The following is a 263,268-nucleotide window of genomic DNA, read 5'->3' as shown; positions in this document are numbered from 1 at the left end:
CCCATGTGAGCCTCGCTGTAAACCCTGGGCCACAATTAGCTGACATGCCATGTCAAGGAAACATATATAATACGACGTGATATACCATATAACATATAGTAGAATTGGAAGGGACCACGAGGGTCATCTAGTCCAACCCCTGCAATGAAGGAATCTTTTGCCAGCAATCTTTCCCTGCCCAAGCGTGGCAGCACTCAAGTCTGTATAGCATCATGAGACTCCTAATCTCAGGGTTGTGGGTTCAAATCCCATATCAGGCAAAAGATTCCCACTTCACAGTGGGCTGGACTAGATGATCGAACCTCCTGCAATAGGGCGGTATATAAATTCAATAAATAATAATAATCATCCTCATGGTCCCTTCCAACTCCACGATTCCGGGAAATCAAGGCACTGCGAGGGGGAACACTGGAAGCCAAATTACAATAACGGAGGTTCCCACTAAATATTTGGAAGACCTTTCTGATGGTAAGGGGAGTTTGACAGCAGAATAGACTTGGAAGGTGGTGGCCCCTCCTTAGTGGAGGATTTTAAACAGAAGTTGGTGAATATCTGAACTGGAATACAAAAAGGGAGGTGTGAGGAGGTCAAGAAACTAGTGAATGAAGTATAGGATATGAAAATACTAATCTTTTCTCTGTGTTTTTTTTTTTTTGGTGTTCTCTGTTCTTTTTCTTCTATTCTGTTAACTTTTTTTATTGTGTACTTTTATGTGTTTTGCTTTGTAATTTCTTATTTTTGTAGTTTTTTTTGGCTTTTGTATTTTATGTTTAAACTTTGAAGTTATTAATTGTTCAATAAATATTGCTTAAAAAAAAAATTAAACAGAAGTTGGTGGGTGGCTCCCACACTGCATGGATTTGGCAGACCATCGATTCATCTACCTCAAACAAACCATTGTATGCAATGGTTTGCCAACTTGTCCTCAGCTTCTGGTCCACGATTCCTCTGAGGCTGTCTACAAATTGCTTATCAACTGGTCACAAGCATTTAAAATACATCCATTCTTTGGATCAGGCCAGTGGTCCATTTAGTCCAGCATCCTTGTATCACAGCGGCCAAATAGATGCTTGTGCGAAACCTACACACTCTGCCTACAGGGATGCGGGTGGCGCTGTAGTCTAAACCACTGAGCCTCTTGGGCTTGCCAATCAGCTCCTGCCAACATAGCAGTTCAAAAGCATGCCAGTGTGTGCGTTCTGGTTTCCGTCACGGTGTCCTGTTGCCACCTTTGACTGGACTTAACCGTCCAGGGGTCCTTTACCTTTTTGCCTTTTATACTCTCAGCCCACCTGCAATTCCCAACAACTGATATTCAGAGCCATCCTGCTTTCAAGAACCCCTCCCCACAAACTGAATTTCAAAAATCAAAATCTGAAAATGTCCAGAATCCAAAAGAGCTCACATTCTGCCAATATTTATAGGAATAAACATAATAAGAAGCTGCCTTGAATTTATCTGTTTGGTTTGGAACACACAAAAACTTTAATGAAAAGAAGAAGAAGAGTTTGGATTTGATATTCCGCTTTATCACTCCCCTTCAGGAGTCTCAAAGCGGCTAACATTCTCCTTTCCCGTCTTCCCCCACAACAAACACTCTGTGGGGCGAGTGAGGCTGAGAGACTTCAAAGAAGTGTGACTGGCCCAAGGTCACCCAGCAGCTGCATGTGGAGGAGCGGAGACGCGAACCCAGTTCCCCAGATTATGAGTCTACCGCTCTTAACCACTACACCATTTTAATTTTTTTTAAAAAAAGGAAGCTGTCCTTTTGAAATTATTTATTGCATTTGTATACCACCCTTCATCCATACATCTTAGGGCGGTTCATAACATAAAAATGCATAATAAAAACACAAAATACATAATAAAAAGAACAACAAGAAAATCACATGTCAATAACCCCCCCCCAAAAAAAAATCACATTTAAAAGGGGTATAATATGTTAATCAGCCAAATTAATCAGTTAATATAGCTGGTTTATATGTCAATCAGTTAATTTATCAGTTCTACCATCCAATATGAATGGTCCTGGTCTGGGAGAACAGGGTTTGAATCCCCACTCTGCCATGAAACTCGCTGGGTGACCTTGGGGGCTAATCACTGCTTCTCAGCCTAACCCACCTCGCAGGACTGTTGTGGGGATTAAATGAGGCAGGGAGTACCATATACTTGAGCCTTGAGCTCCCGGCAGGGGTAGAGGGAAAAGGTGGGATATAAATGCAGAAAATAATGAATGAATGAGTCATACAGTCTACTGACTCAAGTTGTGATATTGCTGCGTCCTCCGTTTCCTGCAATTTCTCCCCAGAAACGCACCTAATGGGCTGACACTTCGAAAAGATAACTCATGAGCACATGGAATGTTCGTAAACATTCCCTTGCGCCTCACCTGCGCAGCCAATGGCTGGGAACGTCTGGTTTCAAGAAAGTGCAGCCAGAAGTTTCAAAAAGTGCCATCCATGTTCGTTTCGTGGCCCTGCTTTTTCTCTCTTCAATTTTTATCTGGTTTGGGGAGTCAATTACCCAAATCATTTGCGTCCTTTGCTTTAATGTGATCCCCATCCGTATCCCTGTAACCAGAGGAAAGTTCCTAGCAGACTATTATTATCCCAAATCCGGCTTTGACTTTGCTAATAGGTATATAGGTTAATAGATTGGTTTTTTAATAATGGATTTGCCCTTTAGGCTGAGTTTCTCAAGTTACTGTTCTTTGGTGTCTGTTTTAAACCCGCAGTGCTTTCTTAAAGGAAGGGTTCAGATTGCCTAAAATGTGTGTTGCCGCCCCCACCCCCGCTTGCAATCCTTTCTAGTAATGCGAACCATCTTTCCTGTTAGGCCAGCTGTGCAGAGACGGGGAGGTTGCAGGGGAAAGGAATTTCAAGAGCAGAGAACTCCTCATTTGCCCCACCCCATTCCTTTCTGATGGTCAGCATTTTATGGATGATTCTGCATAATCACTAGCGCTGAGACTCTCTTTAAATCTGCATAACAGATGAGTTTTGTATCCGGATTGCACCTGCCAGCCCCCCCCCCCCAAGTTCTGTGCATTCAAGCTCCCGTGCTGCAGAATACCACATTGCATCCCATTTGGTAGAAGACAGAAAGGGCAACCAGAGCATTGGAGTGTACGTTGATGGGCTCCTCTGCAAGCAGGACCCTCAATGGCACACAGCTTGCGTGTGGTGCTGTGGTCTAAACCAATGAGCCTCTTGGGCTTGCGGATTGGAAGGTCAGCGGTTCAAATCCCTGCGACGGACTGAGCTCCCGTTGCTCTGTTCTAGCTCCTGCCAACCTAACAGTTTGAAAGCATGCCAGTGCAAGTAGATAAACAGGTACCGCTGTGGTAGGAAGGTAAGCAACGTTTCCATGCACTCTGGTTTCTGTCACGGTGTCCCGTTGCACCAGAAGTGGTTTAGTCATGCTGGACACATGACCTGGAAAGCTGTCTGTGGACAAACGCCGGCTCCCTCGGCCTGAAAAGAGAGATGAGCACCGCAACCCCATGCAGTGGTACCTCGGGTTAAGTACTGAATTTGTTCCGGAGGTCCGTTCTTAACCTGAAACTGTTCTTAACCTGAAGACCACTTTAGCTAATGGGGCTTCCTGCTGCCGCCGCACCGCCGGAGCACGATTTCTGTTCTTATCCTGAAGCAAAGTTCTTAACCTGAAGCACTATTTCTGGGTTAGCGGAGTCTGTAACCTGAAGCATATGTAACCTGAAGCATATGTAACCCGAGGTACCACTGTAGTCGCCTTTTGTGGGAATGTTCAGGGAGGCAGGAGAGGATATATCGTTTATCCTAACTTGTGCTAGCAAGTTCTATAACTTAGCAGAGTTTTACATTCCCCTTTTAGACACACAGCAGATAGCTGGTTGCAGGCTTGTTTAAGCCTCTCAGTATTAGATTTCTGGTAAGTTCCCTTATATCCCTCTTAAAATAATAAACACGCCACAATCTTGTGTAAAGTATATAAAAGAAGTTTACTCACATTGTCAGCTCACAGTTGGATCCCTGAAGGCAGACTTAGTTACAAAGTATATCCATGTGGATCTATCCCATATGGGGATAATCCCAGTGTCCTCTGTTGGCTGAGAGCCAACAGAGCATCTCTAGCTGAAAAGCTGCTCCAACAACGGAGGAAGTCAAAGACAGAAGAGGTGCGCTGCGTGACTTGCCCATTTGTTACCTGGACAGGTAACGTCACACCCACCTCCCATCACATGCAAAAGGAAGGATGCCCCAGCCCAGGAGGAAACAGGAAGTTTCGACTGGCTGGACCAAACAAAATTTCAGGGTCGCACACTTACGAAGCTAGTGAGTTCCATGGTTTCACCATGCGCTGTGTGAAGTCTTTCCGCCCTGAATCTTCCAAGATTCTGCTTCTGTGGACATCCATGAGTTTTAATGTTATGAGAGAGAGGTGGGAAGTTTTCACTCTCTTTCTGCATTATTTTAGAAACGTTCATTGTGTCACTTCTTATTTACCTTCCCTCTAAGCGAAAACGTCTCAAGTGCTGCAATCTTTCTTCTTAGGGGAGTTGCTCTACCCCTTGATAATGTTGTCTGCCCTTTTCTGACCCTTTCCCCCCAATTCTACACCATTTGCATGACATTGCAGTATTTGCACTTATTGTAGAGTAATAATAATAATAATAATAATAATAATAATAATAATAATAATAAATAATTTATTATTCTTTATACCCCGCCCATCTGGCTGGGCTTCCCCAGCCACTCTGGGCGGCTTCCAACACAATATTAAAATACAGTAATGCCTCAAACATTAAAAGCTTCGGGTGGCGCTGTGGGTTAAACCACAGAGCCTAGGACTTGCCAATCAGAAGGTCGGCGGTTCGAATCCCCGCGACGGGGTGAGCTCCCGTTGCTTGGTCCCTGCTCCTGCCAACCTAGCAGTTCGAAAGCAGGTCAAAGTGCAAGTAGATAAATAAGTACCGCTCCGGCGGGAAGATAAATGGCATTTCCGTGCGCTGCTCTGGTTCGCCAGAAGCGGCTTAGTCATGCTGGCCACATGACCTGGAAGCTGCACGCCGGCTTCCTTGGCCAATAAAGTGAGTTGAGCGCCGCAACCCCAGAGTCGGTCACGACTGGACCTAATGGTCAGGGGTCCCTTTACCTTTAAACAGGGCTGCCTTCAGATGTCGTCTAAAAGTCTGGTAGTTGTTTGTTCTCTTTGACATGTGGTGGGAGGGCGTTCCACAGGGCGGGTGCCACCACCGAGAAGGCCCTCTGCCTGGTTCCCTGTAACTTGGCTTCTCACAGGGAGGGAACTGCCAGAAGGCCCTCAGCACTCACTGGACCTCAGTGTCCGGGTAGAACGATGGGGGTGGAGACACTCCTTCAGACCCTTAGAGTCATTTAGTCCAACCCCCTGCAGTGCAGGAATACCCCTCTCCTAGGCACCTCTCCTGTCCTCCCCACGGAAGTTTCTCTGAAGTTTCAGACCCTGACAATGAAAGAGGAATGAAGACAAAGGCATTAGAGGAAAAGTCATCTCTGTACAGAGAGAGAGAGAGCCAGTTTGACTCTTTCCCAAAGAGAACAGACTCCCTCCCACCCGGCTCTATTGGAATCTCATGACCAAGCAGCTGATTGAGGAAATCGGATCTTCAGCATTTTGCTTGTTGCTCTTTTATGAGGACCAGATGTGGAACAAGGGGGGGGGAATGCTCTACAGGAAAAGAAAAAAAGGAAACCACCCGCTCTCCCCCAGTCGTCACTCAGCACTCTGGAATGCATTTCATTTTGCTTCAAAGCTCAGGAATGGCCTTCCAGACATTGCTAAGCCAATTAATCCCTATCTATTGTCACAAAACATCACATACTGCCCACCTCAAGAAGGGTTTTTCCCACTGTGCATCCACTTTTGTGGCGGAGGGATGCAAAGGGATGGCTGAGACAGGCTTGCTGGACACACTTGCATGTGTGAATCAGCATCAAGCAGATCAACCGGACACACACAGAGGGAAAGTCTCCATATTCCAATGCTTTTTGACTTGCACCTTCCGAAGTGACTGAATCATCGTGAGCAATGGCACGATCCAACATTTGGGTGGTGGTCTTGCACTATTGTTCTGAGATTTTCCCCAAACCAAAAGCTGCCAACTTACTAAAATTATTGAAATGAAGTGAACTTGTCTGCAGAACTGTGTGAGTGAGTCTCCTCCTTTGTTTGTTTTGCTCAAGCCCAGGAAAGCACCAGCAATTACAATCAGCAAACTTGTTTTTTCTACTTAAGAAGTCTAAACTGACCTCTCTCTTTTTTGAGAAAAATGTCTTACTTCTCCTTCAACATCCTGCTTTTGCTCCTGGTCTCTGATGAGGACTGAACTCTCTGCAACGCTGAGATTCTAAATGTTATTGCCACGCATTACACATGCCTTCATTTAGTATCTTTTACCTGGGCAGGAGCCTTCGCTGCATTTCTATGCGGCTTTCCATAGCTGTTATGTACTGAGTTGAATAGGATCCAAATTGCAGCAGTCTGATTGGTCCTAGAACAATGCAGCAGTATGATTGGTTGGGAGGAACCACCCAATCATGCTCCAGATATAAGTGAATCCACAACCTGATTGGCTTACAGTAGAATTCCAGAATTAGCCAATCATGTGCAGCCCATTGTGTAAATAATGTATATAAAGCAGATACTTTGAGGGGACATTCATTCATTCCTCCTCACCACTATGAGCTGAATAAAGAGCATGAAATCACTTTGCGACTCTGAGTATATTTCACTAGCTCAATCCACGTTCAGGGCGGCTTGCAACATGAAAAACTTTACATCATTGCAAACACAGCAGCGGTAGTCATAAACAACAAATTAAACATCAAAAAGTATGCAACCCAACTGAAACAATATACAATAGGTAAAGGTAAAGGGACCCCTGACCATTAGGTTCAGTCGCGGATGACTCTGTGGCTGCGGCGCTCATCTCGCTTTATTGGCCGAGGGAGCCGGCGTACAGCTTCCGGGTCATGTGGCCAGAACGACTAAGCCACTTCTGGCGAACCAGAGCAGTGCACAGAAACACCGTTTACCTTCCCGCCGGAGTGGTACCTATTTATCTACTTGCACTAGCGTGCTTTTGGACTGCTAGGTTGGCAGGAGCAGGGACCGAGCAATGGAAGCTCACCCCGTTGTGGGGATTTGAACTGCCGACCTTCTGATCAGCAAGTCCTAGGTTCTGTGGTTTAACCCACAGTGCCACCCACGTCCCACAATACAATATAAAGATACAATAGAAATATACAATACAATATAAGATACAATATAAAGATACAAATAATTAATATCAATAATAGCAACAACCCCCCACCGCCACTCCAACAAAAAACTTCAAGCAATCCCCCAGCCCAAAAGTCTGTTCAGGAGGCTCAACTTTTGCAGCTGGAGTCAGTCCAAGCTCCACCCTCCCAGGGCAGCTGGGAAAAGCCCTGCAAGGCAGGGAGCAGGTCTTCCATAGCTGAGATTGCCCAAGATAGTGAAATAATGGGCACACACCCCTTTTAATACTGAAAGCTACATTTGGTCACCTGGCTTGTGAATGCGCTTTGTGATGATGATTTTGATGTGGGCTCATAACTTCAGTATTGCCATAGTATTGACAAAGGTCTATTGCCAGAGCTTGGTGACTTTTTATTTCTCGTTTCATAGAACTGGAGAGTTGGAAGGGACCCTGAAGATCATCTGGTCCAACCCCCTGAAATGCAGGAATATGCAGTTGTCCCATCATAGCTGTCAACTTTTCCCTTTTCTTGCAAGGAATCCTATTCGGAATAAGGGAATTTCCCTTAAAAAAAGGGAAACGTTGACAGCTATGTGTCCCAGACAAGGATCGAACCTGCAGCCTTGGCGTTATCAGCACCATGCAGCGAGAACGTTCAGAAAATGCCTTCATCATAGCAGTATTCATACACTAGGCATGGCTTTTTCTTAGCCTTTCTTGAATTACTGGCCCTGCGTGCCCTTTGCACATTTTCTCTTTGCTTTGCTTTCCTTCTCGTGGGGGGGGGGGAACCCACCATGAAACTCAGGCTAGTCACTCACTCTCTGCTTAACCTACCTCGAAGGGTTATTGTGGGGAAAGGAACAAATATAAATTTGTTGTTGTTGTTGTTTAGTCATTTAGTCGTGTCCGACTCTTCAATATATATATATATATATATGCAGGTTTTGGTGTCTTCGGGTGTCTTCCCGTGTAAGAGTCGGGGTGTCTGGGCGACGTTTCGACGAGGTCTCACTCGTCATCTTCAGGCTGGTGCTTTCGGCTTCTTGTTACTGGAACAGAGCAGAGTCTGGTGTTTGAGTTCCTATAAATACTGTTGAGGGGTGTGGTGTATAGCCTCCAACGTTCTGGGCAGAGAGGAAGTTCCTAGATTAGTGTGCCTTTTCTTCTTTTGTTCCTTAATTACTTGAGGGATATCTTGAGTGATTTCATGAGTGATATTCTGAATACCACTGGGTGGGTCATTAAGTGTAGATTAGTTGCTAAAGCTTTCGTGTCTTGACCTCTTGAGCTTGTGAAGAGTTTTTCTGAGAAGATGGCTGTGCTGCATTTAGTTGTGCTCTGGCTTGGCTTCGTGTATAGGGGCGAGCTGTAATTTTGTGCCTTGTGCCAGCCAGATCTGTGTAGGGATTGCAGGGGGGTGCAGCATCCGGAGGTGCCACTATAGTTTGGCTACTGGATGGAGTCTGTAGTATGTCTGTGGAGAGGGTCTGGGTTTGGGTCTGGTGTGGTTGATTGGTGACGGCGTTCTGTGTGCCTCTGGTTCTGGTGTCGGTTTTTGTGGGGAGGGCTAATTTCCAGATGTCAGGCAGGCGGGACGTGTCGTCACGCTTGTTCATGTTGTGAGGGTGTTTCTCTATCTCGATGGCTTCCATGATTATTCTCTTGTGGTGATGTTCCATGTTAAAGAGCAATTTGGAATCTGCAAAATTAATTTCGTGTCCTGTTTCTTTTATGTGTTGGAAAAGAGAGGAAGTTTTTTCTTCTTTTTTGACGGCATTCTTGTGTTCTGCGATACGTGCATTTATTCGTCTGTTTGTTTGTCCAATGTACGTGGCTGGGCAGACTTTGCAGGGTATTTCATAGACCCCTTGGTTTTCCAGCTGGATTTTGTCTTTTGGGTTTCTGAGGATATTGGCTATTTTTTGGTTGGTGCAGAAGGCTGTTTTGATATTGTGTTTATGGAGGATTTTGCTAATTTTGTCTGTAGTGCCCTTGATATAAGGAAGGAGGGCCATGCCATTGTTTTCTTCTGTGTCTTGGTTTTTGGGGGGTGTTTCTTTTTGGATTAGCTTCGTAACCTTGTTTTTCTGGTATCCATTGGCGATTAACACATTTGAGAGATTCTGTAACTCAGTTGTCAAGTGGTCTTTGTCAGCCAGGCGTTTGGTTCTGGAGATGAGAGTCTTGGCTACGGAGTTTATTTGTGCAGGGTGGTGGTGCAGGTGGTTTATTTGTGCAGGGTGGAGATAGAGAAACACCCTCACAACATGAACAAGCGTGACGACACGTCCCGCCTGCCTGACATCTGGAAATTAGCCCTCCCCACAAAAACCGACACCAGAACCAGAGGCACACAGAACGCCGTCACCAATCAACCACACCAGACCCAAACCCAGACCCTCTCCACAGACATACTACAGACTCCATCCAGTAGCCAAACTATAGTGGCACCTCCGGATGCTGCACCCCCCTGCAATCCCTACACAGATCTGGCTGGCACAAGGCACAAAATTACAGCTCGCCCCTATACACGAAGCCAAGCCAGAGCACAACTAAATGCAGCACAGCCATCTTCTCAGAAAAACTCTTCACAAGCTCAAGAGGTCAAGACACGAAAGCTTTAGCAACTAATCTACACTTAATGACCCACCCAGTGGTATTCAGAATATCACTCATGAAATCACTCAAGATATCCCTCAAGTAATTAAGGAACAAAAGAAGAAAAGGCACACTAATCTAGGAACTTCCTCTCTGCCCAGAACGTTGGAGGCTATACACCACACCCCTCAACAGTATTTATAGGAACTCAAACACCAGATTTTGCTCTGTTCCAGTAACAAGAAGCCGAAAGCACCAGCCTGAAGATGACGAGTGAGACCTCGTCGAAACGTCGCCCAGACACCCCGACTCTTACACGGGAAGACACCCGAAGACACCAAAACCTACATTCCTGTACCCGTGAAAATCTACGAAAGCAAATATATATATATATATATATATATATATATATATATATATATATATATATATATTGATCGCCCTAATAGAAATGCAATAAGTAAATAAACCCCAGAGGAAAAATCCAGGAAGGGAATTCTTATGCATAGGGAGAAAATGCCACAAATGGTGATGGCTATTTGTCATCCTTTCCACTTACTAACCTTAAAAAAAAAAATCTGTGAGGTGCTAATTGCTGTATCCTTTTGTATTGGTGTAATCAAAGGGGTGGGGGGATTATGAAGACTGCAAACAGTAATTAGCATGCAGATTTTCGAGACAGAAGCACATCTGTGTGTGCTCCGGTTGCTTCTGTGTTTACTTAGGCTGATTCGTCTGTGGCTAAACTGCAGATTCACTTAGCCCTGCAATTAGCAGCATAAATATGAATTTGGGATGACACTAATTATTGGATGGAATGGCTTTTTCTTTTCTTTTTTCCCTTTCCCCCTTAAAAGACTGTGACACTCCGGTGCACCCAGAGGGGCCGTGAGCTCTGTGGGTGGCTTCATGGAGTAACTTCTCCAAATAAGAAGGCAAAGAAAGAAAGAAAGAAAGAAAGAAAGAAAGAAAGAAAGAAAGAAAGAAAGAAAGAAAGATGAAATGAAATGTAATCCCCGTTTTAATTAAAAGGCAGAGGCAGGCTTTTCTAAGAAAGAAGGGGGGGCGTGCCACATAGCAAGCTGTCATCTCTAATGCATACATTACTGTAAAATGCATGGAAATTAATTGGGCTCATTTCAAGGCGAAGCCACAGAGGTAGCTGGGTTCTGATAATTGCTTTTGTTTTATGAAAGCCTTTCGGGAGTGGGAAGGGGGATATGTTAAACAGGTAACATAGCAGAAGCCTGAGGCGAACAGTTTCAGGAGAGATGAGCTGGGGCCTACAACGCAATTCTGCGGGTGACCTCCAAAACTCCCTTTCCTCACGCCAGTTGTGTGGAGTTTGGATGCGCAGTCCAAGTAAGGAAAAGAGTTCTGAAATTAGCACTGGAGAAAGGCACTTCAGCTGTGGCAGGCAGGGGGGGAGTGGGCAGTTCCAGTTCCATCACCAACCCCGCTTGCCAAATGTGGCCCCCAAACTGCATTTTGCGTCTGCCTGCTCTCATCCTTCTTTCTACAGGAACAGACTGACCGACCAATGAATTGCATGCAGGTAGTTGTCTCATTCCTCAGATAGAAAAGCAATACACTCAGTGTAGTAGGTCTCTGTTCTGCCCATCAAAAGTACTTAGCGGAGCTAATTTCAGGGTACAAAGAACTGACTGTGGAGTAATTGTGCGAATGTCCCAAAAAATGTTTATTGCTTCCCATAACCATTCCATGTGATAGAAGGTTCTAGTCTTCCCACATTTCCCCATGTCCTTTCAAATTTAAATTCTGCTTTCACTTTTAATTTCTTTGCAATCACGTTATCTCCTCTTGCTGGATTTATGCTGGATTTAACTTCATGGGAACCTATGAAGCTGCCTTAAACTGAGCAGGCCATTTTTCTCACTATTGTCTAGTCCAATGGTTCCCAAACTTTTTCAGGCTACTGCCCCCTCGGTTCCATAAACTCAACCCCAGTGACCCCTACCCTAGCCTGTAAAAAGCATTTTTCAGAAGAGTGGTTTGCACAGCCCACTAAGAAAGATAATAGCACAATCAAATTCAAAGCAGTAACAATGAATTGCACATTTATTCAAAATCCAATTAAAAAGGTTTAGTTCAATTACTTCAAAATGGATGAACTTGAGTCAGTGACATCAGCTTCTGACAACTACGGCTTCACCCTTTGCATACTTACCCATGAGTAAGTCTCACAGAACTCAGTGGGGACTTACTTCTGAGTAGACACACAGCAATTTCATTACTATTACCACTTAGCGGCTCCAAAGGGAGAGTTTTCCCTAGTCCTGCACTGGGAAGTCCTGCACTGCTGTACGTCCAAGATTTCCCAGACATATCCTGGATTTGTCTGGCAGAAATAGCGTCCGGGTGCAATATCAGTAAAATGGTGAAATGCCCTGGGAAACCCAGGCCGATGTCAGAAGTGTTGACATTTTGGCCAGTTTCCTTAAAAATCCATTTATCTCTTCTTTGAATTTGCTCAACAAATTTTTTGTCCAGATTTCCATTTTTTGGCAGCCCTAGAGAGGACAGGGTATTTTCTACCAAGACCATGGCTGGAGACAGGAGGCTTAAACATGGCCCCAGCTGTGGGGCTGATGGTTTCCCTTCCCCTCCCAACCCAGCCTGCTATTAAAAAAAAAAAAGCAAACCAATTATAAGGTTGCTAATCAGGAGGTCATTAACAGAAGTGCAATCAGCCTTAAGGCAGCCTCTAACTCTGGCCTGCACTTTGAGGTAAGGTTACTGGCATATATACTTTCGCGATTCATGCCAAACATTAAAGCCCATCTTTAGGCTTGGTAGCACTCCTGGGTCTATAAACTGCAATGCCGAAACTCTCCCCAATTAAATGCTTCTCATCTAGGGAAATATGAATGTGCATCCAAATCAGGGAACCACGGACAGGGACTGCGGAATCTATTAGTGGTTTAATTGCTCATTTGTACACCCTGGGCAGGCTCTCAGTCCTGGGCCGTCCCCTCCAGGAATTAAGACCTGAGTGAGCACAAATGATTCTTATTTATCTATCAATTGCATTTATAGCCCACTTCCCCACCCCAGGAGATCAAGGTGGTACATGGGGTTCTCCTCCCACCTCATTTAATCCCCCACAACAACCCTCTGAGATAGGTTAGTTGAGAGGCAATGACTGGCCCAAGGTTACCCAGTGAACATCATGGCCAAGTGGGGATTTGAACCCTAGTCTCCCAGGTCCTAGTTTGACACTCTAACCATGACCCCACACTGGCTTCCACCCTAACCTTCTGAATATTTATTAGTTTCTAAGTATTGCCTGTTGTCTTTGTCCATGGGGTTTTCTTGGCAGGGATACTGGAGTGGCTTGCCGGTTCCTGCTCCAAGTGGATCATGTTTGGTCAAAACTCTCCACTATGACCTGTCCATCTTGGGTGGCCCTGCATGGCATAGCTCATAACTTCTCTGAATTATTCAAGCCCCTTCGCTACGGTGATCCATGAAGGGGAGCCATTGCTGGAGGAGACTCTTGAGAGTCCCATGGACTGCAAGAAGAGCAAACCTATCCGTTCTGAAGGAAATCAGCCCTGAGTGCTCACTGGAAGGACAGATCGTGAAGCTGAGGCTCCAATACTTTGGCCACCTCATGAGAAGAGAAGACGCCCTGGAAAAGACCCTGATGTTGGGAAAGATGGAGGGCACAAGGAGAAGGGGATGACAGATGACAGAGGACGAGATGGTTGGACAGTGTTCTCGAAGCTACCAGCATGAGTTTGACCAAACTGCGGGAGGCAGTGGAAGACAGGAGTGCCTGGCGTGCTCTGGTCCAGGGGGTCACAAAGAGTCGGACATGACTAAATGACTGAACAACAACAAAAAAGTATTGTCTTTACCCTGATGTAAATTTATAGAAATGTCATCAGTACATTAGTTGACCAAGGGGGCAATAATGTGGCAAGATCCACTAGGATGAGAAGCTTAGAGTGCAGAGGAACTTCAGCTCTGCCAGATGATTCCCACCTCAGCCGGGTTCAGCCACCACTAACTTCCCAATCCCAACCTTGGCTGAGCTGAAGATACGCTACCAGAATTTGCTCATCCTGACTCAGTGTCATGGACTGGTTGGACACAGAGGAATGGTGGGAGGAGCCAGCTGGGGAACAGAGCTGTCTTAAGCACATGCGGCGCCAGGGTGCAAAAATTCGCCTGGTCCCCCCCCCCCCAGGTTTCCCAGTCCCAGGCGCACAGGAAGGCAGAGCCAGCCGGCTGCCTCAGCATCTCACTGTTGGGATACTGCCAGGGAGATATAGTCCATCATGGCCCCAAGCCGGCTGCCGGACGATCCATCGATCCCTGTAGTCACGCAGCTTCTAGCGACACGAGTTTCCTGGAAATACCTTGCCAGGGCTCGTGCACACTCTTTATCAGCAGATAATGCACACAGCAGAAGATGCACAGCAGGAGAGCATTTTTACAGACTTTATTTAGCGTTGATCAGAACAAAGAAAAAACATGACCATTCTGAGTCAGTGTCTCCGACCGACTGAGAAACGAAAGCAACAGCAAACATAAACATCCTGTGAACAGGAAATACGCAGGCTGTGACACAAACACCCTGCTCCCTTTTAAGGTGGAACGGAAATATCCTAACACTCACTACCTCGGTCACCCCAAACTCGAGGCGCAGAGCTGCCTGCAGCAGAAGAGCCCACCACAGCGCTCCTACCAAGGGATGGGCTCTTCCCCGGACTCAACTCTCGGGTCCCAGACTCTTGGCCTGGCGCCCCTGAGAGCCCAGTGCCCGGGTGCCCCGCACCCCTAGCACCTATGGGTAAGACGGCCCTGCTGGGGATCCCCTGAGGGAGAAAGCCCAGAGCCCAGGGATTGGGGAGTGGTCAGAGGGATAAGACTGGGAAGAGAGGTGTCAGAAGCTGAAGAGGTAACAGGAGTTAGAGTGAGCAGGGAGAGTCTGTGGCAGAGAGCAGTCCAGAATCAGAGGCAGAAACTGAAGCAGGAGAGGAAGGTGGCCAAGAGGCCGAGATGGGTCAGGCTGGTGAAGAGTCATGGGTGTCTCCCCCTCCTGCTGTGACAAGCTCCCCTCCCTGATGGTGTCCTAGAACCAGAAGGGGTATGAAAAGGGCAAAGGAGGGACTTCCGGGTTAGCGCCTCCGGTAATGGCTGAACGCCTCTGATCAGGAGGAATTTGCTTCGTGGAAATTAGGGTCTGGCCGCCACGGCGAAGGCGGGGACCCACCAAAAATCGCAGGCGGGAGAAGCCTGTGAACGTGGGATTCGGCTGGCACCTTTTGCGCCTCCCCTACTCGTGGGGAAACCCAGTTTCGGGGATCCGGAGGGACGTGGGGTGAGTGGCGCGGTGCTTCGAATTGACTGCTTCTTTCACGGAGTGAAGCCGCATTGCTGTTGCCGGAGAGCGCTGACTTTTTCCTGTGGACAATTTGATCTTAAAACAACTACCCGTGAGTAGAATGGAAAATTGGATTTTTAAACGTCTTAATTTGGCACCGAAACGGGGAGGTTTCAAACAGGAAGTCCGCCTTCCCCTTTTGTATATAGACTGAAGCAAAGAGGCTGCAAGCTAAAGTCTTGGAAAGCCTTTCATAAAGGATTAAACTTCCAGCGGCTAAATCATCAAACCCCCCTTGGAAGCAGGAGAAGAGGGGGGAAATTTTAGATCACGTAAGCCTGCAGGAGAGAGTGAAGAAAGTTAAATTACCACCACTCTGAACCTGGAAACGGGCTGCCAGTAAGACTGAAGTTTTGGATATGCTCATTGACTGTGAATAGATCGTTTGTTGACAGTAAGTTAAAGAAGAGAAATACATTGTTTCCATTGTCTCCTTCTGCGTTTAAAAAGGAGTAAAAGTAATTGAAAATTGAAACTAACTTTTTTGTTTGAACTGTGCTTAAAAGGATTGATACAAATAGAAATTGTTTCCCCCTAGAGGAAGCCTTTGAAATTGTTACATGAGCTGAGCTGGGGAAATTTCCACCTGCAAGATAAAACTGTGAGAATCTGGGATTGACCTTGGACCGTTAAGAATGTTGACAGAAGAAGCCTTAGTGGTTGCATTATGTAAGATTAATGATTCACTGGAACAGCTCCATAAGAAGATGGATGCGAGGACTATAAAAATTGATAACTTGGAACAAAAAGTGACTAATTCGGGACAAAAAGTGAATATTAATACAGAAATTATTCAGGAATCGATACAGGGATCTATTTTGACATGGCAAATTGAGGAGAAGGCGGGGGAGAAAGTGGTTGTTGTGGAACCTAAAACTGCACAAGTGGAGAGGGAGAGAGCCCCAGCCTTACAGATGCAATTTGATGACTATAAGTTGATGCCTTTTAAGACTGAATTTAGAGAAAGTCAGACTTTGAGGATTGGAGCCCCGCTTGGACTGGAGAAGGAAAGTAGGATAGATCCCTTCATGCAGGGATTTATTGACCTTTGGGACCTGGACTTGGGTCAGGAGGAGACTGGAGTTGTGGGGACTGCCAGACTTGGAGGAACTTTGAAATACGACTGGAAATATCTTTTGAATTTCAGTTTTAACTATGGAGATTTGGCTGACTTGTCGAGAAGGAATAAAAACATTGCTAGATGGGAATTTCCCCGAGATCTACTTTTCAGCATCAAAGGAAGGAAAATAAGAACAAGACCAGGAGAAAACAAAGTAAAGTGCATGTATAAATATGAAGAAGACTTGCAGAAGGGACTTGGAAAAGAGTTAAGAGCCTCGGACAGAAGATCACCAGGTTGATGGACTATATGGAATTGACGGAAATGACTGGCAGAATCCGAGACCAGGGAGAAGAGACGGTGGAAGAATATTGGAAAAAGTTTAAAATCTATATATGGAAATAATGTAAAATTAATGAGTGTTAGAAAAATGTTGGAAGGGAATTATATGGCTTTAGTAGAAATGTTTTAAGGAATTAAGCATAAATAAGTATTATAGTATTAATGGAAAATAAGGTTAAAATATGTTAAGATAATCACATGACAGAAAATAGAGAAAGATGGAAAGGATTTGCTGAAATAATTGATAGAAATGAAATACAAAAAGGGAGGTGAGAGGAGGTCGATGAAACAAGGGAATGAAAGAGAGGATATTGCGATGGTATGATGTGTGTTTTTTGAATTGTTTTTGCTCTTGTTTTGTTTAATGTGTTAATGTTAATGTTGTGTTGTGTATTGTTTATATATTGTACTGTAATTTTTTAAATTTTTTTTGCTTTTCCTTTGCTTTTCTTTCTTCTTTTCTTTTCTCCTTTTTGTAAGGTTTAAAAGTAATAAATATTATTTTTTTATTAAAGAAAAGGGCAAAGGAGAGCTTGGCTTCATGTAGGCATAGTCTCCGACTGCTTGGGTAAATTCCTGGGAAGATGGAGCCCTACTGGGGATGAACTGCTGTGTTCCTTAGCCCGGACACTCAGTCAAGTCTGTGCAGAGCGTGTTCTTGCTAATGAAGAGTTATGGATGCTTGAGCTGAGATTCCTCCGTTGCAGGGGGGTTGGACTAGATGACCCTCGGGCCCCTCCCAACTCTACGATTCTATGGTGTGATTTGTTCCTGGCTTGCTCCTGTCACTCAGCCAGGTCTGAGCTGGCTGAGCTGAAGGGGTTAAGCAGAGGTCAGTGTAAGTCCCCCCCCCAAAGGGGTATTTCAAGGCTGTCGCAGGAGCAGAGGCAGGAGACATAGGCTGGATCCTAAACCTGTTCAGTCACATGACTTGGCAATGTGACAGAGAGCACTATTTTAAAAGCTAGTTTTTCCTCTGTTAGGCTTAAGTCGGGCCTCAGGAACAGCAGCCCTGATGCTAAACGAGGTTTGGGTCTGGTGCAACTTTACAGAAGCCTAACTCCTGGCTTTATAGTAGTTTCTTGCATACTGAATTCTTCACAGACCATCTTAGTTCAGTATGGGCTTCACAGGCTAGTACTGACTCTCTGCAGGGGTCAGCAAACTTTTTCAGCAGGGGGCTGGTCCACTGTCCCTCAGACCTTGTGGGGGACTGGTCTATATTTTTTTTTGGGGGGGGAATGAATGAATTCCTATGCCCACAAATAACCCAGAGATGCATTTTAAATAAAAGGACACATTCTACTCTTTAAAAACATGCTGATTCCCAGACCGTCCGCGGGCCGGATTTAGAAGGTGATTGGGCCGGATCTGGCCCCCGGGCCTTAGTTTGCCTACCCATGCTCTAGGGTTTCAGGTATGGGGCATTCCCTCCTGTATGCAATGCAGATCCTCCGCTGTGAAGCTCAGCCCTACTTTATTATACAGAAAGCCCCACTGAATACAGCAAGACTTGCCTCTGGGTAAGCGTGTATAAGATTGTGCTGTGAAACTCTTATGATGAAGCAGCTACAATTTCCTTAATTAGATTGCATCCCTGATTATGTCATGATTTCGGGTGCCCATTTCCCTCCTGATTGCACCCAAGGCAATTGCACCTCACCCACAATAGCTACTATACCTGTGGTTTCAAGGTGACATCGACTAGCAGATCAGAGAGTGCTGATGGTGTGAAACTTGCTAGATGCCACAGCAATCAGGCAACCTCACCTTTCTGGAAGGGGGGCTTTTGTGAGTATCACTTTCTTATCAGCACAGCTCATAGCAGCCCTTTGGATGCTGAACTCCGGGGAGTTTGCAATTCCCAGCACAAACGTCGCTTGTGTACCTGATCGGAGACATTGAGTTGCAGCAGTGTCTTGAACACACCGCAGCAAAACCCCTGCGCCATCCGGATGAGAATTATATTGCAGCGTGAAGAAGGAAACTGCACACAAGAGCGTCATCTAAACACAGCTGTGAGGGACGGAACACGCTGTCCTTAACGCCAATTCATACATCCTCCCATCGTTGCAAAACTCATCCATCCATTTGTCCCTTGTGGTTCAGGGTGGTGCATCGGGGCTTTATTAAATCATCACTACAGGCCTGTGAGGCAGGCTGTCTTATTTGTTGGTTGCATGCATTTATCTTCTTCTTTTGCGATCCCTCGTAGCCGAGTAAGATTGTCTTCCATAAACACGGTTTTAACAATGAGTCCGTAAGTGGCTGTGGAGGCCAATTCTGGATCCACACATCCTTCCACAGTGGGGACATTGGTTCCCAGGCAGGAGTTGATCACGGTATGGATTTGCCAAGCGTGCCTTCCTCTTAGCACGCTTCTCCCTTACATCCTGAGTTTGAGCGTCTTCAAAACTCATGACACCTTTGGCAAAGGCTGTTCTCCAATTGGAGTGCTCGCAGGCCAGTGTTTCCCAATCGTTGGTGCTTATACTACATTTTTTTACATTTATATCAAATCTACGCTTCCAGGTGCCATAAGAAAGCTGCAGAGATAGCGCAGGATAATGCGCACCCCAGATATGATCTATTTCAGCTTCTGCCTTCTGGAAGAAGGTACAGGGTAATAAAGACTAGGACTAGCCGCCTGAGAAACAGTTTCTACCCAAATGCGATTTTGGTTTTAAATGCATTGTAGGGAGTCTGTATGGGAGTATATTGTATTTAAAAATGGGGTATCAGAGTTTTTAGGGGGCTAACCAGGTTGGGATAGCTGGGATAGCAGGCTTGTTGGTTTTTGAATGTCTTATGTAGATTTTTCAGTTTCATTGTTCTGTATGGGACAATGACAATAAAGATTATCGTATTGTATCCCACGTTGGATCCTGGGGATGGTCTGAAAGTACATTTGCTAAAGCCGAGCAGGATTGAGCTGGATCAGTGCCTGGATGTGAAACTGTTTCAGAACCACGGGTATGATCCAAGGAGGTCTATTTCTCTTTATATGCTCACAACAACACTTCAAGGTAGGCTATTTATTCATTGATTACACTGGCATTCCACATTTCTTCCAGCACAGCATCTAGAGTTCGCAGCAATTCCAGGAAGTGACCAGATGCAGAGCCTTATGGCTTCAGCAAGATGACTGCAGTGTGTACCTTGAGAAAGAGACGGGCAAGCCCAGCGCCACCCAAGCAATGGTGGGCATTTGGATCTCGGTTCTTTTGGTGCTCTATATACACCAAACCTTGAAGGCATATTCAAAGTACATTCTTTCCTTCGAAGGATTCTGGGCACTTTAGTTTACCCCTTGCAGATTTGCGATTCCCAGCAACTCTTAACAAACTACAGCGCCCAGAATTCTTTGCGGTTGGGGAACGTGTTTTGAATGAGCTATCAAGGCGTAGCCTCTGACTACAGCCAAACCGTACTAACCATCTGTCAGAATGACTGGTTTGAAAGAGAATTGCCTTGGAAACATTCCTGTGCCACTGTGGACAGCTCAAGGAGCCCTGCAAAAGAAAAAAAAAGCTTTAAGATAAAATAAAAATTAATAACAGCATCTTCAACACAAACATTTCCAGTAACAATTTATTTTTTTTGCCAACTAAGGCTTCAGTCTTTGCATACTTACCCATGAGTAAGTCTCACTGAATTCAATGGGGACTTAATTCTGAGTAGACATGCACAGGATTGCACTGCACAGAAATCTACTACTACTTTATAGAATCATAGAATTGTAGAGTTGGAAGGACCCTGAGGGTCATCAAGCCCAACCCCCTGCAATGCAGGGTTCAAACCGGCAACCTTGGAGTTATCTGCACCATGCTCTCACCCAGTGGCGTAGCGTGGGTTGTCAGCACCCGGGGCAAGGCAAGTAATGTGCGCCCCCTAACCCATGGATTTGCGCCCCCTAACCCGTGGATTTGCGCCCCCTAACCCTAACCCCCAGATGTGCGGCCGGCCCCCCCTGCACCCCCACGCTACGCCACTGCTCTCACCAACTGAGCTGATTTCTCCCCCACCCTTCCACAGGAGCCCAAGAGGGTATCAATCATGAGAAGCTGCTTTATTCTTATTTTTAATCCATTTGTTTAGAAGATTTATAAAGAGCTTGGTCAAGTGGTATGCAAATGAAAGTGTAGCTAAACACAGAGCTAAAACCCACAGACCAATTAAAAATCAAATCTTCAGAAATAATCATCCTTAAAGTGCAGATAAAATCTTTTTTTACAAAAAGCAACTATAGGTAACTAAAATTACATATCTAGGGCTGGCACCAACTGAAGAACCAAAACAGGCCAAGTTTGGGGCAGTGGTCTAGAACAATATAGGCAGGGGGGCACCCCTAGTGTTTGTGTGGTTTTCCTTTTTTCAGGTTAAGTCTGAACATGTTTCTCATATCCTGAATCTACCATGACACACTCCTGAACCCCTCCTCTCTTTTCCTATAAGTGCCGCCAGATCCCATACATCTTTACTTGAGAGCCACTCCTGTTGGGCTGAATGGTGCTCACCCCTTCTGCCTGGACCAAGTTGGTACCCAACTGCCGCCCCAGTGTGAAATATCATCTTGACATTGTCCAGGCCTGCCGAAACAATGGGACCCCGAGACAAGAAAACCAACAAAGCCAAGCGCCTCAAGACTGCTGGGAAATTTATGGCTCCCTGGGGTGCCCTGTGGAGGACGTATTATGAAGACGGCCTGTTCTTTCGCACGGGAGCTGAGTCAATGGAATCATGCGCTACAGAATCATTAGTGTCAGCACCCTTGGGAGTGATGTGTATTAATGGCCCCGGTGGTTCAATGTGCATGTGCGCGTGTGTGTGTGTACACCACTGAGCGACAGGGAGCCCAGAAATGTTCCTTTCCCTGTTTGACACCCATGAATAATGGAAGACGTTGCTTAGCATCTGGTACACATGACTAACCTTTCATCCCAAAGCACCCACCGAGCAGAGGCTGAAAGCAGCGACGACGCCGGGTGTCACATTCTTCAACCTCCGCCGTCATTAAGCCACTTGAAAGCCTCGGATGATACGCCGGCTAATTGAAGCCCTTGCCCGACATGGTTTTATTAGCTGGGCGCAGCGAGCATTAAATGGAATTTAAATCTGGTGCACTTGTTGGTCTGCGGCGAAAAGGATCGTCAGTAATTAGACGTGTATTTAAGATGCCCGGAGGGGAGAGAGGAGGGGGCCGCAATGGCACTGTGGCAAGTGACAATGGGGAGGGGGGCAGTGATAACATGTATACATCCAGGAAGGCGATAGGAGGCTCTCAGCATTAATTCATTACACAGAACCCACCCAGGAGTCAGGCAGTCTGAGATCACAGAATCAAATAATAATAATAATAATAATAATAATAATAATAATAATAATAATAATTTATACCCCGCCCATCTGGCTGGGTTTCCCCAGCCACTCTGGGTGGCTTCCAACAAAACACTAAAATACAATAACCTATTAAACATTAAAAGCTTCCCTAGATAGTGCTGTCTTCAGATGTCTTCTAAAAGTTTGGTAGTTATTTTTCTCTTTGAGATCTGGTGGGAGGGCGTTCCACAGGGCGGGTGCCACTACCAAGAAGGCCCTCTGCCTGGTTCCCTGTAACTTGGCTTCTCGCAGTGAGGGAACCGCCAGAAGGCCCTCGGCGCTCGACCTCAGTGTCCGGGCAGAACGATGGGGGTGGAGACGCTCCTTCAGGTATACATAGAATCTTAAGAGTTGGAAGGGAGCCATCAGCATCAGAATCCAAGGTGTAAAGAAGACAAATTTCATGCTGGGTTGCTTTGGAAAGCAACTGATAATAAAGCAGGCAATATCATCATGCCGCTATTCAAATCTATGGTATATGACCACATTTGGGTACCGTGTTCAGCTCTGCCCATCCCAGCTCAAAAAGGAGATTTGTAGGTTTGCGAAAGGGGCAGGAGAAAGGGCAAACCAGGTGATCAAGGTAATGGAGAGACTCCTCTTTGAGGGAAAAGGGACACCATTTGCGGCTTTGCAATTTAAAAGAAAAAAAGGCAGGTAAGTGGGGGTTCAGCCTGGATAGCTCAGCTGGTTAGAGCATGGTGCTGATAATGCAAAGGTTGCGAATTCAGTCCCTGATTATTCCTGCATTGCAGAGGGTCAGACTAGATCACACTCTGTGCTTCTATGATTTCACAATTTTCTAAGGTCGCTTTTTCTTACAACCAACTTATTCTCCCCTCTTCTTCTTCAAGCGGAGACCAGAGCAGAATGCGACATGAAATAAAAATTAAAACCATTGCTGCTATCATTGGTAATGCAACCCTGTCGCTGCACAGGGCAACACAGACAAACAGCCCCTGTCCTGAGAAATTTGCGATTGACTCCAGCTTGACACTGGATAAGGAAATGCGAATTCTTCATGCGAAAGGCTGGACTGGATGAATCCCAAGCCGGAATTAAGATTGCCGGAAGAAATATCAACAACCTCAGATATGCAGATGACACAACCCTGATGGCAGAAACTGAGGAGGAATTAAAGAACTTTTTAATGAGGGTGAAAGAGGAGAGTGCAAAATATGGTCTGAAGCTCAACTTCAAAAAACCAAAGATCATGGCCACTGGGCCCATCACCTCCTGGCAAATAGAAGGGGAAGAAATGGAGGCAGTGAGAGATTTTACTGTCTTGGGCTCCAGGATCACTGCAGATGGTGACAGCAGCCACGAAATTAAAAGACGCCTGCTTCTTGGGAGAAAAGCAATGACAAAACTAGACAGCTTCTTAAAAAGCAGAGACATCACCTTACCAACAAAGGTCCGTATAGTTAAAGCTATGGTTTCCCCAGTAATGATGTATGGAAGTGAGAGCTGGACCATAAAGCAGGCTGATCGCCAAAGAATGGGTGCTTTTGAATTCTGGTGCTGGAGGAGACTCTTGAGAGTCCCATGGACTGCAAGAAGATCAAATGCATCCATTCTGAAGGAAATCAGCCCCGTGTGCTCACTGGAAGGACAGATCCTGAAGCTGAGGCTCCAATACTTTGGCCGCCTCATGAGAAGAGAAGGCTCCCTGGAAAAGACCCTGATGCTGGGAAAGATGGAGGGCACAAGGAGAAAGGGACGATAGAGGACGAGATGGTGGGACAGTGTTCTCAAAGCTACCAGCATGAGTTTGACCAAACTGCGGGAGGCAGTGGAAGACAGGAGGGCCTGGTGTGCTCTGGTCCAGGGGGTCACGAAGAGACGGGCACGACGAAACAACTAAATAACAACAACAACAACAAGGAAATGCAGGGGCAAGGGAAGTAAGTGCTGCATTTGAGCAAATGTCGTGAAGGCTGAGGAAGGGCAGTGGTTAAAAGACTGAGCTATGAATCAGGAAGGACTTAGTGGGAATCTCACATCTCACGCCATTACATTAGGCAGTCTTTAGCAAGGCACTCTCAGACTCAGCTACCTGAGATATGGGCATGATAAATGCTCGCCCACCTTCTGAAGGTGTTGTAAGGATGGTTGTAACCGTACGAACACTAGATCAGACCATTGGTCCATCTAGCTCACTACTGCTGGCACTGACTGGCAGCAGCTCTCCAGGCGGGGGTCTTCCTCGGTGCAACCTGGATTTGAACCCTGGGCCTTTTGCATTCCAAATACCTGCCCTGCTATTGCATTCCCCAAAGGAAGTGCTTTGAACACCTGAACTACGGTCAGTAGTTGGACTTCATTTCCAGGTTTACCTGATCTCTGTTAGGATGGGAAACAGTGTTCATTCACAATACCCTGAGTCGGAGCAAACAGGTGGATTCACTGATGAGAAAGAGGGATGCGGAGGATTCCAAAAGCAGGCACCAATGTTCCCAGAGGAAATCTCCCTCTTTAAAAACCTACAATGGAATCGTATGCATGCCATGCAGACAGATCTTTTGCATATTTCGGAATTCCAGAGATCTTGTCCCGGGGCTATTCCTTCTACTTAACTCAAACAGTCGCTTTTGAGGGGGCTATTCTGTCTATTGTAAGATTTGCCTATAGTGATTTATTTTGAATGGTGGATCCATCATCATACCACTTCCCTCATTTGATATTGTCAATTTCAAAGCTGTTCACTAATGCTGGTTGTTTTTTTTTTTTTTTTGCAAAAATAGAAAGGAAAAAAAGGCAAGTTTTTGATGTGCCTGTAGAAATGCTCCTTAATTGCTTCTTGGGTGGCTTTTAAACGGCAGGCTTGGCTTTAGCAATGAATCATAGCCTTGAGACAAAACTGTTACTGCTGAGAGTGGCTGGGGGAATAACTGGGGAGCAGTTCCCCTGGCAGCCGCTTGGAGAGACTCGGGGGAGGCCACGCTTGGCAATTTCAAATATTGATAAGAACAGAGCATATCCCTTGACAAGGCTGGCCAGGTTGAGACCCAGCGCTGAACCCTGGGGGCTGGGGAATTGTTATCGGCTAATGGATTGAAGTTGAATCCTGACAAGACAGAAGTACTGTTTTTGGGGGACAGGGGGCGGATGGGGGCGGGGTACTCCCTGGTCCTGAATGGGATAACTGTGCCCCTGAAGGACCAGGTGCGCAGCCTGGGAGTCATTTTGGACTCACAGCTGTCCATGGAGGCGCAGGTCAATTCTGTGTCCAGGGCAGCTGTTTACCAGCTCCATCTGGTACGTAGGCTGAGACCCTATCTGCCCGCGGACTGCCTCGCCAGAGTGGTGCATGCTCTGGTTATCTCCCGCTTGGATTACTGCAATGCGCTCTATGTGGGGCTACCTTTGAAGGTGACCCGGAAACTACAACTAATTCAGAATGCGGCACCTAAACTGGTGACTGGGAGCGGCCGCAGAGACCACATAACACCGGTCTTGAAAGACCTACATTGGCTCCCAGTACGTTTCCGAGCACAATTCAAAGTGCTGGTGCTGACCTTTAAAGCCCTAAATGGCCTCGGTCCAGTATACCTGAAGGAGCGTCTCCACCCCCATCGTTCTGCCCGGACGCTGAGGTCCAGCACCGAGGGCCTACTGGCGGTTCCCTCATTGCGAGAAGCAAAGCTACAGGGAACCAGGCAGAGGGCCTTTTCGGTAGTGGCGCCCGCCCTGTGGAACGCCCTCCCATCAGATGTCAAAACGATAAACAACTACCTGACATTCAGAAGACATCTTAAGGCAGCCCTGTTCAGGGAAGTTTTTAATGTATGATATTTTAGTGTTTTTTGGTTTCTATGGAAGCCGCCCAGAGTGGCTGGGGAAACCAGGGTACAAATAATAAATTATTATTATTATTATTATTATTATTATTATTATTATTATTATCCAGTTGCACCCGGAGGGCACCAGCTTGGAGAAGGCTGCTGCAGAGCCTGTGTAAGACGCTGAGGGTGGAGCCTTGAAGCAGGGGCTCCAGCAGGCTTTCTTCGGTGCCTTTCCAGACCACCTGCTTTTCATGGAGAAAGTTCCAGGTTCAATCCCGGGTGTCTCCAGAAAAGGCAGCGAGAGGCCCTGAAGCCTTGCAGAGCAGCTGCCTGTCAGTGTTGGCAAGTACAGTGGTACCTCAGGTTACAGATGCTTCAGGTTGCAGACTCTGCTAACCCAGAAATAGTACCTTGGGTTAAGAACTTTGCTTCAGGAGGAGAACAGAAATCGTGTTCTGGCGGTGCGGCGGCAGCAGGAGGCCCCATTAGCTAAAGTGGTACCTCAGGTTAAGAACAGTTTCAGGACCTCCAGAACAAATTAAGTTCTTAACCTGAGGTACCACTGTCCTGGGCAAAATGAACCAATGTTCTGACTCATTTTAGGGAGTGAAACCTAATTTATGCCAGTTTCTTCAGTCTCTTAAAAATATGTATTTGGGTGTGAGCAATTCAAATCTGCTATTATTATTTTTAAAGTGCCCCCTCCCAGACACAATGAACTAACTTTAGTCTTTCCCCTTAGGCAGAACTCAGCCTCCAGTTTCATTCCCTACCTTCCCTTGGAATAGGAGAAAAAACTGCAGGCCTGTATACTGGTTGACATCTGTCTGCCTCGGGAGACAATGGAAGAGTGTGCCTTCGGGGGTGAGGTCAAACAGTTGAAGAGTTACAGCACCTGCTGTGACTGCAAAGACTGATATGGGAGAGACATGTTTTGCTGCAGCCGGGGCAGATGAAGGCATCCTGTTGGGCTGCTGCAGATGCACCAAGAAATTTATTCCCTCTGCGTTCCTACCAGCGGTCATTCCTCCTCTGGTCACTGCTGTGGATACTGCCAGGTATATAATCCTGTTGCACAAACCGTGGTGTTAACAACGCCCTGGAAGAACCTGAACGCTGGGAAGGTTCAGTGGCCAACATTGTCCATTACAAGCTGTTTGAGCCTGTTCCAAGAAACGGTATTATATTCCACAGCTGGAAGATTGTCCTGGAGAAAGTGAGCGAGAGGAGAAGACAGCTGATTGCTTAAGATCCACACATCTGGCAGGCTTGGCTCCATTGCATGCATGTGTGTGTTTTTAAAAGCGAGAGGGAAACCAAGTTGGTTGAGAGATCAAAAAAATTTTCATAGAAGCGCCATTGTCAATTCGTTCCGAGGCCCCAGCAGCCTATGAAGCAGCCAAAAAGCAAAAAAAGCCTTAAAAACCTTTTTGGGTCAGCATCTAAGGAAGATGAACAAGAGGGAAGACTGAGCTCTTGAAAGCCTGGGCTTTTCCAAAGGGTCCTATTCATTATGCCTTGTTGCTTGAGAAGGTGCACAAAGATTTTTATTGCTTTGTAAAAAAAAAAGAAGCAGCAATAATCACATGCCAATATATAAAGTTATCCAGATGAACATAGGAAAAGATCAAGGTAGGATTCCTCTAGCTGCTGGCGCACCAGACACACATTCTTCTCTTCCCTTGAGTTCAGCTCCCAAGCCAGGGACGCGGACTTATAAAAAATATTGGGGGGGCCCGGGAAAGCTCGTGAAATGTAAATAAGCTCATGAATATGCAAATAAGCTCATGAATATGCAAATATGCTCATGAATATGCAAATAAAGTGGCGGCGCCCCCTCGTGAGCGAATAGGGGAGAGCGTGCTGCTGCCTATTTATCAGCTCCGGAACAGCTGATATGCGGGAAACCTGGGGCTAGAGGCAGGAGCCCCCGCCCCCGGGGATTCCCTAATCTCGCGGGGGACGGCCGGGGCTCTCCGGCTAGGGCGCGCGGCTGGCTGGCTGGCGAGGGAGCAGGTGGGGAGGAGGCGGGGGACGGCGGCGGCGCCCGAGATTATTGGGGGGGCTGAGCCCCCCCAAAATTTTTTTTGAGGGGGCTCAAGCCCCCTCAAGCCCCATGGAGTCGGCGCCTATGTCCCAAGCTGATGGTTAAACTAAACAACCACAATCACACACATGCTCAAAACAAGCCTTTGATGCAAGGACGTTCATGCTATGAAAGGAGACAGGCGTATGTTATGAGTAACGGCGCGAAGGCCACAGACCGACCATGCTTTTAAAGCGCTGAGATGCCACTTCAAATAAGCATGGCTTCCCGCAAAGAATTCTGGGAGCTGTAGATCTGGGGAGACTCCCTATTCTCCACACAGAGCTATAATTCCCAGCGTTCCTCAGGAAGAGGGATTTGGTTGTTAAGCCGCTCTGGAAATCGTAGCTCTGTGAGGGGCATGGGGAAGATGCCAGAGCCTCCAAGAGTCCCAAATTGACAGAAGCCATCCCGGTTTCTGATTTGACCCCGTCTTGCTCTTTGTTTGGACGTCTCTATTTTAATTGGACAAATGTTGGAGGGTATGGGATGGTCTCTTAACAACTCTCAGTGCCCTTTGCAAACTAAAGCTCCCAGAACAATTTGGAGGAAGCCAGGACCATTTAAAGACTTACATTTTGGGGTATGGGGAGCAACTGGAGGAAGGACCAGGAAGCCTTGGGCAGGAAACCAAGGAAGCCAACTGTTAAGTTGTGGGTGAACATATCAGACGACACAGCGATTCTTCAAAACAGCTCTTGTTTATTCACAGGCCAGAACAGAACTGAAGTGAAGGGTTCAGCCAGCCTGCTTATATAGAGCTCCACTAGAACGCAACAGTAACCATTTTCTGTAACTATCCAATCACTGAATGTCACTTTCAATCCCTTATTTGCATATGTGGACCTGAGTGAAAACTATCTACAGTATCCCCCTGCTGGCCCAGGGTGAGAACTTCAGTACATAACACCAACCTTCAGCTTGAAGAAGACAGAATTACTGCACTCCCTACCCGCAAATGCTTTGTGCCAATGAAACATGGCAGCATGGCAGCGATGGCCCATAGGTGAGCTTCTATGTGTTGGGATACTGCCGGGGAGATGGGGGCATCAGGCAGGCCCCCAGCTGGCTCTAGCCACCGTCCGGCAGCCGGGCAATCACCGGTCTCCCTTGGAACAGCATCAAACTGTCCAAATTTGCCAGATCCACCTCCATTTTCAGGTTCCTGATGAGAAAATGACTCTTATTTGGCTGGGGCAACCCAGTCAGATGGGCGGGGTACAGTTGTTGAATATTCCTCAAAGCACATGCCCCAGAGTCCCAGGAACTGCTGTAGTTTTTAAAAGGATGTTGGGAATTGTAGCTCTGATAAGATGAAAACTACAGTTCCCCAGTTTCTTTGCAGCGAAGCCATGTGCTTTAAATGTATGGCGCATATACACGCTTTGGGATCAACCTGGCTGCGAGCTTGCATTCCATTAAGCGCCCCTGATTTTATTATTTAAATGTGAGTTTATTATCCCAGTTTACTAGCGCAGTCTGCTTCCGAAGCACTGCAGAGCAAATAAACACATACAGTGTAGATACAGCAAGCTGCGAATAGCCTGCAGCAATGTGTGGTGAAGAAGGCAAGGGAGCCTCAGTCAGTCAGGCTAGGAATGCTGTGAATACACAAGTGTTGCTATTTTCATCTGAGAAGCTTTGGGGGTTGTGAAGCCGCACAGCAAGCAAGACGCACCCTGTACCCCTCAAAAATAATGCACACCCTAATTTCTTCAGCAGGAAGGCCAGACTCTACGCTCAGCTGACAGTCTGCCTGCACACATTAATTTGTTTATTATTTGTTGAATTTCTATCCCCTAGGAATTGATAGCTTTCTCCTCTGTTAATGTGTCTGATGCCTTTTTTAAAGCTGTGCAAGCTCTGACTGCAAACTCCAAGGCTCACTACGTGCTCTCTGAATAAATCCTGCCCTTTTGCCAGTCCTGAATCTCCTCAGCTTCACTGAATGGTCCTGGGTTCCAGTTTGTGGAGGGAGAATTTTTCTAACCACTTTCTCCACACTATGGGTAATTTTACATCTCCATCATGCGTCTAAAAGGAATCGCTCACCTCCCCCCCCCCCATTGTTGTTGTTTAATCGTGTCCGACTCTTCGTGACCTCCTGGACCAGAGCACACCAGGCACTCCTGTCTTCCACTGCCTCCCACAGTTTGGTCAAACTCATGCTGGTAGCTTCGAGAACACTGTCCCATCATCTCGTCCTCTGTCGTCCCCTTCTCCTTGTGCCCTCCATCTTTCCCAACATCAGGGTCTTTTCCAGGGAGTCTTCTCTTCTCATGAGGTGGCCAAAGTATTGGAGCCTCAGCTTCAGGATCTCTCCTTCCAGTGAGCACTCAGGGCTGATTTCCTTCAGAATGAATCATAGAATCATAGAATCATAGAGTTGGAAGAGACCACAAGGGCCATCGAGTCCAACCCCCTGCCAAGCAGGAAACACCATCAGAGCACTCCTGACATATGGTTGTCAAGCCTCTGCTTAAAGACCTCCAAAGAAGGAGACTCCACCACACTCCTTGGCAGCAAATTCCACTGTCGAACAGCTCTTACTGTCAGGAAGTTCTTCCTAATGTTTAGGTGGAATCTTCTTTCTTGTAGTTTGGATCCATTGCTCCGTGTCCGCAATGGAGAGGTTTGATCTTCTTGCAGTCCATGGGACTCTCCAGAGTCTCCTCCAGCACCAGAATTCAAAAGCATCAATTCTTCGACAATCAGCCTTCTTTATGGTCCAGCTCTCACTTCCATACATCACTACTGGTTCCCGCCTACTAAAAACCCCCAAATGTAACCTTTCCTCCTAAGAGAGTTGCTCCACCCCCGTGCCATTTTCAGAACCCTTTTCAGCACCACAATCGCCTTTTTGAGGGGCAGCAACCAGAATGAGACACAGTTGTAGAATCATAGAATTGCAGAGTTGGAAGGGACCCCCAGGGGTCATCCAGCCCAACCCCCTGCAATGCAGGAATCTCAACCGAAGCACTCGTGACAGATGGCCAACAATGTATTCCAAGTGTGGCAGCGCCATAGACTTGTATAAAGCCATTATGGCATTTGCAGTCTAAAACATGGAAGTCACCCACCCATCCACACAAAGGGGTGGAATCTACACACATATAAAAAACGCTGTAAAATTGCTTTTAAAAAAAGTTTTGGAAAATACATTGAATTTTGCATAGCTCACTGTCGCCATCTAGTGTCACATTTGCATATTCACCTTAAAATGTTTTATTTTCAGCTGTGTATCTGAGTCCAGTGGAAGACAGAAGTGCCTGGCGTGCTCTGGTCCATGGGGTCATGAAGAGTCAGACACGACTAAACAACTAAACAACAACAATCTGAGTCCAGGGTCAACTTCTTCTATGAGCACCTGTAAGACTGTAAACCTCATCTTCAGAAAGATTGCAACCTGTATGGAATGAATTGAGCATCACCTTAAACACACAGCATCTCTGACCCATCAGAATTGGGCTTGGGTATATTTGCCCTCACTCAGTGGCAGAGTAGTGTAGTGGTTAGCGTGCCGGATGAGGACCTGGGAGACCAGGGTTCAAATCCCTGCTCAGCCATGAAGCTGACTGGGCAACCTTGGGCCAGTCACTGCTTCTCAGCACAACATACCTCACAGGGTTGTTGTGGAGGTTAAATGTGGACGGATGAGCTTTGTACTCCACCTTAAGCTCCATGGAGGAAAAGATATAAATGCAACATATAATATAAATCTATGGCATGCAGAAGGTGCAAGGTTCAGTCCCAGGGCATCTCCAGGCAGGACTGGGAGAAACGCCTGTCTGAACCCCGGGAGAGCTGCTGCCTGTCAGTGTAGGCAGTACTAAACTAGATGGGTCAATAGTCCGGCTTGGTATAAGACAGCTGCCAGCATTCCTGCTCCTGCTCCCAGACACACTGGCTCAGGATCTGCACCCCCTCAGATGACTCAGATACAAAAGAGGCTCTGCCTGCCTGCTCTTTAATAAAGGAACTGGGTTTGGGTAGAAGGCGCTCAGATCTCGAAGCCATCCGCACATTAGGAAATAATTACAATGTGCGGCTCACTGTTGGAGTTGGCTTTACAAGTTCCCAGTGTAGGCCGTTGGCTCTAATAGGAGGCAGGAGCAAAGAAAGGCTTTAACCAATTTATTTTTTCAGATGTGGAATTTAAAAGCAGATCTTGCGGCTGCATTTTTGGCCTCTCTACAATCTTCGCGAAGGAAAGTCAAATCCAGTTTGAGGCTACCTCTGTGCCGTACATTTAAAGCATGTGTCAAGAATCGTGGGAACTGTAGTTCACCCCACAGGGATACCATTTTGAACGCCCTCAACAAACTATGGCTCCCGGGATACTTTTGGGGAAAGCTGTGTGCTTTAAATGAATGGTGGGAATGTGACCTTAACACAGGCTCAACCCGGCCCAGAAAAGGCAGGGACCCCCATTTACAGATCGTAGAATTACGGAGCTGAAAGGGACCACGAGGGTCATCTAGTCCAACCCCTGCAATGCAGGAGATCTTTTGCCCAACGTGGAACTCGAACCCACAACCCTGAGATTAAGAGTCGTAAGCTCTACCGACTGAGCTACCTCTCTACACAGGCTCATTCAAAAGTTGGATGCGTGTAGGATGAAGGAGCCAGGACAGAGGACTGGGTTCTGCTAAGTATAGTCGCGTAAAATGTGAAGAGGGCTACAGCATGGAGACTGTGGTGCACAAAGTGAATAATCGTAGCAATTCTCGATTTCTAAAGCAATTTGAAAAGCTACGCAGAAGACTGTCCCGAAAACCAGTCCTCTGCTTGCTCCCTTTTAAAGAAAAAAAACCGACTGCTTCGTCGCCCACTCCCTGAAACCGCTTCCCTAAGTGTCAAAGAGGAAACAAATCTGAAGAAGAGAGGAGGACAACTAAGGGCTAAATTGTTGCTGAGTTAGGAATAATATGAAACGGGCTTGACTTGCGTTGAGGAGGGCAGCAGAACTCTTTTTATTAGACTCCGTTGGCTCGTTCCAGGGGCTCATTCCTTTCTAACATATGGCCGGGGTTAAGATCTTCCATCTCACATCTCCTCTCGAAGGCCAAAGCATGATTCATTTTAAACCAGACCGTTCCGTTTCCCCCTCTGTGCATCAATCTCCCAGCAGCCAGAGGGAGAGCTGAAACATGCACCATCCAGAACACAACATCATAGCCAGGAAGGTCGCCATCTATTTGCAAATGAACGGGGGCTGGAAGAGAGGCAAGATTTGGTTTGTGGAAGCCTGGGGCAGGCTGCACGGATCCCTGGGGTTCATTCTCAGCAAATGCTTCCAACCCCAAAATGCAGGGCAGGAGCATGCGAAGTTATGATATAGGGGAGGGTTGAGGAAGCATAGGAAGAATGGAGTATTCACAGCCAGCTCCCATCTAATACAATATATTCTGTAATTCCTGTTGCGATATGACAGACACTTCTTCACACTATAAGGGAACTATGGAACTCCCTGCCACAGTGATGGCCACCAACTTGGATGGCTTTGAAAGAAGACCGGACAAATTCATGGAGGAGAGAGGCGTTGCTAACTGCTAGTCCTGATGGCTATGCTCCACCTCAAAATTTGGAAGCAGCAAATGCTTCTGTGTACCATTTTCTGGAAACCAAAGGAAGAGGAGAATGGGATGCTGCTTGTGGTTTCCTACAGACATCTTCTTTTGTTCTTATTTGTTGTTGTTTAGTCGTTTAGTCATGTCCGACTCTTCGTGACCCCATGGACCAGAGCACGCCAGGCACTCCTGTCTTCCACTGCCTCCCGCAGTTTGGTCAAACTCATGTTCATAGCTTCAAGAACACTATCCAATCATCTTGTCCTCTGTCGTCCCCTTCTCCTTGTGCCCTCCATCTTTCCCAGCATCAGGGTCTTTTCCAGAGAGTCTTCTCTTCCCATAAGGTGGCCAAAGTCTTGGAGCCTCAGCTTCAGGATCTGTCCTTCCAGTGAGCCCTCAGGGCTGATTTCCTTCAGAATGGAGAGGTTTGATCTTCTTGCAGTCCATGGGACTCTCAAGAGTCTCCTCCAGCACCATAATTCAAAAGCAGCAATTCTTCGGCGATCAGCCTTCTTTATGGTCCAGCTCTCACTTCCATACATCCCTACTGGGAAAACCATAGCTTGAACTATACGGACCTTTGTTGACCTTTGTTGGTACCTCGGGTTACAGACGCTTCAGGTTACAGACTCCGCTCACCCAGAAATAGTACCTCGCGTTAAGAACTTTACCCCAGGATGAGAACAGAAATCGTGCGGCAGCAGCGGGAAGCCCCATTAGCTAAAGTGGTACCCAGATTAAGAACAGTTTCAGGTTAAGAACAGACCTCCGGAACGAATTAAGTTCTTAACCAGAGGTACCACTGTACTTGTACTTTCTGGACACAACTGAAGACATTTTTGTTTCGAAGAGCTTTTCCAACGGAGGGGGATAAGTTCTCTACCCGGGGTGTTTATTTTTTGTGTCACACCCACCCACTGGTGTGAATGAAACTGCTGGTGTATCAGTCCACAAGCCGCTTCCATAACACAAGGGGTTCGTGCAGTGTGAGAAAGCAGGACAGAAGCAGTACCATTATAATGAGGAAAAGTGATGCAATATTCTGGACGTCTGAATGCACCCTCCGCTGAGATGTAAGCAATGCCCTTCTTTGGCATGGGAAGTCACCACTCCTGGTCTTTTCCCCATAGCTCTGAGCTGGCGCATGCAACCTCTGCCTGTGTTGCTTGGGCTGAGTGTGCAAGGAAGCAATTGCACCACAATTGCAAACAGAGGACAATTGCTTCCAAAGTACAAAATCAGGGATAACCTGAGTTAAGTTGGGAGACATACTTAGAGGAGGCAGGAGGTCAGATAAAGGAGATAAATAATGAGACAATGACAATCCTTTTTTCTTTTTTCTTTTGGTAGCACTGTACCAAACTGGTAGGAAAACGGCTTCTTGCAAAGAATTTTTACATGTGAGCAAAAATCCACTGCTGCACTATGGGGACATAGGAAGTTGCCTTATACAGTGGTACCTCAGGTTACATACGCTTCAGGTTACATACGCTTCAGGTTACAGACTCCGCTAACCCAGAAATAGTGCTTCAGGTTAAGAACTTTGCTTCAGGATGAGAACAGAAATCATGCTCCGGCGGCGCAGCAGCAGCAGCCATTAGCTAAAGTGGTGCTTCAGGTTAAGAACAGCATCAGGTTAAGTATGGACCTCCGGAACGAATTAAGTACATAACCCAAGGTACCACTGTACAGTCATTCCTTTGTTCTCGAATTTAATCTGTTCCAGGGGTCTGTTTGACTCCTGAAACGGTTCAAAAACCAAGGCGTGGCTTCCGATTGGCTGCAGGAGCTTCCTGCAGCCAATCAGAAGCCATGGAAGCTGCGTCACATGTTCAGCTTCCAAAAAACGTTCGCAAACCAGAACGCTCACTTCCGGGTTTGCAATGTTCAGGAGCCTATTTGTTTGACAACTAAGGCGTTGATCAGCTACCAAGATATGACTGTGCTGGGATACATTCAACTAATTTTTTCGCATCTGTTCTGGAGGACTGTGGACAGATTTAGGGAATGTGTGCTTGGAAGAGAGGAGGAGAATGTTTCATTGCACAAGGCAGCCCCCTGAGTCCTACCATTGGTCCATCTACCTCAATATTGTTTACTCTGGATGGTAGCAGCTCTCCAGGGGTTCAGGCAGTAGTTTCTCCCAGTCCTATCCAGAGATGCTGCGAACTGAGCATCAAAGCTCCACCCACTCCAGATCCTGTTCTCACAGTGGCCAGCCAGACACCTCCAAGGGAAGCTGACAGGCTGGACATGAGAGTGACAGCACGCCATCCACATGGAATTCCCAGCAACCACTCAATGGTTTCATGTAGATCGGAGGTTTTCAACCTTTTTGAGTCCACGGCTCCCTTGACATTCTTTCTGCAGCCCCCCCTGTGGGGCTCAGGAGCCCAGTGATGTCACCCCTTCCTTTTCTTTTTAAAATTATTTTTATTGATTTTCCAATAAAAAACATCCAATTAATATATCCAATCATAATACTCCAATTAAAATAAAAAAGAACCAAATTATAGTGCAAATTATAATTATTAATTTTTCGGAGCTCCCCACAGTCTGGATCTCTGAAGCATATTTCCACATCTCAGTTTTGCCTCTCCTTGTTGTTTTCATATTTTCCACATCTCAATTTTGATGCTTTACAATTCTCCGTCCGTGAATCCACAATTCTCAGTCATATCAAACATCATATGCTTTCATCCGTTGAATACAGCTTTATTAGTATGTATATTTCCAACTGCCTTTTTATCAGCGCAGCTTCCTCTGACTCCATTCCGATCCGGGATGTTGTCCAAGTCTGTTATCTGAAGTTTAATGGCGCAGCAACTCCCAGTCATTAATTGTCCAAACCTTCCTTTTGAGCTTTATTAAACCGGTACCTTCCAAGTTAATTGTTAGGCAAAACTGTTTGCAATATTGCGATGTAGATAAACTGTATTCCACAAATTATCAGTCATTTGGCGATCAATCAGCCTTTGGAGACCACATTCTGCCCCCCTCCAGGCCTGAAATATACTCGGAGTCGAGTGTGAATTTCATGCTCTTTATTCAGCTCATAGTAGTGAGGAATGCCAGTTCCCCCGCTTTATATACATTATTTACACAATGGGCCCCATGTGATTGGCTAATTCTGCGATTCTCCTATAGGCCAATCAGGTTGCGGATTCACTTCCACCTGGAGCTGGATTGGGTGGTTCCTGCGGACCAATCAGACTGCTGCATTTTGGATCCTATTGTTCTAGGACCAATCAGACTGCTGCATTTTGGATCCTATTGTTCTAGGACCAATCAGACTGCTGCATTCTGGATCCTATTGTTCTAGGACCAATCAGACTGCTGCATTCTGGATCCTATTGTTCTAGAACCAATCAGGCTGCTGCATTCTGGATCCTATTGTTCTAGGACCAATCAGGCTGCTGCATTCTGGATCCTATTCAACTCAGTACATAACAGGGCCCTTTTTTGAACACCCTCCCTTGTGGGTTGTTCTCTCAGCCTCCTCTCCTTGGGCAGTCCACAGGGGCCTGGGACTTGTCTGTCCATTCCCAACAGCAAGGGCCGGCCGACTAGCTGGCTGGGCTCCCTCGCCCGCTTGCTGGCTGGGCATATGCCAACGGCACATCCTGCCCAATGCAAACCAAGCTGGAGAACATCTTCTCAGCCTCTCCTGCCCCCCCCCCCGTCATGGCCACCTGCCTTCCATAAGCAGCAAAAGGCCTTGCAAGGTTCACAGCTAGACGCCTCATTTGCCACTTGTTGCTTCCTGGACTGGGGTGGCCACCAAAGGCAAGAGACACACCCCAGCCACAGTGCTGAAGTCAGGGAGGGGGCAACAATGGATATTTTTGCCCCCTCCAGCAAAATCTGTCGATCTGGCGCCGACTCTTAACATTGCTTTCCAAAACAAAACAAAAAGAAAGCTTCTTTTAAATGGAATGCCTTTCCTTTCAACACCGTTGTCGGATCCCTCTAGGAAAGGATATCTGCCTTGTTTTGTTCCCTAGGAGCAATTTTTAAATTAAATTCTGCGGCTGTGCAGAGCCTTTCAAGTGCTTCGTGTTAAATTATACTTGTTAGCACCGTGCCGTGGGAAAACCCGGTTCACTTTAAAATGGAGAGTCAACAGACTTGGAGGGAAGTGATATTCTCCCGGGGTCTCTTGACTGATAAGCAGCGGGCAGATATAAAACTACGTGAGGAGAAGCGCCGAGAGCTTAATCTCACCCGCCGATTCCAAGAGGACACCCAGTGTCGGCTTTGCAAAGGCACAAATTCCAGCACTCAGCAGGGGAAATCGTCTTTCACACAACTGTTCCTGTTCTCAAAAGAGTTCATCGGCCTTGATTTGCAGTGAAGGGGACAAAGCTTTCTTCCTTCAAGAATGTTCTCTCCCCGTACAAATGTTTCAAGTCTCAAATCTGAAGGAATCCCACCTCCATAAGAGCAAAAGAAGAGACTGCTGGAACAGACCAGTGGTGGCGCTGTGGTCTAAACCACTGAGCCTCTTGGGCTTGCCGATCAGAAGGTCGGTGGTTCGAATCCCTGCGATGGGATGAGCTCCTGTTGCTCAGTCCCAGCTCCTGCCAATCTAGCAGTTCGAAAGCATGCCAGTGCAAGTAGATAAATAGGTACTGCTGCAGCAGGAAGGTAAACGGCATTTCCATGCGCTCTGATTTCCGTCACGGTGTTCCTTTGTGCCAGAAGCAGTTTAGGCATGCTGGCCATGTGACCTGGAAAGTTGACTGTGGACAAACACCGGCTCCCTCAGCCTGAAAGCGAGATGAGGACTGCAACCCCTCGCCTTTGACGGGACCTAACCGTCCAGGGGTTCTTTACCTTTGTTGCTGTTTAGTCGTGACCGACTCTTCATGACCCCATGGACCAGAGCACGCCTGGCACTCCTGTCTTCCACTGCCTCCCGCAGTTTGGTCAAACTCATGCTGGTAGCTTCGAGAACACTGTCCAACCATCTTGTCCTCTGTTGTCCCCTTCTCCTTGTGCCCTCCATCTTTCCCAGCATCAGAGTCTTTTCCAGAGAGTCTTCTCTTCTCATGAGGTGGCCAAAGTCTTGGAGCCTCAGCTTCAGGATCTGTCCTTCCAGTGAGCACTCAGGGCTGATTTCCTTCAGAATGGGGAGGTTTGATCTTCTTGCAGTCCATGGGACTCTCCAGAGTCTCCTCCAGCACCAGAATTCAAAAGCATCAATTCTTCTGCAATCAGCCTTCTTTATGGTCCAGTTCTCACTTCCATACATCACTACTGGGAAACCTTTACCTTTACCTTTTAGCTTTTCACAGTGGCCAACAAGGTTCCTTTACTGGGAAACTGGAACTAAAACAGCCTCAATAACATCAAACTGTTTAAGAAAATATGCCTGGGATTGCTCTGGATTGTCATCACTCAACACAGAAGAAGTAAAGCTTTGCAGGATGGGAAGGCACAGGCTCAAGAAGCCCTCATATCTCATAATAAAATGAAGTCGAATATTTGAAGATTCATGTTGTCCCACTGTCCAAATGCTCATTCTATGAAAATTAACCTATCCAAACATGAGATTTGAGTACCAAAGCCCTTGTAAACAATAAGTAGCCTATGCAAGCCTTACTACTTTTGCAGCTGCAGTGAGGGGAGGGAGAGGGAGAAATCGGACAAATAAGACAGCATCTTTTCCTTCTTTGTTTCCCTTTTGAAGAAGAAGAAGAGTTGGTGTTATGTACTGAGTTGAATAGGATCCAAACTGCAGCAGTCTGATTGGTCCTAGAACAATAGGATTCAGAATGCAGCAGTCTGATTGGTCCTAGAACAATAGGATTCAGAATGCAGCAGTCTGATTGGTCCTAGACCAATAGGATCCAAACTGCAGCAGTCTGATTGGTCCTAGAACAATAGGATCCAAAATGCAGCAGTCTGATTGGTCCTAGAACAATAGGATTCAGAATGCAGCAGTTTGATTGGTCCAAGAACAATGCAGCAGTATGATTGGTTGGCAGGAACCACCCAATCCTGCTCCAGATAGAAGTGAATCCACAACCTGATTGGCTTACAGTAGAATTCCGGAATTAGCCAATCATGTGCAGCCCATTGTGTAAATAATGTATATAAAGCAGATACTGTGAGGGGACTTTCATTCATTCCTCCTCACCACTATGAGCTGAATAAAGAGCATGAAATCACTTTGCGACTCTGAGTATATTTCAGTTTGGATTTGATATCCCGCTTTATCACTACCGTAAGGAGTCTCAAAGCGGCTAACAATCTCCTTTCCCTTCCTCCCCCACAACAAACACTCTGTGAGGTGAGTGGGGCTGAGAGACTTCAGAGAAGTGTGACTGGCCCAAGGTCACCCAGCAGCTGCATGTGGAGGAGCGGAGACGCGAACCCGGTTCCCCAGATTACGAGTCTACCGCTCTTAACCACTACACCACACTTGCAGTGTTTCAGAGGATTTTCCTGGGTTTCCACAGTCCCCCCCCCAGTCATTTTGTGACTCAAAATTAGAAATTTCCAGCGTTCAAAATTAGCAGGGCACCAGTCGCATTTTGCACCTAAAGATTCTCCATTTGCAAGCACCTCCAAAATCTGGGCGCCATTTTTTTGCACCTGGCTGACTCTCAAGGATTACTGAGAACTATGTGCTTTGAATCCTCAAAGTATATGTTAAAGATAGACAATACGTTAAGGAATTTAACAATAAAGAGTAGAATGTTTTGAAAACTGAAGTGAGGTACCATTATTTTTATTGTAAACACCGAATTAAACATGTATGCACAATTTCTGCTAAAAATGTGCTATTAACAGCGTGTCACTTATGTGAATTGCGTGTTAGTTCATGCTTATCAAAATAATAAATAAAAAGTGTTGCTGTTCCGTCCCCTCGCCACCCGTGGCGACTAGACATTCTGTTTTGGCTCCTACAACCCAAGTCTCAGAAGACATTTGGCTCCCACCTTTCCTATCCCAATTTCTAACACTGGAAATTTCCCCATAGGACTCAATGGAAATCGTCAGCTTGTTATGCAAACCACCTAACAAACCATTTGTTGAGGATGCATTCTGTTCAGATAGCAGGATCTGCACACACTTTTTCATATAGTGCAGAACTAAACTGTGGAACCACAGGAGAGAGTTTTAAATTCATGCTGGTAGTAGCTGTTGAGAATTCCGTTCCACCTTAAGGAACAGACATGGGATTCTTACGTGTCACATGTCTGTTTACATTCCAGCACAGCTTGCTGGGAACTTCCATTTGCGTATAGCTTTTGCTTTTAGCTGTTCTCTTTGAGATGACATGAGAGACGACATGTTTCTTTGTCCTGATTTATGATTAATAAATCTGTAGTTGTAGTATGCTTCCACAAGCCTCACGCCTATTCTGTGTGCGCAGTTCGATCTGCTGATGGTGTGCCCTGGCTTTGAAGCCTGGGTCGCTGATTTATGTCAGAGCAGAAGTGATGGTCTTTGCTCCGGGCCGCCGGAAGGGAACGGCCCAGCTGGGGCTAGCCAGCTGGCCTCCCAGCCCTCTGCATGCCGGCAACAGCAATGGCTACCAACCCTAATGGGCTGTGCTCTGCTTACAGTTGCTGGAAGCCTTAGGGGAGAAGAGTTCTCTTGTGCTCAAAATCTGCTTCTAGGTTTCCCACGGGCAGCTGCTTGACCACTGTGAGAACAGGATATTGGACGTGTTGGGCCATTGTTCTGATCCAGAAGGACTCTTCTAACATCCTTATGGTGGTTTGGTTTCTATCATCATCTTTGGTGTTTCCTCAAACTATCTCAGGTGCCACATTCTCAGGCTAAGCCATTTCCATTTCCAGTTATATATTTGGATTTTTTTTCCCCTTGGCAAATCAGGAGCAGATGGTTCTACTTTCCCAAGGAGACAGAAGTTGGGCTTAATCAACTTGGCATCCTGTTAAACACAGAGGTTTTTTATTTATTTATTTTAAAAACTCAGATAATACTGAGCTTGTGGAGCTGTTTCATAATTGGGCAGCTTTCTCTCTCCCCGTGGTCAGATGTCCCCTCATCTTAAACGAGCCGTTCCTCCTGTGCGCACACTTTTAGCAAACGGATATTATTATCCACAGTAAGGAAGGGAACATGCCTCGCGATTTTCTGGCCGCATTTTAAAGTCGAAAAACAGCAGCGCACATCAAAGGAAGCGGCGGCTTTGTAGCCTTCAACCAGGCCAAGATTTCATGAGTGCAGAGTTCCTGATCTGGACTTTTTCTTCCTCTCCCAAGCTGAAATGGTTCCCCACCCCTCCTTTTTATTGTTGTTATAGCTGAGCCAAGTTGGAGAAGCAGAAGAGAAAGTGGCCGGGAGGCGATGAGGTGTTCATGTAGCTGTTTTACGCCGAACACCTCTTGAGTTGGCCAAGAAGAAGAAAATAAAGATAGTGTACCACACTGTTTAGGGATGTGGGTGGCACTGTGGGTTAACACCACAGAGCCTAGGACTTGCCAATCAGAAGGTCAGCGGTTCAAATCCCCACGGCGGGGTGAGCTCCCGTTGCTCAGTCCCTGCTCCTGCCAACCTAGCAGTTAAAAAGCACGTCAAAGTGCAAGTAGATAAACAGGTACCACTCCGGTGGGAAGGTAAATGGCATTTCTGTGTGCTGCTCTGGTTTGCCAGAAGCAGCTTAGTCATGCTGGCCACATGACCCGGAAGCCGGCTCCCTTGGCCAGTAAAGCGAGATGAGCGCCACAACCCCAGAGTCGGCCACGACTGGACCTAATGGTCAGGGGTCCCTTTACCTTTATATTTGACCCAGTGAAATTAGGTCCCTCCCTGCCCTGTATATGTCGCCAGAATCAAGTCCAAACCTATGCAGCCAAGCTTTCCCTTTTGAGAATGCATCGCTGGCCATCATTCCATGTTGCTCAGATGTGGGACGGGGGGTGGGGGGTGGTCAGGGCTGGTGGCTGGGGGAGAGAGTGTCAAGCTGGAAGTGCAGCGGTATGCTGGTCTACAATTCCCATCATCCCTGTCCACCGGTTCTGCTTGCTGGGGATGATGGGAGTTGTAGTCCAAAAACAGCTGGAGACCCAAAGGTTCCCCACTCTCGAAGAAGCTTCTCCCCTACTGGAACATTAACAACATGTCTTGTGAAATGAAAAAAAAAAGAATAGTTTAAAAAGATAAAAAGCAAATTAAGTAAGAAACATAAACACCCCCACCCCCATTAAATTACAGTCTTAATTTTTTATTTTTTAAAAAATCCCTTTTGGCTCTTTGATTCCTGCTTACTAGAACACACACACATGGATTGAGCTAAAGGTTTTTCAACAACAACATGGTTTTCTCATTATCCAGCCAAAATCCCTTCCCTTTCAGGAATGCTGTGGGGACTTCATATTTTTATTTATTTACTTTTGTGTGTGAGAGATGATGATGGATGCTCTCTACCACGTTCGTTTTATGGGAGCTGCTTTTATTCCTTGCCCCCTTTTGTCCTTTTTTGCAGCAGGCGGAGCAGAGCAGCGAAAACATCGTACATCAACAATAACAAAAAGGATACACCATAGCAGGGAGAGTTGTTCCCTTCAAGGCCAACTATGCAAATTTAGCATCTGGAGAGCAGATGTCGATGATTGTTGTATATTTTCTGTAGCATCCGTCTACCACCCAGTTTCCATTTGGGCAAGCATTTACCTTGCGGTAAATGGAATGCAGCGGATGCACTGGCCATTGCCAACCTGGTGCCCAAACATCTGGAGGCACAAAGTTGGTGAAGCCTGAAGTTCACAACTGGCCCCACAGCTGTTCCGTCTCTTACAGATCTAGAAACCAATTTCAGTCATAGGTGATAGATTACCAGGTCAGCACAGTCTCCTAGACCCACACCACAACAGTAGGGCTGATGCTCTCCTATGCCTGAGGCCCACACTTCCCTAAGATCTGTGCTTTTTTTCTTAAAAAAAATGTTTAGGGGTACTCTCATGTTGACTCAAGAAAATCACCATTTTATAGTTCAAATTGGGAAAAATAAATACAGTAAATGGACAAAAGTACAAAGATTCACAAACATTTAAGGGGTATGCGTCCCCCCAGAAAAAAGCACTGCCTAAGATTATGTGAATGGGACGTGGGTGGCGCTGTGGGTAAAAGCCTCAGCGCCTAGGACTTGCCGATTGAAAGGTCGGCGGTTCGAATCCCCGCGGCGGGGTGCGCTCCCGTTGTTCGGTCCCAGCGCCTGCCAACCTAGCAGTTCGAAAGCACCCCCGGGTGCAAGTAGATAAATAGGTACCGCTTTATAGCGGGAAGGTAAACGGCATTTCCGTGTGCTGCGCTGGCTCGCCAGAGCAGCGATGTCACACTGGCCACGTGACCCGGAAGTGTCTCCGGACAGCGCTGGCCCCTGGCCTCTTGAGTGAGATGGGCGCACAACCCCAGAGTCTGTCAAGACTGGCCCGTACGGGCAGGGGTACCTTTACCTTTACCTTTAAGATTATGTGAAATAGTGAAATCATGTGGTTGGATCACATGGGCTGTCTTCACACCATTGCCTTCAACAGACCCCACGTGGTGTTGCTAACCCAGTAGTTTCCAAGCTATGTTCTGGGCAATTCTGGAAGGTCAGCAGGAAGATTAAAGATGGGGAAATAGCTTGTCCAAGACGACTATTTTTTTTCTGCAATACACCATTAAAGGTAAAGGGACCCCTGACCATTAGGTCCAGTCGTGGCCGACTCTGGGGTTGCGGCGCTCATCTCGCTCTATAGGCCAAGGGAGGTGGCGTACAGGTCATGTGGCCAGCATGACTAAGCCGCTTCTGGCGAACCAGAGCAGCGCACGGAAACACTGTTTACCTTCCCGCCGGAGTGGTACCTATTTATCTACTTGCACTTGGACATGCTTTCGAACTACTAGGTTGGCAGGAGCAGGGACCGAGCAACGGGAGCTCACCCCGTTGCGGGGATTCGAACCGCCGACCTTCTGATCGGCAAGTCCTAGGCTCTGTGGTTTAACCCATAGCACCACCCACGTCCCAGTAATACACCATTACAGGAATGTATATATATTATAGATATAGGATAAAGTAAGATTCTCTCCAGTTTATGTCTCTTTACGTATTTCGATGTCATTTTTTAAAGACAAAGACTCTTTTGTTCTACATGTTGGAGGCAACCAGAAAAGTGAATCCCCTGAATGGCAAACAAAATGATGGGATTTCACTGTCATTCATTCGTATCCTGCTTCCTTCCCAAAATGGCTTCTGCCTTCCATAAAACAAGCAGCTTGCTTTTAAAAGGAGCTAGTTGAGCTTTGTTCAACTGAATGAAATCATTCCAAGCCCTGGCGGTGATTTAACAAACCATAGGCATGTTAGAACTGAGGTTGTCACAAAACCAATATTATTGTAATATCAAGGGAAAGTCCCTTTTCATAATAATTTCATGGTAGCACCAGTTCCTTATTAATGTTTAGGTATGGAATGTTGTCTTTTGGTCTGTGTTATTGTTCAGCACTTTGTCAACATCCAGTTGCTTCAGAAAGAGAATTATTCCAATTCTTAAGGAGCAGCCTGCTCCATAACTCACTCGCTGACTCCTCTCTCCATCGTTTCTCGTTTCTTACTCCTGCCTTAATTGTCTCCCCCGCCTCTTGCCAGCAGCGTTTATGTTGTCCTTTTGTAATTACTGTGCTCAGAGAGCAGGGTTTTTGACACTGAGGGTTGATTTACTATGTTTGTGTTAAGAGTGTAATATCACCCAAGCCCTAAGGTTATTCTAAGTGTACATACATAACATTGGAAACTGCTACCAGAGAGCTGTGCATTTTTAGATATATTACTTTTTCATGTTTGATTTATTTGATGGTGTTTAAATATGTACAAAGTTGCTGTCACTGCGACTAGGTATTTAGTTTGATGTGTTAAGGATATTTAACCAATAAAATATGATAAATGTATGTGTGTGTATTTTACATGTTTGTGTATATAGATATACACACATACATAAAATACACAAATAAATTTTAAATCCAGAAATTACAGCAGCTTTGTTTCAAAAGTTTCTCATTTTTAAATTCACTTATTTAATAAATTTCTTGTCCAGGCTTCAGCATGCGTGGCCAATCCCAAGGTGGGAATGATTTTAGCAGCTTTCTGATCACGATGCTGTCAGGGAAAGATGTTAATATATCACCTTGTTTTTTTCTGTTCTCTGTACTCTTCTCTTTGCTAATTCTAGGCATGCTTGCTTGGGAAATTCTGGGCATCCTTCTGACGTTTCACAGCTTACTATCCTCGGGGCACCTCTATGATGTGTGCCCTTTCCATAATAAAATTGTTGCCTGCAAAAGCACAGGAAGGGGAGCAAATCGCTTTTGTGTACTCACCGCCCCCCAATGAACTTAAAAATTATCTAGCACAAAATTTCCTGGGCCTGTTTGTAATTTAACAGGTTTCCTACCCAGGGACACACTTCTCTGATGTCTCCGTTTTCAGTACAACTGCCCACAAAACACTAGGGGAGATTAAGTGATGCCATTATTATTATTATTATTATTATTATTATTATTATTATTATTCCCATCCCAAACTGTAAAGACTGCCCTTGTGGGAAAACTGCTGCAGCTCCCCTTCCAAAATTTGGCCGGCTTCATCCTAACATGCCTGCAATTTTCATCCAATTCTGCAAATGTGGATATTCAGCCAAATCAGGCAGCCTCCAAAAGCACTTAGGAAGAAAGCAGGCTCCTTCCTGATTCGCCCAACTAGAGCCTAAACCAAATCTTGTAGTAAGTGCACATCTCTAATGGACCTTTAGAAGATCCAACCTATCCATTCTGAAGGAAATCAGCCCTGAGGGCTCACTGGAAGGACAGATCCTGAAGCTTAGGCTCCAAGACTTTGGCCACCTCACGAGAAGAGAAGACTCCCTGGAAAAGACCCTGATGTTGGGAAAGATGGAGGGCACAAGGAGAAGGGGACGACAGAGGACGAGATGGTGGGACAGTGTTCTCGAAGCTACCAGCCTGAGTTTGACCAAACTGTGGGAGGCAGTGGAAGACAGGAGTGCCTGGCGTGCTCTGGTCCAGGGGGGCACGAAGAGTTGGACACGACTAAACGACTAAACAACAATATGGACAGACTTCAATCTTCAAACTCTCCAGTGCCGCTCCAACATGAGTCAGCAGGTGCTCCCCACAGCTTCAATACACCTGCTGTTGTGTGTACTACTCCCTTTGGAAGATTAATGAGCAAGTACAATTAAAAAACAACAACAACCTGCATTTTTTAAGAGGCAGTAAGAAAGAACTCATGGGATTTACACATCCTGCCCTTTCCAGGTTAGGGAGACCCAATGTGGACTCCTTGTGCAAAGGCTCCCAAGCTGTGGAACTGGTGCTTACCTACCGCCTTGGCAGAACAAAGAAACCTTTCTAGCACCAACTGCATGGAAGGGTCATAACTCAGTGGCAGATGACATGATTTGCACGCTGAGGGTCCCAGGTTCAAATTCATGCTTCTCCAGATATGGCTGGAGAAGCCCTATATCTCAAATCCTGCATAACTGCTACCAATCAGTGTAGGTTATACTGAGCTAGAGGAACGAATGGCCTGCTTTGGTCCTACATTCCCCTGAATGGCCTGATCCCCCTTCCCCTTCCAAACAGCCCCATATAGTGAATTTTTAAAGGTTTTGTTGTTGTTGTTGTTTTTAATATTTTATTGTCTTCTATGGCTGGAAGCCACCCAGAGCAGCTGGGGCAACCTAGTCGGTTGGGTGGCATATAAATAATAAAAATATTATTATTATTAACATGCAACAACAAGTCAAAAAAAGGAAAGGAAAGAAAACACAGGGCTTGTAAGATACCCAGCAAGGCTGAAATTCATTTTTTAAAATAAAATATTTAATTTGTTAAAAAAGAGTGTACATATTCACATGTAAGAAACACACACGTATAAAAAGTTTCTAGTGATGAAAGGCAAGCCAATTAATTCGATGTCAAAACATGTGTTTGATGCCATTTCTGCACCGTATATTGTTTCCGCACAAACAGCTGCCAACGCTCTCCTTTCCCAGCTCATGCGTCTATGTCACAAATACACATGCACACTTCAAAACGTATCTGCCCCTGACGAATCTGCACTGCCGTGGACAGAACTGAAGCTTTGGTCGTCTATGCTGGCAGATGGTACAATCGTAGACATCTTTGCTGGCGAAGGCAGAAAACTTAAATCAGGTGCCGTTTCTCCCCCTGAAACAGAGAGAAGATTTAGTCGTTTCCAAGCTGAGCCAAGCGAACAAATGCAAGATGTGCTAAAGCTGCCGTCTGATTTCATCATCTTCGTATGTAAAAACGCCATGAGGCCCTGCGCATGCTGTTTGGATCATGCAGCATCGGCACATGGGAAGACATCGCCAGAAGATTTTATGCAGGCAGCTGCATTGTTGACTCAGATTTTCCTGGGTGTGTTCTCTGACATCTGTTAGCCACCCACACTGCTAGTAACCCGGACAAACACTAAACAGGAGAGGGGCTAGTTTCTTCCAAATCCAAAAATAGGAGAAGAAATGTTAAGCTATTCAAACCGGACTGTATGAGGATTACAAGCATCCATGACTATAATCGCTAAAGACCACTCGACCCCCTTAACTCTGCCCATCTCTCTAGTGGGGCCACTTCAAATTGCGGTTTGCAAGTTTGTTTGGGAGGGTAAGTGAAAACCGTCGTTTGCCTAGTCAGATGTACTCAGGGAACTTGCGATTTCCATGAACATAGAAGAGACAGAGAACACACACGTGAGTCTTGGGCACACATGTGTGAGCTGGCCCAGGATATGGCAGCTTCTTATGTTTCTATGATATGATTCCTGCTCTCTGCACACCAGTGTGGCAACCATCAATTGACACTAATGTGCTCTGCAACTCTCTGCCTGTTGATGTGAAAAGAGAACAGCGATGATGTCTGGTTACAATCTGGTTACATCTGTTTTAAAAATTGTTTTAAAAAATTCATTGTGCATCTTTTAAGATGTCATAAAGAGCTTCTAAGCATTTTTTATTGTACATTTTAAAATCATGAATGTGTTTGCTGCCCTGGGCCCCTTTGGGAAGGAGGACAGGATATGAATTTAGTAAACGTTTTAGAGAATCATATATAGTCTTTGGACCTCTTTTCCGACTGCTAATTTGCACAAAGCATAGACTCTCGTCATTCTACTGGATCAATGTGCACAGCAGCTTGAATGTCCACCCCATCTGACTTTCATAAGGCAGCCCCCTCAGCCACAAGCTCAACTAACCTCACCTGAAACCAAAATCCAGAGCAGGCAGCTATTGTTATATGAAGAAACCAGGACTGCCTGCGCATCTTGCCCACCCAAGGTGCAAGAAACCAAAAGGAAGTATCAGTTGAGAGCGCCGGGGCCCTGAGTCATTAGAAGTACGAAACCCAAGTCTCTAGCGCAGTTTGCATTACTACTGAGGCATGCTACATTAATAATCTTGCTTCTTTCACTGACACGCATAGCAACCAACATTTTCCCCTCAACCCTAGAGGGATAATATTTACCAACTCTTCCCCTGCTTAATTATCTACTGTGGCTATGCAGCGGCAGCTCAGATTCATATAGTCTGTTCTGTATTGCGCTTCGGAGACTACTAATTAGCAGATCAGCCCTGGCATTGAAGCTGCAGACAAGCAACGGGTATGAGTTTCTAAAGCAGGGGTAGGCAACCTAAGGCATGGGGGCTGGATGCGGCCCAATCGCCTTCTAAATCCGGCCTGCGGACGGTCCAGGAATCAGCGTGTTTTTACATGAGTAGAATGTGTCCTTTTATTTAAAGTGCATCTCTGGGTTATTTGTGGGGCATAGGAATTTGTTCATTTTTTTTTTCGGCCCCACGGCTGAAAAAGTTTGCTGACCTGTTCTAAAGTGACCAGCCTGAGGCCACTTGGCTCTTCCTGCTCCCAGGGTCTCTTCGCCACCAGGCCAGCCCAATTTCTGATCAGGGAGTCCGAGTTTATTTAGCACGACGGACAGCAAAACAAACCGTGCCTTTGCACTTTGGTAAGGCCTCTCAAGGAAGGCAGTGAGGTCAACTATCCTAGCTGCTCTTGCTCAAGATGCTAAGAAGCCTGACATTTCAGGTGCTCAGCACAGCCATGGATAAGAATATGGGTTTCTGCGGTCTCTTGGAAAACAGCAGAGGCATGGAGGCAGAGCCTGCCTGTCTCTCCATGGCAATGATATAACTTCCTATAAATATAGCAGACGAGAGTCATATGCCATGAAAGGCCGGACTCAATTAAAAAATTCTTACACTGCCTCTGAAAGATGCTGGGGTGCACACCCTGGCGGGCCACGCAACTCCCAGGAGAAAAGGAACAGACACTTTATTAAAAAGAAAAGTCAATGGGCTCTTTTTGGACCAACTATGTGGAAAGTCACAGATCTCAAGGAAAACAGCAATTCACAAGGAGAGTATTTGGAGATCTTGCTGCGAAGCTCCTTTCCAGCTGGCCTGCTTCCTCCTTTCTCAGTTGCGTCTTTCCAGAATGAGAGGGTCTCCAACCCTTTAGAGCCTTTCTTTGCAGAGAAGTGGTTTGGTGTCCTGCTTCTTTCGAGCTGTGCTGTTCCTTTTATTTTAAGGCTGAATGAGAACTGCCGGCTGCTGTTGCAAAGGAAAGGAAAATCTGGGCCTCGTGATGCACAAGCAGCTGCCTGACTTGCGAAAACGGTTTTCGAAAGCGATGCTTCCAGAAGCACTAATGCGCTACATGTATGCCTAACAGCATTTTCCCAGTGGACCTAAAAGCTGTGGATCTAATGGCTGTTCACAAAAGATAAAGACTGAAGACTGCTGAAAATGCTCACTTGGCTGCAAGTGAAAACAACATAGAATGAAAGGGATCTAACAACAGTCTTAAAATGCTACAAACCACCATGTATTAAATGAGGGGTCAGCAAACTTTTTCATCAGGGGGCCAGTCCACTGTCCCTCAGACCTTGTGGGGGGCCAGACTATATTTGGGGGGGGGGAATGAACGAATTCCTATGCCCCACAAATGCATTTTAAATAAAAGCACACCTTCTACTCATGTAAAAACACGCTGATTCCCAGACCGTTCACAGGCTGGATTTAGAAGGCAATAGGGCCGGATCCCACCTCCGGGCCTTAGTTTCCCTACCCACGTATTAAATTTATTAATTTCACCATGTATCACACGAGCGTTTTTTGGATTATATTCTGGAGAACCTTGGGTTTCTTCTAAAGTTTATAAGAAAAGAGACCTCAGGGCCATAGTGCATTGCAGCTCAATGTCCTTTCAATGTGTGACCGCAGTGGAAAAGGACTGAAACAAAAGGGCCCATGCCACATTGCCATTATATCAGGAAATGCAGAATCTTATGCGCTCAGCTCACACAGATCAACAGAGAGAGCGGCTCAACAGCCCTGGTTAGCATGAAGCAAATTTGCCCCAGGAATCTTCTGCGGTGAGTAGACAGGAACGTCTTCGTGGCAGACAGAAAAGTGGAATTTGAAAAGGGTCTCCTGTCACAGATTGGCCGAATGCAGAGGAATGGTGGGCGGCACCAGCTGAGGAACCCCAAGGGAAAAAGGCTCAGAGCTCATTGCTGGTGGGATGACACTGAGTGGTCAGAGGGAGAAGCCTGGGAGGAGGTGTTGGAAGCTGAAGAGGTAACAGGGTTTACTGAGCAGGAAGAGGCTGTGGCAGAGAGAGGTCAAGAGACTGGAGGCTGGAGAGGAGGGGGCTACGAGGCAGAGATGAGGCAGGTGGCTGAAGAAGCCGGGGGGGGTCTCCCTCTCTTGTTGTGACCAGATCTTCTGCCCCACTGGTCTCCTCAGAGGTCTGAAGAGGGTGGAGTAGAGACAGGCAAGATGACAGAGTCTCAGAATGCTTGGGAAGAACCCCCAGGGGGAGGAGACTTAAGAGAGCTGTGGGAAGGCAGGGACCTTTAGTCCCTGCAACTGACTCATTGGGGCAAGGCCTCCTGGGAAGAGCTGCAGTGCTCACTAGGCACTCTTTGAATAAAGAGTTAGGTTCACTGACACCTTGTGAGTTATTGCTGACATGTTCCTGATGCCCACCCTGACATCCCTGAGAGAGAGATGAAAAACACATTTTGAAGGATCTGGTCCTCTCTCTAACATCACCCCTGTTCTCGTCTGGAGGTACAGGTAAACAACTTTTCCGTGCGCTCTGGTTTCTGTCACGGTGTTCCGTTGCGCCAGAAGCAGTTTAGTCCTGCTGACCACATGACCCGGAAACCTGTCTGTGGACAAATGCTGGCTCCCTTGGCCTGAAAGTGAGATGAGCACTGCACCCTGCCTTTGACTGGACTTAACTGTCCAGGGGTCCTTTGCCTTTCTCATCTGGAATAAGAACCACTGGATCAGGCCCATGGCCCATGTAGCCCAGCTTACTGTTCTCATAGAGGCCAACCAGACGTCTATGGGAACTCCAAAGTACGATCTGGGCACAAAAGCCCTCTCCTGCCCCACTGCAGTTCCCAGCAACCGGTATTCAGAAAGATGCTGCCTCCAGCTTTGGAGGTAGAGAAAATCCATCGGGGTTATTAGTCATGGAAAGCCTTCATGGCCTAAGACCCTCGTACCTATGGGACCGCCTCTCCTGGTATGCCCCATGGAGGACCTCAAGGTCTATAAATAGCAACACCCTAGAGGTCCCGGGCCCTAAGGAAGTCAGATTAGCCTCAACCAGAGGCAGTTTGAATCATAAGGGGCGGCAAGGGAGAAAAAATCTCTGGATGGTGGTTAAACTGGAGCAGCAAAAGATGTTAACGGGACAAATAATGGGGAGGGGCCAAGCAACAGAGGTTAAGGTCCAGGCTGGGTGTGGGATGTGGCCCTCAGAAAGCTGCCCATTTGGGAATTTGACCCTTGGACTGACAAACATCCCCCCCCGGCATAGTTGAACACTCTAACCAATGCAGCACACAGCTTCTTGGAATTAACTCACGTATTCCTGCCAGACCAAACCATGTTTGCTGCAGGAGATACCGTTTCATTACTCATTTTTGCTTGATGACTATGGCCTGGGCTAACGTAAAACAGAGAAACTGGGTGACCTTCAGGTCTTATCCAGTCCTTTATAGCCAATGCTTAATGGAAATTATTCCCGTTTCCAACACTGCACTCTCCCTTGAAGGTCACTGGACCAGTGACTCCAGTTCTCCCGGAGTGGGTACAAAATGGTTCTCTCAAACCACAGCAGAATTTACATGCAGGACCGAGACACGTTTATGATAATGTGAAGAGTTTAATGGTGTGAAAAGGTCCACACCTCAGCTGCTTTTGCAGCAGTCTGTGGAGAGGCAGTCTACTGGGCTGAGTGCCAGCACTTCCAAAATTACTCGCAAGCATCTGGGACAGTACTGGAGAGAGGGAGCCGTCAATAGGCAAAAGGTTTCCCATTCTCCTTCACGGATCATGCTACACTGTGCTGCAGGAGGAGGAGATTTCCTACAAACAGAAATGAGCTGAGAGGGATGGGCCTTTGTACAGATTGAATAGTTCCAAAGGAACAGGAGGCAGAGGGTAGGAATATGGACCTGATTCTTACAGTACACAGAAGAAGCAAAAAGCTGGCTGCTGTCATTTCCCCCGATTTTTCTTTTGAAACCTAGAATCTAGAGCTCTGCAGAATCCAGAGTTTTTAAAACCTAGACTGAACCCACGGAGCCATTAAAATCATAAGGGAGCTGTTTCCAGAAGAACAGTGAAGGGATAGAGACTTTGACTATCATCATGGGGTGGTTGGGCTCACTTACGCTGCCCCATCTCCAGCCCAAGGAACCTTCCGAATGGTATTCCTGCCACTGTCATTGTGGATATGTGTCTCTTAATGAACTGAATAGAGTGAAAGACTATGAGTCATGGGACAGGGACAGACAGTGTGTGCATGAACTCAGTTGGGTTTGTTTTGTTTTTTTGGTTGCTATTTTGTTAATGTTGTTGCTACTGTTTTATAGATGATAAAATGCGGCATTGAATTGTTAACTGTATAATATGGCTTTTGTTGTAATAGTTCAGTTCAGCTTATTTTTTTTAGTTGTTTTGTTGATGGTGTTTTATGGATTGTTTTACTGATGATTTGTTCATTGCTCCTATATGCTGTATTTGTGCTGTAATCATGTTACTGTATTGTTATTTGTTTTTTTGTAAGCCGCTTTGGGATTCATTTGAATTAAAAGCGGCACAGAAATATAACAAACCAAATCAGTCAAAATCAACCTGTTTTCCTACTGCAGTGCTTTTCAAGTTTTCGGCCTTTGGCCTGCCTTTCCATATTGACTAGCTGGCTGGAGGATCTCTGCTTGATAACCACGGGACATCTGTTCTGGACAGACCTGTTGGCTTTTAGTCTCACTCCGTGACCCGAGAGAAAGCTCCAAAGCAGAAGATCAGCAGTGGTGGACAAAGTTGCCTTCTGGAGCCAGGTTCACTGAGGAAGTCTTGAGAGCTACCATGGATCTCTGAGTCCCTTTCAAATACAGGCCATAACCAACTGATGTGCATCATGCCGATCTTGGAAGTACTTTAAAAATGGCAAAAACAACCCTCAAAGAGCCCAGGCACGAAAACAGCACCTAGCCACCCCACAAGCCTTTGCAAGTGCAATCCCAGGAGCCCTAGCACGGACCGCTGTGGCTCTGTGGAGAGTTGGTGTTTGAGCAAGGAGGTTTGGAGGGAGCGATTGTGGTGGAGTTTGGCGTCTGGTAAATGCTGCTGTTTTTTTCAAGGCTTTCCAGAGGTTGTGGGGGTGTTTGCAGGCTTTTCACTGACGCAGGCGATACCTCGGAACGTAACCCCTGCATAAGTGGGGAGTTGTCTGTACAATTTGAAAGCCGCTGCCGACGTCGTTTCACTGCTAAGCACAAGTTAATGGAGACAACAAAAATGACTTCAATGTCTTCTTTCAGGACACTTTCCAAAGATGCTTCCTTTCTGTTTGCTTTTTAAAATAACAATAGTGACGTGTTTGCATTGTTTCCCCATCCAGTTTTTCTTGTTGTTGTTTGGGGGGGGGGGAGAAACACTGACCCCCAAGTTCCGGGAAAATCCATTTTCAGTTCTTGTTTATTCTGCACTTCTCACACCCCTCCCCTGGCTTTAAATATGAAGCTTTAATCTTTTGTTACAAATATTTGTAGCTTATATTCAACTTAATGTTTTATACAAAAATGCTATATAAGGGAAGGCTATGAAGAGGGGAAGAAACCGAAACATAAGCAGATGATTACACTGGGATAAACTGTTTTTATTTTAGTGAAAGGAGATAGCACTGTTGCTATCACTTACTGCCTGGGCTTGGGTCAAAACTATGCAAACAAGGAAAAGTGTTTTCGCTTTAATCTCAGCTCTTTCATCTGCAGCCCAACCCAGGCTGACTAGGAAAGTGGCCCAGATTTTTAACAGAAACTTCTGGGACTGGAAGAAGCGCAGCCAAGTTAAGCATTAAGTCTGCTTCCTTCTTGCTCACACACCCTAATATCTGCACTGAGCTAATACGCAGATTAAGAGCATCCCTCGAATTACTGTTTTGTTCTATCTGTTTTATAAATGTATCTGCCACCCTAAAGCCAGGGCCTCTGAGGGTGGCTTACGAAATATTAACACAGAACCAGCAAGTTAAGCACAAAATAAAATAATGCAATACTACAGAGTGTGCAGGGAAACACACATTAGAAAACAAGAAAGAAAAACAGAACACAAACCAGCTAGCTGGTACTCTCGCAGTCCTGCATTTGATGGGATTTGACCCAGTACCGGAAAGATATCAAAGGCTATGGCAGGTGAACCTTCCTGGGAAGCACATCCCACATTTGCTGAAATGTCCTAAGTCATTTAGGAGTGTTTTCTTTTTAAAGGTTTTCTTTTTAAAGGGTCCCCCCCCCCAAGCAATCCGAGACTGCGCCTGCTTGACACTAACCTCTCCTCCGCCCTCTTCATGCCTCTTCTGATTCAGGGGGAAGGGAGCTTGTCACAGTAGGAGGAGGAGACACCCATGACTCTTCACCAGCCATGTCTGCCTCTTGGCCTCCCTCCTTTCCTGCTCTGCTTTTGATTCTGGACTTCTCTCTGCCACAGACTGCCCCCGCTTACTAAACCCTGTTACCTCTTCAGATTCCGACACCTCCCCTCCCTCCCAGTCTTCTGTCTCTGACCACTTGTTGTCCCACCCCCAATCCCTGGGTTCTGAGCCTTCTTTACCTTGGTGGTTTGCCAGCTGGTTCCTCCCATTATTCCTCTGTGTCCAACCAGTCCGTGACATTAATTGCACTGAGAAACAGACTGTCAGCCAATGTAGATGCCCGAGGAGAGGACAGCTGAATGTAAACCCAAAATACACAATGTAGGCAATGGCTCTGGGCAGTCAGGCAGAGGGAGGGAGTGCTGTGCTTCCCCCATCTGCAAACACGTTCCCTAGTAGAAGCCGAAGAACAGCAGTACACATTCCTGCTGTTCCACAGAGGCTTTTAGGTCCAGTTGTCTCATAAACCGTAAAGCATGTTGATGGCCCAGCACAATTCTGTTTCCTCTCTCCAGAGCTCTGGCAAGGCCAACAGATCAGGTGTCTTTATTACCATTTGAGCTACTAGAAGAATTTGTCCATAGCTAGAAAAGCATCTTAGCATCAAGGCAGTAAACACGTGAATTCCAAGGGTCCTGCTGGGGCCAAGTGCGCCAGATGGCAGAGGTACACAACATAACAGTAACCTGAGTAATTGTTGTTATTTATTAAACTTATTTGTCGCTTTTCTTACAGAAACTCAGAACGACTTACAACAGAAGCCTTTTAACATTCCAGTTTGGTTCCAGCTGATTTTTTTTAAAAAATAAAGTGTTTCTAGACATGTGAGGATAAGCTTAAATGGATGTGCACGATGGCTAGGAAAAACCACGTTTAGGAGGGAAACAACTGGGGCGGCTTGGCTGTCCTGCTTGCGAGTATCAGCAGACGGATTTACTTGCAAGCTTTGTGTTATACTGGAGCAGAGGAAGCCAGCAAGAGAGAAGCTATTTTAGACAATCAGATCTGTTTCTGAAAGTGACAGCGATAAGAATCCTACACGCAACGGGTGCCAGGAGCAAACAAAATTAATGCAGCGTTGAGGAAACACCCCCCCCCCCATTTTCACATCAGATGGCATGCTGGCAACTGTAGCGCTGTGGCCTCACGCTGCTCTTCCAGCATTCCTCAAAGCTGTGCAAGAAAATGTGTGTGAGAGAGACAGAGATCGCATCGCAATGCGCGTGCAGATACACACACACTCAAGAGCAATGTCAGAGCCTTCGCCTTCTCAATCTGTCTCTACAGCAAACACACACACGTGCAATTATAATACACACACACACACACACACGGCACATCTATCCACACACACATACATAAGGCACATCTCTGTGTTAAAAAGTACAGTAGGAGTAGCGGTAAGTAATCACTGCTCACTAGAAAGCACATTGACTTCGTAATAATATCTGAATAATTGCCAGTGGCAATACCTACTTTTCCACACGTAGATGATGCCCCGGGGGAAAAGAGGATTGTCATATCACAGACCGAAGGAAGCCTCACTAAGGCCAGCTGTGATTTCCAGGGCTTTAATAGGCCCGGCCCGGCCATTCAGAGAAGGCCTATGAACCTTGAAGATCAGATAGCCCTTTTACAATCTGGAAGCAGGGTCTGCCAGGGGTCCCAACTGTGCTGCACGTTAGAAGAAGAAAAATCCTCATGCAGAAAATGCATGAAGCAGCATAAAGTCAGGGTCTGCAAACAGCCCTTGAAGTTTCCTGAATACAAAAGCAACCTTGTGTCCATTGGCAATCCTGAAAGATAAATAAATCACAGTTTGAACAAGCAAATCCTCCTTGTATTGTTGCACGCCAAGTATTATCTCGAACAATGCCACAGGAAGCGGTTCAAAGCAACATTAAAGGAGGTGCCCCTGGTTTATGTGTTTGTGTGTGTTTTAGAAATTGCAGTTCTCTCAGATGCTTGCAAATTAAAAAGCAAAAACACAACCCTAGAAAGTTTTAGAAAGAAGAGATGGAACTGGGGGCTCCCACTGCTGAATTGCGGGGTTCAGCAGTAGGGTATTCTGTTCAGTGCACACACACACACACACACACACACACCACCAATGGGAATAAGAGCCGGTTCAAGTTCTAAGTTGCCATTATTTGGCTAATAGCTTCAAGCTGCCAGGGCACAGCTGCATGGGTCCAGCCAGACAGGCTCTCACAGCAATGCTTTGATAGCGTGGGGGCCCTTAAGTGTCAGGATATAGAAAAGGCAGCAGTTGTTGGCTGTGAAAACAGTCTGATGCAAACCAGATGGGGGCTCGCTTGACGGGCAACACAAAAGGAAAACAATCGGTTCATTCAACAAAAGTCAAGCTACTGCCCAAGAGAGTTAGCAGAACACAACAACAGTCAACCAGAGTGGAAGCAAACAAGAAACGGTTGTGTGGCTCTGGTTAAGAGGGGAAATTGCTCCTCTTTTGTTTAGGCTGAGGAGTTTTTATTTCTAATTCTTACATTCATTAATTTCAGTCCAGATTAGCCTCCCGATCCCCCTTTCCTCCAGAGTGCTTCGAGTGTGTGTGTGTGTGTGTGTGTGTGTTGCTCATTCTGCTTCTGCCTTAAGGCACCTTAAGAAAACTGTAAAGTATATATTTATTTTACTTGGAATTTCCTAAATAAGGCGGACCTTCTTTTCCTCAAACACCTCCCAGAAGGTGTGGCCATCTCACTGCTTTGACAGTAAAAAATGAGTTATCCACATAGCGACAACATTGGTGAACCCATTTTTATCTAAGTGGGCTTTGTTGTGCTGGAAGTATTCCCTCTTTCAAGAAATCCTGTTCACACCAACTTGCCTACTGAGGAACTCCTGCAGGTGTGTGCCACAACAACCCAGTGTGGTCCAGAGGATGCTGGGATATGCTTTTTAGCAGGTGCACACACAGCACATAGCCAGGTCTGCTGGACCTCACTGTGGCCCCTGCATCAACTGAAAGTGCTAACTACACTTTCAGACTACTCTTATGTCTACCGATTGGCAGTATGGAGGCAAGGGAAGATTTCAGGGAGTCTTCCTCACCATTACTGACCATCCAACTGAGGACCATGCATAAGATATCACAGACATCAGGGTTCACTCCTTATGCCAGATACACTATGCAAACTTTTCAGGCACTCAGAACACCTTTAATGGCCCCTTCCATTTGGCTGATTAACATCCTGTACCCTTTTAAATAAGTTTGTGGGAGGGAGAGTTATTGCTTTATTTTTGTTCTTGTTTTCACTATGCATTTTGTGTTTTTATCTTGTATTTTCATGCTGTGAACTGCCCTGAGTTCTATGGATGAAGGGCAGTATACTGTATTTTTTGCTCTATAAGACTCACTTTTTCCCTCCTAAAAAGTAAGGAGAAATGTGTGTGCATCTTATGGAGCGAATGCAGGCTGCGCAGCTATCCCAGAAGCCAGAACAACAAGAGGGATCGCTGCTTTCGCTGTGCAGTGATCCCTCTTGTTGTTCTGGCTTCTGAGATTCAGAATATATTTTTTCTTGTTTTCCTCCTCCAAAAACTAGGTGCGTCTTGTGGTCTGGTGCGTCTTATAGAGCGAAAAATACGGTACTTTTTTTGAATGCCCCATATTTGCCTGTCCTATCTCTCTGGTTCTTACCTTTTCAAATTATCATCACAGGATTAGCATGTCACACTAAACTGTGGCCTAGTGCAAGGGTGGGGAAGCTTTGGTCCTCTGGATGTGGCTCATATAATTCTCTTCAATCCCAGCAAGAATGGCTAACCGCCAGGGATTATGGGAATCCAGCAACCAGAGAGCCAGTGGTGGTTTAGTGGTTAAGAGCATTGGACTAGGACCTGGGACAGCAGGGTTCGAATCCCCACTCAGCCATGAAGCTCGCTAGGTGATCTTGGAGATAGCCATCATCTCTTAGGTCCAACCACCCTCACCGGGTGGTTGTTGTGAGGATGAAATGGGGAGGAGGAGGAGGAGGAGGAGGAAAGCCACATCAACCACCTTGAGATCCGTGCGAGATCAAGGTGGTATATAAATGTGAAAAATAAATAAATTCAAAAGCCAGGCAGCCACGTACATGTGTGGGACACAACAGTGGGAATAAGAAGCATGTTTTCTAAGTACCATATCACTGTGCTCAAGCAACGGGGAATAGTATTAAATATTCCGTATTTAAAAAATTTTCATAAAAATAATAATTCACGACTGCAATCTGCTAAAAGAAACCTTCATTAAGGCCTGCCAACTATGCGCAGCAATCACTTGAAGAACTACAATTATGCTCTTAAGAGAGGGAGAGGGAGAGGGAGAACACGCAGCGCCCTGAAACACTGGCAATTAGGGAGCTACCCAAATAGGCCTGGCTTTTACTTAAAATCTTAAATGGCTTTTCTGAGTTAAGTGCTGTGTTTCATTGAACTAATGTAAACCTATTTGATGTCGGATTATGTACAGAACAACACATGCGCGCAGCCTGGCAACGCTGGAGTGTCACACAAGCAACTAGTCAACATGGCTGGAATTAAATATATAGTACCGGAACATCCCTCTGCTGCAATCCTAGACATGAGAACCAGGAGATAAGTTACAGTAAGTTCAGGGGTCAGAGGAAGTTCACTGCACCCAGTTCTCATTGAAATCAATGGGATCCCCTAAGCTATGATTGCCATTAGCTTCGAACCTGCTTGGGTTGTGAACCAGAGTGGTAGCCATGACTCCCCGTGACGTTTTCCTCCCTCTGGAACCCTGGGACTGAGTCCAATGAAGGTGGGGAACCTCAAACCTGCTAAGGTGGGGAACCTGCTAAGGTGGGGAACCTCAAACCTGGCCCCCAAGCCTCCATCACCTCCTCAGCCACATTCATCACCGACCCTTTAGGATGGATTGTTTTGCAGCCTCTCCTCCCCCCAGCCATGTCCCTCTGCCTCGACATAATTTTTATCATGAATCCCCATCGCACCGTCTCAACAATTACTCCCAGAAACGAAACAACTGAAATTCCATACATACAGACGCACGCAGCACCAGCTATAACCTGCTCAACTTTTTCAGCCTCTATTTTAGCCCCCAGCTTTCTGCATTGTATATGCCAGGGGGGCAGTTAAGGACAGCTTTATATTTTCTGCTTGGCGCAACTCGGAAGTGACAGGCACCATGCTGCTGCGGCCCTAATTTGCAAGAAGCGTAGGGAAGGGTAACTAAGCGGCTCCTGGGCTAATACAGTCATTAGCATCCCAGTGTGCCCCTTCCTTTAAACATCCATTCATTCTGCTTTTCGGTTCCCTGTTTATGTAAAGGGACGTATGCCTGATGGGGTGAACGCAGGTCAGCCTCGCCAGCGCAGCATCACCCTCATCTGCTTTTATTCAGGGCCACTCAAGGCGGGTGCCAGCGGGATCCTTGCCCATCTCGCCGTTTCGCTTTTCTCAATGAAGGCAGCGGCAATTACTATGTACACAATGCAGGGCGCTGAGAGCTGTTCCAGCTATATCCTAGAGTAAGTGTCCGGGTCCTGCGAGGGACTGTGAGAAAGATTTGTTTCTGGCAAGAAGCCTTTCGGAGGGGAAAGGAGGAGAGAATAACAATTGTTTTTAAAAGCATATTTGGCACAGATGACAAAGCAAAGGCTCTACAGGATGAAGTTCCACCAGTAGCATAGGAGTCCAAGGTAGCACCAAGAAGAAAACAATATTAATGTTGATTTCTATCGCAGCAGCTGGTAGCACCTCTCCTTCTCTTCCCCACTTTCCCCCTTGATATTGAAAGGCCTCACCAGGCTCCACATTACCTGTCATTTACTTTATGTTACTTCTTTAAAAAAATATATCGATATACTGCTATATCACAAAAAATACCAAAGTGGTTTACAATAATATTTTTATGTACCAATGCCACATAGCAATTTAAAACCAGAGATTATTAATTCATTATTACTGAATAGTGCGCTTTTAATTGCCTATGTAGAGCCTGGTAGAATACAAAACTTTTCAGCAGGCTTTTAGAGGTTCAAACAGAAGGTGCCTGATGAATCTCTGTTGGTAGAGGATCCTACAAGACTGGGCCGATGTCACTGTTTCGTTCTCCTTCATGCTGAGGTCAGCTGCTCCTTGTCAACTGGGGGATGTTGTCACCACCAACACTCCTGCAGATGATCTCAGTGACTGAGCTGGGATCAGAGTTTAGACAGTTCCCCAGGTATTGCTGGACCTAAGAATGGATAACCCATTCTGAATCTGACCGGACACGGGTTAGAGCTCAATGTCGAGCCTATCAAGTGGCGATAGCGACGGTGAAGAAGACTTTCTTCACCGCCTCTATTGCATCTGCGGAAAACAGCAGCAGGAGACTCTTTCAGGTGGTTTGCAATTTAGTGGAACCACCTGCTCCATCAGGGCCCAGTAGGGGCAACATGATCTCCTGCAATGACTTTGCAAAGTTTTTTGCAGATAAAGTCGCTCAGATTCGAGAAGAGGTAGACGCCACCGTGGGAGCAGGGCCGGGGTGGGAGAGTGCTAGAGTCCTGTCTAGTCAAGTTGTGTGGGATCAATTCCAATCTGTTACCCCCGAGGATGTGGACAGGCTGCTTGGACGAGTGAAACCAACCACTTGTCTCCTTGATCCTTGCCCATCCTGGCTTATAAAAGCTAGCTGGGAAGGACTGGGCGATGGGCTTCGTGGGGTGGTGAATGCTTCCCTCCGTGAGGGAGCCTTCCCAGACTCGCTGAAAGAGGCGGTTATTAAACCGCTTCTTAAAAAACCATCTTTAGATGCGGCCACGATAGCCAACTATCGTCCAGTCTCAAATCTTCCATTCTTGGGCAAGGTGATTGAGCGAGTGGATGCTGAACAACTCCAGGCACGCCTGGAAGAAGCGGACCATTTGGATCCCTTCCAGTCGGGATTCAGGCCTCATCATGGGACTGAAACTGCCTTGGTCGCACTGGTTGATGATCTACGGCGGGCTAGGGACAAAGGTGAGAGCTGTTTCCTAGTTCTGCTGGATCTCTCAGCGGCGTTTGATACCATCGACCATAACATCCTTCTGGACCGTCTTGAGGGGCTGGGAGCTGGGGCACTGTTATACAGCTACAACTAATCCAGAACGCGGCAGCTAGACTGGTGACTGGGAGCGGCCGCAGAGACCACATAACACTGGTCTTGAAAGACCTACATTGGCTCCCAGTATGTTTCCGAGCACAATTCAAAGTGTTGGTGCTGACCTTTAAAGCCCTAAACGGCCTTGGTCCAGTATATCTGAAGGAGCATCTCCACCCCCATCGTTCTACCCGGACACTGAGGTCCCGCTCCGGGGGCCTTCTGGCGGTTCCCTCCCTGCGAGAAGCCAAGTTACAGGGAACCAGGCAGAGGGCCTTCTCGGTAGTGGCGCCTTCCCTGTGGAACACCCTCCCACCAGATGTCAAAGAGAACAACAACTACCAGGCTTTTAGAAGACATCTGAAGGCAGCCCTTTTTCGGGAAGCTTTTAATGTTTGATGTATTATAGTATTTTAATATTCTTTTGGAAGCCGCCCAGAGTGGCTGGGGAAGCCCAGCCAGATGGGCGGGGTATAAATAAATTATTATTATTATTATTATTATTATTATTATTATTAGTTGTTGTTGTTGTTGTTGTTGTTGTTCAGGGCTTTGTAAATTGGCAAGGATCTTCATCCTGGTTGGCAGCAAATGGGCAGCCTGTGCAGATGTTCTAACAAGGGTGTTATATATTGTTGGCCACGTGTCACCATCAGCAGTCTGGCTGCTCCAGTCTGCTCCAGCAGGAGCTTCCAAGCCAGGCCCAAGGGCATTCCCACATAGGGTGCATTACAGGAATCCAGACTCAAGGTTACAGAAGCATTTCTGGCCTTTACAGAAGACATAGAGATACGAAATCCTGCAGTAAGACCTACTGTCATAATTGTTTCAGCCCCATGCTTTGACTCAAATTCCTAAAGGTTTTTACTCAAGCAAGCAACAAACCAGAACTGGAAGACCAGGCATTATAAGCTTACCAAACCTTATAACCCAGGTAGCAAAATGTGCTTTGTTAGCTACTCATTTTTCTGAACAGCGGAGTAGCAACTTAGTACAGTGGTACCTCGGGTTAAGTACTTAATTCGTTCTGGAGGTCCGTACTTAACCTGAAACTGTTCTTAACCTGAAGCACCACTTTAGCTAATGGGGCCTCCCGCTGCCGCTGCGCCGCCAGAGCACAATTTCTGTTCTCATCCTGAAGCAAAGTTCTTAACCTGAGGTACTATTTCTGGGTTAGTGGAGTCTGTAACCTGAAGCGTATGTAACCCCAGGTACCACTGTACTGTAACCAACTCTACTCTGTTGTGACCTGGCCCTAAAACCTCATCAACTTTCTAGGCTCAGAGGTCTTATGGCTCTGAAATCTACTAGAAGTAGTCTGGTGTGAACCCCTCCAGTGATATCTCAAAGGGGGAGGAGTAATTACTAAACTATGAACCCAGGATTGTTCAGAGCTTTCAGATGGAAGTCTGTCCCTGAAAGCTGTCCCAGGTTCTGATTCTGGCCACTCTATAATGCCACTTCCTAAAGCCACTTCTGGAACACCAGCATAAGGCCCCCAAAACCAAGCCAAACCAAACAATCTCCATAGCCTTATCATGTTCTTGTCCTGATTTGAGCTCCACAGTTGGCTCCAATATCATCCCTTCCAGCTGAAGCATCTGGTAGGGATTTGCTATACCACAGTAAGTACTGCAATTCATTAGAATAATTTCTGGCTAATGAAGAGACGACAGCAAACTATCTTGCAAAGCCAAGTAATGAATCTATTAACCGAGGAAATGAATTCTGTGACACATAATAGCTTCCAAATCTAAGGAAGGAAGATGTCATGAGCACAGAACACGAACCCCCCTGGAAGCTTTCACAATTGCTCTCCAGACCACCCATTTCCCCATGGAAGCTGCAGCACTTGCTAGATTGGTTGCGTAAGGAATGATAAGCATTTTTGTTTCTCCTGCGTATCGCGCACACACACAAAAGATCCAGATTACTCATTTTCAATGCCATGTATTCACTATTATGTATTTATTGCTTGGTAGGAACTGGACTGGTTCCAATACTTAATTGGCTCCATGACCACAAAGTTTTCAGCGAGTGAGATTTCTGCACAACCCAATAGATAGATAGATAGATAGATAGATAGATAGATAGATGTGATGGGGAAGTGTTTATAAGTCGAATCCCCTTCTGTGACCCAGAAGAGGGCACATCCCACTGCATAAGGAACACAAATCCTGAGCGTTGCATGGAAAAGACAATGATCACTCAAACTCACCCTCTGGCCTATGGGTCAGAAAATACTGGTACTTGTGTCTAGTCCTTTCCCTCCAGTTTTGGGAACTACCAACACTTAGGATTGGGATCACAGGTGATTGCATAGTAAGTCCTATTAAGCAGCTGACTGTTCAGCTAGTTGGAAAAGGAACACTAGTATCATATATATTAAATGGATTATGCTCTATTAGATCTTATCTTTAAGCAAAAAGAACAAAAAGCAAACTTTGCCCTGTACACCCCTAAAAATGGGGCTTTCCTCCTCCCTTAAAAAGCACAACAACATTGACATGAACCCCCCAAAATCGGGGCTTTTCTTCCCAAAACGGGGGTAGATCACTGCCAGTTTTTAATTCTGTAAGTAGATTGCAGTCTCTTGGGAGTGGGCCACCCCTGTTCTATGTGAAACCCACCCTTGTCATTCTTCCTTAAAAAAAGAACAGAAGCTGCCACCTTGTGGTCAAGAGCTCATATTTAACAGATTGACTCATTCATACATGATGCAGCAGCAGTAACATGTTCTGTAATGCACATGCAGATACATGTTAGCCACATTCACAACATATGTAAGTACACACTTCTAAAAAATATCGTATATTTACAGACCCATAGATTTATTGACATTAGGATGGCTTACTTTACTCTTTTCGGCTCCTGCTGAAAACATTTTTTGTTTACATACATAGATATATAATTTTATTTATATGCTGCCTTTACAAACCATGCTCAAGGTTACTTAAAAAAGTGGAAAAAACACACAACTACAACATAACAAAAGTAGTCATAATCAATAAATGAAATATTAAAAAATAACTAAACTGAACCATTTCCACAGAAATCACAAGATCCAAAATAAAACCAATATCAAGAACAGCAACAATGCCCCCCAAACAAGACCGCAGCGCAAGAACCTATAAACCTATCCAGACTTACAGATCGTTGACATATGTTTTAAGCTGGTCTTTAGCTTATTGTTGTTGTTTTTTCTTTAGGTTTTAGACTGTTATTTTAAATTGATAACACTGCTTTGTTTTTTAACAATCAAGAAGTATATAAATTTTATGAAATAAAACAACAATAGATTTCAACTTGTTTTTTAAAAAAACAAATAAAAGGATTTCACAGAATCCTTTTCTGTGGATTTCACAGAGGATTTCACAGAGTATTTATATCCTTTTTCTTTAGTTCAAATACCACTACATGAGGCTGCTTCTCACATCTATGCTAAAATTCCCAAGGAAGTATATAAAAGTTTACCTTGAAAACTACAATATGCTTTTAGCAAAGCACATTTCTGAAATTCAGCCTCAGCTTCTATAACATGCTATTCCAATAAGCTACCAAGCTCAACTAAATTTCAACATACAAATAGGTATAAAAGATGGTGCAGTACTATTATAAGATAGAATTATAGCTTATTAATTCCAGATCCAAACAAATTGCTGTTATTTTACTTCATTGAAGGTTCTTCATTGAGGTTGAATCCTGACAAGACAGAAGTACTGTTTTTGGGGGACAGGAGGCGGGCTGGTGTGGGGGACTCCCTGGTCCTGAATGGGGTAACTGTGCCCCTGAAAGACCAGGTGCATAGCCTGGGAGTCATTTTGGACTTGCAGCTGTCCATGGAGGCGCAGGTCAATTCTGTGTCCAGGGCAGTTGTTTACCAGCTCCATCTGGTACGCAGCCTGAGACCCTACCTGCCCATGGACTGTCTCGCCGGAGTGGTGCATGCTCTAGTTATCTCCCGCTTGGACTACTGCAATGCGCTCTACGTGGGGCTACCTTTGAAGATGACCCGGAAACTACAACTAATCCAGAATGTGGCAGCTAGACTGGTGACTTTGAGCAGCCGCCGAGACCACATAACACTGGTCTTGAAAGACCTACACTGGCTCCCAGTGCATTTCCGAGCACAATTCAAAGTGTTGGTGCTGACTTTTAAAGCCCTAAACGGCCTCAGTCCAGTATATCTGAAGGAACCTCTCCATCCCCATCGTTCTACCCAGACACTGAGGTCCAGCGCCGAGGGCCTTCTGGCGGTTCCCTCCCTGCGAGAAGCCAAGTTACAGGGAACCAGGCAGAGGGCCTTCTCGGTAGTGGCACGCGCCCTGTGGAAGGCCCTCCCTCCAGATGTCAAAGAGAACAACAACTACCAGACTTTTAGAAGACATCTGAAGGCAGCCCTGTTTAGGGAAGCTTTTAATGTTTGATGGATGACTGTATTTTAGTATTTTGTTGGAAGCCGCCCAGAGTGGCTGGAGAAGCCCAGCCAGATGGGCAGGGTATAAATAATAATAATAATAATAATAATAATAATAATAATAATAATAATAATTCTCTTGGTCTTGTTGCTTAAGACAGCCTGGCCGCCCTGCTCAGAGAGGGCGAACTGGGCACTCGCTGCTCCCCCCCCCCAAATTACCTTCATCCTTTTGCCCATTTGCTACCTTGAGCACCTGCCAACTGCCGAGTGGCACTTGGGGGGGGGGAATGAACAGAAGGATATTGCACCAGTTGGTTTAAACCAGGCACCCCCCAACTCGGCCCTCCAGATGTTTTGGGACTACAACTCCCACCATCCCTAGCTAACAGGACCAGTGGTCAGGGATGATGGGAATTGTAGTCCCAAAACATCTGGAGGGCCGAGTTGGGGGATGCCTAGTTTAAAGTGACTATCTGCTACCATTAAAAAATGTGGACCAGCATATCAGTTCTAAGAGAACATAAAAGAAATAATTTACCTGGCTCTTGTGCGACTTCGGATTTCGGTTTCACACAGATGATTCTGGATTTCCTGGGTGCTGCCTGCTGTGGCTCCTGGCACTCTTTCTGTATGTCAGGTATTAAATGTCATGTTAGACCATCAACTAGATGTTGGAATGTTCAGAACAAACAAAAAACGGCTTAACAGGAACACAAGAAGCTGCCTAATACCAAGGCAGGCCATTGTTCCCCCTAGCTCCCATCAGACGTCAAGGAGATAAACAACTACCTAACTTTTAGAAGACATCTGAAGGCAGCCCTGTTCAGGGAAGTTTTTAATGTGTGACATTTTAATGTATTTTTCATCTTTGTTGGAAGCCGCCCAGAGTGGCTGAGGAAACCCAGCCAGACAGGTGGGGTACAAATAATAAATTATCATTATTATTACTAGCTCAGTATTGTCTACATGGACTGGCAGCAACCTTCCAGGGTTTCAGCAAGGAAATCTTTCTCAGCCCTTCTTGGAGATGCCACTGGAGACTGAACCAGGGACCTTCTGATTGCAGATGCTCTACCACTGAGCTACAGCTGCCCCCCCCTTTTTAAAAGCTCATTTAAGAAAAAAGGTGCATTAACTATGCATTTATCTTTTCTTAGAAAAGTGTGGATTGTAATGCATGTCCATCTTTTCAGGTAAGACTACAATCAAGAAGTAAAATTGAGCTGATTACCGTATTTTTTGCACCATAACACTCACTTTTTTCCTCCTAAAATGTAAGGGGAAATGTCTATGCGTGTTATGGAGGGAATGCCTACGGGTGGCATGCCTACGGATTTTCCTCCTCTAAAAACTACGTGTGTGTTATGGTCGGGTGCGTGTTATAGAGCGAAAAATACGGGTAAATGTGATTGTCCGTGGTTGTCAAATGTGCTAGCTGGGACAGAGGAAGGCACCGATGGTGTGGACTTAATTCAACAAAAAGGCAGGCACCGTTCCATACCCTCCAACATTTCTCCGATGAAAACAGGGACGTCCCATTCTATAACAATAATTTTACTATTTACAACCCCACACATCTTACTGGGTTGCCCCGGCCACTCTGGGCAGCTTTCAACAAATATAAAAGCATAATTACGCATTAAACATTAAAAAAAACCCTTCCCTATACAGGATTGCCTTCAGATGGCTCAGGAGAATGGCATATCCTCCAATGAAAATAGGGACATCCTAAGGAAAAGTGGGAGGGACACAGGTGGCACTGTGGGTTAAACCACAGAGACTAGGCTTTGCCAATCAGAAGGTCGGTGGTTCGAATCCCCGCCACGGGGTGAGCTCCCATTGCTTGGTCCCTGCTCCTGCCAACCTAGCAGTTTGAAAGCACATCAAAGTGCAAGTAGATAAATAGGTACCGCTCCGGCGGGAAGGTAAATAGCGTTTCCATGCGCTGCTCTGGTTCACCATAAGTGGCTTAGTCATGCTGGCCACATGACCTGAAAGCTATACGCCGGCTCCCTCGGCCAATAAAGCAAGATGAGCGCCGCAACCCCAGAGTCGACCATGACTGGACCTAATGGTCAGGGGTCCCTTTACCTTTACCTTTAAGGAAAAGTGAGACATTCCGGGATCAAATTAGAAACCTAAATCAGGGATGTCCCTGGAAAATAGGGACACTTGGAGTGTCTCCTCTTACTTTTTAGATTGCTTTTTATTAAAAAAAAATTTGGGGGTTATAAAAGTACATACATCATCTCTATTTTCAGATCGCAAAGTCTTTTCTATGGATCAGTTATATTCAATGTGAGACTTTGAAGTTGTACACAGCATAAGGTTGGGGAAGAAGAGAGCTGGGAGGGAGAGTAGGGGGGTTGTAAACTTTTGTTCTTTCACATGGTACATGTGTGAGGCTTTTGTGTCAGCATCACGTGGGAGGTTCTCTTTGTATTCATTTATTAGTTATCATTGGCACTGGGAGCCCTCCTCTTAATTCTGAGATGCATGAGACCCAGCATGCTCAAGATACAAAATTACGGCTATAACATTAGCATTCGCTAGGGGGACCTTCTTCTTCAAGGAGCTCAAAGTGGCATGTGTGGTTGTCCTCATTTAATCTCAACAACTACCCTGTGAAGTAGGCCAGGCTGAGAGGCTGTCACTGGTCACACCAAGGTCACACCCTCTGAGCTTCATGCCTGAGTGGGATTTTGAACCCTGGCCTCCCAGGTGACAGCCCAACACTCTAGCCACTGTACCACACTGGGTTGGCAGCTGGTTCTGGACCAATTATTCTGGTCTAAAATGCAGCAGATAGATTATTGGCTGGGTTTCTACTTATATACCTCTCTGATAGCCCCAAAATTGTGAACTCTCTCGCTCTCTACCCTTGTCTTTGACACCTGAGCTATATATTTTAGGACCCAGAGTATTCTCTTGTTCACAATCTGTTTTAACAGTTTTTCATGCTGCGTTTTTAAATGTAACCCGCCCTGGGATGTCACGGTGAAGGAAAACCAATAAAGGAAAACTAAGGTAAAGGTAAAGGAACCCCTGACCATTAGGTCCAGTCGTGGCCGACTCTGGGGTTTGCGGTGCTCTTCTCGCTTTACAGGCCAAGGGAGCCGGCTTACACCTTCCAGGTCATGTAGCCAGCATGAATAAGCCGCTTCTGGCGAACCAGAGCAGCGCACATAAATGCCGTTTACCTTCCCACCGGAGTGGTACCTATTTATCTACTTGCACTCTGACGTGCTTTCGAACTGCTAGGTTGGCAGGAGCAGGGACCGAGCAACGGGAGCTCATCCCGTGCGTGGGGATTTGAACCGCCGACCTTCTGATTGGCAAATCCTAGGCTCTGTGGTTTAACACACAGCGCCACCCGCGTCCCTCAAAGGAAAACTAATAACTAATAAATAGGAAAATTAATAAAGAACAACTGAAGGTAGCCCCACCTTACGTTGGGTGACATTAACACAATCCAAACAGTCTAGGTGTTTCGTTTGCAAAAATGCACACACAAACCCACAATTTATTTAGGTACACTAAGCCTGCAACTTACACGGGGGTTATGTTCCGGGGATTGCGCATAAAGACAAATTAATCTATAGTCAAAACTATACAAGGTTCAAGGGTGGGTGGGATTGCCTCAATTTTTCCCTCGAACTCCGCAACCTTTCTGCCCCTTTTAACTTTTTTTGTCCATGCCATTTAGATGCGTGCAGGTTGCAGGTTTACTGTCCTGGTCTACTAAAGATGCATTACCTGGGACGTGCCATCCAAGCGCGGTGCCAAATTGCTATCTCCCTGCGCTGTTGGAGAAACTGGTCGCTCCAGCTCAGCCATGGTCATTGGCCCACAAGTAGCAGCAGCGCCTCCAATAACTTCTCCTGAGAGATTTAAACCAGATTTAAAGCACACAGCAAAGCTAAAATTAAAAACAAAATAATACATTACTCCAAAAACAACCCTAATGAATCAAAGCGAGAGGGACCGCCATCCTCCCAAGCACCTGGGATTCTCTTGGCTGCGAAGGTGCTATTTAGACTCATTTGTAGGCTACCCTCAAAAGAAAAAAAGGAATTCTCTTGCCTACTCATCATACTCTGAGCACAACTCCCATGTCAAAATGTAGGGGGCTCTTTGTACTTCTCTGCGTGCGTACTGGTGATTTTTTTCTGGAACAACTGCAGCGTGGACTTTGCCAAGAGCCTGAGAAAGCTTTGAAACTGAGAAATCCTCAGCTTGTTCTCATTGGCATCACAAAAAGGTTTTAGCCATAAATCTCTTTAATATCACCCTTTTGAAATTTTTGCACACTGGAAAAAAGAAAACCACAGTGAATGTTTTTGAAGAGGGTTGGCACAGACAAAATGAGGCCAATCTTTTAACTGGAGATGGGAGTGTTACGTTTGCTATAACTGTGGTCAACGCTGGTACCAACCAGGTCCCCTGCTTGACTAAAGATTTTGAACTAGTGGCTTTAATCCAGTTAGCTTAAGAGTCCTGGTTAAGTAAGGAATCCATCTAGCTCAAAACTTTGGTTGATGCTGGTGCTGATATATTGCTGAATCACAGCTTAGGGGAAATTTGTGTCGGAGACAGGGAAATGAAGCATTCAATCACATGGTTAAGAGACTAGCTCTGTTGCATCAGCACTGGCCCAGACTGACTTTGTGGAATAATTTATTTTTAAGCAGAGCAGACATTAATGCACAACCTCAGAGCTCCTAAGAATCCAAGCATATGAATTTATGAGCCTTCCAAGCAGATAGGTACATTATAAAGGTTTCCAGCACAGAAAGTCATTTTATTATGTGAACGAGCAAAATAACCCAGCACACTCTAATTAAAAACAGAGTAATTTGCTGCAAGATCCACAACACATTTGCAGACTCTCTGAAAGGAACAGTATAACCTGTTGCAACATCAACAGCACTGAGCCGACTGCACTTCAACTCAGAGCTGAATTTTTTATAGCTAAGCCATTAGCTACAAAAAACACTGATTTATACTGGAAATGTTGATAGTGCCACAATTATCACTTGGCAGCTCAAGCAGACATGACCAGCTCATAAACTCTTGGAACCACTCACAGAATTTATGACATACAAAGCGAAGGCAGCTCACAAGACTGAAGACACGCTATAGGCCATGATCCCTGGGAATGCTGTACTGTATCAGTTGTCACGTGATTATTCCCCCCCACCCAAAAAATATCCAAACCGAACCCCCACTTTTAAGCAGAAAGATTAGTATAATATGTATTTCTTCAATACATACACAAGGTCAGACTCTGGAAATATGCAATATTTTATAAGAAGGTGATGTAATGGGCTATTTGATTGTTAAACTTCTAAATTATAACACAGGAACAAGACTGAAATAAAAAACAGCACTTAACCATAACTGTTGATGGATTGATGCATAGTCTCATGCTGCACCTTATACATATAATTTTTTAAAAAGGAATTAGCCTCAAAAGTGGCAGCCATTCAAAAAATAATTACCAAGAATTTTAGTTTTTCCTGGAAAAGACTCTTCTGTGCTGAATGCGCTACTCTAACTGAGCCGTGTTTTTTTCCGCGTTTGCAAAATAAAAACGCTACTCATGGAGAAGTTAGAGGTTTTCCTACCAGGTTGTTTTCTGGAAGTGGTTAACAAAGAGATCAGCACAGGAAGGTGCTTTATATATAGCCAGACAATCAGCTATCCTGGAAAAATGTGAAAAGTGAGGTGCCACAGGGTTCTGTCCTAGGCCCATTGTTGTTCAACGTCTTTATAAATGATATGGACAAAGGAATTAAGGGGATGCTCATCAAATTTGCAGATGACACCAAACTCGGAGGTCAAGCTAATGCCACAGAAGAAAGAATTGGGATTCAAAACAATAGATTGAAGAACTGGGCACAAACTAACAAAATGCATTTCAATAGGGACAAATGTAAGGTTCTGCACTTAGGAAGAACCACATGCATAAATACAGTGGTACCTCGGGTTAAGTACTTAATTCGTTCCGGAGGTCCATTCTTAACCTGAAACTGTTCTTAACCTGAAGCACCACTTTAGCTAAGGGGTGCCTCCTGCTGCCGCCATGCAGCAGGAGCACGATTTCTGTTCTCATCCTGAAGCAAAGTTCTTAACCCGAGGTACTATTTCTGGGTTAGGGGAGTCCGTAACCTGAAGCGTATGTAACCTGAAGCCTATGTAACCCAAGGTATCACTGTATAAGGTGGGGGACACCTGGTTTACTAGCAGTACTTGCGAAAAGGATCAAGGGGTCTTGGTGGACCACAAGCTTAACATGAGTCAACAGTTTGATGCAGCAGCAAAAAATGCTAGCGCTATTCTGGGCTGCATCAACAGAAGTATAGTGTCCAGATCAAGGGAAGTAATAAAGGTAAAGGTAAAGGTACCCCTGCCCTTCGGGCCAGTCTTGAGAGACTCTGGGGTTTGTGCGCCCATCTCACTCTATAGGCCGGGGGCCAGCGCTGTCCGGAGACACTTCCAGGTCACGTGGCCAGCGTGACAAGCTGCATCTGGCGAGCCAGCGCAGCACACGGAACGCCATTTACCTTCCCGCTGGTAAGCGGTACCTATTTATCTACTTGCACCCGGGGGTGCTTTCGAACTGCTAGGTTGGCAGGCGCTGGGACCGAGCAGCGAGAGCGCACCCCGCCGCGGGGATTCGAACCGCCGACCTTTCGATCGGCAAGCCCTAGGCGCTGAGGCTTTTACCCACAGCGCCACCCGCGTCCCTAAGGGAAGTAATAGTACCACTCTATTCTGCCTTAGTCAGACCACACTTAGAATACAGTGTCCAGTTTGTTGTGCCAGCGGCACAACAATTTAAGAAAGATATTGATAAGCTGGAACATGTGCTGAGGAGGGAAACCAAGATGATAAAAGGTCTGGAAAACAAACCTTATGAGGAGTGGTTGAAGGAATTGGGCACATTTAGCCTGGAAAAGAAGGGACTGAGAGGAGATATGCATTACACTGCTAACCAGTAGCAAGGGACATTTTCAAGCAAATTCCGTACTCTATTTAGGAAACCTCCAGAAAGAAAAAAAATTTAAATTTGCACCTGGAACCCTGTCATATTGTCCCGGAGATGTTGCATGTTGAGGTGGCTTTTTAGAAACCCGGCTGCTAGGCTGGTCCATGTAAACGCCACGTCCCATCAGGATCGTTTCTGCAGCTTCCGTCAGCTTCGGCCGCTGCCCCTCGCTCAGTTCCCCAGCACTGTCACTTGTGTTCTGGAGTAAACGGGAGAGAAACAGAGGTGAGAGAAGGGAGGGGGCAATATTCCGTCCTTCTAGCAATCATCCAGACTACTGTGAGGCAGATTTCCTCCCCACACCCCGCCCACTCGGACAAACACCCCACACAGAGTGGAGCATGGGATCACAGGTGTGATCTGTTGTTTTGAGAAATGAACATACCTCGCTCCGACAGATCTCTTCCTGGGAAGCAAGTGGTGCTTGGTTTAGTCTTGAGAAAAGGGAGAGGACTGGGTCCTTGTGGTATCCTCTGTGAGGTCTGTGTAACACTTGCCCTTCGCTTGGAGGATCAAAATCCTGAAAGATGAACAATATAAATGCATAAAACACAGTCAAACCTCGGCTCCCAAACGCCGAAAACCCGTAAGTAAATGCTGCGGTTTTCGAATGTTTTTAGGAACCCAAACGTCCAATGCGACTTCCACTTGAGTGCAGGAAGCTCTTGCAACCAATCGGAAGCTGCGCCTTGGTTGTCACACGTTTCGGAAGCAGAATGGGCTTCCGGAATGGATGTTTGTCAACCAAGGTTTGACTGTAAAAGAATTCATTACTGAGCTCAGTCACTCTTCTGAAGCCTTGGGAGACTCTTTCAGTGACACAGCAGCTTACTGCATTGGGGCATCGACACACTCTGTGCTGCTGCAATTATCATCATCACCATCATCATTAGTGTTCCACATATGGTCCAAGGTGATGTACAAAATATCCTGAAGGAGTGTTTCCACCCCCATTGTTCAGCCCGGACACTGAGGTCGAGCACTGAGGGCCTTCTGGCTGTTCCCTCATTGTGAAAAGGAACCAGGTAGAGGGCCTTCTCGGTAGTGGTGCCACCCTGTGGAACGCCCTCCCGTCAGATGTTAAGGAGATGAGTAATTATATAACATTTAGGAAACATCTGAATGCAGCCCTGTATAGGGAAGCTTTTTAAGGTTTAATGTTTTACTATGTTTTTATATATGCTGGAAGCTGCCCAGATTGGCTGGGGCAACCCAGTAAGATGGGCGGGGAACAAAGAAACCATTATTTTTTTCACTGTTCTGTAATAGCTTTTATAAAAGCTATTACAAAACAGTTATAATAATAATAATAATAATAATAATAATAATAATAATAACAACAACAACAACAACAACAAAAACAACAACAGGTGAGGTGTTTTTTTTTAAAAAAGTTACTAGCTGCTAGCCAGGATCGCTATGTTCTACCTCCACAGATGAAGGCAGTATTCCTCTGAGCACCAGTTTTGGCAGAGCAGAAATGACTGGCAGAATTCATGACCAGGGAGAAGAGTCGGTGGAGGAAGACTGGAAGAAATTTAAGGATTATTTGCAGAAGCACTGCAATATTAAGGAATGTTAAAATGATGTCTGATGGAACATAAGTGGTATTGGTAAAAAGATTTTTAAGAAAATGTAAATAGGGATTGATAATTGGAAAATTGATAATTTTAATAGGTTAATATCTTGAGTGAGGATAAAAGTTTGAGGGTAAGGATTTGCTGAAATCAATATCTGAACTGGATTACAAAATGGGAGGTGCGAGGAGGTCAAGAAATTAGTGAATGGAGTATAAGATTTGAAAACACTAATCTATTCTCTGTTTTGTTTTTTGGTTTTTCTTTTGTTCTTATTCTTTCTTTTTTCTTCCCTTTCTTTGTTAACTTTGTCTTCTATTGGGTATTTTTTATGTGTTTTGTTTTTGTATTTTTATATCTTTGTAGTTTTTCTTATGTTTAAATTTTGGAATTTTTTTTAAAATTGTTTGTGAAACCTTAATAAACATTATTATAAAAAGAAGAAGAAGGCAGTATTCCTCTGAGCACCAGTTTTGGCAGAGCAGAAACGGGGAAAGTCATGTTGCACTCATGCATTGTTTGTGGGCTTCCCATAAGCCTCTGGTTGGCCAGTGTGAACAGGAATAATAATAATAATAATAATAATAATAATAATAATAATACCCTGGCCTTGGCTGATCCAGCAGCCAGGCTCTTCTTATGTTCTTATATGATATGGGTACTAAAGCAATGACCACAAAAAAGACGTTCTTCTGTGATGCCCCCTAGTTTGCAAAACTCCCGGCTCCAAGATGTTGAATCGCCTCTATCTTTGTTTCGTGATTCTGTTGGGATACTGCCAGGGAGATAAAGTCCATCATGGCCCCAAGCCGTCTGCCGGATGATCCATCGATCTCCCGTAGGCACGCAGTATCAGCAATTAGCGACATGAGTTTCTAGAAATAGCTTGCCACATTCCAGAGCTCGTGCACACTCTATCAGCAGATAATGCACAGCAAAAGTCGCACTCAGGAGAGCATTATTTACAAGTTTTATTCTGCGTTGATCAGAACAAAGAAAGACATGACTGCCTGCGTCAGTGTCTCCGACACAGAGAGAAAACGAGAGCAATAGAAACATAAACATCCTGTGAACAGGACATGCGCAGACTCTCTGACTCACAAAGCCTGCTCCCTTTTAAGGTGGAACGGAATATCACCAGCAATTCACCTTTCTAAGCAAGTTTTTGACCCTGTTGATTCTTTGTGTTGCTCTCTGTACCATTTTTTAATTGTGGCAGTTTGTGTTTCAATGATCACTGTTTGCTCCTCTATTTCTAATCCACTTTGAGTGGCGGCTGTGTGAATGCAGCGACTCTGCCTCCCCGGCCTGTCTTGCTGCCGCTGCAATATTTAGAAGAGAGAATTATGTTTGAACCTGAGTTCATGGTTGGTCTCCCATCAACCCATGAGCAGCAAGCCAGAACAAGACACTGGGAGGAGCAGAGCAGCTGCGTTTTTTGATGATGATGGTGATGATGATTTGATGGGAGTACCAACAAACTCACTCATCCATTCACTCTTAGCTTTGGTTTGGCCTAGTGATATGTGCAAAACTCAGCCACTGCCTCTGCCCAAACCGGCCCGTTTGTCTATCTGGACCAGTAAGAGGTGGCTACCTGGGGGGTACCCAGTTTTCTGTCGCCGCCACCCTGAAGACCCCATCAATTTTGGCAGTGTCTAGTTAAATGATTTCATTACCATCTCATGGGCATCATGAAGAGTGCTGGTCATACTGTCACTTAGATTTGGAAGAGACAATCCTCCTTCTGCAAAAGCTGGAAGGAAAAACATAACAAACATGCACTTACGCACGGTAGGCGAAGACACACAAGTTCATTCCACTTGCAAAATAACGAAATAGGTTAAAAACAAGGACTGAAACAAGTTTTGGCACAGAGGGTTCCAAGCTTTCAGGTGGTAGTGGGAGAGATTCTCCCTACCTTTCCCCCTCCTGCATTTATTTTCAGGCCACTGTGCAGTTCTTCCGCCCCACGACTTCTCTGCTTTCCTTCAGGTGAGGTCACACCGTAAATGCAATGACACACAGCCAATCAGATCTGGTGGCATGTGGGGCTGGGGTGTATTGCAAGCCAAACACCGTGGTTTGGCGATATACTGCGATTTTGAAAAAAACAAGATGCATTGGTCTCTGCCTGCAAAACACTGGGTGAAACCACCCCAGCTCTCACCTCAAGAGGTGAGACAGTTTCACCCAGGCTCGCAGGCTGGGACAATGCACCTTGTTTGTGCCGCTCAGCTGAGGGGAGGGAATGAACGCTTACACCAAGAACAAACTTAGTTGGTCTCTAAGGTGCTGCTGGACAATTTTTTTAATATATTCCTCCCAGCTGAGACAGCCCCAGAGCACCAGGGTTCCTTTAACTGCTCACTATGGGGAACAGCAATCACGCTCCCCACACCTAGGCAGTTTCACGGAGCCCCCACACTGCCGCCCATGGGCTGGGGGCTCCTCTAACTGCTCGACTGAGGCAAGAGAAGCCACACACTCCTCAGTTGAGCGGTTTAAAGAGGGAGGAACAAGCTGCTATCGGCTTTCTCTCTGTGTGTCGTATGAGGACAGAGTGGGATGGTGGTTCTACACTAGTGATTGCAATAGGTATGAGTTACTCGTGCGTAAGCTGGTGCCTTTCTCGGTTAATTTGCCTTGTTAAACCTTTCTGACTGCACAGCCCCTTCTCATGGTGGCTGCCTCAGTCACTGGCAGAATCCGTCAGTGGGCGTTTCTTGAACCTCTTCCAACATAAAAGTTGTTTGACACCCAGTCTCCTCCTCCTCTCACTGTGCGGGAGTCTTCTGCGCAGGGAAGGTGTGGGTAGCGGAGGACCTGGGCTCTCCTCACTGATGTCCAGTGAAGAGTCCTGGAGCCCTCTCTCCAATTCCTCCGTCTGCCCCCCTTCATCCCTGGTGTTGCGCTGATTGACTTCCCCCTCTACTGAGCTGTTTCTCCCCCTGCTGCTGGGTCCTTCGCCAGCATCATCTGGGAGCCTCCCCTTCGCCTCTCCCTCCGATGTCAGTTCCCTGACAGCGACATATTGCTGAGTGGAACCGCTACCGCTCTTGACTCCCTCCAGCAGACGATGCTAGGAGAGGGACCCAGGAGCACTGACAGTTTCACCAGCAATATACCACTGGGTGAACCCGACATCGCGGTCAGCTCCTCATACCGGTCCTGGGCGATAAAATGATATATTGCCCAGGCCTAGTGGCATGAGAGTGTCACTGAAGGCAAACAAGGCAAACTGTTTTGCTCCAGCTCTGAAATAGTCAGTGTTGTGGTGTAAGGGAAGAAATAATGCATCCCCATTGCAAAAAGATAATGCTTTGTTTTGCCAAGCTGAAAGAGTTTAATTAATTTAAAGCAGGGGAACGTTTAAAAAAGATAGGCTTCCTCTCCCTTGTAGTAAGGTAAAGGGACCCCTGACCATTTGGTCCAGTTGTGACCAACTTTGGGGTTGTGGCGCTCATCTCGCTTTACTGGCTGAGAGAGCTGGCGTACAGCTTCCGTGTCATGTGGCCAGCATGACTAAGCTGCTTCTGGCGAACCAGAGCAGTGCACGGAAACGCCGTTTACCTTCCCGCCAGAGTGGTACCTATTTATCTACTTGCACTTTGACGTGCTTTCGAACTGCTAGGTTGGCAGGAGCAGGGACTGAGCAACGGGAGCTCACCCCGTCGCGGAGATTCAAACTGCCAACTGTTGAATGGTTTCTTTAAATGTAAAGGTTCATCATTGTTACACTCCATGTGTATGTCTTTAATGGGCCAGAGTAAGGGCCAGAGCAAGATAACGAGACCCAGCTTTACAGCTGTGAAACATAGCAGGTGCTGCTGAGTTGTATTTGATTAAGGCATGTCAGCATTTGGGTAGAGTATATAAGGAGCAGCACCTAGCTCTCCCATTACCCTGGGGGATGGGTTGGTGGTTGGGTCATGTTTGTTTGTTTAATATATTTAGTGTAAATGGAGTTTTTGTTTTTCTTATTAAAACCTTTAAGTACTTTTTGAGTCCTTTCTTTTTAATGCATGATCTCCCCAGCAAGCTCTCTGCAGCGTTACCATACTGCAAAAAGCCAACACCAACCTTCTGATCGGCAAGTCCTAGGCTCAGTGGTTTAACCCACAGCGCCACGCACGTTCCCTCCCTTATAGTTTGTAGTGACCAAGTCCAGAATTCCGCCACCGCTTGATATGGCCTCCAGAAAAAAAACCTGAGCTGCTGATTATAGGAACAAAGGAAACTGCTGGCTCCCAAATTAGACCAATGATGCACCTAACTCAGTATTGTTTGAACTCACTGGCAGAGGATGGAATTTGGGCCATTTCTGCATGCAAATCAGATTCCCTGCCACTGAGCTATGGGCCCTTCCACATGTTCCATAAATCTTGCAAGGTCACCCTCGGAGCTCTCACACTATTAAGAGGGGATGTGTTCGGTCTTGGAAAAATTAGAAAATCAAAAAGAAAATGCTAAAGAAAGACAAAGAGCTGGAAATAGCTTCACCTTTTGCAGCCAGCAGCTGTCCGTAACTGTACAGAATTTCTCCTTCTGAGATTGGCCTTCCCGTAGTCTCAGTTTCCGTGGCGGTCAGACTGCTCTCCTCTGTGGAAAGGCCAGAACTGGGGGTGTGCACGGAAGGGGATGGAGCCCTGGGCTCCTGCAGGGGCGGCTCGTGGGGCTCAGTTGGCTCAGGAGCTGGCAAGACCAAAGTGTCTGGCTCTTCGTGTTTGGCCACAGACATTATGCTAAAAATGACAAATAATAATAATAATAAAGAGCACCATCAAAAACTGATGCCACACATTACTAACATTGCTTAAACGTTCGCCAGTTTGTAAAAAATGTATTTTCTGTCTTTAATTTTACTTGTCCACAAAATGGTGGGTTTTTTTTACTGATCACACTTGTTTGGGCGACGTTAGAGCATAATCTGTATTATATTGATGTTCCGTTCCATCTAAACAGGTATGTGGAGCTGTTGTATGTCACATGTCTGTTTACATTCCAGCACAGCTTGTGTATAGCTTTTGCCTTCTTTTGCCTTCTTGCTCTTAGACACGAAGGAGAGCAGACATGTTCTTTGTATTGATCTATGCTGAATAAACTGCTTGTAAATATGCTTTACATGTGCCTCTGTCCGCCCTTCCGCCGCGAAGAGTTAATTACTCTGCTGATTAGAGCGTGCTCCAGCTTCTGAAGAGTTCTGAAGCTGCGGGCCGCTGTTTGATGCTGTTCCAAGGACCAGAGATTGCCCGGCTACCGGCCAGTGGGCCGGAGCCAGCAGGGGGCCTGCAAATTGCCCCCGTTTCCTTGGATGCATCCCAACATAATCAACAAAACTGATTATGCACAACCCACAGACACTCTGGCTGGATTGGGGCAACTCATCTCAGCTCTCTCCCTTCTGCTTCCTTGCCAACCGTACCTGTACCCTCTAAATAACAACTACTCATCACGCCCACTTAGGTAATAGTGCCAAGAGGACAACTTCTTCCTTGGCAAAAAAACCTAGCTAGCTAGCCTCACAGTGCACTGCTTTATGGGTGAATCACTGTTAAAGTGACCCGGAAACTGCAATTAATCCAGAATGCGGCAGCTAGACTGGTGACTGGGAGTGGCCGCCGAGACCACATAAAACCAGTCCTGAGAGATCTGCATTGGCTCCCAGTATGTTTCCGAGCACAATTCAAATTGTTGGTGCTAACCTTTAAAGCCCTAAACGGCCTTGGTCCAGTATACCTGAAGGAGCGTCTCCACTCCCATCGTTCAGCCCAGACACTGAGATCCAGCGCCGAGGGCCTTTTGGCGGTTCCCTCATTGCAAGAAGTGAGATTACAGGGAACCAGACAGAGGGCCTTCTCGGTAGTGGCGCCCTCCCTGTGGAACACCCTCCCATCAGATGTCAAGGAAATAAGCAACTATCCTATCTTTAAAAGACATCTGAAGGCAGCCCTGTTTAGGGAAGTTTTTAATGTTTAATGCTGTATTGTATTTTTAATATTCAATTGGGAGCCGCCCAGAGTGGCTGGGGAAATTCAGCCAGATGGGCGGGGTATAAATAATAAATTATTATTATTATATTATTATAATAATAATTACGTTCCAATATTTCACTGAATGTTTCTTGATAGACTCTCTTTTTTACTGATATGTTTCATTTTTATATAAGAATTTAACATTAATAATAGTAACCTTTGTTCATCAACTTTCCGCAAAAAGGTGACTCAAAATAGGACTTCTAGAGCCATAAAATGCACAAGGCTGACAAACATTTATAAGCAAATGCAGTGGCAAAAAGGATGGAACCTAAACTGCCCAGGTGTGCACCACAAAAAGGCCTCTGAATGCCAGTTGCTGGGTATCACTAGCAGATCAGGTCCTGTTTGCGAGTTCCCAGCTGGGATCTGGCTGGCCACTGTGAGAACAGGATGCTGGACAAGACGGGCCATTGGTCTCATCCAGGAAGCTCTTCTTATGTTGCTAATCAACCCAAAGCCAGGGGAAACAAGAGTGTCTGAAAGTTGGCAGTGATGGCTCCAGCAGTGTTAAAATGTTGTACAGTGGTGCCTCGCAAGACGAAAAGAATCCGTTCTGTGATTCTCTTCGTCTAGCGGGTTTTTTTGTCTCGCGAAGCAAGCCCATTGAAGGATTAGCGGATTAGCGCTATTAGCGGCTTTTAGCGGCTTATCTGCTGATCGGATCAGCTGATAAGCAGCTTAGGGGCTTAGAAAAAGGGGGGGAGGGGAAAAAACCAGCAGGAACTCGCAAGACATTGTCGTCTTGCGAAGCAAGCCCATAGGGAATTCGTTTTGCGAAGCACCTCCAAAACGGAAAACTCTTTCGTCTAGCGAGTTTTCCGTCTTGCAAGGCATTCGTCTTGCGGGGCACCACTGTAGATTTTTCTTTTTTAGCAATCTTATTGCGTTTTATGTAAACCACTACGGGATTTTGCATATTAAGTTGAATATAAATATTAGTAATAAATCAGTACTTCTCTTTATTGCTGCAGCTAAGAAGTTTGCAAGAGGAAGATTAGAAGGTGATTTTTTTTGTCAAGTGTTACACGACTCACAGAGCTGTGGGGCGATAGCTCCCTTCTTCTTCACTCTGCAGGCTGGGCCTCTCTTCTTCCAGAGGAAGCTCTGCATCTCCCCAGGGGTTCGGAGGCGTCTGCCTTTCCACCACTCCTCTGCCTGGGACATGCTCGGATACAGGAGGGCTAGGCGTGGCTACTCTGGGCGGTGAAGCCACAGGGGTGACCACAGGGGTAGCCACTGGGCTGATGGCGGCTCCAGCCTTGGATCCTACAAAAAGAAGAGATAAAGAAATGCCAAGCCAAACTATGTTGCTACAGCAAAGGAATGTATGATTCTTGCCTGCAAACATTTCACTTGCTACATGGAGGAAATATACACTCGACCACTCCAGACTGGTCAAGAACAAACTAATTGCTTTCTGTTTCTATTCCCGATTGCTTTGAAGTTCTGAAAGTTCCCAGAGTATGGTTCCAAAGTACGCCAAATCTGATTACTGTTTTTGATGGAATTCCAAACTTGGTGGATCAGGGAAATGCTGTGGACATGACGTATCTCGATTTCAGTAAGGCTTTTGACAATGTCCCCCATCATATGCTCGAGAGTAAGCTGGCTGAACATTTTCCGACTCGAAGATTCAATCATTCCACAATTCTATTATTCTATGATTGATCCCGTCCCCAAACCTAGATACACAGAAGAATTACTAGAATAATTTTGATAGTTCATAGCAGAAGAGGCTTGTGTTGTTGTTTTGGGGGTTGGGGTGATGACAGAACAACTCCCAATATGCCAATCAATCAAGAAAGCTCTTTCTGGAAAATTAAAATACACCATGCTTGAAAACAAAGCTGATGAGTGTAATTACCGTATTTTTCGCTCTATAGGATGCACTTTTCCCCCTCCAAAAATGAAGGGGAAACGTGTGTCCGTCCTATGGAGCGAATGCAGGCTTTCGCTGAAGCTGTCCGCAAAACTTCGGAGCGCGGCAGGAGTGCTCGCTGCGCTCCGAAGGCTTGCGGACAGCAGCCTGCAGCCCGAAGCCCGGGGAGTGCTGCATAGGCAGGTATCCCGCTGGGCTCCCAAGGCTTGCAGATGGCAGCCTGCAGCCCAAGCCCGGGGAGCGCAGCGCTGCGCACCCTGGGCTTTGGGCAGCTATCCGCCAGCCTTCCGATAGGCTTGCGGATAGCAGCAAGCTCCGGGAGTGAAGGCTAAAGAGGAAGCCAAGACAGCCAGCGGGATGGATCCTGCTGGTTGTCTTGGCTTCTTTGCTCTTTGGGGCTGGGGGGGGGAATAATTCCCCCCCTTATTCTCCCCCCCCAAAATAGGTGCGCCCAATAATAATAATAATAATAATAATAATAATAAATTATTATTTGTACCCCGCCCATCTGGCCAGTGCGCCCTATAGGGTGAAAAATATGGTAATTTAGCAACTTTTCTACTCTGATAACCTGTTTTGATACCTGCTGCTGTTAGCTGCCTCAGATCAGCATCTCCATCAATTTCAGTTACAGACAGAGAGGACTCTGGAGTTTTTACTGGAGACGGTTCTTTTGGAGGAGGAGGGGATGGAGGAGGCGTGGCTTCAGGTGTGGCTAGTGGAGTAGACAGTATTGTTTCCTGGAAAAAAAACACACACAAAGGCAATTGAAAGAAAGTAGTAAAGCTGTTACAAAAAAAATCCCTCCACTTTATTTTAAATAATCAAATCTGAATGGGAGAGAAAGAGCCAGGAATTCAAAGCTTACAGGACGTAGGATTTCTGCGACAGTGCACAGTTCAAGGGGAAGTGAGATGGAATATTGATTGGACTTAGTCTAGCATGCGAATGTTTCTGAATCTCAAGAAAACCCACAAGCAATAAATAAAGGACATGTGCTTATTTTTATGGTTAATAAAAGCTTACCCTTTAGAATCAAAACATAAACGGCGCATAAATGGTATTGGGCTACATTTACAATTTGCAGCAGTTACATGCAGAATGTGTGTGGGTTAGCCTCAAGCAATGCCAAGTATTTTCAGTCTGGGCTGATTTTGGGTGAATGCTATTTATTTTTTTCCAGGAGAAGGAGCAGTTTCAGGACAAACTGCAAGAAGTCTGAAATTATGGGTTTTTAAACAACAGTGGACTGAGGGGCCTATATTTAGCAATTTAGCATATCAACCAGTTGCCTATAGACCCACCTTGCAGCAAGCCCATTTCCCCAGACAACAATTTCTTCTGGTCAAACAAAGGCCAAACTTGTTGCTGAAGTCACTGTCTGACATAGGGAGTGTGCACCTCGGCCCTGGAGCACACACCAGTAATGCAAAGAGTGACTCTGGGAATGTGCAGAGTATATTTCTGCCTTGATTAGTTCCTAGCCAAAAGAGAACTGCAGTGTCCAGGTCAGGAGATGTAACTTCCAGGCACGTTTCAGTGCTGGCAACAGATTCAGAAGTTGCACACCATCTTTGCCAAATAGGGGCAGGAAGACCAGAAAGCCTCTTATTTCAAACTTTTTGTCATTGTTGCTTACATGCTGCAAGAAGCAAAATGCCAAGGGTGGTATTCAGCTAAGTTTTACTCAAGAGTAGACCCACTGAAATGAATGAACCTGACTTGGGTCCATTAATTTCATTCAGCCCACTCTGAATAAAACTTAGTTGAATACCATCCAATTACTACAAAATAAATAAATAAATCCCCAATTCTTAATCACAAATCACAAACAAAAAGAAACAAGTCACCTTTTCTGGTAAGGGTGTTGTCGTTTGAGGAACAACAACAGCAGAGGCTGCCTGCTGGCTTTCGCTGTCACCCAGCATGACGGCAACTGTCTCAGCAAGAGCTTCATTCACAAAATGTCTAATAATGTCCGAATCCACTGGGAGACCGGCGTCGACAAACAGCTGAAACCCCCCGGTACCTGCTGCTTCAACTAAAGATAAACCAGAACACAGGCAAGAACCAAATATTAAGGCTTGTATACTATTTCCCCCCACAAAGTAATAATCATAAATAAGTAATAATAAAAATGGGCACCCCACCACCAAGACCATTCCATATTAGCTATCCAACCTCCCAAAATTTCAACACACCTTGGTGATGGTTTGACCCCTTTCCATTTTAACAGTACAAATTCTACAAACACCTTCCATATCTCCTCAAGATCGTTTCTCCTGCGTATTCCCCATCTTACCTTAACGACACATGTTAATTTATCATCAATAGCTATATCCCACACCTCTTTATACCATTCTTCCATTTTACATTCTGCTTGCCCCTTCCACTTCCTAGCTATAATAATTTGTGCAGCTGTCAATGAATTTGTGAGGAAGTCCTTCATAGCCCGTGAACCTTCCACCCTATCGTAAATTAATAATAATGCTAAAGGCTTGTAGATTAAGAATCAAGAGTTCTGTTGTCCTTGGGAAGCAAGAGCTTCCCCAGCCTCTCTTACCCTCCACCCCCCTTGAAAAACGGATCCAGAGGTCAGGGGGAGGAGCAGACAGAAATCAAGACCCTCTGCATAAATTTTAAGCTGATTTTCTGTTTGTGCTAGAGTGATATTTGGATCCAAGGTGACGTGCCTGTGTGGCAAAAGCCGTCCTTGATTTTCAGATTTCTGGCATGCATAAAAACTTTATTTTCTTTAAAAAGTATGCTACTTCAACATAAGGCAAAATCATGTATGATATGTGTCAGGAAACTGACATCAGAGCAACAGGCGAAGGTGAGGCTCTCTGATTCTGCAGGGGAAGGAACAAGCACTAGGGGGAGACGCAGCTTGATGAAGGGGGAAGGAAATCAGCGTAACACCAAGGAGCCAGGAGAGCAAATGGGAGAAGAGGTGGAAGGGCTCCGGGATTCTTCCTTGGAAGTCAGTGAGGAGAGCCCTGGTCCTCCACTACCCATGCCCTCCTTGCGCAGGAGACTCCCGCGCAATGAGAGGCGGAGACGATTGGGAGTCAAACAACTCTTATGCTGGCAACGGTTTAAGAAACGCCCACAGACAGACTCTGCGAGCGACTGAGGCAGCCACGTTGAGATGGGCTGTGCAGTCAAGACGGTTTAACCCAGGCAGCCAAGCTCCAAAAGGGGACAGTTTACGCACGAGTAACTCCAAACCACTACAATATGGATAGAAGAGAAGGAAGTTATTCTTCCTCTTCTATAATATTTGAACGTGGTGGTCACCCACTGAAACTGATTGGCAGTGCATTCTTTTCTAAAATCAGGAAGTACTTCTTTACAGAATGCCTAACTCACTCATGAAGTACACTACCAAGAGATGTGCTGGTGCCTGGTGGCTTAAGTCAGCCTACCCACAACCTGGTGCATCCAGATACTTTGAACTTAAAGGTGACTTTAGGAGGGGACTCAGACAAACTCAGGAAGAAGCCGTCTCTCTAACAATGGCTCTCACCCAGTTTAGCTAAATGGAGACTCCACGTTCAGGAGCTGTATCCTTTAGAATAGCAGTTGTTGGGTGATAACGTCAGTGCCAATCTAGCTTCTGACTATCTCAACAACACATGGAAGTCCCAAAGATATGCTGGTCTACCTAGGCCAAAGATGGCCTTTGGAGGCCACCAGAAGCATTCTGAATCCGACCAGGAAACTAACTATATGTCAGCCAGCGGAGTTCTCTTAGTGCTGGAGCAATATGAACCAACACCGTGCTGCTGTGTTCTTGAAGGAGAACTCCAGGCACAGAGAACACGTTTAGTGGACCCTACAATTCCTGCAGGCATTCTTACACTATTATACATAATATGCTTTGCTGCATTGAGTTTATCTGAGGGGTAGGGCAGGGAAATTACTTGAAACCTAAAAAGGGGAGGGAGTGTTAAGGTTGAGAACTGTGTGGGTTATTTTTTTTTTGAGCTGGCTTGAGCAAGTGTCTTTAAACACCTTTCTCGGTTGAGCTAAACCAAAGCAAGGCTCTAATCTCAAATCAGGATATTAGAAACATTCGTTTTCCTTGGATCAGTCCACTTTCTGTAAATACTTCCCTCCATCGGGGGTTGGGGAAGCGACAAAGAGAGAAAAATATTGCAGCTTTTGCTTACCGATGTCTGAGGATATATCTTGGTTGTCCTCGCTCTCTGATGAGCTTCTGTTGGGCACTGCTTCTTTCTGGGGTGGAAACATCCCACTGATGATTCGTGCCATTACTTCCTGCTCCACCCTGGTGGAATAATGATTTCTATATTTAATGCACCTGCCTTTACGATGCTTATGCCAAATACAGAAGAGCAGAGTTAGAAGCCTTGGCCTGCAGGCTCCCAGCATCCAAATGAGGCAGCCATCTCCCTCTGCCTAACGGTAGGGCTGGCCCAGCTGCAGCCGATGGGAATTGCAGGCCAACAACATCTGAATGGATGTGGGGGACGCCGGCTTAATCCCTTACATTGTGTGGCTAACAAAAACCAAGGCCAAGTGCGTGTAATGGGGTTTACCCGTTCCTCCCTCCCTCAATCCATCACGGCTTTCACAGCCCAAATGCAAGACCATGAATTTCTAAGAGCAAGGATCTGTTTTGCACAGGTTGCTCTGTAAAATGCCACATACACGGATGGTCCTATAGAGCTAATGACATTCCATCAGCGCATCACCATTGCACAGCGCCTGCTCTGGGAACTCACCAGCCAACCAGCTTGTTTTCCAGGGTCTCCCGTTTTTCTATGATCTCATCCAGAATGTCTGCTGTGGGCTGAGGAGCAGCAGGTGGAAAAGGAGGGCCACTGTATTTTGGAGAAGCGGTTTCTCCTTGTCTGTCGAAATGTAGGACCGGCTCGGAGAATTCCGGGACGTCATCGTCTCCTTCGTCCTAATGACAACAAAGGCTAATTTAACACTGCACAGCGTGTTTCAGTACACCTCCATTAGCAATAAATTTCATTGAGTTCAGGGTCCAGCACGCTCGACATTCAGAAATGTTGGCAACAACGCTGTGCTTCACAAGAAGTTGTGCAAATTTCAAAAAATGGCATACAGACTTATTCTGCATAGCAAAGCACAACCACAACATTGTAGGCAGCTGAGTGGGTCTGGGGACTCTAAGTAGCACTGACGGGAAATTTTTAGAACCAGATTCCCCTCCCTGTAAGCTCCATTACATTTCTTAATCCAATTTCCTATTCCCATCAGCCAGAAGGTCTTTGCTAATGTTGGTAGCTAAGTGCTTTGCCAATCCCATCAGCTACGTTGACACGGGTCCCTCATGAGCAGGGAAGACCATACTTTGAAAACAGATGTAGCGAAAACAACTTGGAACAGCACGAACCTGACTCAAGAGGGTATTACAAAAGTAGAATATCCATTTACTTATTTATAGTCCAAGATCCATAAAGCTTCTTTAGGCATGGCTAGAAGAATTTTTGACTTCAACCCTTGACCAGAAGCCCCTTGAAAGCTAAAAGCACCTTAGAAGCTCTTTTTGAAAATACTCATTTCAAAAAAATTGGTTGCCACCTGGTTTTTAAGACTCCTATTCACTAAAACCAACCACCACCACAAGCAAAATCAAGGAACCAAGTCCTCCTGGGCAGAGAAAACCAGGCATGTGGTTCTCTGAATCACTGACAAATATTTCTACCCAAATTTTCTGTTCTAACTATGCTTCATTTACTTTTATTCTTTTTTCCGTCCTTTATCTTGATGCAGAGCCTCCCCTATCCCTCAAGCTCACAGCAGGTAATGTTTTTATTCTACCTCTGCATTCACAAAGTCTTGCAAGGTAGGGTTTATTAGCACTCCCATTTTGCAGATGAAAAATTGAGATGGCGGGCAACTTGCTCTAGGTCACAAATTACTCCATGTCAGAAGCAGAACTCAAATGCAGGTCTCCCACTGGCCTTGACCAAGTTCTGCCATCTCAAGCGCTGCTTCTAGAGAAAGCATCTGTTCATATGCTGTGCTGGTGCACACTTTACAACGCACCCGAATTTCTGCAACAAATTGTATTCTGCACATTAAAATTTATGTTGCATGTTAAAGTTCAAAAAAAGTGTGTGTGTGTGTGTGTGTGTGTATGTGTATGTATTCACAGACATAAGTACTGGCAAACATTTTCTCCCCACTGGAACAATGGTATTCATAGTTATCTTTCATTCTGACAGCAAATTCTACCCAATATCTAATTACTGGACAGCATTTCTCCCCATAGGTTTCGTTTGTGTTTCTATTTCAATGAACCCGTCACTGAAGAACTGAAATATATAACACAGAGGCTACTACCCTTAGTTTATATATTTTTCATAAAGAAAAAGTGAGTATTCTGCCAAACACTTTGTGGGCATTTCCTTTGGGTGCATGTGCTCTCAACAAAGCTGTTATGAGGCTTTTCTTCTGATGTCTCAAGTATTTATATGCTTTCAGATTAAAGTTAATCCTTCCACATCTTCAGGCTCATCGTTTAGGCAAACCCAAGCCAAATATGTGGTAGAGTTGGAATGTTTCTGTGGTCGAACACTAGGCCAAGACTGCCAAGGATGCAGGATGAAAGCAACGCCTGAGAAAATGGGAAAAAGGACAAGGGGCAGGAAAAAAACCTGCCTCTTGCTCACATCTAATTTTTTTTTTAAAAAAGGATGATCCTGGTGTCTTTTATTGCTGCTTCTTAAGCACAAGCTGGAAATAAATGACCTTATTAAAAAAAGAAAGGAAGAATCTCAAAGGAGAAGCATTCTGGCTTCTGACACAGCTACAGCTTAGGTAAAAGAGTAGGAAACATTATGACTCCTTCCCAATTAAGAAAATAAATGAAAAAAAGCAAACTGCATGAATTCAACACTGCAGTTATACAAAGCTAATCTCCAATTGTGCATTGCGGAAACTGTTGTCATGACAATGATGAAATTGGATGGCCAATTGGATGATACACAATGAGGTTGGATAGACAGCATCTGTCATGGATGCTGTAGTTGAGATTCCTGCATTGCAGGGGGTTGGACTAGATGACCCTTGGGGTCCCTTCCAACTCTATGAATCTATGAAATACAATTAAGGTAACCTTTTGCATTTATGAATACCAGGATTACAGAAATAGTTTCATTAATAGGTGACCCAGAATCTCACTAGCCAATCTACTTCTCTAAAGCTTAACTCAGGGAACATATTTTGGGGAAAGGAACATGGAAATCCAATGGTACACAGAAGTTAGGACATTCACTGGATTGTGATTAGTGATGCTTACATCACCTTGCCAACAAAGGTCTGTATAGTTCAGGTTATGGTTTTCCCAGTAGTGATGGATGGAAGTGAGAGCTGGACCATAAAGAAGGCTGATCGCCGAAGAATGCATACTTTTGAATTATGGTGCTGGAGGAGACTCTTGAGAGTCCCATGGACTGCAAGAAGATCAAACGCATCCATTCTGAAGGAAATCAGCCCCGAGTGCTCACTGGAAGGACAGATCCTGAAGCTGAGGCTCTGATACTTTGGCCACCTCATGAGAAGAGAAGACTCCCTGGAAAAGACCCTGATGTTGGGAAATATGGAGGGCACGAGGAGAAGGGGATGACAGAGGACGAGATGGTTGGACAGTGTTCTCAAAGCCACGAACATGACTTTGACCAAACTGCGGGAGGCAGTGGAAGACAGAAGTGCCTGGTGTGCTCTGGTCCAGGGGGTCACGAAGAGTCGGACACGACTAAACAACAACAACAAGGGGCTGTGAAAAAGCAGCCAAGAGAGAAGGAAAAACCAGGGACTTGATTGTGCTCAGCATTGGTCGCCTTCTTTATTCTCTCTTTTCACCCTTGATAGCAAACAGAAAGTGGAGGAGCCTATGCCATGCTTGGGGGCTTCCTCTTCCATTCCAGCCCCTCAGAAAGATCTCCAGATGCACAAATTGCTGATTTTCCAACTACTCTGTGGTTTTTTTTTTGTGATGCTTTTAAGCTCCATGTGGTGCAAAATTAAGTATGGTGGTTGCAAGCCGCCTGGTACAAGCAGAGTTTGGTCTTGCTGTGCAGATCCTGTGGATTTGGTTGCACAATACCTTTTGTCAAAGTCTCCTTGGCCTCTAATTTCCTTGTTCCCACCTCAGCCTTAGCAGCAGTTTACACGGAGCGGCAGGCTTTTACAATAAGAGGGAAGTTATACAAAGAGGATTTGAGGTGAAACTCCAAAGAAGCAGTGAAGATATCAATAGGAGCATTGCCACTGGCTGCTATAAATGAGGGCTGATTGTTTCTTTAGAAGTAATTTTCACGTTAGTGAATTAAACATTCATCAAATCAGCTTACTAAGAAGAATGTCCAGCGGGTAACAATGGTGACTCTTAAAAAATAAATATCACATTTTATCCCCTGCAAAGTGAGAAGCTATTGGAAAGCCCACCTCACTGACACCAGTAACATCGATGAAGTCAGCACCAGGAAGTTTCAGGTCTTCGTCCTGGGACAGACTGCTTTCTGCAGTAGCCTAAAAAAATACAGATTAAGTGAACCTTGAGATTTAGTAGAGGAAAAGAATGCAAAAAGCCACAACAACCTTCTTGCGACACTGAAAGAAAGCAGGAATGTAGAGTGGGGAGGCTTATATCTTGGGACCAGTCACCATCCACCCACCCACCAATATAAATATGAATGGGTGCAAGAGGAGAGGTGCATTTGGAGTCACCACCGGGGTGGGAGACAAGCCTGTTTTCCCCAGCATTGGAGACCCCAACCACTAAGAATCAAGCCTTTCTTGGTCATGGAGGATGGAATGTTGGGAACGAGACAAGGCAATCAAGTTTGCACCTTGCCCTTCCTCTATAGTGTTCTCCCATCCCAACAGCCAATGGGACTTAATATTGACTTTAGAGACTTCCAATCAAGCCTTTATCAAAGTGTGTTCTGAGGGACTGGCAGTAAGAGAAGTGTCGGCATACAAAAAAGAACCAAATGACAAAGTGCCCTGCAAAGGTGCCCACAAAATATAAACCAAGTTCTTCAAGTTTAGGCAGTTACAACATTTACTGTGCTATCCTTATTCCTGGTTTCTCAGCTTCCAAGCAAAGCAGCCGTGTGAGGAACTGTCTTGGGGCAGTGCTTGCTTCGCAAGAAATTTGCCACATGTGAAGCGGCCATTCGATGCTAAATGTTCTCAACAACAGCCATTCCAGACCTTTTTCCTGTGATAATGAACTGATATATTTATGTATCAGAAACTAGCAAGGGTGAATTCAAATACCTGTATCACCTCCTTTGGAAAGGAAATCCGGTTGACGCTGGTGCTGTCGCTTGAAATACTGTCAATGTCAACATTAGGCAGGACCTGGAAAGTAAAAGCCCACAGATTCAATCTAGTTTCCCATCTTCTGAAGTATCAGGAGGACACGAACCAAGCTTCCGATGCAGTCTTTGTCCTCCCTATGCCATTAAATGCTCGGCCTGTGGCATTCACCTGATTTATTTACTCAGTTTCTGGACTGCCCTTCATCAGATTCTGGGGAAACCTAGCCAGATGGGCAGGGTATAAATAATAAAATCACCATCATCATCATCATCATCATCACTGCTTTAACCTAATTTTTTTAAAGAAAAGGATGGAGCCAAACTACTGGGTGTGTGGAAGTAGTACATATTTCAATATTCTTATTTAAGTTGCTGACCCCCTAGCACAAGGATGGGGAACCTGAGCTCCCCCCGTTGTTGCGGGGATTCTAACTCTCATCAGTCCCAACCAACCACCATGGTGAATGGTTGGGAAAGATGGGAACTATGTAGCCTATGCCTGCTGTACCAGTTTCAGTTTGCAGTCATGAGGGCTAGAGCCTTCGATTTGCAAACTGGATTGTCAGGAAACCAACAAGCTCCCAGGAGTTACTTTAAACGGTGAAGCTGAGGTTCTGCTTGGCTCTTTGAACTTCATAAATCGCTGACTTTTAAGCTCCGATTTAAACAAAAACAAAAACCCACAATCCATACAAACACACACTTCAAAACGACCTTGACAGATTAGAGAACTGGGCCAAAACAAACAAGATGAATTTTAACAGGGAGAAATGTAAAGTATTGCACTTGGGCAAAAAAAATGAGAGGCACAAATACAAGATGGGTGACACCTGGCTTGAGAGCAGTACATGTGAAAAGGATCTAGGAGTCTTGGTTGACCACAGACTTGACATGAGCCAACAGTGTGACGTGGCAGCTAAAAAAGCCAATGCAATTCTGGGCTGCATCAATAGGAGTATAGCATCTAGATCAAGAGATGTAATAGTGCCACTGTATTCTGCTCTGGTCAGACCTCACCTGGAGTACTGTGTCCAATTCTGGGCACCACAATTCAAGAAGGACACTGACAAACTGGAACGTGTCCAGAGGAGGGCAACCAAAATAGTCAAAGGCCTGGAAACGGTGCCTTATGAGGAACAGCTAAGGGAGCTGGGCATGTTTAGCCTGGAGAAGAGGAGGTTAAGGGGTGATATGATAGCCATGTTCAAATATATAAAAGGATGTCACATAGAGGAGGGAGAAAGGTTGTTTCCTGCTGCTCCAGAGAAGCGGACACGGAGCAATGGATCCAAACTACAAGAAAGAAGATTCCACCTAAACATTAGGAAGAACTTCCTGACAGTAAGAGCTGTTTGACAGTGGAATTTGCTGCCAAGGAGTGTGGTGGAGTCTCCTACTTTGGAGGTCTTTAAGCAGAGGCTTGACAACCAGATGTCAGGAGTGCTCTGATGGTGTTTCCTGCTTGGCAGGGGGTTGGACTCGATGGCCCTTGTGGTCTCTTCCAACTCTATGATTCTACATTTTTCTGACCAGGAAATAAAACAGATCTCAAAGCTGAAGTAACCGGACACAGAAGATGGAGGGGGATCAGGGGTAAATTCATAGAGGCAGCTCTTGCCCTTCTTGTTCCATACCTGGACAGTCAGTTTGGGAGGGTCTTTTTTCTCCGATTTCATCTCTATTATGCCAATGTTGGGCTTCTTTACCTTTGGCTGTGGTTTCAGGGGAGCAGGAGGAACAGAGGATGTCACAGTAAGAGGGTGAAATTCGCCTATGCTTATTCCTGTAGGCTGAGAAGAGGTGCTGTTGATTTGTTTTTGACCTAATGTAAGTGCAAAACAAAAGGAAGCAGGAGAGAACCACTTTTAACAAATCCTGAGCCAGAACGCAAATTATAAACAAAAGAGAAAACTGAACATGTGTGATGATCTATAAATCCAGCCAGCTAGCCATAGACATCCAAATACACACCCTTCTAGCAACTGCAATGCTGTATTTCATACCAGACCAACAGTAAACTGCCTGTAACACCTACCCAACCTGTTACTTTCCTCATTTCTGTCATAAAGATCATACACACACACACATGCATGTCGCCTTGGAAAAAATGTGTGAAGTTTTACGGGCTGCCTGCTCATTTACTACAGAGCCAAGCTCAATATCCTTGTATTTATTTGCAAAGCCCTGAACCACTATCTGAACCCTTACGTTTCAGCTTGATCTCTGATATCATCTGTAGGAGCACTGCGGTCATCCCGAGTTGGTGGGGCTCATTTAACAATGACACAAAAACGAGACAGTAGTGTTGTCAGCCCTGTCCTGTGAAATGCCTTGCCAACAGAGATTCAGCAGGCACTTTTTGTCTTAACCTTTCAACATTTGCTGAAAACATTTCTGTGCTGCCAGACATTTCTTGTAACAGTTAGATGATGATCTGTAATCTTAAATATTCATGTGGTTTTTATTGTGCGCTGTATATATGTAAACTGCTTTGATTTTTCAAAAATGAAGTTTCAGAATACAGTGGACCCTTGGGTTATATTACCTTCAGGTAACGTAACATTTGGGTTGCGAATGCGGCAAACCCGGAAGTTTATACTTCCAGGTTTTGCCGTGCGTGCATGTGCAGAAGTGCTCCATTGCGCTGCGCATGCAGAAGCGGTGCCTCTAGATGGGGACTTTTCGGGGTACGTACGGACCGCTGGAACAAATTAAGTTCATATCCGGAGGGTCCACTGGACAACCATTTTTTATAAATAAAAATATAGGCTCAGGATGTGGGGGGAAGCATACAAAAGGAATCAGAGACTCCCTCTCTCAGGCCACTGCATATACAGTCATACCTCTTGTTACGTTCAGTTCAGGTTACGTCTTTTCAGGTTGCGTCCCGCGGCAACCCGGAAGTACCGGAAAGGGTTACTTCCAGGTATCGCCGCTCGCGCATGCGCAGACGCTCAAAATGACGTCACATGCATGCGCAGAAACGGCGAATCGCGACCCGCGCAGTCGCAGGTTGCGTTCTGCTCATGTTGTGAACAGGGCTCCGGAACAGATCCTGTTCGCAACCAGAGGTACCACTGCAGAATCATAGAATTGTAGAGCTGGAAGGGATCTAACTCCCTGCAATGAAGGAATATGCAGCTCTCCCATACGGGGATCAAACCTGCAACCTTTGCATTGTCAGCACCACACTCTAAGCAACTGAGCTATCCAGGCATGCCTATACACTAGGAAAAAGGGGTGAACCAGCTACAGTTTGACTTCAGAACCTAAGAAGAGCCCAGCCGGATCAGACTAAAGCCTCGTTTCCCCGAGCAACTTTGTGTGAAGCCAAAAATCAGGACCAGAGCGTAACAGCACTCTCTCACCCATGCTGCCCTGCAACTGTCTCTGAATCTTGGAGGTACTATATAACATCCTGGTACTGTGTCTTAAGCGTGATTTACCGAACCAAGCATGTTCAGGACTGGGTCTACTATTCTTTCACAAACAGTTTAACAGGCTTCAAACCTGCTGCAGCTTTCCTAGAACTGATTTCTCCTAACAGCACGAGCCTGAATATCAAACTTCCCCACTGTTTTGTGAGAATTTCATTTACTACAGTGACATCTAGGGATGGTAAAAATAACTACAGTGAAAATAATAAAAGTTACATAGGGGGCGGGGACTCCATATCTGTATGTACACACATCCCAGTGAAACAGCCTCAAATGAAGGTAACAAGTTCCTATATACCCTGATGAAATCTGAATTGGAAGCAACTGCCCAGGGAAGAGATCTTAAGATTAAGATGGAAAGGTTGGAGATAACATCTGTTTTTACAGCATTACGCCCCCGCCCCCCAAAGGACGTGGGGAGGAAAAATCCATGATAGAAATTATGAAGAAAAGGAGTTGAAAATAGTAATAGTACTGCAATAGCCTCAGATAAACCTATGATGCAGTTACATTTGGAATATGGTCTCTGCATCTCAAAGAGAGAGAGAGAGGACACTGGAGTTGAAAAAGGTGCAGAAAGGATTTAACCCAAATTATCAGTGATGGAGCAAGACTCCTAACTAGGAACGGCTGCAACAGTCTTAGCCAAAGCTGGTGCTTTGGGCTACAACTCCCATCAGCCCCAGTCCCCATGGCCATGCTTGTGGAAGCTGGTGAGAGCTATACAGTGGCTGCTCGGGTTGCAAACGTGATCCGTGCGGGATGCACATTCGCAACCCGCAGCGTTGGCAACCCGCAGCGGTGCGTCTGCACACACACGGGTTGCAATTCGGTGCTTCTGTGCATGTGCAAAGCATGATTTAGCGCTTCTGTGCATGCGCGGCTGCTGAAACCCGGATGTAACCCATACTTCTGGGTTTTGGTGGTCCGCAACCTGAAAAAACGCAACCTGAAGCATCTGTAACCCGAGGTATGACTGTAGTCTGAAACATCTGGAAGACATCAGCTTGGGGGAGGCTAAGATACAAGATCTGGAGTAAAAAGAACCCACTGATGCATCATAACCAAGTAATCATACGCAGAACACACACGCAAATGATTGGCCTCTTTAATTTACGAAAAGGGTGAGGAAGGCAACACACTATGCACAGCATAAGGGGGGGGGAATGTTTTCTGTCTCCTATTAATGCTAGAATGTGGGGTGCTCTGGTGAAGCCCAAAAGCAGGAGATTCAGGAAAGACTGAAGGAAGTACCTCTGTGCAACACACATCATACACATACACACATACAGAACTCATAGGTGGCGGAACTAAAAAGGGATTAGACAAGTTCATGGCAGAGAAAGCCATCAGTGACTTTTGATATGGTATCAGGACCAGTATCAGCAGCAAGGGAGGGCTACTCCCTTTTGCCCTGCTTATGGGCTTCCAAGGGGCACCTGATTGGCTGCCATGGGAAACGGGATGCTCCACTCAATAGGCTTCAGTTTGATAAATAGGCTTTCATCCGATAAATTCAGAAGAGCAGCAGCCCTGTACTTTAACCTAGCCTAACCAATAATTTACTAAGAAAGGGTTCCGATTCCTTGGACTTCATTTTTCTAACAGATCCTCTGCACCTCTCATTTGCAGTATTTTTATAACCAGACACACCTATGAATACATTCTGGGGCTAAGAATATAATTAGGGACATGGAGCCTTCGCAAAATCATGAGCTGCCTTGCTCCTGCATCCAGAAAAATCCCATGTGAACCTCTACACGGACAAACGAGGAAGAACAATTTGCGGTGTAGCAGCAGACTTTTTTCCCTGAGTGAAGGCGGCTCGCGTAAGTTGAGCCTCTCTTTTTTCTTTTCCATACCTAATGGAATAGCCATTGGGATGAGGTGCCCTTCAAGACCACCTGAGAGTTCGGAGGTCTCTCTGGTGGGGCTGAAGAGATACTGGAGCTCCTGATGAAAAGCCGATCCTGGAGGTGGCTTCCTAGGACTGCTGCGCATGTAGGGACCAGTCTGCGTCCTTGCCGATTTCAGTTTCGTACCTGGAAAGAACGTCAGATAAATCATGAGTCTCCGGCAGCTCAGTGCAAGAGCATCTGATGCCAGCTTCAGTCCTTGGCATCTTCAGGGAGGAGGAGAAAAATCTCCTGCTGGAAATCCCGGACAGCCACTGCCATTCAGTGTAGAATTGGTCTGACATGATATAAAACAGGTTGTTTATTTACAGCATTTATAGCTCACCCTTGAGTCAAACAGTCTCTTAGAGCAGCTTACAAAAATTAACTCTAAACCTGTCTCCTAGGCTATGAGAAGAGCATGAAGCTTTAGAGCTGTGTTTCCCAAAGTGAGTGAAACTGTCCCCTGGGGGCGCTGGAATGATCCAGGGGGGCAGCAGTAGCCTCGGATGCAATTGGGAGAGCACTGAATAAAAATAAGGGGGTGGAGGAAGAATAAAGAAGAAAATGTTTCATCTGTTGTGTAATGACGCTTAATGCCAGGTTGGGCGCTGTTGCAGGACAGTGGTGAGGGGGTTTTTTCTGGACTTGGGTGAACCCTCTTTGGCTTCACCCAGGCCTGAGAAGTGGATTGCAGCTTGCCTGCCTATTTGGCCAATGAGAGGCAGGCTGCGGCGCCAGCCCCGCCACTGCGGCAGATTGGACTGAGCTGGCAGGATGTAGGTGGAAATAGAGATACATGAAAGAACCCAGATTTGTCAATGCATCTGTCAGGGAACTGACATCAGAGGAAAGGGAGGTGGTAGGGCTCCCAGAGACTGGGAGAGAGTCAGCAGCTAAAGCAGGGACAAGGAGGGGGAGCGAGGGGTCTCTGGAGGAGGATCTCAGTAATGCTGAGAGAGACGCAGCAGCCCAGGCAGGAAACAGCAGGGGAGAGAAAGGGGTGAGAGACACTTCCAGCGAAAATAGCGGGGAGGTGTCAGAAGCAACTGCAGGGAGACCCATGCTTCGCCGGAAGCTGCCACGTCGTGAGTCCAGGAGACGCGTTTCCGTTAAGGAACTTCTTTGCTGGAAGCGCTTCCGCAGGCAGCCACTGTCAGACTCTACTAGTGACTAGAGCAGACATGTCTGAGGAGCTCTGTCACACACAGAGGTTTGTGGGGCCGCACAAACTCTGAAGGGGCACAATTTTAAGCACAAGCAGCTAATCATCCCCTGACAGCAGTCTGACAGTCTCTGTACGCTGCCTGTGCAGGAGAAAGCATCATGAGCAACCCAGCCGGAACCGGAGAGGCAGGGGTTGGAGCTGGTCCAAGCTTGGAAGAAAGGTATCAAGCTCTGGAGGTCCAACTTGCGCTGCAGACGGCGAGGCTCGAGGAGAGAAGGGCTCAGGATGCTGACAAAAAGGGGAGAACCACTCAGTTCCCCAGAAAGGTACCAGGATTGGTGCAGAAGTTTGGGGGGGACCCCAAGGATTACCATGCCTTTAGGACTGAGATGCAATATGCCCTGAATGTGCAGTTTGATGAGTTCCCTGATGAGGAATCGCGAGTTGCTTTCGTAATTGGGCATCTTGAGAAGGGGGCGCGGGACTGGGTTCGACCCCTGATGGCAACGCACAACGATATCCTAAAGGACACTATGAAATTCTTTCGTGCAATGGATATCATGTTTTCCAGCGATATTGAGGAAGGGGTGGTGCGCAGACAGCTAATGGCTTGCAAGCAGGGAAGCAGATCTGTCCGTGAGTACTGGACTGAATTTACCATGCTGATTCACAGATTGGGGTGGGATTTATCGGCAGCACCCATTCAGATGCTATTTGAAGAAGGTCTTTCTTCAGCTGTGAAAGACGAGCTGGCCAGGAGCCCCAGGGCGGTGTCTATGGATCAGCTGACCAAATCTGCGCTGACCATTGGAGCGCGCCAGGAGGCAAGAGCCTTGGAGAGGCGGGAAGGGAGAGGGGAACGTTGGAAGGAGTTACGCATTCCAGACATTCCTGAGCCAGCTTTCCCGCCGGCAGAGCCGATGGAAATCGGAACAGCCCGCGCGCGCGCAGTTTCAAAGCCCAGTGAGGGGGCGAAGAAGGAGGGAAAGGGAGCCCGGAAATGCTATCTCTGCCAACAGCCAGGCCACTTTGTCAGAGTCTGCCCCCAGAGGAAGGAATGGCAAGGGATGGTGGGAGCAGTTGAGGGGGAAGAGCAGGGAGAAACGGAGCAGGTAAAAGCCAACGCCTGGTTGCCAACGTCAGGGCACTGCAGCCAGGCCAAAGAGCAGTGAAAGTGCCCGTGCCAGAAGCTCCTCGACCTGCTCTAGTGATTGAAGTGTCGCTAGAGCTGCAAAATGGACACCCCCTAAAAATAAAGGCGCTGTTGGACTCAGGCAGCTCCTGCAATTTTATGAGCAAGGAGTTTGCTGCTGAACATCAGATACAGACTATCCCTTTAAGCAACCCCCTGCAGGTGACCACGATCGATGGCAGGGAACTGTTGGGAGGAGGAGTTAGCTTGCAGACCGTCCCAATGATAATGAGGGTGGCAAGGCACACAGAACTGATAGCGTTTAATGTGGCCACCTTGGGAGGCGCTCCCATTATTTTGGGAATGAGCTGGCTAGCCTTACATGATCCGCTGGTGGGTTGGCATCAAAGAGTGGTTTCCTTCGGTTCAGCACATTGCTTAGAACACTGCAGGGGGGAAAAGGGGTCAGCAGGGGCCCAAGCCACCCTAGCAGGGACTGAAGTAATGGGGAAGGGGAAGGTGCCACCACAGTATGCTGATCTCAGCGACGTGTTCAGCGAGAAGGAAGCTGACCAACTACCCCCGCATAGGCCCTTTGATTGCCAGATCAATTTACTCCCTGGAGCACAGCTTCCTGTAGGCAAGTTGTATGCCATGTCAGACAGGGAAATGCAGGAGTTGCGAGCGTTCATTGACAAGAACCTGAAGAGAGGCTTCATCAGAGAGTCCAAGGCAGCGGGGGGTAGCCCAGTGTTTTTTGTGGATAAAAAAAACACGGACAAGCCGAGGCTGGTATGTGACTTTCGGCGCCTAAATGCAGTGACAGAGCCGGCGGCTTTTCCTATGCCCAGGATTGATGATATTTTGACCAGGGTGCGAAAAGGAAAGATTTTTACAAAGCTGGACCTAAGGGGGGCGTACAACCTGATACGTATAAGGAAAGGGGATGAATGGAAGACCACCATGTTCACCCCTTTGGGGGCATTTGAATACCTCGTTATGCCTTTTGGATTACAAACAGGCTCCGCGTGTTTTCAAGCCTTCATGAACCACGTACTGGGGCCTTTGCTCTACAAGAATTGCGTGGCCTTCTTAGATGACGTGTTGGTGTATTCGGAGAATGAGGAGCAACATGTGAGAGACGTCAGAGAAGTGTTGAGCAGGCTGCAAGCCAACAGACTGTGGGTGAAACTGGAGAAGTGTCAGTTTCATACCAAGGAGGTGGAATTCCTGGGGTACCGCTTGTCAGACAAGGGGTTGGCCATGGACCCCGGCAAGGTTCAAGCGGTGCTGGAATGGAAAACACCCAAGACCAAGAAGGATGTGCAGAGGTTCCTAGGGTTTGGAAACTTTTATCGTAAGTTCATCCGAAACTTCGCCCACCTGACGGCGCCCATCACGGACTGTCTCAGCAGTAAAAAGAAGTTTGTTTGGACGGGGGAGGCGGAGCGAGCGTTTGAGGAACTGAAAAGGGCCTTCGCCTCTGATGAACAACTTCTACATGTGGATTTACAAAAAAAGCTGAGGGTCGAAACAGACGCTTCTGACAGAGCCATAGGGGCGGTGCTTCTTCTGCAGCCGGGGAAGGAGGGGTCAGAGTGGCGACCGTGTGCCTTCTTTTCGCGAAAGCTGAACAAATCTGAGAGGAACTACACGGTGTACGACCGGGAACTTCTTGCGATTCATGAGGCCTTCCGGAGATGGAGGCACCTGCTAATTGGTGCACAACAGAAGGTGCAAGTGTGCACGGACCATAAGAATCTAGAGTATTGGAGAACTGCGCGAGTGCTCAACCAACGGCAGTTGAGATGGGCCCAGGAGTTCTCCAAATTTAACTTTGAGATTTGTTACGTACCAGGCCCGGAGAACGTTAGGGCGGACGCTCTCTCACGCAAACCTGAATATTTGGAGGGAGAGGGTGCACCCGAAGAGACCCATGTCATTCCCGAGGACCGCTGGGTGTGTGGGGCGGCATTGGTGGGGCAAAGGGAACTGCTAGAGGGAACGGTGCAGGATGAATACGCCCAGGACAAACTCAGGGGTCTCAGGAGGGAGGGAGACAAACCCGGGGGTTTTGAGGAGAGAGATGGGGCGTTGTACTACAAGGGAGCGTTATACATACCTGAAGGGGAATTGAGGGAAAAGGTACTCAAGCAACTGCACGATAGCCCCACAGCAGGGCATTTTGGGCAACACAAAACCATGTGGCTGGTTACCAGGGAATTCTGGTGGCCCAAGGTCAGGGAAGATGTGCGGGAATATGTGAGAGGGTGTGACCGATGCCAACGAGCCAAGGGGGAGAGGCGGGCACCGGCAGGTTTATTAGAACCACTACCCACGCCGGAAAGGCCATGGGAGGCAGTGGCAATAGATTTCATGACTGATCTGCCCAGGTCCAAAGGGAAAACAGCCATCATGGTTGTGGTAGACCTGTTAACCAAGATGGCCCACTTTATAGCCTGCTCACATGCGGTCACAGCGGAAGAAACCGCTAAATTGTTTGTGGAAAATGTGTTTAGGCTGCATGGCGCCCCCTTGAGGGTGGTTTCTGACCGAGGGAAACAATTTACTTCCAGGTTCTGGAGGAAGCTCATGAGCTTATTGCATGTAGAGGTGAATTTCTCAACTGCCCGTCATCCAGAAACCAACGGGCAGGCGGAAAGAGCTAATGGTGTCCTCCAGCAATATTTGAGGTGTTATGTGAATGACAGAGAGAATGATTGGGTGGAGAAGCTGGCGTTGGCAGAATTTGCCTACAACAATGCAGAGAACGTGTCCACGGGGATGAGCCCTTTTTTGGCTAATCACGGGTGTCATCCCCGAGCCTTCCCAGGGGGGGAAGGGGAGAACTGGAGCGTTCCAGCCGCAGAACAGTTCGTTGAAGAAATGGAAGCGATCCATCGCCAGCTCCAACTTAATTTAAACAGGGCGAAGGAGGAATATAAGAGGCAGGCAGACAAAACCAGAAGGGAAGGGGAAAGCATTAGGGTGGGGGACCAGGTGTGGCTGTCCACCCAAGGGTTACCATTCAAAGGAGGTTGTAAGAAGTTAAGACCCAAAAGGCTGGGCCCATTTGAAGTCACGCAACAGGTCAACCCAGTGGCTTTCAGACTCCGGTTACCGAACCACATGAAGTTGCACCCAGTGTTCCACAGGTCGTTGCTGTCACCGTATATAGGGGACAGAGAGGGGAGGGTCAATAGGGGACCAGCTATGGAGGAAAAAGAACACAGCTACCATGTAGCGGAGATTCTCGATTCCAGGTGGAAGGGAGAGCAAGTAGAGTATTTGGTAATGTGGGAAGGGGAGCCGGAGTCGGAAAACACCTGGGTCAGGGCAGAGGATGTAGATGACGAGGTTTTGATTGAAACTTTTCATCAGAGATTCCCTCGTAAACCCCAGCCAGTGGCGAGGTTCCGGAGGGAATACTTCGCCACCACCGACGAAGAAGAAGAGTTGGAGGGGTTCTCTGATTCCGAGGTGGAGGAGGATTCAGCGAGTCGGAACGAAGACCGATGGAGGGAAATGTTCGAGACGTCTGAAGATGAAGAGGATTCTTTTCGGGGTTTCAGCTCCTCACCGCCCAGAGGAGAGAGTAGGGGCGGGGGAGAAGGGGGCCCTGGAGGGGAGGTGGATGTCAGGGAACTGACATCAGAGGAAAGGGAGGTGGTAGGGCTCCCAGAGACTGGGAGAGAGTCAGCAGCTAAAGCAGGGACAAGGAGGGGGAGCGAGGGGTCTCTGGAGGAGGATCTCAGTAATGCTGAGAGAGACGCAGCAGCCCAGGCAGGAAACAGCAGGGGAGAGAAAGGGGTGAGAGACACTTCCAGCGAAAATAGCGGGGAGGTGTCAGAAGCAACTGCAGGGAGACCCATGCTTCGCCGGAAGCTGCCACGTCGTGAGTCCAGGAGACGCGTTTCCGTTAAGGAACTTCTTTGCTGGAAGCGCTTCCGCAGGCAGCCACTGTCAGACTCTACTAGTGACTAGAGCAGACATGTCTGAGGAGCTCTGTCACACACAGAGGTTTGTGGGGCCGCACAAACTCTGAAGGGGCACAATTTTAAGCACAAGCAGCTAATCATCCCCTGACAGCATCTTTCTGTTTGTTCGCTTAAAGAAGAAGAGTTTGGATTTGATATCCCGCCTTTCACTCCTTTTAAGGAGTCTCAAAGCAACTAACATTCTCCTTTCCCTTCCTCCCCCACAACACAAATACTCTGTGAGGTGAGTGGGGCTGAGAGACTTCGGAGAAGTGTGACTAGCCCAAGGTCACCCAGCAGCTGCATGTGGAGGAGTGGAGACGCGAACCCGGTTCCCCAGATTACGAGACTACCGCTCTTAACCACTACACCACACTGGATGTAGATTTCCAGGGAGGTGCCGAGTACCGTATTTTTCGCTCTATAATACGCACCTGACCATAACACGCACATTGTTTTTAGAGGAGGAAAACAAGGGGGGGGGGATTCTGAATGAAACAGTGGATGTATCATTTTTGTGCTTCATGCTGTGGCCACAGACATGTGATCTGATGGTGAATTTGGGGTGACCCAATGCAAAGATCCTGAGGATCCATGTAGATCCAAGCTTTGTAACCACGTTTTTGCACCATTGCAGCCCCAGGCAACAATGGGTGCGTGGTTTTTGGGGGGCAGGCTGTAGCCATGGACATGCTATGTGCTCTGATGGTGAATTTGGGGTGACCCACTGCAAAGATCCTGAGGATCCATGTGGATCCATGCTTTGTAACCACATTTTAAGTGGGGAGGGAAGGAAAAACACAGAAGGGACAAGGAGCACGAGAGGGGTGTGCAGAGAAGCAGCTGGCTAAGAATGCAGGAGAGGGGTTTAACGGGTTAGGGAGGAAAGGAAGGCAAAAGTTTTCCCCCACCCACCCAGCGCTCCCTCCCTCTCTCTCTCTCCCACCTGCATGTTTTCCGGCTGCCTGCGAGTCCCTAGACGCAGCAGCAGCAGCACCGGAGCACGGAGAGGAATTAGAAGGAAAGACGCTCTGCTTTCCCCTCTGCTTGCCTGGAAGGGAGGGACTTTCCCTGCTCTTTGTTCCGTTTGAGCAAACACAGCAACGAAACAGAGGAGGGTGGGCAGTAAGACCCTGAGGCAAAATACTTTAGTTTATGGTTGCCATCAATTTTGATTTTAATTAATTCTTATGATGTTTTTATAATGTTGCACTATTTTAGTGTTGTTAGCCGCCCTGAGCCCGGCTTCGGCTGGGGAGGGCGGGATATAAATAAAATTTATTATTATTATTATTATTATTATTATTATTATTATTATTATTATTATTAATGCAGGAAAGCAGCAGCTTCCTTTTTTCAGGTTTCCCTTCTCCGAGACGTGCGATTTGATTTTTGCCTCCACTCGCGCCAGTCGGCTCCAGGGACAACACATTCGCTCAATAACATGCACAGACATTGCCCCTTCCTTTAGAGGAGAAACAATCTGTGTGTTATAGAGAGAAAAATACGGTAATTGTTTTTTTCTGAAAAGGAGGTGCTAGGGCAAATAAGTTTGGAAACCTCTGCTTTAGAGCAAGCTTCAGAGGTCTAAAAATGTAATTTCTCTGGTTGTCACACTGTGATTTACTTTGCATCTGAGCTTAAAGCATGGAGGGCGGTTAGCTTCCCATTCATCCAGCTGTTGGGGGTGGGGGAGCATGCAAAGGGCACAAGCACCACTGGCCCCTGGGCTCAGACCCTACATGTTAGGAACTGGTTCAGTGCCATGACCTGCCTAAGTGGAGCTGCCCTTTCATGGAGCCAAAGGAAGCTTGCTCTTCTGAAACTCTGGGAGAATGGATTTCTCAACAGAGTCTCTCAATCCCATAAACATCCTCAAAATGGATAGCAGGGCCCACGCTAATGAGCCCCACCAACCTGCCACTTACGCCAAGCAATGCCAGTGAAACTGCCACAAAGACTTCTTACAAGATCAAGGAGAAAGAACGTTTAAACAGGAAATGAAGGCAGACCGTTTGAAACATTGGTTTTTAAGGTGCTGGTGGAGAAGGCGTTTTACCTACCCTTAACACTCTCTATCAGTTTAGGTCTTGGAGGCTTTGATTTGGGAGAAGGCGAGTTGAACCTCAGGTACGGGGATTTCTTAAGTGTGCTCCTGTGACCCTGGTAAATCGGCCGGCCGTATATCTGAGAGAGATAATCTTCATTTCGTGCTCCCGTCCATCTTCTCGGAGGCCCCTGCAAAAAACCAGAAAATGACTCTGAAACTTTTTAATAAAAAAGGCAACATGCTGGCGCAGAGAGAGAGAGAGAGAGAGAGAGAGAGAGAGAGAGTTGGATCTGGATGGCAGAGATTTGGCCTGAAATACCTGATGGGATGGCCTTGGTCAACTTACTCTCTCAACCTAACCACCTCTCAGTGTTGTTGCTAGAATAAAACAGGATTAACTATTCCAAGCATTTCGGAAAAAGGTGGGGTGCAAATATAGGATACAATTACAGTGGCACCTCGGGTTAAGTATTTAATTCGTTCCGGAGGTCCGTACTTAACCTGAAACTGTTCTTAACCTGAAGCACCACTTTAGCTAATGGGGCCTCCTGCTGCTGCCGCGCCGCCGGAGCACGATTTCTGTTCTCATCCTGAAGCAAAGTTCTTAACCTGGGTTAGCTGAGTCTGTAACCTGAAGCATTTGTAACCTGAAGCGTATGTAACCCGAGGTACCACTGTACTGCTATTTATTTGTGCAGCACCATTGGCAGACATGGTGCTTGAGCAAAAGGGCACCAGCAAATGATACAAGCGACGCCGCATTTGTTTATAGGGATTTACACCTAGATCTTCAACAAAGCTCTCAGGGTAGCTTACACCACCAGTGGCTTTGTACTTGGCGTTGCCTGGGAATTAAAAGAAAACAAACAAAAAACCCCAGCGCATTTCTGAAATCGGTGATTAAAATCAGTGCAGGTTCAAAAGGTTCAGCCTGCCACCTTGATCCAAAAAGGAACCACCATGCAAATTTGGTTACAACAACTTAAGAGGTATCCAAATGCATAACCAAAAAAGAAAAACTCGGCTATATGAGAATCCAGACCTGGAGAATGTGTTCCACAACCCAAGGTCCCTGAAATTGGTTGCCCTGAGCTACGGCAGGGAAAATATACTATTTATTTATTTTTTAGAGAGAGAGAGGAGAGCATAATTTCTAGCATTTATACTATGGTTGGTCCAAACCTCGGTCCATGGAGGTTGCTGGGCAGAGCTAAGAATCCCTGACTGTTCCCAAACTCTGCAGTCTCACCTTATCTGCTAGCACTGGAGCGGGCTTTGCTGCAGGCAAATGCCTTTTAGTTGGGATTCCCGCGGGGTACTGAGATTTTGCATGTGTTTCTCTGCTGGCTTTCATCGTCTTGACAGCCCGTTGTGCCTCGAGGACATCATTCCTTGCCATTTCATCCTAAAGGCAAAATGTAAAAGCAGCTGGTAAGGTTAGAGGACAACAAGGGAGCGGCTTTCGACCAAAATCACTAATGGGCTCTTTCAACTATCTGGCCTTCTATTTTGTAATGACATGCACTTTCTCTTTTGTATAATTTCCCCTTCATAGAATCATAGTTGGAAGAGACCACAAGGGCCATCGAGTCCAACCCCCTGCCAAGCAGGAAACACCATCAGAGCACTCCTGACATTTGGCTGTCAAGCCTCTGCTTAAAGACCTCCAAAGTAGGAGACTCCACCACACTCCTGGGCAGCAAATTCCACTGTCGAACAGCTCTCACTGTCAGGAAGTTCTTCCTAATGTTTAGGTGGAATCTTCTTTCTTGTAGTTTGGCTCCATTGCTCCGTGTCCGCTTCTCTGGAGCAGCAGAAAACAACCTTTCTCCCTCCTCTATGTGACATCCTTTTATATATTTGAACATGGCTATCATATCACCCCTTAGCCTCCTCTTCTCCAGGCTAAACATGCCCAGCTCCCTTAGCCGTTCCTCATAAGGCATCGTTTCCAGGCCTTTGAATATAGCTTTTCAATATAGCTTTCAATATAGCTTTTTAAAAAATGAAGACTTAAGTATCAATAGGTGGTTCTTAAAAGCCATACCTGGATTTCCATGCTGATTGTCTTAATCCACTCATCTACAGACTTTCTGATTCGTATCTCTTCTAGGACATCTCTAGATGAGAGAAGGAAGTGATCTAATTTAGAATGGGTTTTTGTTTTTTTTACTTGCATCTAGTGAACAAAACTAAAAACTTTGAAACCACCAAGCTTGCCTAACACAGTATTTGCTGCTGGCATTTAGGTACATCAACACAGGATTGAAAACAACTGCCGCAGAGCTCTACCTGTCTGCTGTCAACTCATCAATGAAGGCGTGCAGAGCATTCCCATCCTTGGCACGGATAATGGCTTCCAGGTTTTCTTCAAGGAGCTTCTTGTTCTTGCGGACTGCTCTCAGGATCTTTTCGGCATCCCTCAGTATGGATTTGGAAGCCATGGTGGACTGAAGAATGGCTGACTTCGAAAGCTCCTGGAGTTCTGGAAGGCTTGGGGCAACAGGGTATTTTTGCTACAATCCAAACAAAATGGGATCAGAGCTTCAAATATTCAGGACTGTCCTCAATGCTGATCAGCCAGATACCCTGATAAGGTCAGCAGTGCTTAATGGAAGCAACTGCCCTCCGTTTGACACCAGTATTGTCAACTTCAGTTAAAACCAAAACAAAGCCTTGGGTATTATTTTGGGGAGACTGGAGGGACATCGCTATGCCTGACAACAAATCCCAATTATTGGATTCTTTTGCCCCATCTTTTTGTGCCTGCCAAACAGCCATGTCACACTTACAATATTTTATTCTCTTGGTAAGTATGCTGTTTATAGGGACGCGGGTGGCGCTGTGGGTAAAACCTCAGTGCCTAGGACGTGCTGATCGTAAGGTCGGTGGTTCAAATCCCCGCGGCGGGGTGAGCTCCCGTCTTTCGGTCCCAGCTCCTGCCCACCTAGCAGTTCGAAAGCACCCCTAAGTGCAAGTAGATAAATAGGGGGAAGGTAACGGCATTTCCGTGTGCTGCGCTGGTGCTGGCTCGCCAGCTGCAGCTTCGTCACGCTGGCCACGTGACCCGGAAATGTCTTTGGACGGCGCCGGCTCACAGCCTCTTGAGCGAGATGAGCACGCAACCCTAGAGTTGGACACGACTGGCCCGTACGGGCAAGGGTACCTTTACCTTTACCCAAGTATGCTGTTTTAAATGTGCATTTCATATTTGGCTTCACTTAGCAATATTGTTGTTTGAAATGTTTAAGATTTTGTTTTTGTTAACTTTGTTTGTGTTAAATATGTATTCTGTAATTAACCTCCTTTGTAATGTTTTATTTTGAAATCTTTGAAATTGTATTTTGGTTTCCTGTTAATTGTGTTGCTTTGACTGTGTACTTTATATTTGACTTTTTTCAGGAATGTTTGATTCTGCATTGTTTTATTGACGTTTAATATACTGTGAACCGCTTTGAGATTTTTCTTAAAAATATAAAGCGGTATAGAAATGAAATAAAATAGTAATAATAATAACAATTTACTTTTTCATTTATTGCCGATTCAAACATCCTGGAAAACAGCCACAAATTTTCATTGTATGAAGCTCACTGTGCACACCCGTCTTCTGCAATCTTGTGCATTCCTGATCACACAGCCATGATGGTGGAAGTCCCAAATAGGAACCACCCCTTTCTTTCCTTTCCTTCCCTTTCCTTCCCATCCCTTTCCACTCTTCCTCCAAGGAGATCAGGCTGGCGCACATGGCTCTCCACCGTTTCCATTTTATCCACATAATCACCCTGTGAGGGTTGGCTAGGCTAAATAAGGTTACTAAAATAATTGTAAGCATGAAATATAATAAACACCCACTATAAAGACAACATGGCAGAAATTTAGAAGCAGCACAAAAAGCCTTCAGCCCAGGGTCAGAAATCTGGGGAGACGAGGTCTTTGCCTGGTGCCAGGGAGACAGCTCTTGTGGGTACCAGGAAAGCATTCCGCAGACAGGGCACCCCAATCACCACCCACCACAGTTGTGGGAACCTGTAGAAGCACCTCCGATGACGATGGCCACAGCGAACAGACAGACTGATGTGGAGGCAGGCGATCCTTCTGTCGGGTGATGTCTCTGCAGTGCGAGGTTGCCTACAAATTAAAAGGAGAAAGTGTGGCCCTTTGACTCCCAAGGCAATCTTCACAAGTAAATAAAACTACTCGGCCATGCAATACGTGTCTGCAACAGGCAAACGCCATTTGCGGTAGGAGAACCCACCCACACCACCCCCAGCTTCCAAGCCCTTTTGGAGAATCTTAGTTCTCATGGTATAGGGAACAGGTACACAAGTTTCAATAGGGGTGGTGGGAGCTTCATAGCACTGCATTGCTGCCAGGCCCTATACAAACTACAGAACAGGAACATTTAAATGCCTGTAGTTTTACTGAAGGTGCACCCAGGCTGTTGCAGTCTGGCGACCAGCTAGCTTGCCGCTAGTGCATGAAGCCAGATGGAGCCACAGACCAGGAGTGCTGATGGCTTCAAAAACGGAATGAACTACGTGGCAATGAACGCCTGGCAGATGCAAGCATCAGGTCTGCCTTTCTAGTTGTACATGGTCCAGCCCTGCTTTTAAAACCCCACCTTTAAGGTTATGGCAGAATCAAGGTAGGCAGCTGGGTGCTATGGTTTTTAGTGATTTCATTGCTCACACGTCCTGCACTGGAATGTTTAAAGGAGCCTTTTGCCAACCCTCCAGAAATTATGCACTACAACCTTCATCAGCCCCAGTGTTGTATGTAGACCAAAACCTCTGGGGACCAGCAGGTTGCCGTAAACTGGATTAGAGGTATTTGATTTTAGGGTATTTTATTGCTCCAAGGCACTGTCTCCATAATTTAAAAACAAACAAATTGACGCAGAACCTTCATAATACTATTCATGTCCGACTTCCACTCCTTTGCATCCTGTAAGGCAAGTGGGGAGAAAGAATCTGTTACACTTAAGATAAAGTTCCCTACACAGATATAAAGTACAATATACCAGAATCATGAGGCATCTTAAAGGCTAACAGATTTATTATGACATGAGTTTGTACAGACTCAAGCCCACTTTGTCAGATGCTTGACGTGATGATGGAGTAAGCTGTTTTTGCTGCAAGAGACGAGCGCAGCAACTTGTCTGGAAAGAAAGTATGCTAGAACTCTCAGTTAAAATCTCACCAAGGCTATCTGTATGGAGTTCTAATACACACTTGTGTCTTCCTACTGCAGGCCAAAACATCACCACCACCTCTGTGACCCTCAAGTAACGCCCTTATTCATCATGCTAGAAGGCCTAATTTTATCATGTGTTGGGAGAGAGAAAATGTTCTCCTCTTGATTCCGTCCTTTAGGTTACCCTCCATGCCTACCGAAGTTCAACTCGACAGGACAGCTGAACAGTTACGAAAGCCTATTGTACTGCAATAAAATGTGGATCCAGCATTTAATAATTAACAATGCAAAAGGAGCTCGGGGCAGGAGTGCACTCAGGCTATTCCACATTGCTCCCTCACAACAGTGCTGTAATGGCTCCAAGGAACTACATAGGCTAGAATAATAATAATATAATAATAATTTATTATTTGTACCCCGCCCATCTGGCTGGGTTTCCCCAGCCACTCTGGGCGGCTTCCATAGAAACCAAAAATACAGTAAAATATCACAGATTAAAAACTTCCCTGAACAGGGCTGCCTTAAGATGTCTTCTAAATGTCAGATAGTTATTTATCGCTTTGACATCTGATGGGAGGGCGTTCCACAGGGCAGGCGCCACTACCGAGAAGGCCCTCTGCCTGGTTCCCTGTAGCTTCGCTTCTCGCAATGAGGGAACCGCCAGAAGGCCCTCGGCGCTGGACCTCAGCGTCCGGGCAGAACGATGGGGGTGGAGACGCTCCTTCAGGTCTACAGGGCCGAGGCCGTTTAGGGCTTTAAAGGTCAACACCAGCACTTTGAATTGTGCTTGGAAACGTACTGGGAGCCAATCTAGGTCTTTCAAGACCAGTGTTATGTGGTCTCGGCGGCTGCCCCCAGTCACCAGTCTAGCTGCCGCATTCTGGATTAGTTGTAGTTTCCGAGTCACCTTCAAAGGTAGCCGCACATAAAGCGCATTGCAGTAGTCCAAGCGGGAGATAACCAGAGCATGCACCACTCTGGCGAGACAGTCCGTGGGCAGGTAGGGTCTCAGCCTGCGTACCAGATGGAGTTGGTAGACATCTGCCCTGGATACAGAATTGACCTGTGCCTCCATGGACAGCTTTGAGTCCAAAATGACTCCCAGGCTGCGCACCTGGTCCTTCAGGGGCACAGTTATCCTATTCAGGACCAGGTGAGCTGACACCAGGTGCCCCCGGCCCAAATTCAACACTACCCTGTATGTGCAGTGAAACCTCCACTTTCCTCCAGAAGGCAAGCCCTCTCCCCTAAACCCCAAGTAACAAAGACTGCTTTTAAGCCAACATGCATCAGGAGTCGTAAGGCGCTCACTGAATTACAGCCATTGTATGCCATTTGCATGGTTTATTCTGCTTACAGCTGAGAAGAGTCTGAAAACTGGATTTCTTGGCTGCTGCATTTTCATTTGCAGAAACCACCTCTGCAAGTTCAAATTTCAGGTTCCTGCTTGCAAGTATTTCAACTTCTCCCACTACAGTATGAAGTTGTTAAGCTGTTGTTAAGCAGCTAGACAGAGGGTGAAGAAAGAGCTGTGAGTGGAAAAGGGCCCTCTTCCCATCCTTTGGACCCCCTGGGAAACTGCAAACCTGCTGCACCTGGAACTGGGTGTAGAGAGGGCAGCTGAATGGGACACAGGGGTGGGCAGCCGGACGAAGAACCATGCATCTTGGGACTGCCCAGAACAAGCAAGTCTAGAATGAGAGACTAGGACAATATCCGCTGTTTGCAGGATCTCTTCTCATTGTGGGAATTTTGTGGGTGAGCTGAGAGTTTGTTTGGACCCGGGGTTAGAACCCGGAAGCTGAGAGGGAGGTAGTGTCAGAAGGAAAGTGAATTGATTTATATATATTAGTAACTTTGTATTAATGGAAAATTTTTACATGTGACTGTGTATTTTTTGGTAGTATTTAAGATGGATGATGTTGCTTCAGTTTTTTGTACACCGCATAGAGATATTTTAAAATATATTAAGCAGCACAGAAATTAACTAGTCAATCAATCAATAATCAATCAAGTTATTTCAGCAACCTGGTCATATTTTGCTTTACCTGCAAGATGTCATGCATGTCCCGTTTCAGTTGCCCGAGATCGTGAAGCACAGCATCTGCTTTCTTAACTGTTCTCTCAACCGGATTGAGATCTTGAAGTGTGCTTTTAGATGCAGGGAAAGGCTCAGTCTGCTGAATGTTCAATCTGCTACGAAGAATTATTTCAGAGTTCTCAGCACTCCTGCATTTCTTCTTATGGGACTGCCTAGACTACAGGCAAGTGCTGAATCAAGGCTGAATGAACCAGCAGTTGGTCTTCACCACCTACTATTGAGAATCGGGGAAAATCCCAACCAAATTGTGGGCATTTATGAATCAAGTTACACAACTCTGGAGAGGGACACATATTCCTAAAAGAACAAAAAGGTCCAGAAAGGCAGGGAAACAGACGCTCAAGCAAAGCCATGTTATTGGCCACCAAAGCTGCCATATATTGGCCGAGCTGGTGTGGGTAAAAACTATTTTTTTTTTTTACCCAATTTGCTACTTAGCCCTTATATTTTATTTATTACTTATATATAGCCCTTCATCATAAGATTTCAGGGTGGTTCACAAGATAAAAGTTTTGCCCAATTTGAGAATTTCACACTTCTCCATCACTTAAAATAAACACAAGACAATAAAATAGCCATTATCCAAGAGGCGTAAATAAAGCAAAACACCTGACCATTGGATGGGAACTGAGAACAAATGTTTACCCCAGGTTTTGCTTTTATGCACTGGTTAACGGATGCAGACACAGCATCACATCTTGTAACGGGAAACTCAGGTGGTGAGTGGATTGTAGCCAAACAAGGGCCACTGAGAAGTAAGTGGAAGTATCAGCATGCTTGGGGTTACCCCAAGATTTGAAGAAGTACTTTTAAATAACCCAACAACCCTAAGGGGGCAGGGCAGCCCTCTCAACAGTTGAATGAGGACTGAGCCTGCTCAGCAGCCATGGACTGTTGGCGGTCACCTGGAAAAGGAAAATAGGAGGAGGTGCAAGGGGGTGGAAAGAGGACAAAAATGCCCTGCTAAGATCAAATGGTGGGGGAAATCATACAAGTGCTCCTTTTAGGAGGGAATATAAACAGCCACTTTTTCCTGCGGGTTCCACTTGCCTGACTCTAATTCAGTAGTTCAGGCTAGGTACAAAAGAGGTGGACAAAGTTCAAGGGTCAGTTTGCCCTGTTGAGCACAGTTAAGCTCACAGTATGCAAGGGTACTTTTCAACCGCATGCCTATGCAAACAAGGCTTTTAAAGAAAAGAGTCTCTTCCATGAAACACACGTCTCAAGCATGTACAGAGTTCAGCTAGGAATTATGGGAGCAGTGTTATATAAATCACCAAAAATGGAAAGCTCTTAATTTTCTATTATTTCCATTATTTGAACTGAGATTAGGCTATCGCTGCAGGTCAAATTTAGTTTCTAGGATATCAAGAATCTACAAGCTGTTCGCTTTTTAACAAGGGAGATGCTTACTGCTCTCTTCCAAAACACCACGGCATCACATTGTCACTTCTGGGGTCGTTCCAAGAAGATGCACTCTGGCTTAATGGGGTTTCTTGAGAATTCAAGATGTGCTCTAGAAGTCTCCCTCCACCTAGATGAGAAAAAAGAGCATGCTATATTATAGCTGAATAGGGCAGAGTATAGTGTGCGCGCGCACGTTCAAATGTGTGTGTGTGCCCGCACAGAGACACATATATGGGATAGTTACATTCCTGGTTTCCTTCCCAGAATGAATAGCATTTATGTACCGTATTTTTCGCTCTATAACACGCACCTGACCATAACACGCACATAGTTTTTAGAGGAGGAAAGTCCGTAGGCATGCAACCCGTAGGCATTCCCTCCATAACACGCACAGACATTTCCCCTTACTTTTTAGGAGGAAAAAAGTGAGTGTTATGGTGCAAAAAATACGGCATTTATAAATTATATCTATGCACATGTGCGAGCAGACATCATATGCCAACAGTGTGACGCGGCAGCTTAAAAAGCCAATGCAATTCTGGGCTGCATCAATAGGAGTATAGCATCTAGATCAAGGGAAGTAATAGTGCCACTGTATTCTGCTCTGGTCAGACCTCACCTGGAGTACTGTGTCCAGTTCTGGGCACCACAATTCAAGAAGGACACTGACAAACTGGAACGTGTCCAGAGGAGGGCAACCAAAATGGTCAAAGGCCTGGAAACGATGCCTTATGAGGAACGGTTAAGGGAGCTGGGCATGTTTAGCCTGGAGAAGAGGAGGTTAAGGGGTGATATGATAGCCATGTTCAAATATATAAAAGGATGTCACATAGAGGAGGGAGAAAGGTTGTTTTCTGCTGCTCCAGAGAAGCGGACACGGAGCAATGGATCCAAACTACAAGAAAGAAGATTCCACCTAAACATTAGGAAGAACTTCCTGACAGTAAGAGCTGTTCGACAGTGGAATTTGCTGCCAAGGAGTGTGGTGGAGTCTCCTACTTTGGAGGTCTTTAAGCAGAGGCTTGACAACCATATGTCAGGAGTGCTCTGATGGTGTTTCCTGCTTGGCAGGGGGTTGGACTCGATGGCCCTTGTGGTCTCTTCCAACTCTATGATTCTATGATTCTATGATTCTATGCTGCCCACTGATTTTTAACGATAAGTGTGTAGCAAATTGGCTGTAATAATGTTACTTGTCTGAGCATTAGTAAAATACTGAAGCAACATGATGAATACTAGAGAATTGTAAAATTCACATATGGGATTGTAAATAAAATAATAATAATAATAATAATAATAATAATAATAATAATAATAATAATAATAATTTATTTATACCCCGCCCTTCCCTGTTCAGAAAACTGGGCTCAGGGCGGCTAACAACAAATTTAATCAATTTAGGGGGGAAATCCATCCAATAAACATTAGATGATCACCAGGGCTAGCTGGCTAAATTAGTCCTAATTGGGCCAGCGAGGAGACCAGGGGAAAATTAGCTGTGGAATCTTCATAAAAAGGGGCAGGGGAGGGAAGAAAGGGGAATAAAAGATCAGGCTAAGTTCAAATTAAAGGCCAGGCGGAATAGCTCTGTCTTACAGGCCCTGCGGAAGGAAGTTAAATCCTGCAGGGCCCTGGTCTCATGGGACAGAGCATTCCACCAGGTCGGAGCCATCACTGAGAAGGCCCTGGCCCTGGTGGAGGATAATCTGACTTCCTTAAGGCCCAGAACCTCTAAACTATGATTATTCATGGACCTTAAGGTCCTCTGCAGGGCAAACCAGGAGAGGCGGTCCCGTAAATACGAGGGCCCTAAGCCACAAAGGGCTTTAAAGGTCAAAACCAACACCTTAAACCTGACCTGATACTCTTTTTTGATACTCTTTTTGAGCTGTAATGGACAAGTTTATATTATAGCTTACTTAGTATAAAAGCCTAATACACATTCAAAGAGTGTGAAATGCTTGAAAACTGTGAAGTCTCGAGTGGTGCTGATAAAAAACAACGATACATCTAATGCCAACCAGAGCACTGTTGATGTAGGTGAGAATAGTCATGGTTGTGGGAACACAACAGCAAGTGGGCAGATCCACATCAACAAGGAGAAAGAGAAGCTTTGAAGCTTCCTAGAGCTCACCCAAAGTTCTTCCACAAGTTGACTGTTGCACATTTTCTTTTTCTCCAACCGGTTGTTCTCTCTTTGCCAGTTTCTGTGAGATTTTAGTATCTTTAGATACCGGCACAGGAGCGTATCTGCGTGGTGCTGGTGTCTTCTGCGAACTAATACCGCGGCTTTCATGTTTCCGGGAACATGCTTGAATGTGGGGAGATAGGTTTGCCCAATTAGAAAAAAGGCATATTAAAGAGAGTGAGCAGTGAAAAGCAAATCACCCAAATTATGCCAGCGGTTAAAACAACTTCCTCAAGATAGAACAGTCTCAACTTGTCATATAAAGAGAACACACATTTTGCAAAACAGAGCTGGATATCTGGAAGGAAGGAAGTGCCAGATTATAGTCATGCCCATCTGTTTCATAAGTACTTAAAACACATGTCATGAGCTACAATACGTGCTTGGTGACTGCTCCAGAGTTATGGACTTCTGGAAATCTGCCCAAACCTGAACATGTTTCAGAAGCGATCTTTCAATTTAAGAAACCTTTCAGTAGTAATCAACAGAGGGAAGTGGAGATGGAAGAAAGAGGAGGTTGCTGAAGTTATGCCCTTTTGTCTCTCCTGTCTTCCACAGCTGGGACATTTACCGGTAACCTATTCACAGGCAGAATATTCACAGTTCACTATTCTGTTCGTACTAGAACCCAGCTACTATTCAGTAGCTGCAGCTACACAAACCTCTCCATTACTTTTTTGCTATGCGTTACTATGCATTTCAACACAGGGACTCTGATCCAGAAGTCACAGCAACCCTTGGTTAAGGAGGCATAAGTATTCAGATGTCTCAACTGAAAAACCGTCTGTCAGGGGCTCAGGAACAGAGGTACAGGGGAGAGAGGAAATGGAGAGCGAAGGGGAAGGATCTGAGGGCAGCGTAGGGGAGTATGACAGCGACCCGAGAGATTCCATGAGCTTCTCCAGCGAATCAGAAGATTCCCAGAAGGAGGCGCCGATGGTCAGGGCAAGGGGGTCCCAGGGGGGACACACCAGAAACAAGGGGCCAGCGGGGACTCCCAAAGCAGCAGCGGGAGATCAGGACCAGCTTCCCCACCAGAGCGTAGTGGGGGGGGGGTGAAGAGTCCCAGGTGTCAGGATCAGCGTCTCCTCCAGCAGGGAGAGATGAGTCAGGGCTGACCACGCCTCTATCGGAGAGTGGGGGAACGGAGGGGAGGTCAGGTCCAGCTGGCCTCCCCGAAGGGGGAAGCAGTGACAGGAGCAGTGTAACGGTCAGGAGGAAGGTTGCCAGCTGGGCGCGCGCGCCAAGTTCGAATGTACAGGCGCGGGGGACAGCAGAAAACCCGGAGTGGGAACCAGGTCCTAAAGCCCGCCGGAGGCAGGGGGAAGACTCAGGGGACTCAGCGTCAGAAGAGTCTAGGAAGGGTGAGACCCCAGCTGACAGGCGGACCCAGAGGAGGAAAGAGCAGAGGAAGAGGTGGAGCAAGGCTAGAGTCTTAAACTGGTGTCTGGGGGGAGGAGATTCAGACGGAGCTTCGGCGGTCTAGAGTTTCAGACGTAGAGCTGCACGCTGCGGCTGTGAAAGGAAAACTGAACTTCAATAAAGACTTTTGTATATAACAACGAACCAGCGTTGGTCCTTTGTGAGCTGGGACCTCGGGCAGCTCTGACACCATCATTTATGATTGCTGGCAAACCACAAACCGCAATCTGAAGTGGGTTTGGTGTTAGGATTGTGGCCATTGCTCTGCCACCACAGGCTGCTACACCATGACGTGAATTTAGGAATCTGAGAAGACTGAAGATGAGAGGAGACAATCATGGTTTAGCCATTCCATGGCTGGAAGCTCACATCATAGTTTGGGTTCTGAACTATGATTAATTTTAACCATGATTTGGTGTGGCCTTAACTGAGCTGAACTAAAGGCAAGAATTAGTTTTGCCATTATTGCTTTGGAGCATGAAGCAATCTTAATCTTATGCCTGGTCTACTTTTTATGGAGTCTTAAATTGAAGACGACAAGAGCTAGAAAACACACAATTTTAACTGAAAGGAGATGCACAGTATCAGCATTTGCTGCTTTGCAGTTCTATACAAATCAGAGCAACCCAATCCCTCTCACCTTGCACAGGTATGGCGTTGGAAGGAAAAAAACCATGCTGGTGAGCAGAGATAGGGTCAGTAAGAGGCTTCCCTGCTTTCATGGCACGTGTTGCCGTTCTTTTGGAAGCTGCTGTGTTGACATCTTGGAAGCCACCCGAGTTCAGTGCAGAGCTAATCAAACGGGACTAGGAGAAAGAGGTTTCAGTTCAAACACAGGAATAGCTTGTCAAGAACTTCCGTGCACAAAAATGACAGTATCAGTTGCAGAGAAAATATCATAAATACTGGCCTGTAGCTCAGGGGCTCTGCCCACCTCTATGGGCTGCCCACATGGCCTCCAGCTTAGCCCTAGACTCCAAAGACCTCCCTCCCTTTATTCAAGGGTCTTCTTGGAAACAGTTCCCCATTTGCGGAATGTCTTCCCTGGTGAGGTGCCTCTGTTTACCACGTTGACGTTCAAGAGGAATTTTTAAACATCCCTGTTCATCCCGCCATTTGATGGGTGAAAAGTACCGTTCCTGGCAATCTTGAGAATATTAGTTGCGTGGAAATTTGACCATTTCCAAATGTTTTATTTATTTATTTATAATGTGCTGTTGGCCTGTTATGCTGCTTGGCACCCCAGACTCCTTTGGGAGGAAGGTCAAGAAGCTTATTTATTAAGGGTTGCAGTCAATGTACTGCTAAGCCTAAGGTTCTGTCAGTGCAAGGATTTCTCTTTGCGTAAGGGAACATTCTCCCCCTCTGCTTCCTTACCCCATATCTGCTCCAGGGGTAAAGGTAAAGGTACCCCTGCCCGTACGGGCCAGTTGTGTCCGACTCTAGGGTTGCGCGCTCATCTCGCTCAAGAGACCGGGAGCCAGCGCTGTCCGGAGACACTTCCGGGTCACGTGGCCAGCGTGACTAAGCGGCATCTGGCGAGCCAGCACCAGCGCTGCACACGGAAACGCCGTTTACCTTCCCGCTAGAAAGCGGTACCTATTTGTCTACTTGCGCATAGGGGTGCTTTGGAACTGCTAGGTGGGCAGGAGCTGGGACCGAACGATGGGAGCTCACCCCATCGCGGGGATTCGAACCGCCGACCATACGATCAGCAAGTCCTAGGCGCTGAGGTTTTACCCACAGCGCCACCCGCTCCGGGGGTACCCTCCCCCAACCCTATGGAGCACATACAGGAACAGTATATCTCCTCCTAAGGGTGCCATTCTGTGTGTTTTTGTGGGTTGAATCTTGAGAAGAGCATGCAGAGGTGGGCTTGCAAAAGCTGCTTCCCCCTTTCCCCACCAGAGCCTGCTGAATCGGGTGGGACCAGCTAAGTTGACCTTTCCTTGGGATCCAACCATGGGTTGTTAATATTCATAGGTTATAACGACAGCAGCATAAGGTGAGCAACATAAAGGCACAGTAAACCAAAACAAGTTCCCTTAATGCAGTTACATTTAAAAATTGTAGCCACGGGTGATGTACAGAATATTCTCATGAAATGAAACAGCAGGGTTCTACATTTTGACCTTGCCATGGTGATCCATGCGACGGCCACCTCCAGGCTTGACTACTGTAACTAGCTCTATGCAGGGCTGCCCTTGAAACTGACCCCAAATCTCCAGCGGGTGCAGAATGCTATGGCGAGACTCGTCACGGGGTCCTCGCCGGGGGAGCACATTCATCCGGTGCTATACCAGCTGCACTGGCTCCCGGTGGAGTACAGGATCAGGTTTAAGGTGCTGGTTTTAACCTTTAAAGCCCTATATGGCCTAGGACCCTCGTACCTATGGGACCTCCTCTCCTGGTATTCCCCACGGAGGACCTTAAGGTCTGCAAATATTAACACCCTGAAGATCCCAGGCCCCAGAGAGATTAGACTGGCCTCGACCAAAGCCAGGGCCTTTTCGGCTGTGGCCCTGGCCTGGTGGAACGCACTCTCACAAGAGACTAGGGCCCTGCAGGATTTGACATCTTTCCGCAGGGCCTGCAAGACGGAGCTGTTCCGCCAGGCCTTTGGACAGGGTTCAGTCTGATTCTTTTCTTTCTGTCTGTATAAGAACAAGCATTAAAGAGGCCTCCTAGCCCGCTCACAGGTCCTTCATAAGACCAGTGGTAACAGTTGGCTCTGGAAAATATTAACCACTTTCAATTTTACCCATGGACCGCCATCTGTCCAGATTTTGCTCTGAACTAATTTCAAGATGTATTTTAACTAATTGATTGCCTGTTTTTATGTTCTTATGCTCTTTGTATACTGTCTTAAGTTTCATGATGTTAGCCGCCCTGAGCCCGGCTCTGCTACAAATAAAATAAATAATAATAATAATGCCAGTACCTGAATATTCATTTGCTGCTGCTGCAAATTTTCCAGATGCTGAATTCGCTGTTCCATGAACTGATTCATCTGCTTTTCAAGTTCGCCGACTCTCTGATGGCAAGGGGGCCCCTCAGGCTGTTGGGCCTTCAAGATAGCTTGCTGGTCTGCAACACGCTGCAGCTGTTTGTCTGTCTCCTGCAACTTGGTAAGCATTTCGGACACAGAGCTCACTTTTGCTTCCAAGTCACTCTGGACCTGGAGGGAAAGACGCAAGCCAAAAGTTGTGAAGGCCATAACTTCTCTCCCCCAAGCCTAGATGGTTGTCCTTGCGTTGCAAGAAAAGCTGCCCTTTAACATGGCTGAGTCTGGTCCAAGGAATTGGAGGGCTACCCACCAATTTCTAAGTGGTCTGTTGGTTAAAAACGGAACTCAGGTTTTCTGAAAACAAGATCTAAATTCCATTTCCAGCACACACACATGCATGCACCTTTCAACACACCCCCACAAAAAAATCTTGGAGAGTTTAGTTTTCACAGGAAGCTTACGAAGGTTTGTTTACATTTTTTAAAATATTTGCAAGTTGTTTCATGGAGGGGAAAGGCAGGGAATATTTTTTTAAACAAATAAATAATGAAGCCAGTTACTTACTTTGAAAAGTGGGGCTGTAGAAGCTATAGCTGCTGCTGTGGCAGCTGCAATGGTTGTAGCTGACTCTATCTCGCTTTGTGTTGACTTGGTACTGTCCTTTTTGTCAGAGCATACATCATCCAGCAGTTGGACCTTCACCTCTTTAAATACAGGAACAGTCTGAATTCTAAATATACAAAACAGGCATGGAAAAGATGTTTTTATTATTTTCTTTTGTAAGAGCCATTCCCCCCCCCCTCTAAAAGTATTTTCAGTGAACTAATGTCACTTCAACCCTGGAACATGAAGAGGCATCCAGTAAGATGTTTTACACCAGGACATACTACTTGTTCGTCTTAGGTGGGATTCCTGCATTGCAGGGGTTGGACTAGATGACCCTTGGGGTGCTCTCAAACTCTACAATCTGTCTACTTCTTGAAGCCTCAAAGTACACCCCTGCCTTTTTTTAAATTTTTGAGTCTGTAGATTGCCTGCTCTTTTTGGCTGTGTTTTATTTTGTGTTTGGGCTTCTGTTTGTGGGATGGTTCCTAATATCACAAATTCGCCTTCAGTAAAATGGGTATTTTGTAGTGCTCATGCAGTAACCCGCTGCCTTGCAGGACATCTTTGGGAGAAGAAAAAGGGCTCCGGAGTAAACCATGTGCAAATACAGAATGGAGCCCATAAGGCAGTTGGGTGACGCCTTGTACACTGCCTTCTGGCAGCTCCTGCAACCAAGCTGGCACCAAACATCTTGCTTTCCTTTCCTTTGGACCACATCAGCGAGGCTGAGAAGGGGAGTCTTGTCATCAGGGCAGCTCAGGACCTCCAGACACGCTGCCCAGGCTTGCACCCTGGAGAGGCCACTTCATTTTTAAAAAATACAGTGGTACCTCTAGTTGCAGACACGATCCATTCCGGGGTGCGAAAAGTCCGCAACTAGAGCGGCGCTTCTGCGCAAGCACGGAGCGCGATAGACCGCTTCTGCACATGTGCGAAGAGTGCAGAACACTTCTGCACATGCAGCGAAAGCCGGAAGTATACACTTCTGGGTTTGCCGTGTTCGCAAGATGAAAAGACACAACATGCACCTAACGCAACGCGAGGTATGACTGTATTTCCAAATGTGCCCCTGGGCTGCTGCAACTGGCAGGAGCTCTCCAGGGTTCTAGGCAGAAAGTTAATTCCCACCACCTGCGTACAAAGCTCAGTGGTACAGCACATAAGAAGATCCCTACATAAGAAGCTTTCAATGCTGCCAGTTTTCTCCAGCGATTCTACCCACTGTGTCCCCAGCATATTAGCAGACAGCAGTAACACTTTTGAGCCATTAAGGAATTCATAGATGGAATCAAGTAAACAGAAGCATTCAACATTTGCTTCCTTACCTCTGCTTGAATACAGCTCTTACAGCCTCCTTCTGCCCAGTATCATACTGGGAAATAAACATGTCAGCTAATGTGGAACAAAAAAACAGAAGAAACTATACTCATTAGAATCTAAACAAAGCACAACCTTACAAAAAGAAAACAAAGGCCTGTTCGGATACCACTTATCATCAGAATCTCTACAAAGATGGAGATCAGATCTTGGGCTCACTTGTCACCTTATCACAAACTCGCACAGAACATAACATTTTGCTGTACGCTGCCCTGGGCAACTTTGGGAGGAAGGGCGGGATTTAAAATTCCCATCATCATTGTAATACCAGAATTTATGGAGACCAGGCTTTATTTTGAATCTGGAATTTCTCTAACATTGTAACTGAAACCCTGCTTTCAAGCAGATTCCGGACAACTACTGTTAGGCACACAACATTGCAGCACAATCAGAACACTAAGATTTTAACTGTTAACAGCTCAAGTCACACCTAAAAGTTATGGACAAAAATATCACATGAAGCTATTGAATTTTTGCCGCATTGATCGATTATGAAACTTAATTTACATTGTGCCTGAGCGACTGTGGTGTCCATTATGCTGTCCGCCCCCCCCCCATTGATATCTGCCCTCCCTCTCTGCCAGCTTCTATAGTAGGGAAAGATGGAAAGAACCCAGAAGTTGCCTCAAAAGAACCCGGAAGTGTTGACTTCTTCCTTTCCCTCATTCACATCCCCAACACTGCTACCATTGTATACCTTTTGTGTACTTGACTACTTCGATAAATGCTCGTTTTCATCTTCAGTATTTAAAATATACCCCGAAATATGGGGGAAATTGTCCCCAAAGGACAAATAAAACCAGGAACAAAAGTTGCACTCCTATGCACATTTACCTAGTAATAAACACCATTGCTAGTTTCACAGCGCATTTGCAAAGGAGTGAGTTGCATTACCTTTTTGTTTGCTGCCATCCTCTTTTACTTGTGAAGGAATGTGTACTCCAGTGTCGTGTGAATAAACCTGCTTTGGGGGGGGGGGACGAGAAGGTAAGAGAATAATATAAAATAAGCTTTCATGTATTTTATATTTCTCAAATAAAATCACACTGTTATTTAATTCCAGAGGGTAGCATTGTGACATCTTAACAACTCAGAAATTTATTATGCCATCTGCTTAAATCACAATAAATCTGTTCATTTTTAAGGTCCTAAGGTCTGTTCATTTTTAAGGTCTGGTTTTATTACTATATAACTGTTCCTTATGTGCCAAATATATAGAATATATAGCAGATATGCTGAATAGGTACATTTAAAGCAGCAATCGACAATATTTGACCTGCAAAGCCTCCAGTACAATTGCCAGGCAGCGAACATCTTAACAGCTCAGTTGTTGCTGTTTTTAAAAGCTTCTAAACATGGTTTGCAGAGAAGTTTAAGAAAATGAAACACTAAGGTTATAAAAGGAGAGGGAAACAATGAAGTAAAAAGAAAGGCAGAACAATTTTGTCTCAGCTATCACAAATTACAAGTCCTTAAAAGCACCCAGAAACATTTTCAACATATTTCAGTTTGACAGCAGTAACTTCAGAATTACAATACTGTGAAGCTGATAAAACTCATCTTGGGTGGTGGTTGCAATACAGACACAAAGGCAATATGCAAAAGAGAAATACAAATGGACAGTCTTCTGATATTTGGTAAGCAAGGCGTATGGGAACAAGCATATGAAATATCGTCTGTAGACCGAAGAACAGAATACCACTGTGCTTACCTCTGGAGGTAACTCTGAGGGCTCGCTATCTTTTTTAGTTGACAATAGTTCTGAATGTCTACCGGTATACCTGCTTACAACACCTAGAAGAAATGTCAATTCACTGGGTTATATCTCGATTGACTATCTTGCTTATAACGCTCATACTTGCAGAGCACTGATCAATCAATCAAACCTTTATTACGGTCATAGAGCAGCATAGGTAGGGTGGGGTACAATCATTTAAAATCTGTAAAACATACTGGAAAGCTAAAATTATTAAAAGAGAAGGTATATATAAAAGACGATAATAATCTAAAAAAAGCTAAAAGAAGGGTTAGGAGCATTAAACGGGTGCGGAAGAGCTCAAAAGGTTAGTATATAAAAGGCTATGACTATCAATTTACAAAGCACTCTGATATGGGTGTTCATTAAATCTAGTTTGTGGCGCAGGTCATCAACCAACGAATTTTGAACGCTACTGTGCAGAACCTGGCACCACTGTACAGTGGTACCTCGGATTATATACGCTTCAGGTTACATACGCTTCAGGTTACACACTCCGCTAACCCAGAAATAGTGCTTCAGGTTAAGAACTTTGCTTCAGGATAAGAACAGAAATCGTGCTCCGGTGGCGCGGCAGCAGCAGGAGGCCCCATTAGCTAAAGTGGTGCTTCAGGTTAAGAACAGTTTCAGGTTAAGAACGGACCTCCGGAACGAATTAAGTACTTAACCTGAGGTACCACTGTATGTTGTAGCAGGGTTGGTATCTGAAAGCAGCAGGGAGGTATAGAATTGTCCTGTGTGCCCTGGGTACTTATGGAGTAGTGGGGAGATGAGGATAATACAGTGGTGCCTCACAAGACGAAAAGAATCCGTTCTGTGATTCTCTTCGTCTAGCAGTTTTTTCGTCTTGCGAAGCAAGCCCATTGACGGATTAGCGCTATTAGTGGCTTTTAGCGGCTTATCTGCTGATCGGATCAGCAGATAAGCGGCTTAGCGGCTTAGAAGAAGGAGGGGGGAGGGGGGGAAAACAGCAGGAACTCGCAAGCCATTGTCGTCTTGCGAAGCCCGCCCATAGGAAATTCGTTTTGCGAAGCACCTCCAAAACGGAAAACTCTTTCGTCTAGTGAGTTTTCTGTCTTGCGAGGCATTCGTTTTGCGGGGCACCACTGTATGAATGTCTTTATAATATAGGCACTGGAGAGGCACATGCTCTATTATTTCTATCTGTCCAGAATCACAGGGACATTGTCTCTCCAAGGAAACAATCTTCCTATAAGCAGACTACTAAAGAGAACTACAGAGTCTGTACATGCCACCAACACATACCATTGTAATGTAGGTTATAATCCGTTAAGCTAAACAGCAAACACCGTCCCATCTTCACTGAAATCCTCCAGAATCACTCAACCATTCTACACCCACTTGGAGCAACTGAAAAGCCACAGCACGCCTGGTAATACAACTGCAGTTTAACTTAACAATGTTTGCCCATGGACCTAGAAACTCATGATGGCTATGCTCTGCCTCACAGTATTGCTCCTGAATATGAGTTGCTGGAAACCACGGGGGAGTGCTGCTCTTATGTTCAAGTCTTCTAAGGACATAGCTGCCTCATACTAGGAAGTCTCTCTTACCTCGGATAAACCACAGTACAGTGGTACCTCGGGTTAAGAACTTAATTCGTTCTGGAGGTCTGTTCTTAACCTGAAACTGTTCTTAACCTGAGGTACCACTTTAGCGAGACCTCCAGCTGCTGCTGCTGCGCCACCAAAGCACAATTTCTGTTCTCATCCTGAAGCAAAGTTCTTAACCCGAGGTACTATTTCTCGGTTAGCAAAGTCTGTAACCTGAAGCATCTGTAACCTGAAGCATCTGTAACCCGAGGTACCACTGTAAAGGTGGTCAGAGGGGCTGTGAATCTGTCACCACTCTGACAATGCAAAGGCAAAGTAAGAGAAGACAAAACCAGATGTGATCAAATAAATATGATAGATTTGTTTGTTTGTATTTATGTAAGCCCAAGGTTAGGGGCGCCTTGTTTTGATTTCACGTAAGCTACTCTGGAAGCCTTTTAGGCTGAAGAGAGAGGTACAAATACTCTGAATAAATAAATGTGATGGGGAGTTGAGGACCGACATTCCTAATTTACTGGACATTTTCCCCGTCAGCTAAATTAACATATTTGACAGAGTCTGTACTAGTTATGGCCTACAGAGACAACAGCCTCAGACAAATGACAACTGATAACAAATGAAGTTTTTGACTAACTTCAAAAAAATAACAACTGCGCAGGGCTACAGACATACCCTCAGTTACACCTCCAGAGGTTGCTGCTGTTGGCTTATGAGATGCAGGTTTGTTGGCCAACAGTGCTGGTGGAATATCAGCTGCACCATCAACCGTCAACACAGCACATTCTGGACGACGGGGTGGAGGCACTTCCCGAAGCTTCTTCACAGAAATGTGTATTCTTTTCTTGGTGCAAGCAGCAGGCTTGCTGTCAGCGGACACAGCCGTCCGAGGGTCAACGGGCTTCTTTTTCATGGGGAAGCTGGTGGTGCGGATGAGAATGTCACCAGCAGTGAGGCTATCAGAATAACTCTTGTTCACACCAGACGTCTCTTCCACTTCCATTAACAGCTCACGGCACAGGCGTCAGTTTCTATGAAACAAAACACAAGATGACCCACAATTTCACACATAGCAAATGGAGAAAAGGGGAACACAGGTGCAAGGATTAGGATATCAATCACTTATTGCTGTGATTATGACAAAATTAAAGGTAAAGGTAAAGGACCCCTGGAAGGTTAAGTCCAGTCAAAAGGGACTACGGGCTGCGGCGCTCATCTCGCTTTAGGCTGAGAGAGCCAGCATTTGTCCAGCATGACTAGACTGCTTCTGGCGCAATGGAACACCATGACATTTTATGTACATTTTATGACAAAATGTACAAGATGCTCAAAAGATAACCCCCTTCACCCATTTAAACAAAGGAGTACTGCATGCCATCCTCATGTGCCAAGGGATGTTTTGTTTACAGATGTTCTGAGAAGAAAAAAATGCACAGTAGGCAACTGTTAAGTCTATCTGAAATGACATCCTACAGAGAAGAAACTAAACCGTGATCCAACCAACTTGTATAGAGGGATCGTAAGGCTCTTGTTCACAGAGACAGAATTCCCTCTCTGCCATATCCCTATACGGCAAAGACTGCAGAGTTAACAGAGATCCTGAAATGGGATGTGGATAGAGGTGCAAGAGTCTTATGTTCCTCTACTTCTACACGGGTTACGACAATTTCAGATGGCTTCACAGAGGGCAATAATTACTTCCAAGTTCCTTGGGGAAGGAAGACATGGTACTCGTCTATAAAGGCACTCAACCCCTTGAACCACAAGGAAAATGTCATCTCCCCAAGATGAACACAAGGGGTCCTAGGCATGCAAACACTTTAGAATTAAAGAACTGTTCTAGACTTCACTGGACCTAGGTCTGTCAAATGCAAAATTCTGTTTCTGCCTGCCCACACTGCCGTAAATCCAGTGCTGGCTGTATCCAGAGGTATGCCATCTGAAAGTTCGCTTATTTTGTTTGTTCGACTGTCAATTGTACACTTGAAGGAGCATCTCCACCCCCCATCGTTCAGCCCAGACACTGAGGTCCAGCTCTGAGGGCCTTCTGGCGGTTCCTTCACTGCGAGAAGTGAAGCTACCAAGAACCAGGGCCCATCCTGTGGAACACTCTCCCATCAGATGTCAAGGAAATAAGTAACTATCAGATTTTTAGAAGGCATCTGAAAGCAGCCCTGTTTAAAAAGGTAAAGGGACCCCGGACCATTAGGTCCAGTCGTGACCGACTCTGGGGTTGCGGCGCTCATCTCGCTTTATTGGCCGAGGGAGCCGGCATACAGCTTCCGGGTCATGTGGCCAGCATGACTAAGCCGCTTCTGGCGAACCAGAGCAGCACACAGAAACGCCGTTTACCTTCCCACCAGAGCAGTACCTATTTATCTATTTGCACTTTTGTGCTTTCGAACTGCTAGGTTGGCAGGAGCTGGGACCGAACAATGGGAGCTCAACTCATCGCGGGGATTCGAACCGCCGACCTTCTGATCGGCAAGTCCTAGGCTCTGTGGTTTAACCCGCCCTGTGGAACACCCTCCCTTCAGATGTCAAAGAGATAAATAATTACCTGACATTCAGAAGACATCTTAAGGCAGCCCTGTTCAGGGAAGTTTTTAATATGTAACGCTGTACTGTTTTTAACACTGATTGGGAGCCGCCCAGAGTGGCTGGGGAAACTCAGTCAGATGGGCGGGGTATAAATAATAAATTATTATCATTATTATGATAATGATGATTCAGGGCTTTTTCCCCCCAGCCAGAACTCGCTGGAACTTAGTTCCGGACAGCCTGTCAGGCGCGTGCTGTTGCCTTTCTAAGAGAAAAAGAAGGAGGTGTTCAATGGTGAGTTCTGGCCCCTCATTTTCTAGAAAAAAATAGATTATAGATTTGCACACTGCCCCTTCACCCGAGGATCACAGGGAAAGTCAGCTTGCAGTCACAGTATTTTAATATACTTTTGGAAGCCGCCCAGAGTGGCTGGGGAAACCCAGCCAGATGGGCGGGGTATAAATAATAAATTATTATTATTATTATTATTGCGGTATAACACCACAAAGAAGCACACAAAGAACACAAAACAATAACCTCCCCCCCCCGGTGCCCCATTTATACTACATTTATTTAAAAGCGGGTGCAGGGAAAAAGAGGTGGCGAGGGGGGGTCCCCCCCTCAAAGCTCTGCCTCTCTGGAGCTCACCTTCCATCCTCCTCCCCCCCCCCGAAGACTCCCCCCTCCCTTTCCCTTCCTCCCTCCTCACAGCCACCCACCGGGAAGCACCGCCTGTTGCCATGGTAACAGCAGCCCCGCCAACCGGGGCTCCCGCCGCTCCCAAACGGACACATTCAGCCCAGCCCCTTCCTGCGCCTTCAAAACAAATCAGAAAGCCGGACGCTAAGCGCGCGTGCGCCGCTTGTTTTAAAAGGAGAAGGGAAAGCACGCATGCGCACAACCCACGCCCGTCATCCGCACGCGGGCGCCTCCCTCTCGCTCCTCTTTCCCCGCCCGACCGCGCTTGGTCTGTGCCACGGGAAAAAGTGTTCCGGGTAGAAACTAACCCCACTGCGCAAGCGGCCCCACCCTCCTGAACTCTCTCTCGTTATCGCGCCTAACCTGCCGAAGCCCTCAGGCCCCGCCCGCTCTCTCGAGTTTGTCAGGCTGGCGTCGCTGGGGTAGGACTTGGGTGTGTGTGGAGGGGGGGGGGAGCTGTCTAAAGGGGAGGGCGCGGGGGACCCTTTAGGGCGACGCACCCCGCGCGGCAGATGGAAGGTAAAGCTATCCTAGAGTCTGCCGGCGCTGATTCGTCTCCAGCACGAGGGTAATGTAAGATGGGGCGAAGGAGCATTGGGGAGCCCGGGGAGGGGAGACGGTGCTTGCGGTAAGCGCAGGCTGTGGGGGGAGATGAGTTTGTGGGGAAAGGAAGGGCGTGGGAGGCCCTAGGGCCCTAGCCGCTGAACAGGGTTGCCATCTTCTTCAATGAGGACTGCGCCTGTGCCTTTAATAGCGGCTTCCCCATGGTAAATCTGCAAGGTGGAGCTTCTCTTAACAGGGAGAGGAAATCCCGCGCGAGAGCTCTGGTTGCATGGATTTCCAAAGCAACCCGGGGCAGGGTTCTTCTTAGGGGCGTAGTTGGACCCAGGGGTAGGTGGCAACCCTGGGGTGAAAGGGAGAGGGAGGAAGAAGCCAGGAGGGGGCGCCTATGGGTTCCCTGCTTATGAGTTCCCTGCTGACTTCCAGCGCTGCTCCTCTTAAGGAGGAGGGAAGGTTGGAAGCATGACCTTGGCTGGCTCAAAAACTGACTCTACATGCCCTTCACTTTGGGGAGGGAGCTAAGCAGCCGTGGGGTCGGGGGCTTGCATCTGGGAAGCCTGAACTGAAATCCCACCTTGGGTACGCTGCATATCTCTGTATTTCAAAGCCTCTGCCTTAAAAATAAAGTCAAACATGATATCACTGATTCAGACAATTATGGGTGAAAAATGTGTACCTGCTGCCATATCATAGCTGTGGTTAGGGAGTGTGTGGTGTTGCACATGTGTATTACATTTTTTACATGTAAAGGGACCCCCCCAAAAAACTTGTGAAAGAACCCATACAGGGCTGCCAGAAGATAAACTTGATAAAGATGATAAGCATTCCCACTTATTTGGCACTTTAAAAATGTATCAATATTTATTTGATATTTCACCTTTTTTCATTATGGAACTCAAGGCAGTATGCATGCGGTTCCCAGGTAGTTACTCATCCAAGCCCGAACCTGCTTTGCTTCAGGAAGGTGGTGGCCTCACATGCCTTGAGGCCACACCCTGAGACCTATGACAATTGCTGTCCCACAATTGCATATACTTTTCTTTCTGTGCATAACCGTATATTACAGCAGAGTTCTCCCATCGTATTTCTTAGTTCATTTGGGGTATTTATATTCAATATTTGTATACTGCCTTCCATATATAATAACCAAATTGTGCACAAGAGTACAAGAGGATTACAAAATTTGGAATAAAACAGCAGTTGCTAGGTGGGTAGTTAAAATAATTCAAATGGTATTAGTAGCCGGCAAAGGCTTCCAAGAACATATATTCCCCCCAAAAAATGAACAAGATTTAGGCTGCTGTGTATTACATTTCAGGCATAAACATTTCTGAATGATTGCTGATGTATACATCTTGTGTTCACTTTAGGTGGCAGTTATCTGAGCGCTAAAATATGGCTGGACAAGTATCAGAATCTGATCAGATCAAGCAGGTAAATGCTGTAGCTCCAAAGGGTGCTTTTGAAATGTCGGTGTACCTAACACTTTGGCAATTTGTGTGGTTTTAATAGCTGTATGTAATAATGTATTTATCAGCACAGAGCTGATGCTCATTATATGCTATGTTAAGTTCATTTCTCTCGGATGCATGTTGCCCCTGCCTACCCCTTGTGTGCTAATTCTTCAAATAAAGCAGGAGTGAGGAACCTTTTGGGCTCCACAGGCCAGGTCTTTATCAGGATCGGCCTGTCAGACCAAATTTGACAGGTGACTACCCAACTGTCAGTCACATGATATCATTATGCCAGCAAATGATTGACAGGTAAACAGCCCTTGTACACCTGTCAGAATCCCTTGCACCTACTGCTGCTGTAGGGAAAGTGGGAATTAAGTTCTGGTGCTTTGCCAAGTAGCAGAAGGCGTTTGGGAACCCTGCTGGCTTCCTTTTCTACCTTATAAAGTGGGGACAAGACCAGACGCTTTCTCTCTCCCCTGTTGGGAGACAAGAGAGATAGCTCTACCCTGTGGAGGAAGGGAAAGAAAGGCTTTTCCCAGTCTTGCTCCTTCCTCCATTAAGTTCCCCAATATCAGGGACTTGAAGCAGGAGGGGGCAGATGGGGAAAAGGCTTTGTGAGCCTCCCCCTCTTCCCACTTTTAAGTTTCCAGCATTGGGGACTTGAAGGATTAGATGAGGAGACTTGTAAAGGCTTTTCCAAATCTCCCCCTTCCTTCTCTGTGTCCAGTGTCAGAAACATAATGGAAAAGGGAGGAGACTTGAAAAAAGCTTTAAGATGGCCTTTTAGCAAATAGTAGCTCATGAGCTGTCTTAATGCCTCTGCCAAAAGCCTTTTTGAAGTATCTCCCATGCATGAGCTGCTACAAAAGGTGCTTTTGCACAGGGCTTGAATCACCATTTAGCTGATGAGTAGGGATTAAATCCTTCTGCCTTGGCTGTGCAAACCTGTTCCTTGCCAAAAATACTATCAAGCAGCCAATGCAGGATTAAACCTGGTTCTCACACTCATCAGCTGATGTCACCAGTGATGTCAGCTAATGGGCAAATGGATATGGTGTAAAGAAAATGGCATCCCAGGCCACGATTGGCCCACAGACAGAGATTCCCCACCCCTAAAATAAAGGATCTGCCTAGTTCTGAAGATCTCTCTTGATTTATTAACAGTTCAAGGAATTTCTTGGGACATATAACAAATTGACAGAAACCTGCTTCCTGGATTGTGTGAAAGATTTCACCAGCCGAGAAGTCAAGCCAGAAGAGGTATGCGGCTATTCTATGCCCTTTGGACTTGTACCTGGTAGAACTTCAGTGTAAATTTGCACGTTAATCAAGAAAGCTAGCTAAACCAAACATTTCAAAAGAGATGTAGCTCTTCTGTTTATGTGGCTCTCAGGTCAGATATTAATTGGATTGAATAACAATAAAAGGGCCCTGCTGGATCAGTCCAAGGGTCCATGATATTCACTCACACAGCTCCCTTATTTGTTAAATGCTAGAGTGAATGACAAAAAAGATTCAAAAGATTGAAGCCCTACAAAATTGTTAATGGCACATTGTCATCAAACACTGGAAGGCAAAGAAAGCACTGAATGACAGAGACAGATAAACATTATGTATTTCCCTAATGTGGGTTTGTTTCGAAACTGAGTCAATGTTGTGTTAAAATTCCAGCTCAGTGGTAAACTAAAAAGGGGAGCTTTGGCAAAGTGGTACATATTTGTGTTCAGTTTTCCCATTTTCCCAGAGAAGCAGTGTATTTAACCCTCAAAGTTTATTATACATTTTCATTGTTATTAGTATATCTTAAAATTGCCATGGGAAGATAACTTCATATAGGGTAAGGTTCAAATGTGAAAACGCAAATGATTTCCATGTTCAAATTACTGAATTTTTTAAAAAATGTGAGTGACTACAGGGTTCTTCCCATCTCTCCCTTCTTGATATAGATGACTTGCTCAGAGCACTGCTTACAGAAGTATTTAAAAATGACCCAGAGGATATCTATGAGGTTTCAGGAGTACCACATTCAGCAGAATGAAGCGCTGGCTGCCAAAGCAGGACTTCTTGGCCAGCCTCGCTAAAAGGCAGGGATTGCCTTTGTGAAGGAGTGCCAACGTTGATTGCATTGCACACAAAGGTGCATTGGTCCCCACCGCTGCTGCGGCAACATCTACCAGCTCGGAACAGAAGAGCTCAGGAAACAACTGAACTGTGGAAACCACCAGGAGCTGCAGTTGGGGTTGGCAGTGGCTGCAGAGCTGATGGAGTCTGTTCCGAGATTGTCTTCTATTGTGCATTGAAATAATGTTGATACCACCTTTTTTCTGGAGGCTTACAGATTTGCTTCTGACCGTCACTAGGTTAAAGATGGGGAGGGAACAACTACATTTTAGTTTTTGTTGTTTCTTAATGACTTAATTTTTAATACACAAGCGTGTTGTCCAAAAATTATATCCCAAAGTGTCTAAAGCAAGGTTTATTTTTTATTTAATCAAAGTAAAATAAATTGAAATTACTGTTTTCACCGAGAGTCTTTGGAAATGAAGTATCATAGGCTGCTATAAGGTCCTGCCTTAAGAGTAGCCCCTTGTGCGACGCCACATTCTCATTCAACGGTAGGATCCTGGTCACTCAGGGCTGTCTCAAGCCGCTAGCAGAGGGGGGGGGGGAAACATGTCAATGGCATGGGTACTTATGTATTTAAACTTTTGAGTTCCGAAACTTTTAAAATGTTCTCATTTCCCTCCCAAGGACAGATTTATGTCCTTCAATTATTATCTTTCTTCTCACCTTTGCAGCCCCAAGGTGTTGGTACCCTTTGTCTTTTAGCCTATGGGTGATGGTGGACCACTCACAGTAGACTAATGAAAGCAATATACTTGGATTTAAGCAAGAAGTTCAACATGGACAACATTCTAATTTATTTAAAGTCGTGGCAGTGTGGGCCCAGTGAATGACTTGGGAACATCAGAAGCTGCAACACTGCTGAAACTAAGCAAGTGTGCACCTGCTTAGCACCTCAAAAGAGTAGGATTTTAATATTAAAAAATAAGTAAATTGCAGTTCAAAGTATGGAGCAGAGTTCAGTTCTGAATCGCACAATACAGTGGTACCTTGGTTTACGAACTTAATCCATTCTGGAAGTCTGTTCTTAAACCGAATCTGTTCTTAAACTAAGGCACACTTTCCCTAATGAGGCCTCCTGCTGCCGGTGTCCTTCCACCATTTGGATTCCGTTCTTAGACCGAGATAAAAGTTCGCAAACCGGGACACTACTTCCGGTTTTGTGGAGTTCATAAACCGAATAGTTTGTAAACAGGGCTGTTCTTAAACCGAGGTACCACTGTACTAGTTTTAGCACACAATGCCCTAAAACAGCATTTTTAAACACTTTTGCCACAGTGCAGAGAATGGTAAGTCACATTGCATTTCTCCCCAAGCTGAGCCAAGGCCTTGCTACTGGGCATGAGTCCCTTCCTGCCAAATTCTTTTTTGAAATAAAAAATAATAAAGCTGAGCCTTTAATTAGCTGCCTGCCTGCGGTAATAATTAAACAAGTCGCAGCATGGCAACGTACAGAAATCTCAAGGTTCTGTACAAGCCACGAATGGCAAATTCTCTTATGTCTGAACACCATTCTGGTTAGACAGTGCCTCCTGTACAACATTCCCCTGCGTTTCAAAAGTGAACAAAGTCTACCTACTTGCACTGCGTATGGAATGTTGTGCAGAAGCATCTCAAATATATGGGGGGGTAGAGTGTGCTTCAAGACGTACATTAGCTGGTTTGGATGTGTGCACACGGCAATGGCATTGGCAAGGTGTTCGATGCTCTTGTTGTGTTCTCCTGTAATTGATTCAGACTCCTAAAACTCAGGTATTTGTGATCCTTGGAACTACAGTAAGCATTTGCACTCCATGTACCATCAACCTCTTAGTGCTCCCACAAGCTCAGCTACTAATTGTAGCTATCTGAACCTCTCAAATACTCTGAGGCACAAGACGCTGCAGCCCACCCTCCTCTGCTCCCTTCATCCACCCCATCTACTATGGGACAAAAACATTCCCTCATAGGGTTGCCATGTTCCAAAAAGTGAAAATCCGGACACAAAGGTTGTTGAGCTTTGAGACATTTAAGTGATTTTCGTTTGGATGCTGTTTGTGGGGGCCAAATCCCGGCTATGTCCAGGAAATTCCGGAGGTTTGGCTGCCCTATTCCTACATATTGTAGCAGGTGAAAGGATCAGTGAAAGGAAAAAGCACCCTCTTTTTGCTCAGGGTTTTTAAAAATTGCACCAATTTCAGTAAAGGCTTTGCTCCAAGTATCAGTAACTGGATGCAACCCACAAGTGGCAGAGGTCATCGGAAATCAATATTGTCCCAAACTATGTATTATGTGCAATTGGAGTTTGCCCTTCACCAAGCAGTCCCAGAATGGATTACATAAATGCAACAAATAAAGGCATTGTCTTTTCTGTAATTCGGAGCTACTTCTGAAGGGAAAGGTCAATTCTCTCAGTTGTGATTTCATGTACATTTAAATTCTTTATCCTGTACTGCCAAGCCTTCAGGGGAAACCAATGACATCGTAGCAGATCACTTTTGCTCAGTATTCAGTTTTCAGGAACAGAAACTTTAAATTCAGTTTTGTATGGGTAATACATTCCACAAGATACCTTTCGCAAACAGCAACAGCAGACAGCTATGAATTTGCCTGAAGTGCGTTAAAAAGATCATCAGGCTCATCTGTGCTAATGGTCTAAACCACTGAGCTTCTAGGGCTTGCTGATTAGAAGGTCAGCAGTTCAAATACCTGCAACGGGGTGAGCTCCTGTTGCGCTGTCCCAGCTTCTGCCAACCTAACAGTTTGAGAGCACACCAGTGCAACTAGATAAATAGGTGCCGCTGTGGCAGGAAGGTAAACAGTGTTTCCATGCACTCTGGCACCTGTCGCGGTGTCCCATTGCGCCAGAAGCAGTTTAGTCATGTTGGCCACATGACCTGGAAAGCTGTCTGCGGACAAACGCCGGCTCCCTCGGCCTGAAAGCAAGATGCACAGCACCCCACAGTCGCCTTTGACTGGACCTAACCATCCAGAAGTCCTTTACCTTTACCTTTTTTTTACTACTGCCCACCTAAGTGGCAATAGAAATGGATAATTTTCAGGCAATTTATAGTCTCTCTGTGTGTCTACACATATATGCATATTCCACAAAAGCCAGTTCCTCTTGTCCTTACCTCTTGCCAGCCACTCCTGTCCCAACTGTATCTCTTCAAGAAAGAACTCTTGTAGCTTTGCAGTATCTTTCATCTCACATAACTAAGGGTGTCACAAACATATTTTCAGCTTAACAAAAAGGAGCATTGGCTAATCAGTTTGAGGGCTAATGAGAATGAAGGGTGTAATGTAAAACAAAACAAAAATGTCTTTTTCTAAGATTAAGCGTTGAGTGCTGGGAATCATTTCTGCAGAAGCCCTTATTTTTCTAAGTACGTAAACCCACTGAGTGTAACAGGGCTTCAGTCTTGGAAGACTCCATGTGCACCAGCATGTAAACAGCCTATGCAGTTGCAGAACTATTTCCAGATTATTAACCAATATTTCAACATTCAGCAAAATTAATATCATTATCTGAAACTGTCATATATGAAACTGAAATATCTACAGGACCAGCCACCATTACAGAAGCACTTGCCATGTATTTGTGACGTGGCCTTCAGAGATTAATACAATTCCCACCCCTGACTTAGAGAATGGGTCAGAATTAGAATTTTTAAAAGCTGTGTAAGACTTTCATTCTTAGCTGAAGGATCACAACTAATATGCATGTTCATTACTTGCATGTCATTGTCAACAAAAACTACAGTGCAAGCCTATGCAGTCTAATTAGAAGTAAAACCCTCCCTTAATTCAGGGAGACTTGTTCCTAGATGTGCAGCCTTAATGTATTTCATAGATCTAAGGGGAATCGATTCCAACCCCTTGCAATGCAGGAATATTTTGCCCAACCCATAACCTTGAGATCACAAGTCTCATGCTTTACTGACTTAACTATCTTTACCCAGACGTTCTATTACATTTCTATTCCAATACTGTTCCCCAAAATCTGGCTGTTTCTGAAAAATTATGAAAACTATGAAAATTGACAAAATGATTCAGACTTCAAATTATCTGCAGTCAAATACAGCGTGTCTAAAAATCCTCTACCCCAATTTTCCATTCCCTACCATATTATCGAACCACAAAGCCTATCACTTTAGTAAAAAAATTAAATGCAAAAAGATTCCCAAGGATCTGCTAAGATTCTGCAAAATAAATCCTGTAGCTACTGGGTGCTATTGTCATATTGAAAATAAAAATGACAGTATACTTTTTATAAAATGGGTTCCCATCCTGTGGCTGGTGGAATTATTTTGATCATACTAGAGTCCAATTTTCACAAGCAATTTTTGTTTTTCAAAAATTAAACTTTTTGAGAGATTGGGGGGGGGGCGTGTCTGAGAGTCCCGTGGTGCCTACAGGTGCCATATCGGGGAAACCAAACATAATTTTTCACCTCTGCATCCTGCTTTTTTGCCTTTTCACACTCTTTTCTTCTTTCTGTAAGAGTAACATGGAATAGTCAGTATCCACAATTAACAGCCCAGAGCTGTGACATGTTTAAACTCAACTGGCATCATTGCGGCTGCCTGCCTGCCAACCATTGCAAACGTTAAAGCTGATGGGTGCAATTCTGCAGTGCTGATAACCTTCTAGGACAATTATGTGTGCCTTCACTGTAGCATACTACTGACCAACAAAGCAAAGCAAAGCAAAGCAAACACTCCCCTTGCTTTACAACCACTGAAAGGCGAACATGGTGATTAGATTAATATGCAAGTCATAGAATGCACCCTTGCATGCCGAATATCCTGGGATCTCCAGGTATATCGTGAAAAGACTCTTGCCTGAAACCCTAGAACAGTGGTTCTCAACGTGCATGGCGGGAGAGCGTGGCCAGTGTGGCAGGAAGATTCAAGGACACTTGAAACTGTTAAACATTTCAGTGTATTGAAATAAAAAAATTAAGGTCTTATACAGTGGACACTCAGGTTGCGAACGTGATCCGTGCAGGAGGCACATTCGCAACCCGCAGTGTTCGTAACCCGCAGTGTTGCTTCTGCGCATGCGCCGAAACCCGGAAGTAACCTGTTCCGGTACTTCCGGGTTTCGGCGCGTCCATAATATGTGACATTTTAGTGTATTTTTCATCTTTGTTGGAAGCCGCCCAGAGTGGCTGGGGAAACCCAGCCAGATGGGCGGGGTACAAATAATAAATCATTATTATTATTATAACCCGAAAACGCACAACCTGAAGCATCCGCAACCCGAGGTATGACTAAATAATAATAATAATAATAATAATAATAATAATAAATGTTCATAAATGTACCAACCAAGCACATACATAGATGTGTGGACCAAATGTCTGGAGCAGAACAGGAGGACCACCCTGAAACCCACCACCCATATGGGGAAAGGAGTATGCCTTCCCCCTCAAATTCCTTGGAGGAAAAGATGTGCTAGGAAATGGAGTCGTAGGACTACCTCGCAGGGTGGGTTTTTTCCCCCCAAAAAAGTGTTGATTAACACCAGGCATAGGCAACCTCAGCCCTCCAGATGTTTTTGGCCTACAACTCCCATGATCCCTAGCTAACAGGGCCAGTGGCCAGGGATGATGGGAACTGTAGTCCCAAAACGCCTGGAGGGCCCAGGTTGCCTATGCCAGGAAGGGTATCTGCGTAAGGCCCAACGCCTCCGCAAGCCTAATTCTCTCCCGAGGCCTCTGGACTACAACTCCCACCCTCCTCCTCCGCTGGCCACGCCGGCTGGGGCTGATGGGAGTTGTAGTCCGGCAGCCTCACGGCCGGGGATGGGCCTAGTTCCCGGTGGCGGCTCCTCCTCCTCCTCCTCCCTCTTTCCCCTGAGGCGAAGGCGAGGCCTCCCCCGCCACTCACTCTCCCTCAGCCTCCGCTTGAAGTCGGGCGCGCTGCGGCGCCGGTGGTCGAAGTAGAGGCAGTAGCCCAGCACGGCCAGGCCGCAGGCGCCCGCCACCAGCCACGGCAGCGCCCGCCACGCCCAGCGCTCCATGGCCGCCCAGGCGCCCGTTGCCGACCGCAGGGGAGAGAGGGAAGGAGGGAGGCGAGGCGGCGGCGGCGGCGCGTCTCTCTCTTCTTCTCTCACACAATTAAGTCTCCTCAGTGGCTTCGAGGTTTCCCCTTAATATAGAAAGCGGTTGGTATAGAAAGGAAAGGTGAATAATGGTAATAGCCTTGGGTGATTGATTGATTGATTGATTGATTGGCATTTATGTCCCACCTTCCCTCCAGCCCTGCCCCATTTTACCTTCACAACAACCCTGGGAAGTAGCTCCTCACAGGTCTCGGTTTGCAACTTCTGACCACTAAACTGCACAGGCTTCTCCTTGTGAAAACTACACTCATTTTCCCTTTCAGTAATAATAATAATAATAATAATAATAATAATAATTTATTTGTACCCCGCCCATCTGGCTGGGTTTCCCCAGCCACTCTGGGCGGCTTCCATAGAAACCAAAAAACACTAAAATATCATACATTAAAAACTTCCCTGAACAGGGCTGCCTTAAGATGTCTTCTGAATGTCAGGTAGTTGTTTATATCTTTGACATCTGGTGGGAGGACGTTCCACAGGGCGGGTGCCACCACCGAGAAGGCCCTCTGCCTGGTTCCCTGTAGCTTTGCTTCTCGCAATGAGGGAACCGCCAGAAGGCCCTCGGCGCTGGACCTCAGTGTCTGGGCAGAACGATGGGGGTGGAGACGCTCCTTCAGGTAGTTTATTAATTTCAGGAGTTTATTAATTATGGCATTCATAATCTACCCTTTCCCCCCCCCCCATCTGAGCTCAAGGCATTTCACTTAATTTCACACAACCCTGAGGCAGGGCCGGATTTAGGTTTGATGAGGCCCTGAGCTACTGAAGGAAATGGGGCCCTTGATATGTCCAGCTGTCCTTTGTCAACAACAAATCATCGCTTTTTTGTGTTGAATATATGCTATATGGTCATTTATGGACCTAATACAGTGATGGCTGAACTTGGCCCTCCAGGTGTTTTGGGACTACAGCTCCTATCTCCCTGGCTAACAGGACCAGTGGTCAGGGATGATGGGAATTGTAGTCCCAAAACAGCTGGAGGGCCAAGCTTGGCCATCACTGACCTAATAGGTATGTATCTAAAGCCATTTGCACATGTTGTTCATGCAGAATGTAGGCACCCTATATATAGAAATGAGCAAACCAGTGATAGGGATCAGGTTAGCAGGCGGGGCCCATGACTTACATCATAGGAGCCTACACAACTCAAAACACTGTTGCTGTATGTAGGTTTCATTTTAGTCGTACCTCGTTACGTTTGCTTCATTTTTTTTCAGGTTGCATCCTGTGGCGACCCACAAGTACCAGAAAGGGTTACTTCCAGGTTTCGCCGCATGCACAGAAGTGCTAAAGCTTGCTTTGCGCATGCGCACAAGTGTCAAATCACGCTGCGCACCTGCACAGATACGGAGCTTCAGGTTGCGGGATTTTCATGTTGCGAACGGGTCTCCAGAACAGATCCCATTCGCAACCAGAGGTACCACTGCATTTGTTTTGTACCTTATATTTGGGAAATGTACATCCAGGTTTTTTTCCCTTTAATTTTTTGGGGGCCCCCAAGAGAGTAGGGCCCTGAGCTATAGCTTGTTTAGCTTATATGTAAATCCGGCACGAGGTAGGTTAGGCTGTGACTGGCCCCCATAGCCAGTGAGCTTTGTGGGGTAGGATTTGAACCCTGGACTCTCTCCCAGGTCCCAGTCCGACGCTCTACAACCGCTGCACACCACCACTGGCTCTCAACATGTGGGGCACAACTTTGCCCCTTTTGCACCCCACAAATTATTATTCTTCTGGAGCCACCACTGATTTGACAAACGTTTGGAAGCGGTGCCTGGATTTCTGGCTGGGGGACAGGGGAGGAGGAGAGGGAAGTGTCAGAACAGGAAGGGAAGCAAGTGTATAAAATAGATTTAACATTTTATTTTGCTCTGTGGTTCTGGATGATGGGGGCTTCTGATGGGCTGGTAGGCCCCTGCACCCTTGCCAAAGTAAATGGCAAGGGGCAGAGGCAGTATACTACTGACTACCAGGGGTTGGGTGGGGAGAAGGCAGCCCCCACACCAAAGGGCTCTCTGGAGACAATCCGATGTTTGGATGGGACGGATTCTCCAGGTGCACAAGCCTTTTAGTCCCAATATAGAATTTTAAGCGCTTTGTGACAAGATAGTATTTAGGCACCGCTGCAGAACTAAACCACCACCTTGCAGAGATGGGGTTGCCAAGAGGGACACTTTTCCTCCATTCGTCTTTATCCCTTACGAACCTGGTGAAGTCAAAAGAGCAAGCATTTCACTCTTTTGCCTTTGTGTTTTCTCTCTGGGCTTCCTGGAAGCTTCCAGCTGGAATTAAGCATGTGGAGCCACTCTCCACATTGTGTTTGATGGATGCAGGCTGCTCTCTGGTCTATGCTTCCCTCTCCAATTGTTTATCAGTGACTAAACTGAAGTGGGGATCCTGACCAGATGGGTGCTGTAACCTGCTGGTTCCTGGATCTGGTTATTTGTTGCACAGGCTGTTCCGAGTTGCATTGCACACTCCCCCTAAAGTATCCAAAGTATCCCGTTTAGGAAACGTTCTGGATCCCACCTTGTCAAAGGAGTCTCAGGTGGCCTCTGTGACACGAGTGCCTCTTGCTAGCTCTTGCTGCTACACCAGCTACAGCCATTCCTGGACAGAAAAGCTTGGCCAGTTATTCAAGCCCAGGTCGCGTCTCAATTTGACAGCTGTCATGTGCTCTACCTGAATGTGAAAGCAGGGTGCTAACAGGCCGGCAGCCCAGGTACGTTCAACACTAATCCTGAATCATCTGCCATGTCACAGAGACCAATTTAAGGTACAGTGGTACCTCAGGTTACATACGCTTCAGGTTACATAAACTTCAGGTTGCAGACTCCGGTAACCCAGAAATAGTGCTTCAGGTTAAAAACTTTGCTTCAGGTTGAGAACAGAAATCGTGCTCCAGCGGTGCAGCAGGAGGCCCCATTAGCTAAAGTGGTGCTTCAGGTTAAGAACAGTTTCAGGTTAAGTACGGACCTCCAGAACGAATTAAGTACTTAACCCGAGATACCACTGTACTGACTTTAATGCAACTTGGGACCCAGCTATGAGCTGTGCATAGTAGTTTTTGTCTGTGCTGAATATTCTGAATTTTAAACCATGTTTTAGTGTGGGCATACGGAGTTTTACTGTTTATATTTTACTTGGCTTGCTATAACCCACCTGAGATGAAGGGCAGGATAAAAATCTTTTAAACAAGGTTTCTGCCCAACACCTTCTCACTCCAACTTAGCCTTCTAACTGCAGACTTGGAGGCCTTAATATGATATCCAGTGTTTTTCCCCTCCTCCATTTTATTTAACACTGATCCTGAAGAGTAGTTTTAAATGATTTTGTAGCGTACTATGGTTTTGGGCTATTCAGCTAGTTTTTCTTAAAAAGCTAGTTTCAGAAGCACAAAATTACAGCATTTAAAAAATATATCTATAAAGCTACTCTGCTTTATCTAGTCCCACAACTGGAGCTTTGTTCAACGTCTAATTGTTTTGAGAAGCAATTTTTTTGTAGAGTAATACCATCCTATTAAAGCTGTTCACCCAGCTTTGGATAAACTACACACATTAGTAGCGATCCCCAGAGAGGATAAACCTTTTCAGCGTTTTTAGTTGGACTACAACTGTTCAGTTTTACCCAACTTCATTTTCATAATATTTTCACAACAGCTAAGGTCAATCTCTTGTTGAGTGTTCTAATGAATTGCTATAATCCAAAGTGTTCGCCAGCACTTTAAAGCATTTTGCAATTTAAATGCATCTAGCTTGCTCAAGGTATCCGATAAAGGATAAATATTTGAGAACGTGTCTATGTTTCTTGGCCACTGAAGAACAGGGTATTAATTTTACAACAAAGTAAAATGGTTTTAGGCTCAGATTAATAGTTGCTGAAAGCAATATTAAGCATGATTACATCTGACCAAGTTTTTATCATAATGATAACTTCTTTTATTATTAAAATATATGATCCAAGTTTGCTTTGAAGAATCTTTACAGCACATTATGAAGCCATTATCTATTGTTTGGACATGATGGCAGTTTTACAAAATCAGTTAAAAATAAAATAAAGCCTATGTTTAAAAACATAACCTTTATTAATGCTCTTCATTGAGCTTCATTTGTATCATACATTGAAATAGCTCTGCTTAAGAAAAAGACAGAAAAAGTGCATTTTTACAAGAGTACTTTTTCCTTTAGATCTCTGTGAAAATGGAAGGAACTGGAATCATAAGTTGAGAAACTGATAAAATGGAACCTGCAAGAGACACCAGGCTTTAGCTACATGACCATTTCACTGGAGTCTCTCACTCAAGACCTTCAGGTTTTGTGAACCTTTAATATCCTGACAGTCTAGAGAATCTGAGTTATAACTCTACAGTATATTAACATGGAAAAGGCAGAAAACCCCTTTTCAATGTACAAAGGTGAATTTTAAAAAATTGATTAAAAAATCACTTTATACACAATGTATATGCAAACTGTCTTAAATACATGATTTTGGGAAAGTTATTTACAAACTGTTTTCAGTCTGTGGGACAATCCACAGCCGAAACAGTCATTTTAACTCTTCTCAATTATGCTCATCAACTTTGGCAGATAGAAAACTGATTTCAACAGTACAGCAAATAAGAAAGTGTGACAAAAGCATTGTCAGGGTAACCAAAGACTTGTTCCTCAAAAGCAACAGAAGTACTAGGATTGCCAAAGTTTTCAAGACAGGATAGAGTTTAATCCAGATGCCAGATTATAGTTTTACACTGTGGAAGATTGAACAGACAAAACCACTTCACATACAGGTATGGTACATGAAGCCACCTGTATATGATTTTAAGTGACAGGTATATTTTATTGAAAGAGTGAACCTAACTTAGACTTTTTCTCCCCAATTTTATTAATATTTTTTAAAAAATACATAAAAATACAACATCCAATGTCTGAATAAATATATTTAACAAGTTGCAAGATACCTTATTCTACACAAAAAAATTCAGCTTTAGAAATCTTGTTAAATAACTTCATTGTTATATATTTTATTTTTTGCCTTTTTGTAACAAAATAAAAACTCTGAAATTACATAGAAAAAAAGACAAAATACTTTTGTCAAGGGATAAGATAGTCCACTGAAAACCTATTCACGATTCCACTGTAAACATTAAACATTAAAATATTTGCATAATCGTGTGCTCAAAAATCCTATAAAAAGTGGAAGACTCATTACAATGGTAGTTTCCAGTCAACTACGCTTCCTTTCACAATTTATTTTGTCCAATTTACACCATTAAAATTGGGAACATTGCTGAATACACACTTTGGCAGGTCTGTACAGCAAGTGCTTCTCCAAAAAGAAAAGAAAGGGGGGGGGGACTCTCACCCAGGATTAAGATACAGCTTGGTGGAAAAAGTGCAGCAATAATTCCATTTTCTGATTAACCTATTTTGATGACTGTTTGGTGCACTTGCTCCTTTAAAAAAAAAAAAGAATTTCCTAATAGCACTCAAATGCTTCATTGGCTATCCAAGTTTCCAAATTTGATTAAGTGCCCTTTTCTGTTTTAACCAAAACAAAAAAACAAAAACAAAAAATAAGCACAAATACAGAGGTGTCCAAGTGCACCCACAAACCTTCAGTTGCCAATTAGCTTAATTAATATCCACAATAAAGTTTTTTTAAAAAATAAAAAAAATCCACAATGACAAGATGGAGGGAGGGGTATGAGGAGAAGAGACAGACACAGTCCAGCAGTGGAAGAGTATACAGAATATACTTGGCAATGTCAAACCAGTTGAGTGCTTTCTATGGTATTTCGGGATTTCTGTCCATGGCAGCAACTTGCTGCACAAGGCAGAGGAGACCAGTATCACCTGCATTCAACAGCAAGCACGTTCTGTGGAGGAGAGGAGGACGAAGGACTCATTCCAGTGTCTGAAGAGGCAGAGGACATGGAAGCTCCTGTGTGAGACACTGTTAAAAAAAATAAATACAAAAAGCATTAACGCACCCTTTTACCAATATACGTAGGTGATGACTGTGCTTTTGGTGATCCCCAGGGTCATCCAGTCCAACCCCCTGAAATGCAGGAATCTCAGCTCAAGCATCCATGACAGGTGGCCATCCAACCTCTGCTTAAAAACCTCCAAGGAAGGGGAGTTCACCACCTTCCAAGGGAGACCGTTTCACTGTCCAACAGCTCGGACTGTCAGAGAGTTCTTCCTGATGTTTAGTCGTAATCTCCTTTCTTGTAACCTGAAGCCATTAGTTCAAGTCCTACTTTCCAGAGCAGAAGAAAGCAAGCTACAGTGGTGCCCCGCAAGACGAATGCCTCGCAAGACGGAAAACTCGCTAGACAAGAGTTTTCCGTTTTGGAGGTGCTTCGCAAAACGAATTTCCTATGGGCTTGCTTTGCAAGACGACAATGTCTTGCGAGTTCCTGCTGGTTTTTTTCCCTTTCCCCCCCTTTTTCTAAGCTGCTTATCAGCTGATCTGATCAGCAGATAAGCCGCTAAAAGCCGCTAATAGCGCTAATCCGCTAATCCTTCAATGGGCTTGAATCACAGAACGGATTCTTTCTTTCCGTCTTGCGAGGCACCACTGTATCCCCCAAGTCACTCATTTGAACAATGCCAGGTGCTGCCAACTCCTGAACCAGCTTTTCTCACTGTTAATTGGAATCTAGGCCTGTTAATGCCTAACGGAGATGTGGGGAACCTGCTTGGCCTTCCAGCTGTGTACTCCAAACTCCAACCAGTATTGCCAACGGACAGCAGTGGATGTTGTTTTCCAACATCGTCTGGAAGACTGCAGGACCCTCTGCTCTAAAGCAAGCCCTCAAACTATGACAAACTATGTTGTGCCAAATGGGGCACACATGCAGAGGAGGGGCTGGAAACAACCTTGTGGGTGAAAAAGTAAAAAAAAATCCAAAACTGAAGAAGAAACATGGAAGAAAAAGTTAAGAGGGTACAAATATGCTGTGCTACAAGAGGTGGGGTGCCACATGCCCATTTTTGCTTTTAGCCCCAACTTTCCCAGAGCAGCCACCCACATCACCCAAAAAGCAGCTCCCGTGAGGTGCTGCCAGCCTCTTTGTGCTCAGATCTTAAGAGCACATCCAGTTCAGCCACTTCATACATTTCAGTTTCATCCCTCCTTGTTGCAGATGGTATGCCCTTTTTTAAAAACTGACAATGGCCTCGGTCACAATTCTACAATTAAAATGTTATATAAACACTCCAAATACGGAGAGCGCGCGTGACAATGTCTGGAAAGAGAAACTGCACAGGCCTTCTGTCAACACCACTCACCCAAAAGCTTGTATGTCTGACAAAGACTGAACTTGCCTTCTCTGTCTTTCTTTTTTAATCGTTTTCGTCTCCTGTCTATGGTGGCTACTTCAGACTTCAGAGACATGTAGTATTTTCTGATTTCCTGCAGTTTTTCTTGTAGGAAAGAGATCCTCTCTGTACTGCTCATGTTGTCCAATTCATCTTTGGAAATAAAATAATTGAAAAGGCTTTGACGATCCAGAAGGAACATCCATGTACTGTTGTAACCCTATTTTCCACCCAAATTATCTACTGTACAAAAAAAGGGGGGGAGCACTTACTGAGTTGGACACTCCACTTATACACCCTTGGAGAAATGTTTTGATGGTTCTTGTCCCTCTGCTTGTCCTTATCCCCATCTTTGATATTGGGGGATAATACTCTAGCAGGCGACCTAGTCAGCTTCTGCGGCTTGGAGAGACCAATGTGTTTTACTGGAGTACATTTGCTTGAGCTATCCAGTGCAGGAAGATCTTCGCTATCACTGCTTTGTCCTGCAACAACATGACATAGTATTTTGGGTTGTCCCATTCCTACACAGCACTCTTTTAGACAACAGTATGCATTCAATATAAAAAACAGTATGCGCTCAATAGCATCTATATACTACATTTTAATAGTTCAAAAGTGCTTCAATACATTATTTCAATAATATTTACAACGGCTCTGCAGAAAGCGGGTGCGGAGGCGAACACAAGAAGTCCATCTATGACACACAAGCAATACAGCCAGATAGGCAGGGTATAAAAAAATAAAACTATTATTATTATTTATTATTAAGTAGGGCAAACATGGTTGTGCCCAAGTCTTTTACAGGCTTTTCACAGGTATCTGGTTGGCCACTGTGAGAACATGATGTTGGACTAAGTGGGCCTTTGGATAGATCCAGTAGAGCTCTTGTGATGTTCTCAGAATGCAGCAATGTGGGATGTCCATCTCTGAACGTCTAAGCAACCTCAGTTTTCCCCTCCCCGCCTGGCTTTTTTTGCAGACACTCAACATATGCATGACTGCAAAATGCAAGCTGTCTTTAAGGACATAAGGTTACTACACAATTCAGCTGAGCAGAGAACATTTCCATCTGATCATTAAAACTCATACAGCACATAAATGCTACCATTTAAACCATATTTCCAAATTGGAGTTCTTACGTTTCCTCCTCTAGAGGGAAAATAGCCCTCCACAGAATGTCTTACAAAGTGATGACATGTTTAAGATTACAATTCTGAAGCCTATGTTAGCAAAACAACAGGCCTTTGTATTGCTAGCTCTAATTCTATTGGAAGGCAATCAAGTGAAAAAAGTATTTCATAGAATCTTAAGACTTGGAAGGGACCACGGGGGTCATCTAGTCCAACCCCCTGCAATGCAGGGATTTCAGCTAAAGCAGCCCTGACAGGTGGCCATCCAACCACTGCTTTAAAACCTCCACGGAAGGAGAGTCCACCACCCCTTGAGGGAGACCGCACCACTGCAGAAAAGCTCTTTTACCACCCAAAAGTTCCTCCTAATGTTTAGTTAGAATCTCCTTTCTTGTAATTTGAATCCATTGGTTCAGGTTTGCCCTCTGGAGCAGCAGAAAACAAGCATGCTCCATTTTCCATGTGACAACCCTTCAGGTATTTAAAGTTCACCTTTACAATTAGATGAGCTGCTTTGTAGCCATACTGTGGAAGAGCAGCCCCCATCTAGACTCTCTACTTAAAGGTAAAGGTAAAGGTACCCCTGCTCATACGGGCCAGTCGTGTCCGACTCTAGGGTTGCGTGCTCATCTCGCTCAAGAGGCCGTGAGCCGGCGCCGTCCGAAGACACTTCCAGGTCACGTGGCCAGCGTGACGAAGCTGCTCTGGCAAGCCAGCACCAGCGCCGCACACGGAAACGCCGTTTACCTTCCCGCTATAAAGCGGTACCTATTTATCTACTTGCACTTAAGAGTGCTTTCGAACTGCTAGGTGGGCAGGAGCTGGGACCAAACGATGGGAGCTCACCCTGCCGTGGGGATTCGAACCGCCAACCATACAATCGGCAAGTCCTAGGCACTGAGGTTTTACCCACAGCGCCACCCGTGTCCCTAGACTCTCTACTTAGTACACTGGAAAACAATGCAAGGAATGTATTCTGTCCTGACAACTTTTCCACTATTGCTAGGAAAAGGTTTCCACTCCACTTTCTGAGTGGAGATCTTTACCCTAGGCCTGCATATATATTAGAACTATTTTAACTGATTTGAATATGTGGGACTGTATTAAATATTTTTTACACTTCACTTGTTTTCTGGCTGTAAATGTTTCGTTTGTTTTATAACTATGTATTTTATCGTTCTAACCCATCCTGGTAAGGGACAGTAAGAAATCTAATAAACAAAGGTTGCAACTTAGCATGTTCTGGGTTCAAAAGTAGCTCCTTCTGGGGAAAATAGGCAACGCAGCCCTCCCTAAATCATCTCCCTAACCACAGCATAAACAAGAAGGCTGGACTAAGCAAACAGAGCAAAATCCCTTCCAGAGAAAGATTATGAAACGTACCTGTCCCATTCTTCTCATTTTTGGCTACAGTGCTTGCTCGTTTTGGAGTACGCTTTTGCTTTTTGGCCAGTGAGCTGCTGCTGTTGTCACCAGGCCTTTTTTGACCTGAAAATAAAATGAAAGGTACCTTTTCATTTTATAGTCTTTAATGGTACAACTGAATTGCCACTAAGCTCTTTAAAGTCATAGGACTGGAAGGATCAACCATCCCCATAACGACAAGCCAGACCATGAGGGATGACAAAACACAGTGTGCCGCAAACAGAAACAAAACATGCCCAGTATATTCTTGGGAAGGAATGGAAGTGAGAATGGTATGGAGAGAGAAAACAACCAGGAAGAGACCAGAAACAATAAGCAGCCAATGAGAATATTAACGCTACTGCTAATTTATATCCTGCCCTTCCTGTCAAAGAAGCCCAGGGTGCCAAACATGTCACTGGTAAAATACAATTACAACATACAATTCCAGTAAAAGAAGAAGAAGAATTCTAGTTCTTTCTTTGTGGCCTTCCTGCCTGAGGAGGTTTAATGGCTCTTCACTACACTAGTAACCTCCAAGGATGCATTTCTGTAAAAAACGGTAGATTTCTATAGATCTTTTTGGGCACTCCAGGTCCAACCACCTTTAAATAAATAATAATAACAACAACAAATAGCAATAAATTATTCTGACTTGCAACTCATCAGGCTAAACAAGAGGAAGCAGCAACTGTCATTTTGGCAATCGTGGTGCTACAGAAGTCATGATTTGGCTAGCTCCTCTCACCGATACATTTCACCCCTCAAATACAGAATTCTGGCCCTCTGATGTGCATGCCTTAGCTGCCTTTTAAATAACCTCCAGCTGCATGCCTCACAGACTGTGGCTGCATTACTCCCACAAGGGAGGAAGGCTGCAGTTCTAAAGAAGCACGTCCACACAACTCTTGAAATGTACTTGCGTCATATGCAAACTCGGGGGCAAACAAGCTTGGCACCGAAGCCTCTGCTTCATCTATGTGAACCAGCTTAGCATAATCTGCTTATTTTTCACAAACATAACAGATTGAGACCCACACATTTTGGCCAGCTTTTGTGGCTGCCTAGGAAGCCACTCCTCCCCCACCCAGAAGGTCTTGTACCTGACCTTGAACCCGGGGCTCCAAAATTTGGTGCAAGGTCAAGGACACCCCCCTGCTTCCCCTCTCTGGTTTCTGGCGACTGGCACAGGGACAGAGATGAGTGCTGCCACAATTGCACTATGGAGATGACACAAGCCTGGTGCAACTGGGGTGATGATCCCCGTGGGCTAGGGATCAATTTTTTTTTTTTGCAATGCACCTCTAAGGAACTGGCCCTTGCTCCCTTCTCCAGCTTGGAATTGGGGTCATCTCCTCAAGCTGTGTCGAACGTCCAGCTGCTCTGAGCGTCACTGAAATGCAGGCTGGACAAAGGGGAACACTTGCCATGGCTAGCAGAATTGGGGGCTCCTGATGATGGATAGCGAAGTGCTGCTAGTTTACAAGCAGCAGCCAATTTCAATATTTCTGCTCCCAAACCCCTATTTTATTGTTAGCTGCCTCGATGGGATAAAAATAAACGACTAAGCAACAAAAACGGAGTGGCAAGATAAATTACTAAATTATATCGAATTGGCTAGATTAACAAGAGGCAATTAGGGGACTCCCCAGACAAGAATTCCAAAAAGAATGTAAAGAATACTTGTAAATGTAAAGAATACTTTACAAAACAGTGCCCTAAAATACACACCTGGACTTGTTTCAAAAGTCATAATTTGAAAAAAAATCATAATAATAATTCATAAAGGAAACAGTTTATAAAAAGTAAATAAGGAGGCCATGTACAGGATAAAGGAAGATTTTTATTTTGTCGTTTGTTTTATTTTATTTTATGTTCATGTCTAACGGTGGTGGATTTGTTTATCTGAGTTGTGGTGGATTTATGTTGTAAATAATATTAGAATAATAATGAATGAATGACTAAGCAAAATGTGACTCCTTGCTTCTAATCCTTCAGGGTTTTTGCAAGTCATGCTTTCAGCATGTTTAGGAAGAGAGGGAATTTTACTTTATTTAACAAAAATTATATTCTGCTTGATTGTAAGCAAACCTCTATGTGGATTACAAAAATCACTTTATGGAAGCATCAAAATGAAGTTTCCATTTAGAAGCTGGCACTTACCCCTCTCCCCGATCTCCCTTTCTGGGATGGCGATGCTACAATTGCTTGAAGTAGTGGTGAAAGCCTCGAACCCATTGGCAGACTCGCTCTCACAGAGACCTTCCTGAGACTCTTCAGCCACGCTGTCCACTTCAATGGTGATGTCACTTTCACTCTTGATGCTCCGTGATTCATCCTGACTTAAGGTGAGAGGAGAGGCCACAGAGAAGTTGGGCTGGATCACGGGAGGTAAGGCAGGCGGGTTTGAAGTGGGGTGGTTGGAGTCTGGCTTCTCTGCTATGAACTTTTCAGGCCCGATCTTGTCCTTTTCGTCCACGTCGTCCAAGTCCACTTCGTGGCAGAGGAGAGTTTCGGGCCCGATCTGAGGCATGGAATCGTCCTCGTCTTTCAGTGCGGGGTTGCGGTTTTCCTCGGAACAATCGAAGTGTTCGCCTCCCCGACCCTGAAGACGCTGATCGGATTCCGCCACCAGTGACGGCATTTCTTCGTTCTCGTTTCTGAGCGAGTCATCTGCACCAAAGTCCTTACATTCTTCTGTCCCAGAACATTCATTTGTCCTCCCCTCGGACACGATATTTGGCACTTCCATCTCGCCCACCAGCCGGACCCGCTTGTCGGGGGATGGCTGTTCCGCCGTCTTCCTTTTCGAAAGCTTCTTATCTTTTGCACAAAGATCTGTTTCACTCTCAGAAGGGGTGCTCAGTCCTTTACTGTCCAAGGACGACGTGTCTAATCTTTCAGAATCCGAGAGATGTTCGCTTGCTGCCTCTTCCTGGTTTAGTGGCGTGCTCTTTACATTCTCCAGGGAGGAGTCTCTTGTTCTGTTCCGCCGTCCTTTCGCTCTAGGTGATTTTTCCATCTCCCTCTTGATATCTTCTACTTGGTCACTTTTGTTTCCAAAAATCTGAACCACTTGTTCGTTTTCTTCAACTTCTAGTTTCAAAGGTTCCAAAGGGTGGATGTGATTCCTGTCATTCTCTTTCAGCACAAGTGAGATCTTTGGGATTTCTTCATCAGGTTTTTCAACTGTTCGTTTCTCATCTTTTTCTGGGTCGGAATTGGCTGGAGAAAACTCTTCATTCGCATTCTTTTCAGAAGCTTCATCCGCATCACTGTCAGATGAAATCGAATCTACAAAAAAATACATAGCACAGAACAAGTAGTCAAGGCACAACTTCATATGAAAGTTGATATCAGTTGCAGTTAAAATAAAAAAATTCCTTCCTGTAGCACCTTAAAGACCAACTAAGTTAGTTCTTGGTATAAGCTTTCGTGTGCATGCACACTTCTTCAGATACACAGATACACGTGTATCTGAAGAAGTGTGCATGCACACGAAAGCTTATACCAAGAACTAACTTAGTCTTTAAGGTGCTACAGGAAGGAATTTTTTTATTTTGACTATGGCAGACCAACACGGCTACCCATCTGTAGTTGCAGTTAAGTCATTCAAAGCCCATTGATTTCAATCATTCTAGTCTTGCGTATGACTGAGGCCAATTCCCAGAGTAATTTAGCAATCCCTCTTTCACAGGGAACTCTGGAAAATGTAGCTCTGTGAAGGGAATACGTCTCCACTCAGAACTCTTAACAAACTATGGCTCCCAGAATGGCTGCTTAAATTGGTATCATAAGTGCTTTAAACGTATTGTGTGAATGTCACCTTAGCTGGATACCCCCCATAAGCTAAAGAGAAATATTATTTCAATAAAGCTACAAAGAAAGTAGGCTAGAACAAAGGTACAGTTTGAAAGTGTCTAGAAAAGCACAGCTCCTCTCTCGTTGCTAATGATGACTGGGGAGATGGGAGCATTCAGAAGGTTAAACTTCTGTAAAGTGTGAGTATTTCATACCTAATGATGCAGTTGCATTTCACCCTCTGCTCTCTGTCTCAAGAGTACAATAGGTCTCATTAGAAGCATGAAGAATCTGTTTATGAGATTCACACTGTTTTACACCATGAAAGGCTGTAATCAAGAGCCAATGGAAGCAATAGATACAGTGGTGCCTCGCAAGACGAAATTAATTCCGCGAGTCTCTTCGTCTTGCGGTTTTTTCGTCTTGCAAAGCACGGCTATTAGTGGCTTAGTGGCTATTAATGGCTTAGCGGCTTTAAGAAAAAGGAAACAAACTCGCAAGACGTTTCGTCTTGCAAAGCAAGCCCATAGGGAAATTCGTCTTGTGGAACGACTCAAAAAACGGAAAACTCTTTCGTCTTGCGAGGTACCACTGTATTGCTCCTCTCCCCAACTGCAGGTGGAGTCTTGTCTCAATCCTCTTGCTGTACATCCCTCCCCAGATTTCATAATTAATCTTCCCACAACATATGAAAAAAAAAACCTACTCACCATTTGACCCTCTGTCAGAATCCAACATTCCTGAGCTACGTCTTGTTTGCCTGCGAGACATTCCTAAAAATTAAAGGAAGAGGGTGTATCAGTGATTGGAAGCAAGAACACTACAAAGAAAATGTTTTATTTATTCTCCAAGAGTGTGTTTGTGTGTGCCCATTACTTAGCACATTATGCTTTACACCTCATGCCTTTTAAATCAGAAAAAAAGATTTGCCATCCTAAAGAGCATCATTAGCTGCTTGTTCAAGAGCCTTTGTAAAAAACCATGCACCAAAAATCCCAGTCCTGAACTGGAAATACCTTCAGTCCCATTAGGCAAGGGTGAGCCATCCGGCAGGCCGCTGCGCGAGTTTCGGGCTCCTGGTTTACTTTCGCTATTAGGGGTTTTGGGCAGACCACACGACAGGTTTGAAAGAAGAGTCGATTTCAGAGGAGGGCGCCCCCGTTTCACCTTTTGCTTCTCCTCTTCTCTCTTTTCATCTTTTTCACTCTCTTCTTTACTCTGAACACAGATACATACAAATGGTCATTTTACTACTGTGCAACATATCTTAGAGGATTTACAGAAAGAAAGGGTAATCAGAAAGGGAAAAGTCCCCTTTTTGAAAATAAAAAGGTTGTTTGAAAAAATAAGGTTTATGAATAATGCTACATACTTTTGCTTTTTTCTTTTGCTTCTTCTTTGAGCCTCCCTTCTCCACAGGCCAAATAATCCTATCAGCTTTCACCCATTCATCGTATCTACAGAAAACATACCACGCAGAATTATTACTCCTGTTAAAAATGGCTTTAGAGCAAAGGCTAATTGTAAAAAGAATCTCACCCGAAAAAGCATCCCCACCCCTAGATTTCAAGCCTACAAAGGAAGTCTTGCACCATACCCCCCGCCCAATGTTTTAAATTTTAAAAGGTTAGTTAGTAGGCGAACTATAAACAGCACATCCCAACATTTCCAGTAAGTCAGTAGTCATTTCAGATATTGAATGCTTCTAGGTGTAAAATAAAATTCTTTTTTTCCAAAATGAAGAAACTGTCCAATGACTTGTTATATATATATTTTTAATGTATCTCAACTTCTTTCTTGCTTTACAGTTTTTCCTTCTCTCTGTGCCCCGTACCTCCCCAGATCTGCTCCAGAAGGTTGGAGAACACTCCAGAACACTCCAGTGGGTGCGTGGCAGAGGGAGTTCCACTGCGCTAGCAGAAACCCTTGCACCGATAATAGAATTATAGAATTGTACAGTAGATAACCCCAAAGGTTATCGAGTCCAACCCCCTGCAATGCAGGGATTCTGCCACAGCCGTCCCTAGGTGGGCTCAAACCACCAACCTTCTGGTTAACAACCAGACACACTGACCCACTGTGTCACCTGCTCCTGGATATTGCTCTTAGGTTTCAATTGTGTCCATAAAGAAAATGGAAACCATCAAAGGTTTGCCATGTCTTCATTTAACATTGCTGAGTAAACAAGAGACTGTCCATCAAATCTTACCATGTGTGGGCACTCCTGACAGTATCATTTTCCTAAGCGAACATTTTTGGGGCACATTGACTCATCCCAAGTTGACTTTTAAAAATGGCTACACGAAGCAGCTCCTAATACAGCCCAGGCAAAACACTTGACGATGCTCACGCCTGTTCAAAGCACACCAGGATAAAAGAGGAGGAGGGGCAGGACTGAAGGCACCTGTCTGCAGGGCCTCAAGTAGTCCACCTGAACGTTTATTTGCCACTACAATATGACTGCAAAACAAGATTACAAGGTTGACTTTCTTCTCTCCTCACCTTACATTCCAGCCATAATAATGCACCAAATACAAAACCTCTCCGTCATCATTCTCTGTACTTTTAATACTGGCTTCGTAAATTTTCTGAGTTTTGCCCCGGCCGTATTTTACTTTCACTTTGGTTCCCGTTAGGCAAGGCTCTGTGTCTTCGTCGCCCTCCTCTCCTTCCGATTCTCCTCGGTTTTCGAGTTCTTCCCTGCAGCAAGACAGGTAACAGGATGCAAACCAATTAGAGGCCAGACGTGGGCAGCAGCTGTGATCCTCCTCACTTACATTATGCTTGCATGGCGGCAATGCAGCAGTGCCAACCTCTGCCTTGGATGAAAGTGACTCAGCAACTGAATCCAGGCAAAAGTGCACTTTTCCAAGTAATGAATCTTGTGCAAGCACCTAATCAATCCCACAGAGCCACAGTGGAGCTGATGGAAAGCGCTCAAGTCAATCCCAATGCAAGTCGCGATTAGCCTTTCATGACATTCATTTTAATTTGTTACTGCCGAGTACTTTTCTCAAGTGACTGCCTACTAGTTAAAGAAAGGCCTTTCACAAACAAGTGCACAACTGCATGGTGTTCTAATGCCACCTTGAATTTGTACCCAAACAATTATCGGAGAAGCCAAAGGATGTATAGGAATTAGAGCAGCAACCCCCTTAAATCAAATCATCATGAGTTTTAGTCACTCAATTAAAACCTGAATATAGGTAAAACAGTGTTTCTGAAGCAAGAAGTATAAATGGCTCATGAGGTGGTGCTTGCTACCTTCAGTTTTTATTACGTATTTTGTAAATAAATAAATCCCAATAAAGCCAGGCTTTATTGTTTTAAAACAATAAACTCAAAGTTTTAAAAATAAAATAAATCTAACTGGCTTAAACAGGGCAATCCTAATAGCTACATCAACTTGAATATTACATCTTACAGAACCCTGCACACAAATATATTACTGTTATACAAGAAACTCTTTGAAAGTGCCTTGTGTAAATGCCTAGTACAGCCCAGCACCACAACAGCACTTCCTATCCATATTCTTAAAAAAGTTCCCTTCTGATGGAACTCATGAATAAGCTGTGCTCAAGCACAGATTATGCTGTCGGAAGTCACCTTAGATAGGGATTTTTTTTTGCTAAAGCTGAACACCCCAGGATTTTGCTTTACGGCAGCCTAGATTCATGCTTTTGAATTATGGTGCTGGAGGAGACTCTTGAGAGTCCCACGGACTGCAAGAAGATCAAACCTCTCCATTCTGAAGGAAATCAGCCCTGAGTGCTCACTGGAAGGACAGATCCTGAAGCTGAGGCTCCAATACTTTGGCCACCTCAGGAGAAGAGAAGACTCCCTGGACAAGACCCTGATGTTGGGAAAGATGGAGGGCACAAGGAGAAGGGGACGACAGAGGACGAGATGGTGGGACAGTGTTCTCGAAGCTACCAGCATGAGTTTGACCAAACTGCAGGAGGCAGTGAAAGACAGAAGTGCCTGGTGTGCTCTGGTCCATGCGGTCACGAAGAGTCGGACATGACAAAACAACAACAAAGATTCATAGCCTACGGGTAATGGGAAACTATGGAAATTGGCATATATTTATTTCCCCAAAGAAAAGGCATGAATTTTGTGTAGAGCTACTGCAGGAACTTGTGGCTCCTTCAGGTATTGCTGGACTCCAACTCCCACTGGTCCCAGCTGCCATGGCCAATATTCAGGGATGATGGGAGTTGTAGTCCAACATCTTGAGGTGCACAGATTCCCCAACCCTGGCACTGAAGCTTCCTATAACCTTCTTCCTCTTGGAGCCATCATACTACCAAGCTCTTTGTTAGCCACAAGCTTTTTAAAAAGGATGAAGACTTTGTCCATTCATGTTCTTATACTGAGCCTGCCCTATAAAACGACACCTTTTGAGATGCGATTTAACATGGATTAAGGGTCATTTTCACTGGGTGTCCAATTTCAAGCATCAGACAAAAAGTAGAAGTAAAGACATATTTCTTGCCTCCTGTCCTCCTCTTCATCTGACTCCCTGTCAGATTCCTCTTCCTTTTTTGCTTTCTTTTCCTTTTGCTTTGGTGTGGTCTTTCTGCTTCCAAGTGGCAGCTCATTTTCCCTTTTTTCTGCATTACTGGACACGTCTTCTACATCTTTGTTCTCCTTGTTGCTGTCTCTTAGTTTGTCCGGCATTTTATCATCTTCGCCTTCCTTTTTAGCGACAGTGACATCACGAACAAGTCTCCTTCGCCCCTATAATAGTTGGGGGTTTTGGGGGGTGGGGGAGAAGAAAGCATGCTGTTTAAACTGCCTTGCTGCCTTCAAGGTAGGTTAGGATTACACAATACATTGCTGCAGTATTAAGTTAAAGCTTTTTTCCTTGACTTAGCGGCGCATCAGGGAATTCACGGACAAGCAAAATATATACCTGAAAGCCACCACCACAGCTTTATGAATAGGTATCTAAAAACATGGATTCTGTTACCACGTAAGCAGCTTGAGCAGCAACAGATACAACCATGAGGAAAACAGGACTGAGAAAACGCAGGAGGAAATGAGGTGCCAGCTTTTTCCAGAATAAACATTAGCTTACTCTCATTGGCCTACAGCTGGTTAATTAAACCCCTGCTGGGAAAGCAAGAGTAGGAACCTCATTTTTTACTGTACTTTTTCTTTCTTTCCATTTATTTATAACCAAGCAAGGTATAACAGATGTCAGATAAAATAAAAGTAGAAAGAGATATCTAGAACTAATCATATAGGAACACATTTCCATTCCAAAGTTGAGCATAACAAATTAATATCACAAGGTTGTAAGTGATGGACCTTACCCTAGGAGACCTCTGCTCAATTTCCTCTTTTTCACTTTCACTGCTGCAATCGTTTTCATCCTCCTCATTGCGAACCTCTATGGGGAACATCTCTGGCTCTTCTTTTACACTTTCCTCCATTGGCTCTTCTGGTTTCTGTACTGCTTCTATTATTTTTGGTTCATTGTGGTGGATGGTTCTAAACTGAATGTTCGCAGACCGGCAGTACTCTTCGAAACCATAAAGATACCTACAGGTTTCGGAAAAGGAATTTATTGGCAATGTAAAAATAAAATAAGGCTTTTTCCATCACCTAGGAAGCACAGAGGGAGAACGCGCACTCCTTTAACACCCTCAAGTTCTGCTCTAACTCAGGAGGAGGTTCTGATCTACAGAATAATTCTCCCAACAATTGAAGCGCTATCGTTCCCCCATGCCACCCTCTCATTTTAATCCTCAGTCATAGTGGGAAGAAGGTTTCTCTCTGTCTTCCTGGTGTCCTGACATATGGCTGCTCAGTGCACAGAGGACTCTTGGAAATGTGATTTTTATTAGGCTGGCTTGGGTGGCCGTATCTTAGGGTAATAAGCAGAGATATGAATGAACCTTGTGGTCACGCATGCAGCTCCTTCGCTTGAGATGACAAATAAGGACTGCCTCTCCCAGTACGAACCGACCCAGACCCTGTGCTTGTCACCTGAGGCCCTTCTGTGTCTGTCCCCCCTCCCTGAGAGGTACAGAGGGTGACAACATGAAAAAGGGCTTCTTCTGAGGTGGCTCCCGGACTGTGGGATGCTCTCTCCAGAGAGGTCAGCCTGGCACCATCCTTACATGACTTTAGGTGCTAGGCAAAAACATTCCTCTTTACACAATCTATGGCATTTTAAATGAGGGGAGAATTGTTGATACACTTTTTTCTGCAATTGTTTTAAAGGTTTTTTAATTGTTATTAAGCTATGTATATTATTTTTTTAATGTTGTACACTGCCCTGGGATCGTCGGATAAAGGGCGGTTTATGAATAAATAAGTCAAGAGGAAGTCTTCAGTTAGCTATAATTTCCCCATGTCATTCATACTGACTTCCTTATTTCTACAATCTATATGCCACTTAATTACAATAGTTTCTAAGCAGGGTACAAGAATCTCAACACTTAAAAAAAGAAGAAAAGGTCAAACTGTAAAATTTCAAACCATGGCTTAATATCCTGTTTTGTCCTGAAGCCATTTAATCACCATTTCCCAGTATGGACAAAATGCAAAACTCTAAGTTAACTTGAAGTCTCTCTCCTAGTTTGCTTGCTCACTTCTGTAAAGGGAGGAGCAAAGGGATTATAGGAGGAGTTGCAAGGCTTGTTTGTACTTAGGGCTTAACTAAGCAGAAATATGATTGCCCAAATCAGGCCAAAAATTCTAGCTGCCGCCGACTTACCATTTTGCTTTTAAATGTAATATTACATTTGGAAGTTTAAGTTGTTAGCCACAGCAGACAGCAGTTGGGACTGCTGAGTTAGCAAGACAGAAAAATGTACAGTAGCTAAAAACCTGTACAGCACCGTAAAGTTATTGTTAGTGATATTCCCCCTTGCTATTGTCTATATTGCCGCCCCCCCCTGCCAAATCCTGCTTATGATTTCATTCGGATCTAAGTTTTGAGTAGTTGTACCTTAAATAAAAAGAGAGACTACTTACTTTCTATAAGCAGTTTTTACATTGTAGGAAGCAGCGGAATTCAAAATAGGAATGCCAAGGTCCATATAAATTTGCTTCCATACAGCTCCACTATCAATCTGTGCAGGAGGTAGAGAAGTATTTTAGGAGTGCAGTAGTGCACATATATAAATTAAATAGAAAACTAAAACAATGTTAGCTTGAAATTAAAGGCTAGCTTTAAGAAATGCCATACTTACATTGTCACACCCACCCTGCTGATATACCAGTCTGAAAAGTTTGAAGAGGTTAAGATCCTTATAGCCCAGAACAGGTGGCTTGTTGATAGGAGTTCCTAATTAATATAAAAGAGATACCAAAAGAAGCATTTATTACACAGGCTTTGCACTTTTACTCTAAAGCACGTATCTACACTTTACAGCTTATAAATAGCCACTTGCCTGATGTCATCTCTAGGCACCCCGGCTGGTCCCATTATTCCCCTCCAGCCTATTAGACCACAATCAATCAACAAATATTGGCAAGTGAATTGTTATTATTGTTTGGCTGGTAAGTTATTTGCATGGCTACATTACAGGCTTCTTCTTCTAACTGCTTGGCTGTGAGCATCTCGAAGCAGACCTGGTGCCTGCTTTGGTAAAACAGATTCTTCTAAATAGGATACAGACTGGCTTTAAGATAATGATGTGTCAAGTTGAATGTCACCTTTAAAGGTAATGGAAATTCCAACCTCTTCTCCCTTCCGGAGTGGGGCATAAATAGACTCAACAATCAATTAGTAATTTGACAGAATCATTTTTTGCAAATAAGGAATATTTTTTTTAAGAGTTGAGGATACAAGCAGCAAAAAATGGAGGGGGAAATGACCATTAAGAGCTTAAAAGCACAATCTTAACAGTCTACTCAGAACCAAATCCTCCTGAACTCAATGGGGCTTACTTCTAGGAAAGTGGAATCAGGATTGCAGCCTAGTATTTTATTATGTTCAATTAGGACCAAGGCTCAACTATAGAAAACCACTCAAACTGGTGTAAAACACTGTGGATGGTAGATTGGGACAGGCAATCCCCAGCACTGAGTCCTTCAGGACTCAGAAGGTCACACTGGTTGTCCATATGATGCCTAAATAAGGCCCTTGTATCTCTGCTTGATCACCAAAGTCTTCAGTGGAGTCACTGTTGGTGGTCATGGAATCGTACAGTAAGGTGGGACCCAAAAGGTCATCTGGGGTCCAACCTCCTGCAATGCAGGAATCTCAGCATGGTCCCCCAGGGCTCATATCCGCAAGGATCTGCATGCCCAGTATTTGTGGAACTCTCTATTAGCTGGTGTCAGACAGGCCTTCTTCCTAATGAACTTCCAGTGCTTACCGAATCCTTTTAAAAAAGAATTTTAGAAGGTATTTCTATCAGTTCTTATTTTATGTTTTGACTCATTTTTAGTCTCGTTGCATTGGGTCTCCTGTATGCTGCTTAGAGACAACTGCAATTAGCAGTATACAAACTGAAAAAATAAACACAGTCCCCCCCCCCCACCGTAAAAATATAATCTGCAATCCAGGATTTATTATAGAAAATGAAAATATGCAGTGGCCCCATGAAGTCGACCACCCTTAAATATGTGCATGCTGTTATTATGGATGGTTACTGGTAATTGAGATTTTCAGATTTTCAGAGCATAATGCCAAGAAATTAAATGTCAAGTCCAAATGAGAAATCTCCAGAAGTCATTTTCATTTCCATCATTTACCAGCAGAGAGCATCCAAAGCAAGCATTCCTAGACAGATCCTGTTCTGTAGCAAGGATCTCAAGGATCTCTCTAGGCAGTTGATCTATGCTACCCACAGCAAGACATTAATATATGAGCATACAGGAAGTTGCCTTATACACAGAGCACAGATTCATCTAGTCCAGCACAGTGTTACCAGAAATCTTTTTAACAGAAGCTGCTACGGATTGAACCAGGGACTTCCTACAAACAAAAATGAGCTAGGGCTTCTCCTCCCATGAGGTATTAGATTAGTTCAGCAACAGTAATTAGTTGCCCAGTATTTTACACTGTATTGGGAGACAGATGTTACATGAGACAGCAACATCAGCCAAGAACTGTTGCCAAGGATTAAAAATGAGCAATTTTATGCATTTCAGAATTAGTAGCTGCGCAAGGCAAGAGATTTTTGAAGCCTTGGCTAACGCTAATAAGCTAACTTCTAGCAGCACTGAGGAAGGCAATTCAATGTCTTATCTGTCCTTTTCAACCAACCTTAAGATGGTTTAGTTGCAAACCAACCTCAGAATCCCAGGCAAACCGAAACACTAATATTGTAAACTGCCCAGTGATCCTTGGATGAAGGGCAGTAGAAATTTAAATAAAAACAATTTTAATAAATGATAATAATATCCCTTTTTTCAATGTGAAAACATTAATGCGAATTAAACCCCTTGACCTTGGATCAGTTCAACGCAAACATGTAACAACAGGTTTAAATTGGCTAACAACATGATTGCAAACAATCATGCTCACTTGCTGCTTTCACAGCATATAGCGCTTTAGTTTGCTATCACTCTGCCTGGCACTTCAAGTTGCAGTGAATATAAGGAGTATTTCATTGATACTGCAACGGATTTGGACCTGACAAGCCAGCTTTTAATCTTTTGTGTTCTTGAACCTAGACTACCCACAGCAAACTTGATGGAAGAAGCCTGGCCCTTGAAAAGGTGAAGCCACAACATGCACCAAGCACAGTGGATCAAGTTTGGAAGAACTGGTCACTGGGAGCACATTACAGCGTGTGTGTTTTTTTTTTGTTTTAATCCAAATACAAATAATTTGTATTGGTTTTCATGTAAATACAACATCAACATATAAAACGTTTCTATACTTGGCTTTCTATAACCTTCTGGGTATACTTCAAGATGTTGGTGCACACATATAGGGGGTTTTCAGATGCTTGCTATTCTCAGGTGGGACTCTGTCAGATACCGGCAAATTCAGGTTGTGCAACTATAGTTGGTTGAGAGGTCCTGCACAACAAACCCACTTCCCCCAAAGATTGAAATTTTGCAGTAAGGAAAGATGCGGGAAAATGTGGGATAACACTTGCTTTGATGCAATGTCTTATTAACCTCCCTGCAAACAAGTCAGGATGCATGCTCAATAAATTGGTCATCTGGCAGTGCCCATATTCCACCCAAAAAAGGGTCCCACATACCTGCAGATACCTATGCCTCGCTTCTCTCGCATGCTGCTGCAAACTCATTACTGCAGTAAGATTGCTTAAGAGGATTCATTTTAGGTGATGGTGATGCTTAACGTTTGTAAACACGAGCCCAAATGCCTTGCACATCTACTCTGAAGTAAATGTCTCCAAGTTCAATGGGACTTCTCTTCGAATGCACAGGAATGTGGTCTCAATAGCATTCAGAGCACATCACAAGCATTCGGCGCAATCACTAAATATAGCACTGTTAAAATGCACTTCCACACTAGGTTCAGAGCTTCCATCATTCTAAAAGGCAGTCAAGCCTTACCTCTGTCTTCCATAAACTTGTAAAGCTGTTGGAGGAAATTGTCCCTCTCTTCAGGATCAAGCTCTTCCTCAGGCTGCCAAAAGAAAAGAAAAAAGGAGACACATTTTTTTAAAAAAAATGTCTATGCTTTTGCCTTAATTGCAGCATCATAAGCATTTGCATACGGAGAGCCGAGTTCGACAAATTTCAGATCTGCAAAAAAACAGTATTATAAAATTGGCAAGAGGGAACTATTCACCAAAATACGTTATATGGTATCCAAGCAACTTGATAGAAAGTGTCTTGCATGTTGACGTCTGATGGAGATTTGACAGGATCTGGAGCTGCCGTTAAATGCAAGTGGTCAGTCTTCATTTTGAAGGGACCCTGATGCCTGGCCTCATCCCCAAGAGACCACTGCCCCTGAAAATATACAGGGATTGGCTTATTAACCTGAAAAGCAGCTGAAGTTAGGTGCTCTATTAGAGTCACTAATCTCTGTTCAGTTTCAGCTGGAAAGTCATGGAACCACAAGCAGCATCACTTCAATTCTGAACTCACAAAGTATACCCTTCTCTCTTAGCAGAAGTGCTCTGGTTCAGGGTTCTTTCCAGCCAACTACACCCTTCTGCAGGATTCTGTGAGCTGTAAGGCAGAAGCAGGGAGCCCTTTGCACAACAAGGGCCACGTTTCCTTCCAGACAATCTTCTGAGGGCCACAGGCCAGCGGAAGGAGGGGCCAGAATAATAGTAAACAGAGCAAAGAATGTGAATTTACCTTTGCACAGCAGACTGGTTTCTTCACACACACCCATCTCTCCTCTATCCAGACAAGGAAGAGGAATGAGCAAAGTTCAAGTGAAACAGGGCCAATAAGGGATGTGGCCTGGGAAGTGTTCCAAGGGCCAGATAAGAGGCCTAGAGGGCCACTTCCTCACCCCTGCTTTAAGAGGCCCCAGCAGGACCACTGCCTCCTTCTCCCACCCCCAGGTTTCAACTGACAAGACACATTCTCTGGCTAGTGAACATGCTCAGTCCCCGCTGGGCTCTTCGGCCTCTGCATAGTTTAAGGTGCTTGTACTTCTGAAAACCTTGGGGTTCCCCCAAGAATGCCAACACCTCTCTCATGTTTCTGCTCAATTTCCGGTGGCCGAGTTCCCTATTAAGCGATCTATGCCAAGAATGAAGCTTTCACTCCTGCAGCACGTTTGCCGACTGATTTTTAAATCTCATCCAAGCACGGGAGACATGAATCTGCTGCAGCATCACACTTCTTGCGGGACAGCTACCAATCCCAGTCTCCCTCCAAGGAATGCAGGACCAGAATACATTGTTCCCAACCCCGCTGTGTCCTGATAGCTACCCTGCGGAAGCAGGCGACGCTGGAAGAGGGCTGTTGGCCCAAGGTCACCAAGCAGGCTTCTAGGCTGAATGGGAACTTAGTCTGGTCTCCCTGTTCCTAGCCCGGGATTCCAACGACTACAACACATCCTGGGACAGCTGCATCTGAGATACATAGGTAACTCCTCTCCATAAGTGACTTTTGCATCTATCTACATGCCCGGGGGGGGGGGGGGGGGATGGACGGCAGAGAATCCCAGATCACATCATTAATGACAGAAATATTCCTGGAAAGGAGATTTATTTCCATGGGGGAGTTATTCTCCCCTCTAGACAGCCTACAAACCATGATTTTGCAAACAAACATTTCTACTGACAATCATAATTATTCTTGAGCATTTATCGTGGTTCTCCTTCACTAAAGGAACTTTTCGTTCTGAAGAAAAAACTAAGTTGTGTCACCCAAGTGCTTATTTGGAGAGTATTTGGGGGCTGACATTATTAGAGTCACTTAGTGTTCATATTCTTTCACTTTTTGTGGTAGGGGAGGGAAGGAAAGCCAAATATATGTATTCCACAGTGCTGCAGGGGCCATTCTGTTCAATGTTTATTTCTCAGACAGGCTCCAGTAGCATCACATGAATCCTTAAGACTTTGCAATTTATTGTTTTCTGACAGACTGTGTGCACCAGCCTTTATGTTAAATTTTACAGCATCACAATAAAATGCTTCAGAAGTACTTCAGGAGTTTAGCGCATGTGTGTCAGGTGTAACTAAGCAAAATGTTAAATATTACACCAAGGTGATCCTGTTACAGCAAAATGGTTAAAAGTAATCTTAGGGTTTCTTTTGTGCACACTTTTACTGGGAGCGAAGTGCTGAATGGAGTTCTGAATATGTACCATTTGATTCAACCTGCTTCACATAAATTGGGATTGGACTGGAAAGGGTGGATGATGCTTGGTGTCAAATCATATGCTTTATGCATACAGGGACAGAAATTCAATCCCAAAATCCCTTAGGAGCACTGGGAAAACACCTTAGCCTTAAACCTACTAATCTGTAAACAAAGCTATAAGCCCCTATAGATTCCTCTTTGGAAGCAGGACTCTTATTTTTTCATATTTGATGATTGCCAAATTCATTCAGTGATGCTATGGGATACAGTTTTAAATAAAATGGGAGAGTTGTTTTCCCCAAACTCATGAGCTTGACTTGCACTTTTGTGCTTCTTACATCAGCTTGGAAAACGAAATATAATGAAAGTTCATCGCAGTTTTCTTAATTTAATTATTTAGTATTGCGGGCTATGCTCTGCATAGAATAAAATATAGAAACCTCAAACGCATAGGACAATCTTATGCATGTCTACCCAAGGTTTAAGCCCCACTGTGTAGATTGGGTGTTACTCCCCAGTAACTTGGACTAAATTGCAGGCACTGTGTGCTACTAAGGAATTTGTGGAATATTACGGGCTCTCTTGAGTAACTACAATCTTTTAAAATGGTTTTATCAGTGATAAAGGAAGTACAGCAAGTGACCCAAGTTTGATTTGTTGCCAGAGAAGTAAACAGGAGCCCTTGTTCAGGCTGGTGAGGAGTGGTTCCTCCTCCACACATATAGCCGGCACCTGCAGAAATCAACAGCCAAATCAAGTGTTGGTTTGTGCTGACCTTTAAAGCCTTAAACGGCCTCGGTCCAGTATACCTGAAGTAGCGTCTCTACCCCCATCGTTCTGCCCGCACCCTGAGATCCAGTGCCGAGGGCCTTCTCAGTAGTGGCACCCGTCCTGAGGAACGCCCTCCCACCAGATGTCAAAGAGAAAAACAACTACCAGACTTTTAGAAGACATCTGAAGGCAGCCCTGTCTAGGGAAGCTTTTAATGTTTAATAGACTACTGTATTTTAATATTTTGTTGGAAGCCGCCCAGAGTGGCTGTGGAAACCCAGCCAGATGGGCGGGGTATAAATAACAAATTATTATTATTATAAATACTAAGGAAATGTTAATGGCACTGGGGAAGACCTCTCATTCCTAGTTTTGCCTTAAATATTAAAAGGGTTTTAAATAGGAAGAAAATTTAATAGAGTTTGTTATTCTTCAAAAGGAGATAAACACAGAATTTGCTTCTGATGTGCAGTTTCTAGAACCTCCCAACCATCTTTTTTATAGCCTCAGAGGAATGTGTATATTTAGTGAGAATTCTAAATATGAGTATAGAGCATTTATGCAAAAGGTTTATAATGGCAGCTGAAGTTACCACACTGTGTCAGTATCAAGGTGTTGAAACATGCTGCAAAGGTTTTAATTAGGTTTTTGCATTCCAAATAAACAAGAGCGCCACAAATGTCTATTTTCTTTTACTGCATTATTTTATCAAAGTACTACGAAATTGCTGGAAAGAGAGTCAAGTCCATTCTGCGCAGGAAACGTTATGCACCTTCCAACAAGGACACAGGAGTCAAATGGCTATTGTAATTATTATGCTGCAGTAGGTATAGATGTTGTCAGTCGCACGGGCACTGAATATGTTCAGCCGAAAGGAAATTTATGTTTACAAGGTTAAGGAATTTCAGAACATGAAAGTCCTGCACACTTTTGAAAGTTATCATTCAACAAACGTGTATTTTTTTGCAGATGCAGCTGTCTCCAAGCTTTGGGGAACAATCTGATCTCCCAATAAAATTCTGTAATAATATGAATAAAGAACAGTACTAAAAGCTACCAATCATCTACAGGAACCCTGGTTTCAATCTTAATCTAGGGGTTTCATCAGATTCTATGACCACCTCCACCCTACTTTCCAAACTCTTTGAACCGAATGCATGTAGTGTGTGTAAGCCCAGCTTTAGAACTGAATTTAGCATGGAGACCGGGGTAATCCATATGGCGCCCCCTCTGGGTGTTGGGACTCCCAACTCCCTCCAGACCTATCAATCATGGTCAATGGTCAGGGATTCTGGGAGCTGGTCCAACAACACTTGGAGAACCAAAGGTTAGCCAATCCTGATCTAGGCTCTTGACTGAGGCAGATCTCCAATAACTATAAAAAGCAAGAAAAAGAGAAAACAAAAATCTGAAGAAAGTCAAAATGGCTGCTTTTGGTGTTTCTGCCTCCTCTGAGATAAACCCTCTGAACCTCTGTAAAGGTCCTTCAAGATCACAAAGGCCAGAGGACATGGTCCCCATTTTTGGACACACCAGAGGATCCAAGGGGTACAATGTCTGAGGAAAGAAAGTGCCTTCTGCTATTTTACTGAGTTGCATATGGATTTGGCCTTTTTGGCCAAATCTGAAATCACCTCCTCACCTGCTGGGGAATGGGATAGGTATGGATCCAAGCTAAGTGTAAAAGAGCAAGAGAATAATAACTGGAATAGCTTTCAACCTGATAAAATCTCAATACAAAAGCTTTCAATTGTAACCCAAGAGCAACTCATTAAAGCTCAGGATTAACAAGCAGTATTTTGGGACAACTGCAAAAAAAGAACCTGATCACCTGGATAATGGTACCTTGATGCACTGTTGCACATGGCGGTAATAACAAAGCCAGAAACCAGGCTTTGGGAAGAAGAATGGCAAAGCCACATCACACCCACCATTTCTACAAGTCACTTCAGATAAATTGCCAACTTGCTACAAGGGCTAGGAAGACATTTCCTGGCTCGAAACTCAGTACTTGAATGGTTCAAAGGTCTTATAGTACTGTCAGGGGGAAAAAATCAGAGGATAAATCAATATGTAAGAATAAGAATAGTTGACGTATTAACATATCCATGTGGGAAAGGGGTAGTACAGGGGTAGGCAACCTAAGGCCCAAGGGCCACAAGTGGCCCACGGGGGTCGTTTAACCGGCCCATGAGCCGCCTCCAGAGCTGCCCATTCAGTGAGTCCCCGCGTGCGGCGCTAAACAAGCGCAGTGCAGGGACTTGCCTTCCTGGTGTTGGAAATCGCGTCTGCGCATGCTCAGATGCAGAAAATCGCATTTGCACAGGTGCAGGAAATCGCGACCGCGCGATCCGGCCCATGGAGGGATCTCCACTGGAGTTAACCAGCCCAGGCGAGGTAAACCTTGCTGACCCCTGGGGTAGTATGTTGCAATGGGGGAACTGGTTTCTTTTCACTGACTGAGTTCTGGGTTCAAATTCCTACACAGGTACAGTGAAAACTGCATGCAGAAAAGGGGAGGCACAACAATAAGCAGCACACCAAGCACTGCTGTGGTTACACAGGCACCATACATTTCAATAGGACATGGGTTTGAGCCTCAAACAATCTCAATCTCCACTGGAGCAAGTGAAGCCGTGACTGGTGGATTGGACCCAGCGTGTCCTTTATCCAGAGGTGGCTTACCAGTCCCAAGGCCCATTCCACTGCCAGAACTGCAAGAAAAACCACCAGGTGACAAAATCTCAGCACAAAAGCAGGTTTATAAAAAATCGCAGCCCGTTTCGAACAGACCTCCACCCCAGTTATTTTAAATATTACATTATTTTAAATGTAAAAGATTTTACATAGCAGGAAGAGAAGCCGGATGAAGTGCCCCTTCTTAGGACTGCATTTTACTTCTGAATCAAACCACTGAAGAAAAGAAAAAACCTGACATAATAACATAATATGCTTGAATATTTCCTTGTGGGGGGACTGGGGGGGGAGGAGGAGGAAAGGACTGGACTAGGTTTTAAGGAGATACATATATAACACTTTGACTTAATGATCCAGTAAGAATGATTTCTGCTGACAATATAAAAAGCAAATGCCAGTGTTCCACCAGCCAGACTGATCTCCATATCTTCACTTTTATATAAAGGTTCTCTCCTGCCACATGAAACAATAGATTCTGCATCCCCCCCCCCATGCTAATCTCTCTTTCTGGTGTACTTTACCTTCCAGTCTCTATCAACATTTTAATTCCGAGTTAGGTCTAAAAAGAAATGCACAGGAATGCAGTTTTTATTTTAAAAAAGAAAAAACAACGCTCCCCCCTCCCTCCTCTTTTGTTTGAAAGGCAGAAGCTCTTTAGGAGCCAAGTACCAGTTGTAAGAAACGACATATAAAAATATTACCCAGGGGTTAAAAGAAGGGGGATCGCCCTTCATTCACTTACCTGCGACAACGGTGTATTTACAAATGCTAACACACACAGACACACACACAAAAAACCCCCTAGCGCAGATTGCAACAGTTCACACCCTGCAAAATGTGGCCTATTCACTCTGTATAACAACATGAGGGAGGGGGAGGAGGAGAGAGAATCCACATTCCACAAACGATCAAGCCCTTACACTTTGCTCAGTATTAAAGCATGTTTGCATGGAAAGTGACTCCATTTTGTTTAAAAAGCCATTCTTTTTTCTGGCACAGGAACAAGAAATATCTATACATGCATTTTTTAATTTATTTTATTTTGCAAGGGGGGGAGAGGGGAAAAAAAGAGAGGATTGCATGCATTGCCACATGCATTGCTGAAGAGATCAGAAAACTTAAAAAAAAAAGTAAACCCCACCCCTCACCAAAAAAAAAAAAAGGAAAGAAAAAGAAAAAGCCACCCCCACCCACAGGGGCCGAAATGGATTAATGCTACACCTACTGAACGCGCGAGGAGTCCTTACCCGGGTGCTGCGTTTTCCTCCCAAGTGCAAACTGGGTTTTTAAAATATGTATATATATGTATTTGCTTTTTCTACCTAATCTGCTCTCGGTGCCTCGCTGTACTTCAGCCTAACTTGCAAATATTTGCGTCCCTTTCTCTCGCTGCACCGAAGCCGCCGCCGCTCTGCAGCATTGCTCCTCACATCCTCTCCCCCGGTCCGTTCAAATAAATAGGTAAATAAATAGATAAATAGGTAAATGCAAGGAAAGGGAGGAATCGGACATTACATGAGAGGAGGAGGAGAAGAAAGGAGACAGCCCATTTCAAAGCATCTGGTAAGCCTCCCCGGGCAGCCTGCCAAAAGCCTCGGCTCAATCGCCCCCGAGCATGCGCACTCGCAGCCAACAGTGCGTCGCCATGGCAACCCCGCAGGCAGCCTCGAAGCATGAACAGCCATTCTGTTTGCAGCCTCGCAAGGCCGCAGACGGCGAGGGGGAAGCGAAAGGGAAACACGGCCGCGCCGCCGCGCTTTCAGCCCGGCCAAGTTTCCTCCTCGCCCAACAGGCTCAAGAGCCGAGCCCCCCCCCCTCCGTGTAAGGGGGGGGAGGATTCGCAAAGTCCACATTGCTTATCCTACATAACCCCCCCCCCAAAGAACGACCCATTAAAAAGCAAACAAACCACCACCACCCTCACCCTGTGCTTGGATTTAAAACAAACGCACACCCAAAAGCATGTAACTGCAGGGTTTGGGCCAGGCGAAGTAAAACAAGCTCTTCCTCGGGGGCGGTGCAATGATTTGCCGCTGCTTCCCTCGGAAAAAACCATGCACTAAGGGCTCCTAACCTTTTTTAAAGGAAAGAACTTAAATCCAGAAATTAAGAAGCACCTGCGAGTTTTCTTAAGGACACCCAACGAACCTCTGGGGCTTCTCTTGCGTTAAACAAAGACAAATGGGGTTAGGCCCCCAAAGGGCGCGACTGCTCGCCGGCCACGTGCTTTTAAGGCCCACCGAGAATGGGGCACGGAAGAACGCCGTGAATAACAGGTCTCACAAACCATTGCTTCCTCCGAAATACAGTGGTACCTCGGGTTACAGACGCTTCAGGTTACAGACTCTGCTAACCCAGAAATAGTACCTTGGGTTAAGAACTTTGCTTCAGGATGAGAACAGAAATCATGCTCTGGTGGCGCGGCGGCAGTGGGAGGCCCCATTAACTAAAGTGGTGCTTCAGGTTAAGAACAGTTTCGGGTTAAGAACGGACCTACGAAACGAATTAAGTACTTAACCCGAGGTACCACTGTAGTCCCCACTCCCCCATCCACAAAAGGCAGTCAGGCCAGGGATTCGGGCTGCTAACCTGTGTTTATAAACTGGGCCCGCTCCTATGCCAGATGTGCCCATTTGTAGCAGGTGAAGCCACCCACACTGCTCACTCTCCAAACTGCCTCCACACAAATCCCACTTCAGGCTTAAAGTCCTAAAAGCAGGACCCACAAGCTACAGAAAAAGACTGGAGAATGAATGGGTTGCTCTCCAGATGCTCTCCAGTCCAGCTCCCATCAACCTCAATAGGCATGGCCGACGGTCAGGGTCCAAGAATGTCTGGGGTCACAGGTTCCCCGTCACTGTTATAGGAGGAGACCCAAGAGAGCAGCAGAACCACCGTCAAGAGAGACACTTGATTGGCAAGCCGAATGAAGCCTTAATTTGTTCTTCCAGTTTTTATTAAAATCACTTAATGCCCTTGAATGGGTGGACTTTGTGAAGGGAGGCCAAACATTGCTACTTATTTCTAAGGAAATAAAAAAATTTCTTCCAGTAGCACCTTAGAGACCAACTAAGTTTGTTCTTGGTATGAGCTTTCGTGTGCATGGTATCTGAAGAAGTGTGCATGCACACGAAAGCTCATACCAAGAACAAACTTGGTTGGTCTCTAAGGTGCTACTGGAAGGAATTTTTTTATTTTGTTTCGACTACGGCAGATCAACACGGCTACCTATCTGTAACTAGTTCTAAGCAGTGTGCAATGAGGTTGCAAGAAGAAAAGAGGAATAAAAGTTAAGATTAACCAAGGAGTCAGGAAAGCTTAAATAAAGAAATAATTGCTCATTGGGGGGGGGGGGAGCAGGCCTGTTTGACTTCAGCCTGGAGTGTATTTCACAGATTGACTATCCAAGGGGAAACCAGCTTGCTAAAGGCTCTCTTCATGAACACACAGGTAACACTGAACCTGCTGAGATGCACGAAATTGATCTTTTCAAAGAGAAAAACCAACATGGCTACATTAGTAGGCAGTCCCCTCTTTCAGTATTTACGTTCTCTGATAAAGTAGATGGTGCCCCACACACCGAAGGCGTTAACACAGCAGAAGCATTAATGGTTCGTTTTCCCATAAGGCCTGGCCTCTGGCACCCTGCCAGAGAGATCCAATATGGCAAATGCTGCTCCTGTTTTCAGATGAACTTCAGATGCTGTTGGATCCCAACCCTTGTTCACTTGAGTCATCATGGCCAACAGTCGGAGGTGATGGGAGTTGAGGTCCAGCAACATTTGGAGGGCCACAAAATCCCCATCCGTTTTAGGACTTTGCAGCTGGTTAACATCCAGTTTAGACTATTCACAACTTGGTGTGCATGCGTGCTACCTTTAAAGACACCCCAGAAACTGCAGTTGGTTCAAAACAGAGGCATTAGGGTTCTTGGCGGAGAATTTGATCATTTTATGCCAGTGCTTTAGAAGTAACTTACATAGTCTTGGCACATTAAAAAAATCATTTAAAAAATTCACATTTTACATTCCGGGAATGAAGCTTCTATTAAGCCAGAAAGTGTTATTTTGTAAAGAAGAGAGAAGATTGCATAGCATTACAGGAATGTGAATGAGGTGTTTCATCTCTTGCTTTATCCTGCAAAAAACGAATAAGGCTCACCTATCAATAAGTTTATTTTCATGATTGTAATATATAGTATAGGTAAAGGTAAAGGTACCCCTGCCCGAACGGGCCAGTCTTGACAGACTCTGGGGTTTGTGCGCCCATCTCACATCTATTGGCCGGGGGCCAGCGCTGTCCGAAGACACTTCCGGGTCACGTGGCCAGCGTGACAACGCTGCTCTGGCGAGCCAGAGCCGCACACGGAACGCCGTTTACCTTCCCGCTGGTAAGCGGTACCTATTTATCTACTTGCCCCCGGGGGTGCTTTCGAACTGCTAGGTGGGCAGGCGCTGGGACCGAGCAGCGGGAGCGCACCCCGCCGCGGGGATTCGAACCGCCGACCTTTCGATCGGCAAGCCCTAGGCGCTGAGGCTTTAGCCCACAGCGCCACCCGCGTCCCTTACAATATATAGTATTCCTTTTGTAAACTAATTTTATCATCAGGATGGTCTCCCAGGTTTTCCTCACACATTCTATCAGTGTTGGAAGATTTTTATTTTCCCCACTGCTAAGCTATACAAAGCTTTGCTGCTATCAGAACAGTTATTTACCAATTAGAGATTGTTGTTTATAACTTCAGACCAAGGCATGCATATGAGAGCAGTTTTTGAATTCCTCGAAAGTGTATAATCAATGCTTTCATGTATTATTTTCAAAATTGTTGCTCCCAGAGTCTTTATTTTTATGCAGTTCCAAAATATTTCTGTCTTTGTATTTTTACAACCCCCACAATGTGTATTTTGACTATATTTTGCTCAGGCTATAAGGAGTAAGATACTATTGAACGAGTGTCTTGAAATAGTTTTCTTTCAGATTAACACTTAGTAGTGTTGTTGGGATATTTTTGACCATCCAGACCCATTCTGCTTGTGACTAAGTTAACAAGTCCATTGACCACTTTCTTTTATACATATAATGCGTGCAATTGTTCTCTCTTTTTAAAGTAATTTTTATTAAAGATTTACTTTGATTACAAAAGCACATGCATTGCCTTTATTTAATTGTTTTCTTTTAAACTGGGAAAGTGTTAAATATATTTTGTAATTTCCTTATTTTTACCAGATTGTAATAAAATTCCATACATTATCCATAAATGTCCCACTGTATATCTTAGCTGAAAGTGGACTAATGGTGGTCACCTTTGAATTAAGGCTGTTGCCACCTGTTCATAGGAGAAAATATGCTCTTGTTCAAGCCAACATCTAATGTTTAACAGGTTATTCCAAATAGTCAGGTCAATAGTTTGCTATACTTGGTTATTGGTCATTTTTTAAAATTGTGGTTAACCGAGACAGAGTTTGAGTAAATTTTTGCAAACAATTGCTCTAAAACAAGATTGCAAACAAGCAAGGTGTTAATGGGCAACCTTGATGTGCTCCTTGTTGCACATAAATAGATGTAGATAAATGATTATTGATAAACACTTTGACAATAGGTCTTTGGTATAATAAATCTATTCAAGTTTTGAACTTTCCTCCCATATTAGTTTACTGTAAAACTCTTTGTAGGAAAAGCCAGTCTACTCTATCAAAAGCCTTTTTTTGTGCCTAAAAAACCCTGGAATATTGTTTGTTGATGTTTGTGATTGCATGGTCAATTTGTTTTTTGACATTATGCTGTAATTTCCTGTTTTATTAACCTGTTTGCTCCTGTTTTACATATTTGTACAGTATGTTGTTTATTTGCTTTGCAATTAGGAAGGACCCTATTTTAACAACTTGATTTAGCAGAGAAATCAGTCTGTATGGCTGAGGTACCATAGGATCTTTGTTATGTTTTGGTATAACTTTCACTATTGCTTCAGACCACGCCCTTGGTAGTAATTGTTAAGTGCAAATACAGTGGTACTTCTGGTTGTGAACGGGATCCGTTCCTGAGCCCCGTTCGCAACATGAGCAGAACGCAACCCGCAGTGGCATTTCTGCGCATGCGCGAGCGGCGAAACCTGGAAGTAACCCTTCCTGAAAAAATGTATCATGAAGCAAATGTAACATGAGGTATGACTATATCATTTATCTATAGTACTATATGATTTATACAAACGATTTGTATAATTCACTGGCATCTATGTTTATATCTGTGTTCTTAATTTTGGGCGTGCGGTAATATTAGTTCTTGTTGTATTTATGCAGCTACTTTGTATCTTTTATCATATATTTACATTGCTTTTTGTTTACTGTAAACCACAGAGAGACCTTTGTTATGGGACAGCATACAAATGACAGAAACAAGCAACTAATAAATCACCTGTTGCACTGCAGCCAGGAGGAGGCAAACAGGTATATTGTTGCCCTCCAACCTCAAAAAAGAGTGAGACAATTCAACAGATTAAACTTAATTTATACCCAAAGAACAGTGAGGGCCATAATTTCTGACAAGAATGGTTCCAGAAATATGAATGGTTATGGAGTATTATCTATCAGCTAATGTATGGTATAGCTTTCTGCTATGCTTGCTGAAAACTCCAACCAAATATGTTAAAACAATGTGTCTTAATTTAAGGGGTCTGAAGGACTGGAAAAAAGCACTTGGAAGTATTTTAGCAATGTCTATGCAGCACGAAAAAGAACACTTTGGTATCCCCCTGTTAACTGCATCCTTAACATTGTTTTCCTTCTGAAACAAAAATACGCCATCGAAATAATAATAATAATAATAATAATAATAATAATAATAATAATAAGTAGTAGTAGTAGTAGTCCGGTAGCACCTTACAGACCAACTAAGTTTGTTCTGGTATAAGCTTTCGTGTCTGTATGCTGCTACTGGACAATTTTTTATTTCGACTGCGTCAGGCCAACACAGCCACCTACCTGAATCTAAAAACATGCCGGTCATTTAATTCCTGGTGTTCATACTAAATTTTATTTTAACCTAACCTCCGGGCACACTCCGGGCCCAGCCCTCCCATACTTTCCAACTGTGAGTGTGGGGACTGTCTAGCACTATGCCCCTGCTCTCAAATTCCCCATCTAGAAATATGGCTGCCCAAGTTAACAAAGGTTGACTACAGGGTTGCTGCACAGGCCCTGCTTGAGGGCCCAATTCTGTAGCGCTGGATTTAATCTAAACAGCAATAGGGCCAGATTACCTGAAAAATCACCTCCTCTCGCATCTCTCTCTCCAAACCTTAAGAGAGAAGTGAAGAGAGGGAGGTGGCTGCAAAGGAGCAGACCTTCTCAGTACTGGCACCGTTATGAAATCACTTTCCAAGGGAAGCTCACCTGACGTCTTCTTATACCCACAGAGGCCTTCCTTGGCACCTGCAGAGTGTTCCCTCCCTGCTTAAATTAAGACTTGAAAGAAGCATTTATTGCTGCCCATAGAAAAGATTGTGGTGTGTGCTTGATATCCACAATGGTTTCTCTGGGTTGCAAATGTACCCACAGGCCCCAAAAGGTTGGTGACCCCCGTGGTAACTATCCCATTTACTCCACCAGTCAGCTCCTCCACTGCACTTTTCAAAAAATCAGAGGGGGTGTGAGGAGAGATCTCTCAATGAAAACTTTTTTCTTTTTGCTTGCATCTTTCTATCTTATTCATCCTGCTGCTGTTTTGTAACTCCGATATTGGTTGTCTTGTAGTTTTATTTTAGGATCTAAACATTGTGCACTGTATTCCTTTTAATTGTAATTTTTTTGTAACACACCCTGGGACCCTGTGGTGAAGAGTGGGCTAAAAGTATGTACAAAAAATAAGGGAAATAAAAAAAAAAACTGTGAAAAGGAGATCAAGAACACAGTGGTACATTTAAGTTGCATATACACAATAAATTTAAAGTATTTCCCTCCCATCTAAGAACCATCCCTCTTAAAATATAGTTCCCATAATTCTTTTTTTTGGGGGGGGGGCATCAGGGGAGAATGTGCTTTAAATGTATTATGTGGATGCAGCCTTAAAGAGCTCTTCTAAGCCATGGTATAAGAGCAACATTATGATTTGCTGGGGGGGAAACCCAAGCAGCTTTATTTGAAGATGCCAAGTCCATTCTTCATGGATTCAGAAAGAAAGAGTTAGAGGAACTCAAGTTTACCCTAAAGTTTATACCTTCAGTATACCCTGAAGATTGATTCCTTCACTGCTGGAAAGAGTACTGAGAGAAACCACAATTGCTTGGAGTCCTGAGGCTTCATCACCGATGGCTGGGATAGGCGATAATGTAAATATAACCACATAAAATTAAGAGGAACAATAGCTATAACTGGTGAAGTGGGGGACAGCTGATTCTGAACTTGAGTATGGAAATGCCTGCCTCCTTTTTGAAGCACAATGACTCCTGAGCATATCAGGATAGAAATTCTGCCTCAATTGTCTGCAAGATTTGTATTTTAGCTCTTCAGACTACACGTATTTTAAATTAATGTGAAAATAATCTGCATCTTGTCTGCAGTAACTTCAGTGATGCGCACCTGAGAGTTAGTTAAGTAGACTTCAAGTGTTCTAATGCTGTCCCAAACTAAAATGAGGTTCAATTAAAAAGCCACAGACATCTCCTAGGATTCCACCCGGTTGGGAGATTCAGGAAAGACAAAAGAAAGTACATTGTACATTGTAAAACTATGGAATTCGTTCCCACAGTGATGACCAACTTTGATGGTTTTAAAAGATTAGCCAAATTCATGGGTCAGGCTACCAAAGACTACTTGCCGCAATGGCTCCGTAGCTGGGGATCATGAGAGAGTGCTGTTTCACTCAGGTCCTGCTTTCAGACTTCATGTAGGGATCGAGGTGGCCATTGTGAGAAAAGGATGCTAGACTAGATTGGCCTGATCCAGCAGGCTGTTCTTATGTACCATCATTATTACATGCAGAAGAAACATTTAAAAAGTCTATCTCCATCCCCCCAATCCTGCTGCCATTGTCTACTACCTATAACACAGGGGTGGCCAACTCCCAAGAGACTGCAATCTACTCAGAATTAATAACTGGGGTTGAGTTGTTGAGGTTTTTTTTAGGGGGAAGCCAGTGATCTACCACAGATGTCCAATGATCTACCAGTAGATCACGATCTATCTACCTGTTGGAAATGCCTGCTATAACACACACATGCATTTTCCACCTGGTTCTGCATCCCAGGAGTGCAAAATAATGCAACTATTAAGAATATTATGTGCAGTATAATAATAATATGCCACAGGAAAAAGCATGCTTCAGTGTTGCTCATTCAAAATGGCCTTCAGTGTAAGGATTTTTAATTTCCTGAAATTAGTAACTCTCTGAAATTAAGATTTTCAAATCAAAATGTGCCCTCATCTAACCTACATTAATGTTCCTATGGAAAGTAACCTGGAAAGAAATTGCTCAAAGTAACAAATGGAATCCTCTTTCGCAGGAACATGTGAAAAAGCTAAGAACATTCCTCTTGTGTTCAGTATCTGTTAGGTCAGTTTCTACAGTTTCCAGTTGCAGTGGGGACACCATCCAAAGATGGACTGAAATCTTCCCCTGCTACTCTCTCGGCATCTCTCGCATATGTTCAGATAGGATACTATTTGCTTTTTATTCCTGCTAGCTAGGCTGCACTTACTCCCCAAAACAGTTTTGGGTCAGGGAGAAGTCACACACCTCACAGCCCTTAAGAGACAGAAACAGCCAGCCACCAGAAGGAGACATGCTTCTTAGAGTGGGGGCATGGGAATGCGGAGCTTTCACTGGCTCTTTCCACTGTGTCACCAGCCATTCTGTAGCTCCGTCTAGGAGCAAACACAGCAGAAAATGTTGGTATTTGCTTCCATTTAAGTATCTATAGCTGGAATAGGAAACTTGTGGTCCTCCAGATGTTGCTAGACTGTAAATCACTTATCCCTGACAACTGGCCACGCTAGCTGTCACATCTGGAGGACCACAGGATCAATCTGTAGGATCAAGCTGTTTTTTCCCTTGAAATTATTTTCAAACATGACATTTGAGGAGCTCTGTTATATGTGGAGCGTATTAAGTTACACGTGTACAAAGGAAAGCCAACCCACTCACCACTACTTCTTCCTCCTTATGTTCTCTTTTGTCTTCCTCTTCATCACTCCCAGGCTCCCCGCCATCTTCTTCATCACTGCTGGAGGATTCCAAGATTTCCCGCATATCCATCTTCCAATTCGAAGGTATAACTTTCAGACTGAAGAAGGAGCTCGCCTCTTGTAACCCTTCGGAGGAAAACGTCCCGTGCTTACTCATTCAAGGTACTAAGAATCAAAACTGCATTATTACCAATTGGCGCTATCCTTGCTCCTTTTTCAGCCATATGTTAAGGTCACAAATTCAATATTGGGTTATCAAGAGGAAGGTGAGAAACTAATGCCAAAATAAAATAAGGGGCACTTCCAAGGGGCATATACCAAATTAAGACACGATTACCCCGAAACGTTTGAAAACTGAGGCGCAAAGGGCTGTTTGCAAATTCAGCTGAGAAAATTGAAAAACACACAGTGGAAGCCGTTCGACTTATGAGGCGCGTTCGAAAACGGAAGCATTTACTTCCAGGTTTTCAGTGTTCGGGTTCCGAAATGTTCGTCAATGGAGACGTTTGAGAACCAAGGTACCACTGTATATTGCTTGACAGGGAAGATTCCTTTAGAGAATCTACTGCAAGAATGGCCACATTCCTGCATTTTCCTTTTCAGCTGTTTCAATGTGGGCTGGAAACAGAAATATATGCAGCCTAACTCTTATGGCCAGATTTATGGGCTCTGCTGCTCACACCCAGGTGTGCCACAAATCCTTGACTCTTGGGACACTTCTCCTGCACACTGGCCACCAAATACAGTGGTGCCTCGCAAGACGAAATTAATTTGTTCCGCGAGTTTTTTCGTCTTGCGGTTTGTTCGTCTTGCGAAGCACGGTGCCGGAAAAGTTTTGGAAAAGCTTCAAAAATCACCAAAGTCTTCAAAAACTTCAAAAAAGGCTACCACACAAGGCGTTCTATGAGTTGCTCCTCCAAGTCAAGTCGCAACTGTATTTCCGGTGTTAAGAAAAAGGAAACAAACTTGCAAGACGTTTCCGTCTTGTGAAGCAAGCCCATAGGGAAAATCATCTTGCGAAGCAACTCAAAAAATCAAAAACCCTTTCGTTTTGCGAGTTTTCCGTCTTGCGAGGCATTCGTCTTGCGAGGTACCACTGTAGTCACATGGACATTTCCATTCTTTTAGGAATTCTACTCCTTGCAATCTATATGAACTGCCTACAACACTTATGTGCTTCATTATCCTGAATAGAACCTAACTACAGATTAGATGCAAACACTTTTTAATAAAACAGACATGGCCCATTATCAAGAAAAGCAGCTGTCATAAGCAGTCAGGTGGGAGGAGCTTTTCACTGGATATCATTTTTCAGCTGCAACTATCCTTTTTGTTCTCACAACACACATGCTTCCTGACATCCGTTTCCCCCTTGCCAACACACCAGAGAAAGGCTGCTGGGCAAGGGGAATAAAAAGGGGAAAGTAGCAAGTGGAGAAAGTATTAAGCACCTGCCCCTCACTACTTCAACCCTTCAGATGTCTTCGTACCCAGGCTGCTTTTCTAGTCAGAAATTGTCCATTAGGGTACACGCATTTGTATGTCATTAAACCCATAGGGACGTGGCTGGCGCTGTGTTGTAAACCACTGAGCCTTGGGCTTGCCGATCGGAAGATCGGCGGTTCTAATCCCCGCGACGGGATGAGGTCCTGTTGCTCGGTCCTAGCTCCTGCCAACCTAACAGTTCGAAAGTATGTCAAAGTGCAAGTAGATCAATAGGAAGGTAAGGCGTTTCCGTGCGCTGCTCTGGTTTCGCCAGAAGCGGCTTAGTCATGCTGGCCACATGACCAGGAAGCTCTCTGCTGACAAACACCGGCTCCCTCGGCCTATAGAGCGAGATGAGCACTGCAACCCCAGAGTCGTTCGCGACTGGACTTAACTGTCAGGGGTCTTTTACCTTTAAACCCATAATCAATAACCTGTACTTTGTGGACAGGCCTGTCTACTGGTCTCTGCCTCCCTTCTGCAAGTGCATTACCAGTTTATATTTCATTTCTAAGCTTGTACAAGGCTATTGTCTACGTAACACTGGATGGACCTGCCCTGGGACCATGTGGATTCCGTCTCTATGACTAGTTGCATAACTATAATTGCATAACTAATTTGCTTTCGTAAACAGTTTATACAGTAACTTTTGAAATTTACCTTTTCTAGAAGACAACTCGGATTTTGTAACATTTAGGATGTCTAATTCCTCAGTATCCTTTCTTGCTACTGAATAACTGCAAGAGAATTGTTTAATTGGATTAAATATGCCACATTCATTTTCCCGAAGCTTCTCATTTTAAAAAAGTATACCTCTGTGTATACTCTTTCTTTGATACCATGCATTTGCACCAATCGTCATTTTTAAACAGCTGAACAAGTTATCCCAATGCTTAAATTTACTAAAGTTAACCTATGGGCAGGGACCATCCATCTATATGAAGATGTTTCTGCATGAATTAATGCAGGTGATGCAGTGCTTCTGTCTGAATAATCTGAAATACATGCCATACTACTGTATGGCTCTCTTGCACCACTAATTAATGAGTTAGAGGGATACATATTGTAGTTGCAAGCCTTATCAGTAAAGGAACTAGAACTAGGTGAACAGTCCATGAGGTTGCAAGTTAAGAACACTGTATTTTCCAATGCAGTCTTGTATCTGGTATGCAATAATTAAATACAGAAAGTAAAATATTCTTCATTTTGTTTTCATTTGTGCCCTTTTTTCTGCCAAAAGGAAATCCAAAGCAGCAGACAGTAAGTGCAAAGCAATCAATGAAAAAACTTTGATACAGATACAAAAATGTCAATTATAATCTTTCATTCTAACAAGCAGTAGCTTTTATTGAACTGTAACTTATCTTCACTGATGAACTCAAAGGGCAGCTGTATTTAACTTTTGGTGACATGCATTTTTAAAAATTAAAAACAAAAATAAATCATTTGATAAAAAGCCAAGTACTGAAACAAAATTTTTATATGTGTCTCTATAAAGGACAGCATCCTTCAATGTATTTCCTTTCTTTACTTGCAGTCTCACAGTACGAAAGAGTTCAGATGTTCAGGCCAGGGAAATAACTGTTCACCTGAAGGCAGCTTCACCAAGCTAAGTACCCAAATACCAACAAGGAAGTAATAAGGTGCTCTGAGCATGGAAGTCAGCATCAATGTAACTTAATCTGACATAACTAATCATCATCATCTTCTTCATCAGCATAGTTCTTAAAAATTTTGTTGTTTTAAAAATAAGGCAAAAAGACAAATGTGAAATATCTTGTAACTGTCTTGGTAAGTCTGTACCCTTAATAGGTTCTTCTCCAATGGAAAGCCTTTCTGAATGAGGGGTTGGGGCAAGAAGTCTTGCGAAAATTCCATCGCATATTGTATGAAGTAGGAAAAATATAAGCAGGAAATGGATTGTGAGTTTTAAACACACTTCCAAAATTATTTTGGTAGCTCCACAGCTAATAGCTTGCAGCTGAAAATTTGCATGCCACAAAGGCAAGATAGTGTTTTATATTAAACTTTAACACAAAATTGATCATCCTAGTGAAGAATGAAAGTCTTCCACAAGATTCATGCTTACCTTTTGGAATACCCTAATTAAGAATATCCTGTTAAATTTCATGATCACTGGTGGAATTTAGTCTGCTACCTTAATCATGTCCTTCCTGCATTTACTCTTGACAATAGGATTATGTAGAAAAGGTTCTGACTTTGGAGGAGGGCTAAGTTAAACCACTGAACTTTAACTTGTCAGTTGATTATGTATTTATTTTGTAACACACCAAACCTGAGAGATAGAGAGATGTCTAGAAAAACTACTCACAATTTGGAATCTGAAAAAGATCTCACTAAACACTGGTCCTTTTTCACTGCAATGTCATCGCTGCAGCTGGGAGATAAGACCTGAAGTTTCAAAAAGAACACATGGCATTGAGGATTTTTAAAAATTGCTCCTACTAAGGGGGTGGGGGGGAAAGGTTTCATACATCATGTTTCAGCTCTGTTATGGCAACTCCTAATAGCAGCATTTTATTTTCCAGAACAAATCCACTAGGTAATGACACTGTGGGGAGGTAATTTTTTCTTCCATCTCTCATAATGCTGGAGATCACCCAGTTAAAATAGCAGTAAGCTCAGGACAGAAAAAGCATTTCACACCATGAGCCATAAAGATACAAGAGGAAATAACAGCCTCAATATTATTTCTTTAAAAATTAGCAAATTCCTGGAGGACAGATGCCACACTGGTTATAATCTATGATGGCTAAATATAATCAGAGACCATATGCAATATATCAGATGCTGCCAACAAACTTGAGGAAAGGCCACCAGCTGTACAGTTTATGTGGCATTTTGTTAGTTACTGTCAGAAAGGCAATGAGACCAAAAGGAGCCTGATCTGATCCCTAAAGGCAATTATTATGTTATTAAAGTATTGCAAACCTCCCACAAAACAAGACAGACAATCCAGTAAATTTCCATCGTTAAAATCATGTGTATATAACAACTGCAGCCAAGATCTCTGCCTTTCCACCCGCACAACAACCCCAACTATGAAATTACATATGCGTATGTACTCCCAAGATCAATCTTGCTCAGGTTCACACTTAAAAGAGGTTTGATTGGGGAAGGGTCATAGCTCAGTGGCATGCATCAGGTCTAATCCCAGCACTTCCAGGTAGGGCACGGAAAGACTGCCTACATTAAATCTGATGAGTCACTGCCAGTCAGTGTTGACAATACAGGGCTAGATAGGACAGCAACTGTCTATATTCTTGGTTATCCTGGTCAGCTTCTTCAGTGCCAAGCTCTTCATCAGAAATAATTTGTTAACCTTAAAATGTGCACCAGTAGATTCAAGCCTATAAGTCTGAAAAGTGAAGCTTATTCATAAGAGTAAAATCTTCCTACTTTATTGAGGGTGTTGTCGTTTGCCAGTCATGCATTCTAAATGCACACCAGCACCACATGATCGGGCAGCTCATTCCCACTGTTTTGAGAGGCTGAAAGGACTGTACTAAGTAAACCCTCGTCTCAGAAGAGGGGATGCATGCATGTTAAACAACACCGGGGGCTTTGGGAACTACTAAATATAGCTGCTTCCTGTGACAATGCCACAGAACCCTACTGCTTTTAAATCTTTAACTTCCTCCGATTTTGCACACATTATACATGCTCCTCCTCCTGCCCCCATCTTGAGGAACTCCATGCATTCCAGAGCATTTTCCCAATTAGGAAAGTTACACCAATAAGAAAAATTTCACTGCCATAAAGGCAGGAGCTCCAGGGATTAGCAATGCGCTATTGACAGTGATCCCTAAATCCTCACGCTTGTCTATTAATATACATAGGTAAAGGTAAAGGTACCCCTGCCCGAACGGGCCAGTCTTGACAGACTCTGGGGTTTGTGCGCCCATCTCACATCTATTGGCCGGGGGCCAGCGCTGTCCGGAGACACTTCCGGGTCACGTGGCCAGCGTGACAAAGCTGCATCTGGCGAGCCAGCGCAGCACACGGAACGCCGTTATATACAAATCCAGATATTTAACTAAAAGAAGACTGACTCCCATTTGGCTCCCCTTCTCCTCAACTATCATCAGGCTGCAGCAGAAGGAGAGATAGAGAGTGGGTCCATTCCATCAGGCTGCTCTAGTTCCTGAACTATTTCTACTCAAACTGAGCACTTTAATAACAACTCTGTGTATTTAAGAAATGGTGCCCAGGTTGGCTTGTTTTCCCTCCCCATCCCTTTCTTGCCTATTGTTTTGTGGCTTGCAAGCCTCCAGGTAGGACTTTTTTTATAAAGCATTTATATTCTGCTCTTCAGCTGAATAGGTTCTATCTTGTTTTTAATCTGTCGCAAGTGACATAAATCATGATGATGATTAAAAAACCCAGTCCAAATGACTGCATAGTGAGCTCTGCAAATGCAAAAAAGGAAAATCCTAGTGCATGCAAGCGTATTTTACTTGTACCTAAAAGAGGAATCATAGTAAATCTAAATAAAAAGGCTGCTTTCACACAAAAAACCCACCTATGAAAAGAATGACCATGGCAAATCAAATGAGTAACACAGTAAGATTTCATCTAAAGCTACATTTTCTCCAACTTAATCATGAGTCCGAAGGCTCAACAGGTATATCTTCCTTCTGAAACATGCTAAGAAATGAAAGTGTTTGGCTGCCCACAATGCATGCTTGTTTTAGCTAAAAATAATTTATATGTCTAATTGCATTTGACGCGAATAGCATTCAAACCACGTGGGCATGCACACACAGAAACCACAATTGGGTTTCATCATGCTGAACTTTGTAGTATGCAGGAGGAGCAAAAGCTACGGAATTTTCCTTCAGAATCAGGTGGGAAAGATGAATCTCCCACTGGGTTGAGCAGGGTTCCCATCAGCCAAGTGGGATTTCAGGGACTTCTATTCAAAGTACTTAAATTAGGATAATGGGCAAGGTGGGAACTGGAGGAACTGGAGGAGGTAGCCATGATGGGAACTAGAGGAAACAGCCACGAACTTTTAGCAGGATCTCAGTGATGATGCAGATGTCATAGAAACAAGTTCCATAGGAAACCACGTTTTCCCCACCGAACGTATTTACCAGGAAGGTTTATATTCTATGTAGTCAGGTAGCAGAACCTGCCTTTGTGCAGGAACTGATTGAGCAAGAGTTGAACTACCAAGAATGTAAAAAAAACATTTTCAATATGGACTTCATTTCTCTCCCCCCCCCAAAAAAAAGCAGCATTTCCTTAAACTTGGGAGACCCAGGAGCATTATTTATTTATTTATTGTCACCTTTGTTTGAACAAGCTCTCAAAGCCGTTTTACACTCAAATCTGGTTTCAAAAGGCGTTTTGCCCCATTGAAGTTCCTCCCCTTTGAAAAGCACCTGGCTTTTGTGCCCTATTATAAAAGCCCCTGAATATTTCTCACTCACCAAAGCTGGATACCACTCAGCCTCCTCAGAGCTGGGAGTCACGCTGACAACTTTACCAAGCAATTCATCGTTAAGACGCCTCTTATCATCATCATCCTCTTCACTACTTTCTTCCTCTTTTTCATCTTCATTACTAGAGAGTTAAACATACAGTGATTTTAGACAGCCCAAAGGTGGAGATTAACAGGAGCACATAACCTCGTCGCAGCCTTGATACCTCAACAGCTCTTGCTTTGCAACCTCCTTCCTTTTTGCGGGAAATGGCTTAACACAAAGCAGAATGCAGCAAGCTAAATATTCGCCCTGTGCTGACATACGTGCATTGTGCTGTCGAGAGGTGGTGGGGCTAGAATCAAGAACTCTTGCATGTGTGGTGCTGCCATGGCTGCAAGCCAGAGGACTCATGGGGCTGGGCTCTGCTGTTATTCTCAAAAGTGTCTCAACCAACCCACGTAGCCTACCGGTCTCCTTACACCCGGAAGGATTCCAAGTCAGCATGGGCTTGGCTTGGTGACCCAGCAAAGACAGTTTCTCTGTGTCCACAGTTAGTTCTGAAATTCAGCACTTCCAAGAATAAACCGCCAATATTTATTGTTGCCAGGGAAGCTTGAATCAAGGCTTGAATGGAGCTCGTTAAAACACTAGCCCTTCTTTTAAAGCACTTATGTGCTTCAACCTTATCTCCTCCTTGTCCTCTCTTATGCCCTTAATCTTGTTCTTTCCACTCAAGCTTATATTCTGCCAATTTTTGTCTTTTTCTACCACTCTCATATCCATGCCTTTTCTATTCTCGAAACAGCCTCCTCCCCTCTAACACAGTGTTTCCCAACCTTTTTTGGGCAAAGGCACACTTGTTTCATGAAAAAAATCTCGAGGCACACCACCATTACAGCCCCGTGGCGTCAGCGCGCAGCGTCACGCCGGGAGGGACATGAATTGCTAGCAAATCACATAATCACCTCCTTGAGGGCTGGCTCATCTTCTCCGAAGGCAGAACCCCATTAATTAACAGCACAGACTCACACCATAGCCAAGACGAGGGGGGAAAACCTCAGTCATGCACAGTCATGCACATGTGGGGGCTAAATGAGGACGAAGACCGGGCAGAGAGCAGGGTTCAAATCACCCCACCTGGCCAGGACAATCCCTGGGTGCTCCCTTGGGCCACTCGCCTGACCCACCTCGCAGGGCTGTTGTTGCGAGGATAACACGGGGAGAACCACGCGCGCCCCCGGGAGCTCCTAGGAGGAGAAAGCGGGCGATGAATGCAATGCAAGAAATATATGAGAGGCGACCAGGTTTTGCAGGTGAGGGGCCCCCGCCAGCCTCCGCTTCCAACACCCGGCGCAACGACGCCGAAGTTTCCCCCCGGGCTCGGCTCGGGGAGCAGCGCTGCTCCCCCCCGGCTCCCCTTCGCCCTCCCGGCTCTCTCTGCCGCCCACTGGGGACCCCCCTCACCTGCCAAGTCCGGAGCGCCGGTGGAAGTTGCATGCATGCATGCAGGGCGCCGCATTGCCATTGCATTGCACTGCACTCCATGCAACGCCTGCACACATGCATTGCCTTGCACGCCCGCCAAGGGGTCTCCCCGCAGTCCAATGCGTCCCCTCCGGCGCGGATGCAGCATTGCAAAAATAAAAAACCCCGACGCAGCCCTACCTGGGGGGCAGCCTCCGCCTCCGCAGGGATCCCCGGGCTCCATCCTGCCGCCCGATCTCCGCGGGGGCGCAGGCAGGCTGCGCGGGGTCTGCGCGGAAGAGCCCCTGCCCACCTGGCCGCCGCGCTCATTCCATGGCCGGGAGAAGAGCGCTTCAAACAAAACACCCGGCCCGCCAGGCCACGCTGGGAAACGTAGTTCGTGCACCCCACGCGGGCGCGGAGCCCAAGGGCGAGGGGACTACGGATCCCGGCAGCCCCTGCGCCGGGGACGGAGGGGGAGAGGCCGGGTGCAGGGATGGAGGGACGGGTGGGCGAGCGAGTGAGTGAGTGGCAGCCGCCAAGCCTTGGCCGAGAGCCAGGAAGGGCCTCCCCGGAGGAGGAGGAAGGCGCAGAGCGGGAGGGAGGGAGGGAACCCCAGGGGTCATCTAGTGACGGCGCCCCAATCGAAAATTCAACTTTTTTAAAAAAAATCTTTCGAATTTTTTAATTTTTCCCGCGGCACACCAGGCAACATCTCGCGGCACACTAGTGTGCCGCGGAACAGTGGTTGGGAAACACTGCTCTAACAAGCAAGCTAAAACAAGGCATGCATCTATCTAATTTTAATAAGGAAGATTTAAATGCAGCTTGGCTTGCCTGTTACTTTAGGCATGCTTCTTCACATACATGCTTCTATATACTTCAGAACATTTTTATGTTGTTATTTTAGGCTTTGTCCTGAAATACAGTGTGTGTGTGTGTGTGTGCGTGCACATTTTAAAATTTACTGAGATTTAAAAACTGAAAGCCCTGTGTACCAAAAATAGTCCAAGTCCTACACCAAGACAAGCCAGTATGCATACAAATTATTAAAAAGTGTGAAATAGTTTTGTATAATTAATTCAGCTCCTGTTAGTCCCTAAATGGCAAGGAGCTTTTGCAGGGTCCTGTCCTTTGATAACTCCAGCACATTTTCAAGTCTGACTTCACAGCAACAGAAGGAAGAAAGTTAAAGAAGAAATGGCTTCCAGGATGCAGAATTCCACGCAGCACTACACTTCTGCAGAATCCTAAAACCCAAGTTCCAGATGCTTCCTGTCACTGCATTTCTCAGCCACTTCTGCAACTCCACCAAACAGCGAGATCTCCAAGGATATTTCAATGGGAAGTGTGCTTTCCATTTCAGAAGAGACTTGACGCAAGAAGGGAGACAGGAAGCCCAAGACACTTCTCCACCTCAGAAGCCATTTATGCACTTTGTCCAAAGGCTGTCACCTTCTGGACTGCATCAGAAGAAATGGGTAGCCTATCCTTCTGAGGAAACGTTGTCCTCTGAGTGGGGCATTTCTTGTGTTTTGTATGGTGAAAGGCAAATCTCTTGAAAATTAGGGGGTGGTATGATTGTGGGTGGAAAGAAGGAAAGTAAAGTGTAATTGCTCAACATTATGTTCCTTGCAAGGGAGGCACACTTCTTTTAAGCTCATCACTGAAGACCAAACCTGCCTTCCTCGTTCCAATGCAAGGGAAAGATTAGGTCTGAGAAAAGCCCAGTAATACTATTAGCAAAATAAGGCATCACAAAACACTCACACAGGAAGAGAGGATCTCCTTCCTCTGTTGGATTTCTTCCCAATCACCGGCGTTCCAAAGTGCTCTGGGTTTGTTAGTGGCAGTTGGTCAAGTGTCTGGGAGAGGAAGGGGAAAATATGACAACTTGCTAATTTTCCAGTTAAAAGAAGTGTTAAGTTTACAGCTTCAGAGTGAAACAGCCTTACCTCACTTTCTGCAAAGTGCCTCTCTCCCTTCAGACACAACGATGTCCGTCTCAAAGTCCTTTCATCACCGTCATCAAAAACTAAACAAAGCCAAACCAATAAAATCACATAAAGGAAAAACCACTTTATTTGCGAAGGCAAGTAAATGGCAAGTGCAAATTATTCTTGTTATGTGAATATATTTAGTGCCCCCAATAGTCTCACTTTTGAGCTGCTGTTACACCATTGTTTGCATTCCATCTCACACATTTTTTGCTCATTTTTTCTTATGGAATATTCAGACTAGTGATGAAAGCTTTCTTGCAGTCGGAATATTCCGACTAGTGATGAAAGCTTTCTTGCAGTGGAACAGCATGTGAAGGACATATGCTTAGATGTTGTAAAGCCAGAGAGAAAGCACGCATGTACAAACGCATGTATGAAGATAAATATGCAACGATCACCTCAAGCAGCCAATTGGAAGCAATGCTTCACCATTCCATCATAGTGTGACAGATCAATGCAATATAAATTTACAGCCAGCCAGTGTGGTATAGTGGCTAGAGTGTAGACTAGGACCTGGGAGACCAGTTTTCAAATCCCCACTTCCCCATGACATTCACTGTGTGGCCTTGGGTCAGTCACTGACTTTCAGCCTAACCTACCTCATAGGGTTGTTGTGGCATTAAATGAGGAGGTGGAGAACTGTGTATGCCACCTTGAAGTTCTTGGAGGAAACAGTGAAATATAAAAACTATAAATAAATAAACATTAATTCTCCCAAGCATGCTGGGGTCAAAAATACCTAAGCTGCAATGCATAATCGTTTTTTTAAAAAAATGTTGCCAGCATAAAATTGCTTGATGCATTTTTTATTCAACCACTCAGAGTGGACCTACTGAAAATAACTGACACCACTAAATTAGGTCCATTAATTTCAATGGACCTACTCTGAGGAGAACTTGTTGGGATAAACTGCGTATCTATCTTGAGCTGAGCCAAGTACTGCATCTCTTACATAATTCTACATAGGGAATACAGGAGAGTGAATGTCAACTATCCAACTGTTGGAATCGCCTTTCCATCTTGACAGCCCCTAGAACAAGCATTTCAATTCCTAACTGAGCCCCTAACCAAAGTCTACAACCTAAATGTTGCACTTTAAAACACACAGGCACCTCCTTTAAAAGCACAGGAATGAAAACCAGCAACATGAACAAATCCACCACAGCCTAGTCTGCCGGAGGTGGGGGAACAGGAGAATGTGAACTGCAAGTAGCGAAGAATGCCCACAATAAGGGCAATAGGGAAAAAAGAATGAGGGTGGGTGATGAGGGTCAGGAACTTGGTTATGATCCAGTGGAAGAAACAGTGAAAAAACTGAGCCCTCTGGGCATTTTCTCAGCATTGCTGCACATTTGTTCAGGACTGAACAGAAACCACTTCCAGTTTCTAAGTTGTAGCAGCCAAGGCAATTGGCTTAAAGGTTAAGCAAGGATGGAAAATCTCTCTTCAGCAGCCACATGGGATTTTTATTTCTGCCTAGGGGCAGAGGAAATACACCACTGATCTTGGAATTGCATGATCCCTTCATTTAATCAAAGTCCCGATTTTTGACACGTGAAGAGCTGCTGGGGTGAAGTGTTATGTCACTGATGTTCCGAGCTGGTGCAGGGCTAAGTCTTCAAATCAGAAAGATTAGTTAAATGAAAGATAAGCCAAACAATGTGTTAAATCTGCTTTGATCCTGCCTTGAAGGAGCTGCAGTCTACTTTTGGATCTCAAGGCTACTTCACACACTAAAATTGGAATCCGCACTATGAGTAAGCTGTGTGTTGCCAGGTAAATAACTTTCTCCCTGTGCAGGTGTGACTCTTAGGAATGCCTTGTATCTTCATAAGATGGAAGTGTTTTGCTAGCGACTCTCCTGTAGCAGCACCCCAAACAACTCCCTGCTGCCACAAACAAACTTTCTAAGCAGAATTGGGTGTATCAAAAACCACTGATGTTTCTAAGGGCACTGGTGCATTATGATCAAGTCATAAAATCACAGAACTGTATAGAGTTGGAAAGGGACACTGAGGGTCATCAAGTTTAACCCCCTCTAGACTAGAATGTTTCCTTACAAAATAAACAAGAAAGTATGTCAATGCAAATTCAACTTTTTTTTTTTAAAAAAGGATCAAAGTTGTTGGACTCCCATCTCCCATCCTTGACCACTGGCTGTGCCGACTGCAGCCGACAGGACTTGGAGATCAACAACATCTGGAGAGCCACTGGATCCCCACCCCTGGTGCAGGTTATGAGGGCAAGGAGCCAAAAGGTGACCAAGCACCAACACTATATTCAAGCCAACATTTATTCAAATACTGGCTCTCATTTCGCCTGAAAGCTTGTTCCCAGCCTGTTTCCCTCGTCTCAGCTGACAGCACAACACACAAAAAATACAGAATTGGAACACTTAGTTATAATAATAATAATAAATTTTATTTATATCCCGCCCTCCCCAGCCAAAGCTGGGCTCAGGGCGGCTAACAACAATCAAAATATTTCAACATTCATTATAAAATTAATTAAATCAAATTAAAATCAAATTAATGGCAACCATCAAGCAAAATTTTGTGCAGATTGCCAGAGGAGGGGGTCAGGCTGCGCGCCCTGACAAAAGGCCTGGTGGAACAGCTCTGTCTTGCAGGCCCTGCGGAAGGATGTCAGGTCCTGCAGGGCCCTAGTCTCTTGTGACAGAGCGTTCCACCAGATTGGAGCCGCGGCCGAGAAAGCCCTGGCTCTAGTTGAGGCCAGCCTAACCTCTCTGAGGCCTGGGATCTTTAGGGTGTTTTTATTTGCAGACCGTAAATTTCTCTGTGGGACATACCAGGAGAGGCGGTCCCGTAGGTACGAGGGTCCTAGGCCGTATAGGGCTTTAAAGGTTAAAACCAGCACCTTAAACCTGATCCTGTACTCCACCGGGAGCCAGTGCAGCTGGTACAGCACCGGATGGATATGATCTCGCAGCGAAGACCCCGTAAGGAGTCTCGCCGCGGCATTCTGCACCTGCTGGAGTTTCTGGGTCAGTCTCAAGTTCTTCAAATATATGACTTTTAGATTTTTTTTTAAAATTAAGGTTTGGTTCTTTTTATGAATTAGAATAGTAAAGGATGAATGATGAGAAATACTGCCATTTCCTGAGTCAGACATATATGGAAAAAGCAACAGATCTAATCCTTTATCAGAAAGGATTTGAAATGGGGAGGGACATTCCTTTGATCATGGCTCCCATTGCTGGCTGTTTCTTTATTTGGGGTCCACACTGAGCAATGAGGAAAGGAAGAGGTGCTGGACCACTGGCTATCTCAATATGTGAATCTGGAGTCACTTCACACTTGGTCCCTCTATGTGCAGTTTATGGAAGATAGTGTTCCATGCCACACACAGAACACAACATGCAGGGCCTGTTCCCTTGATCTGCCCATTACTACTGGAGACAGGTCACATGCCTGGGCTATTTTCAAACGTTACGCTTTAAGGAGAGGCAAGGACTGCACATATACAACAGGGGTCATGTGTGTAGTAAAAACTGCTTCCGCACAGCCCTCCTGCTGCTGCAAGGAACTACAGGGTAGGAACCCATCACTCTTCTACTGCATCAGTTTTCCCTATTCCAGCCAGCACTCCGAGACACTGCAGTAGGGAGAAGGAGTGCTTTCCAATGGTATTTAATCCACTTCTGTTTTAAAAAGGAAGTTCTACTTCTATCGGACATAGTGAAATCAAGCGACAGAAATTTAGTAATTTAGCATTATGTCACAGATATAGTATCTTCCATCCAATTAAATGTTCTGCTTCTACGAGTCTCACTGGTACTGCGAAGAGGGTGTTCAAGCATCTGGTTCAAGAATTTTATTTTTAAAAAACCGCACTTCCATTGTATCACCACCCACTCTCTTTCCTCCCAGCTAAGTATTCCTTGCTGTTCTAAATCTCCTTTCTTTTTAATCTACTTCACATGCAGCCTACTTCAAATTAAAGCCTCCCTGAGCATGACCTTTTCAATACACTTAACTGTTCTTAAAAGAGTACATTGTCAAGGAGCCATGAAAATTAAAGATTCCTAGAAGAACAACTGACAAGAGCTCAGCGCTGCTGTTTTGCTCTCTTATTAACTGCTAGTGCAGAGCCAGCAGAATCCGGCCATATTTTTCCCACCAAAAAACACACATCAAAGATAGTAAATGCTACTCTGCTTCCAGGCTGCATCTTTACAATTTGCAAAGCACTTCATACCTATACACCTGTAAGTTAGCTCAGTAGCATCACCTTTTCTACAACATTTCCCTTACTGAAACATACAAAATGGAAAGTGCAACAAAACACAGGAGAACAAGAAATGAGAGAACCGAATAAGCATTCTTATTAAACTTAATTGGTCCCCTTGTTTAGAAGTTTTATGATTAGAGCAAGAGTGGACAACGTAGTCCTCAACTACAATTCCCATCATCCCTGACCACTGACCATGCTGGCTAGGGCTAATAATAATAATAATTTATACCCCGCCCATCTGGCTGGGTTTCCCCAGCCACTCTGGGCGGCTTCCTAACGAATATTAAAAACAATACAGTGTCAGACATTAAAAACTTCCCTAAACAGGGCCGCCTTCAGTTGTCTTTTAAAAGTAAAATAGTTGTTTATTGCCTTGACATCTGCTGGGAGGGCGTTCCACGGGACAGGTGCCACTACCGAGAAGGCCCTCTGCCTGGTTCCCTGTGACCTTACTTCTCGCAGCAAGGGAACAGCCAGAACGCCCTTGGCGCTGGGCCTCAGTGATGGGAGCTAGTGCCCAAGGACAGCTGGAGGGCAGCAAGTTGGCAAGCCCTGAGATCTCAAAAGGACATTTTACTCTTATCACCATTTCTATACTGTACCACCAAGGCGCTCAAGGCTGTATAAAAGCCCCATGGCACAAACACACACACAAAACCAAACAAACCCTCACACAATGACACACAAAATCCCCGCAGCAATGCTTTAAAGTAAGCTAGTCTAAGAGACAGCAACTGGATCATAGTTAACACATTGAGCTTTACGGTTAAGCGGGGTTTTAAACACAAATCTCCCTATTCCCAATTCAGCCTTCTAACCACTACAACACTCTGGTTTATGTGTGGGGACATGGGTACACATTAGGGGACATGGGTACACATTTCAGAAAAATGTTGAGTACACTCCTGACTACAACTATCAGTCCCATATAACAGATGATGAGACTAGGAGGCTGAGGGGACACCTTTCATGTTCATGGTTGAGGGAAGAACTGAATTCAATCTCTTCAAGTCTGAATCTGTTGCCTTCCAGAGGTTGTTGGGCTCCATCCTGCTCCCAACTTTCCTGACAGTTGGCCATTCTGGCTGGTGCTGATGCAAGTTGGGAGTCACCAACATCTGGAGGGGGGTGGACGACAGCTTCCCCCTTCCTCTCCCATAGCGCTCACTTCAGACAAGCATGCAGCTGTAGCCAGTTATGCCTTCTAACAATCAGCAACGATTTCCCCCAAAGGATAAAAAGTTGGATACGGCAAATTCATGCTGCAGAGAGAGGAGAGCTCCAAAATTGAAGCCCACTAGCACAACTACCTCCTTAACAAGGAAGAAACAATCCAATTGCCACACAGAGTCTGAGGGCCGGTCTCTGGCAAAATTAAAAGACGTTTATCAATGTATGGTAACACTGGTGCCCTGATAACAACAGCTGGCTTAAATGCTGGCTCCAGCTACCTGCAGTTAACAAATGAAGGTTTGTTCTCAGTAAGGAGCAAGCGTTGCCTTCGCACCGGTCCCGTGTGAAGCAGGCCCAGAGGAGTTAATAGGGAAGGCCTAAGATTTTCTTTTCCTTTAACAGTGTTTGCAGACTGAGAAAAAAGCAATTGACATGAATCTACAACATTGAGTTAAAGGTGCTCAAGGTGTCAATAGCTCACTCCATATTTTGCAGCTTTCCCCCATCCCTAACTGTATGTAGTTAGACTGATTTATACTATGCAGCGGCTGCATCTAGGCAATACACTAACCCATGTTTTAAGGAAGGGTAAGCAAGATGGAGCCACCCGGGTGTTGTAATGACTCCTAACTCCTCTCAGCCGCAGGCAGCATGGCTAAAGGTCAGGGATTACAGGAGCTGTACCATCACATCTGGAAGGCACTATGTTGGCTACCCGTATTTTGAGAGATAGCAGCTTAAATTTCCATTCAGTTACTGTATAGAACTGCTTTCTGTCTGTCAGCAATCAGGAGACCTGTCAAATCTTTGACCAGTGGTCCTTATGGCTTTTATTCTCTCTTTCAATAATAAAGAACTATGAACTGCTTGCCTCCCTATCTGTCTTCCATTTCGGAGATTTTACCACCCAAGTGCTCACAAGCAGGGCATGACGATGATCAATCACACCTTATTTGGTATTTAAAGGTATATTGCCGCTGTACATGGAGGTCCCTTTTCAGCTGACCATCTTGTGGTCATGAATTCCATTTGAACTATGTAAACATTACTCCAAGTCAAGTGAGAGTGACCCAAATGTCAGCATCTCTTGCAGTGTGGAGGCTGGGCTGCGGCTAAAATAGAAAATTTAAGTTCCACAGATCTTGCAGCATTCATCTTTGGGCCACAGCCAATATTTTTTAGAACTTGCTTACCAGAAGGAATGATTCTGGCTTGGATCCTAAGTTAGCCTTTTCCCAACCTTCTAAAACAGGTTTTCGGAGAGTGCAAGATTGCAGGCAGAAATCGAGGAAAGTCTCCTCCCACTTCTGCCTGCAGAAGCATCACCTGAGCAGAACTCCACCTGGGGGAAGATCCCACCAGCCACAACAAACTCTGAGACACTGATTTCCCCTTGCATACATGTGTCACCACAAAAAGGGTGCATTCATTCCTCAATGCTTTCCTTAGCATTTTCTTACTCTCACTACAACCAAACCACCTTTGTTCAGGTGAAGACAATTATTCATTGAGGCATAAGGCTACAATTCTATCCACGTGTATTCCAGCTTAGGACAAGAACCTAGGTATCCACCTGGAAACCAGAGAGCAGCTGTTAAATAGAGAAAATGCTGGTCTATTCAAGAAGCTCCTGGCCCTGCTCAATATGACAGCAAACATGGACCAAAGTGAAATTAACCAAACCAGAACCTTCATATTCCACATAAAGCAGTGTCAGTATCTGCTTAAAGGCACACACACAAGCTGTTTCCAGAGGCAGGTAATATTTTAATGCATATCCCTGCAGCCGGGCAAAGTACAGATACACTTTCCTGGAGCTTTTGTAAAGGGGGACAAAAGCCAAACAATTCAACACATTAAATCATGTGAAGTTTAGTTAATACATTAAGGCTTACCAAAACAAACTTTCCAGTTATGTCAATTTTCAATTCTTAATGCAGTGCTAGAAGCCGAAATTTGACTGCCACTATATTCTTGTTGTTGACACTTGCATGAAACAGCCCTAGAACACTTTTAAGCCACTCTTCCAGAGAATAATATTTACTCAAGAATTAAGTATGCAAAGGACTTGTAGAACTTTTTGAAAGAAGCAACTTACAAATAAGCCTTTGTTCAAATGGGATAAAGTTTGTTTAAAATCCATGCAGTTATCTCAACAACAATATGTCGGGCATTCTAAACTTACAAATCCTCCTTATTAAAAACAACATTACAACTTAATTTAAAGTCCAGTGACAAATATTTAAAATACTGTTATGTTTTATTTTACAAGACACTGTTAATAATTCTCAGGTGGCAGAGGGCAATATGAATAAGTAAAGTTATCCAATACCAGATCAGACCACGAACCCATCTAACTCCGTATGATCTACCATAACTGGCAGTAGTTCTCCAAAATCTTGGTCTCTTTGGCTGAGAACTGTTTATTCCTTCATCTCCCCACAAATAAGAAATGCTAGAGAAGGTATTTAGGGTCCCTGAAACAATTTCCAAGCTCCTGGGCCACAATTATCAGTCCAAAGGCACAGAAATGCAAACATGCCAAAACCAATTCTGCAATTTCTTTAAACTTTAGGAGTGATGCTCAGGGCAGCCAAAGGAATTATGTTCTCCAATATTTTGTTGCTATATAAACACAATTACACTTGAAAAACACTGTCATACAGCAAACTGTTCTCAGCTTGTTAACTTATTTTAACACAGAAGTTAAAAGAAAATCCACTGCCTTGGCCTTTACCCCTTCCAGAAGCCTTGCTAGTGCCACACAAATTACTAGTCTCTCTGCTCATACATACGCATGTTTATCATTTGTGACCTACAAGGGGGAATCCCAAAAGCAATCCTTAGCCCCAATGACAAGAAGGCAAATGACTATTTATGAGGCTAAGTACAGCCATATCAGGAAATACAAAACTCACAACAATCCATCGCTTCTCTTGTCTCTCCTATTCAAAAGTATGAAGGTACAGCCATTAAGCATGACACTAATGAAGGTGCTTAGTGTAGCTGGTAAAGATGAGCCCTAGGGAAGTAGTTTACACTTAACTTTTCTAAACTTGTGTGCTCACTTTATCCACATAGCCTGGTTTTTCCTAAGAGGCTGAGCTCCTAACTCAAAGCCTGGCATCCTCAGGCCAGGGGTGGGGAACCTGTAGCCCTCCAGATGTTGTTGGACAAACTCCCAACAACCCCAGGCAGCACAGCCAATTGTCGGGAATGATGGGAATAGTACTCTAGCAACATCTGGAGGACCAGAGGTTCTCCATCACTTACAAAACAAGCAGCTCCACATGAAGCATCCGTTGCTTAACCACACCATTTCAGTCTGCAGGCAGGAGAAATCTAAAAGTTGATAGTCTGGTACATTTCAGGGAGCTGTTTTTAGCATAATTGGGCATTTGTACAACGGACCCACAAGTACAATCTGAAGTAGTACAGTCCATCTACTGATCATGGATTAACTCAAGAACCCAGCAGACACTTTTGATGTATTGCTTTCTAATGCTGAAGAGACCACTATGTAAGCAGCATGGATCTTTTCTAACCCAAGGGTCACATTCCCCTCTGGGCAACCTTATGGGAGCCACACGGCAGTGACAGGCAGAGCGGAGGCAATACTAGGTGGAGCAATAAATGTGTTTTTTTGCTTCTGCAGAGTTGGTTAGTGTCTTCACACTCACACATCCCTCTCTATCCAAGAAAGCAAGTATTACTATCACCATCAGAGTTCAAGGACACATTACAGCCAGGCAAAAGGACTCATGCAGGGCTGGTGAGGGGTGTGGATTGAGGTATTTTAATTGGCTCCATGTCTCCCCCCCCCCCAACTTCTAAATCATTGTTAAACATTTGGCAATATTCCTTCTATACAGACGCCCTATTTTATTGGGAAGTTTAAAAAGTCATAAGAGATCTGTTCAAAAACCGCTGTGCATCTGGGACAGAGAAGAAGTTATGTATATCTTAGTGCCAGTGAAATCTACTTTGGCACAGAAATCTACTTACCTACAGTATACCAGCTTGCATCTGTCAGTTTACTGACAGTGGCCTCTTGAAACGATCCATCAGACATCTTGGTTTCAACAGTTGCACCAACCTATAATGTTAGAAATCACATTCAGTTCCTCGTACAGATCAACACCCTAAATTTAAACCCAACAGTGCCTAAGTGTTCCTCAACCTTTTGACAACTAAGGCACTAGTTTTGCTCCCCTAGATTTGAATTTTACATATTATTTTCTATTTGCTTTCAGAACGACAAGTCAGCACCCTGCATTTAAGTGTGGGATAGCTGCCTGTATACTTGCCTTCCTTTTGCCCATTCAGTCACAGTTAAGGGTGTGGTTCTTGCTGTGTGGGATTATCAGCTGCCGTGCAAGCAGCAGAGGGAATAATAGTTGTTTGCGGGCTTCCCACTTCACACAGAGAAATGGATGCACACTTTTTCCTTAGCAGACTTTGACTCTCCTCTCAGCAGTAAAGTCTTTCAAGACTAAGAAAGCTAATGCCCTTAGATGTTGCTTTTTATTTCAAAGGCACTTAAGTGCAAAGACTGTCTTCTGAAGTGGGACCCGGATGCGTTTCATTGTCAGCTGAATAGTCTGTACCATCATGGAACCAAGACTGAAAATTATCCCATGGAAGGCCAAGCTTTTGGACTCAGAAACTTTGTATCAAGTTTCTGAAGTGAGGAGTGGTTACATAAACATTGCTCTGAAATATTCTACTTTACACAGTTTTCCTTTCGTAGATAATTTCTTCCTTCATTTTTTGAGTGAACTATTTGTATATCCTCACTTTAATATTTCGGTGGGGAAAAAATATGCCTGAATCTGAGAACTAAAGTCAAACAGGAATGCTGCTGTCATTTGTCTTACTCTGAATCAGGCATTTAAATGCACAGTTTTTTGAATTTACTGATAACTTTTGAAGAAAACATGCATACATACCCTTAAAGGTCCTTTCACTTGGTCATCTTGCACCAACTGTGTTGAATTATCCTGTTTTAAGATCACCTGCATATTTTGAGAGGGATTTTAAAGAAAAAAGAATTTTACTTGCAAAGAGGTTAAAAAATGTCATTTACTGTGAGATTCAACTTCAGCCCACTTGAGCAATGGACTTTCATGTGTGCACACACAAGGCTTTTATGCGCCAGTAGGTTGCTCCCTAAAGTATGCCCCAGCAGGTATGGGGACTTTCCAGATCCAACTGGGGGTAAGAGCAGGAGGAAGTGCACATTGCTGTGACATCGGATCTCACCCTATATGCCAGCATGCAGAGTAGAACATTATTCTAAGTAAGATTTTTCAAACATGGAAGTTTGCTTTTATTAAAAGCATTCAATTAAAACGGTAGCACAACTATGGAAGAAATTGGAAGAAATTTAATTTCACGCTATCAATTGAGTATATGGTATTTGTCTGGTTGCCAAGTCAGGTCAATAAGTGATCTGGGGACGGGGGATTCCAATGATGTTTCCTTAGTAAATCCATTTTTTACATACAGTGTAGTACATTGAAACTCTTGACACAAATCAAAGAAGAACACGTCTTAGCTGACTGAGGTTTATGCCACAATAACAGGACAAAGGGACACAGGTGGCGCTGTGGGTTAAACCACAGAGCCTAGGACTTGCTCATTGGAAGGTAGGCGGTTCGAATCCCCGTGACGGGGTGAGCTCCCGTCGCTCGGTCCCTGCTCCTGCCAACCTAGCAGTTCAAAAGCACTTCAAAGTGCAAGTAGATAAATAGGTACTGCTTTGGCGGGAGGGTAAACAGCTTTTCCGTGCGTTGCTCTCGTTCTCCAGAAGCGGCTTAGTCATGCTGGCCACATGACCCGGAAGCTGTACGCCGGCTCCCTCGGCCAATAAAGCAAGATGAGCGCCGCAACCCCAGAATCGGTCAGGACTGGACCTAATGGTCAGGGGTCCTTTTACCTTTACCTAACAGGACAATCATATACATTTTCACTCAAAAGGATGTCCCATTATGGTCACTGGGACTTGAAAGTGGGCACAAGACTGCAAGACTGTGAGTCTTTTGAAAGGTGCCATGAGACTATTAATTGTGAGGCAAAATACCAACATGATCATGGCTTCACATGCAACTGATCCATTAACTCAGATCCATTAGAGATTTGCTTTCTCTTGATCAATGACTGAGCAAATCACAATTCCTGCTACACTAGCAACTTAGCCATAAGTCTGTCTCTTTGATAACACAGCAGATTACACCAATTAGAAAGCTCTCTTAACGATCCAGCGACTGTAGACCCGTGCTAGAAGACCCGTGCTAGAACATACCCTTAATGGAAACACTTCAGAAACGAATGTATTTTTAAAGCTGAATTTCTAGATATCATTCAGGTGAAGCCTATGAAGGGCTCACCATAATCCTTACCCATTTCAGCATTTACAAAAAAAGCCCCATCAAATTTATAGTAAGCACAAATTGTTATTGATTTTTCTTTTTTAAAACAAAAACAAAAACCCTGCTCTTCAGCAAAGATAGACTCCTAAAATGAACCTGCACACATCCAAGGAGAAATGCAGGGTATTCCTGATTCTCTCCTCGATCCCAATGCCGTAACACTTATTTGGACCAGAAGAGAGAAAACAAGTGGGGTTTCTTACTGCTTGAAAATAAATGATGCTACCTTACATTTTGGCAAGCTTTTTATTTCAGCAGGGTGCCCTATTGGGCTGGGCTTCCTTAGCAGCAGGATGCATGCATTTTCATGCAGAAGGTCCCCGGGTCTCTAGCTAAAAGTATCTAAGGAAATAGTTGATGTGAAAGACCTGTGGCTAATGCACTGGCATTAGTGTTCTCTCTTACCTTGACTTTCACCAGCCTTTTTACTGTCTTAATTTTTGCCTCGCAGAAGGCACCCCGGTATTTGGCACTGACATCAGTCCCAACTGTCAGGTAGGCAGGCTCATCTGCTGCCTGAAGAGAGAGCAAAAAATGGTCAAAGGGTGGAAGCATTCAAGCACATTTCTCAAGGTTCAGATGGCACAATTTTAAGCTTAATCGTAACAAAACCACGTTGAAAACCTTTTAAGTCTCCAGGAAGTAACTAACAGACTAAGACCTGCCACCGGCAATCAGTGGAGTTGCACATACACACAGGTTTACTCTGACCCAACAAGTCTTTAGAATCTATTGCGATTTATTTACTTTATCCATTCAGAAAAAACTCTAGTCACCAAAAAGAGAAAGGATTTGGTTCTTGTGTTTTGCTTTTACTAAGATAGCATATAGATTAATCCAAAACTTTTTACCATTTGTAATCTACTATTTGGACAGCAGCTTACAGTGACCAATACGTAACAGTACACACTGGAAACACTAAAAATAATCCTACAAGAATGTGTATTTCTGCAAGATGGACTGTACGCTCTGAAGTCTTTGAAGAAGTGCATGGTACTCCAACATTGCAGTTGTAAACAAAAAAATTGACAGCTGCTGCTTCAGCCAATGGATTTTAAGTCTTACTGGCCACAAGTGGTTTCTCAGGCAGAAATACCAACAGTCAAACTTTGCGTTTCGGAATACATTTCTCATATACAGTTGAAAGAAAAAGAAACAAGCCCAATTGTTGTTTAATGAGGATAGAATGCAACACTAATTTTCCTTAGTTTTCTGTTCATTTTTTCCAAAAGCTGCACCTCCCAAAAAACAAGCACCTGGGTACAGAACAGCAGAGGTTAACAAAGTTTTAACTGCTGATACAACACTGGGTCATTTGCCAGCTTAACAGCCCATTTATTAGAAAATACTTTAACAGCACATTTCAACAGGGTAGTTCCCAGGTAAGTGTGCATTAGATTGCAGCCTTAGTCCAACAGTTAGGACTTAATTCATTAGAAAATAAGTATAAGGCAGTGTCTTATGTACTTTCACTTTGATCAACTTTGACCATACTTCTGTTCAATGAATTAGCATCATTGAATAGTGACCTTTTTAATGGCAAGTAATAACTAACGAACAAGTAGCACTGAATGGTGATGTTTTTAACAGCAAGTAATAACTAGCGAACAATCTTACAACCCAGCAAATGAGTGGGTAGGGATAGAATTTCACTTCTCATTCCCAATACACCGTAGTGGAAAACAGCAATTTCAACTTTTCAGAGAAACATTTGAAACACAATGTAAGCAAGAATTTTAGCACTGATGTTACTGATATATAAGTTCTTGAATGTAAAGAACCAGAAGAGGAATGCCTCATTTCTTTCCAGAGCTGTTCACTGGGTTTGCAGACATATGTGGCTGTTCAGCAAAAGGCAAGCTTCCTAGCAGTGGCATATGAACCATATTTCACTAAATATGTATTCAACAGGATGATGTAATTTTAACATTGAAGGAAAATAATACACATTCATTGGCAGGATAGAGAACAGAAGAGAAGGGAAAACTGAGAAGTTGAGAAACAGATTTACCTTCATCTTTGAAGGTTATTTGAGGGATTCCAGCTCAAACGTTTTCTTTTTACCACAGTTGAAGAAAAATCTAGAAAACAAGAAGAAAATGGTAATATTCATACATGTAATTATAAAAAAATTTATAAAAAGTTACAGAACTGAAGAGCAAGAAATTAAACTATGAAGTCAATGGTCAATTATGAAAACACAATCCTCTCCTTAGTGTACACAACGCAGAACTTCTGCATCTGTAGAACACTCACTCAAGGCCTCATACCGGCAAGGAGAAGGAAAGGGCTGAAAAGTAGTAAGTGGGCAATTTGGAGTTCTGGTTGAGAAGTAGCTGATGCTGCTACCTTCTCTCTATTTCAGCTCCCTCTTGCTCATCTCTGCATCCCCCGTCAGTAACTGTCATCCATCCTTTTCTCTTCAGCCTGTCAAGAAAAGAAACTCTAAGGCCACGGAGAAGACATTCACTTAAAGGAAGCAAGAGGATGATCAAGAAACAGGAGCAATCCCAAGAAGCCAGGATCTCCAGCCCCCCTCTCTTAGCTTTCTTAAATCTGAAAAGACAGACAAGAATATATCTGAAGGTAAAAATGCTGCCTGGCAAAGGGGAGGCTGACAGGCCAGTCAAATGCAGACACACCCTCCATTTACGACTTCCAGCTTGATCCTCTGTATGTTTACTCAAAAGTATGTACTCAAGTGGGACTTGCACCCAAGGGTGCACAGGGCTGCTGCAAGTTGTCGGCAACATCCCCTCGACCGCCTAGCAAAATCACTCTTTTGCTTTTTCTGGTTGAGAAGCACCTCAGACCTTCTTTCCCCACCCCCTGCACTTAGTCCCCACTCCGATTCACATCCAGGCCTCGCTCGAAACAAGCCCCATTCCTTTTAAACGCACTTCCCCATATGCCGAAGCCCTCCTCCTCCTTCCGCCCCCAAGTGAAAGCAAAATCCGTGCTGTGTTTTGGGAAACCTCCTCGACTCCGAAAGGAAACACATCCCCCCCCCATTTCCCACCCACCCGATTAAAAAAACCTCACCCCTCTTCTAGGCCTTGGCCTCTGTGAACCCCCCCCCCCGTCTCCCGGCCCACCCCGGCTGCCCCCCAAGACACAAGCCCCTCGGACCCCCAACCAAGGCGATGGCAAGCGGGGAGGGGGGGCAAGAACGCCTCCAACCCCCCCCCTCCGAGGAAGGCCAAGGAAACTGACGAGGGGCTTTCTTTCTGAGGGGGGGGGGGAGAAGGGAAAAGAGAAGTCATGGGGAGGAGGCGGCCCGCCCCGAGCTGAAGGGGGCCTCGTCCAGATGTGGCGGGGAAAGAGAGCCTGCTCAAAGTGTGGCAGGAGGAAGGAGGACTTGGCCGGTGTGTGGTGGCTCCTCCGTGAGGGGAAGCGGGCAGAAGAAGGCAGCGCTTCTCCGTCAGGCATTAGAGAGGCAGCGGGAGGAGGAGGAGGATCCCGCCCGGGCCTCCCGCAACCTCCGGAGGGGATCCCGACTTCCAGCGCAGGGTCCCCTGCCTTCCCTCCAAGCCCGGCCAGGCCCCCTCAGCCCCGCCACCAACTCACCGCCGACGAGGATCCGGCGGCGGCGGCGGCTGCCCCGTTTCCTTCCTCCGGTGTAAGACGTGGGCGCGTCTCCGCCGTCCGGCCCCGAGCAGGAAAGAAGCGGCGGCGGCGGCGGCTGAGGCGGCGAAGGACGACGACGACGGAGCGAGCGGCGGCAGCGGGGAGGGGGAGGGAGGGAGGGAGGTGGGGAAGGAGGACGGGCCTGTGGTCTCGCGCCTCGGCTCCGCCTCTTCCCCGCCCCCGGCAGCCCGGGCTGCCTCTGGCTCGCGCGCTCTGGCTCCCTGACGGGCGGCGGGCGGGACTCCCCGGCCCAGCGCTACTGCTGCTGCTGCTGCTGCCTTGCGCGGCTCAACACCCAAATAACAAGCTGTTGAGCAGGATCTGCGCGGCGCGGCCTCCCATTGGCTCCTCCCCTCGCGGGGCCCCCTCCCCGCCCGTGACGCTCGAGGGGGCGCTCTGCCCCGCCCCGATCGGGCGCCGCGCGTAGCTCCCGCCTTTCATTGGACTGCGGAAGGGCAGCTCTCCGCGACGCGATTGGGCGGCCGCTTTCCTCCGCCCCCGCCCGCACCCGACTTCTTCTTCTTCGTTTCCCCGCCCCTCCACCATCATCAAAGACTTTTCATTGGTCCAAACCGAGGAAGGGCGAAGCGCCGTTGGACGGCCGGGGGCTTAAAAAAGGAGTTAAGTCAAAGTTTCCACCCGCCCCGCCTCCCTGGGCTAAGAAGGGGAAGCGAGCGAGAGGCCTGCAGGGGCCGGATGTGAAGCGCCGCGAGGCGATTGGAGGAGGACTTGGCGGGGCAGGAATCTGAGGAGCGGGTGGGCGGGGCTAGGGAAAATGAGGAGGAGGAATGGCGAGAGGTGATTGGCTGCCCGCGCCTGTCTCATGGAAACGGAAAGGTGGAGGGCGGGGCCAACAGAAGCTTGCGGAGGCGGCGAAGGGAAAGCCGAGTCCTAACGCGCATGCGTCCTCCGGCCGTCAGGGTTTCATTATTTTTTTCCTCCCCATCGCCTTCGCCCGGCGCCATTTTGTGCGCTCTTCAGTCACGTCTCGGTCCCATTTCGTTGAGAGGGCTGGAGGTGAAGGGGTGCTGAGGAGCGGCTCCGGCGGAGGCCTGAGGTAAACGAAGCCGAGGTAGGTGTGGGTGCGGTGAGGCCTTTTAATGTGTGTGGCGGGGGAGAATGCGACCTCCGTCCGTTGGCTTAAAAACAGCCGTATTTTGTGTGGAGAACGTCGAGGGGCGAGGAGGGCCGCGAGCCCCGCGACCGTTACCGCGGAAAACTGCCTCAACGGGCCGAGGTAAACGTTGCGTAGCGGGGCGGGGCTGCGGACCGGAAGCCGAGTGTGACGTCAGGAGTTGCGCAGCCGCCAATAAGTGGGCGGGGCTTCCTCTTCCGGGTTTCCCTCCTCGCTCTTCCTTTTGATAGACCAGGGGAGTGAAGTTTACCCCCGCGAGGATCTGGGACGCAGCATATTTTTTCCCCACCCTCGTATTTCTTGAAAGTGCTTAATGGCTGTACCTTCCTCGTGAAAAGGGCCTTGTCGTAGCCCTTCTATAACGCTTTCAATTTTTGTTGCTCCAGTAGCTACCTGCAAACGTCCGACCATCCCGCAGCGCCGCAGGAGCACTTTTTATGGAGAGGGATATGCATTTGTGGATCAGGGGCGCCGTCTTAGATCCTCCCAGAGATCTGCGCATGGAGGCTGTCCATAAAGCAGCTGGGCCCTGCTCCATTGTTCTTAAACCCCCGCTGGCTGTTAGCTTACTCTCCACAATCCATGTATCTCTGCACCTTTCAACCTAGAATAGTACTTCTGTTGTCTGATGAAGAGGGGCTCTAGCCCACAAAAAGCTTCGGCTGTAGCCTTTCTTCAACTGTGCAGAATTAAAACATTTTCTATTAAAGACTAGCTTGACTTCCTCTGCAGGATTAATGTTGTGTATTAGCTTTAATAGCACTCTCCTAGTCATGTTTACTCATAAGTATGTGTGGTTAGCCCTGCAGCCGAAAAATTGTCCCAAGCAAAGGAATACTCTCAAGTCTAAATGCTGTACGCTTCTCTCTCCCTTCCCTCCCATACAGATAGATATATAGGTATCCATATCTCATACCTTCAGCATGCCATCTGTGAGCCACTGCTCAATGTGGATTAAGAGATGTTTGTGCTGCAAGGGGAGCAAGCTGTGCTTTCTTGTAGTGCAGACTTTTTGTGCCTGTGTTCTGTTTCTAGTAAATGCAAGTTGCTCAGACATCGAAAGGTCGGCGGTTCGAATCCCCGCGGCGGGGTGCGCTCCCGCTGCTCGGTCCCAGCGCCTGCCAACCTAGCAGTTCGAAAGCACCCCCGGGTGCAAGTAGATAAATAGGTACCGCTTACCAGCGGGAAGGTAAACGGCGTTCCGTGTGCTGCGCTGGCTCGCCAGATGCAGCTTGTCACGCTGGCCACGTGACCCGGAAGTGTCTTCGGACAGCGCTGGCCCCCGGCCAATAGATGTGAGATGGGCGCACAAACCCCAGAGTCTGGCAAGACTGGCCCGTACGGGCAGGGGTACCTTTACCTTTACCTTTAGTTTCTGGTAGCCTGAAGAGAAGATCTGCAAAAGTCCTCCCACCTTGTCAAAAGGACCATTCTTTATAAACATGAAGAAGAGTTAGGAATTTTGTGCTCTCCATCAACTTGCCAAGGGGTGAAAAGAAGGTAGCTTCATAAGAGTGCTTTTTTGTAATCAGTAGAGTGGAAACTTCTGCCATGATTATGAGTAGAGCTTTTTACTGAGGATTACAAGAGAATAAAATAAAATTTCACGAGGGCCTTGCAAATACTAACTCTTGTCTTAGGATTCTTAAATCACTTCAGCCCATCTTTTATGTGCTTGTACGCTTTGCACTCCAGATGTCCTTATGAATTCACTGGTTGTTCAGGATGGTAATTATGGAACTAGGGGCAGTGTTCGAAACTCCCATTGTTCTAGGCACATTTTGCGACAGAATTTCATAATCGCAAGCAGGTTCTGAGCTCTGGGCACAGTATTGTGCCTAAGATTTCAGATTAAAACTTTGTATTTCCAGCAGTTTGAACTCCATCTTGTACTCCCCTTTCAAGAAGCACTTGTTTGATATTTGCAGGGGGAAGTATGCCGGCACCTCCTTCACAGTATTTAAATTGTTTCAGTTAAGAAGGATTTGCATATTTGCAAACAACAGAATTTTACACCAGTTTTCGAATCAACACAAAATTGAACGGTTGTGACATTTACAGAGCATGAGGTAGATATTCATCATGCTTTAGGCCGCATAGTCATCTTGTCATCTGTGACACACAAGTTGGAATGGGGTGGGGAGAGGATGTCCTTCCTCCTTTGTAATTTATCTTAATTTTGCCACCCGTGGCTAACTTGCTAGGTTTTCCACCTGCAGGTTGGATACAGAAAATACAGGACTGTTCATGAGAATTTTAAGCAGGGCTCCACAAATTATTGCTGCCCTTAGTAGTGAGCTATTTGTATTGGCCACTGGCTCCTCTCCTACACAGAATCCTCTGGCACACATGGGGAAGAGCTGGGTCAGCTTTTCACTTAGCCTGGTCTTTCAATACACTAGGAAATAGCAAGAGAGATGCTTGCTATATCTTCTAAATGAGGTACTAAAAGAGGCAGGCTCCTTCTTTGTGTTGCAGAGAACTTGGAGAGAGAGAGAGAGAGAGTAGTCTCTCTTTCCAACCTGTTATGAAGAAAGAGCCCTCCCCTCGGGTTGCCTGCAAATCATGCAGTAATTTGAGAAATGAGGTACTGTATCTTGCTTTGTCCAGGACATCTAGGAATTGCCAGAAAGAGACCATTAGTAACTGCTGGTCACGCCTGACTGTATTTATGGATGCTTGCACTTAACTACCCAGGACAGTGGTTTTCAAACAGTAGGGCAGTCTCCCTTTAGCACGTGGAAAGAGAATTCAAAGTCAGAAAGAGATAGAACCTTAAGCCATGTAGAACCTTCCTCCCTAGCAGGCTAAGACATGATGGGCTGAACACCCCAGCATAAAATCTTCATTGATTCATACTGAGTTTAAGTGGATGAGTGAGCGCCCACCTAATTTGGCAGGAGCTTCTCCCCTTTTCTGAAACTGTTACCTTGTTGGAATAGTGTCCCACATGCAAAGACCTTTGCGTGCCATGAGCAGAGTGTTGGTTCTGATTTGACAAGGGGGATAATAGGACAGAATTGATTGAGAAGGGGGTGACAAGCTCATACTGAGCTAGGGCCTATAATCTCTTGCACAAAATGCTGACACTTTGTATCTCTTATTCCAGCAGCAATTTCTTTCTTTGAAACTTAACCCAATGAGGCATCAGAGGGACGTGTTCAGCATGGTGATGACAAATAAACTTGGAGCACCTTGCAAAGGACCCTGTGGTGCTAAAAGCCATGGGGTGGAGGATGCTGCTGCCGTTGTGAAGCTGGGCTATCTAACTCAAGAAGAAGATAATCCGCACGGAACATAGGATGAGTGGGACAGCTGAGCGAGGGCAGCTGCACTTCATATGTTGATGCCGGAGACAAGATGGCTGTAAACTACGTCTGAGACGGTGGGTCTTAACACTGGCTCTGAATAGTTGATCCCGACACACACAGTACAGTGTATATTTTGCATTGTAATTGCAGTTGGGAGAGGAAACACAGCTGCACTGTAGGTAGACCAAATACTCCATCCATAGACATCGCCTCCTAGTAGATTGCTATTATTAAAGTGATCCTGCTAGGGTGATGGGTGGGAAATGGGTGTGAACTTCAATCCTTACAGAATATGAAAATAATAAAGACCAAACTATCACAAGATTGGAACGCGGGTGGTGCTGTGGGTTAAACCACAGAGCCTAGGACTTGCCAATCAGAAGGTTGGCGGTTCGAATCCCGGCGGGGTGAGCTTCTGTTGCTCTGTCCCTGCTCCTGCCAACCTAGCAGTTTGAAAACACATCAAAAGTGAAAGTAGATAAATAGGTACCGCTCCGGCGGGAAGGTAAACGGCATTTCTGTGTGCTGCTCTGGTTTGCCAGAAGCGGCTTAGTCATGCTGGCCACATGACCCGGAAGATGTATGCCGGCTCCCTCGGCCAATAAAGCGAGATGAGCGCCGCAATCCCAGAGTCAGTCACTACTGGGCCTAATGGTCAGGGGTCCCTTTACCTTTTTTATCACAAGATTATTCTGTGTCTTTGCAAAATAAACTTGGCCATGTACAGATATTGTGATGATGACTATTAACTATGTTTCACATAGCAAATTAGTACTTCATATCGTAGCTCACATGCTGTCCTTTATGTGGTGAATGCTGTTTAATGTCTCTGTTGGGAGACTCAATTCTTATGCTTTTGGTTTTGTTACGCATGAGCTGTTAAGCAATTAGGGCTTGACTTAGTGAGGTTATTTGTTCTAGCATGTATCTGAATAGGTTTTCATAAACCTGGGAACCAAGAAGGGAAGGAAATGGATGTAGCTGAATTTTTATTTTCCTCTTCTGTTTTGCCTTTTGTCCCAGTTCTTAAATGAAACAAGGTGTGAGTGTCTGATTTTATTTTAGGGAGGGGAAAGCTAGCTGGGTTGTACACTTCAAAGGAAGTAATTATCCTTAGAAGCTCAGATGTTCAACTTTGGCAGTTAACACTGTAGGTTTATTAGAAAGAAACCTTGGACATTGTACTAACTCAGAGTTTGTGGTACAGAAAGTGGCTACAGCTGAATACACAAATCCATGCTATTAACATATGTGTAAATGTCTTTTTTTTTTTAAGAAACACAGTGAACACAATGGGAGGAATGAATGGCTTGGTTCACATGTTGGGTTGAATTTTTGTTTGATGTTATGTGAATGAGGCTTGAGCTTGTGTGTTGCCCCCTCCCCTTGCAGGCTTTGATTTCAACCTCCTTATGTCAAACCTTGATTTACTGTTACATTCAGGCCGGCAAACTAGTAGATGTGCTTTCCTTCATATTCAAACCACAATGCCTGAGAGCCCAAGAATCTCTCACAATGCAAAAGCATTAACTGCTGTTGTGTTAGAGGTGAGCCAATTCAATGTGAATCCGCTCCCATGCTGCATTTCATCACAAGACTGCTTTTATTATCATAGATTGAAGGTAATATCAAGGAGTAGGCTACAGTTCTAACTGCTTTGTGGCACAAAAATATATTGGGAAAGGCTGCTAAGACTTCATAGAGTAACACTTTTAATCTGCAAAACTTGGGTGTGTTCTAAGGTGAGAAGGAAGCAGCTGAATACATTCCTGTTGCTTCCACACTCCACCATTGCCGTCTGCCTTTTTTCCTGCTGTCTGCTCACTGCTTTTCTTCTGCCCATAAGAACTACTAACAATGTTTCCAAAGAAAGGAAAAGCAGTTCAGCTTTATAGCAGCTGTTAAATATTTTTTGTCATGCCAGGCTCTCCATGGCTACTTGAGATGGAGATGAACACTGAATAGAGAATCCTGGAAAAGCTGTGGGTGTTCTTCCAGTTACTGATCTGGCTTAATTGGGCATTAACAGTTTTTAGAAACTTGCAAGTGTAATTTGATCAGATACCTGCTTTTAAAATGCATTTTAAAACTAATACATCATAAATAATTTACATGCTGCTGTGAATGTTTGGATTATGATAATGTCAAAGGTATAATACAGTGGTGCCCCGCAAGACGAAATTAATTCGTTCCGCAAGTTTTGTCGTCTAGCGAATTTTTCGTCTTGCGAATCACGAAATCCCATAGGAATGCATTGAAAATCAATTAATGCGTTCCTATGGTCAAAAAAAGTCCAAACAAAGCCAAATTTGGTACAACAACAGTTTATTAACTGCTCTTTAAAGTCACACATACTGTAAAGAGCAGTTCAAAAATTGAAGGGAAAATAAATTAACTTTATAAAGAAAACATGTATTTGTTTTTAGACAAAGGAAACAAAGTCGCGAGACGTTTTCGTCTTGCGAAGCAAGCCCATAGGTGAAATTCGTCTTGCGAGGCAAATCGAAAACGGAAAAACCTTTCGTCTAGCGAGTTTTTTTGTCTTGCGAGGCATTCGTCTTGCGAGGTACCACTGTACTTGTTCTAGCCTGAGCATTCCACCCCTGAGAAAACAATCTGTCTTGCAAACAGTGATTCAGGCACCTTCCTCCTGTTTTTCCCCAGGTTCTGGTCTCTCAATTGCTGCTGCCTCTCCAGAGCAGTATTCTAGCTCCATAAAGCCACAACTAGAAGAAAACATTATATTACCAGTTGATGCCCTTTAATGCTGAAAGCAATAATGTGCACATTGATAATAGAATTGTAGAGAAGGGACCACGAGGATCATCTAGCCGAACCCTGTAAGGCAGGGATCTAAGATTAAGAGCCTCACACTCTACTGACTGAGCTATGAGGGTCTAGACTGGTAATGACAACAGTATAGAGAAGGAATAGGCACTGTCAGCTGGAGCATTTTACTATAATTTATTGAACCAGGCAACTGAGAATACAGATATTGCCATTGTGCAGAAGTGTTGGAGCAGAGGGAATGCCTGGGGGGGGGGACAGCCAGGCTTTCTAGAAATGTAACTTCTTTTTGCTATTTGCCAGGTGCCTTTCAAGTTGCTTACCATCCCGTTCCAGAGAGCATTTGGAAATCAGTGCTTTATTTAATCACCAAGCCATCTGGAAAGGTAAGACAGTTTCTCAATATTTGCTAGCTATGTAGTGTGAAGGTTTTTCCCCTCCTAATTTTCATGTTGCCTTTTGTGCTTTGTTGTGTCAGAATTGCATAATCATATATGGTGATAGTGAACTCATTCTCCAGGTGCTAATCCTTATGGAGCTAGTCCAGCGCACAAGTAAAATCCAATCATAGGCATCCCAGTGTATTTTTCCTCCGTAAAGCTCTGCCTGTGTAGAATAAAGACGCAAGTAGCAGCAAATGAAAATGCAGCTGGACTGATTTTCATTGCTGGTTTTTTGTTTTGTTTTTTGCTTGTTGGCTGAAACTGGTCTGCTCACCTGGCTTCCTGCTTTCATTGTTGGAGTCTAAGGAAGCAGTTTTCTATGTATGGTAATAAGCTTTAGCAATGTAGAACGGTCTTTGTAAGGAGGTCCCTGGATGCCTGTCAGTGGAACGGATAGCTAAGAGCCTGGTCAGGCAAATATTGCTAATATTTTTCTGCTTAAATGAGAAACCAGGCATTTTGCACAGAAAAAGAATGCGATCTCAGAAGTAGCTCTGCATAGGGTGATTTAAGTTTGGTTGACATCCTTCTGGAGGGATGTGGCTGCTTAAACCCATGCTGCTTGGGAAACACTTAAAAATACCGTATTGTACAGCTTTGTCTACTGCCTTGGTTCAGGTGATTCCTTCCTACGCTCATAGCTATACAGGACAACGACCAATGGGGATTGGGGGGCGGGGCGTGGAAGGGCAGAGAAAAGTTATGTGAGCTGGTTCTGTTCACACAGCCCTTTGATCTTTATCTGTCTACTTGGGTATTAGTATGGAAAATATGCAATTTGCTAGTTTTCACCTCCCTGGATATAATTACTATTTTAGGATGACAACTTGTTTCACTTTGATGTTACAAGTCAATATAGCCTTTATTCTTTTTAACTCATGTTAAGATTACAAATAGCAATGGTGTATTGCAGAAGCAAGTGTTTACTTTTGGCTTCCACCCAAGCTCAGTAACTTTTCTGTATTTTCAGCTTATGCATTCTATTATGTGCAAATAATTCCTTTAATTGTAAGGTGTTAGGAGATTTTTCTCTCTCTAAAGGTGACAGGTTTTTTATTTTATTTGTCAGTTGGACACAGTATCTTCAAAACACTTGTGTGATTTGCCTCTTCCCCTTGGATGAGAACATATAGCTTTCCCCAATATTTGTATATTTGTGTCATTTTAATCTTTTCCTTCAACAGAATTCTGACCGTGAACGTACAGATCCCTGCAGAAAATTCTTCCCAAGGCACAGAACGGTGTGAGCTTGTGTGTATGGCTGGAACCATGATGAAACATCAGCTATCTTGCTTGTGGGATTCAGTACATTTGTGCCGACTGCTTATAATCTGTTCCGAGTCATCTTCGTTAAGCAGAGAACTTTCATTGTATCCAAGCACTGACAGAATGTCTCAAGATGAACAGATACTTTAAACACTGATTTATGGAATAAAAGCCTCTTTTATGATTACATTTGGCATCTTTTGTTTACCTTACACTAGCTAGGAGCTTGGACAAACATGCTTTGTGGATATTTTAAGACTCTTTTCTAAGGATTGTGCATTTGGGTCCTAGTGTGAGCACCACAGCTTCTTCTGGTCTTGGTTGCGACTAAGGAGCCGTTTATGGATAAATGAGAGTAGCCATTGAAAGGAGACTAAGGAGACTAATGTAGAAGACCCCTGGCTCCCAATATAAAACCTGTGCATTGCATCTTAAGTCCTAATGAGAGTTCTGTCTTGCCTGTTTTACTCGCTGAAGGGCCACTATTGGTAATAGTTGCACCTCTTAATTTAGGAGAATTAGGGCTCCTCCTTTTTTTTTAATGAGACCTTGGGTCTCCAGCTGTTTTTGGACTACAGTTCCCATCCCTGACCACTGGTCCTGCAAGCTAGGGATGATGGGAGTTGCAGTCCAAAACCAGTTGGAGACCCAAGTTTGGGAAACGCTGGCCTAGACCATCATTCACTGGCCCTGCTCAGCTTTTGCCTGTTTGGAAGGTATCACTGAATTGTGCTGATGCCGCTTATTGCCTGGCTGTGTGTAAATCTGAAGAATATAGTCTACTCTACAAAATTAAGAGTCCCATCTATTGCTGCAACTATTTTACTGCTGACCTCTACTACCGGCATGTGACTCCTGCACTTGAGTGAATGTGGGCTCTTGGGGTGAAGGTTCCCCATTCACAGAGGTAGGAGAAGCTTGCCCTACATTAGTAAAGAGGTTTCTCATACCTGCTGGATTGCACCTACCAACTCCTCTCCTTTACAACATATTACGTACAAATTATCCTTAAGTGCTTTGTGCTGTGAATCACACAGTGCTGGTTTGCATGTGTTTGCTTCCTGCTTAGTCACACTAATTTATGACGTAAGCAGGGCTGTGGTTTGGGGATGCCATGACTGACATGAGAAAGTGGAAACATGGTCTTGAGTACAGCACTGTAAATACACTGAGAAACCTTTTTTTTAGGGAACAGGAAGTAGTAATGAGTCAAGTGACACTGCCACTGGTCATCTGAAATATTAATAAATATTGTGTGGTTCAGCATCTTCCCAGTAGGAAGCTGCAATCATTCTACCATAAATTCATAAGTAGAAATTTGTGAAAATGTTTCCTTTCACCTTACTTTTTTATCAATAGATGTAGGAAAGTAGGCAAAAATATCCCACTACTGGCAGCTCTTTCAAAACTAGTGATCATTCAAGAATTTCAGTACTAAATTATTCAACACTAAACAGGATCATGTAAGAAATGCTCCAGTCCATGTACTGATTTGTGTAAATGGTGGCAGAAAGCTGCTGTGGGAGAGGGGAATGTTAAAATAATCCTGTTATTCACAGGGGCAGCTGAGTACACAAGTTGGCTCTGACTGTAGACAAAGTAAATGGAAGAACATGAGGAGATACTTAGCATCCCATGCCCCACTTATGGCCTCAAAGGCATGTGGCTGGCTGCTGGACCACCTGCATCTATGGTCAGTGTAAGCAATTGGCTAAGTATCTGAAATATTAATGAATGCCAAGATTGTCACAAAATAGTAAGCAAGCTTTTGTATTCTGTGCAGCTGCTAATCAAAAGTAGGTAAGTGGATGAAATGGTGGCTTAATGTGCTGTCTATGGGCTGAAAACAACTTTCTGGACAGGAAATGCTAGGCTGCTCCCAAATTTGCCCTGGAGGGTTCTTGGGTAAAAAAATTATTTTTTTCATACAAGCATCCTTGTGTAAGCATTGCCATCTAAACAAGTGCAATAAATTGGAAAGTTAAGTAGTTTCTGAACAACAGCAATCTCATCTGAGCACAAAGTTCTGGTTTCTCTCTTAAGAATCCGGTGTGAAAATCTCACTGTAAAAATCATAGCATTTTCCAGCCACTGCAAAAATTAGTTGAAAGCGATCACCACACTAAAGCACAGCACTACACAAAATACTGCAACAATTTTCTTCTTTCAACTAGGGCTCAGATTATGTTTTCACAACCACCACTCTGTTACATGAAGCCACAAATCAATATCCAACAGCATTAGTCAGATCCCTTCTATTCAAGCATGACCAAGCTTCAGGCTCACTATTTGCCCTCAAGCCATCCCACCCGCTGAATTGGAAGAGGAAAGATAAAGCTTGAGTGTGGAGTCCGTGGAGGAAGACTGGAAGAAATTCAAAGACTACTTGCAGAAGCACTGTAAAATTAAGGAATGTTAAAACGATGTCTGATGGAAAATAAGTGGTATTGGTAAAAAGATTTTTAAGAAAATGTAAATAAGGATTGATAACTGGAAAATTGATATTTATAATAGGTTAATATCTTGAGTGAGGATAAATGCTAGAGGGTAAGGACTTGCTGAATTTAATATTTGAACTGGAATACAAAATGGGAGGTGTGAGGTCAAGAAACTAGTGAATGAAGTATAAGATATGAAAATACTAATCTATTTTCTGCTTTGATTTTTTTGGTTTTTCTTTCCTTTTTTCTTTACCTTCTTTTGTTAACTGTTTTTTATTGTGTATTTTTTATGTGTTTTGTTTTTGTATTTCTTCATTTTTGTAGTCTTTCAATTGTTTAAATTTTGAAACTTTTCATTGTTTGTGAAATTTTAATAAACATTATTTTTAAAAAAATAAAGCTTGAGTGAGACATCTTACTATATAGCAAGTGTGGCTTTTCAGACAGATACATATTGTTCATGCTTTATACACACTTTTTACAAACTGCATGAGTACTTGCAATCTCACAGCAGCAGTAATCATATTTACTATAATCCAATCCAGACAACAGGAAAACTGGACTGCTAGGTAGGGAGGTTGAATAATAAACTTGTCCAGTTGTAGGATACAGCCGATGTTCTTTGTATGACCAGGAATCTGGGCTGCTACCTTCTGACAGGAGGGAGCAGGTTTTTTACCATTTCTTTAAGGCCTGGATTCAATAGGGCTGGGGAGTGTAGTTCTCTTAGTAGTGGGTGCAATCTCGCATGCTACATCAGGGTGCTCAATTAGATTTTAAACTTTTTTCCTTCAACAACATACTTTCTCTACACCACCACCCATGCAACAACCAATTTGCTTTTGGAAATTTCAAAAGGGTTTGCTATGTAGCACTGAGGAGGGAAAAGACAATTGTGGCATTTCAAGACAAACTGCAAGTCCTCATCAGGGCGCTAAGTTTCTTTGGCTCCTAGCCAGGTATATCTTCCTGTTTTCATTACGTTTCTCCATCAAGCCCTTGCTCTCATTGTACACTTACCCTGTCCTAGCCTTTGAACAAATAATTGATACTCAAATATAAACAGTAATTGGAAAATTTTTTAGTGCAAGTTGGTCACTCAAAATAGTCTTCCAGCACATACATCATGGCAAATACATACACAGGCCCGTAGTACAGATTAAAACATTTGTTTTAAAGTAACAATGTGTTACATATTTTCATCATCTGATTCATCTTCTTCTTTCAGAGATTCCTGTAGAAATAGAAGAAAAAAGATCAGGTCCTACTGCTTCCGTGCTAACAGAGCGTATCCCACATGTTATACATACACCAGGAATCTAGCTGTGCTCACAGTTTGTGGAATTAAATAGCTGACATTTTATACCTGCTTTACATAAAAGCACACAAATTCTACAGCAGCCTGCATCATCACTTCTCCACTTAAAGGTAACTGGTATTTTAAGATTTATGGACCAGATTATCTTTTGTAAACCAAAATTACTTAAGAGGAATTGGAAGAGATGTTTTCCTCCCAGGAATGTAAGCAGAAGGTCTCCATTTCAATCCTTGGCACCTCCAAGGCAGGGCTGGGACCATTCCCCGCCTGAAATCTGGACAGCTACTGCCAGCTGGAATAGACTACTGAGCATGATGTGCCAATGTATGATGTCTAATGCAGCTTCCTATGTACAACAGACAGTGAAGTTCTAGCACTTACCTTAGCGTATTTCTCTGCTTCTTCCTTAATGTCTTTTGGGACAATTTCATGTTTTCCCTTGGTTACTATGAATTAAAGAGGAAATTTTTATTTTTTTAGAATGCAAACCTAAGTTTGAAGCAAAGGCAACGTCATATACAAATCTGCCACAAACTCATTTTGTGGTACTGTTTTCTGAAAAACAGTATGGGCTATAGTCATACAGTAGACAGACTTAAGTCACGGCTTCTGATTTCAATGGATCTACTCCTGAGCAGACTTGTTGTATGCAGCCATGGTATTCAGATTATGTACCCCCCATACAAGGGCACATGTCTTCAATTTTAAGTCAAGGGTGGGGAACCAGAGACCTGAAAGATGTTGCTGGCCTCCAACAACCCCTGCCAATAGTCAGGGATGATGTGAGTTGGAGGCTGGCAGCATCTGGAGGGACACAGGTTCTTTGTTTTAGATATGCTGTTAATTAAGGATAAATCACAGCAAGTTACAAAATTACCCTATTTTTCGCTCTATAACACGCACCAGACCATAACACGCACGTAGTTTTACAGGAGGAAAACAAGAAAAAAAAATATTCTAAACGAAATAGTGGATATATGATTTTTGTGGTCCATGCTGTGGCCACAGACATGTGATCTGACAGTGAGTTTGGAGTAGCCCAATGCAAAAATCCTGAGGATCCATGTGGATCCATGCTTTGTAACCATGGAGGAGGGAAGGAAGGGGAACCATGGATCCTCTGCTCACGACTGCAGCAGATCCCCCCCCCCGCCACCCGCAGGCATTCGCTCCATAACACGCACAGACATTTCCCCTTACTTTCTAGGAGGAAAAAAGTGAGTGTTATGGTGCAAAAAATATGGTAACTATTTTCATAAAGCAGCAAACAGTAATGAAGGAAGAGAAGATTTGAACGATACATTACTTTCTCCAACCCAACTGAGTTCAAGTTCAAAAGCTTTGTCTTTTACTTCATCATGGACTATGTAGATTCTAGAGAACATAAACACAAAAAAATTAGTTATTCCAAGTATCTATCAAGAAGTATAGTAGGAACCCACTTACAGCTTTGGGACAGGAGGAGCTCAATAGTAAACAGTTTTTACATACATTCAGAAGAGAGCATATACTCAGAAACATGCACGTCACAATTGCACGACTCCTAAAAATCACATGAAAACTCTGGCTCCTCTGTTACTTACTGGAGATAAAATGCTTCTAAAAGGGTCCTCTTTTAGAATTATTTGGCATGATTTAGTGTTTAAAGAAAGCTGCACATAATTCCATCATTTCCTGCATCTTCATTCCTCCCTTTGCACAAGCAGTAAAATACGCCAGGATTCAGCACTTGAAACATAGCTTCCCATGGTTTGTAAACAACTCAGGATTAGATGGGAGCTTTCAGCAAGGGAGGAGTAAGCTGAATGCACAACACTCACGCAATAAGCCAGGATTTTTGGTTTAACATTACACGTGAAATCGATCACCTATCAAAAGTTGAATCCACCCTCCAAATAGAAAGTTCACTCAAAATTTCAACATCTAAATAATTCATCCCTTAGCTATGTAGACTTTCACACAAAACAATGAAATTATGAGTATGAAATGCCTTAAAGTAGTTTGAAATCAAATAGGGTCATAATATGGATGTAAACAGAAAGTCCATTTTATCTGAACTGCTAGATCCCAGCCCATCATCCAAAGACAATTCAATATAAGAACTTCCCCCAGTGAATCAACCCAAACCAACATTGTAAGAAACTTACATTTTTGCAACTTCTTTAACAACATCACGGCAAGTCATATCTTTCATCTGTGGATATACAAATACAGTGAGCATTTTAATCACATACTATTGTATTTACTGTGTTCTCAAATAAAGCTCTCAAACCCAATGCACTATGGTTAAGTGTGAAATAAATTCTATCTAGATTCTCAGGAATCTCATTTCTGCACCAATCTAATTCCTGAAGAACCAAGATTATATCTACACACATCCTTTGTTATTCACAAAGCTCTTGGAAGGTCAAGTTTGAACTGGTGACAGCGGTCCAGCATTTTACTGAGAAGGCAACGCTTCTAGATACCTGGATTAATAAGCCCAGAAAATTCCTGCCCTGTGGAAAAAATGTTTCAGAGACACCTGGGATGTTTGCTTAGAAGCCAAGTCACAAGGCAATGCCTTACCTGGAGCTTTTCAATCTCTGTCTTTGCAGCTTGTCTTGCTTTTCCAATGGCACATCCCCAATAACCCTACAAATGCAACAGGAACAACTTTAAACCAAACAATATCTGTAATTATTGCAAACGTTTTACACAGTGTTGTAATGTCACAAACAAATGCATGCATGTGCCTTATCAAACAGAAGTGCAGTCCTAACCTTAATTCAGACGAAGTTCATACTGTGTCAGTCCCATTCCAGAGACCTGCACAAGTATACTGGAGATCTGGTGATCTTCTGGACTAGGGATCAGTAAGCAGCCCAAAACCAACTGCCAGCTGCTCCCTGCTGCCCCAATCACTTTAAGCTAAAGGACTTCAGTGGATGAGCAAGAGTCTCACAACTGCCTATCTACTAACTGTTCCCCACCTATGAAGATTTAACTCACGTATGAAACGCCTGATGGGTCTATCATGTATAGCTGAGCACCTTCATCATCACCATCATAGGAACCCAACATGAAGCTGAAAATGTAAAAGATTTTGTTGAAGAGGAACTGCCAGACAGAGAATAAATTACAAAAGGTCTGCAATCCTACAAACACTTAACAGGAAGTACCACTGAGTTCAATGAAGCCTACTTCCAAGTAAGCAATTTGGGAAAGTTTCACTGAAATCAGCTGCACAAGCCACAGCCCACGACTAACAGAGAGATGTTTCTATTGGGATGGGAAACTTCTGTACTTGCCACCCTATTTTGTAATGTACCATTGGGTTCATATTTAACTACTATAACTTGCCTACCATAGGCATCACCTTGCCAAATGGTAAATATAGTTCTGCCACACTTCTCTTCACTCAGATAACACTTACTGGAAAAGCTCTAATAAAAATAAAAAATAAAAAAAATCGGAAGTAGTGTGCATGCACACGAAAGCTCATACCAAGAACTAACTTAGTTAGTCTTTAAGGTGCTACTGGAAGGAATTTTTTTATTTTGACTATGGCAGACCAACACGGCTACCTATCTGTAACTGGAAAAGCTCTGTTCGTGGCGGAACAGCACAAATAAATATCTTCCCAAATTATTACATGTGGACTATGTCAAGTTGAGAATGGTTGCCTAAGAACGTGGGGTGTTCATAAGGTATGTTTTGCTGACCCATGGGTACTTGTTAAGATTCCCAATATTTTTTTAGCTTCTAGCATACCCATAATTTTAATAGAAAGGTTAAGATGTCCAATACTTGTTATTCCAAATCAGAAATTATAAGGGCAACCCTTTTTATTATGCTGATTTAAATAAGGTATGCATATATTTCTAGGTCACATACTGAGGAGAGAATAGGACTTAACCTATTCTTACTAGTGAACTGTGGGTATATTGGGTTGGACTTGGATCCAGAATTGCATGGAGTGGAACTCTGCTAACTGGATGCTCCCTTGGGCAGAGGAAAGACAGGCATTTTCTGAAAATTCCTCTCACCATGCAGTCCCTCACTGCCTCCAAAAGTCTGCTCTGGAAGGTTGGCAAGCCCTCAAAAATAATGTGAGAGAAGAAACTGGGCAGAAATCATTCTTAAAGCCTTAAAAAAAAAAACCGCCACTCTTCAGCCAAGAGACTTTCAGAGATGCTTCAAAAGAGGAGCAGTTTCAGTTGGATCCAATACACACAAACAGAAAGAGTGCAACAGCAGGTCTGGATCCAAGCCATTGAATATTCTTAGTAATGCTGATAGGAAAGAATTTGGATAAAACACACCGCGACACATTTTGAATATAATCCAACAGAACCCAGAAGACGCACCTTTTTGAAAGCAGAACTTAATTATTTCCCCTTGAGGAAGGCCTCTGTCAAAACATGCCTGGCTAAACGCTCCATCTAGCACCAGGTTGTGTTTTTCCTGCTTCCCTCCTTGCCCCTCCCCTTTTGGCTGATGCCTTCCTTTTCTTTTTCACTCTTAAGCAGTCTTGGTGGATTTTTTAAGAGGTTGTGTTAAGGAAGCAATCCAAATTTCCAAGTTCAAGCAGCAAGAGTGCATTCCTTAGATCTGGAGATCTTGCCTTCTGAAGCTTGCAAGAATCCAGCAGAGCATCTTCACTTGATTGTGCATTTAGCGCTCAGAGATAAAGGCTTTTAAATTGTGTTTTACAAATGTATTTTTCTCATATACAAACACACATTTTAAGTTACTATTTGGTCTGAACTCTGGTTGGCAAGTGTGTTGTGAATTGCAGTATAAATGAATAAAAGCTCTTACCTGCAACCAAAAGGTCTGACAGCACTGTACAGAGTATAGGCGTGTACATACATAGCCACTCTGTCTGCAAGATGCTGTTGGGGAGGAGGGAAGAAAGAAGAATGGTAAGAGCACTGAAAATATTTTTTAAATAAGTTTCCTGCAAAGCATCTGAAGCATGCTGTGTTTTTCATAAGTTGCATACGGATAGAAGCAAAAAGAAACAAAGCTCCTTACTTTCAATGGAATATTATAACCATAGTTGGATCTGAAGTTAGAAGCTTCTTCCCTTGCTATGTCAGCCAAAGAACGGGCATCAGCCAGGAGTCCTGCGACTGCCTGAAATAAACACCAGCCATCTTACAACAAAAATCAAAACAGAAATTTGAGTCAACATACCACACTCCCCGTGTATCTCTCTGGCATTATCCTTTTACAACGGACACATGATTGCCAGGCACATGTTTCCAGAACTGGTCAAACTAGCATTTCCACCCTTGCAAGTTGACGCCTCCAGCTTTCCTTCCTGGTTACAAGATGTAAGTTACCAGTGGCTTATCCAAGAGGCCATTTGACAGGGGGATAAGCCTGCTAAACGGCAATGAATGCACTAAGATACTGAGGACCAACTCACCATTCCAACATGTCGATCGACATTAAAGAGGCGTTTGTTGGATCCTTCTTCGTACAGTTTGGACAGAACTAATTTTTCGACTCCAAAGACTACACCATCTTTACACCGTATCCCAATTGCTGTACTGGAAAAAAAAGTTATGATACAGTAATCAGTTAAAAGTATTTCTTGCTAGGACTTTTCAGTCGCATTTTCAATCAGAAGGTGCTCAAGGAAAAACAGGTTAACAGTTCTTTAAAAAGCATCAATAAAAACCAACCTAATTAATTTAAAAAACAAACAACATGTCTAAACTATAATAAACAGTATCTGCAACTGATGAAAACTAGGGCAGTTCAGGAAAGGGCTGCACACGACACTAATAAGAGAACCACAATGTGTATTATATGGCATTGGAACTAAAATATTACGGTTTTAGTATTTATTCAAATTTTCATCTTTTTAGGACAGTACTGGATCAAGATAAAAAGCTACTACTATCAAATACAGTCGAGAAAACATACACATGTACTGTGGGAGAAATTCAACATCAAGCTAAGGCAATTGTTCTGTTAGGTCACACACATTGACTTTCCAGTCAGAACACCCAACCCTCTCATTAACCCCCTCACTGTTCTGGGGGTTCCAACAACTCCCACAGAGCTAATAGGGTGGGGACACAAGCAGAGGAAAGAGGGAAGTCCTGGTTAAACAAGTTGAAGTCCTGGAGCAGGGCTTCCACTGATGGGACACATTACTTGAATCTTATCCATTTTGACAGAACTTCAACTTAGTACTGTATAGCACTAACATTTTGAACCGCCAATGCAGCATGTGTTAGCTTGCCTACTATGTGCAACCTCACTGCACTGTTTTAAAAAAGCTTCCTCCTTATGGCATGAAAGTATAGCCTGAATGAAACAATACATTTCATAGACACTGATTTCCTAAAAAAATCATATGTGTATACACTGACTTCAGCAATATCCAAACTTTTTAAAGCTAAAGTTTTACACCACCATGCAACTTTTTAAAAAATCATCGAACCAAATGAATTTGATAGCTGTCAGCTGCAGTCCTAGACACACTTCCATGTGAGTAAGTATCTCTGAGGAAACATGCACAGACTGGGCTTTAGATGAAAGTAGGTTCGACTGAAATTAGTTTGACTAGCTGCTATCACATCATGAATCTGCCAAGGTGGAACAATGAAAAAGCAGCAATCCTGTTCCCACAGAGGTTCAGAGCAAAACATTGGTTGATTGTAATGAAAACAGAGGCTTCACACTGTGACTTACCTCTGAGTAAAAATGCATAATGGCAGGCTGTAAGGCTAAAACCCAACTTCACTTCCAAATGGGACTTACTCCCATGTAAGCAAGGTACAAGAATGATTTCACAGAATTCAAGAGGTCAGAACACATACAAATAAAAGCAGATAAAGGTAGGGAAAGAACCACTGGATGGTGTAGTCCAGTTAAAGGCGACTATGGGGGACACAGGTGGCGCTGTGGTCAAAAGCACTGAGCCTCTTGGGCAAATAAAAGGACCTGCAGTTCTGTGGAGAAACCCATACTTTGAATGCAGAACCAGGTAGCAGCATGTAATAGAAACTATCTTTGTCTGACGCTATACAACCAGGAGTGGGGAAGTGTACATGGCTAATGGGCTGGATCCTTCAGTACTGCACGCCCCTTAGCTCAACTTTGACCTATCAATCACATGTCAGAGTAATGTCACGATGACAACTTCAGAGGTGCTCAGTGTAATTGCCAATCAGCTGCTGCAGCAAGCCCTTCTGAACTTCATTTGTGGGTGCTGTTAAGGTTCAAAATGTGTTGCGAACAAAGCAGGGCTTGCACAAACAGCACTCATTTTCAGCCAATTATTGCCTTGGATCTGTGTTCTTACCTGCTTACACCCATCATACATGATAGCAGAGGGTCACTATTTGTGGAAGATTGTCTCAGGGACCACATGCCAGGCCTAATTAGGCCTGTGAACTGGAAACTTCCCAACCCACTAAAGAGAATTCACTGCCAGTCAAAGGAGGCTATACTGGGGTATATTGTCTAGTGGTATGGTAAGCAATTTCATTTGTAAATTCTACTGTTTAGTCTCTGCAAAAGTGTTCTTTTTAACATTAAGTTGTATATCAGGGTTTTGGTCATTTTAAAAAGGGTTTTATAAATAAATAAATAAATAAATAAATAAATAAATAAAATTTCTTACTCTTACCTGCTATTCTCCACAGCTTTCATAGCATATTCTACTTGAAACACTCTGCCATCTGGAGAAAATGTAGATGCTGACAAATCATACTGCAAAAGAGAAGCATACATTTATAGCTTTTTTTCAAAGAACAGCAAAAGGCAGTGGAAGTGGGATTCCTTAGTCAATTTCACTGAGTACCCCGCTGTATAAATAAGGTGTGTTGCTCTCCTACTAAAAAAAAATCTCTAAATTTGCACATTTCTCAAATTATGAATATTTGTTTTATTTAATTTAAACAACATATATACCACTTAACTACAATAGATAGACTACAAAATAAAAATCAGTTAAAACTATGTATTTTATGGTTTACACATGAAACAAATGCAATAATGGAAGAAATAATTCTGCCCAATAATTGAAAATCTGGGGGCAATGGCCTATAGAAAGCCAACTTCTAATTCCAAGCACATTTACTGAGCACTGAGTCCCACACAGTTCAAAATTAGGGTTGCAGCCTTAGAGAACTAAGCTCCTATGTAGCTAATAATTGCTGGGTCTGGCCATCAGTTTAACATTTGCAGGCTCTTATATGGAAAGAGAAAAAAAAAGATGTTTGAAATATATGCATACTGAACCAAATAAATATTCATGTTTGACATAAAAATTGAATGTATGTTTTGTGTAATTAATTTCTTGTTGTAACTCTCACATAAATTAAGACCAAGCAATAATTATTAAGTGCACATACCGTGCAATATTTTCTGAAATTGCAAAGCTATATATATATGAACATGCCCTTAGAAATGGCACAATATACAATTCAAGCAATTCATTACATCCTTTTTATATTTAGGAAATATCTGAAAATGCCAATTCAAAAAAATGATTTAAGTTGTGTCTTCTCATGTTCTCATTTATAAGCTACGTTGATTTTATTAAAACAATCCACACTGTACTATAAACCAACAGCCTTCCAGAACAGCCAGAGAAGCACAAAAAGCTGTTCCACGATAACATCTAGTCACACTGGACAGTTTGCATCACCTCATGCTTCAAGAACCCCTTCACCACAAAAGTAAGTTCCTGGAGCAAAGTGAAGGTAGGAAAACTTGCAGTGCAATAACACAAGTCTGCATCTGGCATTACAGGGAAGAAAAACAGGCAATGTGGGGCTGCTGTTTTCTGCTGCAGCCCAAGTAACATGAAGGCCTAATTTCAGTCTTAGAGAATTACAGAGGCAATGACTTCAGTTGTCATTTTAGACACTTCACAGTATAGTACAGAAATCAGGCATTTGTTTGGAGCATGTTTATTCCTCCTTTGTTTGAGACCTATCAATTATTGGGTGACAAAATAAATATATTGTCTGTTCACCTGTCTTCTGCAAGCATGATAACAGACCACCAACATTTTATCAACTATAGCCTATGCTATAGTTTATGCCACAATGCATACGAACACAGGGTTTTCAGGTGAGTAAGGCTGCCTCCTGGGTTTTGGTATTTGGAAATAAATGCATTTTGTTTTAATTAATTATATTTATAATATGCATGTATTGTTGCCTTTGTGAGCTCCATTCTCTTTTTCTTCTGTGGAGCTAATTTGGTTCTTGGTACCAGGTGTAGAAACTTCATAGTGACTTGGACGAGTCAACAGCTACCTCTCCTGGCCAACCAAGAACTGCAGTGACTTTCTTCCATTTCAACTTTTCATCTTATATGACCATTTCACACATTATACAATGGAAAATCCAGGTCATTATTTCAGGTGTTAGGTGTGGGTGTTAATTCATATATTTTTTTCTTAAGTCCATAGGCCCAGCCTAAAAGCTAATGTACAATCTTCTCAGAAAGGATTGCAGTGCTAAACATTGAAGTTTGTAGAAGTAGACAAAGTCTGTTCTAATGAAAGCTTGCTTAAAGTTTGAGACAGTGGCAGAGTTTGCACATCACACCATGACATAGATTGGTCCTCATGACTTTATAGCTCAATGGGGTGGGGAGGCCAAACAAATCTTAGTGCCAGAGCGCACAAAAACACAGTTTACCTTCCCACTGCAGCAGTACATATTAATCTACTTGCACAGGTATGCTTTCAAACTGCTAGGTTGGCATGAGCTGGGGCAGAGCGAAGGAGCTCACTAAGAAGCTCAGTGGTTTAAACCAGTGTTTCCCAACCACTGTTCCGCGGCACACTAGTGTGCCGCGAGATGTTGCCTGGTGTGCCGCGGGAAAAATAAAAAAATTTGAAAGATATATATATTTTTTTAAAGTCAAATTTTCGATTGGGGCGCCGTCACTAGATGACCCCTGGGGTTCCCTCCCTCCCTCCCGCTCTGCACCTCCCTCCTCCTCCTCCGGGGAGGCCCTTCCTGGCTCTCAGCCAAGGCTTGGCGGCTGCCACTCACTCACTCGCTCGCCCACCCGTCCCTCCATCCCTGCACCCGGCCTCTCCCCCTCCGTCCCCGGCGCGGGGGCTGCCGGGATCCGTAGTCCCCTCGCCCTTGGGCTCCGCGCCCGCGCGGGGTGCGCGAACTACGTTTCCCAGCGTGGCCTGGCGGGCCGGGCGTTTTGTTTGAAGCGCTCTTCTCCCGGCCATGGAATGAGCGCAGCGGCGGCGGCCGGACAGGCAGGGGCTCTTCCGCGCAGACCCCGCGCAGCCTGCCTGCACCCCCGCGGAGATCAGGCGGCAGGATGGAGCCCGGGGATTCCCGCGGAGGCGGGGAGGCGGAGGCTGCCCCCCAGGTAGGGCTGCGTCGGGGGGGGGTTATTTTTGCAATGCTGCATCCGCGCCGGAGGGGACGCATTGGACCGCGGGGAGACCCCTTGGCGGGCGTGCAAGGCAATGCATGCGTGCAGGCGTTGCATGGAGTGCAGTGCAATGCAATGGCAACGCGGCGCCCTGCATGCATGCATGCAACTTCCACCGGCGCTCCGGACTTGGCAGGTGAGGGGGGTCCCCAGTGGGCGGCAGAGAGAGCCGGGAGGGCGAAGGGGAGGCGGGGGGAGCAGCGCTGCTCCCCGAGCCGAGCCCAGGGGGAAACTTCGGCGTCGTTGCGCCGGGTGTTGGAAGCGGAGGCTGGCAGGGGCCCCTCACCTGCAAAACCTGGTCGCCTCTCATATATTTCGTGCATTGCATTCATCGCCCGCTTTCTCCTCCAAGGAGCTCCTGGGGGCGCGCGTGGTTCTCCCCGTGTTATCCTCGCAACAACAGCCCTGCGAGGTGGGTCAGGCGAGTGGCCCAAGGGAGCACCCAGGGATTGTCCTGGCCAGGTGGGGTGATTTGAACCCTGCTCTCTGCCCGGTCTTCGTCCTCATTTAGCCCCCACATGTGCATGACTGTGCATGACTGAGGTTTTCCCCCCTCGTCTTGGCTATGGTGTGAGTCTGTGCTGTTAATTAATGGGGTTCTGCCTTCGGAGAAGATGAGCCAGCCCTCAAGGAGGTGATTATGTACTTTGCTAGCAATTCATGTCCCTCCCGGCGTGACGCTGCGCGCTGACATCACGGGGCTGTAATGGTGGTGTGCCTCGAGATTTTTTTCATGAAACAAGTGTGCCTTTGCCCAAAAAAGGTTGGGAAACACTGGTTTAAACCACAGCGCCACCTACTCCCTCCAAACAACCCATGTGTAGACCACCCCACAGTTTGGTACGTTTCCACCCACTTCAAGAAAGCCAGATCCTTAATGATCCTTTAACATTATATAAAATACAAAAATATACTTAGTAGGTTAGCCATCTACTTTCCTATTCTTAAAACTATTCCAGGTAAGGGTTGTCAGCACTGATCAGCACCAAAGGCAACCCCTGCTTTTGGCCAGGATAGACTGCACTCCAGGACCCTTGATTTGGAACTCTTCCAATGTGACCAATCCCAGGTGTTATAGTTGAAGTTGCCATTTGCAACCTGCATTTTCTGCAGGGATCAGGTTGTACTTTGAGGTGCCCAATCGGAACTTAAAAGGCACCTGGCTTGCCAGGAAACAATCAAATGGGCACTTTAAGGCTCCTGGTTGATGTCAGACAAGCCCCCTCCCTGTTGAACTTCCCAAATACTTAAATTAAAAAATAATAATAATAATCCAGGGCAGGGAAGTTTTACCTGACTTCTGATTTTTATGTTCATTGAGGGTTTTTTTGGTACACCATTTAGAGACATTTGTGATTAAGCGGTTTATAAATTGATGATGACAATAGTAAATTTAATTACTCCACACAAGGTCTTGTGTATACAAGTTTGATTATATTTCTGCGCCTCTTTCTGAAGACATGAATCCCAAAGCGGCTTACAAACAAGCCGCAACAACATAACATAACATCACAAGCACAGCATAAATCATAAAATAATAAATGAAACATCAATAAAACAATCACAATTTATAAAACACTTAGCAAAGCAGCAACTAAGAAATAGGTTAAACATCACAATTATAGTGTTAAGCCCTATTATATAAACATTTATAATCCATAAAACATTTTGTATGGAGCAGGTTGCAGGGACGCGGGTGGCGCTGTGGGTAAAGCCGCAGTGCCTAGGACTTTCCGATCGTATGGTCGGCGGTTCGAATCCCCGCGGCAGGGTGAGCTCCCGTCGTTCGGTCCCAGCTCCTGCCCACCTAGCAGTTCGAAAGCACCCTTAAGCGCAAATAGATGAATAGGTACCACTTTATAGCGGGAAGGTAAATGGCGTTTCCGTGTGCTGCTCTGGTGCAGACTCGCAGGAGCAGTGACGTCACACTGGCCACGTGACCCGGAAGTGTCCTTGGATGGCGCCGGCTCCCGGCCTCTAGTGAGATGAGCGCACAACCCTAGAGTCGGACACAACTGGCCTTTGGGCAGGGGTACCTTTACCTTTATGGAGCAGGTTGGCGTTTGGTTTTGGGGATGGACTTAGCGGGCCAAATTAGACCCTTGCAAAGGGAACACTGGCCCACAGACCAGAGAGTCTCCCTGCCGCTAATTTAAAGCACGGGTGGCGCTGTGGCTTAAACCACAGAGCCTAGGACTTGCCAATCAGAAGGTTGGCGGTTCGAATCCCCGCAACGGGATGAGCTCCCATTGTTCGGTCCCTGCTCCTGCCAACCTAGCAGTTCAAAAGCACGTCAAAGTGTAAGTAGATAAATAGGTACCGCTCCAGCGGGAAGGTAAACGGTGTTTCCATGCGCTGCTGATTTGCCAGAAGCGGCTTAGTCCTGCTGGCCACATGACCCGGAAGCTGTACGCCGGCTCCCTCAGCCAATAAAGTCAAATGAGTGCTGCAACCCCAGTGTCATCCGCAACTGCACCTAATGGTCAGGGGTCCCTTTACCTTGGCAAACCAAGACCTGGGGGCTGGATGCAGCCCAATCGTCTTCTGTGCACGGTCCAGGAATCAGTGTGCTGTTACTTGAGTAGAATGTGTGCTTTTATTTAAAATGCATCTCGGGGTTATTTGTGGGGCACCGGAATTCATTCATATTTCCCCCCCATAAAAAATATAGTCTGCCCCCCCAAGGTCTGAGGGACAGTGGACCAGCCCCCTGCTGAAAAAGTTTTCTGACCCTTGATTTAAAGGATGCACATCTTTTAATCACGTTCCATGTCTCCCCTCCTCTCCCAGCTTCTCCCCAAAAGGCCTTTTGCTTTCGGTTTCCCCAAAGTGACTCAGCAGCAGTAGCACACTCCTCCCCCCCACCCCGCGCGTGTCTGTGACGTCACACGCCTCTCCTCGCAGACCCCCTTCCGCGACAGAGTCCTCTGAGGGGAAAGAAGGCCGCCCTTTCTTCCTGCCTCGCCCGCATTCCGAGCCCCCCTTTCCCCTCAGGGGCTTCGCCCAGAGACAGCGCTGCCCCGCCGCCGCCGCTTCCCTTTCCCCTCAGGGGTCACTCACCCCGGTGCCGATGGAACTCATGGCGGCGGAGAGCCGAAAGCCGAAACAACCGTTCCCTCCGCCTCCTCACCAGCCGGCCTGCTTGCCTTTCCCCTTCGCCTCCCCAGACCCCCTCAGGCAGCCACCCGCTCGCGCTTCTCACCCACCGCTCAACAACGCGCCCGCCCATTGGACGGGCACTCCGCTCTCCTAGCCAACGGCCTTTCACGCTGTTGTTTTGCGGCTGGAGGGCGGAGCCACGAACGCCTTGCGTGCGCGCTCGTGTAGAGACCGCCGAGTCACTGCAGGAAAGGGCGGAGCGCGCGCGCGCGCGCGCTCGTCAGAGTCGGGGGAGAAACAGATGGAGCACGCACGCGTAGCTCAAGTAGACCAACAACCCTTCTGGGAAGCAGTTTTACGTAGTGCCCGGCTAGCTCAGTCGGTAGAGCATGGGACTCTTAATCCCAGGGTCGTGGGTTCGAGCCCCACGTTGGGCGCAATTGTTTTTTCCCCTTTTGCGGTGCCTTGTTAGTTTATCTACAAAAAAATGCACGCAAAATAAAACCCCTTGAGCAAAACGAATCGTTTCTTAAAAGAAGAGTCAAACTGTTGGAATCACACACACACAGAATACTCCCTGGGGACGGCATCTGTTAGTTTCTACAGCTCGGATTCATCCACCCAAGGATGTGTTGTAAATGCACTCGGCTCATTATAACCCGAAACTGATTGCAGAGCACCTTAATCAGTTCACGAGTTATTTCTGCACAATTTTTCAGTTTAGCCTAAAGAATGAGGAAAAGCATGCTTTGTTTTTAAATGACAGGCATTGCAATAGGTGTCCCCCCAAGAAAGCTGTTCTTGCTACTGAGAATCTCTCTGATAAAACAGAACTTGACTATTCCTACTCCCAGGTAAACCTACATAGGATTGCCACCTTAAAAGAGAAGCACATGGGGTGAAAGAGATTAAGTAAAATATGTTTTGAATCGATAACAATTTGAATTTATAGGAATTCATAGGGAGAGAAGGGAAAAGTAACATATATACTTCATGCACACCAAACTGTGCTATAAAGGATGGGTACTGTTCTTCAATATACCTCATTATTTGTATAATCAATGCAACCACACCAAATGGCATAAATGCTGTGTTTCTTCTACCTCAACCTTGGCCCTCCAGATGTTTTGAGACTATAATTCCCATCATCCCAGACCACTGGTCCTGCTAGCAAGGGATCATGGGAGTTGTAGGCCAAAATCATCTGGAGGGCCAAGTTTGAGGAAGCCTGTTTAGCCTCTTGCTACTTTTATTTTTTGTGTCAGTTTCCCCAATAATGCAGTTTGCCAAATTCACAGGATGAAAAGGTTCCCCACCCCTGGTTTAAAATATTTTTTGTGGCGGTTTCCATAGCTCAGAGCATATTATGAAAATGAAATTAATGTAATACCCACTGAAACACGGACAAAAATAAAACTAACAAAAACCAAAGCTACAAAACCACAGAACTAATTGTCCATGGAGTGATCTAGTGCCCAGCCTGCCACTCTAAAAAGCCGGTCAAAGCCATAAACCAAAATATGCCTGGCAGCCCTTTAGACAGGCAAGTAAGCAAATGGAACTGTATTAATTCCTGCCTGTTGCAAATTCACTTGGCTGGACGAAGAGAAGCAGAGATGGGAATATTTAAAGTGTGACTCCAGCACATGGGAAGGATGAGCTTGAGGCTTCCCATCAATCCCACACCACGGATGCTTCCTTTCTGATCCTCCCTGTGGGAACTTTGCACATTCCAGTGGAAGAAAGGTAGAGTTACATTACATCATGGATTGTGATTTCCCAACACACAAACACAGAGACAAATTCTCATTCTTCTTGCAGATGCCAAGTTTCTCTGTACAGTGCATTGACGGAAGAGGGAGCTATTTTCCTTTGAAAGTCGTCAAAACAAAGCAGAAATGTGTCTTCAGGGTTAAGGACCCATTGAAAGAGATGAAACAGGAGTGGACAGATAGGCAGAAGCAGCACATTCTTCTCACAGGGATTGGTGAGTAAACCAAAGGAGCAGCCTTTGGACATGTGCTTTCTTATTAATCATCCAACGAAAAGTGTGACCACTGCAGTGGGAAAATGCAATAGTCACCTATTACACCCAAAACATGATGTGATGAGCTCTGCATACCTGGAAGACTGGGGAGAACCAGGTTCAAATTTCCCTCTCAACCGCAAAGCTCACTGGGTAACCTTGGGCCATTCATTTTTTCTCGGCCTAACGTGGAGAAAAGGACCACCGTGAACCACTGGTCCTGAGACCCTTGCAGGAAAGCCAGGATAGAAAGGTGTTAACTATACATTTTCACTCATTTCACCTACATTATTTTCATAGATTTGTAGAGTTGGAAGAGATGACAAGGGTCATCTACTCCAACCCACTGCAATGCATGAATCATACATGACAGGTGGCCATCCAATCTCTGCTTAAAAACCTCCAAGAAAGGAGAGTCTACAACCTCCTGAGGGAGTCTGTTCCACTGTCAAACAGCTCTTATTGTCAGAAGGTTTTCCCATGTTTAGTTGGAATCTCCTTTCTTGTAACTTGAAGCCATTGGTTCGTGTCCTACCCTATTGAGGTAGATGACAGAACTTTATAAAACCATGTATGTTATGGAGAAAGTGGATAAGAAAGTTTTTCTTCCTACTTCATATGTTAGAGATCAGAGGCATCCATCCTGGGAGTGATGGGGTGGGGTTTTTTGTTTTTGTTGGCTACTACATTGTGTATTTTTGTGTTTTTATATTTTAAACTTCCCTGCGAACTTTGGATAACAGGCAATATAGAAATTAAATAAATCAATATCCGATGGAGCTGAAGGGTGGGAGGTTCAGGACGGACAAAAAGGAAATAAATTATCTCACAAGGGTACAGTTAAAACTATGACATTTGCAGCCACAGAGGAAAGTTATCAGAATCAGCATGACTCTGAATACCAGTAGCTTGGAAACTTCCCAGAGGCAACTACAGCAGTTGCCCACTGTGGAACAGGGTGCTGGACCAGGTAGGCATTTGGTCTGATCCATCAGTGCTCTCATGTTCTTACCATTGTATGTAATTCATTTATCAATCTTAAAGCATACTGGTGTGTAGAGTGTGTGTGTGTGTGTGTGTGTGTGTGTGTGTGTGCTTTTAAGAATTATGTTTGTTTCATTCAATTTCATTCAATTTCATTCAGTTTTCATTACTGTTTGCCAGCTGCCTCAAACCTCTTTGGAGAAATAGGTTAGGATAGAATTTTTATATTAAAAAAATTGTGGGGTGGGAGGGGGTAGCTGTTGTACACAGAATCATAGAACTGTAAAGTTGGAATGGACCCCAAGAGTCATCTAGTCCAACCCTCTGCAATGCAGAAATCTTTGGCCCAACAACTCTCATGCTCTCATGTCTGAACCATCTCTTGGTCCCACATCACCGGAACTGATTTTACTGGGGAACATGGCATTTGAGGAGGCGACACGAAAGTGTTCTGTTTATTCTCTGGATCACATCAATGAGGCCGAGTGGAGGCGGGGAGGGTCTTGTCTTCTGGGCAGCCCAGGACCTCCCTATGCACTGCCCAGGGTTGCACCCTGGGGAGGCCACTCTGCAGTTTCATCCCCAGAGACGCACTCCACTGTCTCTCAGGGACAGATGAATGCCAATAAAAAAGGCACAGCAGCAGCACATGTGCTTGTCACCTCTCAGAATCATCAAACTGTAGAGTTGGAAGAGATCCCAAGGGTCATCTAGTATGGCGCTGATAACATCAAGGTTGCAGGTTCGATTCCCCATATGGGACAATGGCATATTCCTGCATTGCAGGGGGCTGGACTAGATGGCCCTCAGGACCCCCTCCAACTCTACAGTTCTATGACAGGTGGCCAATCCAACCTCCAGTCATAGGACGCTGCCTTATCCCGAGACAGACTCAGGGCACAGATGAGGCCACCGTCTCAGGCGGCAGGTTCCACAGGGGCAGCAGTTCCCCGATGCGGATCTCTACCCCCCTCACTCACCCCTTCTACCCTGGTGGGAAGGCGGGGCACCGTTATGTGGCTTCCCCTGGGGGCGGTTGGCCAAATCATTTGGCCCGTGTACCTCAGTGCTGCCTACACGGACGGGCAGCAGCATCTCTCCCGGGCTCCAGCCACCCAGGGACGGAAGATGCACGTGGGAACCAGCCCCGGGCGGCCCGACCCCATCCACGGAGGATCCAGCAGAAAGAGGCGGGCAGCGGGGGGGGGGAGGCGGCGCGCTCTGCACGTCCTCAGAGGCACTCTTTCCCTCACGCGCGGCGCTGCGAAACAGGCGCCCCTGAGGATGTGCAGAGCGCCGTGAGGGCAACCCGAAACCATGAGGGACTGCGGGGGTCAAAGTGCCGCCTCCACCCACCTCCCAGAGAAACTCGGGCGAGGTTGGATCCAGCGAAAAGAGGCGGTGGCGAGCTGGGGAGGGGGAGCGAGGAAGCGGCGCGCTCTGCACGCCCTCAGAGGCACTCTTTCCCTTACGCGGCGAAACAGGCGCCCCTGAGGATGTGCAGAGTGCCGTGAGGCGCGGGGCGGCGGCAACCCGAAACCATGAGGGACTACGGGGGCCAAAGTGCCGCCGCCGCCCCTTTAACGGGCGGGGAGGCGGTGGGCGTCTGCCTGCCTGGATGAAAGGCCGGGCCGACGCCGCGGACGTGCCGGTGCCGCCTCTCCCTCCCTCTCCGCCCCGAAGGCCCGTCGCCGTGTGAGGAGGAGCCGTCGCCGCCTGCTCACGGCTGCCGCCGCTCCGCCTCCTCCTGCTGCTGCCGCCGCCGCTGCCCTTCCTCCTTCCCTCGCTTCCCCTTTCCTGACAAGCCGCCGGCCGGGCTCCTGCTTCCCCCCTCAGGTACGTCGCGCTCCGGCTTCTTCCTCCTCCTCGTCGTTCTCCGCCGCCGCCTCTCCTCTCCCTCGGCCCGCGAGGCCGGCGCCTTAGTCAGCAGCCGGGCCCGCCCGGGTGCCTCGGCCTCGGCCCGCTAGGCCGGCGGGCCCTGCGGGGCTCCGTGAGGGGAAAGAGCGGCGGCTTGGCGGGGTCTCCCGGCCGCGCGGATCAGGGGTCGCCTCGTGGAAGAGGAAGGGGGGGCTCGGAAGAAGCCCCCCTCCACTCCTGTGCAGGCCTCGCGGGGTTATTTGGGGGGCCCATAAGGGCGGAGAGGGGGAGACGGGCGGCACTCTGCTGCTTCTGCCGCTCAGGAACAAGGGATGGGGGCTTTGAGGGGGGGGGAAGAGGGTGAACCCCCCAAAATAATTAAGTGGGAAATAGTTTTCTCCAGAGTCGGGGAATCCTGTTCTCAGACTGTCTCCCCTTCCCCCCTTTTTAATAGGAGAAATATTCCCCCCACCCACAAATGCACCCCCAGAAGACCCCACGCTTCTGGTTAGGAAATCCTGCGGGTTGCTTCCCTTTTTCTAACCTGTGTTGAAGGAATATAGGGAATCCCCCCCCCCCCATTTTTTAATTGTTTGGCCTTTTTAGTATGCATAAAAAGCCCCCCTGACAATCCAAGTTGGGGCACACCTGGGCTTGAGCTCTCACACCTGGGAGCGTGTCCTGTTGAGCTCATTGGGACTTGCTTCTGAGTAGGCATTGCTTTGCGCTGGGAGCGGCACAAGAAACCTCTTGCAGGCTGGCAGGGAAATGCCAGCCTGTCTGTGGGTGTAACTGAAGGTGTGTCCCTTTCAGGAAATGTGTCTCCTCCAGCCCCATGGTAAGAAATCTGGGGTGCTAAACCTGTGGTCCCCAAGGGTATGCGTTAATGTGCTGGATCTTCTCACTGTTAGTCCCCTGCCCCTCCGTTCATAAAAGCTAGAGGTCCCTAACTGTGCCTTCAAATCCCTGCTGATAAAATAGTTTGGGGTGGGGTCTTCTGTTTCATAGAAGGAAGGGTGCTAAAGTTGTAAGAAGGCCTTCTGTTGGCCAACAGTGGGAGGCTAATTCAAGACTAAAGGATATGCTCTTACTTATGGAGCTGTGTGTTTTAAAATTTATATTTTATTTCATTGATGTCCTGCTTTTCTCCCAAGGAGCTCAAGGTAGAAAACACAGCTGTCCACACCCCCCATTTTATCCTCACAACAACACTCTGGTTAGACTGAGCGCTTTCGAGCTGCCCAGGGTCACCCAGCAAGCCTCCCGCTTTGAACCCTGATCTCCGGTCATCGTCCAATACTCTTAACCATCGCTGCACACCAAAGTTCATTTTATCTAAAAGATTCTTTAGGGATAGACTTCCTAGGAATGACCGGGTGAAGAAGATGGCAGTCTTTGAAAGAAAGTCCCGTGGGAATATGGAGGGTGAATTCTGAGTGGCGTGGTGTAATTAATGAGAATCTGATTAGAGTGCAATATCTTGGGGAGATGTGTAGTATTTATGAGGAGGGATAGGCTGAGGTGTGGACTCCTAATTTTTGAAGAGCTCAAGGGAATGGAATTCATGCCTCGCAAGGGGAAGATGATCCAGTCCTTGGGGCTCTATGCTCCCAGTGCTATGGTTTCTTCGTTGGTCCTGAATGCATTTCTGGTTCACTCCTGGAGTGTCGGAATTTCTCCAGGAGTTCATTGCAGGTTCGTCTAATTATCAGTGCTCCCTCGTGACAGTCTCATTGTGGACTTGAAGGATCTTGATGATAGAGTGAGATGTAGACTTTGCATCCAAGACTCGAAGCAGACTTTTCTCTGCCTTGCTTTAACTTATTTACATTTGGATCAAGTTCTCAGAGTGCTGGTTTAAGTTTAAGAAATGAAATGTCAGCGTTCAAAAGAAAAATCGGCTGTGGATTTTGCCCTTCACAGGAAATAAGAAATTCTATGTTGGTGCGCCCACTTTGGAAAATAGTTCTCATTGTGCCTGTGCTGTTCAAATATGGTTCCTGGAAGATTAAGGAAATGTTCTTGTCCTATACCTAAGGTAGACTTTAGGTGGTTTCTTAGGTATGCTGGCTCAAGCCTTGGTGTGAATTCTTCTTGGAAGGCTGTTCATCTGTGCTTGGCTGAACATGGGTGGGGGAAACAAAGACTTGGTTCAGGCAGGCTAATGCCTAGCAGTACAGGAACGAACTGGCACAAGCCTTGCGCTTGCATTCCCTTTCTCCCCTTTCTCCATGCTAAAAAACGTCCACTTCAGAGCTAATCACAGTTTCTCATGATGCCAGAGCACAAGGAACTGTGTTCAGATCCAGAACAGAAACTTTCTATTGGCTCTTGTGCGATAGGGAAAGGAAGGGAGGGGACGTGCACATAGCTTTGTCTAAGCCTGGCTGTCAGTCTTCCTCTAAATTCGTAATGCTTTAGAGTATTTCTAGCGATGACGTGGCTGAAATTTACTTCCAGTTAACGCCATAGCTGACCAAGTGAATTGTGAAAGCACATTGCCACCAATTAAAACATCTGAGGGAGGAGAGGCATTCAGGCAAGTAAACTAAATGAAATAGTTTGTATAATAAAAGAAATGTAACTGCTGAAACAGATCAATTTCGTCACTTATTCTAAGACATTTCTCTCCTCCCCCCACCCCATTTTACTTTATTGCAAGCATTTAGTACTGCACTGCAATGTGTAAGTGAGGCCAGTCCTTCAATTGCAGTGAAAAGTGAACATCGTTTTGCTCTTTATAAATTCTGGAGCAGTACAGTGGTACCTCAGGTTACATACGCTTCAGGTTACATACGCTTCAGGTTACAGAGTCCGCTAGCCCAGAAATAGTGCTTCAGGTTAAGAACTTTGCTTCAGGATGAGAACAGAAATCGTGCTCCAGCAGCGCGGCAGCAGGAGGAGGCCCCATTAACTAAAGTGGTGCTTCAGGTTAAGAACAGCTTCGGGTTAAGTACGGACCTCCGGAACAAATTAAGTACTTAACCCGAGGTACCACTGTACTTGAAAAGCTTATGTTGGAGAAAGTAGAAGTGTACTACAGTAATAGGTTCTAGGCATAACAATTTCTATAAGGGTACCCCTCTTCACTCTTGCCTGACAGCTGCATGAGTCTGCTTTATACAGTATGCATCATGGCTTAATCATCAGGTTTAGCTTGATAAAGCAGTTTCAGTAATAGATTCTCTGGGTTCCCTTTACTGCTTGCTGGGAATGTTGTAGGCACTTGGCATCTTGCATTTCTTCAAAAGATGCGGCGTACTTTGCTTCAGATGTCACTGACTTTAGGGAAGCAGTAGCTGTTAATAGAGCAGCAAATGAAGTCTTAACCCTCCAGTCCTAAATATACTTCTCTTGGACCCTGTCCCATTGATTTCAGTCAACTTCCAAATATGTATGTGCTTAGACCTCAGCCGAAAACCAATGGATCGTGTAGTTCTGTTTCCCTTGTATGTTAAAATTACATTAGTCATCTTCATCTTAAAGTAATGGAAAAGGTGAATATGAAGTTAAGGTATTTGTGTGGAAACTGTGGGTAGCTCTAATTAATTACTCCTCAGCCTACAGCTTCCCTTTCAGGCTATGATAAAGCCTCAGGGATATGATTCTGAAGCTGCCCCCCCCCCCGATATATATGTGGGCAAATGTGTGAAGAAATGAGCAATGAGGTTTCATTGCTTTTCTTTTCTGTTAACCAACCTTGGATTGTTTTTATTTTGATTATGTATTTTGTGTTTCTATAGTGTGATTTTATCCTGTGAACTGCCCTGAGACCTGCGGGTATAGGGCTGTATACAAATTTAATAAATAATAATAATAATAACCTGTTCTCAAAGCTACAAACATGAGTCTGACCAAACTGCGGGAGGCAGTGGAAGACAGGAGTGCCTGGCATGCTCTGGTCCATGGGGTCACGAGAGTCGGACACGACTAAACGACTAAACAACAACAACCACCTTGCAATTCAAACTCTAGTACAGGCTTCCTCAACCTCGGCCCTCCAGATGTTTTTGGCCTACAACTCCCATGATCCCTAGCCAGCAGTCAGGGATGGTGGGAATTGTAGTCTGAAAACATCTGGAGGGTCGAGGTTGAGGAAGCCTGCTCTAGTAGTTTACTTCTTGCTTGTGTGTGCTATAGTAATAATTAAATGGTCCTTAAATTTATGGACTTTAAAAATGAGCTGTTGGGATTTCTAAGGTGATGTCCTAGTAATAATGGAATTCTCCCCCTAACCTGTTAGATGTGGAGTCCAAACTTATGCATGTTTACTCACTACATAAGAACATAAGAGTTCTGCTGAATCAGGCCAAGGGCATCCTGGTTTTCACAGTGGCCAACCAGGTGCTTGTGGGAAACTTGCGAGCTCCCGACTCCTGCTATTTCCAGCAACTGGTATTCATTCAGAAGCAGCATACTGCCTGCAACGTGGAGGTAGAACATGGTCTGTCAGTGGCTACTAACTATGATGGCTGTCATCCATTGATTAGTCTAACCTGCTTTTAAAGCTATCCAGGTAAGTGGCCATCAGTGCCTTTTATGGGAGTGAATTATATAGTTCAGCTATTTGCTATGTGAAGAAGCAGATTCTTTCGAGTCCTCCAACATTCATGTCCACCAGATGTCTACAAGTATGAGTGTTTATGGGAATAAACCTCACCCTTACGTGTGTACAGGAGTGCAATTTTTAGTTTGTGTTCTGGAGCTAAATAATTGTATGAGTAGAACGTGTTCTGCTTGTGCAGCAGGCTCTCCCCCTTCTGCCCTTGCACCCCCCCAAAAAAATCTGCTCTGGCGGATTTGGGGAATCTGCAGAACAAATTTAGAGAGTATGTGGGGGCAGGAAAAGGGGAGAGCATTCTGTTGCACAAGGAGAAATCTTTGTGCTGACAGAACATTCCCCTTAGCTCTATGTTGAATACATCCCGAAGTATTGTAAAAGCCAGATAAAATCCCCACCTACAAAAAAAGTTGGGATTCCTGTCTCTTTTAAAATCAAGGATAAGATCTAAAATGTGAAGGTATTCTTGAGGAATCAGATGAATATGCCAGATACTGTAAACAGGCTACAGAACTGGTGACACTGGAAACAACTTTGGCATGGTAACCTTTTAATCTAACTAGCTGATCCTTTTTCTATACGCAGGATTTTCTCAACGTAAGGTGTTTAGCAGCGGGTGGCTCGGAAGAAGACTCTTGCAAGGGCCAGGAGTAATGCTTAAAGCAGTGAAAATATTGGTAACGCTTCTTGTCCTATGCAGATTTAGTTGGGATCAACAGGCTTGGGAATGCCTGACATTGCGAAGGAACAGGCTGCCAGCAGTACTTAACTGAAAATCAAGCTGAAGATTGGTTATTTAAAGGAATAAAGTGAAGCACTCAGAATAGCATATACATAAATAGTGCCTACAGGACAAGTATGTTGAAGTATGGTACTAACTCCTAGTAATGGGATAATACTTGGTTTGATTGCAAATATCTTGCCATCTAAAGAATGTGTATTTTAATGGGATTATTGGTTGGTAAGAGTTGGTAAGAACAGTAAGCAGGAAGCTGGCCCTTGAGGATTGTGTGAACTGCTTAACAGCGAAATCAATTGCTAGATGGGGATTTCCACACACACACTGCTAAATATAATAATTTAAATTTCTTGGTCCTTCAGCTTCAGAACTTTAATGAAAAGAAAGCTGTTGCACCTGCAACACATTGGAAAGGGCACTGTTTAGATATAAGATAACATGCTTGCTTGTTGTAAATGCGGTCATTCAAGCTGTGCACGATGCAAGTGGCCTTTTGTTTTGTTTTTCCATTTGCTGTGTGCTCTAGTTGAACTGCAAGAGCAGCTTACTGGAGGTCAATCAGTCAGTCTGTGACTAATATGGTTCTTGTAGGCTACACTAGCTAGCTTCCTAAACCAAGTTACTGGAAAGCCAGTGCAATCAGAAAATGGCTCCTCCTCCTCTATCGGGTTTGGCAGCTTGGTGATCCACTAAGCATAACAGAGGGATTGTCAAGCAGCTGTGAAGGGTGCAGAATGTAGCCAGTAGGCTGCATATGACTTGACAGATCAGAAGTAGTGTATACCTGACCAATATATGGCAGTGATAATGAAAACTTTATAGGGTTGTCATCAAGATAAATAAGTGGGAACTGTTGCTGCTAGCTCTGAGCCTTAAGGAGAAGGTAGAATGCCAATTTAAATAACCTTAATAACTGTGAAGAAATACAGTAGTAACTCCGTTCTATAAAAACATGAGCCACTGTGGCCCTTCCCTCTGTTAAGTGGTGCAGCAAATAGCATGCCTTTGGTCATGAATTATTTCTATTGAAGACTGCAAACAAAAGAGTTTAGCATGCAGGCTGCAATCGTGAACCCACTTACCTAAGAGTAAGCCCCACTGAATCTGTCTTGCAGCCATAATTGTTCCAAATAGTTTCAACAGAGGAAAAGAAAGCACAACTTTCCTCTTGAAAAACCTTTGCTGCTTCCTTTGGAAGGAATTATAAAAGCATAAGAAGTTTGTTTGGATCAAGGTTGGCTCTGTTTTGGGGTTCTCAGCTAGAATCTCTCAATTCTCTGTGTGGCTGTTAAGCTTGCAGGCTTCCCACAGGCAGCTTACTGGCCACTGGGAGAACAGGATACTGGACTAGACGGGCTAAACGTTGTCCTTGTGAGTTGAAGATACAGTGGTGCCCCGCAAGACGAATGCCTCGCAAGACGGAAAACTCACTAGACGAAAGAGTTTTCCGTTTTGGAGGTGCTTCGCAAAACGAATCTCCTATGGGCTTGCTTCGCAAGACGAGTTCCTGCTGGGTTTTTTTCCTTCCCCCCCTTTTCTAAGCCGCTAAGCCGCTTATCAGCTGATCCGATCAGCAGATAAGCCGTTAATAGCGCTAATCCGCTAATCCGTCAATGGGCTTGCTTCGCAAGACGAAAAAACCGCTAGACGAAGAGAATCACAGAACGGATTATTTTCGTCTTGCGAGGCACCACTGTATTCCAGCATTCTGAGTCCTCGGGCAACCAGCTGGAATGATCAGGAAACAGCTGCACCTCGGAGTGCCGGGGCCCATAGAAGGCCTGTTCATTTGTTTATAGCATTTTTACCTTGCTCTTTGGTCAAAAAGGCTCCCCCAGCAACTTACAAGAACAGCAGCCAGACGGTCCCTGCACTCAGGTTTAACAGTCTGAACAGACTGTACTGTTTGGATGCTGTGCTCTGGCTCCATGGTTAAAGGCCAGTACATATGCATCCAAACACCAGATACTGGAAATTCTAAGAGGGCAGAGTCCAGTTGTGCCCAGGTCCTGCTCACAGGTTTCCCACGGGCACCTGGTTGGCCACTGTTCCCTCAGGTGGCACAAGGAGTCAGTGCATCTGGCTGTTAAAACGGGAGGTTGGTGGTTTGAGGCCACCCAGGGATGACTGTGGGCAGGAGCATTGCTGAGGGTTGGACTAGATGACCCTCGGGATCCCTTCCAACTCTTAAGATTCCATGATTCTATGTGAGCAGGGGGTTGGACTAGAGGGGCCATTGAATGGATCCAGTAGGCTCCTCTTACACTATGCTCTTCATAATTAAAATATTTCCCCCTTTCCTGCATAAAAAGGTGGGGAAGCTGGCTTTTGGAGGCGATAGCAAATCTACATTTATGTAAATGTGTGTAAACGGTATCGCTGTTCTCACAGTAAACACTCCGGGTTCTCAATTAGACTCTTAAGATGTTTTAATAGCATTTGCGGAACTTCCTTAATGCTTGTCTGTTAACAATTCTACTTCATGTGCCTGAAGGCCGAAGCCTTGGAGAGCTCTTGCTTCAAAGATCACAACGCTCAGGTTTCTTTAAGAGTGCATCTGGTATTCTCTCTTCCTCTTCAGAGAGTAATATTGGGAGCTGTGCCACGTTTCATACCATGTAAAAGGAAGAGCTAGACTTGCTCCAGCTTGCAGAGGGCGGCGTGATTATGCAGCTATAGCTGTGTAGCAGCTCTCTCCCCTGCCCCCTTTACACTCTTCCTGTGCTCCACCTTTTTCTACTTCGGAGATTAGATTATTGTAGGTCAAAGTACTTCTAGTCGCTCTTTGAACCAGATTACAGTATGGGCGCTGGGAAAACTGAGCAGTTTGTGTTGGGGAACTTTAGTAAAAGCAGTAAAGTTTTCGTTCCTCCATTCGGGCAAAATGACTTGGGGAGAGGGTGGGGAAGCTTTTCTGTGCCTGGGGTAGTAGATAAGGGGTTGCTGAAGCGTCTTCCCCATGGAAGTCATAAACACATCACAGTGAAGATAATGAAATTGTGGTTTTGGTTCTGGAAAGATTTTTAAAAGTCCCCTTGCAGTGATCAGATTGAAGTCCTACTGCTCACTGCTGTTTCACGAAGTGGAACTAACTCATTTTTTCCCCTTTGCCCTCTTTCACGTATGCTCAGATTTAGACAAAATACTTCAAATTCCTAAGAGTCAAAAGCAAATATTTAGGGTTTGGTTTGTAGAACGTTGAAAGAGAGACCCAATTAAATATTAGAATGCCAGCCCAACATTTTTAGAAGCCTAGGGAACCAGGCACCCAGGGTTTTTGACACTGTGTTACTCTGACATGCATATTTGACAGCCCTTTGAAAGTTATATTAATCACTTTCTTGCAAGTAACATAATTTGCTCTTAAATAACGTTCCGGGTGGGTGGTATTCAATGTGAGTTTAACCCACTGTAATTAATGAAAGTGACTAAGTTAGGTCCCTTAATTTCAGTGAGCCTGCTCTGAGGAAAACTTAGTTGAATACCACCCAGTGTTGTTAAATAATTTGATGGAATAGCACTGAGGTTTTGTAGCTGTCAGTTGATGGTACTTTAGAACCCACCGAAAGGTCACACAGCGCCTTGAAAGCACATGGTGTTTACAGGGTAACATGAGCAAAAGCCAGGCCCCTGCCCTGAAGAGCTTACAATCTAAATATATACTGTGGTGTGCTGAGAGGTGGGGAAAGAGATGCAAGGATAAAAAAGGGATGATTGTAAGCAAATGCAATTATGCATCTTTAGAGTTTGTTACTGTTGGGGATTATGACTAACGGGATGAGCCAAAGTACTCGGTGTTTAGGAGCTGCTTTTTCCTGTTCAGGTTTTAATAAACCTTAGGAGTTGTTTTGATACGTGCTTTGCTCCCATATCAAGTGATGTTACAAACAGTATGTTTTCCTGTTGAAACTGCAGGCGGTCTGTGGAAGTTTTAAACCAGATTAAACCGGTGTCTGCCTTTCCCTGCCCCAGTTTTCATGAAGTTGGAAGTAGTCTCTGCACTCCTTTTCCCTAACTCTTTTTATTTTAATGGAGGAATATAAAAAGCTGACTAGGAAACGTTTGCATTCCTTCTTTTTTAAAGTATTTCTTTCTCCGTTGTGCTGGGTGATTGCTCAACATTTGAAATGTGGAACTGTGTGCCACAGTCCACGTGAAAAAAGTTTGTGTAACACTCAGTGCCCATCTCTGACCCATTATGAGTTTGTTTTGCAAGAGCTGAAAGTAAACACTTCAGCACACAATTCATAATTGCTCTGCTGCAACTAGCTGGACTTAATGAGTACTGTAGCTTAATTAGATTATATTTGAATGAATACATAAATTCTTCAAAATGAGCTTGAAGAGATATTAGTACATCAAATAAAGATGGAGAGATTGCAAATTTGCCTCGGTGGAAGCCTTCAATGAAAACCATTGTGGGGCAGCGACTATCCAAGGCCTTCATGACTTGTGGTATTGGGCTTTATGCAACCCAACAGCCACACAGGACCACCTCCAGGTTTAAGGAGGTTCTGGTGCCCTTTCATGGACCTCTCTGGTGGAGCTGTAGACAGATGCCTACTTGAAGCCCATAAGCGGAAAATGCTTATGGGCATCACTCTCCTGCCCATGAAAACCCCCAGTAATTGGTCTTCAGAGGCACACTATCTCTGATACTGGAAGCAGACTACTTGATTAATGGCCATTGATAGACTTACCCTTCATGAATTTGTCTAATTCCCTTTTAAAAGCTGTCCAAGTTTATGACCATCACTACATCTTGTGGTAGCATACTCAGTAGTTTGCCTATGCACTGTGCGAAGAAGTCTTTTCTTTTGGCTGTCCTGATTCCTGAATCACCTACCATTTAACTTTACTGGATGTCCTAGGGTTCTAGTATTGAGAGAGAGGGAGAAATAAGCTTCTCCCTATCCACTTTCTCTACACCATGTTTAATTTTATACACCTCTGTCACCTCCCCGCTTTACACACCTTTTTTTGCTAAGCTAAGCAGCCCCAAACCTTTAACCTTTCCTTACAGGGGAGTTGCTGTAGCCATTGATCATTTTGGCTGTACTTTTCTGCACTTTCCCACAGCTCTACAATATACTTTTCGAGGTGTAGTGAACACCGTTTTGTGCACAGTATCCCAAGTACTATTTTCAGTCCCTTTTCTACTAATCACTAACAGGGAATTCATCTTTTTCATAGCTGCCTTGCATTGGGTGTTAGCAAGTTATCCACCACAGCCCCAATAACTTTCTTTTTCTAGTTAGTCACCACAGGTTCAGACTTCAGTAGTGTATATGTGAAGTTAGGGATTCTTCTCCCAAATGGAATCAGTTAACACTTCCTTACACTGAATGGCACTTGCCATTCTGCTGCCCATTCACCCAGTTTGGAGAGATGCTTTTGGAATTACTTCTTCTTTTGTCTTTCCCACTCTGAATAATTTGGTATCATCAGCAAACTTAGCTACCTCTATACATATGCATGCAAAAGAATGTGCTATATTCAGAAGTAAGCCCTATCAAATTCAGAGGGACTTATTCCCAGATAATAACACATAGGATTGCAGGCTGAAGTTGCAGAATCAATGTCTACTCAGAAGTTCACAAAACAGAATCACAAAACAGAGAAACCAGTAGGAGAACACTTCAATCTCCCAGGACATTCTATACAAGGTCTCAAAGTAGCTGTTTTACTACAAAGGAATTTCAGAAATAGACTGGAAAGAGAAGCTGCTGAATTGCAACTCATTACCAAACTTAAAACCATGGAGAGACCTGGTCTGAACAGAGACATTGGATTCTTATCTCATTATACATGACTAAGCCATTTCTCACCTTCTCACCCCTTGCCTTTTCCTGTAAGACCCATTGCAGTTGTTAAGAGTCGTCAACAGGCTCATCTCAGCTATCTGCCAATTTCCCATTCCCACCACCCTTCTGAGTAATACCCCTCCCCACCTTCTCACTATATAGAAGGATCTGGCAACTTCTGTTTCAATGTATCTGAAGAAGTGTGCATGCACACGAAAGCTCATACCAAGAACTAACTTAGTTGGTCTTTAAGGTGCTACTGGAAGGAATTTTTTTATTTTTACTCAGAAGTTAGTCCTTTTGAATTCTCCGAGGCTTACTCTTAGGTAAGTGGGGATAGTATTGCAGCCTTGGTATCGGAAGGGATTGTGGGCTACTGATCCAGCCCTGGTTTTAAGGAAATGTACTTGATACTTAAACCTTTCCTGGAAGGTGTTGCTTGTTTCAGCTTGGCTGGCATTCGTTATTTGCGTATCATACTTTCTCTTCAGTGTAGTTTGGTTGTCTTTCCTGACTCAACCAGAGCTATTTTCTTTTCTTTTTTCCTTCTGTTTTTCTTTCTGTTTTATTTTGCAGTATTTCATTCAATAACATTAATCATTCTTTGCAATACATACTATACATATAGATCTATCTGTTTTCCATAGTTGTACCATTATGACTTCCCTCCACCCGTGCTCAGCTTCCATTGTTAGAGATGTTTTCTTTTGTGGACCAGTTTCTCTGACTTACCATTGTCTAGATTGCACAGGCTGAACTTGGATGAGGAGGGGTCTTCTTCTGAGCAGTGAAATGGGCTAAATTTACATCAGGTCACTTCCGTCCATCATCTCATCATTCACTTCCTCACTCCAAGCATACAGTGAGATGATGTTCTGTAGCAGTGCACATCACGGGGGTAGAGAAGGCAGAATGTGACATGATAGGCTCTTTCAATAATACATAGGCTCTAAAGTGAAATAACTGCAGTTTCATGAACAGACAGATGAGTGTAATTTAGGATCCATTCCAGTCATGCATCCAATGAAGTGGACTGTGGTCCACAAAAGTTATGTCATAATAAATTTGTTCGCTTTGAAGTGGCTGTTTTTTTGGGTGTGTGTGATTTATTGTTTGTTTGTTTGCAGCAACAGGGCTGCTGGAAATTGCCCCAGCATAAGAAAATTGCATGCAGCTGTTGAAAACCAGCTGCAGCCATTACATTAACTCTTAAGGAATTTGGTGTGTGCTGGCTAGAACTGAGATGGAGCAGAAGCAGGGAAGCAATGGAAAGGGGAGGCTCAAAAAAGCAGGGAAACAGCAGGGTGGAGCTGGATTTTAAGACGGATTTGGCATTTTGCAGTGGGAAGGACGTGATTCACAAGTCTGTCCATTTTTGCAAACAAATCCACGAAAATTAGAAGCTGAAACATTTTTACTAGCATTTGACAGAAAGCAAATCATTTGGCTCATTGGTGTATGTCTGCTGAAAGCAGGAGAGAACAGACTCTCTTACAGAAGTTTCCTCTCTGTCTCTTCAAGCAAACAACTGAGTGGGCTTTTCATAGCTGCCTCATTTATATTGATAAAGAGTCTCCAGTGCCCTGGATTGGGATGACCCTTCAGACCTATTGCTGATTTCTTTTTCTCCCCCTAGCTGTAGCCTAACCTCAGGATATAGGAAGGAAGCTTTTATAACTTGCCATGCGTCACTAGTAGAGAAATATGTCTCTCCTTAGATTTGTGGTGCTTGATTTCCACCCCCCTTCCTTTCACAATCGTTCTACCAGATGCCTGGGAGTTTTATCAGCAGCACTGGGTTGCTTGCAGAATGATTTGAGCCTAGTCACAGCTTATTTCTGATAGTTTTAACCCTGGGAAGATGACTAAGCAGTTGTGTGCCAATGTAAATCCTTCTGACATGGCTGTAGGCAGGACTTGGACTTGCTGGTGACTGATGGGGATGGCAAAATGTCCTTAAAAGCTTGGATTCATCTTTGATCCCAACTGAAGACCTTCTTCACCACCACCCCAAATGACTTTAAAGAAAAGTTTTAAAATGGAAATGGCAAGTGACAAACTCCAGAATTTCATGCAGTGTGTAAAAACTGCAAGTACTGGTGGCATTTAAAATTGATGAGGATTTTGGAGTTGAAGGATGAACAGTGAAGGAACCAAATTTGCAAGTGGAATTGAGTTATTCAGAATGGGCACTGTCTTAACTGGTTGGCCAGCCAGCAGAATGGCAAAGGAGGTCTAACTGTAAATGGGCAGAACAGTACATATTGTGTGATGACTCATCCCGATTCTGTGTTTGCTTTTGTGATTACTTGTGAAAGTGATCTTGGTTATACAGTGGTACCTCGGGTTACATACGCTTCAGGTTACATACACTTCAGGTTATAGAGTCCGCTAACCCAGAAATATTACCTCGGATTAAGAACTTTGCTTCAGGTTGAGAACAGAAATCATGCTCTGGCAGCGCGGCATCAGCAGGAGGCCCCATTAGCTAAAGTGGTGCTTCAGGTTAAGAACAGTTTAAGGTTAAGAACGGACCTCCGTAACAAATTAAGTACTTAACCCGAGGTACCACTGTATTGGAAAGGTCTTTTCAATCTCAAGTGCAGTGATGTAGCAGTGAAAAAAAGGCAGAAATAAGGAATAAGGAAAGGGTTGACGCTAATAACAATGGTGCTGTATAATTGTTTGCATGGCCATGAGTAGAATGCAGTGTATAGTTTTGGGTTCCTCACCTTGAATGCGACAGCTCAGGGAGCATAAGAAGCTGTTTTCTACTGGGCCAGACCATAGGTCTGTTTATCCCAGTATTGTTGACTCTTGCTGACAGTGACTCTCCAGAATCTCAGGCAAAGTTATTTCCTGTTGCTGCATTCTCTTTTCTGTCTAGAGACAGACAGGGATGTTTGGCTTTACAAAGCATGTGCTCTGTCATGGAGCTATGCCCCCCGCCATTCAAATATTACCTTCGTGTGGGAAGTGCTGCGGCTCAGTCTGATCCCAGTGACACTCTGTGTAAGATATCCCACCTCTCTGGTGTTGTCACTGACTTTGCATGAGAAGTCCTTGCAAAGTAGAAAGCTGGCACATTAAGCAAATGGCTGGGCTAGAGTCTCCTGTGACCCGCTAGCTTTCTGCATAATCGCTTTCTGCATGCAGAAGTCTTGAGAAAATACAATCCTCTGTGTGTGTTTCTAAATTGGGCAGATCTGGGAGAGTTTAACACATCCTGCATCCCACCCCAAGCAGCAGAATTTCATGACTTTGTCATGAAAATAGAACTAGGCTTAAAATCTCATTTTTTTCATTGCGCATGTGGTATGACTTAAACTGAAAGGGCAGGTTTGCCCTACTTCCTATTATATCAAAACCAAATTTAAGCAATTACTGGTGCAACACTTGATGATCCAAGAAAATGTCTCTTAAGATTTATTTTGGAGCTTTGGTACAAAATTGTGACTAAAGTTGCAATCCTAACCTCACTAACTTCAGAGTAAGTCTCATGGGATGTATTTCCAAGTAGACATGGTTTGTTGTTTAGTCATTTAGTCGTGTCCGACTCTTCGTGACCCCCTGGACCAGAGCATGCCAGGTACTTCTGTCTTCCACTGCCTCCCGCAGTTTGGTCAAAAGACATGGTTACGATTGTACTGTAAAACTGCTAGCACTCCTATTTGCTTTGGAATTGCTATGGTCTATGTAAGAAATGTCCCTTGGAGCCAAGCAATACCTAGCAACATGTTCGTGAAGGTTCTCAGCTTTCTGAAGCTTTAGTTCTAAATGGAAAACTCAAAGATTGGTTTCTAGAGCCAAATTGTACTGGAGTATTGGCAGAGTTATTTACCAACAATTCTGGTTGCACCATTGTAAAGATAAGGACAGCATGCAAGATGCTGAACTGGTCTTCTGAAGCCAATGCGTATACAGACTCTTGTTTGTGTCTAGAAACCAAAAACATTCCTGTAGTTCTTACCGGTAATAGAGCATTGAACATGAAAGATGCAAGTTTTGCTTCTGTTTAGCCCATCCTTGCACCTCCACTATATCTGGTGCCACAAGTGGGCTTCCTTTGAAGGGTATGTAAAAGCAAAATAATTGTAAGTTTCCTCTAAATGTTCTAATGCTAGTAAATTTGTTGGGGAAATTAAAAGTAATGTGTGTAGTTCTGAATTCTCATGGGACTAGGTAATTTTCATAGATAAAACCCTTATGATACATTACTGGTATAAGGTTACGTGCTAAACTTAGTACCCTGCTTTTGGCATGGCAAGTACACAAGAGCAGTAGCAGTCCTTATCTTTTCAATGAGCTAGTCTTCACAATACACAATCATTTGTTTCCTAAACTGAAGCTTGTATGGGTGCTGTTCTCTGACCTTGAATATTACTGTCGTAAAAAACCCCACATTTAAATAGAAACTCTTAAAACACATACGGAGAATTGGTGGGATAAAGAATGATATTTGAGGGGGGGGGTTGGTTAAATTTTATGTGATTTGGTTAGAGCAAATATATTAACTGTGTAGAGCAAGTGTATTAACTGAGCAGCATTTTTTAAAAGCCATACTGCCTATGGAACAAATGTGTGCAGGTGGGTGAGAGAGACTCGTTCAGTGCATTAAAACACTGTTCCCTTGATAGAACTTTCTTCATCCTTATGTGTCTTGATGAGAAGCCTTTTCTCATTTTCCATGTCCTGATCTTGTGTGATGCTTGAACTGAGCCACTCAGAAAGGCAAATTTAACCATACAGTACTTCAAGTAGCTGAGGGCAAAATCCTTTCTAGAGTAATCTTCCAAGCCTCACTGAAGCAGGCAGAAGATTTGCTAGAGCAGAGCTCAGCTCCTGTTATGCGTATACTTGTTTTGTCTAAAGTCACGCAGGTCTATCCACGAGCACTGCATTGGTGGAAGAATGCCTGAGAAATCACATGGAAGCTGCTTAAAACTCCTCTGGGGAAAAGCTGGGCCAGAGAGTGGCATGTTAAGTATTGAGCTGGGCTAGTTGAAAGGCCCCTGGTAGATTGTCACTGTCTCAAAGCTACCCTAACTCAATTTAGAATCTTGTGTGCTGGCTCATGTGTAACCCTTTTCCTCTTTTGGAAAATTATTCCATGCAGTCCATGTGTATTACCAGAACTGCATATACATGTTATATGGTGTACAGACGATGAAAGCAGCAGTGACAAACAGACCACTCGAACAATAAATATTACAAAAACACAGCTGCATGTAAAATGTTGCATTAATGCAAAACTACTAGCAATCATAAAGCAGTTATCAATTCCAAGACACCTCCTCTTTCATGCTCCTGGCTTTCACCCAGGACTCCACCCATCCATCCTGGCTCTTACTTAGGGCCAAGACAAACTCACAGCCTCTCCCAAAGAGGAGAATTCCTGGAACCTGCTGACATCACCTTAGTACAGTGGACCCTCCGGATACGAACTTAATTCGTTCCTGGGGTCCGTTCACACCCCAAAAATTACATAAATAGGGGCGCGCTTCTGCGCATGCGCGCAGTGAAACCCGGAAGTATACACTTCTGGGTTTGCCGTGGCCATAACCCGAAGATTCCATATCCAGAGGGATACGTAAGTAGAGGTTTTGGCATGGGCATCCTCAGGCTGCCCCCAGCTGTGGCTCATTCATTCTCTGCACCTTAACCCAGGTATAGCAAATTGGAAGCGTTTTCCATGGGGTCCCAAGGAAAGACTAGAAAGACACTCCTCCCAGTTCTTTCTCTAACCTCTGCTCAATAATTATAATAATTACACAGGTTTGGAAAAGCAGGGTAAGCAATATATAAATGTTAGTGTGCTCTGTCTCTGCTTGGTATGTGTCTGATTACTGATGCCTACAGCTTTTGATGAACATACTTTGGCATGTGTGTAGAGATACCCTCTTCAGACTAATTTGCTAGGTTGGAATGGGTCGTTCCTCCTTCAGTTCCACACTATCAGTAACTCCTTTCATTCCTCCTACTTAACAATAGGGCTATTGAATCTGCGGAAGGTTAACGAAGCGTTTTTCTTCGTCAGCTGCACAGTCTCTTTGTATGTGTGAACAGAAGACTGAATAGAAATAACAGACAAAATGTTACCGGGTCGCTGTGATGTGCGGCTTTAAGTTGAAGGCCTGTTTGGGTTTCCAGATTGCTAGCTCCCTTGAGGTTTTGTTTCAGGAACCTAAAGTACTCCATAACATCTTTTTTCCATTTTGTTTTGTTATGTCAAAACATAGGAGTATGCTTCACCAGGCAGACTTCAGTTTCCAGGTTAGAATTCTTCTTAATCGCTTCCTCCTCTTTCCCCCCAGCCTCAGATTATGGCGGTCCTCCAGGATGGAGCTCAATATCATTCTGCGTCAGTTACAAGTCTAGGGAGGTGTGATGTCTCTCCCATCTCTGGGTAGCCGAAATGGTTGTGAACTGGCCTGAGACTGCATACTTGGGACCAGACTACATGCATCTTTGTGTATGTGCATGTGGTTTTTAAATAGGAGCTGCAGCTGGGGAGGGGGGAAGAAACATTAGGATCAGGGCCATGCTGTGCTTGATTTTTGTTGGGAAAGAAGCATGAATCAGGAGCCCCTGCTGCTGCTATTAAAAAAATATACACCAATGAACCCACCCATACAACTGTATGCAAACATGTCTTTGATTTAAAGTGTACTTTGGGGGGGGGCAGGAAATGAAGACTCAAAAACAGAAGAGCAGCCCCTCTAGATCAGATTGATGTATAGTTATAGCATCTATATAGAACCTTCAGGTCCATGAGGAATATGCCTCTGAATAACAGGGGGTGGTTTTTTTTTGGGGGGGGGAGGAGGCACTTGGGATAGTAGTGAGAGATCTGGAGGTGTGCTGAATAGGCATGCAGGATTTTCCTGGTCAGGCTGCTTAGGGGAGCTTTGGGACGAATACAGGAACCTGCCAGTTTAGTGTTAAAATGCTAGACAAAAAGCACAGGAAACTCTTGTTCAGGCAGCCCATAGAGTGGATAGGATGTTTATAGGCTGCAGGTTGGGGGAAACCCTCCACCTACGTGGGCATCTGTTCTCACTGAAATTTCTGTTCTCGTCTGGCACTTGGAGAAATATGTTCACTACTCATAACTTCCTCTGCCGTATTCCTGCTAACAACTCTTAGTAGCTTATGTTCTACCAAAAAAAGCAGAGAGATCTCACACATACACTGCTCTTTTCAAGCCCCCCCCCACCTCACCCCAGTATAGAGGTGAGATTGGTTTTATAGAGCTGGAATCCTGTTCTGACCCACGGTGGATTTTAAAATTCATGTGCTTTTTATCCGGGAGTAGTGAGGACACTGATTCCTCCATCCTTTCTCTTGTTCATCTAAAGAAATGATGTTAATAGAGGGTGAATGTTCTTTTTAGTGATGCATAGAATTGAGCCAGCCCTCTGGCTTGTCTCTGAAGAATAGCTGAACTCACAATTGTCCAGGGTATTATTGTACTGTGGTGTTGGCTAGTAAGTGTAAGAATTGCAGCTATTCCCTCTCTTCCCTCCCTCCCCTGATCCCAAGGCCTTGGAGCTTTGCCAAACAGCATTTTTCTGTGCATGTATGTGGAAGATAGGAATGCAGTGCATCCTACTTGCTCACTGGTTAAAATTTGGTCATTGTTTCGCATGAAGGACGTTGACTCTGCTCTGTTCTCAGACGTATGTTATGGACAGCTCAGTCTCTGCACAATCCTCCAGCATAACCCTTGGAACCCTCAGATTTATCCTGGTGCTGCACATCCGGTCAAATCAAACACCTTCTGTCTATATCATTTGCTAGGGTAACCCAAGGCTTGCGTGAGCAAGGGTAGGTACTGTAAGCCCACAACTTATGTGCATTTAACTTGTACAGTTACCTGCTTTACACACATGAGGGTTCTGGGAGAAGCGACTTTGGGAATCCCATTGAACCCAGTGTATTTTGACTATACATGATTTTGGTTTTAGACACGATCCCTGAAACATAACTTATGTGAAAATTGCATGCCAGGATCTGAAGAGCAGTTGGACAAGACATTCAAGGGTTGATTACTGCAATACGCTCTTTTGGGGGCTACCACTGGAGACTCTGAAATATATTATCAATTGCTGGGGTACATTCACATTTCCCCCCTCCTCTGGCCAGTTACACAGGTTGCTAATTTGCTTTTGGGCAAATATGAAGTGCTGGTTCTAAGCTTTTCAGCCTTGGACGCATACCTTCAAGTTCACCTTTCCCTGTTTGAGCCAACCTACCAGTTGAAGGCAAGTCAGAAGGCACAATTTACCGTCCTCTCATTACAGTGGATCATTATAGTAATGGCTAGAAGCAAGAGCTCCACAGTTATGACACCACACGCATTGGAACCTCCTTCCTGAATAAGATAGGAAATGGCAGAAGCAGTTGCCTGATTTAAGTAGATACATATGTAATGCTGGTGGTGGATTTGAGTATTTATGGAGAAAAGCCTCTGTACATGTAAAACACCTTGTTTGTTTGTTATGACTGAGGAAGTGATGTGGCTGTTTTTAGAGAGAGCTGGCAACGTAATTTAAAGTTATGACTGGAACCTGTCTTATCACTGCAACAAGTTATAACAAGTTGGGAGGGGGACACAAATTGTGAGCAAGTTACTAAAGCTGTGGATTAGTATACTGGAGAGGAGATTACTACTGCTAAGATCAAAGTTCTTATCCATTTGCTTTTAAACTGCTACAAAGCTAATTTTTGAAGTGTAGTTTTGCCATTAAAATGGATTCTGTAAAACTGCGTGTCCTTTCTCCTGGGTGGATAGAAGAATATAATCTTATTTAAACCAACTGGCTTTTGAAATAAATCCAACTTCATAATGGATCTTGAATTAAATATAAACATGTCTAAATTCATCACCACTCAAAACGGAATGCTCTGCTATATTGCAAGTTACTTTTGTCATGCTGCCTAGGTCTAGAACCTCACAAAGGGGTACTTATAAAATAAGCCAGGATGGTGCTATTATACCAGCTGAACTTGCCTTATAGTGAATCAGACCATTGGTCAACCTGACCCAGCCATGTCAATGTTGATTGGCTGTGGTTCTCCAGGATTTCAGGCTGGAATCTTTCCCAGCTCTACCTGGGGATGCCAGGGATTGAAAGTGGGGCATTCGTCATGCAAAGCGGATGCTGTACTACTGAGCCATGGCCCTTCCTTTCAGGAATGGTTAGATGCTAAACAAGCCAATTGGTTTGTTTAGCAGTTAACCATGGTTCATGTTTACCAAGATCCCTGGTTATTACCCAACATGAAGCTGAGATTCTTTGAAACTGAATTCAAGGGGAATGGGGAGGCTTGAGCCTGACGCTTAGTTCATGCTCATTCCACCATGGATTACTACTCCACATGTACTGGGTCAGTATTCACAAAAGCCTTCAAAGTTCACATTAGGAGGGTTGCTGCTTCCTTGATGGCTCCTGTTCCCCGAGCCCTTTCCATGTTCCTCCCTCCATAGAATCATCTCCTCTGTGTTACTGCCAAGCTGGCTTGAAGTGGAACAGTCTCCCTTGGGAGGTTGTGGACTCTCCTTCCTTGGAGGTTTTAAAGCAGAAGTTGGATGGTTGTCTGTCATGGGTGCTTTAGTTGAGATTTCTGCATTGCAGGAGGTTGGAATAGATCCCTTTCAACTCCATGAAATAGAGATCCCTTTCAACTCCATCCCTTTCAACTTTAACAGTGTGAGGTAGGGGGAAGAAGTGCAGTTGGAAAGCCTTTGGGAGTGACAAAAATGGAGGAAATGAGGTAGGGTTGTGACTTCGTGGTAGAACACACGACTTGCATGCAAAAAGTCTGTTTCATTGCCTGGCATCTCTGACTTGGGCTGGGGATTGCTCCTGTTTAAAACCCTGGAGAGCCACAGCAAGTCGTTGTAGGTCAGAGGTAGACAATGTGGTGTTCTCAAGATGTTGTTGGCGTCCAGCTCCATTCAGCCCCAGCCTGTGTGGTCAGGGATAATGCAAATGAGAGTCCAACAACTTCTGGAGAGAGCGCACCACTCTGGCTACCATTGGTAGAGATGATGACCAGGCTACCTGGAGCTCCCTATGTTCCACTTCTTAGAGAAGCTTAATCATTCATTCTGGGTGGAGTCCTCTCCCCAAATAATATACGAGAATACTGTTGCTGCCTCCTTCTCCTTCGAGTTATCTGCCAGTGCATTTTATGCCATTGACAGTCATTGCTTCAGTCTTTTTAGACTGGAATATCCATGTCTCGCTCCCCTTTTATGGGGGCTGTGCTGTCCATTTGTGTCTTTCCCAGTGCAACTTCCGTATTTTTTTTCTTGGTGTGATTTACTTTATTATGTTTGCGAAGAATGGTTGTGCTGCACAATATCTCCACAGATAGAGGAGTAATGCTAAGGGCACCTACATCTTTTTAAAGAGGTGTTGTTTTGGTGTGTGCAGTGATCTGTTGAGCAGGGTAGGCTCACAGCTCACTACATGTTCATTATAACCTTTGTGCAGGGCACCCTTCTTATTTTTGTTTAATTGTGCTCTTAAGTAGTGCTTTTAAACTCTTCCAATCAACTCTTCCAGCCCGAAAGAAACATTAAAGCACTTTTTTTGGGGGGTGCGGGTATTATTTTTTGCCTTTCATGGATAATAATGGGCAGCCATGCATAAATGAATATCTACTTTGCACTAAATAAATTGCTTTTATTTTTTAAGGATCTTTTGGAATTCTTCTCCCTTAAATGACTGTTCAAGTGAATTTGACTTTTCCACTTATATAGCAACTGTTTCCCTTCCACAGGTGTGGATGGAATATAGGAGGGTGAAGACACAGAATAAGTGTCTTTCCTCCACCATGTTGAAAGCCACTTGCAGTTAATGCAGGTGACAATGGAAGAAGCATGATTATTAGTACTAGGAGCCATGCATCTGGAAACAGCCCTTAGCATAGGATTGGAAGTGAAAATGTTGGGAAAGGAATTCAGGCATGCAGAGATGAGCATAAATTGGCACAGCTGCTCCACGTGGACCAGCGTTAGAAACTGAGATATGAAAGCTAGGAGCTAAATGGCACCTTAAACCTAGGTTATGGGGCCCAACAACAGAATGTCTAGGCGTTCTTTTCTTATAACAAGAATACAAAGCTAAAAACGAATGAACTGCAGCTAAAATATTATGTTCATTTTTTACATGGCCTAGTCCTTCCACTGCCCACCCCCCTAATATTCCCAAGAGGATCTCTTCTCCAGTCTTCAGTTAGTAGCTGGATGTGGGGAGGCAGATAAAGGTCCTCTTTACCTTCCACTCTGAAGTTTTAATCTGAAATCTTAGCCGCAATACTAGCGCCCAGAGCTCAGAAACTGCTCACGCTAAAGAAATTCCCTGTTGCAAAATGCACCTAGAACAATGGGAGTTTCAAACACAGATGTGGACTTCTACTAGAGCTTCTCAATTTCACTGGAAAGCTGCTATATCTGTTCTTGCCCTTCCTTAAACTACCAAGATCTGCAGGTTATGCTGCAGAGCCTAGACTGCAAGTCAGAACCAGAGCACCGAGGTCAGTATAACAGCTTGATGACATCTGAGGGTAGCTCACCAGATGGTACAGATTCCCTGGTATGGTTGGAATGGGAGGCATTTACCTAGAGGATATTTGGAGGGCTGAGATTATTGTGTTCAGCAAATGGCTTCATTGGATCAGTTTAATTGAGAGAAGAACAAGAAGATTTGAGTGAGTCTCTTGTCTGTCTGCCGTTGTCTTTTTTATGTTTAAAAGCAAACCAAAGGAAGAACCCTTAGAAACTGTATTCCATTAAAGCTTCTCTCTGGGATGTTAAGGACTAAACAGATACTAGCAGAAATTCAGCAGGCTCTTTCTGTCAAAAGTAAAATTCCCTTAGTTTATTTGGGGGATTTGCAGCGAGGGCTTTTGTGTGTCTCTCTCTTCTAATCATGGAACAATTTCAGCACCAATAAATCTTAAAATTGACCACCTAGTGCTTTTGATAGGCATTGGATCTCACCATGGCAGAGAGGCTTGCATTTGGCGCCAAATTTAATCTGTGCCTAATGCAAGCTGAGCTTGCCTGGGAACATGCCACTGTATGTTGCTTCCCCTTTGTCAATTTCCTTAAGCTTGAGATGAATGTGGGCAAAGCAGGGTGTTGTCTGTGCAGACATATTTTTGTACTTTAACGCTGTACTTCTCAGGTTCTGGAGCCTCTGGTGTCATGGAATATACACTCTGTGGAAGTGGGGGACCTATACAGAGAACAGAAAGGATTCAACTTAGTGCCATTCTTTATTTTCATCTTCTGTTTTTAAACCCTTCATCACTTACATTACATTACATTACATAAATAAATAAATAAATAAATAAATAAATACCATTATAGCAACAACAATACTCAGCATATTTACCTAAACCTTGCACACTCAATTACATGTAAAAACCTGGATGAAAATATGTCTTTTCTAGATGCCCATAATGAACATCCATTAATTTTCCCCAGAGTTGCCATAGTACATGGGTAGGCAAACTAAGGCCCAGGGGCCGGATGTGACCCAATCGCCTTCTAAATCCAACCCACGGAAGGTCCGGGAATCAGCGTGTTTTTACATGTGTAGAATGTGCACTTTTATTTAAAATGCATCTCTGGGTTATTTGTGGGGCATAGGAATTCGTTCATTCCCCCCTCCCAAAAAATATAGTCCAGCCCCCCCCCAAGGTCTGACAGACAGTGGACCGGCCCCTTGTTGTAAACGTTTGCTGACCCCTGCCATAGTATAAAACTTGAGTTTTCAGGTTTGTCTAAATGTAAACAACTGTTTCAGACCTCCCAGGTTGTAATCATAGAATTGTAGGACCCCAAGGGTCATCTAGTCCAACCCCCTGCAATGCAGAAATCTCAACTAAAGCATCCATGACAGACGGCCATCCAACCACTGCTTAAAAACCTCCAATGAAGGAGCTCTTGCTTCTCTTTGTAATGCAGGCCTCCAAATCCCATAGCTGCAGGGTTGGAAACGAAGCTCTGTTAGGGCCCAACCAAAGAACCAAGACAGTGGTACCTCGGGTTAAGTACTTAATTCGTTCCGGAGGCCCGTTCTTAACCTGAAACTGTTCTTAATCTGAAGCGCCACTTTAGCTAATGGGGCCTCCTGCTGCTGCCGCGCCACCGGAGCACGATTTCTGTTCTCATCCTGAAGCAAAGTTCTTAACCTGAAGCACTATTTCTGGGTTAGTGGAGTCTGTAACCTGAAGCGTATGTAACCCGAGGTACCACTGTAATCTCTGTTCATTTAGCTTTCACATCAGCGCTTGGGAGCAGCTTTCACAAAACAAATATGTGAAGTGGATCAGCAGTGGGTATTGTTCTGCAAGAGCAGCTGATTTCCTCTATCTGTTGGGCGAGGCGGGCGAGCCAGCTGTCTTTAGCTTCGTAGAGAAAGTGGTAAGTGAGGTATAAAAAATATTAAAATAAATTCCCAGTGATTTGGGCTTATTGTCAAGCCTAACCAGTAGGCACTGTGGCTCCACCTTCCAGGGGGGCCTTAAAAGCACATTGACTGCAGATCCAAAGATGGTCTTTTGCTACCCTTCTCTCTCCTTTCCTCCCCCTACTCTAAAACCCTGAGCTGGGACTTGTTTGGGACCAGGCAGCCAATGTTCTTGAAGCACCTCATCCGCCCTGTGCCCAGATAGCCAGCTGTAGCCTCTTTCTCCAGATGTAGTTGTTGTGCCCTCCAAATCTCAGCGCGACTAGGGGGGTGAAGCTTGCTGCCTACCTTTGCCCTAAGCTGCAGCAAAAGGCCGAGCCTCCTCAGAGTAGTGCCTTCTCCAGAGGCCAAGGTGAGCAGAATTGTTGGGCCTCTGCTCATTATGTGACTTCAGCAACTCTTTTATGTATCGGTCCCAGGTCTTGGAGTTGTAAACCCCTGCAGTGCTTTGCAGAGCAAGGCCTGCTGAATTGCAGGTGAGGCTTTGCCGCTCAATGGCAGATCATGGGTTTGTCTGATGCAGTTGCATTGCATAGGCTCAGTAACCCCCTTTTGCTCTCTTATCACACAAGGTATTCTGCCCATATTGCCTGCTTGCTTTTTTGTATATTACAGTAAAAAGGTTGGCCTTTTCTGGAAAAACCATGGTAGAAATGGTGGCGAAGTGAGCCCACATATTGCAAGGGTGGGCAGTTTTAAACCTGAGTAAGTGAGTAGGGACGTGGGTGGCGCTGTGGGTTAAACCACAGAGCCTAGGACTTGCCGATCAGAAGGTCGGTGGTTCGAATCCCCGTGACGGGGTGAGCTCCCATTGCTCGGTCCCTGCTCCTGCCAACCTAGCAGTTCGAAAGCACGTCAAAGTGCAAGCTCCAGCAGGAAGGTAAACGGCGTTTCCGTGCGCTGCTCTGGTTCACCAGAAGCAGCTTAGTCATGCTGGCCACATGACCCGGAAGTTGTACGCCGGCTCCCTCAG

The 263,268-nt window shown here is 44.9% G+C and overlaps 6 protein-coding genes and 2 long non-coding RNA genes across 20 annotated transcripts; 3 read left to right on the top strand and 5 right to left on the bottom strand.

Annotated features, from left to right (window-relative positions):
- Window positions 1-47,323: 47,323 nt before the first annotated feature.
- On the bottom strand, window positions 47,324-130,652 carry KIAA0586. Of its 5 annotated transcripts, none has more exons than XM_082216561.1 (33): window positions 130,479-130,652; window positions 127,894-128,249; window positions 125,603-125,685; window positions 124,786-124,855; window positions 123,840-123,906; window positions 122,473-122,638; window positions 121,843-122,079; window positions 119,542-119,707; window positions 117,426-117,602; window positions 115,298-115,418; window positions 113,832-113,979; window positions 111,493-111,534; window positions 110,602-110,718; window positions 108,883-109,106; window positions 108,638-108,710; window positions 107,840-107,995; window positions 106,604-106,778; window positions 98,231-98,410; window positions 94,566-94,753; window positions 92,888-92,971; window positions 92,051-92,134; window positions 88,351-88,535; window positions 87,775-87,893; window positions 85,450-85,640; window positions 84,183-84,339; window positions 82,755-82,986; window positions 80,186-80,427; window positions 77,362-77,438; window positions 74,491-74,625; window positions 74,133-74,304; window positions 70,811-70,935; window positions 67,593-67,680; window positions 47,324-47,693 (listed from the first exon to the last, which is right to left on the bottom strand). In XM_082216561.1, the coding sequence occupies exons 2-33, from the start codon at window positions 128,219-128,221 to the stop codon at window positions 47,554-47,556; spliced, it is 4,749 nt and encodes a 1,582-aa protein (XP_082072687.1). In that variant the 5' UTR covers window positions 128,222-128,249; window positions 130,479-130,652; the 3' UTR covers window positions 47,324-47,553. The 5 variants fall into 5 exon arrangements, with proteins under 5 accessions (XP_082072687.1, XP_082072689.1, XP_082072690.1 ...); XM_082216563.1 differs by having other exon boundaries at window positions 110,617-110,718; XM_082216564.1 differs by having other exon boundaries at window positions 110,629-110,718.
- A 97-nt stretch (window positions 130,653-130,749) lies between these two features.
- TIMM9 (translocase of inner mitochondrial membrane 9) lies at window positions 130,750-135,000 on the top strand. 5 transcript variants are annotated; one of them, XM_082220189.1, is made up of 4 exons: window positions 130,750-130,880; window positions 132,390-132,453; window positions 133,641-133,736; window positions 134,423-135,000. In XM_082220189.1, exons 2-4 carry the CDS (start codon window positions 132,415-132,417, stop codon window positions 134,555-134,557), a joined length of 270 nt encoding a protein of 89 aa, XP_082076315.1. In that variant the 5' UTR covers window positions 130,750-130,880; window positions 132,390-132,414; the 3' UTR covers window positions 134,558-135,000. The 5 variants fall into 5 exon arrangements, with proteins under 5 accessions (XP_082076315.1, XP_082076312.1, XP_082076316.1 ...); XM_082220186.1 differs by lacking the exon at window positions 130,750-130,880 and adding an exon at window positions 130,927-131,026; XM_082220190.1 differs by lacking the exon at window positions 130,750-130,880 and adding an exon at window positions 130,973-131,031.
- On the bottom strand, window positions 134,938-140,637 carry TOMM20L (translocase of outer mitochondrial membrane 20 like). Its single transcript, XM_082220079.1, has 5 exons — window positions 140,474-140,637; window positions 139,033-139,076; window positions 137,714-137,795; window positions 136,180-136,322; window positions 134,938-135,126 (listed from the first exon to the last, which is right to left on the bottom strand). The coding sequence occupies exons 1-5, from the start codon at window positions 140,604-140,606 to the stop codon at window positions 135,082-135,084; spliced, it is 447 nt and encodes a 148-aa protein (XP_082076205.1). The 5' UTR covers window positions 140,607-140,637; the 3' UTR covers window positions 134,938-135,081.
- A 4,132-nt stretch (window positions 140,638-144,769) lies between these two features.
- Window positions 144,770-206,713, bottom strand: ARID4A (AT-rich interaction domain 4A). 4 transcript variants are annotated; one of them, XM_082216700.1, is made up of 26 exons: window positions 206,553-206,712; window positions 205,335-205,412; window positions 204,997-205,066; window positions 203,391-203,501; window positions 201,504-201,569; window positions 200,560-200,650; window positions 191,083-191,162; window positions 190,898-190,992; window positions 187,670-187,802; window positions 184,546-184,625; window positions 182,874-182,950; window positions 180,688-180,854; window positions 164,866-164,938; window positions 161,574-161,668; window positions 161,356-161,453; window positions 159,687-159,915; window positions 158,864-159,108; window positions 156,871-157,068; window positions 155,741-155,825; window positions 155,385-155,586; window positions 155,079-155,141; window positions 152,731-153,861; window positions 150,547-150,651; window positions 148,303-148,515; window positions 148,001-148,183; window positions 144,770-146,660 (listed from the first exon to the last, which is right to left on the bottom strand). In XM_082216700.1, the coding sequence occupies exons 3-26, from the start codon at window positions 205,000-205,002 to the stop codon at window positions 146,557-146,559; spliced, it is 3,930 nt and encodes a 1,309-aa protein (XP_082072826.1). In that variant the 5' UTR covers window positions 205,003-205,066; window positions 205,335-205,412; window positions 206,553-206,712; the 3' UTR covers window positions 144,770-146,556. The 4 variants fall into 4 exon arrangements, with proteins under 4 accessions (XP_082072826.1, XP_082072824.1, XP_082072827.1 ...); XM_082216698.1 differs by lacking the exon at window positions 205,335-205,412 and having other exon boundaries at window positions 206,553-206,713; XM_082216701.1 differs by lacking the exon at window positions 205,335-205,412 and having other exon boundaries at window positions 148,037-148,183; window positions 206,553-206,713.
- Window positions 206,714-207,431: 718 nt separating this feature from the next.
- Window positions 207,432-215,741, top strand: LOC309531025. 2 transcript variants are annotated; one of them, XR_014219009.1, is made up of 4 exons: window positions 207,432-207,684; window positions 210,860-211,132; window positions 214,149-214,231; window positions 215,473-215,741. It is a non-coding gene; the product is annotated as an uncharacterized lncRNA (long non-coding RNA). The 2 variants fall into 2 exon arrangements; XR_014219010.1 differs by having other exon boundaries at window positions 207,435-207,684; window positions 210,857-211,132.
- Window positions 213,213-213,635, top strand: LOC309531306. The gene is made up of 2 exons (XR_014219208.1): window positions 213,213-213,279; window positions 213,464-213,635. It is a non-coding gene; the product is annotated as an uncharacterized lncRNA (long non-coding RNA).
- A 3,313-nt stretch (window positions 215,742-219,054) lies between the features above and the next one.
- Window positions 219,055-232,943, bottom strand: PSMA3 (proteasome 20S subunit alpha 3). The gene is made up of 11 exons (XM_082222547.1): window positions 232,796-232,943; window positions 226,947-227,029; window positions 224,730-224,853; window positions 224,333-224,434; window positions 224,117-224,190; window positions 222,305-222,380; window positions 221,882-221,947; window positions 221,461-221,507; window positions 220,620-220,687; window positions 219,695-219,759; window positions 219,055-219,229 (listed from the first exon to the last, which is right to left on the bottom strand). Exons 1-11 carry the CDS (start codon window positions 232,814-232,816, stop codon window positions 219,185-219,187), a joined length of 771 nt encoding a protein of 256 aa, XP_082078673.1. The 5' UTR covers window positions 232,817-232,943; the 3' UTR covers window positions 219,055-219,184.
- A 2,108-nt stretch (window positions 232,944-235,051) lies between these two features.
- On the bottom strand, window positions 235,052-238,991 carry LOC309539728 (uncharacterized protein; the record flags this gene model as incomplete). Its single annotated transcript, XM_082236060.1, has 3 exons — window positions 235,052-235,316; window positions 235,414-237,762; window positions 238,906-238,991. The coding sequence occupies 2 exons, from the start codon at window positions 238,989-238,991 to the stop codon at window positions 236,817-236,819; spliced, it is 1,032 nt and encodes a 343-aa protein (XP_082092186.1). The 3' UTR covers window positions 235,052-235,316; window positions 235,414-236,816.
- Window positions 238,992-263,268: the final 24,277 nt, after the last annotated feature.

The sequence above is a fragment of the Podarcis vaucheri genome (genome assembly GCF_965113315.1).
Source record: "Podarcis vaucheri genome assembly, chromosome: 1".
NCBI classification, from domain to species: domain Eukaryota; kingdom Metazoa; phylum Chordata; class Lepidosauria; order Squamata; family Lacertidae; genus Podarcis; species Podarcis vaucheri.
The sequence above is the reverse complement of the archived record's forward strand: the minus strand, read 5'-3'. Positions and strand labels throughout refer to the sequence as shown.

What these genes read in the sequence shown, in the direction of transcription:
- KIAA0586 (XM_082216561.1), bottom strand. Translation starts at nt 128,221, where the DNA reads ATGGAAGTGGAAGAGACGTCTGGTGTGAACAAGAGTTATTCTGATAGC. An exon ending in CAATCAGCATGGAAATCCAG is followed by an intron (nt 107,996 to 108,637) that starts GTATGGCTTTTA and finishes TTTTGCCTTTAG; the next exon opens with GATGAAATGGCAAGGAATGA. An exon ending in ACAGCTGCTGGCTGCAAAAG is followed by an intron (nt 77,439 to 80,185) that starts GTGAAGCTATTT and finishes TTTTCCTTCCAG; the next exon opens with CTTTTGCAGAAGGAGGATTG.
- TIMM9 (XM_082220189.1), top strand. Translation starts at nt 132,415, where the DNA reads ATGGCTGGACAAGTATCAGAATCTGATCAGATCAAGCAG. An exon ending in AATCTGATCAGATCAAGCAG is followed by an intron (nt 132,454 to 133,640) that starts GTAAATGCTGTA and finishes ATTTATTAACAG; the next exon opens with TTCAAGGAATTTCTTGGGAC. An exon ending in GAGAAGTCAAGCCAGAAGAG is followed by an intron (nt 133,737 to 134,422) that starts GTATGCGGCTAT and finishes TTCTTGATATAG; the next exon opens with ATGACTTGCTCAGAGCACTG.
- TOMM20L (XM_082220079.1), bottom strand. Translation starts at nt 140,606, where the DNA reads ATGGAGCGCTGGGCGTGGCGGGCGCTGCCGTGGCTGGTGGCGGGCGCC. An exon ending in CAAAAAAGCAGGATGCAGAG is followed by an intron (nt 137,796 to 139,032) that starts GTGAAAAATTAT and finishes TGACACCCTTAG; the next exon opens with TTATGTGAGATGAAAGATAC. An exon ending in ACAGGAGTGGCTGGCAAGAG is followed by an intron (nt 136,323 to 137,713) that starts GTAAGGACAAGA and finishes AATCAATTACAG; the next exon opens with GAGAACACAACAAGAGCATC.
- ARID4A (XM_082216698.1), bottom strand. An exon ending in AGGAGATCCTCTCTTCCTGT is followed by an intron (nt 187,803 to 190,897) that starts GTGAGTGTTTTG and finishes TTAACTCTCTAG; the next exon opens with TAATGAAGATGAAAAAGAGG. An exon ending in TATTATGGCTGGAATGTAAG is followed by an intron (nt 155,826 to 156,870) that starts GTGAGGAGAGAA and finishes TGTTTTCTGTAG; the next exon opens with ATACGATGAATGGGTGAAAG.
- PSMA3 (XM_082222547.1), bottom strand. Translation starts at nt 232,816, where the DNA reads ATGAGTTCCATCGGCACCGGG. An exon ending in GTTATAATATTCCATTGAAA is followed by an intron (nt 224,191 to 224,332) that starts GTAAGGAGCTTT and finishes CCTCCCCAACAG; the next exon opens with CATCTTGCAGACAGAGTGGC. An exon ending in AAGCAGAGAAATACGCTAAG is followed by an intron (nt 219,230 to 219,694) that starts GTAAGTGCTAGA and finishes CTATTTCTACAG; the next exon opens with GAATCTCTGAAAGAAGAAGA.